At 47.7% G+C, this 287672-nt stretch overlaps 4 protein-coding genes and 1 long non-coding RNA gene across 8 annotated transcripts; 3 read left to right on the top strand and 2 right to left on the bottom strand.

The window, feature by feature from the left end:
* Positions 1-21868: 21868 nt before the first annotated feature.
* DLX3 (distal-less homeobox 3) lies at positions 21869-40461 on the bottom strand. Its single transcript, XM_035136428.2, has 3 exons — positions 39921-40461; positions 36843-37033; positions 21869-25200 (listed from the first exon to the last, which is right to left on the bottom strand). The coding sequence occupies exons 1-3, from the start codon at positions 40249-40251 to the stop codon at positions 24829-24831; spliced, it is 894 nt and encodes a 297-aa protein (XP_034992319.2). The 5' UTR covers positions 40252-40461; the 3' UTR covers positions 21869-24828.
* Positions 40462-104874: 64413 nt separating this feature from the next.
* Positions 104875-196820, top strand: ITGA3 (integrin subunit alpha 3). 2 transcript variants are annotated; one of them, XM_060281422.1, is made up of 26 exons: positions 104875-105498; positions 152491-152618; positions 154887-154969; positions 159326-159575; positions 161256-161345; positions 161999-162206; positions 162294-162487; positions 162882-162970; positions 164217-164350; positions 166492-166578; positions 167705-167772; positions 169119-169255; positions 173392-173538; positions 177002-177099; positions 177286-177451; positions 178258-178326; positions 180247-180326; positions 181575-181652; positions 182755-182857; positions 183915-184097; positions 184746-184862; positions 185403-185516; positions 187532-187630; positions 189840-189965; positions 192656-192817; positions 196682-196820. In XM_060281422.1, the coding sequence occupies exons 1-25, from the start codon at positions 105269-105271 to the stop codon at positions 192764-192766; spliced, it is 3189 nt and encodes a 1062-aa protein (XP_060137405.1). In that variant the 5' UTR covers positions 104875-105268; the 3' UTR covers positions 192767-192817; positions 196682-196820. The 2 variants fall into 2 exon arrangements, with proteins under 2 accessions (XP_060137405.1, XP_060137406.1); XM_060281423.1 differs by lacking the exon at positions 104875-105498 and having other exon boundaries at positions 152507-152611.
* A 20-nt stretch (positions 196821-196840) lies between these two features.
* Positions 196841-201290, top strand: LOC132593029 (uncharacterized). The gene is made up of 2 exons (XR_009558447.1): positions 196841-200213; positions 200349-201290. It is a non-coding gene; the product is annotated as an uncharacterized LOC132593029 (long non-coding RNA).
* A 3602-nt stretch (positions 201291-204892) lies between these two features.
* On the top strand, positions 204893-234541 carry PDK2 (pyruvate dehydrogenase kinase 2). 3 transcript variants are annotated; one of them, XM_035134351.2, is made up of 12 exons: positions 204893-205137; positions 210344-210485; positions 215407-215478; positions 216382-216566; positions 218381-218470; positions 226099-226176; positions 226735-226764; positions 229761-229837; positions 231174-231272; positions 231386-231493; positions 231594-231707; positions 234029-234541. In XM_035134351.2, exons 1-12 carry the CDS (start codon positions 205017-205019, stop codon positions 234167-234169), a joined length of 1257 nt encoding a protein of 418 aa, XP_034990242.1. In that variant the 5' UTR covers positions 204893-205016; the 3' UTR covers positions 234170-234541. The 3 variants fall into 3 exon arrangements, with proteins under 3 accessions (XP_034990242.1, XP_034990243.1, XP_060137404.1); XM_035134352.2 differs by lacking the exon at positions 226735-226764; XM_060281421.1 differs by lacking the exon at positions 231386-231493.
* An 8345-nt stretch (positions 234542-242886) lies between these two features.
* On the bottom strand, positions 242887-271252 carry SAMD14 (sterile alpha motif domain containing 14). Its single transcript, XM_035134350.2, has 9 exons — positions 271207-271252; positions 261294-261451; positions 254685-254994; positions 252412-252499; positions 252169-252243; positions 249544-249703; positions 246926-247054; positions 245773-245928; positions 242887-243113 (listed from the first exon to the last, which is right to left on the bottom strand). The coding sequence occupies exons 1-9, from the start codon at positions 271244-271246 to the stop codon at positions 242955-242957; spliced, it is 1275 nt and encodes a 424-aa protein (XP_034990241.2). The 5' UTR covers positions 271247-271252; the 3' UTR covers positions 242887-242954.
* Between the last annotated feature and the right edge of the window lie 16420 nt (positions 271253-287672).

The raw sequence follows: 287672 nt of genomic DNA, 5'->3' as shown, positions 1-287672 counted from the left end.
AACAGCTTCCTGTCATGGCAGGGCATTGGGGACACCAGTGGGTGGGAGGAGGAACGGCAAAGAAGATTAGGGACCCGACAGGCCCACCTTCGAGTCACTCAACCCCAAGGCTCTGGGGCCTTCTGTTTTGTGTTGGCTTTGAATGATCTGCTTATGCAGCTGATACGATCTGTGTTCTCTGAGCTCTCAAAACATGTGGCGGTTTGTAATTCCTGCGCGACAGGTAGAAAGCTTGCCTTGTACCAAATCAGGCCATTGGTATAGCTAGTTCAGCACTATCTATGCCACGGACGGGGAACCAGATATTTGTTGGAGTATTTGTATGGGGTGTTAGGGGAGGGGAAGTAACTCTGGTGGGGCACACGTCTTGCTCCTTTTGAGGTAGTTGGTCCACCTTTGGTCCGCACCCTGCTCTCAGCTCTCACCTGTGGCTCCTGGAAGCTGCCAGCGTGAAACAATGGCCACATCCTGGGAAATGGCGATGACTGGCCAGCTAAACCAGGTTGAGGGTAGCCAATGGGTTTCAAACCCTCGGTGGGTTAGGGATTTCCCCTGCCATGCAAAGACAGACTTGGGTGGATTGAGCGGAAGAGACTAATAGTGTGCCTAATGGTCAAGAAGGTGGTTTCTGCACGTGCTGTAGAGGCATAGCTGCCAAGTACCCCGTTTTCTCCGGGAAACCCCCGTTTTTACTTACCTTTTACCGGTGGTCCCCCGTATCACTTCGTCTCCCGTTTTTCTCTGTTATTTTCTCCTGCCGGCGGCCTTTTTTCTTTCTTTCTGATTTGCCCTTCTATGGGCACAAAAAATGGCCACCAGCGGCTTCAAAGGTCGCATCTACACATGACCAGAAGTGCGTACACGCGACTTCCGGTGTCGTCGTCGGCCATTTTTTGTGCCCATAGATGGGCGGGGCGACACCAGAAGTTGCATCGACGCACTTCCGGTCATGCGTAGAAGCTACTTTTGAAGCCGGCGGCGGCCATTTTTTGTGCCCATAGAAGGGCAAAGCGACATCGGAAATTACGTCGACGCAACTTCCGGTGTCACATGGCTGCCGGTCCCGGATTCTGCAGTCCGGGACTTGGAAGGTAAGTGTAGAGGAAAGTAAGGGGCAGGTAGGACTCATCCACCTGGGAAGGTAGCCCATCTAGGAGAAGGGGAACTCTGATCCTAAACCAGGCATCCCCAAAGTGCGGCCCTCCAGATGTTTTGGCATACAACTCCCATGATCCCTAGCTAACAGGACCAGTGGTTGGGGAAGATGGGAATTGTAGTCCAAAACATCTGGAGGGCCGAAGTTTGGGGATGCCTGTCCTAAACCTCTGCTGCCTTGCTGAGAGAAGTCACCCACTGTGTTCCATGGCCTAGCAGAGATTTGAACCCTGGTCTCCCAGGTCTGAGTCCAACCTTCGAACCGCTGCTCCACACTCCTGGTCTGCAGCATTAAAAGGCCAGGATAGAGATACCGTCAGGAACGTGGCTCACCTGAGCACAGGGGAAGAGTCAGACTCTGAAATTGAGCCAAGTGAGAGAGAGGCCAACTTTGCAGATGAAAGCTGGCCGGGAAAGGATAGTTCGACCCCCGCTTCCTGAAGTAGACACTGTTAGTTCTCAAGAAGCGGGAGAGTTAGGAGGCAGCCAGAGCGTTGCTAGGCCATCAGCAGATAAACAGAGGACTGAGAATGTGTTGAGTGGAAGTGGGGAGGGGGAAGGCCAGCCTCTCAGTCCCCATTCTTGGAGACTGGATAAGGTCAGAGGGCAACGGAAGGGCAAGACGGGAAGGGCGGGAATTTGGCGTCCTTCCTGCTGTGAAACGGGCAGCGATTCAGACTGACCAATTCCTGTCAATGCAAGCAGGCGAGAAGCTGTGCCAGGCATCCCCAAACTTTGGCCCTCCAGATGTTTTGGACTACAATTCTCATCTTCCCTGACCACTGGTCCTGTTAGCTAGGGATCATGGGAGTTGTAGGCCAAAACATCTGGAGGGCCACAGTTTGAGGGTGCCTGGATGTGCTTTTGTAAATAAACGTAACATAAAACTGCCGGAGAGTCATTAATTCTTTTCGGGGCTTGCATGCCTGCCTGAGATCATTACAGATACAGCATCTGCCTATTGGCCAATGAAGGGCGGGATAGCTGTGTTAGAAAATAAACAAATAAATAAATAAATGCCAAGCAACTACATCAGCCTTCGCCAACCTGGTGCCCTCTAGAGATTGCCAGACTCTGGTGGATGGTGTAGGATGGAATAAAGGGAACAACAACATCTGGTCTACAAGGTGGGGAAGATGGTTCTAGAATTACTTGGCCTTACCTACCTCTGGCCGGGCTGACAATGAGTTGTGTTCTGAAACATCTGGAGGGCACCAGTTTGGCGAAGGCTGAACTAGATGGAGGAAGGCCATTCCGAATTTGTTCAATTGTGTGTTGTTGTTGTTTTTAAAAATGCAAATGAAACAAACGAAAGTGAGAAATGGAGGAAGCGTCTGACAAGGAAGGAGACAGGAATGGGTGGAGGAAAGCAGACGAGCAGGAGGAACACGAGAATCCTGCAAACTGAATCCTGCAAAATATTGGGAGCCGGCCAAGAAATGCAAAGCAGAAAGGCAGGATCATGGTGGGGGGACGACGACTGAAGAGTTAGACGGCCTGCAACCTGTTTTCTGCACACCACAAAAGGTCAGGTGTGAAGTAATGATAATGACATAGCTTCTGAGCATGTGCAGATTCTGTCCTCTCAATTGCTAAAGAAGAAGAAGAAGAAGAAGAAGAAGAAGAAGAAGAAGAAGAAGAAGAAGAAGAAGAAGAAGAAGAAGAAGAAGAAGAAGTTATAAGCCACCACTTCTGCCCCCTCCCAAAAACCCATACAGAGAGATTCTGCTTACTTTTAAACTGGGTGATTGAGCATTCAGTTTGCTTGATGCTGAGTCAAGCAGTTGATCCATTGAGCTCAGTACTGCCTACACTGGCTGGCAGTAGCTCTGCGGGTGCTCCACCTCTGAGCCGCGACCAAAGCCGGCTCAAGACATTTGGCTGCCTGAGGCGAAGGACACGATGGCGCCCTCCCCCAAGTCACATACAAAAGCCAATTGGACGGGTGGTTCAATCTTACTCCAATACTGGCGAAAGTAAGCTCTGTTGAGGACAGCAGGCTAGCCCAGGGGGTACACAGCAGGTACACATGGCACTCACAGCTCTGTGCCCTCCCTGCACCTCCGCCTTGGCTGCTTGAGGCAGCTGCTTCACTTTGCCTCATCGTAGGGCCGGCCCTGGCTGTGGCCCTTCTTCAAAGCATCTTTAGCAACAACCAAAGGTGTGCCGTGTGTGTGTGTGTGTGTGTGTGTGTGTGTGTGTGTGTGTGTGTGCTTTTAAACGAACTCCCACCATGGACTTAAACATGTCAGTCAACTCCCTGATTCTTGTTCTCATTCTCTCTCTCTCTCTCTCATATATTCTTTAGTTGGCAGCCGTGTTGTAGTAAAATATGCTGCTGTCTCCACATTGTCTGCCCACCCGCCGGCACAAGGATCCTGTTTGCACGCAGCCCTGAGAGGAGAAAGCTGCGTGGAACTGTGTGTGTGTGTGTGTGTGTGTGGAGTTACTCCTTGGATTAACTCTTTAGTAGTTCAAGACATTCTATTCCAAAAACTGTACATAAGAAGCATAGGCGGTGGCGGGGCGGTGGCTGGGTGTTCCAGCCCCCACAACATTCTCCATGAAGGGGCAGGGCACCCAAAATTTTTTGCACTGGGGCCACACACACCATGGGGGCGTGATCACCGGACGTCAGCATGCCCAGCGACAGAGGATATGCTCCCACGGCCTGGCCAGAGAGCATAGGATGTGCCAGGAGCCTGTTTCAGGAGAGGGGTGGCAATGCTGCCACGACTACCCTTCTTCTCACCCCTTCCCAGGTGAGACCTGACCCAGGAGCGGAGCTGCGGCTGGGCAGGAGGGAGCTGACTGCTCACTTGAACGGGCAGCCCAAAATGCAGAAGAGAGTAACAAATCATACAGCATCTAGCAAACTGCATTACAATTGCTTGCGGCTGACAGAGGAAGAAATGGCGTGGTTTGCCAAGGCAATTTCAAGTGCATTTTCTGAACACATTTATTTGCATTGCAAAATCCGGAGAGGCGTGGATTTTGAAGGCTGTCTGTCTTTCTGTTTGTGAATGGTTTCTGAAGGTGCAAATTAGGGAGGTTTGCTTTTAAACGTGAACGGAGTTGAATTTCTTCCCATTCCCTAGTAGGCATGCACATCAACCCTGAGCATAACAAGAGCTTGCTGGGCTAAGACAATGGCCCATGTAGTCCGGCACCCCATTCTCACAACATCAACCCAGATGCCTATGGAAAGTCCACAAGCGGGATTCAAACGCAAGAGTTCTCTCTCTTCCGATGGTTTCCAGTAACGGGTATTTGACTGTGGAGGCAGAGCATAGCCCAGGCATCCCCAAACTGCAGCCCTCCAGATGTTTTTTTGGCCAACAACTCCCATGATTCCTAGCTAGTAGGACCAGTGGTCAGGGAAGATGGGAATTGTAGTCCAAAACATCTGGAGGGCCGAAGTTTGGGGATGCCTGGCATAGCATAGCCATTGTGGCTGTTGTTATTTAGTCATTTAGTCGTGTCCGACTCTTCGTGACCCCATGGACCAGAGCACGCCAGGCACTCCTGTCTTCCACTGCTTCCCGCAGTTTGGTCAAACTCATGTTCGTAGCTTCGAGAACACTGTCCAACCATCTCATCCTCTGTCGTCCCCTTCTCCTTGTGCCCTCAATCTTTCCCAACATCAGGGTCTTTTCCAGGGAGTCTTCTCTTCTCATGAGGTGGCCAAAGTATTGGAGCCTCAGCTTCAGGATCTGTTCTTCCAGTGAGCACTCAGGGCTGATTTCCTTCAGAATGGATAGGTTTGATCTTCTTGCAGTCCATGGGACTCTCAAGAGTCTCCTCCAGCACCATAATTCAAAAGCATCAATTCTTCAGCGATCAGCCTTCTTTATGGTCCAGTTACTAGCCATTGTGGCTAGTAACCATTAATAACCCTCTCCTCCATGAATTTGTCTACTCTCTTTTTAGACATAATTCTTTAATTGATTTTCACAGATTTACAGATTTACTTATATTTCAATATGATTTCTCCCCCCCTTAAATGTTGACTTCCCCACCCTCACTTCCATGATGTTTTTATTCCTACTAATGCTTTATATGACATACTTTCACCCAATACAATTATCCTTCATGTCAATTATCATTGTTTTCATTCCGCTGCTCATCATTCAAATCCTGCCTGCGTTTTCATTTTACTATAAGAGCATAGCTGCCAAGTTTTCCCTTTTCTCGCGAGGAAGCCTATTCAGCACGGGTGTCAAACACAAGGCCCGGGGGCCTAATCCGGCCCGCCAGACCTCGTCATGTGGCCCGCGTAGCCGCCGACGACACTAACCGCTGACAGTAGTTCTGGAGCCTGCGATTGGCCGAGGGTCAAAACCGGGGGCGGGGCTGCAGGCGGAGGCCGGGGCACTGGAGCCGCGCTGACGGCCTTGGCCAGGGAATTTCAATTTCGAATGAGGCTGAGGGAGGCGGTGGCACAGCGGCCAGACGGGGAAGTGAGATGCAGGAGGAGGAGAAGGAAGCCCGCCGAAGAGGTAGGAAAGCCCTACAGGCGCCGCCGGCAAAGTTGGTGCCGGGACGGAGCAGCGCTGGATTTTTTTTTGGCGGGCTTTGCTGTTGTCTCCGAGAGCGAGTGAGGCGGCACTGGGGAGCCGCCACCCGCCGCTTCCCTTCCTCTCCTTGGCTGCATCCGGGAGGTGGGGCGAGCGAGCGGGCGAAAGGGACGCGGAGTGAGCCTGAGGGGGAAGTAGGCGAAGCGCAACAGCCGCTCTCTTGATTCCCTCTTCCCCTGTTTTCTCCTCATAGACACTCGGGAGGGTGCCTGGCTTTTGCTCTGCCCCCCACCCCCGAGCCGCCCTTTGGCTTCTCAGTTCCGGCGGAGCTGCTCCCCGGGGGGCAGCCGGGAGGGAGGCGGCGACGACGTCACGGGTTCCTGCTCTTCCCGCTCTGCCGCCGCCTCCTCTCAGCCCCTCGTGATGTAGGGCTCCAGATGGAGTCGCCTCGCGGTTTGAGTAGGTGGGAGGGGAATTTTTTTTGGGGGGGGGGAGGTTTTCAAGCCTTCTCTGCCTGCAGTCCCGGTAGGGAGAGGCGGCGGCGAAGACAACAACAGCGCGGGTGGGGGGAAGAGCAGCTCTGAGGCGAAGATGCACGTCCGCTGGGGCTGCCGCCGCCTTCCTCCTCAGGAAATCCGCTGCCCTCCCTCAGCGCGAGGGGAAAGGACTCTGGCGCTGAGGAGGGAGGATGCAAAAGCAAAGCAGGGAGTTGGCGCTGCACCACATGTTCCTGCCCCTCTCCAAAGCATGGGGTGGGTTGCAGCATGTGGCATCCTGCCTAACGGGGTTTGGGTGTGCACAGGGCGGGAGAGGGAAGCCCTCTTTCCATCTGCAGGTTTTTAATCCCAGCAGTGGCTTTCTCCTTCCTGCTGAAGGTTTAGTTGAGCCCCCCCCCCCGGAAGCCGTCGATCCCCACCTTTTGTTCAAATTTCCCTCGTTTACATCCCCTCCCACACACGCGCCACGATGCAGGAATGTGATCCGTGTGGGAGCGGGAATGAGCTTACGTTATTACAAAAAACAGTAATAATTGAATGCAGTGACAATAATTTATGATAATAAAGAGTGGACACATAGTCCTACAGACACAACCGGCCCTTTGAGGGTGACCAAACTGCTGATGCGGCCCCCGATGAATTTGAGTTTGACACCCCTGCTATTCAGCATAATGGAATATCCCTTAAAAAAAGGGATAACTTGGCAGCTATGTATAAGAGTTCTTCAGGCATGCTGAAAAGGGTCTCCACTCTTCCATGAACTGTTCATCCCTTTTGCCTCTCATTTTTTTGCCGTCAATTTTGCCATTTCTGCATAGTCTATTAACGTTTGAAACCATTCCTCCTTAGCTGGCACTTCTAGGGGAGCGGGTGGCACTGTGGTCTAAACCACCGAGCCTCTTGGGCTTGCTGATCAGAAGGTCGGTGGTTTGAATCCCCGCGATGGGCTGAGCTCCCATTGCTCTGTCCCAGCTCCTGCCAACCTAGCAGTTCGAAAGCACGCCAGTGCAAGTAGATAAATAGGTACCACTGTTGCGGGAAGGTAAACAGCATTTCCATGCACTCTGGTTTCCATCACGGTGCTCTGTTGTGCCAGAAGTGGTTTAGTCATGCTGGCCACATGACCCAGAAAGCTGTCTGTGGACAAACGCTGGCTGCCTCGGCCTGAAAGCGAGATGAGCGCCACATCCCCATAGTCACCTTTGACTGGACTTAACCATCCAGGGGTCCTTTACCTTTTACCTTTTACTTCTCCTTCTTTCCATTTTTGCTCCTACAGGATTCTAGCTGCTGTTACATACCTAAATAGTTTAATCATCGTTTTCAGGACCCCTTCCCTATTATCCCGAAGAGAAAAGCTTCAGGACTTTTGCGAATTACCAATTGGAACATTTCCTTCAATTCATTATGTATACCGTAATTTCCCCAAAGCCTTTAGCTTTTTCACATGTCCACCAAGTAGATATATATATAATATACCGTATATACAGGTGAAACTCGGAAAATTAGAATATCGTTGAAAAGTGCATTTATTTCAGTAACACAATTTAAAAGGTGAAACCAATATATGAGATAGATGCATGACATGCAAAGCAAGATATGTCAAGCCTTTATTTGTTGCAATTGTGATTATTTGTCGTTAGGCAAGTCAATTATAAATGGAATGTAATTAATGAAATGTAATAGTGATGTTTATTTTTGTTTATTTTTGTATTATTGTAACTATTTGTTTTATTACTGTGGAATTTCCAAAAGAAAGCATTTGTAAAAATTAAAAGAAAAATTAAAAAGAATAAGTTGCATTACTGAAATAAATGCACTTTTCAACGATATTCTAATTTTCCGAGTTTCACCCGTATATATAAAAGACCCTTCAGTATGCTTACAATTCCAACATTTACTTGACACATTTTGTCTAATCCTCTTTTAAAGTCATTGAGGTTGGTGGCCATCGCCGTCTCATGTGGCAGGGAGTTCCATAGTTTTAACCATGTGCTGTGCGAAGGGATTTCTTTGATCTGTCCTGAACCTTCCAACTTTCATTCAGCTTCACCCCTAAAAGCATATGCCCTGCAATACCAGGGAGAGGAAAATAGGCGCACTCAGCATGTGTGCACCACTGCATTTTTTTTTTACAATTCAGTACACAGAGCGGGAGAATTGTAACACTGCAACACTGACAGGCAGCATCCTGCCAGCTGGCTTGGTAAAACTGGTAAGTTAGCCAGAGCAGGAGGTGCAACTTTGGGCGACATTAGAAACGCATCTACGCAGGAGGGAGACGAGGGCTATGGTGAAAGCCTTGTGTGGACACTTCCTTCGAGTTAGGGGTGAAAGGGGACCAGTATTATTTTGCAGGAATCAACACTTTTTTCTACATTGCGGGGTTCCATCAATAGTCTTCCTAGCGTGGTCGCTTAAGGCATTGTCCCCAAAGAGAGAACGTGACGCACACACGGGAGCAGCTTTGCGCTGAATGCGCACATCATGCTAATTTTTAAGCGCCGGTGCAGATTTAGAAATTAACCGCTGACATCGAAATGCAGCGCATCTCGGCACAGCGGGGAGGGCAGAGGGGAGGTGACCCGAACACCTGCTCCGACTGCTCTCCTGTTGCAAACTGTGGATAGGCAACTTCAAGGCCTCTGCCCTTCTTTTAACCCAGTGGTTCTCAAAGGGTGTGGCAGGAAAGGATGGCAGGTGGGGCAGGGAAGATACAAGGACAACTGAAGAAACGTGTGAACATTTTAGTGTAGCATATCATGGGAGTCAACTCCTAGGCCCCCCCCAATAAAATATTTGAGCCCCCCCAAGTGATAGTCATTGCCATTACAATTGTGTGTGCACACAATGTGATTGATTATGCAGGGCGGCAGGGGCGGCTCACCCATTGGCCCTAGTGGCGCAGGGCGCCAGGGCACTGGGGCGCCCCAGTAAGTGGGAGAGCTGCGCGGCGGCCTCCCTTTCCCTCCTCCTGGATGCCCGCCAGCCGCGCCGCTCAGGGGAGAGAGGTAAAGGAGCGGAGCAGGGGCACTAGGACCCTGTTCCGCTCTGCAGTGCTGGGGTCATCCCTCACCCCAATGCTGCGTTTCATTGGTAGAGATGACGCCACATGGCAGCAGCTCTACCAATGAAATGCAGCGTAGAGGCGATGGTGGGCCGGTCCCTGGTGTTTTTCTTTTTAAAAAAGAAGGGGGGCGTCCAAGGGATCCCTGCACCAGGGCGCCCAATGAGCTTAAGATGGCCCTGTAGGGCGGGGCTTATCTGGGCCCTCCAATTCAATTTGGCACCCCTGTATACTATAACAACAACAACAACAACAACAACAACAACAATTTATTTATTTCTACCCCCGCCCATCTGGCTGGGTTTTCCCAGCCATTCTGTGTGGCTCCCAACAGAATATTTAGAAGAAGAAGAAGAAGAAGAAGAAGAAGAAGAAGAAGAAGAAGAAGAAGAAGAAGAAGAAGAAGGAGGAGGAGGAGGAGGAGGAGGAGGAGGAGGAGGAGGAGGAGGAGGAGGAGGAGGAAGAAGAAGAAGAAGAAGAAGAAGAAGAAGAAGAAGAAGAAGAAGAAGAAGAAGAAGAAACGATAAAACATCAAACATTAAAAAACCTCCCTATACAGGGCTGCCATCAGGTGTCTTCTAAAAGTCAGATAGTTGTTTATTTCCTTGACATCTGATGGGAGGGCGTTCCACAGGGCGGGCGCCATTGCCGAGAAGGCCTAGTTCAAAATATTTTTATTTATTTATTTGCAGAATATGGATAGATTTCTTTTGAAAATGGCAGCAAGAGCATCAGTTGATACAGGCGACAATCCTGGTTGTGTTTTCCAATGTATTTCTTATCAATTAAAAAATCTGGTGTGTGGCAAGCAATTTTTTTATTCCGAACGTGTGGCCTGGAGGAAAGAAAGCTTGAGAACCACTGCTTTAAGCCAAACTTGACCCAGACAACACTTGAGATAGAGGAAGTCTTCAAACAGAACAGGGCTGTGGGGACCATTTGTCTTCCAATGCTGCTGAACTACAGCTCCCCTCAACCCCACCAAGCATAGCTAATGTCCAGGGATGATGGGAGTTGTAGCTCAGCAACATCTGGAAGGCCAAAAGCCTCCCACACTGAAAAAGAATGATGTGCTCTGAAATGTAGGATATATGATCAAGCTAACTCTTGATAATATTGATTTCATTCATTAAGCAGAGGATAGATGTCCAGGGATGCTATGCCAGCACAGTGGTACCTTGGTTCTCAAACGCCTTGGTACTCAAACAACTTGGAACCCAAACTCTGCAAACCCAGAAGGAAGTGTTCCGGTTTGCGGACTTTTTTCAGAAGCTGAACATGCTCCGTTTTGAGTGTTATGCTTCCGATTTGAGTGCCACCCTTCCAATTTGAGTGTTGCGCTGAGGTCTGTCTGGTTTTGCTATTTATTTTGCGTTTTTTGTTTTTGTGGCTCTTTTTTGTTTTGTTTTTGTGACTGTGTGGAACCCAGTCCAGCTACTGATTGATTGATTGATTGATTGTGTGACTGCAGTACATTGCTTATTGCTTTCATTTTATGGATCAGTGGTCTCCTTAGATAGTAAAATCCATGTTAAATTGCTGTTTTAGGGGGTATTTTTTAAAAGTCTGGAACGGATTAATCCGTTCTGCATTACTTTCTATGGGAAAGCGTGTGCCTTGGTTTTGGAACGCTTTGGTTTTGGAACGGACATCCAGAACAGATTAAGTTTGAGAACCAAGGTACCACTGTAGATTTTCTGCATTGGACAAGAGGATCTTTGAGGTCACTTCCAATTCATTCATTCATTCATTCATTCATTCATTCATTCATCCATCCATCCATCCTTCTGGTGTATCTCTAGGGATCAGAGTGGTCTTCAGCTGTTTTTCTCAAGTTGAATAGTCCTGTTCAGAGGAGGTTTACAGCTGTTCCCAGGGGTGGCACAGCTGGGCACCTGCTGAAGCCCACACCTCTGCAAGGGTGTCCTGCCCAGTCACCACTGTCCTGCCATTCCCCAGTTCATTCCCATTCCCTTGTCCCTGCCCAAGTCAGCTCCAAAGTGCATAAACAACCCTTGGGCTGCAGCAGAGAGCTTTCGTAGCAGGCGGCAGCCGTGCTTCCATGGGGCAAGGACACAGAGTGCCTCTGCAGTGAGTCACAGCCCAAAGGCCTCCCCCGCAGGGGGAGGGTGCAGGAGGACAAACATGAGGCGCTCACCGCCCCCAGATGTTTGGCTCTTTGTTTATGTGGTGTCAGCCTTCCTGATGTCAAAACACCCTTTCTTCTGGCAAGACCTCAAGACCTTTTTTTCCTCCATAGACTCATCGCCTCATCCTGCATTCAGAGCAACTGGGGACAGGATTAGGCTCGGGACTGCAATATTGCCTGGCTAGGGAGAGTTTGGCTTCTTGTTGGTTTGAGCCCCAGAATCTCTTGACTTTTGGCTGGTAGCCATGACAGAAATCTCTCTCTCTCTCTCTCTCTCTCTCTCTCTCTCTCTCTCTCTCTCTCTCTCTCTCTCTCTCTCTCTCTCTCTCTCTCTCTCTCTCTCTCTCTCTGTGTGTGTGTGTGTGTGTGTGTTGCCAATTATTTTTCCAAATTTTAACCCACTTATACAAATTTTTATAAGTTATTTAAGAGGCCGCTGTAAGCAGATGGGAACTTTTGCAGGATTTTGATTTCACTTGTAGTGTAACAATTACAGTGGTACCTCGACTTACGAAAACGATCCGTTCCGCGGCCGTCTTTGTAAGTCGAAGTCTTCAGTTCTTGAAGCGCCCATTCTGCGCATGCAGAAAAGGCACGGCGAAAAGACTTCCGGGGTTGTCGACTTCGGAATTCGAAACCTTCGGAAGTCGAGTCGTTCGGTTGTCGAGGTACCACTGTACCATGGAAAATATGGATTGATATAATAGAGTTTGAAAGAAGATGCAGTTATAAATGTTTAAAATGGGACTCCAAGGAGGGGGCTGGGGGAAGTGCTGAGATTTTGAGGAATCGCTGTACAGTGGAACCTCGGTTTATGAACACCTCGGTTTACGAATTTTCGGTTTATGAACACCGCGGACCCCTCTGGAACGGATTAATTCACTTTCCATTACTTTCAATGGGAAAGTTTGCTTCAGTTTATGAACGCTTCAGTTTATGAACAGACTTCCGGAACCAATTATACCCATGCTTCGGGTTAAGTACGCTTCAGGTTGAGTACTCCGTGGACCCGTCTGGAACGGATTAATCCACTTTCCATTACTTTCAATGGGAAAGTTCGCTTCAGTTTATGAACGCTTCAGTTTATGAACAGACTTCTGGAACCAATTGTGTTCATAAACCGAGGTACCACTGTATATGGATGTGTATTCGAATTTTTATAACCTTGTACAGTGGTACCTCGGGTTACAGATGCTTCAGGTTATGGACTCCGCTAACCCAGAAATAGTACCTCAGGTTAAGAACTTTGCTTCAGGATGAGAACAGAAATTGTGCAGCAGCGGCAGCATGGCAGCAGCGGGAGGCCCCATTAGCTAAAGTGGTACCCCAGGTTAAGAACAGTTTCAGGTTAAGAACGGACCTCCAGAATGAGTTAAGTTCTTAACCCGAGGTATCACTGTATTGTAAAAATCAAATAAAAACGATTTTAAAAAATTTACTGACACTGTGAGGGATTAGAGGATCCAGAGTTTGGTTGAGTGCATTTGATTGGCTGCAGTCTGGCTTGTTTGCATGTGGGATGGGTGGTTTGTTGGGTCAAGTTAGCCATATTGGTTTGCATGCTGTTGGGGAGGGGATATGTTATTGTCTTCTTGTGCTGTGCATATGCACCAGAACCCCTTGTTATTTGTTTCTTTTAATCCCATCCTTTCGTCCAATTGGGGGAAGGGCTTGGGGTTCAAAAAGAAGAAGAAGATTCAGTTCCTGGTGTCTCCCGGAATTTTCCCTGCCTGAATGCCTGTCAATGGTCAATGTCAACAATACTGAGCTAGAGGGACCCAATGACTTGGTAGGAGGCCACTTCCTATACAGTATCTCTGTGTTCTTCCCCTGCTAGTCCTTTTATCCTTACAACAACCTGGAAGGTAGAATGAGAGCAAGTGATTGGCACAAGATGGCCCAGTGAGCTTTGGGGCACTGGTGTAGCATGGGGGTGCGATGGGGGCGGTCTGCCCCCGGGGGCCACCCTGGAGGGGGGTGACACTCGGCGTGCCCCCCCGGCGACTCCCAAGCCGAGCGGTTCCACTCCAGAGCCATGCGAGGATGGTGCCGAGGTCCTGTGGTCGCTGTCCCCTCGGAGGGTCCCGGCGCTGTCCCCGCGCGGCGCTGTCCCAGTTTGCTGGCGCTGCGCAGCGCGCATGTGTGTAGTACGCATGCGTCGTGTGTGGTGATGTCACACATGCGCACTGCATGGCAACGCCCCAGGTGCCGCTCCGGGTGCCAGAGCGGTTTCCTCCGCCCCTGCTTTGGGGAAAGAACGTAGCTCAGTGGTAGAACATTTGCCTTGCATGCAGAAGGTCCCAGGTTCAATCCATGTGATCTCCAGCTCCCATCAGTGCCAGCTCGCATGGCCCAATGATCAGAGGATGGTTGGACAACAACAAAGAGGAGGGCACCAGTCGGGGGAGGCTGACGCAAAGGCACGCCGGCACTGCCAGAAGAAAAGAGTCAGCCAACCTGCTCCACAGGAAGCTTCAAAGGCGAGGAGCAATTGGAAGCAGGGTTTATTACAGCCCAGCCCAGTGCTCTAATCACTGCACCACACTACTGCTCTGCCTGGAGTACTTTTCATAAACAACGCACACATGCACACACACACACACACACACACACACACATACACACACAGTTGTCTGCTTTCCGATCTGGATTTCCAGCTCTTCCTGAGGTGTCAGTTTGGGGTGAATGGCGACGAGTTCCAATTCGGTTCAGGGAGCAAACCATCGCTCTGCTACATTTACCACCCCAAACTAGGATCCAGCAGAGCTTCCCAGCGCTACTTAGCTCAATAAAAAAATAATAATAATATCAGGCCAGGTGCAAGTCTGCAAGGGAAGGCAAATGATGCTGATGGAAAGCATGCAGTGAAATCGGACGACTTTCATTTCAGAGGCTGGAGAGCGGAAGGAAAAGTCTCCAGGTCTGGGGATTCAACTTCCTTTATGGCAGGGATGGGGAACGTCATGCCCAGAGGCTAAATGCGGAAGGATGCCTGGATGGTTCAGTTTCAACCCGCCACAAATGCGCAACTACAGCATCAGTGACGCGTGGCGGAATATACCCACACCAAAACACACACATCCAATGTAGCAGCCAGGCTGTTGACTAGCTCTTGTTGGTGGGGACAGGGGTGTACCTAGGGTTTGGCCCCCGCCAAGAGCCCAGGCCCGGGGGAGTGCAAAAAATGTGACAGAGACCTGGCGATTGCTAAGGGTGCAAAGGATGGGGGGGGAAGGGGACGCTGATACAACTCATTGCCAAGGGAGCCTAAGTACACCTCTGTGTAGGGATTAAATGGTGGGGGGAGAACCCCGTACACCACCTTGAGCTCCTTGGAGAAAAGGTGGGGTGCAAACGCAATAAATAGTATCGGCTTTATATTGCTCTCGTATTGATTTGTGTATTTTAATGGATTGTTTTGTACTGCCCTGGGAACCTTCAGACTGAAGGAGGGACGATGTTGATGAAATTGTATGCTCAATCCTCTGTTTGGTGGGGGGAGGATACCCCCTTAAGTACTTCCTTAGCATGCTGTTAGCTCCCCCTGGTGTCCTATTATCCCAGTTTGGCCCCCGTTTCTGTAGGCACCCACTGCTTGCATTCACCACTGGAAAGGAGTTGACGGACAATAGGCCACTCAGAGTGGACAATATTGAGCTAGAGGAGCTCATGGTAAGGCATATTCCTGTGCTTCTATGACCTCAGCCTCAGGTGGAGATCCTATACTGCTACTGTCCCTCACACCTTATAATTTAATGTGTCCGGGTGGGGATCCACTGAACTCTCTGAGGAAGCAGACTCGGTGCCGGACTCTCATTCTGAGCACCTATCCAGAGCTATCAAGGGGAGGGGAGGGGAGGACCCGAGTTTCCTTCTGCACAAACTTATCGACTGCACACGGGTCTTGTTCTCAGTGGCGCCATTGGGGCCAGACCATAGGGCCCAAGTCTGGGACCTGCCCAGCTGAGGGCCGCTCCTGCAAACAGGGCTGACAGGAGCAAATGGCGATGTGCATGCTAGGAACTGAACCCCTGGATTGGCAGCTAAGGTTCCAACAGCCTCCTCAGCCCCTTCCCCTCTCACCATCCGGGCTCTCTCATTGGCCCTGCAACACCAAAGGTGGCATCTGATTGGCTGAGCTCACCACCACTCTCCACCCTGGGGTTGGAAACAATTTGAATTAAAATGGTGGGCAGCCGGCACACCAGAGGAGTTGGCGGGTGGAGGGTTTTGCTTTGCAGTGTGGAGGTGTGCTTCCAACAAAAGCAACGTCTCTGCCAATTTGGAGCTGTCCGAGGTGCTGGAGAACATGGCAATTCTCTCCGTTGCCCCAAACCTACGACCTGATTATTCAGATACCCTGCTGCCTATCAGCCTGGTACTCAACCCACCTATTTGTATGTCTGGACGCTCCCCGTAAATAAAACCAATACGTACACACAGAAGCAAACCATGCATGTAGATAGGCAGGTCAAGGATCGGCTTATACCATTCCCCTTGACATGGTAGGTCATTTAGCTCTGCAATGTAAAGATCTTCAGAGTGATCTCTCACATCAGCTTCTCATTATTGCAAATCCATCAAGGGTCCTTGAGCGTTAGCGAGGTTTTTCCACTATTTCAACATATATATTTTTTAAAACTCTTGCAAATGTCTCTTATTCTCTCACCAGACTTACCTGTTCTTCTGGATTTACCTGCTGTTGCATCTAGTAGCTGCTGGCGACCACTTTGGCGTCTGCTAAGCTAGCAGTCGAAGAGTCTCTGGAAACTCTTATCTACCTATCCCTTTTTCTAGGGATGGTTCTGGAGACGCCTTCTTTCAGACGCCCGCAGTTCCTTTAAAGCAGCCCTTCAAACTGAAAATCTTAAATTCTTCCCATGGCACATTGCACAAGGAAGCTTCAGGGTTATTAATGGTTATCTCCCTCAGGCCCAGCGCAACAAAGAAACCCCCTCCCCATACAACAATGTGCTGTGCACCTGGGGTTCCTGGGGATCTCTACTAGGTGTACTCCACAGCATCATTCCCTATCCATCCCTGCCCTGGACCTTTGTTAAAACATAACAGAATACCTCTGACCTACTCCCAGTGGCGGCCATTTTTCCTTTGCAACGTCCCACAAGTTGAGCCAACTTCCGGGGCCTTGTGGTGATGGAGAATGTCCATTGCTAAAAGCTGTTTAATCTTTATTTTTGTTTAATGAGGGGCCTAGTCAAAGTGCTGGGACCATGTCAGCTGCCTGAGGATGCCTGGCGGTGATGCTAGGCCTGGCCTCAGATTTGACTAGCCTATGACTAGGGGGTCAAATACTCGGTTTGTGAGCTTCCAAAACAAGTGGCTGGCCTCTGTTGGAGAAATACAGGCAACTCCCCATTGATGCGGAGCAAAAATCGGCCCTAAAAGAGCTTTAAAAGATGGCACAAAAATAGCATCTAGCAATTCCACAAGCCTTTGCGAGTGCGATCCCAGGAGCCCTTGCACCAACCTTTGAGGCCTGTGGAGAGTTGGAGTTTGAGCAAGGAGGTTTGGAGGGAGCTATTGCATAGCTGCCAAGTTATCCCTTTTTTACAGGGATTTTCCCTTATGCTGAATAGGCTTCCTCGCGAGAAAAGGGAAAACTTGGCAGCTATGAGCTATTGTGGTGGAGTTTGATGGATTTTTGGTTTTTTCAAAAAGGGTTTCCAAGGGTTTCAAGAGCTTTAGAGGGTGTTTGCAGGCTTTTTCAGTGGTGTTTTCAATATACAGTTGTACCTTGGTTCTCAAACGCCTTGGTGCTCAAACAACTTGGTACCCAAACACTGCAAACCTGGAAGTAAGTGTTCAGGTTTGCGAACTTTTTTTCGGAAGCTGAACGTGCTCCATTTCGAGTGCTATGCTTCTTATTTGAATGCCACACTTCCATTTTGAGTGTTACGCTTCCGTTTTGAGTGCCACACTTCCGTTTTGAGTGTTATGCTGAGGTCTGTCTGTTTTTGCTACTGGTATCTATTTTGCATTTTTGTTTTTGTGGCTCCCCCCCCCCCATTTTTGTTACTGTGTGGAACCCAGTTCAGCTACGGATTGGTTGATTGTGTGACTGCGGAACATTGTTTATTGCTTTCATTTTATGGATCAATGGTCTCGTTAGATAGTAAAATCCATGTTAAATTGCTGGAACAGATGAATCCATTTTGCATTACTTTCTATGGGAAAGCGAATGCCTTGGTTTTTGGAACACTTTGGTTTTGGAACGGACTTCCGGAACGGATTAAGTAAGCAAACAGTCTGTGAGCACCTAGAAAGAAACTCTGTGATCACTAAAAGTCAGCATGGGTTCCTGAAAAATAAGTCATGTCAGACTAATCTGATCTCATTTTTTGACAGAATTACAAGCCTGGTAGATGAAGGGAACGCTGTGGATGTAGCCTATCTTGATTTCAGCAAGGCCTTTGACAAGGTGCCCCATGATATTCTTGTAAAGAAGCTGGTAAAATGTGGGCTAGACAATGCTACCATTCAGTGGATTTGTAACTGGCTTACTGACCGAACCCAAAGGGTGCTCATCAATGGCTCCTCCTCATCCTGGAGAGTAGTGACTAGTGGGGTGCCACAGGGTTCTGTCTTGGGCCCAGTCTTGTTCAACATCTTTATCAATGACTTGGATGATGGGCTTGAGGGCATCCTGAGCAAGTTTGCAGATGACACCAAATTGGGAGGGGTGGCTAATACCCCAGAGGACAGGATCACGCTGCAAAATGACCTTAACAGATTAGACAACTGGGACAAAGCAAACAAGATGAATTTTAACAGGGAGAAATGTAAAGTACTACACTTGGGCAAAAAAAATGAAAGGCACAAATACAGGATGGGAGACACCTGGCTTGAGAGCAGTACATGTGAAAAGGATCTAGGAGTCTTGGTAGACCACAAACTTGACATGAGTCAGCAGTGTGATGCAGCAGCTAAAAAAGCCAATGCAATTCTGGGCTGCATCAATAGGAGTATAGCATCTAGATCAAGGGAAGTAATAGTACCACTGTATTCTGCTCTGGTCAGACCTCATCTGGAGTACTGTGTCCAGTTCTGGGCACCACAGTTCAAGAAGGATACTGATAAGCTGGAACGTGTCCAGAAGAGGGCAACCAAAATGGTCAAAGGCCTGGAAACGATGCCTTATGAGGAACGGCTTAGGGAGCTGGGTATGTTTAGCCTGGAGAAGAGAAGGTTAAGGGGTGATATGATAACCATGTTCAAATATATAAAAGGATGTCATATAGAGGAGGGAGAAAGGTTGTTTTCTGCTGCTCCAGAGAAGCGGACACGGAGCAACGGATTCAAACTACAAGAAAGAAAATTCCACCTAAACATTAGGAAGAACTTCCTGACAGTAAGAGCTGTTCGACAGTGGAATTTGCTGCCAAGGAGTGTGGTGGAGTCTCCTTCTTTGGAGGTCTTTAAGCGGAGGCTTGACAGCCATCTGTCAGGAATGCTTTGATGGTGTTTCCTGCTTGGCAGGGGGTTGGACTGGATGGCCCTTGTGGTCTCTTCCAACTCTATGATTCTATGATTCTATGATTCTAAGTATGAGAATCAAGGTACCACTGTATGCGATTTCACTTAAACATGCAGTTCCTCGGAATATAACCTCCTGCCTAAATGCAAACTTTCCTGCAGTGAAGGACTACACAAGGGATGGGGAACCTGTAGCCCTCCAGATGTTAGGATTCCCCACTCCCATTGGCCTTGCCAACTGGGGCTGAAGAGAGCTGGAGTCCAGCCACATCTGAAGGTCTATTGGTTTCCCATCCCTGGAACATACTCAACTTTGGTCTGATCCAGCAAGCTTAACTTTCTATCCTCTGATTAGCTTTTTTTTTTTTTAAGGTTAGTACAGTGGTACCTCGATTTACGAACAGCCCTGTTTACAAACTATTCGGTTTATGAATAGGGACACGGGTGGCGCTGTGGGTTAAACCACAGAACCTAGGGCTTGCCAATCAGAAGGTCGGCGGTTCGAATCCCTGCAACGGGGTGAGCTCCCGTTGCTCAGTCCCAGCTCCTGACAACCTAGCAGTTCGAAAGCACGTCAAAGTGCAAGTAGATAAATAGGTACCGCTACAGCGGGAAGGTAAACGGCGTTTCCGTGTGCTGCTCTGGTTCACCAGAAGCGGCTTTGTCATGCTGGCCACATGACCTGGAAGCTGTACGCCGGCTCCCTCGGCCAATAATGCGAGATGAGCACCGCAACCCCAGAGTCGGTCACGACTGGACCTAATGGTCAGGGGTCCCTTTACCTTTACCTTTTACAGTGGTACCTCAATTTACGAACAGCCCTGTTTACAAACTATTTGGTTTATGAACTCCGCAAAACTGGAAGTAGTGTTCTGGTTAGCGAGCTTTACCTCAGTCTACGAACGGAAGCCAAATGGTGGAAGGGCACCGGCGGCAGGAGGCCTCATTAGGGAAAGCGCGCCTCAGTTTAAGAACGGATTTGGTTTAAGAACGGACTTCAGGAACGGATTAAGTACGTAAACTGAGGTACTACTGTATTGCTTTCTTCTGATGCTCACAAAAAGCCCAGTTTCTAAGCTCATTGTCTAGTGTCTGACTCTCTCCTGGTTTGAGGACTCTTAGCTGCTAAGCTGCACAAGGTGAACACAGGCCTCTCCTTGCCCCAAAGTCTCACACACCCATCACATAAACCATCCCTGTTATGGGGTGAGGCTCTTTGCATGCAATACTCCCTCCCACCTTGTTTGTTTGCAAATGGCAGCATTGGCCTTGGCCTGCCAGAGGACGACAACCTTTGGTGCTGTGTCAGAAACCATACCAATTACATTTCTGTGGTATATTTGCCCCTACGGGGGTCAGGGAGGGAAGCCAAATGTGCTTGATAGTTCCTTTTTTTCCTTCTCCAGCTCAGGAAAAATAAAAAACTTAATTCCTTGAAAACAAGGACCAGCTGAAGCTGAGCCACATTTGTGAATGCAGAGACGGGGAATCCTTGGTCCCAACCCTGCCACATTCCTACTCCCATCAGCCCCTCCCCCCAGCCACTGTGGCCAGTGGTTAGGTATGATGGGAGTTGTAGTCTCGCACGATCTGGAGAGCCACATGTTTTCTGTCTCTGCGCAAATGTACAGTACCGGTATGTCACGAGCAAGACTGAGGACCAATATATTTATATATAAGCCCCCTCTTGCAAATGGTAGGCTTCACAAGATGGTCTGAGCTTTGAAATACGAATTAAGTTTTGTGTGTGTGTGTTGGCTGAATTAAACACCTGCATGTGGTATCAGAAATACGGCCCATTCCCTTTCCCTTGTTTCACTGAAGTGTGTGAGTGAGGTATACACAGCGGTGGAGCTTCATGCTCCGCCACCGGGGTGGAGAGCAGGCGCGCTGCCCCCAGGGACGTGGTGCACATTCTGGGGGGCAGGGCGCAGTGTGCGTTTTGGGGGCGGGGCGCGCCGTGCTCAGGGGCGGGATGCGCCGCGCGCAGGGGCAGGGCGTGTGTTTGGGGGCGGGGCGGGCAGCCGCGATGGCGCCCCAGTGATCACGCCGCTCGGGACGGCCCGCCCCCACCACCCCTATCTTCCTATGCCCCTGGGTACAACACACACAGACACACACGGGGGGGGGGTGCTGACATTTCCTGTGATCTCAGAATAGATCATACAAGGCAGGCATCCCCAAACTTCGGCCCTGCAGATGTTTTGGACTACAATTCCCACCATCCCTGACCACTTGTCCCCTTAGCTAGGGATCATGGGAGTTGTAGGCCAAAACATCTGGAGGGCCGCAGTTTGGGGATGCCTGATATAAGGGATCCATATGATTGCAGATATACATATTGCAATGCAACCACATGTTCCATCGCGCATTTGCATCTTATGTGCAGTCAGTTCCTCCTCGCCAAATTTGTCGGTGGCAGGATGGTACAGATGATGACAGTTTACCCCCATGGTAGTTTGCACAGCTGCACGAGGTCCTTTAGGCAAGAATTGCAGGTCTCCTCCCGCAAGGGGTGTCTGCGAAAACTTCTCTCCCCCACATCTTGCTAGGAAGGCAGCCCTAGTCTGCCTTGCTATTTCAGCTCGCTCCAAGAACATGCCCCATTCGGAAGCTGGGTTGAGCTTGGCACAACACACACACACATTTCAACTGGAATATAGACAGGCACAACTGTGGGTGCTGCATTTTAGTCGCTCGTCCACCTCTGCGCATGTCAGACAACCACGACCGGTTGCAGAATTGCCTCCCACGATGACACATATTCCGACTTAGTCAAGGTTTGGAATTCTACCTCGCTCTGAAAGCTGTTATTGCAGCCCGGTTCTTGCAAAGCTCACGCTGCTAGATTTAAGGCATGCTGACAGAATAAGGAACGGGCGATTCTGGGGGAACTGTTGGCATTGCCAAACACCAAGGGCATTTGCATGCAGGCCCAAATTGACAAAACACACACTGCGAGCTGAAAGACAACAAAAGGGCCACTCTGTGAAGTTCAAAATGTTTTATTAACATTCTATGAGAAAGTTTCTGTTCGCTACCGAAGCACAAAGAAGCTTGGGCAAAGTTCTCACCTTGCCCTTTCCCCCCCAAGCCAAGATAAAAAAGAAACTTCTTTTAAAATTTAAAATAAGCTTTATACAAATCAGCCCTATATACATTCCCCCCACCTTTCTCTCCTTATCTATTATACAAGGCGACATAAATAGCAACCTTGACACTGTACAACATTAGAGAATGCTTATTAAAATTGCAGCTGTTTCTTTAAAAAATAACAACTCCCCCCAGCTTTATTATTTTTTAAAAAATCCAAGGTGGATTTGTTTTTTTTCTTCTTTAAAAAATAAGCCTTCCTCTCTGACGATAGCTTAACATGATGCAAGTAGCGCAACACTTAAGACAAATTTTCACTTTCTTTTTCAAAAATAACAATAACTTAAATTATTCCCAAAGTATTTTAAATATCTCCCTAAATTTTTAAAATAAACATTTATCCACCATCCACCCCCTTACAAACCCTAATGTAAAGGTCAAGTGGTATAAATTCCCAAGCCACATATTTTAATTCTTGGGGTAATTCTGAAGCATCTCTAAAAGGGTTGAGATTTCTCTTTCTTTTCTGAACTGGGATTTTGGTTTGTTTCATTTGGCTGAAAGGGAAACAAGAATCTGGTCCCTCGGAACACAATAATAAACGGGTCTACTCAAAAAAACAACAACAGCAACACCTTGTGTTCAATAGAGTTTGACTCCTATGAAAGTGGGCACAGAACTATATGGGTTGCCATATTTCAAGAAATAAAAAGTTTTGGGAAAGTTGAGATTTTGGAGGGATATTGCCCAAAGAAAGTTATCGAGCTTTTTTTTGGGAAAGTTTCAAAAAACCCGGACATTTTTATGACAGCCTAAAAGGAACTTAGAAGCTGTTTTGTACTGAGTTTTATACCATCAATCCATCTGACTCAGTTTTGTCCTTAACAGAGATGGGGAACTCATGGTCCACCAATGTGTTGTTGCCTCCGACTCCCATCGACCCCAGCTAGCACAGACAACATTGAGAGGACCAGTAGTTCCCCATATCCATGAAACAGAGTTTCAGACTGGGGAGATTCCCAGCACTAGCTGGAGGTGCCAGGATCCAACCTTGGGACTTTCCCCATACAAGACATGTGCTCTGTCACCGAGTTATGCAGCCGATCTCCTAACCTGATGTAAACATGGAATAACCCACGATAATTTGGGCCAGGTTCCCTCCCCCCGTGCCTTCCTCTCCCCCCCCCCATGCCACTCCACAACACCGACTGGTGTAAAGCAAGGACCCAAACATTTGTCCTTCCAGTCCCATGTAAGCTGAGTAACTTTAGTTCAAAAAAAGAGCTAGTGCAGATGGGCAGTGTCACAAAGGAGATCAGAATCTTCACGCACACCCCATGGCAAATAGTTCTGTCAAGGGATAGCTCAGTCAGTTAGAGCATGAGACTCTTAATCTCAGGGCCGTGGGTTTGAGTCCCACAATAGGGAAAAGATTCCTGCATTGCAGGGGGTTGGACTAGAAGACTCTTGTGGTCCCTTCCAGATCTACAATTCTATGATTCTATGACCACCCCACTCCAGTTTATGCTGGATATTTTGGTCCCCCAACCAAGACAAATCTTGGTCCATATTAAACCTGGACTAATGTTCCAGAACTTTTCTTCCTGCGTTGGGATTTTTATCCTCAGTTTAATCCCAGTTGAAGAACTGGGTCTAAGCCCACCTGTTTGGCTTTCCTAATCCAGAGGGCTCCTGGAGTAAACCTGAAATAGCCACTACAGTAGTGAGATCAGAATTGGTCCTTTCCATCACAGCTCTCCGAACTTTCCCCCTGTTCTCTTTGACCACAAGCTCTCCAGCACTATATTAACACTGGAGGGGAGCCTTTTGCCTTTCAGATGTTGCTGAACTACACTTCCATTCAGTCCCAGCAAGCATGACCAGTGCCCAGAGATGATGGGAGTTGTAGTTCAGCAACATCTGGAGAGCCAAAGGTTTCCCACACCTGCTATATGCTGCCCAGTTTTGTAAAACAGTCATGCATATTTCTAAGGAATTGGCTTAAATCCTAAATTTATTAAGTGTGTGTGTGTGTATGTGTGTGTGTGTGTTTAAAGCTGTGACAATGTTTACTTGCCCCCACCATCTCTTAAATGTTCCTTAAAATAAATAAATAAAAAATTCTAGCTGGACATTATTTCTGGGAGGTCATGTAGGAATAGAGAGGGGTGGGTTCGTTAGACTGCCTCCATTCCCTAAATGAATGGACGAGGTAACAACAGAAATCCAGCTCCTGCCATAAATGACCCTGATTGGACTTTGAAACCTTGCCAGATCTTTCAGAGCTCTCCGAGGAGATCCCTCTCTGATTCACTTTGCTTGGGAAAGTGAGCAAACAACACCAAATCAACAAAACAAGAAGGAAGGTAAAGAGAACCAGTTGTATGCTTTCTTCTCGGGAACCTGGGGCGGCGCTGTGTGTGACGCTGGGCTTCTCTCCAACCAAGCAGAGAGCCTTCCATGCACATGTCTTCTGACTGAAGCTGGCTGTGATGATGATGATGATGATGCCGGAGAACTGCCTACAGATAAACCACGCAGGAAGTCGAGGAGGTTGGTCGCGTAGGGCGGGTGAAACCAATTTGGCTGAGATACAACATGGACTATGAGCTTTTCTCCCTCCCTCCCTCTCTCCCACCTTTCCCTTTCCCTTATTTTTAGATGGTCTCTCAAAAGTCTTAGCCTTTACTGCAGCTCAGTTGTTCCTGAGATGGGATGGGATGTATACATGTCCTACAAAACACATCAAAGAGTTTTGACTTGTCGCTGTCTCTCTGTTTCTCCCTGTCTCCCTCTCCCTCTCTCCTTCATTCCTTTTTTCCTGCTCCACTGGTTTCATCAAGGAGGCAAAGGAGGTTAATATACCGCTCCAGGATTGGGAGGAGGCCCCGGAGATGGGTGATGCATAGAGCCAGGAGTGGGAGGAGGTCCTTGCTGTGGTAAGTGAGGCCCGCTCAGGTTCTGATGATGGTACCAGGGGCTGTGATCCTCCAGGTAGCTTGGTGGGGAGTTATAGGAGAGCGGCTGCGGGAGCTGGCTTCGACTGGCTGGGTTGTTGTTGTTGCTGCTGCTGTTGTTGTTGTGGGTGTTACTGTCCCAGAGGGTGGGTGATGGCGGAGAATTGCAAGCCATGGAGTCACTGTTATTGGGGCTGTGTTCCAAGGGGACCTCTCCGTTCTTGTACAGCTTCTTGAACTTGGACCTTCGGTTCTGGAACCAGATTTTCACCTGAAAATAAAGAGAGAATGAACCATGAAAAAAGAAAGAAAGGAAAGGTTTCAAAGCTTTTTGGTAGGACTGAGCTTCATCTGTGGCACTCTGGGTTCTGAAATCAGGCCGTGGGGTTGAAATCAAGCTGAAATACCCATGTCTTTCCTCACCAAGGAAGACATCCTTACCATGAATGGAGAGCGTTGTTAACACTCCTTCTTGGTCCATGTGGTGGAGCACACGCTTTGCACGTTCCAGGTTCAATCCCAGGTTTCTCAAGTTTGGGTTGGGAAATACCTTTTCCCGAAACCCTGGAGAGATGCTGCCAATCGGTGTGGGCAATACTGCGGTAGATGGGTCACCAGTGGTTTGCTTTTGTTATAATGCATGTCCCTATGTTGAGTGCTCACTTATCCCAGATCATGTCAACTTTAGAACGCCAAAGAGAAGGTGGATCTCAACCAAGATGATGTGCCAGCATCTAAAATACACATTCAATGGCATGGCCCCAATTTCATGCACAGGAGGCAAGAGGTGGCCTATGCCTCTTATTTCCCCAACTGCAGTTCTAGAGATGATCATGAAAGTTCCCATCAATCGAGGGGAAGTTTTTTGAGTGGTGTGTAGAACAGATGTCAGAGGGAAAAGAAGGACTGGAAAGACCCACTTGGTGTAATTAATATAGAATTTTGGAATTGGGTTGTGGCTCTGCAAACTGCTAATGCTTCAAAGACCTCCACGCTGTACCAGCCACAGAGACCCCCACACCCAGAGACCACTGCTGCCTAGAATTGGGACTTCAGCGTTCTGCAGAGTTGCTACATACATCATAATGAGCCAGGATTTAACCTGAGCCAAAGCTTGCCAGCTTTCAGTCATCACATCTCTTTTCCAGCCTAATCTCCGCCTGGGAAGATGTGGAGAAAAAACATTTTCACCTCTGAACTTGTGTACAGTTCATCCTTTGAGTTACCACAGCAAAACACATCTCTGGAATCGTGATGGGACTTCCAGATCTGAGAATGCACACCTCTCCTTCTGTTTTCAAAGAAATAAATTGTTTCCAAGAGGAAGCCGTCCTCAGGCAGAAGTGCCTGGTTGAGACGAAGGTAGAATGCACAAATTCCACGCATTGTCAAAGAGTTCAGATGAAGCGAGGGGGAAATGCCCCTCTTCAAAGAAGGGGTGGGGGGATCTGTGGCCATCCAGTTGTTGCTGGATTCTCAACTCGGTCCCAGCCAGAATGGTCAATGTTCAAGGACGATGGGAGTTGGCATCTAAAAACATTTTGCAAGGCCACGGGCTCCCCATTCCTGCTTTAACTGTAGTCTAGACTCCTTGGACCAAAGGTAAGAGAAAAATGAAATAATATATTCCCCCGAAGCTTCCCCACCCCCCACGTCACACTCCCTAGAAGAGGCGCCACGTCTATCCGTCTTTTCAAAACAATCGCCCATTTCCCCCCCAAACCGATCTTTCAAAAAGTCTTGGTGACGAGCTCTTTTGGAACGTCTTTTTACAAGTCCTCTTGGGCTGGGAGGACTGAGGTGACGAAACTCAGGGCAGGGCTGGGAGGGTGGCCTAGCTGGCTTGCAGCCTTTCCGATAGCACTCTGAGGGCTGCGGCGATGACGTCAAACTCTCCTCACTTTGGAGAAAGAGCCGAGGAGCAGCGAAAGAAAGTGGGTGGTAGGTGGGGAAGGAAGAGCAAGGGAGGAAAGACTAGAGAGGGAGAGAAACTCCTGGGAGTCAAAACAAGGAAGGAGGAAAGATTTAGGACTCCTTTGTGTGCCTGGTTGGGAAATAGCCATATTTGCGGGCGGGAAGAGGGAGGGAGATTTCTCCCCAATGCAAACCTGGCAACAGGTTCCTATGAGCAAAGTCATCTTCCAGATTGCAGCCTTTGGTATTTGTTGCCTGTCAATTAATTAATTCGTGAACGGATAAGATTGCGAGGTCATGAAGGACTGAACATGTTACCTGAAGTCAGCCAAAGTTCTCACTAGAGTGCGCTTGCATTAGAGGGCAAGGGGAAATTATGTACAGTATTAGAGTCTGTGCAAGCCGGCTGTAATTAAGGAGCACGCACAATGGGGAAAGGCCCTTTCCAAAGGCCAAAGGGCCCCATCCACCAGCACATTCTCCCTGCAAGCTCCACTGAAATGAATGAGAAGCAAGGGCACCACTGCGGATCGTGAACAGTATTCCAAAGTAGGCTGCGGTCCTGTATACAGTGGGAAGTAACTCTGGGACTTCCACCTGACTGCAAATGTCTAGAACTGAACACTTAGTGGTCCAGGACTGACAAGGAAGCAGCAAAGTGAGAAAGTCATGGCTATGCCCTTTCGGAGGAAGGACACAAAAGGAAATGCCAAGGCAGAAGCGGGAAGAAAAGCGCCAGGGCCATGTCCACAACATACACCGTTTCCCCTAAAGGAATCCTGGGAACTGTAGTTTGCCAAGGGTGCTATAGCTCTGTGCGAAGTAAACTACAGTCCCCAGAATTCTTGTGAGGAGGGGGGAGAGCCATATCCTTTATGGCGTGGCTGCGTGACAGATCAGCTTGATTTCCAAATCCAAAGCGGCATTTCCAAAATCCACCAAGATTAAAGAAACAGCTCCCCCTCATGTCCAAAGAAAAATCCATTGTGGCTGGTGTGTGTTTGTGTATGCGTGTGTTAAAAAAATCAAGCCTTTGAAGAGGTCCCACTAAAAACAGTTCGGAACAGTTGCTCCTCGTGTGTGAAAGTTTTTATTTTTGCAGAGCCCACTCAACATCATTAGCATCAAAATGCCAGCCTGTATCCCTCCCTCCCCAATTTGACCAGATTTGCTCTTTGGGGGGGAAATCCATTTAGGTTTGAAGAAGAAGAAGAAGAAGAAGAAGAAGAAGAAGAAGAAGAAGAAGAAGAAGAAGAAGAAGAAGAAGAAGAAGAAGAAGAAGAAGAAGATTGTTGCCAACAACTTGTTATCTCAGTGTCCCATTTGAAAATTAAGCCTCCTGTCTGGAAGCACAGTTAATCTATCGATGGCGGCACCTTCTTCATTTCAGAGCATCTTAGCTCTGAAAAGCTTCCCAAAATGATCAAGCACACCCGTCAGGTCCTATCCCAGCCTCTGCACACCTTTGGACAACAAACACTGTTCAGCCTCGTAAGGAGGTCAGAAACACCCAACCTATAAATCCTAGTGACATCTAGAGCAAAACAAGAAGAATGGATTTATTCATTTTAGGGAAGGGAAAAGCCGGATCCTGGACTTCCAGCTACAGAGCTAATTTGGTGAGATATCTGTTACAGAGTGAAGCTCCAGCGCTCCGGATGCCATTGGACTCCAATTCCCATCCCAGTTGAGATGTGCAAGGTGAACTTTGGAACTCCCTGCCTGTTGACATTAAGCAGGTGCCTGCTAAAGACACTCTTGTTTAGACGTGTCTACCCAGATGCTTAGAAAGTTGGGGTAATTTTAATCTATTTTAGTATTCTAACTTTTGAATGCTTTAAAGTAGGGTTGCATTCCCCCCTCCCTCAATTTTATTGTTTTACCTTTTCGTAAACCACTTTGATGCTTTTTTTCCAGGAAGCAGTGTATAAATTTCATGAAATGAAATAAAGAAACGATAGGAGTTATAGGATTATAGAATCATAGAGTTAGAGGGACCCTGAGGCTCATCTGGTCCAAGGTTTTTGTGCTTTGCAGCTGTGCAATTTGTGCTATTGTACAGCGGTACCTCGGAAGTCGAACGTAATCCGTTCCGGAAGGACGTTTGACACCCACAACGTTCGATTTCTGAGGCGTGGCTTCTGATTGGCTCTTGCAATCGGAAGAGCCAATCGGAAGCCGCTTGTCTGCCGCGTCAGACGTTCGGCTTCCGAAAAACGTAACACTTACTTCTGGGTTTCTGTCGTCCGGGAGCCGAAACGTTTGGCAATGGAGACTATTGAAAACCGAGCTTTGACTGTATTGGCTACAAACAATAAAACTGATTGATTGATCTGGTCCAAACCCTTTGTGGTGCAGGAATACAAAGCTGCCCCATACAGGGATCGAACCTGCAACCTTGGCGTTATCAGCACCATCCTCTAGCCAATTGAGCTAGTCCAACAACAACTGGAGGGCCACAGGTTCCCCTGACCTAGCCTTAGGCTGCACACACACCATATATTTAAAACACATTTCCAACCCCCTAAAGCAGGCATGTCCAAAGTCTGCCTTGGGGACCTTATTTATTGAGGTCAAATCCTTAAAAAAGCTCAACAACTTCAATCCTAAAAAAAAGCTCATCAAATCTGGCCCTCTTTTTTTAAAAGTTTGGGCACCTCTGCCCTAAAGAGTAATGGGAACTTTAGTTTATCAGCCCCCTTAACTACAGTTCCAAGGATTCTTGCAGGGGGGGGGTGCCGATGTGCTTTAAATGTATAGTGCATATGCAGCCTTAGTAATGACGTGGAATATTTTACGATCATGGAATGGCAAGGGACCTTGTACAAGCCTCCAAGCTCACCCCGACCTGGCCACCCAGTGTGCCTCTTGAGCAAACAACAGGTACGCTCTAAGCAAGGAGTTTCAGATGACTCAGGCAAGCGAGCCAAGCCAAGCGCTCTTCTACTGCAGGAGACAAATAAGCACCAGCCTAGGCAACAGGGACCTTGGGGGGAATTCCTGTCTCGATGATCACATGGCCACCAGTGAGCAAAACGGCAAAAAGCTCCAGGCGACTCAGGGGAGTGAGCCAAGTGCTACGTTGCACCAAATTAGGGGGGGGGAAGGGGGTGTCACTAATCAATGTGTGACCCCGGGGAGGAAATTCGTTCCTGACCACCATGAGGCTGTGTCAGTGTCACCCCACCCACAACATGCGCCCCGAGAGCATTATACTGAGGGCAAGGGTGAGCGTTCTCAGGTGGCCATGAGCGTGCTACATCGCCGCATCATTCTTGGCAGTATCAGGCAGCCCAGAGGCACGCCAGCTTGCTGCCTTATTTAGACCGAGGCAATTAAGAAGGCAGACCTTTTAAAAGAGAGGGAGCATCATCAAAGCACTTGGCCAGCCTTGCGTTCCATCTTCGCTTCTTCTCCCTGGCTGACCTGCTTAACAGGGATAGCCTAAGCGAGGAGGAAATAAACATTCAGGCTTCGTGTCCGAAGGTGGGAGGGATGAAGCAGAGGAAAGCAAGATGGCTGGCCAGAGGAGATTTGCAGGAATTTGGCATTGGAGCCTGTGAATTTAAAGACGAAGCTTTTCTTCTTCTTCTTCTTCTTTTTTTAAAAAAAGGTTTTGAAGGAACTAAGACAGGCATCCCCAAACTGCGGCCCTCCAGATGTTTTGGCCTACAACTCCCATGATCCCTAGCTAACAGGACCAGTGGTCAGGGATTATGGGAAATGTAGTCCAAAACATCTGGAGGGCCGAAGTTTGGGGATGCCTGAACTAAGATCTTGAGACTCACAATGTCAGGGCTAGGACGTGGAACAGAAGCTGTAACTGGTGATGCACTCAAGAGTTGGGAGAATATTTTCATTTACTTATTTAAGGCCTTGATATACCGCTTAACCATTAGCAATTCTAAGCAGTGTAGATTAAAATAAATCAGGTCATCTTGTCCAAGCCCCTGCAACACAGGAATCTCCACTAAACATCCATGACAGACGGCCATCCAAACTCTGCTTAAACCATACAGAGAATTTTTAAAATCGCCATAAAGCCAAACACAATTCTGATTTATATAGTGTATATCAATCAAGGGTAGGCAAATTATTACCCTGAAGATGTTGTTGGACTCCAGCACCCATCAGCCCCAGCTGGCCTGACGAGGGCTTTGGCAGGATGTGAGTTGTAGCTCGACAACATCTGGTGAACCACCTCTGGTTTATACTATTCTCACCATTTTATTTTATTTTTAATACCACATTTCTAATTATACATGTTGTTCCAATTACACTTCTTCCTCCTTGAGGAAGTTTATCCTATTGAAGAGGACGAATTAACACTATGTCCCTAATTTTTTCAGTTTCAAGATTTTAGATCTTGTAAAAAAAAAAATCAAATCAAATCAAATCTTCACCTGCTTAAACTCACGGGGAAATTCAATTTCATCTCAGCCAAGCTCATGTCTCCCACAAAGTAAAAGCTTGCTTTCAATCCTAGGGAACCATCTGTATATGTGACTGGGGGTGGGGGGGAGATCCTGCCCACATAAGGTTTTATGCGATGAAGAATCCTTTGAATCTTTGCTTTTGGCTGAGCTATTTTAGCACAGCTCATTGTAAGCATGGGTAAACTGGTTTTGCGGATGCTTTTCAAGGGTAGCTGGATCTTGTCCTTTCCATCACCACCCAGGAAAAACCTTTGAGAAGCAGGTTCTGCTGGGAAGATGAGCTGAACGCAATCTCCAATTGCACTTGAGAGCATTTGTGAGACTCTGAGCAACCACATCTCTTCAACAATCCCCCCCCCCCAAAGAATCCTGGGAACTGCAGTATACCCCTCGCTGAGCTACAATTCTTTGGGGGAAGTTTCAAATGTTTGCTGCAGGTCTTCTGCCAGAGAACTTTTCATAGAGGCTTTTTAGAAGCCATCAGTGGGGATGCTCTAGATCTGAGCAGGCGATATACATCACCAAGCAGGGAGCTGGATCGGATAGGCCATGAAGCTTCTGCACAACTCTATAATGCCATGCCTTTATCTTTTACCAGGCATAGGCAAACTCCGGCCCTCCGGATGTTTTGAGAGTACAATTCCCACCATCCCTGACCACTGGTCCTGTTAGCTAGGGATGATGGGGATTGTAGTTCCAAAACACCTATGCCTGACCTTTACTGTACAAGTTCTAAAACGGAACCCTGGGGTTGGAAAGATTCCGGTTCCGAGCCTTGATTGGCGCGGGAGATGAGGGCGGACTGCTCCAAACCCATCTCTGTGGTTGCACCAGATAAGAGGTCAGCGACTCTTCAAGTCACCCTGCTCCTCCTGCCTAGATAGCCACCGCCTTCCAGCCTGAGCTTGGCATAAACAGCGGAAGTTGCATGACTGCTATTATCTCCTCATGCCTCTGCCTCCCCAAATTGCAGCTGGAGTAATTGGGTCAAACTGCTTCTGGCGTCGGACGTCCTACTACTGGAGAGGGCCTAGCAAAGTTTCCAGGCAGTTTGCTTTAGAATATATATATGAGAGAGAGAGAGAGAGAGAGAGAGAGAGAGAGAGAGAGAGAGAGAGAGAGAGAGAGAGAGAGAGAGAGAGTTGAACAATGATATGAGCCTTCTGTGGGCAGTTCTGCAACTCTGCAATACGTAAAACTTTTATCCCAATGTACTTTAAAGGGCAGGCAACCCGTCCATCTTCTAAACCAGGCATAGGCAACCTTGGCTCTCCAGAAGTTTTGGAATTACAACTCCCACGATCCCTGACCACTGATTTCATCTCCCAAATGTCATGAAGCAGTACTTGCCAATCTTGCTTTATTCAGTATTCCTGCCTCCGCTATAAACTGCATCATTGTATCAGAAGGAACCCAAATGCTGCTTAAGTCTAATCCGATAGTATCCTTACCAGCTCTCCATTCCTGTACCCATCCAAGCTCCTTAAAAGCAACAGTAAAGGCTAAGCAGGGGTGTCAAAAGTCCTTTGGATGGTACAGCCTGGCCTCCTGTCATGCCTAAGAGACAGATGGCCTAACCCCGCTACTTGCCATAGCTGTCTTACAAGCAGATTTATTTTATTGCGGATTCATGCAGATTTGCTTGCGGGGAGGTCAGATGCTGCTGCATCAAAGCAAAGCAAATGTTACCCCACACTTCCTAGCACAATTTCCCATCGCTTATAGCAAAGAGTCCAATCGAGGGATTTGGGGGGGGGGCAGGCTTGTTGTGCAAGACTTCCCAGCCAATTATAATTGTGCAACCTGAACTGGCTGGTACTTGTGATTGAATCCCACCCAAAAATAGCAAGCACCCTGAGACTTTTTGGCCTCCAAACTTCCCATTAGGCGGAGAAGCTTCCGTCGCTTAGGGAACTTGCCAAACTCATCCAGAAGCATCGGAGGACGGGGATAGCCCTCCATGGGCAACTCAGAAATCACTTGGGGAACCAGAAATAGGATTGTCTACATTTAAAAGAAAATCTTTATAGCAGGGGTGGCCAACTCCCAAAAGACTGCGATCTACTCACAGAGTTAAATACTGGCAGTGATCTACCCCCTTTTTGGGGGTTCAGGTCAAAGTTGTTGAGTTTTTTCAGGGAGGAGGTAAAAGGTTGAGCTTTTTTAGGGGAGCCACAGTTGTTCAGCTTCTTTTGAGGGAGCCAATGATCTCCCAGTGATCTACTGCAGACGACCACTGATCTACAGGTAGATCACGATCTACCTGTTGGACATGCCTGCTTTATAGCAAGCAATGAACCTTCGCCAATTAGAACTGAAATTATGGCACAGTGGGAGGTTTACCGGTGAGTCTTTCCAGCGCACTATTTACCTGATCAGAATACTACCCCCGTTCCACTGCCAAAAAGGTATCAAATAAAGTTTCTGTAGACACACACACACACACACTGCTGCTGCTAACACTGCAGGAAATGTGATCTCTGCTTTTGGTCCTCCACAGATGACGATTAGCTGAGATTTCAACTGACAGTACAAATCCTTTTGAAGGAAGTCTCCCTCTGTTCAGTGGGGCTCACAGAGCAACCCTACACAGGTCTTCTAAGAAAGAAGTCCGGGCCGAGTTCAAAAGCCCTTTCCTCCCAGGTAAGCATGTGTAGGATTGAAACCAGTTAGTGTTGGGCTTTTTTTCATCTGGTTTAGATGTTTCAAAAGTCTTTTTTTTTTGTCCTCCCTCCCCCTTGAAAGCTGCAACCACTATTTGCCCAAGGAAACAGATGGTTATCGGCAGTCTAAAAATGACATACAGGCACACACACCTTCCCAGTGCTTTAAACCGTATGAGCAAAAATCCAAGAAAAGGAGAAATATTCACAGCCTGGAATATTGGACAGTGTTCTTGGAGCTACCAGCATGAGTCTGACCAAACTGCGGGAAGCAGTGGAAGACAGGAGTGCCTGGCGTACTCTGGTCCATGGGGTCACGAAGAGTCGGACACGACTAAACGACTAAATAACAACAACATTCACAGCCTTATCCTACTCATGTAAGTTCAGTCCCGCTGGTTACGATGGGGCTGATTCCCAGGTTTAAGCGTGCAATCCTAACTACGTCTACTCAGGAGTAAGCGAGGTGCCTAAGGCTCCAGCTTTGCAGCCTGATCCACAATGCATGTTTTGCTAGAGATCAAGTAATTATGCAGAGGGGCAGTAAAAACAAACAAACAAGCAAACAAACAAACAAACAAACAAACAAAAAACACCCATCGTTCAATGCTGCAGTATAATGTCGCCACCATTTCTCTCTTCCTTCCTTTCTGTTTGTTTTTTTGTTACCCAAGGAGAGTTTGCCTTCAATAAGGTCTGCCCAGCTATTCCCGTGGCCTACTACTAGATAGCTTGGTGGGCTGAGATTCTAGTGGATCCATCCTCGGCTCAGTCACACTTGGAGAAGCTTTGCGGGAGTTGCTCCTTGTTAACTTTAGCTCCCTCCTCCCTCAGTCCTGTAAAATGGGAATAATAACGAGGCACCTTGCGAGTCTGATCAGACCCTCCAAGTGTCCCCATTTTCCAGGCACAGTCCCGGATTTACAAAAGCCGCCTCAGTTTCTGATTTGATCCCAGAATGTTCCGCTTTCCCCTTAGAACGTCCCTATTTCAATTGGAGAAACATCGGACGGTATGGAATAAAGCGTCCCTATTTTCTCTATGTTTAGCCTGGAGAAGAGAAGGTTAAGGGGTGATATGATAGCCATGTTCAAATATATAAAAGGATGTCATATAGAGGAGGGTGAAAGGTTGTTTTCTGCTGCTCCAGAGAAGCGGATATGGCGCAATGGATTCAAATTACAAGAAAGAAGATTCCACCTAAGCATTAGGAAGAAGTTCCTGACAGTAAGAGCTGTTCGACAGTGGAATTTGCTGCCAAGGAGTGTGGTGGAGTCTCCTTCTTTGGAGGTCTTTAAGCAGAGGCTTGACAGCCATATGGCAAGAATGCTTTGATGGTGTTTCCTGCTTGGCAGGGGGTTGGACTGGATGGCCCTTGTGGTCTCTTCCATGATTCATTGGAGAAATGTTGGCGGGTATGGAATAAGATGCCCTATTTTCATCGGAGAAATGTTGGAGGGTATGGAATAAGACGTCCCTATTTTCATCAGAGAAATATTGGAGGGTATGCTGTTTGCGTGGAGGAGCATGAGAGGCAAATATTTTGTGTCTTAAACAACAGTACACAAAAGACACATGCAGGCCATCCTACTTGGGACATGTCATCCCCAGCAACTGTGAACCCGGATATGCAGTTGCTAGCTGGTCCACCAGCTGCTTGTGTTCAGCCAATGTGGGGGACGTGTGGCTTTCCAGATGTTTCGGAACTACAAGCCCCATCATCCCTGCCCATGAGTTGTGCCGGCTAGGGCTGCTGGGAATTGCGAGTCCAGCAACACCCGGAGTGCCACAAGTTCCCCACACCTCCTCCAGAGGCTACCAGGGAGTTGTTTTCCCAACTTGGCCAACTTCCTCCTCGCAGTTACCAATCAGCACCTCTCAGCTGAGCCTCCCTTGGCCTCAGGAGGAAGAAAGGGACTCTGCCAAAACACAGGAGTTGCATCGCCACACCTACATGTTTCCTGCCGCCGCCGCCTCTCAGGGCAGTCAGCATTCCGCTCTGGATCACTGAGCCCCAGCCAGGGACGAATGAGTAGGCCTGCGACAGCAGAGGAGCGATGGAGACTTGACTCCTTCCCTCCCATGCTGCGGCCCACTGCTCCAAATCTGTCAATATCGTCTAAGCCCGACGCCTACACATGGTTCCCATGTTATCAGAGCTACTGCTCTCATCAAAGAGACATCGACATATGTCGCCTTGCGCAGTGGCATAAAAACCCAGAAACCTCTTCTCAACGATCCCCTCCATCCCAAAACTTTTTGCTGCGATGCCACGGAATGCACAAAAACATTCTAACTGCAGAGGTTGAAAAGGCTGATTGTGTGGAATGCTGGCATTCCGCACAGCTGTCAAGAGAGAGAAGTGAAATATTGGCTGTGTGGGTTAAAAACACACACACACACACCCCAAATGGCTAGGAACTGGAGGGGCTGAGGAAAATGAGGTCAAAGCAGCAGATGGGGGAAACCTGCATGCAATACCTAGAGGAGTGGGGAGGGGGATGAAGGAAAATACAGCCAGGGGGGCTGAATTTCACATAAGGATTTGACACGTATCTTCGGATTTTCAGCCGCAGGACTCCACTTTTGTAGTAATGGATTGGGATTCCAACAGCTGGAAGCCTCAAAGTAATTGTGAAATCAAGAAGGAAGCTGGAACATCCAAACACCTGGAACTATTTTTCTCTTACTGTCCTAAGCTCTTTTATTCAAGAGCTGTGAAACTCCTGCTGGGGATCTCCCAACCATCTAGGGCCACTAAATCCAGCAACTTCCTGAGATTTTGCTGGAGTTCCACGCACATGTCCCTCTCACGCTCACGTTTCCCTAAACAGAGTCGGAAAGCTAAACAGACCAGGATGTTCTTTTTTTTTCTTTTTCAAATGTGTGCTTGTTTCTACCTGAGTCTGGGTCAGTCCAAGCTGCGCGGCCAACTCTGCCCTCTCTGGCAGCGCCAGGTACTGCGCCTTTTGGAACCTCCTCTGCAAGGCGGCCAGCTGGTAACTCGAGTAAATCGTGCGCGGCTTTCGGATCTTTTTGGGCTTCCCGTTGACCATCCGCACCTCTGGCTCGGGTTCTTCCTTCACTGAGACTGCAGAAAGGGGCAGAAGGGGGGGCGGGTAAGGCAGAGGAAGAACTACATTAGAGCACAGGAATAAATAAAACCACAGTGACTTGCTGGATCGGAACTGTGAAAGGAGTTGCTTTTCAAACAGTTGGAGCGGCAAGCTGCCTTTCCGCAGAAGGGTCCAAGTTCTCGGTCTCTGCTGGAAAAGAAAATGAATGAAAGTCTGGCTGCAGAGGACAATGCGCATTTCTCTAGGACGGCGAAGATCAGCCCTTTGAGAATGGCGGCTCAACAGAATGGCAGGCTGTGATCTCCTCTGGCGACTATTTTATTTTGCTGGGCTGCTCCCCAAAACTCTTAATTTGCCCCCAAGAACCCGCCCGACTTCTGCGCACCACGAAAGCACCTAACTCCCCTCCAACGGTTCCCAGGGGTGCAGAAAACATCAAAATTATAATGTCAAAGATGTCAAAGATTCATCTCACAAGCCTCTGTGGCCTAAGACATATAATGCCACCATAGGCATGGGATGTCCACCATCCATTCCCCCCAACCCTACCCAGTTCTCAGTCAACAAAGCTTCGTAATCTCCATCTTTTAGGGCTAGATTGGGGGAACAATGTCTGGTTTAATTGAGGGTATCTGGAGCATGCTATGGGAAGCAAAGGTATAGAGTTGCGTCCAAGCTGAGTTTTACTCAAAGTCGACCCATAGGAATCATGCATTCCAATTTCGCCCTGTCAATTCATTTCAATGGGTTTACTCTGAGCAGGTCTGGCATTGGGTACGGCATATTGTACACTTGGGTTGAACCAGTCAATTCGCCTCTCTGGAGTCTGTACCGCAGAGGTTGCTTCGAGCCAACTGTTGCTTTTTTGTCATGAGACAGAATCAACTTTACCCATGAATATTTAAAAAGAGCCTTCTCCTGCCCAGTCTTCTGGGAGTCTGTACCATCCTATTCAGTGGAAGCGGAGGAGATTCCACCGTTAAGATTTCAGAAAATAATCGAACTTCCCGTGGTTTTTATCACTTTTCTTTCTCTTCCCTTGCCCAATATTTTTATCGCTTTCAATTTTTCCTTCGCTCGGCTCGACTCTGGTTATTTGATCACTGCCTGGGTTTCTGTTTCCAGATTTCCCTTTCTCCCTCTGTTCTAGTCTCAGTTTCTTCACTTTTTCACCTGATGTTTTTAGCATTTCCAGGGCTGAACGTGGCTGGACTTTGGCCTAGCCAGCTCTGCTCTGTTTCAAATCTCCTGGCTCACAAACCTGCCTCCTCCTCCTCCTCCTCTATGTCCTTCCTCGTTTGCCTTTCTAAAACTGTCTCCATTTCTCAGTCTCACTGGATTCAGGGATATTTTTTCTCCCTGGCAGGAAGCATTGTCCGGTTACGTGGGGACAGTCGGAACCACACTGCCCCCATGTTCCCTTCCTGAAATATTTGTGGGGAGTGAGGGCGTGAATTAGGCCTCAAACCTGCAAGCATCTCTAGCCTGCTTCACTTAGAAAATCGGCATGCTTAGTTTTGTTGACAGAGAAAGCCTTTTCTCACCTTTACACACCTCCGTCCTAAACCCATGTACTTGGAAGCAAGAACTACTATTTTCCATGGAGCTTTGATTTATTTTTATTTTTTAATAAAGAAGAACCTATTGCCTTCTTGTTGGGATCTTTTGCTTTTTAAACTTTCCACTTTATTTCCTACGTTTTAATCGGTGATACCAAATCAAATGTCTCTCCTCTTCCAATCATAAGTTGCAAAGTATCTCAAATAAAAAGTTTTGGAGAAGAGGGGAGAGAAGCCCAGCAAATTCTGCACACCTGTCCGTACACTCACAGAAAATAAATTTGTATAAACTTGGGAGAGGCGGTCACAGGACAAAAGAGTGGTGTTTATTTTTTAAGTGTGTGTGTTGGGGGGGGTGTTGAATATTCCTTTTGCCCTCGAAAAGTCACAGAATCACCCCGGGGGGGGGGGGGTTGTACAAACTATCAAACCCTAACTTGAACAAAAGAAGCTATTGTGATATTGTTCTAAAAGTCGCTTGTAGTTTACATAAGAACAGACAGCAATCAAAAGTCACGAACCAGTTCATAATAATTTTTTATGTAGACTGTGTTACGGGTTATACTGTTGGGTATTCCTAAACTTCTATATCTTAAGTACGCTGAAGAAATAGATCTAGGAGGGGAAAGTCGCCTTCAGATATTTTTCTCCCCTCTTTCTTCAAATGAGAGAAGATAATCCACCACTGCTCTCAATCCCCTTTTGACCAGGAAAAAAAAGTTGTATAACCCGAAGATCTCCATCACTGGCTTTGCTATTTCATGCCAGAATAAAGCCTCCAATGAATTTTTCATATGACATCTTTTACGGCAGAGCCTGAATGTGGCAAAAAGGGAATAAGGAGGGACAGGGCGCTGTTGTCGCCTCTAACTTGCCAGCGGCCAGGGTTGTGCTTCTGAATGGGATCCCAGAACTGGAGCCCCCATTTCAGTCTTTTAATATTGAAGGATAACTTTATGGACATAGGACAAGCTAACGTGAATGTTTGTGGATTGAGGGCACTGGTTTAGCCTCATCCTAGAAGTTCATGTTTCTGATTCAATGGGGCTGCTGCTGGACCCCCTCCAGAAAGTGTACTTGTTGTCTAGTGTGATAGAGCAAAGGTTCCGTTCCAATTTTCCTGTTCAGTAGTAATACCTTTCTCAGAAGATATTACCTAAGTATATCCTCCCCCTCTTCCATATCTTCCAAGAGAATGGGGGGAAGTGATTCCACTTTCTAGGAAGGTCTTAGCCTCCCTGAACCCTAAAACTCCCCTTTCCCAATAGTGTCACTAACACACACACACACAGCTTCTCATACCCTTGACGTCGCTCGCCGGGAACGGAAATATTCTCCTTACCTGTTTCTTGACTGGGCAATGGCTGATCCCGGAAAGATCCATACGGCCTGTAGGAAGTGCTGTAGGGGTAATCAGATTTGGGGGAGTACGTCCCAGCACCCCCAATCCCATTGAGGTTAAATTGGGGGTGGTACGCATAATGGTTCATCGGCTGGGTGTACGTCTGGGTGGGATAATACTCATGCTGGTTATGTGGGGCGCTGTAGTAACCCAGATCCGTGATGGACGACTCGGGGAGCGTAGGGGAGTCCTTGGTGGCCACATGGCAACTCAGGGAGCTGGAGATGTCCGTCAAAATACTGGTGATCTTCTTATCAAAAGATCCACTCATGGTGGCAAGGTCCACGCCGTCGCAAGGTCCACCAAGTTGAGCAAAAGGAAAACAACCCACCCACCCCCTTTTTAAAAAATAAAAGTGTGCAAGGCTTGCTTGTAGGGTTTGGGGCAGATCTCCTCCTCTTCCTCCTCCTCCTGAGTAGGCTTACTCAGTCATTGCTGCAGTAATAGCTGTTGCTGCTGCTGCTGCTGCTGTTCCAGTCCTCCTCCAGGGAAAATGTGTAAGAAATCCAACCCAGCCAGCTTGCTTAAACCCTTTAATTAGGGAGCAGGGAAGGGTGGATACTGCATTCCGATTGGCTCCAGAAATATTGCCTTGCAGGCAAAACAGACTCTCCCCCCCCCACTCCCTTCTCTCTTTGCCTTTTCTTTCTTTCCATCTCTCCATACTTTTTTTTTTAAAAAAAATAAAAATAAAAATGAAGGGAGCGGAGGAAAAAACTAATGCAACCCCTTCGAAGCACACATGGACACACATATACATGCCGCTTGGGACCACACACACACAAACACACACAACACCTTGGAGAGGAGATGGATGCCCCCCCCAAACCCCAGGGTGGGCTCTCCCTATATCTCCCCTCTTGACTCTGGGAGGGATTAACTGTTTTATAAAGGGGTGCATCCCTTAGGATGGGGAGAGAGGCAGATCTGTTCTGCATTTGACATGTTCTGTTCACCTGTGGAAAAGTGTGTTTGGGTGGTGCTGGCCCTGATTTTTTTTGGGGGGGGGGAGAGTATGCATGTGGCCTGCATCTGCCCCATTCCAGCTGGAATGGCAGAGACGCACTCAAATTCTACGGGTTTTTGTTTAAATGATGTACAGAGCATTCTTTATCTGTTTTTAAAGCACTCCGCAAACCGTTGCCGGCATTATAGTCCCCCTCCCCTCCCCGGTGTTAAATTAAAAGTTTCTACCTGTCCTTCAGAGTCCCCTCTGAATCTGGTCATGGATGCTCTTATAAACACCTGGATACCTTGATGACGAATGTAGCACTTAGTTTACTTGGTTAGAGGATGCTGCTGATAATGCCAAGGTTCGATCCCCATATGGGTGCGTATTCTTGCTTTGCAGGGGGTTGGACTAGATGACCCGTGGTGTCCCTTCCAACTTTATGATTCCACCATTCATTTGCAAATTGCTTTCAGGTCTTCATTACACACACACACACACACACACACACACACACACACACACACACACACACCAGATCCATCGCTTGTTCATTTACAAACTGCTTTGCAAATCTTTATTATTATTATTATTATTTCTTTGCAAATCTTTATTCCACCTCCCATTCCTCCGACACGTGGAGAGTGAATCTCGATTAAATCCAGCTGAAAGGAAAAGGTGGAGTTTAAATAAAGTTGTGACTGATTTCTTTGTTGCCTTTTATTGGAGGGGTAATTGTTGGCTGGACCTGAGCCAATGCACTTTTCATAATAACCACCTTGCGAGGCAGATCCTCTTCTTCCCATTTTATTGATAAGGAAGTGAAGCCGAGAAAGCAACACACCCAGAGACAGGATTTGAACTCCCTTCCAGATCTATTGCACCACATGTAAGCCAAAGTATCAGTGTTCCAATATGTCTTGTTGGGGGGGGGGTCGCGCATAAGCGATGTGTGGGTTCTAAGCGGGGAAGCGTTTGTGCATTTGTACAAGTATATCTGTGTCTGGGAATGTGTGTTTCTAGCTGGGTGGATAAAGGACCTAAATAAATCGCATACACGTTTTTACATTTAGCACAAAGTTTGGGATCTGAGTTTTGGAAATGTTCACATTTGGAAATGTTCACATTTTTTTTTAAAGAAAGTTTTAACCAAGCGTTTTAAGGGTTTAGCACCTCTCTGGCAAAGTCGGGGCTTTTTTTTTTTTTTTTTGCTCTGAAATCCACCCAAGCCAGCTGTTTCCAAAATTAGGCAGACTGAAGAACCCTCGCATGAATGAATTTCTGCAAAGCGTATTCAAGTTAGGGAAAGTTGTGGGAGAATTTCCCACTGGCTGCCATGTTGGTATCCTTCTTCTGACTGTGTAAAGCAGGTGCGGGGAACCTTTGGCCCGCCAGATGTGACTGAACTACAACTCCCAACAGCACCAGGAAGCAAGTACTATAAACATACCCTGTGCTTGTCACAGTGTACTTCTTGGATTTTATGCCTACCTTCCAGTACAGAATCATGTGGGGGACAAGATAGTTCAGTGGCTCAAGGGTATTGGCCCCAACCTGAGTTCAAATCCCAATTTCTCCACAGACTTAACCCTTGGGCAGGCCTTTTGTAGGTAAAGGGACCCCTGACCATTAGGTCCAGTCAGGACCGACTCCGGGGTTGCAGCGCTCATCTCGTGTTATTGGCCGAGGGAGCCGGTGTACAGCTTCCAGGTCATGTGGCCAGCATGACTAAGCTGCTTTATGATGAACCAGAGCAGCGCACGGAAACACGGTTTACCTTACCTTATCTACTTGCACTGCATGCTTTTGAACTGCTAGGTTGGCAGGAGCTGGGACCGAGCAACGGGAGCTCACCCCGTCGCAGGGAATCGAACCGCCAATCTTCTGATCTGCAAGCCCTGGCTCTGTGGTTTAACCCACAGCGCCACCTGTGCCCCTAAAAAAAAACTGAGGTACCTTCCTGCTGGAGAGGTACCTATTTATCTACTTGCACTTTGTAGTGCTTTCGAACTGCTAGGTTGGCAGGAGCTGAGACTGAGCAACGGGAGCTCACCCCGTCGCGGGGATTCAAACTGCTGACCTTCTGATCGGCAAGCCCTAGGCTCTGTGGTTTAACCCACAGCGCCACCCGTGTCCCTTTTATAGAAGGTGATAAATTAAGCTTGTGATAACAACTGGCCCATCACTGCTAATGAACCCAGTGGCTGAAGAGGGATTCCAGCTCAGGTCTCCCAGAAACCTAAGGCCCACCTTGCAGGGTCGCTGGTGCTCGTGGGAGCTTCCATCCCTATGCAAATAGTAGCTTTGGGTGGGCGGACAGATTTTAATTGGGACTATTGCGGGAAGGGGGAAGTTAAACTCACCTTTCCCGTGCTACATGGACCTGATCCGCCATGCCCAAATGCTGCTGTGAAAACAACCGCACAGCTTAAAGTAATGCTGGTCGCATTGGCCGCAAGAGAGGCATGAAATACTTGTCCCTTAAAAAAACCCGGAAATATATACGGACCCAATGCTAGTCCTACTCAGAGGAGACCTGTGGACATTCATGAGGAGACCTGTGGACCAGCAATTGGTACAACCCATTGGCTGTGTGTGTCCCCTTTCTAAAAAAAACAACAACAAATACAGTAAACAATTATTTACTTGTTCATTCCATTATTATTTTGTCTTGCCGCCTGCCTGTCCTCGTGAGCCAAGGGCTCCTCTTTTACGTTGTCCTTTGAACGGACAGCACCGTGTGTGGGAATGCGCCCACAAATGGGATGCCTTTGCGCAACCTCTGCCAATCCTGTGTGTGATTCATTGCTCCCGTCTCCCTGAGCCCACAGACCTGTATTTCCGAGACTCTTGAGATATGCTGTTGTCCCGCTTTGCATATATGCAAAAATGTGGCAACTTGTCATGCGCTTGCTAAAGGACTGAGGTTGAGAGCCGGGGATTGTGGGTGTAGAGATATTTCTGGTGCCGAGCAACAAAGGAAACTGCCTTAGGGCCGAGCCAAACCAATGGTCCATCTGGTTTGAGGCTCTCTGAACTATAGACAGCTACTCTTTTCCAGGGTTTCGGGCATAGGGGCAGTGGCATCCCTGCCTGGAGATCCCATTGGGGATTGAACCCGGGACCATTGCGCTACCACTGAGCCACTGGCGTATGGGTTTGTGTGTTGGCTAAAGGGATAAAGGACAGGTGGAGTTGTGTGATGGCAAAGAATGCTGGAGAACATTTGTGTAGGTGGCAAAGGTTAGGGCGTAGATGGATTTAAATATGCGCGAGGCCACAAGGTTCATCTCTGAGCACATGGCTGAGCAGTAGGGTTTTTTTAATAGATAACTCACCATGAAGTTGTGACAATAAGTGCCACACTTTCTTTCTTTTTAAACTGCGTACCTTTGAGTACCCCCGGGGGAAGCACTGGGTAGGAGACTGAACACATAGGGGAAATATAATCTGTGGGGTGTGTATGTGGGATGGTGAGAACTGGGAAAACAGAAATGTACGGGATGCCCCTTTTGGAGCCAAAAGAGTTTGCAAAAACACCACGCGGAACAGAAGGTACAGCCTTCGAGAACTGGGCATTTCAAAACAATGTTTTCTTCTGTGAAACTGGATACATTTGTGTGTGTTTCCGCCGACACTTTTGCTTCACCGAATGCTAAGCCTTGATGGATCTGAAAGCCACTTGGCCCCAGATTCAGTAACACACGACCCTGTATTTCTGAGGCTGCAATCTTGCTTCTGAGCGGATGTGTCCAGGATGGCACGGCAGAGGTCTGAAGTGAAAAGCAGGATCCACAATGAGGAATCATCAAATCAGAACGAATGTTGAGACTCGATAGACTCCCCTCCGATCTATTCCAACACTTTTCTAAGCATTTTTCTCTGGTTTTTCTCCATGTGCATTCATTATCATTTGTTTGCAAAATAAAATCCTGTTCCGCCAACGTTAAGGGGAGGGGGAAAACACCGTGGTGGTCAACAACAAAAAACTAGCAATTAAAAAAACAAGTACAAAATACATCACAAAGCAGTAGGTCGACTTAATCCATCACCCCTCAAGGACGGATTAAGCTTGGGTGACGAGTTTAATTTTAAGCAGGTGCCTAAATGCGGGTACAGTAGGTGTCTACCTGATGTTAATTGGAAGTGCATTCCAAAGCGGCAGGTGACACCACACTAAAAATCCTGCTCTCGGTGGAATATAAAGCAAACCTCGAGAGCATAGGAGTAGAGGATCCAAGCGGCAGGACAAGGGGATGTAAGGTGAGACACCTTTGCTCACAACAGGGGTCAGGTGTGAAGGGGGTAACCAGAAGTTGCTTGTTTTAGACTAGTGAATCTAAGTGCCTCAGAGCTTGTTCTAGTTCCAGCAAGGATGCTCGCTGTGTGCAGCCATTTGACACCTCCGATATGGGACATGCATGCTTGCAGTGTGTAAAAGATAAACAAACTTTTGTTTCAAAAATTATTAGTGCTGGCTTGCCGTTTGTTCCTGACTTAATTGCCAGCTTCTCTCCACAGAGCAAAACATGGTGCACGGTTCTTCTCCCATCAGTCCTGTGAGGTAGGTTGGTCTGAGAGGTCATGACTGGGCCAAGGTCAACTGTTGGACTTCATGGCTGAGCGGGGATTTGAAACTTTGGTCTCCCGACGCTCTAGCCTGGTGCTCTAACCACTACGCCGCCCTGTCCTTCTACCTTCGCAGCCTTTGAGGCCTTTTACAGCACACTCCCAAACACAAACTATACCACCCCGCTGCTTTTCTCTGGCGCCAAAATGCTGGCGTCTTGTGGAATCGCGGAGCAAAGGAACCAGTGGATCAGAATGACTTTGAATTTAGCCCTTAAGCTTCCTTCCTTGTCCAGGTTGAGATAAACCCCCGAGCTGATGAGATTGTATTGTTGTTGTTTTTCTTGCATGCTTTCTAGAAGAAGAAGACCTCTGCCGGATTAGGCTAATGGTCCTGCTCTCATAGCAGCCAGCAGAACAGCGCACTTTCCTCCTGTGGTTTCCTGGGACTGCTCTTCAGAAATATATACTGCCCCTGACAGCGGAGGCAGAAAATAGCCACCAGGGTTATGAATGACAGTGGGCTCTTCCTTAGTCTCTTGCTTGAATGGCAGCCTGTGGCTTTGAGAGCTAACGCGGCCTAATGGTTAAAGTGCTGGACTTTGAGTGAGGGAACCAGAGTTCAAAACCCCACTTAGCCAGGGAGGTCACTGTGTCCTGTCGTGGTCTCTCTCTTGAGCTCCTTGAGGGGAAAGCAGGCTATACGTGTAACATTGAGGTAAGTAGTATGCTTAATTTAAATCAGGGCTCAGTCCCTAAACATGTTTGGAACACTGAGCCAAACACTGGAGCACATGCAGATTGTCGCATACCCTCCGGCATTTCTCTGATGAAAATAAGAACATCCTATTCAATAATAATAATAATAATAATAATAATAATAATAATAATAATTCTACCCCACCCATCTGACTGGGTTGCCCCAGCCACTCTGGGCAGCTTCCAATACAGAAAAACATAATAAAACGTCAAACTTTTTTTTAATAAAAAAACTTCCCTACATAGTGCTGCTTTCAGATGTCTTCTAAAGGTTGTCTATTTATTTATCTCCTTGGCTCAGGGAGTTGCATAACTCCACACCCTCCAACATTTCTCCGATGAAAATAGGGATGTCCTGAGGAAAAGCGGGACGTTCCGGGATCAAATCAGAAACCGGGACGGCTTCCGTAAATCCGGGACTGTCACTGGAAAACAGGGACACTCGAAGGGTCTGTTATTGTGAGCGTCAAATGGGGACTTTGCTGAGGTCGCTGCCCCGCACTCAATTGCATACTCAATCAGAAGACGGAGAAAACGTGAATGATAGGCAGTAGAAGAAAAAGACAGATCAGTGGTTAAATTATTGGAGGGCATAATAATTTGTTTGATTCTCACGTCATTAGAATAGCCCCTCCCCTAGTCAGAAGATTTAATTTCACCTCTGGCATATTTCTTCTGCATCCGTGCTTTGAATAGACTCCCCAGCGAAACATCTGATGTTCCTGGGGACACTTTGAAGTGGATCTCGTGAGCACATGGGATCATTATGTCACAACTTGTTGCACATCAAACGAGTCATGAACAGGCGCATCCCCAGATTCTTCCTCGGAAGCGGTATGCGGAGAGAATTGTGATCGAATGGGCCCCCCTGTGTGTGGTCGTGGAAGCTGTCCACAAATTGGCCGTGGGGCAAGGGAGAAACACGGGAGGAAATCCTACCACAGAACAGGGGCAGGCAATGGGGTGCGCTTCAAATCTTGTTGGATTCCTGCTCTTGTCAACCGCAGCCAAAGGAAGGCCGAAAAGGCCAGAGGTGATGGATGTTCCAAGCCAGATCCATCAGCCCCTTCACAGAGCGGTGATAATTCTCCTGCATTTCCTTAAGAGAGTCTTAAAGATGGATCTCAAAGACCAACAACGAACTCTAAAATACAAATGGGACGTAGTTCAAAACCATGCTTGAAATTTGGGGGTAGGGGGGCTGAGGTTTTTGTTTCGTTTTTGTTTCGGGTGGGATATCAAGAATGATAGGAGTTACGTCTGGTCACAACATTTCGTTCTTCATCATCAGTGCTGGACTTGAGCGCACAAATGGCGAGGGAAAAAGAAACCCCATCAAATCAAATGTCCCTTTGCGCAGCTTTGACTTTCCCCCCTCCAGTTTCCAGGTCAAAAGAAGAGGCTAACAGACCAAGGTTGCAACCCTTCCACTTCCTAGCATCTTTCTTGTATGAATGAATTACCCTGGAGGATATTCGGTTCCTGCGACATGGACAATTATGCCAGGGAGAATGTGTCCTGTGTGGCACAGATGCCAATTCAATAGCTCTTTAATAGGAATTAATTGCCCAACCATTAGTTTTCTGCTAAATTAGGACATGCCATACATTTTAAACATATCCTCCCCCCCAAAGAAATCCTTGGATCTGCAGTTTACCCCTCACAGAGCTACATTTCCCAGCACCCTTACAAACTACAGTTCCTGGAATTCTTTGTTTTCCTTTGTTTTTCTACATGTGCCATTGAACAGTATGTGGAATGGGAAAATGAAGCACAAACCTTTCTCCCTTCCCTTCTCTTCCCTTTGTTTTCACAAAGTTTGATCTTTAGTACTATTTTCCTCCCTTTAAAACTGGTCAATTTACAAGCTCTTTTTTCATGTGGCAAAGTAAGCCCCATCAATGCAGTGTGTACGGCACTTTTGCAGTGTGCGAAAGAACAAGTCCCTGCCCCAAAGAGCTTACAGTTAAACCCCAACAATAGGGTGTTCAGTGGAATTTTTTTGTTGCAAATTTCCCTTCTTCCACCCCGGATGATAATTAAAAAAAAATTTGGGGTGGGTGGGTGAGAGGGTAGTTATATAACTGGCACCAAAATTCCCAATCCGAAAGAAGTGATCCTTGACACATTGAGTAATCTATTTATTCAGTGCGTCCATGTTTATATTCGGCTCCTAATGTGTTTGTGTGACAAGAAAACTTTCTGAATAAATGTGACACTCATGTGACGTGCCCATTGACTCATATATGATATCCTCCTGTCCTGTTTATATATATTTTTCCAAGCCCATTTAGGGATGTGCAGTGCAACATTGCCATCTACTGGGAGTCATTCTGTACTACCACACTGCCACACAGATCGTCTTCCAAAGCATCTACAGTACTCTATTCCGAACTTAAAAACGGAAAGCGTAATGCTGGTGGTCAACAAAAGAGGTTTAAAGACTGTCTCAAGGCAAATCTTTAAAAATGTAGGATAAACACTGACAACTGGGAGACACTGGCCTGCGAGCGCTCCAGTTGGAGAACAGCCTTGACCAAAGATATCATGGGCTTTGAAGAAACTTGATCTCAGGACGCAAGGGAGAAACATGCTAAGAGGAAAGCACGCTTGGCAAATCCACACCGTGATCAACTCCCGCCTGGAAACCAATGTCCTCACTGTGGAAGGACATGTGGATCCAGAACTAGCCTCCACAGTCACTTACGGACCCATTGTTAAAACCGTGTTTATGGAAGACAATCTTACTCGGCTATGAGTGACCACCAAAGAAGAAGAAGAAGGACCACACTGCCCATATCCTGTAAAGCCGGGAATCTGCAGTCTATCAGATTTTACTTTCTTGTTCTTCAGCTTTCATTTGACGCAGCCAGCATAGCCAATGGTCAGGGTTGCTAGAGGTTGCAGTCTGGCAGCTCTTGGAAGGATGCAATTTAAGGAGAAATGTCATGAAGCAATTCACATCCTTCCTTACATTTCCTGTTCAATGTTTCAGCTTCACCCGCTGCTAAAGACTAGGCTGTGCTGAGGTCCCTTTTCCTCTTCCCTGCTGCGAGTGATTGCTTGATAGCTTTCCCCTGAACCCAGTGTTCTTCTCCAGTCCAATCGCAATGAACTTTTACTCAAGGGGAGGCCCACTGAAACGACTGGATCTACATTTGCAACCTTCTTTCATATGTGGTGGACCTGTAAAAGGGGGAAAGAGTATTGGGAAATAATCCACAATGTATTGAAAAAATGTTTAAAAGCACTCCCCCCCCCCCAAAAAAAACACCAGAGTGACCTTTTTGTTGGGGATAATTCGGATGGAAATCCCCAGGTGTCAAGAAAGGTTATTTATTTATGCCTCTACTGTGGCCTGTGTTTTGTTAGCCCCAAAATGGAAAGCAAACGAGGTCCCAACTCAAGAAGAATGGCGACTTAAGGTGATGGACTATGTGCAGCTTGCGGATTTAACATATAAAATAAGACAGGGGTCAGCAAACTTTTTCAGCAGGGGGCCGGTCCACTGTCCCTCAGACCTTGTGGGGGGCCGGACTATATTTTTTTGGGGGGGAAATATGAACAAATTCCTATGCCCCACAAATAGTCCAGAGATGGATTTTAAATAAAAGGACACATTCTACTGTAAAAACATGGTGATTCCCGGACTGTCCGTGGGCCGGATTTAGAAGGCGATTGGGCCGATCTGGCCCCCGGGCCTTAGTTTGGGGACCCCTGGAATAAGAGAAAAAGAAGAACGTACGTTTAAGGAAGATTGGAAAATGTTTATTGAGTATATGGGGGGAAATTGTGTACACTTGAAAACGTGGGCAGCATTAAGATAATTCCAACAGTGTAAATAATTTTTGATGGATGTAACAATGGAATAGTGAGTGGTTTAGTTTATGTAAAATATGCTATGCAAAAATTTGCTATGCAAAATGAACCGTGGGAAGAGAAGAAGGGAAGCCATTTATATTTTAAGGGTGTTTAGATGAGTATTCTGAATTGTAAAACAGAAAAAATTAATTTTAAAAAATTACACACACACACAGAGTGCTTTTTTCCCCTAAAAAGAAAATGTTTAGGTGTACTCTTCTTCCGTCTGAGACTTAGGAATAATAGTGACAGGAAATGAGGCCGCCATCAGGAGTAGCAAGATTCACAAAAAGTTTAGTACCCCTGCATTCCCCCCAGAAAAAGGGTGTGTGTGTGTGTGTGTGTGTGTGTGTGTGTGTGTGTGTGAGAGAGAGAGAGAGAGAGAGAGAGAGAGAGAGAGAGAGAGATATGACTGGATCTAAGTGTGTCTTGACTGGAAATTTCAGTGGATATACTCTGAGTAAAAGTTTCTTGGATACAACCGCATTGGGAAGAAGATTCACGCATTGCAGGGGATTGGATTGGATTAGATGACCCCCAGGGCACTTTCCAATTCTACAATTCTATAATTCTATGTATAAGAAACAACACCACTGATATGCCACCACCATCATCACGATAATTTTATTATCCATACCCCACCCATCTGACTGGGTTGCCCCAGCCACTCTGGGCAGCTTCCAACATATAAAAGACTATAATAAACCGTTAAACATTTAAAAACTGCCTTCAGATGTCTTCTAAAGGTTGTCTAGTTACTTATCTCCTTGGTCCAGGGGTCGCATAACTCCATACCCTCCAACGTTTCTCAAATGAAAATAAGGGCGTCCTAAGGAAAGGCGGGATATTCCGGGATCAAATCAGAAACCGGGACGGCTTCTGTAAATCCGGGACTCTCCCTGGAAAATAGGGGCATGTGCAGGGACTGACCTTTCACATGAATCTGAACATTACTTGCGATTTTGCTCTGGGTGCCCTTTAATTTAGTTGTGCTTTTCTTCTTAGCTCCCATCACCATCTCCCGGGGGGGTGTTATTAGGGGTGGCCCAGGGACCCCCTGAGCTCCTGGCTCTCTTGCACCCAGGTACCCCTTTGCTTACAGGGCACAGGGAATGCTGCAAAACGAATGCTGGTGAAACCTCAGCCATTTGCTCCCTTAAGATGCCGAGGGCCCAATCCACAAACAGTACAACAGAAGAAAAGTTTGGATTTGATATCCCGCTTTATTACTACCTGAAGGAGTCCCAAAGCGGCTAACATTCTCCTTTCCCTTCCTCACCCACAACAAACACTCTATGAGGTGAGTGGGGCTGAGAGACTTCAAAGAAGTGTGACTAGCCCAAGGCCACTAGCAGCTGCAGGTGGAGGAGCGGAGACGCGAACCCAGTTCCCCAGATTGCGAGTCTACTGCTCTTAACCACTACACCACACTGGCTCTCATTGCTCCTCACCCCTGAGCGCCCACAGATCAGTGCCAGCCCTGACAGCAAGAGCCAACATTTGTTTGCCTGCTTTGCTGCTATGAAAACTGGTCTGTATTCACATGTGCAAATGTCATGCAAACGTGTGCCGGGATCCCGTGCCCTTCAGTTTTACAAATGCTTAAGCCCTCCCAGCCACATTTCTCCCCAGTCCTTTTCTGGTGCTCCCTGCTATGTTATTCCCCCCCCTTGCAAAACATCTGCATTCATCCATTCCCATTTCTCTCCTCCCTCGCGCCCCTCCATCCCTTTTCTTCTGAAACATTAAAAGCTTCCCTAAACAGGGCTGCCTTTAGATATCTTCTAAAAGTCTGGTAGTTGTTTTTCTCTTTGACATCTGATGGGAGGGCGTTCCACAGGGCGGGTGCCACTACCGAGAAGGCCCTTTGCCTGGTTCCCTGTAACTTGGCTTCTGCTGAGGCAGCGACTGCAAATCAGTTGCCCTCCAGATGTTGTCAGACTCCAGCCCCTTCTAGACTGGGCTGTGGTTGTTGTTTTGTGGGTTTGCGTGGGTGAATTACGCAACATAACATTGACGCAACAGTACCACTTTAATGGTGAGTTTATTCTGGGCTGTCCGCATATCAATCTGCTTGATCAGTTGTTTTGCAACACTTCCCCAATGCTATTGGGTTGTCCCCACCTGGAGAGGCTCACCAAAGCAGGACAGTCACCAATAACACCTTAGAATCAAAGACCTATAGCCGCCCTGAAATGTTTGCAGGCACCAACAGTATTCTTTTAAAAAAAACATTGTTTATTGTTGCAACAGTAAACCACAAATAACTTGTCCTGATACAATTACAAGCTTTTGTCATGCTAGGCAATAAAGTTTCATTTGATCACTCTAAAACTAGAGGGAACCCTGCAGAGGGCCTTCTTGGTAGTGGCACCCACCCTTTGGAATGCCCTCCCATCAGAAGTCAAGGTGATGAGTATCTACATAACCTTTAGAAGACCATCAAAGGCAGCCCTCTACCTTTGATCCAGAACACCTTGCGAGTCAAACGTTTTGGCTCCTGAATGCCACAAACCTGGAAGCGAGTGTTCTGGTTTGCGAACATTCTTTGGATCCTGAACGTCCGACACAACTTCCACGGCTTCCGATTGGCTGCAGGAACTTCCTGCAGCCAATCGAAAGCTGCGCTTTGGTTTCCGAACGTTTTGGAAGTCAAACGGACTTCCAGAATGGATTCTGTTTGATTTCCGAGGTAAGGCTGTGTAGGGAAGTCTTTTAATGTGTAATGTTTTGTTGTTTTTACATATGTTGGAAGTTGCCCAGAGTGTCTGGGGCAACCCTATCAGTTGGGTGGATCATCATCATCATAATTATTACACCACATTTTCCTATGAGCGTTGTATGGGATGTGAAACACAAGAGCAGTCAAGTACAACATCCCTAGAGTGGACATAGAAGGGGATGTCTGGACTAGTCAGTCGGAACTTCCTGTTTCTCCTGGGCTGGGTCAGACTTCCTCTGCATGTGACCAGAGGTGGGCATGGCTTCACCTGTGCAGGTAACAAAAGCATAGGACTGGCCGCCATCTCTCTCTCTCTCTCTCTCTCTCTCTCTCTCTCTCTCTCTCTCTCTGACTACATTTGTTGAAGAAGCAACATCTGCTTAGCCAAAGATGCTTCCAGCCAAGAGAAGACAAAGGGGCTACAGTAATAATAATAATAATAATAATAATAATAATAATAATAATAATAATAATTTATTATTTATACCCTGCCCATCTGGCTGTGTTTCCCCAGCCACTCTGGGCGGCTTCCAACAGAAAAATAAAACACAGTAATCTTTTAAACATTAAAAGGCTCCCTGAACAGGGCTGCCTTCAGATGTCTTCTAAAAGTCTGGTAGTTGTTTTCCTCTTTGACATCTGGTGGGAGGGCGTTCCACAGGGCAGGTGCCACCACCGAGAAGGCCCTCTGCCTAGTTCCCTGCAACTTGCCTCCTTATGGGATAGTTTCCAGGTGTGTGTTACTTTTCTAAGCGAAGTCTGCCTTCTGGGATCCTATTGTGAACAGAATGTGAGTGAGTAAACTCTTTTATATATATACTTTTATAGAAGACTGTGTCATGCCTTATATTTTATTATGGAATAAAGGGGAAAATACCAGGACAGTGGTTATAGAGGCTTTAGCGAGCCTGAGCAAACGCATCCGCTGTAAGTTTAAAAGGGGAATGTTACTCTGCTACCGGTAAATTGTGGAACTTGTTAACACAAGTTGGAAAGGCTATAATCAAACAATATACCCTCTTCTGCATCCCTGAACATTCCCACACGTTGGGTGGATCGATGCCACACAGGGCCGTCTCAAGCTGGTCGGGCGCCGTGGCGCGGAGATCGCTCCGGCGCCCCCGCCCTGGTAGGCGGGCACAGCACGCAGCGCCCTCCTGCCAGCCCAGCGCCCTGGCGCCCTGCGCCACCGAGACTACCCCTAGAGCCGGGCCTGATGCCACAGGGGCTGTGATTGCCCTTTGTTGCTTTGACTTGACATGTCAATTTCTCAGCCAATGCAACAACAGTATTAAAAGCAGGGTCACCCCCCCCCCAATATCATCATGAGCGCAGAGCATCATGAACACTCAATGAAAAGGACATCTGGAGGCTCCTTCCAACTCTCATTGGTCTCAGCCAGCTTGGAAAATGGTCAGGAACGATGGAATATGTGTTACAATAATGTCTAGAGAGCCATGGCTCCCCCCCCCCGCCCCCACAGAGCTTATGTTAAGTTGCACACCCCAAATTCTTATTTGCTATTGTCGCCTGAGGTCATCACACCTTCACAATCATTGCGCAAATGCTGCAATTTTAACTGCAGAAGACCGGTGCGGATCTCGAAGCAAACAGTCCCCCGTCATGGAGACTTATGATATAGGGCATTTTGAAGTTTATTTTTGGGTTCAGGGGATTATAAACTTTACTCTTTTTTTCAAACCTTATCTGAACAAGCTGTGCACCATAAATGGAAAGCACATTTATAGCACAGCCCCCTCTCCCCAAATCGTGGGAATTTGAGTTCACCCATCACCACGCTACTATTCCCAACACCCTTAACAAACTATGTTTCCCAGGATACTTGTGTGGGAGGGGTGCTTTAAAAGTATGGTCTCAAGCTTTCAAACTGGGAACTAGTAGCTAGCCAGGGTCATGATCTCTCAGCTTTTTCTCTTGCTTGGTGAAGCAGTGCCATCTGCTGGCTTTAGCAACCCACTACAGAGCATATGAGAGGCATTTGAGCATGGGCTTCACATTCCCAACAAAGTTGATGTGACTTGAAAGCATATGCAGTGCAGTCCTGCACATGTGGACTCAGAGGCCAGTCCTGTTGAGTTCAATCTGGCTTGATCCCTGTAAAGATGTAAAGAGGTAAAGGACCCTTGGACGGTTAAGTCCAATCAAAGGTGACTATGGGGTTGCGGTGCTCATCTCACTTTCAGGCCGAGGGAGCCGGCGTTTGTCCACAGACAGCTTTCCAGCTCATGTGGCCAGCATGACCAAACCACTTCTGTCACAACAGAACACCATGACGTAAACCAGAGCACATGGAAACGCCATTTACCTTCCCGCCGCAGCGGTATCTATTTATCTACTTGCACTGGTGTGCTTTCGAACTGCTAAGTTGGCAAGAGTTGGGACAGAGCAACGGGAGCTCACTCCATCATGGGGATTCGAACGGCCTACCTTCCAACCAACCGGCAAGCCCAAGAGGCTCAGTGGTTTAGACCGCAGCGCCACCCGAGTCTCTTTCCCTCGTGAAGAGCATAGTAGGATTGCAACTCTTCCCAGCGAAGTCAATGGGATTTCAAAGGGCAGGACTCAATCATCTCCTAAAACACCAGGACTCTTTTTGATGTTGTTTTGAGGAGGCGGGGCCAAGGTGTTGCCTTTTTCCTGCAGGGGAAGACAGGGCAATTCCTTTACCTGTTTGGCAGATGTGGCTAACTGGGTGGGTTGCCCTGGGTGTTTTGCAGAAGCAACTTGAACTAGCAAGAGGGCTGGACTGGCTCTGCTGCTGTGTCTGCACTGCGCTGACCAGTGGCATAGCGTCACTTGCCGGCGCCTGGGGCAAGGCACAAAAGGGGAGTCCACAGGAAGCTCAACTTTGTCCACGCGGGTGCTCTGGCAATGCCCTGCCATGCCTGTGGTTGCCTGCTACCTCATGGGGGCCTTGGCTGGGGGCTCTGCAGTGGTCCTGGGGCAGGAGGGAGCTGAGAAGGCTTCCTGGCGCAGCAGTGACCTGGTGCACACAGCGACGGTGCAGCTATGGTCCGTGGAGTGTATGGCGAACCGTTCCGAGGCACCTAATTGTGCGAGCAGCTAGAGGGGGCTCTACCCCAACAGGGGAGGGCCTATCTGGCTGCTTGCTCTCTGCTTACAGTCCACCAGGGTACCTAGGAGATGTGTGCGTTGCATGGGCACCAAATATGGGAGGAACACAGGACCAGGTCTCCCCAAAAATTGAAAATCAGAGGGGGCCCCCAAAGTTATGTGGTGGCTGCACGACAGGTCAGCATGTCCCCAGTGTGCACATGTGGTGTCAGCACGCCACAGAGCATGCTGACGTCATGCGTACGTGCACTGATGTCATGTGCACACGCCGTGGAGCCACTGATGTCATGCGCACACACCCATGTGACAGGCGCACATGGCGTGCTGATGTCATGCAGCCCTGGGCCCCCTCGATCACGGGGGCAAGGCGGCGTGTGTGGCACACTGCATATGCTGAACGTTGCCGCTACCAGAAAAGGGAGCCACCTCCCTCCTGGTTTCATGGAGCATTCAGGACCGCTAGGGCCCAGTCGCACCCTTCAGATTTTGCACCCCAGGCCACGGCCCCTGCTGCCCAGCTCACGCTACGCCTCTGGTCTTCAGCTCCTCCATTGCTTCACCCAGGGCCGGCCCTACGGCCAGGCCGGGTGGCGCAGGGCACCACGGCGCCGGCCCGCCAGGAGGGAGCCGCAAGCTGCGCCCGCCCGCTGGCCCGCCCGCTGGCCCGCCGGTCCGCTGCGCAGCTGCGCCCACAGCAACCGCACTGTGGCAGCCCGCCTGCCCGCCGCACAGCAGCGCCTGTGGCAGCCGCGCTGCGCCCACCCGTCCACCGCGCTGGGAAACGGGGTGGGGCGGGGCGCCAGAGGGATCCGTCGCACCACAGCGCCAGGGGCGCTTAAGACAGCCCTGGTTTCACCCCTCTCCCTTCCGGTCAGCAACAGCGGCCTACCAGCAAGCCACCTGGGTTGTTGTATTTGCAATCCTCCCCAATCCTCCTTTTGCACCCTCCTTGAGTAGTCCTGGCCTGGGTGGGGTGTGTCCTTGACCTCTGACCATGCCTCTTGCTTGGTGGAGATGGTAAAATAAAACTCTCCCATTGAAGCACAGGGGGGTTTAGAGCATGGGTAGGCAAACTAAGGCCCGGGGGCCAGATCTGGCCCAATCACCTTCTCAATCCGGTCCGCGGAAGGTCCAGGAATCAGCATATTTTTACATGAGTAGAATGTGACGTAAAATGCAGCTCTGAGTTATTTGTGGGGCCTGCATGGTGTTTTTACATGAGTAGAATGTGTCCTTTTATTTAAAATGCATCTCTGGGTTATTTGTGGGGCATAGGAATTCGTTCATCCCCCCCCCTTCAAAACCATAGCTGCCAAGTACCCCATTTTCCCCGGGAAACCCCTGTTTTTTTCGTACCGTTTCCCAGCAGTCCCCCGTATCAGTTTGTCTCTCGTTATTCTCCCTTATTCCGGTCCTGCCGGCGGCCATTTTTTCCCCTGCTTTGCCCATCTATGGGCACCGAAAATGGCCGGCGCCGGAAGTCGCGTCTACTCATGTCCGGAAGCGCGTAGACGCAACTTCCGGTGTCGGCGCTGGCCATTTTCGGTGCCCATAGATGGGCAAAGCGACACCGGAAGTTGCGTCTACGCACTTCTGGGCATGTGTAGACGCAACTTCCGTTGCCGGCACCAGCCATTTTTGGTGCCCATAGATGGGCAAAGCGACACCGGAAGTTGCGTCTACGCAGCTTCCAGTGTCACGCGGCTGCTGGTCCCGGATTTTGCAGTCCCGGACTTGGCAGGTATGTTCAAAATATAGTCCGCCCCCCCCCCCAAGGTCTGAGGCACAGTGGACTGGCTCCCTGCTGAAAAAGTTTGCTTGCCCCCGGTCTAGAGTCATTCCATGTGGCAGGGAGTGCCCTTTCTCCTCCTCCTTTTCCTCCGAAAGCTAGATCAGCTTTCCTCTGTGCTGGAGCAGTACAGCGAGAGAGCACGTAGCCCCTACAGCCCTCTGAGTTAAATTAAGTTATAAATAAATCTCCGAATGGGTGCGGCCATGTTGGTGTGTTTGTCAGTGTGGGGCTGTTGTCGCCAGGCACCCAGCCTTAAGGCAGGCAGGTACTTCAAAGGCAGGTGGGTTTCAGGCTGACAAGCCAGGCAGGCAGGAGGCCAGATGTCTGTCGGTGAAGACTGGGGAGCCACTCCCAGGAACGGATTGGAAAGTCAGCAGGAAGGTGAGCTGCTCTGTAGGGAGCCGGCTCGACTGTTAGGGTTTCCGGTGATGCACTGCCCAAAAGAGTGGGTTTTCAACACTGAAAAAGAAAACACACATCTGCATAACCTTTGCATCTGCTCAGCATCATGGATAGGTGCAGATTTAGAAATCAGTATAATTTAACTGGAGTGTAGGGGTTTTTAGGGAAGGAGCAGTCCCTCTGATGGGGGACACGTCATGCTCCTTCTGGGGTACCTTCTGGGGTAGGGGACGCGGGTGGCGTTGTGGTCTAAAGCACTGAGCCTCTTGGGCTTGCTGGTTGGAAGGGTGGCGCTTTGAATCCCCACGACAGAGTGAGCTCCCATTGCTCTGCCCCAGCTCCTGCCAACATAGCAGTTCGAAAGCACACCAGTGCAAGTAGATAAATAGGTACCTCTGCGGTGGGAACGTAAATGGTGTTTCTGTGCACTCTGGTTTCCATCACGGTGTTCCGTTGTGCCAGAAGCGGTTTAGTCCTGCTGGCCACATGAGCTGGAAAGCTGTCTGTGGACAAACGCCGGCTCCCTTGGCCTGAAAGCGAGATGAGCGCCACAACCCCATAGTCTCCTTTAACTGAACTTTACCGTCCAGGGGTCATTGACCTTTCACCTTTCACCTTTTTACCTTGTCTGCCTTTGGTTCCCGCTTTGCACTCTGCTCTCACCTGTGTTATGACTTTGAATGGCTGGCTAAACCAGGTGAGGGTGATCCATGGGTCTCAAACCCTCATGAGTTAGGGATTGCCCCCGCTTGCGAAGACAGGCTCTGGTGGATGCAGTGAGTCAAGAAAGCGGTTTCTGCAACAGCCAAGAAGGTGGGTTCTGCACATGCTGTAGGGCAGGGTTTCCCAAAGTTGTGTCTCCAGGTGTTGTTGGACTACAACTCCCATCATCCCTAGCTAGCAGGACCAATGGTCAGGGATGGTGGCAGTTGTAGTCCAACAACAGCTGGAAACCCACGTTTGGGAAACCCTGCTGTTGTAGAGGGAAGTGAGGGGCAGTTGGGGTTCGCCAATCTGGGAAGGTAGCCCATCGACGTAAGAGAAGAAAAAGTCTGATCAGGAAAATGCAGTAGAAAGGATAGCAGCTACTTGAGGCAGCATCTTCTAACCTCCCTGCGAACAAATCAAAACGAATGCTCAGTCAATAGCCGGCATCCTCTCTCCTGCAAACTTTGGGCAAGCAGATTAGGACGAATGCTGAATAAACTGCGTACACAACCTGAGTAAGTAAATTCAAGCTCAGGCTTTCCTCTTAAATTTTGAGCAGCGCATTCCAGTGGCCACTTGGTGGCAGAAGTAAACCATTTTCTTTTGTTACAGGTAGGTAGCCGTGTTGGTCTGGATCGAAGTAAAATAAGACAGAAAAACCAGTAGGAGAACACTTCAATCTCCCAGGACATTCTATACAAGACCTCAAAGTAGCTGTCTTACTACAAAAGAATTTCAGAAATAGACTGGAAAGAGAAGTTGCTGAATTGCAACTTATCACCAAGCTCAAAACAATGGAGGGACCTGGTTTGAACAGAGATATCGGATTTTTATCTCATTATACATGATAAGCGATCTTCAGCCATCTCAACCCTTGCTTTTTCATGCAAATCCATTTGCAGTCGTTTCTGGTCATCAACAGCTATCAGTCAGTCAATCACCCATTTCCACCACCCTTCTGAGTGATTCCCCCCTCCCCATCCCCACCCCTCCCCACCCCTTCTCTACATAAGTGCCTGGAAACTTCCATTTCACTGTATCTGAAGAAGTGTGCATGCACACGAAAGCTCATACCAAAATAAAAACTTAGTTGGTCTTTAAGGTGCTACTGAAGGAAATTTTTTTATTTCATTTTCTTTTGTGACGCAGCAGTGGTTTTTCGACTTTCAAGGAACCGCTTCCATATACAGTGGTACCTCTACTTACAAATAACTCTACTTACGAATTTTTCTACTTACGAATGGAGCTCCGTCTGCCATCTTGGATGCGGTTTAGATAGGATTTTTTCTACTTATGAATTTTTAGATAGGGTTGCTTCGACTTACAATTTTTTTCTCCCAATGCATTCCTATGGGATTCGACTTACAATTTTTTTCGACTTACAAATGTGTGTTCGGAACGCATTAAATTCGTAAGTAGAGGTACCACTGTACATTTGCCTGCCCAAAGGTCACCTTCATTAGTTGCTGGTGGGTTGTGTTCTTTTTTTTTTGCCATATCATTTTTATTAATTTTGCAACAATGCTTTCCATTACAATCCATCACAATATAAATTTTGGCTTTTTAGGGCCATGACTTCCTTCAAACCTTCCATATGATTTTCTATCTATCAAATTTCTGCATTTTCATTACTTAACCATTGCTTTCAGATCAGAAACATCAAAACATCATTTTTTAAATTCTTTTCTGCAGTGATTTTTATACCTTCCCTTACAAAGGTTCTTGCAATCCTACCAATGTGTTTGATTGACCACAATTGTCTTTCAAATAATTTACAAATTTAGTCCAGTCCTTGATGAACTTCTGGTCCCGCTGTTCTCAGATTCCTCCCATCGTTTTGGCCAGTTCCACATACTCCATTAACTTCAATTGCCATTCTTCCTTTGTCGGCAATTCCTCTCGTTTCCACTTCTCTGCTAATAAAATTCTTGCTGCGGTTGTTGCGTATAGGAAAAGCTTGGTATCTTGTCTGTTAATGTTTGTACCTACAATTCCCAGTAGAAAAGCTTCCGGTTTTTTAATATATGTATATTTCAACATTTTCTTAATTTCATTATATATCATATCCCAGAAGCATTTCACTTTCTTACATTCCCACCACATATGATGAAAGGTACCTTCTTTGTCCTTACATTTCCAGTGCTGATGGGTGGTGTTCTAAGCCATACCTCTTTGCTCTCCTATGAACATGACCAACACAGCAGAATCTGCAGAATCTCAGAAGGTGGTGAGCTCTCCTTCACTTCAGGTTCTGTATCGAAGTGCTCTTGTGGCCCACTCAATATGAAAAGTTGAGCTGCCTAGAACACACTTTGCAAACCACAGCTTTAAAGGCTTCCCCATCCCAACTTTACTTCTCTCAACTTCCCCTTCCACCCAGAAAAGATTTTGGATGTGTTGGATTCATGGGCAAACCAGAGGGGATTATGAAGTTTCAGGCTACCAGACTACCTGGTCAGAGTTATCTCCCCGACTGGCGAAAGCTTAATTTGGAAGGAACACTGCATTATTATTTTGAGAGAGAGAGAGAGAGAGAAACAAAAAACAGATAGCCCTTCTGTTCTGTGTTGACTGCTCAATAACTGTTCTATTCTAAACAGTAGCGGCTGGAGACATTGGTCTACCCCAGGGAATCTTATCTAACTCCAGAATGACTCTGGATGCTATAAAAGACTACAATCCCTGTCCGGAGAGCTGCCTGCACTTCGGGCAGTGAGAATTGCAATTGGGGAGCATTTTTCATTGTTGAAAATACTTTTTGCATGCTGAGAGCTCATGTCTTAGCTAAGAAGGGTCTGGAGAGGCCCGACCCTCCATTCACCCTTGCTCCTGACTTTGGAGAACTCAGATTTCTAAAGCTTATTGTCCTGTCCCAGAGTAGGAAGTGAAACTGATCAGAGATGGCAATGAGATGGATGGGTTGCCACCCGAAGGCCAGGACGCCACAGTGTCTTCTCGAAGATATTTGTAGCTCGCCTGCCACACCCACCCACGCCACCTACAAGGAGACAATCTGCCCAAAAAGGAGAAAGGGGGGAGACATGCAAGGGGTGGTCCACCCCAGGTGTCCCCACTGAGGGAGGGGGTGACAAAATGCTGGGTGGCACTCACTGTGGGGCCTGCAGCGTGCCCGAGCCACGCATCTCTCCTGAGAGTGATGCGGTGGCTTGTGCGCCCGCAGGCTCCACACTGCCCTAAATGGTCCGTCCACTGCCTCCCCCTCAGCTGTAGGGCGGTTGAGTGGGAGGAGGCAGGCAGACTCCTTGGAGGCCCCATGGATTATCCTGCCCCTGTGGGCATCTGGCCCCACCCCATGGCGCAGGGCACGCAAGCCGCCCCAGGAACCTGATCGGCTTGCTCCTCTGCTGGAAACGTAAGCAAAGTGTTTGGGACAAACCCAAAGTAGATCAAAAGTTTTCCAAAGTGCTCTTCTCTGTGATACAAACCATCATTTGAGCCTTCGGCCTTTCAAAGCTGGACTACCACACTGCACACATCATGGGCTGCCCTTGGAGACAGTTACCAGCGTTTCGGCTGGTTCGAAATATGGGGTAGGTTGCAGAGAGCACATGAGGGGTGGGCTCCCCATTGACTTCCAGTTGGCTGGCTCCATGAAACTGACTGGCAGGAGATTCAGAACAGACAAACAGTGGTACCTTGGATCTCAAATGCCTTGGTACTCAAACAACTTGGAACCCAAACACTGCAAAGCCGGAAGTAAGTGTTCCGGTTTGTAAACTTTTTTGGAAGCCAAATATGTCCCGTTTGGAGGGCCATGCTTCTGTTTTGAGTGTTATGCTGAGGTCTGTCTGTTTTTGCTATTTATTTTGTGTTTTTTGCGGCTCTTTTTGTGTTTTGTTTTTGTGACTGCGTGGAACCCAGTTCGGCTACTGATTGATTGATTGTGCGACTGCAGTACACTGTTTATTGCTTTCATTCTATGGATCAATGGTCTCCTTAGATAGTAAAAATTCCATGTTAACTAGCTGTTTTAGGAGTTGTTTTTAAAAGTCTGGAATGGATTAATCCGTTTTGCATTACTTTCTATGGGAAAGCGCGCCTTTGTTTTGGAACGCTTTGGTTTTGGAACGGACTTCCGGAAGGGATTAAGTTTGAGAACCAAGGTACCACTGTACAGCACATATAGAATAGAAATCAGTGTGTGTATAGAATTGTAGAGTTGGAAAGGAGCCTGAGGGTCATCTAGTCCAACCCCTTACACGGCAGTCACCCATCCAACTTGAAACCATCCCAGACCCTGCTTAGCTTTGCAAATGCGCTAGCAGTTTTACTAGGAGGGGACATACATAGGATCATAGAATCGTTGAATTGTAGAGTACGAAGGGACCACGAGGATCATCTTGTTCAGACCCCTACAATACACTCTGAGAAAGGCACCTCCAGAGAAAGGCACTCAGTACATGCTGAGAGAATATCCCTCCTTTGCATGATCCCAGGTGGACAGCTAGCATTGAAAACAGGCCCTGCGGGAAACAAGCAGATGCCTTTAGCGCTTCGAACCAAAAGGCACGACCCCACCATCTTTTTCCAAACAGTGCTACATTTTTGGAGGGGGGGGGATTAATTTCCTCCCCCATCAGCCCCATTCCTGCACCAGGTGGTATCATGTAGGAGGGATGGCTCCTGGTACCAGGTGTAATGGGGAGTCCTAGCTTTTCCTCCTAGTTGTCACATTCCTGGAATTCCAGCTGCCCTGCGGAGGAAGTATGAGCAATGTTAGCTTTGCAAACAAAGTCTGCTTTTCTCAAGTCATGCCTTCTGATAGCCAGTGTTCACACATAATGTTTAACTAGAGGTGAAGTGAAGCAGGCTCATGGGGCAATGGGTCTCTCTCTCTCTCTCTCTCTCTCTCTCTCTCTCTCTCTCTCTCTCTCTCTCTCTCTCACACACACACACACACACACACACACACACACACGTGCACCCCCCCGAATCTCTCCAGACTGTTGTGGTTATTTTGTGGACGCATCCCACAACACACCACTGATACAATAACAGTGCATTATTTCAGTGAGAGATTTTACTTTCTTGGGTTCCATGATCACTGCAGATGGTGACAGCAGTGACGAAATTAAAAGACTCCTGCTTCTTGGGAGAAAAGCAATGACAAACCTAGACAGCATCTTAAAAAGCAGAGACATCACCTTGCCGACAAAGGTCCGTATTTAAAGCTATGGTTTTCCCAGTAGTGGTGTATGGAAGCGAGAGCTGGACCATAAAGAAGGCTGATCGCCGAAGAATTGATGCTTTTGAATTATGGTGCTGGAGGAGACTCTTGAGAGTCCCATGGACTGCAAGAAGATCAAACCTATCCATTCTTAAGGAAATCAGCCCTGAGTGCTCACTGGAAGGACAGGTTGTGAAGCCGAGGCTCCAATACTTTGGCCACCTCATGAGAAGAGAAGACTCCCTGGAAAAGACCCTGATGTTGGAAAAGATTGAGGGCACTAGGAGAAGGGGACGACAGAGGACGAGATGGTTGGACAGTGTTCTCGAAGCTACGAACATGAGTCTGACCAAACTGCGGGAGGCAGTGGAAGACAGGAGTGCCTGGCGTGCTCTGGTCCATGGGGTCACAAAGAGTCGGACACGACTAAACAACAACAACCCAAACACTATTCCACTTTCTTGGCTGTCCTGCGATGTTACCCCAATATTACTGTGCAGCTGATGCTATCTAGAGGGGCACCATAGACAAAATTAATATACAAACAAACCAGAACATATTTTCTTTAAAAAAAATACAGCATACAAAACATTTGCAGGTGCAAATGGAATGCGGGATTGCGTGTAACCTCCCCGATGTCGTCCCAAGTGCGAATCATCGTGTATGTGCAAGGAAAAGGAAACCTATAGGGGGAGCCTCTTCAATTCTAAACCTGCTTCCCAATCTACCTGGAAAAAGCAGCATGATTATTTCCTCCCGACCAAGCAACTGAGTCCAGATGGAGCCTCTCCTAGGACTGAATCATTTTTCTAAGCCAGGAAACAGCAGCAGCAGGAGGGCACTTCAGCTAAACCCTGTGATGGCCTGGCAGGCCTTATTCCGTATCCCCGATGGGTTGGTGCTGGTTATTCAGTGGGAGAAGGAAGACGTTCATGGTTGGAGGCATTCTTAAATACGATGCTGGTGGTGATCTTATAATTATGGTCTGGAATTGTACTATTCTTACAAGAGTCTAGCTCTGCAGAGAATGTCTGTATGTGGCAGCACCACCACCCCACCACCGCCATGATTGGCATCTTGCTTCACATACCCTCCCACACTTCACAGAAGAAAAGAGCGATGTGGTGTTTATTTATAGTGCTCACGTGTACAGTAGGGATCATTGTTCTGTCTCTCTCCAAATAGGGATTTAATTCTCTGGAAGCATGATTGGTGGAAGTAAATAATAATAATAATAATAATAATAATAATAATAATAATAATAATAATATACAGATGAGGCATAGTTCCTTAGTTAGCCAAAATGGCACCGCCCGGGAACAAAAGGAAGGTACAAATGTACCTTGGTTGCCAAATGGAATCCGTTCTGGAAGTCCGTTCGACTTCCGAAAAACGTTCAACAACCCAGGCGCAGCTTCCGACTGGCTGCAGGAGCTTCCTGCATTCAATCAGAAGCCGCGGAAGCCGCGTCAGATGTTCGGCTTCCAAAGAATGTTCACAAACCGGAACAACTCACTTCCGGGTTTGCGGCGTTCGGAAGCCAAAACGGACGAGTATCCAAGGCGTTTGACAACTAAGGTTTGACTATTGACAGTCTTAGGGAGGAAGAACCCAAAATTTGTAGAAGTACAAAAAAGGAAGGAAGGAAGGAAGGAAGGAAGGAAGGAAGGAAGGAAGGAAGGAAGGAAGGAAGGGAAAGTAAAGTAAAGTAAAGGGTGGGTTGGAGATGAATAAAATCTCAAAAAGAGCCCATTGAGGGCTGAACATGCTCAGAATGTTGACTCATTCTTGGGTTTGGAACTGGAAACCAGGGTTAGATGGAAATGGAATAGAGTCTTCTGTGAAAGGGCATGGCTGGCCACCTACAACCCTAAAGGGGAGCACTCTGCAGGTTCCAGGGGTTGCTGCAGAAGACAAAGGCTTCATCTATTCTCAGTAGTTGCGCTCGCCTTGTGGAATGCCCTCCCATCAGAAGTCAAGGAAATAAACAACTACTTGACTTTTAGAAGACATCTGAAGGCAGCCCTGTTTAGGGAAGTTTTTGATCTGTGATGTCTTACTGTGTTTTAATTTGTTGGTAGGGTTGCCAGACTCAATAGTGGACAGGACTTCTGTGCCTTTAATTGCCCTGCTCTCTTTTGAGTCCGGAAACCTTAAAGAGAAACCAGCAGACCCTTTGTTTAATTTCCAAGCAAAGGGTCTGCTGGTTTCTCTTTAAGGTTTCCAGACTCAAAAGAGAGCAGGGCAATTAAAGGCACAGAAGTCCCGTCCACTATTGAGTCTGGCAACCCTATTTGTTGGGAGCTGCTCTGAGTGACTGGGGCAACACAGTCAAATGGGCCGCATATTATTAACAACAACAACAACAACAATTATTTTTATTTTTATTAGAGGCTATTCTCTCTGGATTGTGTACTTGCTGCAGTGGCTTCCAGACTGGGCTGTGTAGTGTTAATAAGCCTGTTGTAATATTTCCCTAAGAATGCTAAATGGAATGTTTAATCTCGCAGTGGATCGGGGTTGTGTTTAGAGAATACTTGCAAGACAAAAATTGCATTCTCAGGCATTTATTATCAGTGCAGGGCAGCGGTAGCAGAGGAGGGAGAGGACAGAGCAGACTGGTGTTTTGAGTCCGTGTCTGTATATATTCACTTGCTCGTGTATTGGATACACACACTGTCCCAAACTCCCCACTTAGATCCTGAACTCCAGCAGATGTGGGCAAACCTGAAGTGCTCTGGCCTAGGGTCAAGGTGGTGTAGTGGTTAGAGCACAGGACTAGGGACCAGGAAGACCCAGGTTCAAATCCTCAGTCTATATACACGTTGCTGGCTTAAATGCAACTGGGTCGTTCTTTTTCTCAATACGGATTGAGCTGGTTTGGTGGAAAGTGCATCGAAACGCAATACTTAAAAAAAAAAAAAAAGGTCGGCCTGGGTGGGCGGAATCAATCTGGAACATTCTTCACTAAGAAGGCTGCTGCTTGTAGTTCAGTTGTTCACCACACGAGGCAGCCATGCACAGATTCCAGGAGCTTCTGGCACACCGTGCTCTCAAAATTGGAATAGGTACAAGAGATGGGGCAAAATTATTCGAATCAAGAAGTACCGGGAAAGCTCTCAGCTTCCCCTAGCTTAGGAACAGGGCCGTCTTTACCCGGGGGTGCGAGAGGTGCAGGGCACCTGAGTGCCAATTTTTTTGGGGGGGTGTGTGTGTGCCAAATGTATACCTACTGTATACTGGTCCCTCTCGATCGGTGGCAGTGAAAAGCAATGGAGCAAAAGTCCCCGCTCTGTTACTCCGTAGCGTCAAAAATTCCAGACGATTCACGAATTTTTCCGGTTTGTTGTTGTTACAGGTGAGCGATTTCCCCCCCTCCAAGAAAAAATTTAACAACTTTGAGTCCCCCCCCCAAAAAAGGTCAACAACTTTGGCCCCCCCCTCCCTAAAAAGCTCAATAAAAGTTAATTTGGGGGCAGCTAAACTAAATTTTGGGGTGCTGGGCAGATTTTTGCACCCCGGCAGCACATAAAGATGGCCCTGCTCAGGAATGGTTGTTAAAATGTCTAGGGCTATGTGTACACATTGCCATTTCATCTGGGTCCAGTGCAGCCCCACCACTGACTTTTGAATCCATGCACATGTAACGTTACCCCTGATGCAGAGCTATCCTGCAGGTTATTGAGAAACGCTGCTGTCTCTGATACATTCCCTTCAGAACAGCTTCCGCCCGAAAGGAAAGCGTAAGCCACATTCACTTTGCAGGGAAACTGAGGTGTGTACGATTGAGACGGGCATTGCACATGCTCAGATGATAGTTTAATGAATAAGTGTTCAGGAGGGTTGCAGGGACAGAGGAGGCGAATGAGTATTGCACGCAAGGTGAAGATATCCCCATCCCCTCACCTTGAATGCACCTTGAAGCACAGCGCGGGAAAAATGACCTCGCTGCGTTTCAAGCCACTAATAGCCTAGATTTGGCAGAAATGGACCAATTAGCAGAAACAATTCACGAAGAGATGCTTGCAACAGTCAATTAATGTAGCAGATAAATGGATAAACTTTATATTTTACTGGAATACGTGTAGTGGTCGTATTACGTTGGACAGAAGCCTGGCTTTATTTGTTTTCTTTGTAATCGGCGCTGTTATCCCCCATTTCTTTCTTGTGCATTATTTCCAGGGCCGGCCCTACGGCCAGGCTGGGTGGCGCAGGGCACCACGGCGCCAGCCCACCAGGAGGGCGCCGCGAGCTGCGCCCGCCCGCTGGCCAGCCGGTCCGCCGTGCCTGTGGCAGCCGCGCTGCACCCACCCGCCGGGTAACGGGACAGGAGGGCGCCGGAGAGATCGCGCTGTGCCTGCCCGCCCGCCCGCCACGCAGCAGCGTCTGTGGCAGCCGCACTACGCGCTGTATGCTGCGCCCACCCGCCCACCACGCAGGGAAATGGGCGGGAGGGCGCCGGAGAGATCCGGCGCACCACGGTGGCAGGGGCGCTTAAGACGGCCCTGATTATTTCTCTCTCAGGGAAGTTTAGCTGCTGCCTTCTTTATACACCTTTAGCTGTTCCTCCTTAACCAGGCCCTGGGCTGATTGACATGTGATCAGTGGCGAAGCTACCTGCTCTGGCACCGGGAGCGGCATACATCTGGGGGCGTGGCTGGCGTGCGTCCCAGGGGCCGTGGCATGTTGCCCGCGGGGGGCATGACACGCATTCAAGGGGGTGCGCAGCAAGTGGCACGCATCCCTGAGCGTGCGTGGCAAGCGCTGAGCACCCCAGGGGGCTGGGGCAACCACGATATCACCCCCTGGATGGCACCCAGGGCGGACCAACCCCCGCCCCCCACCTTCATCCACCAGTGCATCCGATGCCCTTTTAAACTGTTGGGGAGTGGGGATTATTGGGGTTTCCTTGGTTTATTATTATTATTATCACATAGCCTGTGTTTTTATATTGTGATTAACTACCCTGAGACCTGCGGGTATAGGACAGTATACAAGTTTAATAAATAAAAATAAGGAAATAAACTATGTATTGTGCAACAGTTTTTAAAATACATATACAGCCGTACCTTAGAAGTCGAATGGAATCCATTCCGGAAGTCCGATCGACTTCCAAAACGTTCGAAAACCAAAGCACAGCTTCTGATTGGGTGCAGGAAGCTCCTGCAGCCAATCAGGAGCCACAGAGGCACCGTCGGATGTCTGGCTTCCAAAAATGGTTCGCGAACCAGAACACTCACTTGCGGGTTCGCAACGTCCGGGGGCCAAAACATTCGGGAAAGAAGCTGTTTGACTTCCAAGGTACGACTGTATATTTAAAGCAACTCTTTACATCCGGGCCGTGTGAAATAAAGACTATTCCTGAGAATTAGAGACAAAGGAGCCTAAAGGAAGAAAGGATGAAGAGAGACAGATCAGGGCTTCTCTCTTTGTCCCCAAGCGGACTTCCAGCAAGTCGTCTTGGAGCAGCTATCACTCCCTTCGCACACCTTTTCTGTATCTGGGTTGACAAACAGCTGCCGGTATTCCTTACGGAGTGGGAATAGGCCCTTGGACACTACTTCCTAATCCTGTACCAGCTTGATCTCTGCCCTCATCTCTTCCCAGTGAGCCAGTGTGGTGTAATGGTTCAGAGTGGTAGACTCGTAATCTGGGGAACCGGGTTCGCGTCTCCCCTCCTCCACATGCAGCTGCTGGGTGGCCTTGGGCTAGTCACACTTCTCCGAAGTCTCTCAGCCCCACTCACCTCACAGAGTGTTTGTTGTGGGGGAGGAAGGGAAAGGAGAATGTTAGCCGCTTTGAGACTCCTTCGGGTAGTGATAAAGCGGGATATCAAATCCAAACTCTCCTCCCCCTCCTCCCCCTCCTCCTCCTCCTCCTCCTCCTTCCCCCACTCCTGCAGCACCGCCATCCCCAAACCAATAAAAGTATCAGGAAAAAGCAATCCAGACCTTTTCAGCATGAATTTGTGCCCTGGACTGCCTGGTTCTTCCTGCAAGGAAAGCACCAGCAGGGGTGTGGATGCTTTTTGGGGGGTGCCAAGTGCATCCTGGCAGCCTAACTCATCATGCATCATTGCTTCTCATCATTTCTCTTGCTGGCTCCTGCCTCAAGGTGCTTGCTGCCTCAGGTGATAAAAGGGCAACGATCCATGAATACTTCACTGTGGGATGACTCAGGAGGAGTGATCCCAAGGCTGGATATGGTTGCATGGCACCCCCAATCTCTGAGGGTGTGAGATTCCGGGGTGTGTGTGTGTGTGTGTTCCTGGAGCTGTTTCCTTTTGGAAAAATGAGGCAAAGTGCAGATTGTGGTGTCTTTGTGGTTTATGGTTTATTTAATAATAATAATAATAATAATAATAATAATAATAATAATAATAATTTATTATTTATCCCCACCCATCTGGCTGGGTTTCCCAAGCCACTCTGGTTGGCTCCCAACAGAATATTAAAAACATCAAACATTAAAAACTATACAGGGCTGCCTTCAGATGTCTTCTAAAAGTCAGATAGTTGTTTATTTCCTTGACATCTGATGGCAGGGTGTTCCACAGTCCAAATATTCCTGTAATAAGTCCAAAAGAATAGCTCTTTACGTGTATACTTGTTGCTGCTGCAATTCTGACAGAACTCCGGCAACAAGATAACTGGATTTCAGTTTCTGTTTTGTGACTCTTCTTCTGGTTGGACCGAAAAGGAACTATGCAATGGCAGTTCAATAAGGGCTGCCATACGTCCAGAATTTCCCAGACATAGCCGGGATCAATCCGTTGAAAATGGCATCTGGGTGGGATTTTCTAAAAGTGGTTTAAATATTTGGGGAGACCCAGGCGTATGGTTGCCCATATCGGAAGTTTTTGGGTGAATATCTGGAAAAACGGCTTTAAAACATCTTTTTTCTTTTGGAGAAAGTTCAACAACTTTGGCGAAAAGTCTGGATTTTCAATTCAATGCTCAAGCAAATAGGTCAGCTCCGACTTTAGAATGGCACCTTGCTCTTTGAATATTTGTACGTTACTGTTAATGAATTTTTGTAAACCACAAACAGAGATGTTTAGTTTGGGACCGAGGAGCCGTGCACGCACACAACCCACAACAATCCTGTTGTTTCTCGTCAAATGCTGGATTTTGTTGTGTTTTTCACCCAAGAAGCTTCGGTCCTTTTTATGAAGTGGAATGATCTAGCTGCGTTTTAAACAGCTAATGTGCACACAGCCTTATTGTTTGTAGCTGAAACGTGGGTGGGTGCAATCACACGCATTTTTTTGGGGGGGGGAGCTTACAAAATCCCCAGCCTTACTTGTAGAAGTTCCGACTTGCCCGTTCCTCCCCCCCCCATCTCCACACACGAGCTAGAATTCTCCGAATTTTATTGCATTCCTTTCTTCCTCCTTCCCAATAACAGCTCTCCCCTCTGGGCATGCAGGATTCAGGATGAGGCTTGTCCATCTACCTCCCATGCCCTAGTTATGTCTATGGAGGGAGGAGAAGGGATGGGACTGCTTTCTTAGGGTGGGGGCTCAGCAGGGATGAGATGACTCCGCATGCCTTATGCAGGGAGCTGTGTGCTGTTTTGTGGTGTGGCGATGGGCGGGGGGAGACTTTATCACTGCTGACAAACATGGCTTGCTCAGGTTCCTTTGGCCTTAATCAAGGTGTGCGGAAGACTTTCTTCTCGCAAAAGCAGATAAATCTCCGGATGTCTCACGCACTAGAACCGAGCCCCAGAACCTGTTGAGTCAAGGATCTGGAATGTGTCAAGCTGAGGGATGAAATGGCTTTTCTCAGAATGTGCAAAGTGCCTTTCTTTACCGCTGCTCAACCATGGACAGCTTGTATATATATCTGGGACTCTGTGTGGGCTCTTCCAGAATGTCTTGAGCTGTGCTGGATTTATGTATAAGCTAAACAAGCTATAGCAGGCATCCCCAAACTGCGGCCCTCCAGATGTTTTGGCCTACAACTCCCATGATCCCTAGCTAACAGGACCAGTGGTCAGGGATGATGGAAATTGTAGTCCAAAACATCTGGGGGGCCGAAGTTTGGGATGTCTGAGCTATAGCTTAGGGCCCCACTCTCTTGCCCCCCCCCAAAAAAAAAAGATTAAAGGGGTGGGGGAAACCTGGATGTACGTTTCCAAAATATAAGATAAAAACAAATAAAATAAAACCTACACACAGCAACAGTGTTTTGTGTTGTGTAAGTTCCTATGACGTAAGTAATGGACCCTGCCTGCTAGCCTGCTCCCTAAAATATCACTTGTTTGCTCATTTCTATATATAGGGTGCCTACATTCTGCATGCGCAAATGGTTTTAGATACCTATAAGGTCCATAAATTACCATTAAGCATATATTCAACACAAAAAACAGCGACAATTTGTTGTTGGCAAAAGACAGCTGGACATATAAAGGGCCCCATTACCTTCAGTAGCTTAGGGCCTCATCAAACCTCAATCTGGCCCTGGTCGTGAGCTCTGATGGCTTTTCGTTGTAGAAATTAACCCCTACTTTTACATTCAGCGCAATGGGTGCCCGTCTCTTGGCTATAAAACAAGGGATGTGCATTTCTGAATCACACAGAGCTCTTCACAGCTGTGACTTACAGTGGTGCCTCGCTTAACGAATGCCCTGCTTAACGAAATTTCCGCTTAACGAAAGGATTTTTCGACTGGAGGTTGCCTCGCTAGACAAATTCGTTTTGCGAAAAATTCGTCTAGCGAATCGCGGTTTCCCATAGGAATGCATTGAAATTCAATTAATGCGTTCCTGTGGGCAAAAAAATTTCCAAAAAAATTCAATGCATTCCTATGGGATTCGCTAGACAAATTTTCCGTTATAAGAAAAGACCCGTGGAACAAATTAAATTCATCTAGCGAGGCACCACTGTACCTCCAAACATCTCAGAAATGACATGAGAAATGCCTGCTGGATCAGGCCAATGGCCCATTTAGTCCAGCATCCTGTTCTCACATCCTATGCTTGCACATCTGCTACATTATCAATCTGTACCTTCAGCAGGTTAAACTATGCCTTGTGGCCATTTGCGGCTTATTTGGGTTCTCTAGATGGACATATTTGCATTTGCTTTGTTGCGGCTGGAATTTCTTCCCCTTAACATGTAGGCATTTCAAAACATCGGTAGGCCTTTTCCCCATCACCCGTTTGTCCCATGCTTTCCTTTCATCTGGGGAAGCTTCATAAACAAAACCCAGATATACGAGGAACCATAAATATCCTGTAAATATACAGATGGAGGGGAAGATAAGAAACAGTCGCTGGAGCTGCTATGTTTCTACAGCAAAGGGATAACGGGGCGGAAGGGTGGGGGGTTTCTCCACCCCACCCTAAAGACAATTGATGAATGTCAGGCAGACGGCAGCCGCTTATGGGATCCTGAGACCCGGGGGCTGGATTCACACAGACGAGCCAGCAGAGGCAAAAGCTGAACTCCACATGGCTTGGTCAGCTCTCTTTCAAAGAAGGTAGTTTGCAATGGGCGAAACCAGCCCTTGAAAGTCTTGCAGGGAAAAGATCATATGATCCCAGAAGGGACCCAAAGAATCATCTCGTCCAACCCCAGGGGTAGGCAACCACAAGCGGCCCATGGGGGTCGTTTAACCGGCCCATGAGCTGCCCCCGAACTGAGCTGCCTGCTTGGCGAGTCCCTGTGCGCTGCACTAAACTGGCACGGCGCAGCACGGGGACTCGCTTCCGCAGTGCCGGAAATTGCATCTGCACAGACGCCGAAAATCACAGGCGCGCATACGATCTGGCCAACAGAGGGATCTCCACTGGAGTGAACCGGCCCAGGCGAGGTAATCCTTGCCGACCCCTGTCCAACCCCCTACAATGCAGGAATCACAGAGAAAGGCTGTTTAATAACTGAATAATGTGTGTAAGCTCTTCTTCGCAGCCTAGGCGCGGTTTTCCCTCTGATGTAACTACATCCCCTACTAAATAGGCAACATTGGAGAAAACACTGAGTACGTTCTATCATAAAGGTAAAGGTAAAGGGACCCCTGACCATTAGGTCCAGTCGTGACCAACTCTGGGGTTGCGGCGCTCATCTCGCTCTATTGGCCGAGGGAGCCGGCATATAGCTTCCAAGTCATGTGGCCAGCATGACAAAGCCACTTCTGGAGAACCAGAGCAGCACACGGAAACGCCTTTTACCTTCCCGCTGTAGCGGTCCCTATTTATCTACTTGCACTTTGACGTGCTTTCAAACTGCTAGGTTGGCAACCCGAGGTACCACTGTACATAAATGGCTAATTTGACGAGTAGACTAAGAAACCAGGGTGAAATAACTTTTAAGGAAGATTGGGAAAGTTTTGTAGAACATTTGTGTGGGGGGAAATCATTGTAAACGTATTAAAATGTAAACAGGATTGGAATAAATTCAGCGGTATGAAGTAGATTGAAATAAAACTGAAAATGAGAAAATATTGGGGGGGGGAATAGAATATGCAACAGTAAAGGCTTAATAAAATGAACCAAGGATGGAAGGGAAGGGAAGTCGACATGGGCGTACCCAGGATCAAAACTAGGGGGGGCAAGGGGAGGGGCCAAGGCACGGAAGGGGAGGGGCCACAAAGTGGGCGGGAACGGCGAACTCGCGCTCCGCCGGGCTGTGCCCCTCCCTAGAAGCAGGGCTGGTGGGCGGAGGCGGAGCCCAGCCCAGCAGAGCGCGGGTTCAGCATGCCCGCCCGCCGCGCCGCGCTCTCTAGTTCCCAGCCGCGCTTGGCCTTGCCAGAGGGCGCGACGGGGAGCTGGAGGGAGGGCGCAGCGCGGCAGGCGGGAACGGCGAACTCGCGCTCCGCCGGGCTGTGCTCCGCCTCTGCCCACCAGCCCTGCTTCTAGAGTAGGGCAGCTGCCCTAACTTGCCCCGTGGTGGGTACGCCCTTGGAAGTCGATGATATAGTTTGTTTTCGGTTAAATATTATTGTGTAAACTTGAAAATGATTTTTTAAAAAATTAAAGACAGTCATTCAAATGGTGTGCGTGTGATGTGTCTTGTGATCGATTGTGCGCTTGGAGCTTATCTGAGCCCCACCCCACCCCACCCCACCCCGCAGTATTTTAATCAAGCTGGCACCTCTGGCTGGAAGATGTGTCAGGAGAGGAAACGGTTAAGTCGTCCTTCCTACTCACCTTTCCCCCTCTCAGACATAGCCTGCCCCCAGGCTGCTTTTGAGTTAAAGCAAAAGAACAGGACAAAACCACAGAAGAGTGAGTCACCAAACTTTTAAGGCGTAGCTTGAGCTTAACAACTTATGTAGTTCTGACCCTGATGATGAAGAACAAGGAGCCACAATTGTTTCATGCAAAATGGCCCCGGAGGGCAGTCTTAAGATGCAACTATTCTGTGGCGCAGTTAGGTATTTTTTTTAGGCTGCAGACGTATTGCCGCTTACTCCTCTGGTGTTTGAAGCCGAGTACACCTGATGTTATCTGCACTGCATAGGTATCCTGTAGCTCCTTGGGGAATCCTTCTGTTTGATGTTCCCTCCCTCGCACTCACTTCCATGCCATTTGAAAATGTGAAAAGGTGTGTACACTTCAGGTGGCTGTTGCACATGCCCAGATGATAGCTACGGGGAATTGGGAGTGCACAGCAATGTAAGGATGTGTCTGGAAAAGCTTCTAATGTGTACATAGCCTTAGACTCATAGAATCGTAGAGTTGGAAGGGGACCCCAAGGGTCATCCAGTCCAACCCCCTGCAATGCAGGAATCTCAGCTAAAGCATCCACAACAGATGGCCACCCAACCTCTGCTTATAAACCCCCAAGGAAAGAGAGTCCACAACAGTTCCACTGTCAAATAGCTCTTACTGCCAGAAAGTTCTTCCTGATGTTTTGTTGGAATCTCCTTTCTTGTAACTTGAATCCGTTGGTTCGAGTCCCACCCTCTAGAGCAGGAGAAAACAAGCTTGCTCCATCTTCCATGTGACAGCCCGTGAGATATTTGAAAATGGCTATCATATCTTCTTTCAGGTGGAATCTACAAACATATTAAAAAGCGCTGCGCAAATGCTTTTTAAAAAACATTTTGAAATATACATTGAATTTTGCATAGCTCGCTGTTGCCATCTACTGTCACATTTGTATATTGCACATTGCAACACATTTATTTATTTTTTGCAACACATTTATGTTTTATTTGCAGCTGTGTAGCTGGGTCCCCAGTCTCCTCTTTTCCAGATTCCTTTCCTTAGAATCTGGATTTAAAGAAGGCATGGAAGACCCCTCTTTATGTGGTAACGGGCCTTATTCTTTTGTGCACCCTGATGTTCTGCCCTGATCTAGTTAAAAAGGTGAGTTCTGCTAATGCTCCAGTTTCCCTTACAATATGATTTCTTTTTCATTCTAAAGTAGGTCTCTTTGCGGGGATGGTGGCGGAGGTTCAGAGAAGATTCAGGTTCACGGGGGGGGGGGAGAGACTTAGTGGCCCACTTTGCTCCTTCTGCTTCTGGCTCCAATCCATCCCCACAGCCCATCCCCAAGGCAAAGGTAGATTTGAACCTAGCAACTATCAATTTCTACCCTGCTCTTCTTTGCAAAGAAGCCCAGGGCTTGTTCCTGTTAAGGAGGGCGCCGTCAGCGAGGTAAAGGCACAAGCTACAGTGGTACCTCGCAAGACAATTGCCCTCCAAGACGAATTTTTCGCAAGACGAATGCGTCTTGCGATCTGATGGTGACTCGCAAGACGAATTTGTTTTGCCAAAAATTTGTCTTGCGAATCGCGGTTTCCCATAGGAATGCATTGAGATTTAATTAATGCGTTCCTATGGGCAAAAAAAAGAACATTCAATGCCTTCCTATGGGAAACCGCGATTCGCAAGATGGATTTTTCACAAAACGAATTGACTCGCGGAACGAAATAAATTCATCTTGCGAGGCACCACTGTAGTTGCTTCTTATTCAGGGCCAGCCCTGCCATTAAGCAGAGTGAGGCGGATGCCTCATTCAGCTGATTTTGAGTGTAATGAAAGGGCAACAAACGACTACTTATTTAATATATTATGAATGAATTTTCACTGCCAGAGAAAAGGAGAGGCACTTGTGGGATTTTCTCAGGTGCCAGGATGTTTTGACAAGCCTTGGCTAATGTATACCTTGACTGGGCATCATTTAGTGCTCTGCCTCAGGCGGAAAAATGACTTGGCTCAGGTCTGCTCTTTACTTTTTGTTTGCTAACCTTGCCTACTTTCACTCCCCCCCCCCCACATTTTCCTTCCTCTTCTCCTTTCCCCCATTCCTTCTTTCTCCCAGGACCTTAAACAGGGGTAGCCAACACAGTATCCCCTCCAGAGATTTGCTGAACTACAACTCCCATCATCCCTGACCTTTGCCTATGCTGGCTGTGGCCGATGGGAGTTTGTTGTTGTTGTTGTTTAGTCGTTTAGTCGTGTCCGACTCTTCGTGACCCCATGGACCATAGCACGCCAGGCACTCCTGTCTTCCACTGCCTCCCGCAGTTTGGTCAAACTCCTGTTCGTAGCTTCGAGAATACTGTCCAACCATCTCGTCCTCTGTCATCCCCTTCTCCTAGTGCCCCCAATCTTTCCCAACATCAGGGTCTTTTCCAGGGAGTCTTCTCTTCTCATGAGGTAGCCAAAGTATTGGAGCCTCAGCTTCACGATCTGTCCTTCCAGGGAGCACTCAGGGCTGATTTCCTTCAGAATGGATAGGTTTGATCTTCTAGCAGTCTGTGGGACTCTCAAGAGTCTCCTCCAGCACCATAATTCAAAAGCATCAATTGTTCGGCGATTAGCCTTCTTTATGGTCCTTCTTGATGGGAGTTAGAGTCCGACAAACATCCGGAAGGCAACCTCTGTTCGTTGGTCGAAAGAAAACCAAAGTGGGAAGGAAATAATAGGCCATAAGGCTACAACAGGCGACAATTTCATTTCCCATTGAGCAGCCATTGGAAGGTTCTAAGCACGGCCGGATTTAGATGAAGAGAGGCCCTGGGCTACTCCACTTGTGAGGCCCATCCCCATCCCCCACCCTCATAACTAGAAGAAAATGGAAGAGTGTTTTAAAAAAAACTTGAGGGAAGCGAAGGATGATGACAGGTATTTAAAATTCTACAATTCTACCATTCACAATTTCTCCTCTAAAGGACATAAGATATTATTGTTAAATACCATGGTGATTTTTTAAAAATGCATAAAATTGAGGCTCCAATACTTTGGCCACCTCATGAGAAGAGAAGACTCGCTGGAAAAGACCGTGATGTTGGGAAAGATTGGGAGCACTAGGAGAAGGGGACGACAGAGGACAAGATGGCTGGACAGTGTTCTCAAAGCTACAAACATGAGTTTGACCAAACTGCGGGAGGCAGTGCAAGACAGGAGTGCCTGGCGTGCTATGGTCCATGGGGTCACGAAGAGTCGGACACGACTAAACGACTAAACAACAACAACAAACTTTGGCAATAACTGAACTTTGTAAACCATTTTTGGCCTGGGCAGGCCTGGAACTAATTCCCATGTCTTGTTCCTCTCTAAGGAATCAAGTTCAGTCTTCATGGCATTCAACCATGGCTCGGCATCCTCTGAGGTTAAACTTTGGACCTCCTGGAAGCTTGAAGGTTCCCAAACCTTCTCTGAGTTACTCACAACAGCTGTATCTGCTATGACTGTTTTAGCAAACTCTTCAGCGTACCTTTTGGGTGGTTTACCCTTTGTGGCCCTTTCAGACCTGCGTACTATACACAAGTTTCCACACTAGGCTTGTCCACTTTAGGAGAATCCAGCAGGTCTGGGCAGCCCGTGTCGTCCTCTTGTACACCTGCTGGGATTGACATGACGCCTGACCCTCACCTGAAACGAATGTATGCAACTAATGTACGCATTCTTGCAAGTGTTTTTTTCCTAAAGTAATGCATGTTTGCCCATTGTTTCCACCAAAATATTAATACACACTTCCCCAATATGTGTACATTTTTGTAAACATTTGTGGGTCAATGAGCTATATACAGTGGTACCTCGGTTTATGAACACAATTGGTTCCAGAAGTCTGTTCATAAACTGAAGCGTTCATAAACTGAAGCGAACTTTCCCATTGAAAGTAATGGAAAGTGGATTAATCTGTTCCAAACGGTCCGCGGAGTACTTAAACTGAAGCGTACTTAACCCAAAGCATGGGTGTAATTGGTTCCGGAAGTCTGTTCATAAACTGAAGCGTTCATAAACTGAAGCAAACTTTCCCATTGAAAGTAATGGAAAGTGGATCAATCTGTTCCAGACGGTCCGTGGAGTACTTAAACTGAAGCGTTCATAAACTGAAGCAAACTTTCCCATTGACAGTCATGGAAAGTGAATTAATCCGTTCCAGATGGGTCCGCGGCATTTGTAAACCGAAAATTCGTAAGCGGAGGTGTTCGTAAACCGAGGTTGCACTGTATCAGAAAAAATCAAATAAGTGCAAATCTTGAAGGATATCTGTGCTTTTGTTTTCTATTGTTTCAGAAAGAGTGAATTTGATAGGCTTGGCTCCCAATGACACCTGAATTGAATTTTTCCCCCATGCCCAGTCCCTGCTTTGAATCTTACTCAATGGTTTTGACAAGCTACCACCACTCATCTTCAGTTTCCCCACTGCAGGATGGAATAAATAATGCTTCACCTACCTGACAGGGTTGTTGTAAAGATTGATATAAAATAATGCATGTGAATACTTCAATATTTTAATGCATGGTGGAAATGCCAAGTCTTACTACTACTCCGGGTCATCCCCCCAGGATGATGATGATTAATACCCCACCCACCTGGCTGGGTTTCCCCAGCCACTCTGGGGGGCTTCCAACAGATTAAAAACTTCCCTAAACAGGGCTGCCTTCAGATGTCTTCTACAAGTCAGATAGTTGTTTATTTCCTCGACATCTGGTGGGAAGGCGTTCCACAGGGCGGGCGCCACTACCGAGAAGACCCTCTGCCTGGTTCCCTGTAACCTCACTTCTCGCAGGGAGGGAACCACCAGAAGGCCCTCGGAGCTGGACCTTAGTGTCCCAGCTGAACGATGGGGGTGGAGACGCTCCTTCAGGTATACTGGGCCGAGGCTGTTTAGGTCAGCACCAACACTTGAATGGTTGTTTTGCACTGGAAAAGGCTAATCTAGTTGGCTGGCAAAGGAGCATAGTAGCTGAGCAGCTTGCAAAATCTCAGTTCTGCACGGTTTAGCAACCCAGGTTTAGAAAACTGATACAGTACTTGGAAAAGCTGATACTCTTGCAAGGCAGCCGGGTCTGTAATCAGCTCAATTCATTTTAATCTGGGATACATTAGAACTGGCGAGCTCCTATTCAAAATAAGAGAGTTGATCTCTTTGTGCAAAGGTGGGAGCAGGCTAGGCTGGGTGCAATGGTAACTGGACAGATATTTCAGGATATTAAAGAGTCAGATTTGGTTGTTTCCTGGACCTTCATTTAAGAGCCTAATATTTATTTAAAAAGGCACTCATTTATTTATTTTTAATTTTATTTAGCATGTTCCATTCAGTAAACACAACCAAAAAGAATAATAAAGTCACCCTGCTGAGAAATGGGGGAAGGAAATGCATAAAGCAGAGGAATCTACAGAGGAAAGAGGGGAGGTTTTTTTTTTTTTAAATAAACTTTATTGAAATTCAAATCAAAGCACACAAATCATACAAATCATATATATCATGTATCCAAACCTACAAATAAAAATATAAATAAAGCCTAATACGGAAATCCACTAAACTTATCTTTATATTCCCTTTACTCAATGATTCAAACAATAAACAAACAAAACAAACAAATTTATCCTCTCCAACCATTAAACTTCCACTTGTCGTCCTCTCGGTTTAAACAGCCATTTTAATTAATTACTGCTTCCTTTACCACCTTATACTTTAATTCAGGGGCGTAGCGAGGTGCCGCGACACCCGGGGCGGCAAATTGTCATGCACCCGGGGTGTGGGGGGCGCGACGTCGCTACGTAATGATGCATGTGTCGTTACGTGGCGGGGTATCACCGCCCCCGCACCTCCAAAGCTGTGCGCCTCCAACTACAAACTCCAGGTAGTTTGTAGTTTGTAGCTGGAGGTGCGGCTTTGGAGGCGCGGGGGGGCAGCGATACCCCGCCATGTAATGACGCATGCACAGCATCCCACTGCGCATGCGTGTTACGTAGCGGGGCATCGCCCCCCCCCAGTGACTCCAATCCGCACAGAGCCTCCAGCCTCCCGGTAAAAAGTCCGCTTTTACCGGGAGGCTGGAGGCTCGGCTTGGGAGTCGCGGGGGTGGGGTGGGGGCGCCAAGTGGCACCCCCCCCCAGAATGGAACCCGGGGCATACCGCTCCCATCGCCCCCCCATTGCGACGCCTCTGCTTTAATTCCATACTACCTTTCAAATATATTCATATATATATGTGTGTGTACTTCCGCGCATTCATTTATATTTCCATATACCCATATCCATACATATATACCTACATTTTTATATTTATAAACAATACGGAACTCTAAAAATAGATCCAGGATTTTAATGTGGGGCACTGTTTCTTCATATAGTCCCCAAATTTTCCCCCAGCTTTGGTAAAATTTCTGATTACTGCAACCTCTGATTGAGTTTGTTAATTTCGCTAGATCTAAATAGCTAAATAATTTCTCCTGCCACTCACTGATTTTTGGTATTTCTTGCTTTTTCCAATATGTGGCGATTAATATTCTTGCAGGGAGTTTTTAAGCATCATGTAGCACAGGTGTTGGCAAGGCTTACCTTGCCTGGGCCGGTTCACTGCCGTGGGGCCCCTCCATGGGCTGGATCACGGGCAAGCGTGAGCATGCATGCCCGTAATTTCCTGCGTCTGCGCAGGCGCAATTTCCAGAGCCGCGAAAGCAAGTCCCCGTGTCGTGCTGCACCGGTTTAGTGCAGCATGCAGGGACTCGCCAAGCAGGCAGCTCAGTTCGGGGACAGCTTGTGGGCCAGTAAAACGACCCCCATGGGCCGCTTGTGGCCCATGGGCCTTAGGTTGCCGACCCCTGATGTTGCACAAAAAGTACCACAGCATAGATTGAAACGACTGCTCTCACAGTCATTCTCAGAGAGAGTCCTTTAAGAGAATCTGACAAGTCTCTTTGCAGGGAGGGAGGCAGGCTTTTGTGACTGGATAAGACTGGCTGGGCAGGGGAGGGGTGCACTCTGCACATGCTCAGAGGAACTCTTGCCTGGTGTTCTGAAACCAGCCCAATGAAGCCGTTTGCTCCTTACTGACTCCAAAGACAAATGCCAATCCCAGATCTATAGGATTAGCACTCTCTGCAGGGTGGTTTGGGGAGTGGAAAGGAAGGTGACGAGCCCCGGCTGATGATAAGCCCAGGCACGTCCTGTCCTGGGCAAGGTCCGGGCCACATTCAGCTAGAGAAGGGAAGTGACTCACGCCGGTTCCAGGGCTGTGCGTTCTGGACACAGCGTCAACTTTCCTTTTCAGGAGGAAATTTATTCATCGCCCGACATGAAAAGCAAGCCAGGGCGGGGCACTGCCGTCCAAGTTGCCGTGGGCAGAGGGGGTTCAGGGTGGATCAGAACGGATATTGAAAAGAGGCTGTTTGCATTGGCTCATCTTTGCCTGCCTGCCTGCTGGAACAAGTGCACTGTGCTTTGTGGGGCTGCTCAAGCCTTGGCGAGAGTCCAAGGGCTGGAAGGTTCAGCTCTTCGACGTTTCTTCTGCCGCTCAGGTGCGGTTGCAACCCATCCCCGCCTCCCCAGGCCATTGACTTTTGAAGCGAGAGAGGGAGGGAGGGAGGGAGGGTGCGACCCACCTGTGATTATGGCCAGGACACAGCGAGCCAAAGTGCAGCAATATAATTAGACACCTGCATTGTCTGCACTGCAAACCGGAGGCCTAGCCTTTTCGCAAGCAGCCAGACTGGGCCATTTTCAGGCTGCAGAGCAAGGCTTATGGAAACTTGTTGCTCAGCAGTACCGGAATACACAAACATAAAACCCCGCGCTAATTAAATTAGCATGTCAGTGGGGCGGCCAGGCTACTGCTCTTCGGCCCGTAATGCAGTTTTATATGTAAGAGGGATTAAAAATAATAATAATGGTATGGACTAGAGGGCACCTCTGCACCATAAGTTTAAAACACTGTGTCATGGCCATAGTGATTTAACCATCAGTCCCTCTTCCGGGGGAATTTTGTGAGGGGTTGCCTGCTAACATCTCTCAGCACCCTTAATAAATGACAACTCCCAGTATTATTCAGGGAGAGTGTGGGCTATAATTTGTTGTTGTTTAGTCGTTTAGTCGTGTCCGACTCTTCGTGACCCCATGGACCATAGCATGCCAGGCACTCCTGTCTTGCACTGCCTCCCGCAGTTTGGTCAAACTCATGTTGGTGGCTTCAAGAACACTGTCCAACCATCTCGTCCTCTGTCGTCCCCTTCTCCTAGTGCCCTCAATCTTTCCCAACATCAGGGTCTTTTCCAAGGATTCTTCTCTTCTCATGAGGTGGCCAAAGTATTGGAGCCTCAGCTTCACGATCTGTCCTTCCAGTGAGCACTCAGGGCTGATTTCCTTCAGAATGGATAGGTTTGATCTTCTTGCAGTCCATGGGACTCTCAAGAGTCTCCTCCAGCACCATAATTCAAAAGCATCAATTCTTCGGCGATCAGCCTTCTTTATGGTCCAGCTCTCACTTCCATACATCACTACTGGGAAAACCATAGCTTTAACTATACAGACCTTTGTAGGGAGTGAATTTTGCAACAACAACAAAGTTCTCCAGTAGAGAATTTTCAATGACTGACTGCAAGATGCAGTTCCTAGGGGTCTTTGGATGAAGCCATGATATATTAAACTGGTACAGTGGTACAGTTTCGAACGAATCCATTCTGGAAGACTGACTTCCGAAATGTTCGAAAACCGAGGCGAAAAGGCAGCCTGCAATTTAATGGGGAAAATTGAAAAATAAACTCAGCGGAAATGCATTTGAAAACCAAAGCAATTGCTTCCGGGTTTTCGGGGTCCGGAAACCGAAACGTTCGGCTTCTGAGATGCTTAAAAAAACGAGGTAAAGGTAAAGGGACCCCTCACCATTAGGTTCAGTCGTGACCGACTCTGGGGTTGCGGCGCTCATCTCACGTTATTAGCCGAGGGACCCGACGTACAGCTTCCAGGTCATGTGGCCAGCATGACAAAGCCGCTTCTGGCGAACCAGAGCAGCGCATGGAAACACTGTTTACCTTACCTTATCTACTTGCACTGCAGGAGCTGGGACCGAGCAACGGTTGGCAGGAGCTGGGACCGAGCAACGGGAGCTCACCCTGTCGCGGGGATTCGAACCGCCAACCTTCTGATCTGCAAGCCCTAGGCTCTGTGGTTTAACCCACAGCTCCACCTGCACCCCTAAAAAAGCACCACTGTATAAATAATGTTAGATGTTCCACAACTTATGTCAGTTTGTAATACAGTGGTAACCTTGGTTTTCAAACGCCTTGGTACTCAAACAATTTGAAACCCAAACTCTGCAAACCCGGAAGTGTTCCAGTTTGCAAACTTTTTTCAGGAGCCGAATATGCTCCATTTTGGCTGTTATGCTTCTGATTTGAGTGCCACACTTCCGTTTTGAGTGTTACGCTGAGGTCTGTCTGTTTTTGCTATTTATTTTGCTTTTTTTTTTTGCTTTTGCGGCTCTTTTTTTTCTGACTGTGTGGAACCCACTTCATCTACGGATTGATTGATTGATTGTGTGACTGCAGAACATTGTTGCTTTCATTTTATGGATCAATGGTCTCCTTAGATAGTAAAATTCATGTTAAATTGCTGTTTTAGGGGTTGTTTTTTAAAGCCTGGAACAGATTGATCCGTTTTGCATTACTTTCTATGGGAACATGCGCACCTTGGTTTTGGAACGCTTTGGTTTTTGGAATGGATTAAGTTTGAGAACCAAGGTACCGCTGTATTTGTGTCTATTTCCAAATTTATAGGTTGAGCGCAGGTGGGAGAACAGCATGCGGCACCCCAAATCCACTATTAGATCTTCACAAAGAACACGCCCCGAAGTTGTTTCAGAGTCCTTACATCCCAGCTCTTTCTTCCTTCAGTCTATCTTGGTTAGGGTAACCCACAGAGAAACACTCGCAGTCATGGTATTGAAATAAGCAAAAATCTGCCCTTATGGGGTTCTCCATCGGTCAGAGAATATAACAGAGGCCAACCAGAGAATTTTGAGAAGCAAAGCCTTTATTTTTTGCTGTTGCAACAGGGTCCTTCCCCTCACACAAGAGATCAAGGAAGGAACCCTGAACAAAAGAGACCCTCCACTTTTATCAGCTTTCCCATCACCAAGAAACACCCCCCAAATACATCATTCCTACATCACAGCTACGTAATCAATACCTCACAAAAAGGGAGGGTTCAAGGTAGAAATCTGAGCACCTTTGACACCTCTCTTAGTCCTCCTCTCACCCCTCCCAGGTGTGAATTCCTAAACACAAAGAAAAATTAACAGTTTCCTAAAAGTTGATCACTATCTTTTGTTCGGAGGAGTCTTCCATTGTGAATGAGATGGCTAGTAGTCTGGCACCATTTATGGGGAAATGTCCAGTTGGCAGAGCCTCCGGCTTACAGGATTATGGCTCCCCAGTTGATAGTCATGTGGAAATGTGTGTGTGATTCTGGTCAGAGAGAGTCAAAATGGTGTCAGTCAGGCCTGTCTTCCTGTGCTGCTTCAGACATGTGCCTGTACATTCATGTGCATCTTTATGAACAATTATAATATATATATATATATATCCTTAAAATTTACAACAGTATATATATATTGAGGACTCACCTTAAATTTTGTGATCTGTAGGCCCCTCACTTGTGATGACGCTTCTTGCTCATTTGGATGGAAGATGGAGAGACATGTGAGGTTGTGTGCACAGATATGAATGAAAAGTTAACATTCATTGCTCACCGTGCTTTGATTTCTGGCCCTGCCAACTTCTAGCATGTGGCCCCTGGGAGGTTGCTGAGAAAGGAATGCGGCCCTCAGGCTCCCCACCCCTGTTCTATGCAGAAGACACGTGCTTTGCGGTGGGCTCTTCACTGCCATGCCAGCCCCCTCCGCCGCCCCTACAAGTGCTCTGAAGGGTGGCCATCCTACTCCCAGATAATAATAATAATAATAATAATAATAATAATAATAATAATAATAATAAATTATTTGTACCCCAGTCTCGCCAGCCACTCTGGGCAGCTCCCCATCGAGTATTAAAACAATACAGCATTAAATAAATAAATAAAAAGATGAAGGGATTTCTTAATTTGATTTTTCTTTTTCTTTTTAGCCCATTTGTTTCCTCTCTTCTTACCTTCCGATTCCTTTTGAATGCTTGCGGGAAAGCCCGCGAAGGTCTGGCCCAGCCGTTTTTTACCCTTAACACACCCATGAGCCAGGCAAATATTTAGAGAGCTAATCGGAGATAAGGGAGCTCCTGGCAGCCTTCAAGGGCCTTCAAGGCAGTATTAGGGCCTCCTCCAGTTTGGGCTGGGCTGTATTTGCACCTACGGAATTCCGAAGATGCCGTCCCTTTGCTTCTCGTCCCCTCCAGCAACTGGGGGGGAGGGGGGAGCTCAAGGCAGACTTTTCTGGGCTCTGGGCTCTGGGCTCCGTTTCTGGGGGTCTGAGACAGCGCTGCTCAGGGCAACCTCAGGGCAACCTCAGGGTTGCCAAATTTTAAAAAAGCAAAAACCTGGACACCCCCCAAATTGTGATTTTTCGAGTGGCAAAGCACTGCCTTTCAGGAACACCCCAACCCCAACCCCAACCCCCAATGGATGTCAATTCTGCTTTTGAAATGTCTGTGGAAATCTAGATGAATGGCAGCTCTACTGGACAGTGTTTGTTGTTGTTTTATTTTTCGTTTTCATTGGGGGGCAATTGCATAATTGTTGCACGTTACATGTTTTAATAAAAGAAAAATATAAAGCACTTGGCATTTCAGAAATTCATAAGCAGCATACAGTAGGAACATAAGAAATTGCCTTATAGTGAATGAGATCCCTGCATTGCAGGGGGTTGGACTATATGACCGCTGAGGTCCCTTCCAACTCTACAATTCTATGATTCTATGAATCAGACCCATTGCTCCGTTTTGATCAGTCTTGTCTATACTGACTGGCAGCCAGGGCCGGATTGAGGTTTGATGAGGCCCTAAGCTACTGAAGGTACTGGGGCCCTTTATATGTCCAGCTGTCCTTTGTCAACAACAAATTGTCGCTGTTTTTTCGTGTTGAATATATGCTATATGGTAATTTATGGGCCCAATAGGTATCCAAAGCCATTTGCACATAACAAAATATTTATTTTTATCAAAGTAATTGTTGAACTGAAATACAATTAAGAAGAAGTATATTAATAGTGAAATGCAATTAAGAAGAAGTATATTAATACAGTGGTACCTCGACTTACGAACGACTTGACAACCGAATTTTTCGACTTATGAATGGGGGTAATGGATGTCTCGACATCCAAAGAAAAAAAACCACGGCGGTTTTTGATAGCGATTTTTCGACTTACGAATTTTTAGATGGGGTTGCTTCGACTTACGAATTTTTCCGTTTTCAATGCATTCCTATGGGAAATCGTGTTTCCAATGGCGTTTTTCGACTTACGGATTTTTCGACTTACGAAGGTGCCTTTGGAATGGATTAAATTCGTAAGTCGAGGCACCACTGTATTAAGCCCTAACTGTATGTAGGTTTTATTTTATTTGTTTTTTATCTTATATTTTGGAAATGTACATCCAGGGGTTTTTTTTCCTTTAAATTTTTTGGGGGGCCCCCAAGAGATGTTTTGGATTACAATTCCCATCATCCCTGACCACTGGTCCTGTTAGCTAGGGATCATGGGAGTTATAGGCCAAAACACCTGGAGGGCCGCAGGTTGGGGATGCCTGCTATAGTTTGTTTAGCTCAGGGGTGTCAAACTCAAATTCATCGGGGGCCGCATCAGCAGTTTGGTCACCCTCAAAGGGCCGGTTGTATCTGTAGGACTATGTGTCCACTCTTTATTATCATAAATTATTGTCACTGCATTCAATTATTACTGTTTTTTGTAAAAATGTAAGTAATAACTAACATAGTCAGAATAATGGCAAGTAGATATTCAAATGTACAATTATTGTACAATTTATTGAAAAATGATTTTTGGTAACTGCACTGGGTGGTGGAGGCTCGCTAGGGTTTCATGCAGGAGCTTTGCAGAGCTACTGGTACCTGGAGATGCTGGGGTCCTTCTGCATGCAGGACAGATGTTCTGCCAGTGAGCCACCACCCTTCAACAAAGGGACTGGCTGAGGTTGACTCACTGGAGCTGTTCTCCTGGTTCCAGGGTTTAAGGGCCAGAAGTATAAAGCAGCATCCTATGTTTCTGAGGAGAGGGAGAGGGAGGGGAGGGAGGGAGGGAGGAAGAAAAGAGGGAGTGGGAGGGAGAGAGGAAGGAAGGAAAGAGGGGAGAGAAAGAAGAGTAGGAAATAAGGAAGGGAATAAAGAAGGAAAGAAAAAGAAAGAGGGAGAGAAGACAGAGATAAAGAAGGAAGGAAGGAGAGGGAAAGAAAGAATAAGAATGAGGGAGAGGAAGAAAGATGGGAAGGAAGGAAGGAAGGAAGAAAAGAGGGAGCAGGAGGGAGAGAGGAAGGAAAGAGGGGAGAGAAAGAAGAGTAGGAAAGAAGGAAGGGAATAAAGAAGGAAAGTAAAGAAAGAGGGAGAGAAGACAGAGATGAAGGAAGGAAGGAGAGGGAAAGAAAGAATAAGAACGAGAGAGAGGAAGAAAGAAAGGGAAGGGGGGGGTCGTCGCCTTGATTCAGCGCCAGAAAAGAGTGTGAAGGGACCCAGGGGCAAAAAGCATTTCCCGTGCAGCGTGAGGCAGCAGGTGTCCGTTTTAGGAGATGTGTGTAAAGCCTCAGAGTTGCACGTTCATGAGGCTGAGCCGCTGCTGAGCTCACGTTCATGAGGCTGAGCCGCGGCAGGAGAAGAAGGAGGTGAGGCAAGAGGAGGAGAAGGCGGCGGCTTGCCGGGTCGGTGCCCGGCAGCGCCGTACGGAGAGTCCCGAGCCTCTGGGACGCAGCAGTGCTCTGTAGCACTTTGAATCCTCCTCCTCCACGCGGCGCTGCTGGGTGCTTTGTCTGTGCTTCAGCAGCAGCAGCAGCAGCCGTTTCCAGGCGCCGAGCCGTGGCAGGAGGAGGAGGATTCAAAGTGCTACAGAGCACTGCTGCGTCGCAGAGGCTCGGGACTCTCTGTGCGGCGCTGCTGGGCGCTGACCTGGCAAGCTGCCTCCTCCTTCTCCTGCTGTGGCTCGGGGTGCTCCATGCAGCGCTGCTCCAGCCGCCTTTCTACCCCCCCAGGCCCCAGCTGTTTGTCGGCGCTTTGTCGGCGCGGCGCTTCAGCAGCAAGGTCCCGCTGCTGGGTCCCGCTGGCTGGGGCGCTCGGCGGGCCACATGACGAGGTCTGGCGGGCCGGATTTGGCCCCCGGGCCTTGTGTTTGACACCCGTGGTTTAGCTTATACGTAAATCTGGCACCGTTGGCAGCAGCACTGTTCAGACAGGAATTCTCTCCCAGCCCTGCCTGGAGATGTTGGGGATTGAACCCTCCACACTGGAGTCCTCCCCTCCACCCGAAATAATTAAAACAAAGATGCAAACATTAAACAATGAAGCATCTGTATAAAAATACTTTAAAGCAAGTAAAGCAGAAAGCTGTGCATTCAATGCCCTCCCAGCACTGGTGTCACTGCAGCGTACCTGGGCAGGTAGGACAGTTAAGGTTCAGCAGGTGCATTGAGAGGGATGCTGGGCTGGCCCTGCCAGGGTGCCCATGCAGTCCCAACTTGCCACCGATACCTTGCCCCACCTCACTCCACCCTAGTCCAGGTGAGCTGATGGTTCATCCCTCAAAGTTTCTTGCAGGAGTGGATGAAATAAAATAAAATAAGATATCTTTATTGTCATTGTCCCCTTGCGGGAACAACGGAATTACTCGGTTGCTACATCCACTCAGATAAAGCATTTCGCATAATCCAAAATTACTACAAAACCTAATTAAAAGCAGCCGTAAGACAAGATATACCAAAGACGAAGATATACCAAAAAGACAAGATATACCAAAAATTGATGAGTGGCAGGAAAAATTATTTGGATATGTAGATTTAGCAAAATTAACCAATTTGATTAGAGGCGGCAGGAAACAAAATTTTGAACAAAATTGGGGGAAATTCAGAAATTATATGAAGCAACAATGTCCCACATTAAAATCCTGGATTCATTTCTAGAGACCAGTACTGTAGGTAAAGATTATAAAACAAAAGGAAACACAGGCGAAACATTGGGTGAGGGAAGCAGTAATTTATCAAAAGCTTAAAGAGACCAAGATCAAAGCAAGAGGAAGTACATGGAAAAAGAGGAAAAATTATCTGTTACATATGTTTAAGAGAAATAATAAGTGTATGTTTTTAATTTGGATGTTATAGTAACAGTAAATATGATACAAAATAACAAGTAAAATAAGATGACTTCAAAGTCCAGACTTTCCATTTAAGGCCAAAATCGCTCTAGAGAAGAAACTGTTCTTGCGACGGCTCGTTTTTGCCTACATTGTTCTATATCTCCACCCCGATGGCAGGAGCTCAAAGAAATGGTGACCAGGGTGCGTTGGATCTCTTGGTATGTCTAGTGCTTTTCTATGGCACCTGGTGGTGTAGATTTGTTCTAAGGTGGAGAGTGAGCAGCCAATACTGTAATGCTCTCTGCTGTTTTAATAATTCTGCACAGCCCTGCTCTATCCTGAGAAGTACAGCTTCCGTACCACACACATAAACCGTACGTGAGCACGCTCTGTATGGCACAGTGATAGAAGGCAAGCAGCAGCTTTTGTGGAAGATGGTTTTTCCTTAAAATTCTCAAAAAATACAGTCTCTGCTGCGCCTTCTTCACAAGCCCCCTTGTATTAACACTCCAGGACAGATCCTCCTGTAACTCAGTGCCTAGAAATCTAAACGTTGTTACCCGCTCCACACAGATTCTGTCAGCAAAATGATGCGTCAGCAAAAAACAGAGGACAGAAGAGGCAGATTCTGCACAAAATCGCCACATGCTAATTTATTACTTAGAGGTGCACATTTGAAAACCGCTACTATAATTTAAACAGAAATGCAATCCTACTGTAACCCTAATAGGAATGTGATCTATCTCATTCTCATCACGTATGGTGGGGATGTGGGAAAATAAAAAAAATCTGGAGTAGTGTTCATGAGGAACTGAAAAAGATGTTTAAAACATCATTTGAGGGGGGAAACAGAAACATTCCTGTTAGGCATTGTATGAACAGATATCCCCAACAACAAGGGGGGGGGAAGTGTTTTTATATGCTACAGCTGCTGGCAGAATACTAATAGCCAAAATTTGGAAAGGCAACATTGTCCCATCAATAATGGATTGGCAAAATAAATTATTTGAGAATTTGTAGAATTGGCTAGAATGACAGCAGCTATCAGCTACCAATCAAATCAGAAACTAAGGAAAGAATGGGAATGCGTGGAAGAATATATGACAAAACATCGCTCTAAAACAAATTTATTGATATGCATTGACTAAATTTTGTAAAGCTAAGATGTCGACAGACGTTTTATGGGGCAAATACAAACAATATAAACAACACAATACAATAAGAAATAAAAACGAAAGAAGCTGTAAAGTGGTAGAGGGCAGTCACAGGCATAGGGATAAGGGAAATATATAAACATAGAGATTTATACACATAGTATTGGAAACATTAATAGTTTGGAATGTATTGGTAAGAATATTAAAATGTGTAATTGAAAGTAATGCAATTTTTATATAAAAAAAACACACCAAAAAAGAGAGAAAGAAATCCATTACTATAATTTAAACCGAAATGCAATCCTATTCTAACTCATTCTAATGGGGGGAAAACTGTGATCAGCTGACCTATATCTGCTCCGCTGGTACGTTGTGGGCAACTGGGAATTTCAAGACCCTTGCAAACTAGACTTAAAGCCAGGCATGAACTGAACAACGCTTCAAGTAGATGCCTGTCTTTCTTGGGCAAAGTAGGATTCATGGACACCCTAGTGGGGAATGAGGAGTAACGGGTTAAGGCAAAGGGATGCTATAAGCTTTTTCATGTGGGATGAGTTTTTCCGAAGCACTCCTTTTTTTTTAAAGCCGTTCTCTCTAAAGAAATCACTTAACAGATATTTTAACCCCCTCTCTCTTCACAATGGGCATTGCTATTCAGGTGAAAGGGAAAGCTCACAAGAGGCCGTGTACAAGGATGGAAGGGAAGAATTGTACAAGGTTTAGGGCTGTAACCAACCAAGTCCTCTTTGGAGTGGACTCACAGAAATTAGTACGTAATCCTAACTTACTCAGGCCCATCAATCTCAGTGGGTCTGCCCCTTGAGTAAGATGAGCATTGAATACAGTCCTTTGTTGCTGCTGTTTTAATTGACAGAGGATAGAAATGATGGACCCAACCATATGCACCATATATTTATCCATACACACTCTAAAAGCAATCCGTTTGTATGTTGCAAGAGTTGTATTTTCTATCTGCTGTGTTAGCTTTCCAAAGAATCAATAAACAAACTGGGAACACAGCTGTCCTACAATGTTTGTGCATCCTTTCAAGTTTTGCGAAGCCACAGTCCGACCCCAAAATGTGTACAAAAAAAAGTGTACGTGGAGGAGAAATGTCCTCAAAAATCCATATATTGGTGGGAGAAATGTACAAAGGTAATCGCCGTAGGGAGAATTGCTTGCAAAAGCATCTGTATTTGGCAAAACGCTGTGCAAAACTGCACACGTCGGGAGAGACACATGCGAATTTTCACGCAAGCTTCTCCTTTTTTAAAAGGAAAATTGCAAACTAATGCAGAGATGAGATAAAAACTGAAACACTGGGAAAATGAGAATCCAAAATGGGCAGATTTGCTCATTTTCCATAAAGGAACGAGCTGGAGTTTGAGAATAACATGTGTGGATCATTTTCAAATATTGGGCAAGGGGGGCTTATATTTGCTCTGATGCTCGTAAAGCCTTTCAGCAGCTCTGGGGGAAGAAGCAAACAGCTGCAAGACTTGCTCCAGGAAGGGGATCTTGCAATGGGGATGGGGGAGTAGGGAGGAAATGTGGCTTTCTGTTGGTGTTTGGAAGGAGGCACACTTATCGTAGGGATTATAAAAGCTGCTGAGGTTGCCCTAATGCAAACAAGATCTGCACTGCAGAGCCCCGCCGAGGAAGGGGAGGCGGACGTGAAGCATCACAGAAATGACACGGGCTGTTATTGCACCTGCCCGATGCCGTAAGAATTCGACGGCTCGTCCTTCTCGCTCGGGCTGCCAGCCTCAGAGAACAGCTCCAACCTCTTGGACCTCAGACTGCGGCTTGGCAAGGGGTGAGTCTGCAAAGAGAGAGGCGGCAAGGCTGCAGCCATGCCCCAAATTTAGCTGGGTGCACCCAGGCCGCTCAGAGTGGGCGAGGGCGAGGCCTTCTGTGTACACAGAGCCAGGAGGAAGAGAAGCAGTTGTGTCTCAGCGGTAGTCCCAAACAGGGTATGTTTTGGACTACAACTCCCATAGCCCTAGTCAAAAGGTAGAGGATGATGGGAGTTGTAGTTCAATATTGGAGGGCACCATATTGGCTCTGCACAATAGATAGGGTGCCCAAGTGTCCTCCTTTATAGTCCTCTGTTTGAAGGGCTCTCAAAGAGCAGTCCTCTTTTATTTTATTTTATTTTTTTAAGGACTGCCAGTAACTCAGTGGTAGAGCATCTGCCTTGCATACAGGTCCTATAGACCCTCCAAGTGTCCCTGTTCTCCAGGGCGGTCCTGGATTTACAGAAACCATCCTGGTTTCTGATTTCATCCCAGAATGTTCCACTTTTCCGTAGGATGCCCCTGTTTTCATCAGAGAAATGCAGGATGGGGGGACATCTCTATTTCCATCAGAGAAATGTTGGCAGGTATGGAATAGGATGTCCCTATTTTCACCAGAGAAATGTTAGAGGGTATGTATTCAGTCCCCAGCATCTCCAGGTAGGGCCAAACCGAGCAGGTTTACACTGCTTGCTGTTTTTGGAAGCCCCTAAATCAGGCGTCAGCAACGTGTGGCCCACGGAGGCAGTTTAACCGGCCCACAAGCCGCACCAGAACCGAGCCACCCGCTCGGCGAGTCTCGGCACGCTTCGCTAAACCGGTGTAGCACGGCGCGGGGACTCGCTTTCGCGGCGCCGGAAATCGCGTCTGCGCTGACGGCGAAAATTGCAGGCGCATGCATGATCCAATGCAATCTGGCCCACAGAGGGTTCTCTGTGGGACTGATCCGGCCCAGGCAAGGTAAACCTTGGCGGCCCCTGCTCTAAATCCTGCAGCAGCAGCAGCAGCAACAACCCGAACAGGAAACTCAATGACATGATGAACATGCCATGCATCTTATTTGAACTCTGCGAGAAGTCATGGCTGAGTGGTAGAGCACAGGCCCTGAATGCAGAAAGTCCCGGGTTCAAATCCTAGCATGCTCAGTTTTTGAAAGTATCCGATAGCAGGTGATTGTAGGTGGGGGTTGTGCTTCAGACCTTGGAGAGCAGCTGACATGCCCATTATCTAAGTACTGTACTATAATAATAAATAATAATAATACACTTTTATTTATACCCCGCCCTCCCCAGTCAAAACCGGGCTCAGGGCGGCTAACACTAATAAAGTTACAATAAAACATAAAAAGCAATTAATTAAAATACAGATTAAAATACAATATTAAAATTTATAATGCAGCCTCATTTTAAGTAGTCCATAAATCCAAACCATGAGGGAGGAAAAACACAGGGGTCAGACTCATCGCTGCCAAGTTATCCCTTTTTTAAAGGGATTTTCCCTTATGCTGAATAGGCTTCCTCGCGAGAAAAGGAAAAACTTGGCAGCTATGGTCAGACTAAGTCCAGCCCAAAGGCCAGGCAGAACAGCTCTCTTGCAGGCCCTGCGGAAAGATGACAAATCCCGCAGGGCCCTGGTCTCCTGTGAATGAGTGTTCCACCAAGTTGGGGCCAATACTGAAAAGGCCCTGGCCCTAGTAGAGGCCAATCTAGCCACCTTATGGCTCGGGATCTCCAGAATATTGTTGTTATGCTAGAATATTGTTGTCTATGCTAGATCAGGGGTAGGGGAGGAGCCTTAGAGAGCAGTGGGAAGGCAGGGGCCCTCAGTCCTTGCAACACCCACATTGGGGCAAGACCTACTGGGAAGAGTGACCACCAGGCTTGCACCGTTTTGGTTTCCTTGAATAAAGAGTTAACTTCACTGGCACCGCTGTTTTTTTTTATTGCTGCCCTACACCTGACTAAAGGCGCCCTTCAAAAGTGATGCTTGGTGCATGCAATTTGTCCTTGGGGATTATATCCAAGTGCAAAATAAATAAAATAACAACTGGTTCAAAATAGTTCAAAGAGAGGTGTGGTCCAAAGTATCTGCTTTCTGATGCCGGGAAGATCCACGGGAATCCATTTCCAGTTACCTGGCGGAGCCAGGGTCTTCCTTGACACTAAAAGCAATTAATGCTTTGGCCTTAATGTTATCTTGATGTAGCTTTCGCTGCACAACAGCGCTCGCTTGCCTTTATTTTATTATTCATGAGGAAACGTTTACGAGGGTGTTAGAAGTGCTAAACGTTGCAAACGTTTTGATGCCCGAGGCAGGAATTCATAATGTTTCCCTTGAATAGCACACAAACCCACAACCAGGGCGTGTCAGGAGGTGTCAAGTCCACAGTAAGCCTTGAACCTGAAGCAATACAGTGGTTCCTCGGTTTATAGACGCAATTGGTTCCGGAAGTCTGTTCATAAACTGAAGCATTCATAAACTGAAGTGAACTTTCCCATTGAAAGTAACGGAAAGTGGATTAATCTGTTCCAGACGGTCCGCGGAGTACTTAAACTGAAGTGTTCATAAACTGATGCGAACTTTCCCATTGAAAGTAATGGAAAGTGGATTAATCTGTTCCAGACGGTCCACGGAGTACTCAACCTGAAGCGTACTTAACCCGAAGCATGGGTGTAATTGTTTCTGGAAGTCTGTTCATAAACTGAAGCGTTCATAAACTGAAGCGAACGTTCCCATTGTAAGTAATGGAAAGTGAATTAATCCGTTCCAGATGGGTCCGCGGCGTTCGTAAACCGAAAATTCGTAAACCGAGGTGTTCACAAACCAAGGTTCCACTGTATTGGAGAAGCCGCCGAGCTTCAGCAAGCTCTGGAAGGAGCTACCAAGACTTGGAGGAGAGGCTTTCGATGGCCACTAGCCATGAGGGCTGTGCTCTGTCGCCGCAGTCGGAAGCAGCAATGCTTCTGAACACCAGTTGCTTGAAACCCTGGGAGGGGAGCATAGCTGCCAAGTACCCCATATTCCCCGGGAAACCCCCATATTTTCTTACCATTTCCCGCAGGTGTCCCGAATGGCAGAACACCCCGTATTCCCCCGGATTACGGAGCTCCTGCCGGCAGCCATGTTCTTCTGGTGCCGCGCTGGCAGCAGAAGTCACTTCTACACACTTCCGGACATGCGTAGAAGCGACTTCTGATGCTGCTGTGCCATTTTCCAAAATGTCCACAGCGCCAGAAGTCGCTTCTACACATGTCCGGAAGTGTGTAGAAGCGACTTCTGGTGCTGCAGCACTGCTGATCCTGGATTTTTCAATCCAGAACTTGGCACCTATGGAAGGGAGAGGGGTCTTGTGTTCAAATCCTGATTGTGGCTTCTTTTGTATAATTACAACCATCCAGGAAAAGCTGGAGTTTTCAGCAGAAAACGGTCTTCTGAACTATATACCTAATATATACCTTATATAAGGTAAAGGTCAAGGACCCCTGGACAGTTAAGTCCAGCCAAAGGCAACTATGGGGTTGTGGCGCTCATCTCGCTTTCAGGCCGAAGGAGCCGGCGTTTTTCCACAGACAGCTTTCCGGCTCATGTGGCCCCCATGAATAAACCGCTTCTGGAGCAACAGGACACCATAATGGAAACCAGAGCACACGGAAACACTGTTTACCTTCCCGCCGAGCGGTACCTATTTACTGGCATGCTTTTGAACTGCTAGGTTGGCAGGAGCTGGGACAGAGCAATGGGAGCTCACCCTGGCATGGGGATTCAAACTGCTGACCTTCTGATTGGCAAGACCAAGAGGCTCAGTGGTTTAGACCACAGCGCCACCCATGTCCCTACCTATTATATGAAAGCTAACAATGGGACAAAGAAAATGGATTCTATGACAAAGAAAATGGATTTGACGTGCTACCACCAAGAGACTGATATTGATGAACTGGAAGAATGAAGATATGATCCCCTTTAATAAATGCACTGACAATAGGATAACACTTGCAAGTTATGAACGGACTACTTATAGAAATAGACTTTGTTTGGTTAAATATGACAATATTTGGAATGAGTTTATACAAAATGTAGTAGGCTATTAATATTTACACATCAATATTATTAATAGTATTTACATATGTATTAATGAGAGCAGGTGGTGCTGTGGTCTAAAACACTGAGCCTCTAGGGCTTGCTGATCAGAAGGTTGGCGGTTCGAATCCCCGCAACTTAGTGAGCTCCCGCTGCTCTGTCCCAGCTCCTGCCAAACTAGCAGTTTGAAAGCACACCAGTGCAAGTAGATAAATAGGTACCACTGCGACGGGAAGGTAAATGGCATTTCCGTGTGCTCTGGTTTCCATCACGGTGTCCCGTTGCGCCAGAAGCTGTTTAGTCACGCTGGCCACATGACCCAGAAAGCTGTCTGTGGACAAACGCTGGCTCCCTTGGCCTGAAAGCGAGATGAGCGCTGCACTCCATAGCCAAGTTTGACTGGACTTAACTGTCCAGGGGGCCTTTTACTTTACATAAGTATTAGGATAATAATATCAAATGTATATAAGTATCTATGGCTTAGCCTTAGGGTGTTTTTAGCATATTGGGTATATGCACATATTGTTTCCTTCTTCACATTTTTGTGTCTTCTTTCCTTTTTGTCTTTTTCTTTGCATCACTTTATTTCTTTAAAGCGGAAACCTTTTCAAAAAATTTATTACACCCAAAAAAAAAAGTTTAAAACGGGCATCCGGTCAGCCACTGTGAGATCAGGGGTGCTGGATTAGATGGCCCACGAGCCTGATCCAGCAACGACTCTCTGCTGCTTCATTTCCCATGACAAGCCAGCTCAGTGTTAGATGAGCTAAGCATTGCAAAATGATGCTTTCTTTCCATTGAAAGGTTGTATACACTGTAACAGATTTATGGGCAGGCAAATCCCCCCCAGGGCATTTAGGCATGTGGGGTGCACCTGTCACGAACTAATCCACCCAACGATCTTCTCAACAGCTGAAATGAGTTGCACGTACATTTTATACGGCATGAATCAATATAGAGTTACAGATCATAGCGTGACAGGGGTTGATCGTGCGTGCAGACCGCACATCAAAGTCACGCAACGGGTTACCCCAAGGTATTGGGGAAAATATATATTTAAAAAGCTGAACAAACGGAATGGGCAGTAGACCCTCCTCACCTGGAGGGTGTCATGAACTGGTTGGATGCAGAGGAATGGCGGAAGGTTCCATCTGGGGAAACAGCCACCAAGGAAAGATGGCTCAGAGCCCGGGGAGAGGTGGTAGGATGAGGAAGAGTGGACCGAAGGAGAAAATTGGGAAGAGGAGGAGTTGGAAGCTGAGGAGGTAACAGGGTCTAGTGAGCAGGGGGAGTCTGTGGCACAGAGAAGTCCATAATCGGAGGCAGAAGCTTATATTGTGGCAATGATAGCCATCCCCTCCCCATATTCTTTAATAACACCAACAATTGGGAAACACTGGCCTGCGAGCGCTCCAGTTGGAGAACAGCCTTTACCAAAGGTGTCATGGGTTTTGAAGACGCTCGAACTCAGGACGAAAGGGAGAAACATGCTGAGAGGAAGGCACTCTTGGCAAATCCTCACTGTGATCGACTCCCACCCGGAAACCTATGTCCCCACTGTGGAAAGACGTGTGGATCCAGAATTGGCCTCCACAGTCACTTACGGACTCATTTTTAAAACCGTGTTTATGGAAGACAATCTTACTCGGCTACAAGTGATCGCCGAAGAATAGTGCATGTCTTTTACATGTGGTTCTGGTGGGTAGATCTTGGCATTCTAATAAAACCCAAGGTGGTTTGTGAGAGCCTGAAAACGGGTGGCCAGGGCGGAGCCTTCCAGATGTTGGGCACTACAACTCCCACTAGCCCTAGGCTGCATCAATAGGAGTATAGCATCTAGATCAAGGGAAGTAATAGTACCACTGTATTCTGCTCTGGTCAGACCTCACCTGGAGTACTGTGTCCAGTTCTGGGCACCACAGTTCAAGAAGGATACTGACAAGCTGGAACGTGTCCAGAAGAGGGCAACCAAAATGGTCAAAGGCCTGGAAACGATGCCTTATGAGGAATGGCTTAGGGAGCTGGGTATGTTTAGCCTGGAGAAGAGAAGGTTAAGGGGTGATATGATAGCCATGTTCAAATATATAAAAGGATGTCATATAGAGGAGGGAGAAAGGTTGTTTTCTGCTGCTCCAGAGAAGCTGACACGGAGCAATGGATTCAAGCTACAAGAAAGAAGATTCCACCTAAACATTAGGAAGAACTTCCTGACAGTAAGAGCTGTTCGGCAGTGGAATTGGCTACCAAGGAGTGTGGTGGAGTCTCCTCCTTTGGAGGTCTTTAAGCGGAGGCTTGACAGCCATATGTCAAGAATGCTTTGATGGTGTTTCCTGCTCGGCAGGGGGTTGGACTGGATGGCCCTTGTGGTCTCTTCCAACTCTACGATTCTATGATTCTAGGCAGAACAGTCAATGGGCAAGGATAATGGGAGTTGTGGTCCAACCAAAACATCTGGAAGTCACTATGGGAATGTTAGGGATGTGGATTAGGATATATTATTAGATAGATCCTATCCAAGCTTGTGTTAGCAAGCTTCCAATATTAGCAGAGTGACATTCCCCTTTTGTGCGCAGCAAAGCATGTGCGTTAGATTCGCTAGAATCTCTATAACAATATTACACTTTATAGTTCAATATTACACTTCCTGGCAAAGGTCCCCTTTGTCCCTCTTAAAAGAAATACACAACACAGTGTTTATAAAATAAGATAGAGTTTACTTACAGTTTCATCCTGAGTTACAGCATAATCTCAGAAAGGCAGGCTTGCTTAGAAAAGTTACAAGTATATATACATCTAGAGACTACTTAGTAAAGTAAGACTCCATTTGGTCTCACTCTTGGCTGCAGGCCTAGAGTGAGAACCATGCTAACTAGAGATTCTCTGGAGATGTGTCCTCATCGAGGGAGGAAGTAGCTAAGAGAGAGAGAGTGATTGCAGGCTAGGGCTTTTGTCTAATCCAACTCATTTGCATGTCTGAGGGAACAGGAACTGACCTGTAGTCAGGTGTCCCTCCAGGTGAGTTCCTGTTAGTGGACACTCTAGGAACTGTTGTGACTTGTCTGCCCCAGTGTTCCATCCCACAGTCACGATGTTGGCTACCCCTGAGAAAGGCCTTTGGTAGGATCCAGCACGGCTCTTCTTAGGACTTAGAACAGGGGTCAGCAACCTAAGGCCCATGGGATGGAAGCAACCCCTGGAGGTCCTTTGACCAGCCCACGACTCACCCCCGAACTGAGCTGCCCGCTCGCGCGCTGCACTAAACCAGCACAGTGCGGGGACTCGCTTCTGTGGTGCTGGAAATTGCGTCTGCGCTTGTGCAGATGCCGAAAATCACAGGCGCACATGCTCATGCGTGCACACCATCCGGCCCACAGAGGGATCTCCGCGGGACCAATCCGGCCCAGGCAAGATAAACCTCGCTGACCCCCGACTTAGAACGTGAAGACCGCCTTTCTTGAGGTATGTTCCCATACATGGTGATGAAGGCACAGGGTTTCATTTCCCATGACCCCTGGCCAATGGCCATGATGCCTGGGGCTGAGGGGAGCTGGGAGTCTAAAAATACCTGAATGGGCACAAGTTAGCCACCCCTGTTTTGAAGGGAGGACTTCTCCTTTTAGGGAGCAAGAAGGGAGAGGGTACCTGCGAAAAGGCTATGCATCAGGAGGGGAGTAGGAGGCGATCTGAAACCTCTGAACTCACCAGGAGGGGAGAGAAACACTGCCTGGTTGAATCTGAGAATGGTGAGAAATCAAGCTCGTCTTGATTGATGCCCTGTTCACGATTCCTCCACTGCTAATGGGGAAAATCGAGGATTCTGCACCGAACCTCTGGAAGACTCCACATTTCCTCCTGCCTCCATTTCCTCTTTTCTCTTGGAATCCCAAGATTATCAGGCCGAAAACATCCAACAGCAATTAATGCATTCCATTCCTCAAACAGAAGAGCTTGCAATGATACGCAAGCAAATTTCCTGGGAACAACTTGTGGTTAAGAGCTGAAAGTCCATTTTTTTGGCCACCCAGAAAAAGTGTGGCCTGGCACACAAGGCACAACCGGAAGCTGAAGCAAATTCTCTCCCCACCCCCAAAGTTCTCTGGTGTGAATTTCGAAGTTGATTGTTCTCCAGATATTCCCCGGTTGCTCAAATATTTGCTGTCTGTATTTGCCAATGTGTGGACATGTGATACGTGTCGCTGACTGCCTTGCTCCTATCGGCATCAACGCTGACCACAGTTCGAAACACAGAGAGCGCTACAGTAGTCCCTTCCGAATGTAACTAGTTGATGGGTCACCAGAGCTTAGAGGGAAAGCACATGCACCTATTTATTTAACATATCTCTGTCTCGCTTTTCAGCGCAAGCCCTTACAAGGCTGCTTACAGTGGAATGTTAAAACCCAAACAGCTAAGTGTTGGTAATGTAAAGAAGTAGAAAGTACATTTTACCATATGTGGTGGACGTGAAAGGAGCTAGGGACTTTTGGGAGACTATTTACAATGAGTTGAAAAAGATATTTAAGGCAACTATCCCCCCAAAACTAGAAGCTTCTTCGTTTTACTAGAGATAACTGGAGCCAAACCCAGATAAATCTATTTGTGTGGCAATGTCCCTCCCTCCCCATAAATAATGCACAAGACACAGAGAAGTAAGTTTTAAGTGGGTGAAAAGGCCACAACTTTATTGGTTAAGGATGTTGAGCGGTATTGGCTTAGGCATTGGACCCATCCGATCGCTTGCGGTGCCAGGAGAAGAGAGGCAGCGTTCCCGCCTCCGGCCGGATTTAAACGCGGGGAAGGCCCCGCCTCCCGGCCGGCCCAATTGGACGGCCGGGGTGTGACGGAGGCGGGAACACCCCTCTCGCGAGAGGGCTGAGCTACAGCCCCCTCGCGAGGGTGGAGTCGGGCCACGCCCACAACACCACCTCCGTAAATGCGGAAGTGGTTTTCTTTACACAACCATGGCAGCACAAATATTATACGCACAAAAATGGCATAATGAGGTGCTCCCTAACGAAGAAGAATGGCAGTTGAAATTGATAGAATATGTAGAACAGACAAGTTTGACGTGTAAAATTAGAGATCAGAAAGAGACTGCTCTTAAAGAAGATTGGAAAATGTTTGCAGAATGCTTAAAAGCTCAGTGTAAAAAATGTTAGACTGCAAATAGGATTTGAGTAAGAACAGCAGTGTGGGGGGGGGTGAACTTTTTGTTTTTTATGTGAGGTAAGGCGAAGGTATAGAGGAATGATAATATGCAGCATAAATTGAAATTTTGAGGGAAACATGGAGGGATGGAGGGGAAGTCATAGGGGGAATGATTGATTGCTAAATTTGAAATTAAGTTTGTTGAATTGTTTATTTGTTGAAAATTTATAAAATCATAAAAAACAAAACAATTGAATGAACATACAATAAAAGCAGCAGGTTATAAACGTAACTTCACAAATCAGAATGAAAGCTCAATAAGAAAACTACAGCCAATGTTGTCTAACCTTCCCACAAACTTGGTGCAAACAAACCAGTATGAATGCTTAGTAAACATACAACATCTTTGAACCTACCTGCAGATTTTGTGCAAATAAACCAGAACAAATGCTCAATTAGAAGGTCACCTGGAAGTAACTTATATGTCATGATGATAAATCAGCTACGGGGTGTGGTTTTGAAACTATGAAATCTATGAATTCGGAAGAATACCTGTGCGCACACAGAGAGCACTTTGAAATACAAACATCCGAAGTGGAAAGCCATCCCAGGGAGGACCAAACAGCATAGCTAGATTTTGATATAAATACACGCACACACACATTTTAAAATCCACAGGTTAGAACCACAGATTTGTAGAGCTGGAAGGCACCCTGAGAACCATCTTTTCTAGTCCAACCCCCTGCAATGCAGGAATATGCAGCTGTCCCCTACAGGGATTGAACCTACAACCTTGGAATTATCAGCACCATGCTCTAACCCAGTGGTTCCCAACAGGTGGTCCGGGGACCCCCAGGGGTCCGCGAGCTATGCCAGAGGGGTCCGCAAGATGCTATTAGAATAAAAAATATATTAAATATATTTCGTATGATAACAGATTTTTTGTTTTGGCCGCTTCCTGCATGAGCAGAGTCTAGTGCAAAACTAGAATTAGATGAGGCAGTAGTTCTGCTGTATGCCGTTAGGTGGCGCTTTACAAACACTACTGTTTTGCAAAGAGGCAGCGCGCGCATTCTACTAATGCTCAACTCCCCAAGATGCTTTGCGCATGTCGGCTTCATTTGTGCGCTACTGTGCAGGTATCCTGTCTTCTCCATTCCCCTCCCTCCTCCCTGGACTCTTATAAAAAGACTCTTAATTTGGCTCTCACTTTTTAATTTTAGGATTAGGAATTAATGGGGGTCCTTGTCACAATAGCGGCTTGATGAGGGGTCCTCGAGAAAATTTTGTTGGGAACCCCTGCTCTAACCAACTGAGCTTTTCTGAGATGTGGATGTCTGCTTGCCAGTTGCCACATTTGAAAGCTGTCTGTAATTTCAGTGCAGTTTACTTGACTCGGGGAGGGCTTGCACAGCAGGGATCAGTCCCAGAACCTCAACAGTAGAGAGCAAGTGAGGTGGAGTGGCTAGGATGTTGAACTTAGACCAGGGAGAGACAGCTACCAAGCTCTGTTTTGCAACAACGCTCACTGGGTGATTTTGGACCACTTTATTGCCTCCTACCCTATAGGGTTGTTGTGACAGTGGACTTGGGACAGGCAGAGAGTGAGGTGGGCATCTTGGCCGAGGAACAGGATAGCAATGCAATAACGAAACAGACAAACCTCACAGCACCAAATGTAGGTCTTTCCCAGGGCGGACTGAAGGAAATGCAAGGGGCATCTGTTAAAATATTTTGATCCAGTGATGGTTCTGAGTCAGGCAAACTTCTGCTTCCTGAAGATAAGCCCAGCGGTTTACCCAGGAAAGCCGGCAAGTGCGCCAGAACCGGCTCTTGTTATTTCTCGCGCGGCGTCATAATAAACACAAGGGTCCCCTGAGCACGTGCAGAGTGCATCCCCTTGCCCGCTGAGTAAACGCAGCGCCCCCCCTCAACACACCTGTGATCACGGAGAGATGCGCTTCGAAGGGAAAGCGTGCGCCTGGAGCTTCCAGGCAAATCTGGGTCTTTGTACCTTTAAGGTTTCTTTTTTTAATAAAAAGAAAAAGAAAATACTAGCAAGAATGAAATCAGTCCCCCGGCCTTTTATCTGCCCTCGTCTTTGTTTGCGCGCTGGGCAGGTGTCCAACCTGTCCGGGGCCCCTTTAAGAACCAAGTGCTTGTCACTCCTGCTCGCTCCGACTGTTTCTTTTTCCCCCGGAAGAAAAGTGTAGCCAGAGCGGCTGCTCAGACTCTGTGCAAGGTGGGGAGGGAGGTAACCAAGCAAGCACACGCGCGCCTCGCTTGCGCGATACCAGGCACAGAACCGGCTCCATCCGAGCCTTTTTGCGCGTAGGGAAGAACCGGGTGGAGAGGAAGGAATTCCCGATCGCTAAGCAGGGAGCCTGCTGCTACAATCTGCAACATTCACAAAGGAGGTTGGAGAGGGGAGGAGGAGGGCAAAACTCCAGGAACTGAAAGCAACAACAACAGCAGCAAGCCGGGTTCCAACCCTACCCCCCCCCCAGCAAAACGAGCAAGCCACCCGCAAACTCCTTTGCAGAAGGGCGCAGCAGACTCCTGGGAAGCAAAAAGAAGAAGAAAGAAATTGGCGAAACACGACATGGGCGCTAGCCAGTTCCACCTTTGCAGACCCGCAGGACGCAAGAGCCAGCTTGGGAGGCAGAAAGCGCTCCTGCTGGGATGCGCCCTGTGGATTTCCCTCTGCGCCCCGAGATGCGCGGCTTTCAACCTGGACACGAAATTTTTGGTCCTCAAGAAAGGCAAGACCCCGGACAGCTACTTCGGACTCTCCGTGGCTCTGCACCATCAAATGGACCGGCAACGATACCTGTAAGTGAAAAAGCTTTGGGACGGGGAGTGTGCAGTGTTTGGTATTGTGAGAGGCGCCCTTTTCTCTGGAGCCCACCCCCCCTCTCTTTCTGAACTTGAGGTTCAGACTGGAGGCATAAAATCTGCTGCAGTAGTTAAGAGGGTAGCAGGCATTCGAATCACACAGAACTGTCCTGCAAGCAGGGATCTGAGATGTAGAGAGCTGTCCGATATTTAAGCTGACATCCCTTTTTGTTCACAGCTCTGCCCCCTCTCAGGAAGTCCCCTCTGAACTCTGCGAGACTTACTTTTGAGTAGACCTGTCTAGGGTGTTATACTGAGAGGCACACTCTTTTCTTTCTGCCCATTTTTGCCTAGAACAACAAGTTGGCAAAGCCCCCAGTTCTTCGCTCATTCCCCCTCCCTGTCACCAACGAAGTTTGGCAGTTCCCCAATCTGCTTTTAATTAAATGTCATATTCTTGGTTCCTTCTCTTGGGGATGGAGATCTAGCATATTTTTGTGGTCTCTGGCTAGCAAAAGGGACTCTTATAATAAGTGTCTGTGAACTAATGGAGAAGTTATTTGCATTCCCCCTGCCCGCCTCAAAGCGTGCTGCAATTCACATCTGTTTGTGCCATTCAGCTTGTCAGCTTTTTGGATTTAGCTGGAATTCATCTGTTCCTGAACTTGATGCCTGTTTGCGTGTGTTTGAGAGCAATTTATGCCCTATTGTGTTGGGATTGTACCACATGTGGCCTGGTGCGTCCAACATCAATTGGCCCTTTGCTTCCGAAGCAAGATCTTGATTGAAACCAGGGAAGCGGCTGCAAATGTGATGGTTAATGCTGTTTGCTGACAGAAAATATATTCAGGGTCACTGAATATTGGTGGCCACCAGTAACACAAGACTGGTGGTTGCCAGCTGTGGCTGCCCATGAAGCCCGAAGGGTTTCTTCCACACAAATTAGGCTTGTAAGAAGCATTCCATTGTAGCCAGTGTCACGGGTTGCAGAGTGCTTGGTTGTAGTTTGCAGATATGTCCACAGACCCAGAAAGATGGCAACTCCTGCATTCGAAGGTAAATTCAAGGCTGCCCAGCAGCACATTGCAACCTAATCAGAAACTAACTGCAGGGTTAGAAACCGAGATATATGAGCTAGGCTCCAAATAGGTTCTTAAACCAAGATTACAGTGGCCAGAACAGAATGTCTAGTTTGGGGGTAACACGGCTCTAAAGTCTTATTTTTTTCAAATGATGGACAGCTGACTGTGATGGCTTCTCAGTTAAACATCTGGCTGGTTCAGATGAGCCCTTTGAGCTAGGTTAAGAGCTCTGAGAACTTAGGGGAGAAAAGTCACATGATCCAGGGACAGTTCACACGTATACCTGTTCCAAACTCTTTTTCTTAAGGATGGCTGCTGCTGCGCAGGCTGCGCAGAAAAAAAGCATTTTGGTTCCAAAAATTCATTCTGATTGTGCAGATAATATATAACTGATAGAATTCTACAGGATGGGGGGGGGGCATGAGTGTGTGAAAACAGCTCAGATTCAATGATCCCCAGGCATGGTGGGGATGATATTTTATGTGAATCGCCCTGAGACCTTTGGGTATAGGGCGGTATATAGAAATTAAATAAATAAATGATAAAAAATGTCAGGTGCCATCCTGGCACCCAGGCATCTTCGCTTGGTCGCAATTGGTCAAAAGCCAGGTGCAAAATGCGCCTGGCGCCTCGGTAATTTCGAACACCGACAGCACGTTGAGATACCTTACTGGGGAATAGTGCAACTTTACTGCAACATACCCCTGAGCAGAATAAAAAGGGCAAATCAGAGCTTTAAAAGGAACCCCTGACCGTTAGGTCCAGTCGTGGATGACTCTGGGGTTGTGGCGCTCATCTCACTTTACTGGCCGAGGGAGCCAGCGTACAGCTTCTGGGTCATGTGGCCAGCATGACTAAACCGCTTCTGGTGAACCAGAGCAGCACATGGAAACGCCATTTACCTTCCCGCCGGAGTGGTACCTATTTATCTACTTACCCTTTCGAACGGCTTGGTTGGCAAGAGCTGGGACCGTGGCGGGAATTCGAACCGCCGACCTTCTGATCGGCAAGCCCTAGGCTCTGTGGTTTAGACCACAGTGCCACTTAGGGACACATCCTTACTGTCCCAAACCTGCTTAATTCAGAGCAGTGCAGTTTTGTGTAGGATATGCACATGAAGGCGAGGCTCCCTTAGCACTCACTGTGTGGTTCCTTGGATGAGGCTTAATTCTTATGCCAGTGGCAGCAGATAACAGGTGCCAACCAAGAAATGCAACATGCAGCCACTCTGTTGGTTCCCGAGAAGCCTTTCGAAACCTTACCCAGCTAGGATTCAGCACTAAATATTTAGTATGTATGTCACACACCCACCCCTTTTTTTAATGGCATCAAATGGTTGCTGGAATGCTTTTATTTCATCTTAGAAATTTATATCCCACTCAGTATTTAAGTAAAAAAAAACACCCCAAAACTTATATTATTATATATTTTATGCTATTATTTCCATTTATATGCCTTTTTTCCCTACGTAAATGTGCACCAATGCAAGAGTACCTCTGCTCAGAGAACTGCCCTGGTTGCCCATTTTCAATTGGACCTAGTTAAAGGTGTTACAACAACAACAACAACAACAACAACAACAATACCTATATTTATACGGTTACCTACTGAGAAGATTCATTTAAACAGCAGCTGTATTAGCAACCCCTCCTTATAATAATTACTAATCATTTATTATCTATACCCCACCCATCTGGCTAGGTTTCCCCAGCCACTCTGGGCGGCTCCCAACAGAATATTAAAAACACGATAAAACATCAAACATTAAACTTCCCTAAACAGGGCTGCCTTCAGATGTCTTCTAAAAGTCAGAGAGTTGTTTATTTCCTTGACATCTGATGGGAGGGCGTTCCACAGGGCGGGCGCCACTACCAAGAAGGTCCTCTGCTTGGTTCCCTGCCACCTCACTTCTCGCAGGGAGGGAACTGCCAGAAGGCCCTCGGAGCTGGACCTCAGTGTCCGGGCTGAACGATGGGGCTGGAGACGCTCCTTAAAGCCCTTAACAGCTTGGGACCAGTTTACTTGTGAGATCGCTTTACCCCATATAGGCCCATACAACCGCTTCAGTCTGCAGAACTGGCAGTGTTACAGGTACCACATAATACTAATTCTGAACTTCTTGTTGTTGGCACCCATCTAGAATCATAGAATCATAGCATCATAGAGTTGAAAGAGACCACAAGGGCCATCCAGTCCAATCCCCTGCCAGTAGCAGTCCTGTTCTCTCCCACACCAACCCAACATGCTTGGCCAAGGCACCATCAACCTTGAGGCACAGATCACAACATAGATCTTTCTCCTTTTAGAATCATAGAATCATAGAGTTGGAAGAGACCACAAGGGCCATCCAGTCCAACCCCCTGCCAAGCAGGAAACACCATCAGAGCATTGCTGACAGATGGCTGTCAAGCCTCTGCTTAAAGACCTCCAAAGAAGGAGACTCCACCACACTCCTTGGCAGCAAATTCCACTGCTGAACAGCTCTTACTGTCAGGAAGTTCTTCCTAATGTTTAGGTGGAATCTTCTTTCTTGTAGCTTGAATCCATTGCTCCGCGTCCGCTGCCCTGGAGCAGCAGAAAACAACCTCCCTCCCTCCTCTATATGACATCCTTTAATATATTTGAACATGGCTATCATATCACCCCTTGACCTTCCTCTTCTCCAGGCTAAACATACCCAGCTCCCTAAGCCGATCCTCATAAGGCATCGTTTCCAGGCCTTTGACCATTTTGGTTAAAGGCCTGGATGGTCAAAGGCCTGGGAATGATGCCTTATTTATTTATTTATTTATTTATTTATTTATCTAAATAAATCCATATTTTCGTGTGGCACCACTTACACATTGGAACTCCCTGCCTCATGACATCAGCCAGCCACCTTCGCTGCTCTTTCAGCACCTGCTTAAAATGTGTGTGTTTTTCTAGGCAAGCCTACCCAGACAGGCAGACATCATCATTGAAACACCTCAGTCAATACCAGCTGGTGAAAATGTATGTGTTCCGCCAGGAATCTGGTGGCATTGTTGACGGGGGACACTTCTATGGCAAGATCTGTTGAGATGGGCAGTTTAGGATGCATAGATGGTCTCTGGCTCTGCTGGTGTTAAGTGCCTGTCCTGGCCTGGCTTAGCCAAAGATACACCAGGATAACTTAATAATAATAATGTTATTATTTATACCCCACCCGTCTGGCTGAGCCGAGGCCAGCGCAAGGCCAGACCAAAATGGACATTCTGGGGGTGTGGTTTGGGCAGCACCGGGGTGGGGGTGGGGAGACCCTTAGGCCGAATCCTAAGCTTGTTCTGCTCATTCATATGATTGGCAGCCCTGCATAAAACACTATTTTAAAGGCAGGTTTCCCCTCTGCCAGGCTTAGGCAGAGCAGCTGCCGCGGTTCCACAACTGAATGGGGTTCGGCTCTGCTGTACCTTTAGGGCAGTTTAACTTACAGTGGCTTGTTTTACGCCAAGCTTCTTGTGTGCATAGGATTGCTTCCTATGTCTGGGCCACACTTCTCAATGTGAAGCATTGTGGAGAGACACCTGAAATGGGTAGTTATAAATAATAATAATAATAATAATAATAATAATAATAATAATAATAATAATAATAATACAGTGGTATCTCGCAAGACGAAATTAATTCGTTCCGCGAGTCGTAGAGAAAATTTCATCTTGCGAAGCGCGGTTTACCATTTACCCGGTTTACCCGGTCTACCCATTTAATTAATGCGTTCCTATTCGTCTTGCGAAGCGCGGCCAAAGGAAACTTCGACTTGCGAGACGCCTCGCGCAACGCAAAACGCTTTCGTCTTGCGAGTTTTCAGTTGCACGAGGCATTCGTCTTGCGGGGTACCACTGTAACAACAACAACAACATTTATTTATTTATTTATTTATTTACCGCTCGTAGTTACACAAAACTCTTAAGCGGTTTATAACACAGGTTAAAACAGGCATCCCCAAACTGCGGCCCTCCAGATGTTTTGGACTACAATTCCCATCTTCCCCGACCACTGGTCCTGTTAGCTAGGGATCATGGGAGTTGTAGGCCAAAACATCTGGAGGGCCGCAGTTTGGGGATGCCTGGGTTAAAACATCTTAAGTGAACAGCAAACAGCAAAACGAAAAGGAGAGGATTTCTACCTTCAGTGAAACATAACTCAATAGAGCACCCTCGTCGGTATCAAAAAATAAACATTGCCACATAAAAACCCAGCTGCAAAAAAACACACAAGGAAAATCCATTGTAAAAGGACTAGATCCAAGCACCCTCTAAAGATCAGGCAGCAAAATAATTAGAAACGGAAATGAGCTAAAAAGTATAAATTTCACTTTTTTAAATTAACCCCCCCCCACACACACACCCTGATTCGCAGTGAAGCAAAAGAAAACCGACTCATTCTTCCCTACCACCATACATCAATCCATCATCCCATTAAAATCACGAAGAAAACTTAAAAACTTAAGAGTCATTTTAAAAAAATGGGCAAGAGAGATATCAGCCTAGCGGGTGAAAAGCAGGCTGCCATGGAATAATGCAAGGAGGATAGCTCAGTTGGTTAGAGCGTGGTGCCATTAAGGCCAAGGTTGCAGGTTCGATCCCCGTAAGGAACAGCTGCCTATTCCTGCATTGCAGGGGGCTAGACTAAATGACCCTCAGGGTCCCAACTCTATGATTAGGGTTCCAACTCTATGATTCTATATGAAGGGGGATGTGCTGGATTTCCAACAGCCATCCCCTTGGGGCATGTGAACTGGAGGCTCTTGGCTTGCGTTCTCTCCTCCTTTTTTGCACGTGGCACACACTGGCCTGCTTGATCCCTTTGAGTGTGTTCTTCGAAGCACATGCCTAGTCTTGCAGATGCTTCCCTGTGGTTTGTGGCTCCTCCTTCACTCCCGCTGCCTGTCTGCCATGCAGAGAGAGTCATCTGGGTGGGACGCAGGTACCTAGTGCGTTGGTAGTTTAGGGCTGTTTGAGGAGCAGCCGTTTTAAGGTTCTGATCCTATGTTTACTTGCTGGGAGGGAGGGCAGGGGATGGAGGATGGAGGAGGAATTTGATTCACTACACCTTTAAAGCCAGATCTAGCAGATCCACGGTTTCTGAAACAACACGAGAACCGGAACGCAGCTCATCTTTGAAACGTGCTTTTGTCTGAATTTTGTGGTGCAGTTTTCCAGCCAAACGTTTACTAAAACGCATATGATAGTGTCGGCATTAGAATGAGGATATTAGATACGGCAACACATTCTATTCAGGAAAAATTGCTTCCGGAAATGCGTACATCAGTCTAAACTGCGTTTCTTCCTTAGCAGAATTCTGCACTAAAACGCTAAGGACTTTCCCCCCTCAATGGAAAAGTTCTCCGCAAATATGCGGAGAACCCGAAATGAAGATTTGAAAAATGAGAAACTGAGGGAACTGAAATGGATAGATCCTTCCAGCTCTACCTGGGAGTAAGGCTTGTTAAACTCAATGGGACTTACTTCTGAGTAGTGGCTTCTTCTTGAAACAGTGCTGAACTGGACGGACCAGTGATCTAAAGCAGTTTTCTATGCCCTTACGATATGAAACACTGCACAGTAAAGTATTGTATTAATTCTCTACGTGGCTGGCAAACCTACTGAGGCTGGCATCGAAAAATCTGAATTTTTCCTCCAGTCTTCCTAAGTAGTCTGTCTCTCTGGCTTTTGTTACCTGTCATCCACATATTGTGTGTGCATGTGTGTGTGTAAATACACTTACAAAGCACTGAGAAGAATTCCAGCCATGTGCAAAAGGTTAAATGGAAAGGTATTGCCCTAATGTGCAAAGTACCTATGCAAATGTGGTGGAGGAAAGCAAAATCAATGGAAATTCTTCCTCCACAGAAGTCTATTTTCATATGCATCAATTATGCTTTTGTAATTGTCTCGGCCAGAGAGCTTCATGGCTCAGAAAGATTCGGATCTGAGGCTTTGCAGTCCTTAACTGATCCGCTTGCTGTCTGGCTTGCTGCTTCCAAATCATTCCTGGAAAACCCCAAGCGGTTGTAGTTCCAGGAGCCCTTGAGCACAGGCTCCCTCCCTCTCCCCATAGCCTGACTCCCTTTCCTTCTAACTCTGGGTGCAGACCTCACTGTCTTCAAGAGGGGAGAAGCAGGCAAATAAGCAACAATTGCTCCTAATTGCTCACTTACCGTATTGGCCCAAATATAATCCGCATCCGCAAATAAGCCACACCTTTAAAATTCAATGGGGGAGGGAGAAAAGGACAATACCCAAATATAAGCCTCTCCCTTAAAATTGGGTTACAGGCTGAAAATCGCTGCGGTTGGTAGAATTTTAACTCGGATCCAATTTAAGCCTTTGATCTTCCAAGCCTGCGAAAGTTACCGTACAATCTCTGAAATGGCAAATCGCTATTCAGTTGGCTCCAATTCCGCAGGCACTCACACCCGTAAATGGCAAGTGAAGAGTCTCAAGCTCGCAAAATCGACAATAAAACATTTACCGTTTGTCTGTTTCAGCAGCAATATCGTAAAAAGGCCAATTTTTGTAAGGTCGCGAATTTAAGCCGCACTTTAACTTTTCACGGTTGAAATTTGGAAAAGAAGGGAGGCTTATATTCAAGCCAATACGGTAACTTCATGAAAGTTCAGCAGCAGTTTAGTGGACATTTCTCCTAACTGACATGCAATTGTGTGCAATTTTGCCTAAGACAAGCATTTCTGCAAGGCAATTTCCCCGAAAGTGATGCTTTTTTTTTTGCATGTCCTCGTCACTAGTATACACAGCTAGGGTTGCCATATGTCCTCTTTTTCCAGGACACGTCCTCCTTTTCATGGGCAGAGTTATCATAGCGATCCATAGTTAAAAGTTGACGTTGGCCCAGGTGTCCTCTGTTTTGCTCTTCAAAATATGGCAACCCTATTTTCCTGCACACTTCCCCACGGCAAACGCATCTCCGTACTTATTAGTTTGCTGGAAAACTATGTTGCAAAATGCGGAGAAGTGTGGATTTTGAAAGACGGTTGTGTTTCAGGAATGTAATGTTTCAGGAAGAGCGAATTGTGTAGCTTTGCCTTTAAAGGTGGCCCAAATTGGATTGCAATTGCTCCCTACTCCCTAGTGGAACAACCTTGAGTCTTTTCTGATTTTTATTTGACATTCCCTCCCCCCCCCCCCCCGCCAATTTGAATGTTTTGATTCAGAGCAATGGCCCCAAAGTATCTCTTAGGGGGTACTCTTCATCCAGACCCGACTGTGAATTGTTCATTTACAAACAGAGGCCTATCCTAGGCCAGGCTCATCCTTGAGGGTCAAGGTGTGAGGTTCCCATGGACCTGTTAACATTCTTGTAGTTCTTTTGTTGGATTGGATAAATTCTACGGGTGCTTTACAAAAGACCTTTTCAAACCACCGGATTTTTCCTCTTGATTAACTAACTCTCTCTCTTAGCTCAGGCCTCCGTTCCCATGGAGACGTGTATTATGTTGTTTAAGAGGCAGGGTTTTTTTCCACACACACCCCCTCCTTACTTAGCCTTGGTATAAATCACGGCTACTTGCACTAATTCTAAATGTACTGATCTTCTAGATTGCGTTTCAGCCGGAGATCTGTTTGTGTTCTTCTGCTCTTACTGGGGCTGCGAAAGGATGGATGAATCTGTCCGTTTCATTTTTCCAATCTTAAATTCAGCTCTCCACATTTGCACATAGGTTGGTGGTTTTTTATTTGCGAAAGGATTTCTCTTCATAGGCACATTCTTGCAGGCAATTTTGCCTGAAAGAAACCTTTCGGGAAAGAGATTCCCCTTACTAGAATGCATGAAAATGTATTTTATTTTCACTATTATATGCACTTATAGTACTAATGTATGCCCTTTGCCAGGGCCGGCCCACACATGAGGTAACATGAAGCAACTGCCTCAGGCGGCAGGATCCACAGGAGCAGCAGATCCCAATGTAGATCTTTATTCCACCCCCTCCCCCATTCCTGATGTAGATCTTCACTCACCCCTTCTTCCCTGGCAGGGAGTGGAGACGCCATTTTGTGGTTTACCTCAGGTGCCAAAATGCCTTGGGCTAGCCCTGCCCTTTATGCTAGCATAGCTACCGGTAGTTCCAGGACCCACTTCTAACCTGAACATACATTTGGGGACCTATTTCTTAACCTTTTTAACCACATATTTGCATAGTGGTAGCGCTCCTGTTGTGACCCACCATGGATCAGGCCGCAATCCTGTAGTAACTTGGAGACCAGCGCGCTAGTAAGTGCATTTGTGTGCATTTTCTTTGGCTGGAGAATTCAAAATTCAGAGAAGCCATTTCAGAAAATGGCTGCGTTTTGGTTTTCATATTGTTTCAGAAAGTGAAAATTAGGCAAGCTCGTTTTTAAAGGCAATCTAAATCTCTGCCATGTTTGGTGGGGAGTCCTGTTCCTCTGCCTGTAATAGTGGTCTTCCAGGCAAGCATTTAATAAAGCTTTTCCTGATTATTTTATAATTAGTAGTACAGTGGTACCTTGGTTTACAAACACAATTGGTTCCGGAAGTCTGTACTTAACCTGAAGCGTACTTAACCTGAAGTGAACTTTCCCATTGAAAGTAATGGAAAGTTGATTAATCCGTTCCAGACGGTCCACGGCGTACTCAACCTGAAGCGTACTTAAACTGAAGCGAACTCTCCCATTGAAAGTAATGGAAAGTGGATTAATCCGTTCCAGACAGGTCCACGGAGTACTCAACCTGAAGCGTACTTAACCCGAAGTATGAGTGTAATTGGTTCTGGAAGTCCGTACTTAACCTGAAGCGTACTTAACCTGAAGCGAACTTTCCCATTGAAAGTAATGGAAAGTGGATTAATCCATTCCAGACAGGTCCGTGGAGTACTTAAACTGAAAATACTCAAACCGAAGTGTACTTAAACCATGGGCGTAGGCAGGGGGGCAGGAGGGGGCAATTGCCCCCACTAGAAGCAGGGCCGCTGGCCAGCCTGCCCCGCTGCCCGCCCGGTGCCGTCTCCCTTCTCCCTGGCTGGCTGTGGGGCGGGTGGAGGGAAAGCCCCAGAGCCGCACAAAGTGTTTGGCTGGCTTTCCCTCCGCCCGCCCCACAGCCAGCAAGGGAGAAGGGAGACGTCCCTTCTAGCCGGCTGGCTGTGGGGCGGGCGGAGGGAAAGCCAGGCAACCGCTTTTCGTGGCTCTGGGGCTTTCCCTCCACCTGCCCCGGCGATTGCATCTGATGGAAGGGCTTTCCATGGGGCGAGAAGGCCCTCTGCCTGGTTCACCGTAACCTAACTTCTTGCAGGGAGGGAACTGCCAGAAGGTCCTCGGCGCTGGACCTTGGTGTCTGGGCTGAACGATGGGCTGAACGATGGGGGTGGAGACGTTCCTTCAGGTATACTGGGCCGAGGCCGTTTAAGGCTTTAGAGGTCAGCATCAACGCTTTGAATTGTGCTCGGAAACGTACTGGGAGGGGGAAGTGATGAAGAAAGCCTGCACCAATTTCTGTGCATCGGGTGTTAAAAAGATCTGAAAAAGAAAGAAAAATTGGCAACCCTGTTTATTAGACATCTGGCATTTAGTGGTGGGGGGGGGGTTGCATTTCCTCAACGTACTTATTCTGAATCAGTTTGGTAGCAGTTTAATTGTGCAAAGTGCTCCAGGGCCATAATTTCTTTCGGCCTTGCTAAGCGACTCTGTTTTCCAATTTTCCGTGGGAAGCGGCCTTATATCAAGCCAGACCGTTAGTCAGCCCAACTCAAGATTGCCTGCTGCCCTCTCCAGGTTTCCAGACAGGGTTCCCAACTCCACCCTGGAGACTGAATCTGGGACCTTCTGCGTTCAAAGCAGCGGCGTGCGGTGAAATTTTTCGTAGGGGAACAGTTTGGGCCAGAAGGGCAGCTTGCGAGGGTGATTGGGGGGGGGGGAGGTTGACATTGTGTGTTTGGTGTCTCGATGTCCTGACATCAGAAGCGTGAGCATCATACCTTCCTCCCAATAATAATAATAATAATACTGTAATTTATTATTTATACCCCGCCCATCTGGGTGGGTTTCCCCAGCCACTCTGGGCGACTCCCAACAGAATATTAAAAACACGATAAAACATCAAACATTAAAAACTTCCCTAAACAGGGCAGCCTTCAGATGTCTTTTAAAAGTCAGGTAGTTCTTTATTTCATTGACATCTAAGGGGAGGGCATTCCACAGGGCGGGCGCCAGTACCGAGAAGGCCCTCTGCTTGGTTCCCTGTCACCTCACATCTTGCAGTGAGGGAACCGCCAGAAGGCCCTTGGAGCTGGACCTCTGTGTCCGGACTAAATGATGGAGGTGGAGCTGCTCCTTCAGATATACTGGGCCGAGGCCATTTAGGACTCCCTAAGCTGGGCAAAAGCTTCCTGGGCTTTGGGAAGGGGACACCCGGGCTCTGACAGGATGCTGGAGCCCCCTGCCTCCTTCCCAAAGCCAGGCGGGCAGTGGGAAGGTGGTGGGAGGGCTCATGGACCCATGGGGGCATCGTGCCCCCCTCCCTAAGATGGACAGAAGCTTTTCAGGCTTTGGGAATATGGTGCCAGGGGAACATTTAGGGAGCTATCGTAGTCCCCCTAGTCCACTGTCCGCACACCACTGGTTCAAAGGCATGTGTTCTACTACAGTGGCACCTCGGTTTATGGACACAATTGGTTCCGGAAGTCTGTTCATAAACTGAAGCGATCATAAACTGAAGCGAACTTTCGCATTGAAAGTAATGGAAAGTGAATTAATCCGTTCCAGACGGTCCGCGGAGTACTTAAACTGAAGCGAACATTCCCATTGAAAGTAATGGAAAGTGGATTAATCCGTTCCAGACGGGTCCACGGAGTACTCAACCTGAAGCGTACTTAACCCAAAGCATGGGTGTAATTGGTTCCGGAAGTCTGTTCATAAACTGAAGCGTTCATAAACTGAAGCAAACTTTCCCATTGAAAGTAATGGAAAGTGAATTAATCCATTCCAGATGGGTCCGCAGCGTTCGTAAACCGAAAATTCATAAACCGAGGTGTTCATAAACCGAAGTTCCACTGTACTGATCTGTGAACTTTCTCGAAAGGGATGGAGCAGTGCGGCTGGACATTCACTCAAAATACGTGGATTGTTATTGAATCTATTGCTGCTGCTGTTTAGTTCCAGGATTAAGCCACGACATAGGCAATGAGGAGCTTGCAGCCTTCCAGATTTTGCTGGCTAAGCATTGGCCATGTCGGGAGCATCCAGAGAGCCTTGGGTTCCCCGTCCCCGGTTCAGAACACACAAAATCCTAACGGCGCTTCTGAGCATACGCAAAGCGCCTTTCCGAGGCCGTTGAAGCAAGCGCATCTGGAATGAGCAGCGAAGCCTTCCAAGGCACATGGCAAGACTTCTACGGAGCTGTGAACTCCGGATACCTCTCAGAGGCGAGTTTTGCAATAGGCCTCGTTTGCTCACGCTGCGGTACCTACTTTTTAAAAAAACAAACATATTACGGTAACACCACCAGGGCAAAAACAGTGGGAGAGCGGGGAGGGGGGGGGAAATGAGAGGGGAGCCAGACCTATTGGCTTTCGCATTTCTAAGACAGCTGGAGGGTCTCCCTCGCTCTCCTACCCGTTTGACAAGGAAGTCTTGTGCCCTGGAGAGGATTTCTGACGGCAGCAGCTGCACGGCTCAGAAAACGTCTGTGGAGACATTCCAAAGATTCATTTGCAAAGCTCTTGATGAAGTTGAGGACTTCTCTGTCGAAGGCAATGGACAATTCTGTCCCCCCCTCCCTCATTTTTCCTCCAAGAACTGCAGACCCTCACCCCCACCCCGCAGCCTTTAGGTGAAAAGGGGGGGGAAGGCAGCTGTGCACTGTGGAACATGTGTCTGCATGTGCAAACACTGTGAAAAAGTTTGGGGATTTGATCTGCAGGTGGTGTTTTAGGAAAGGGGCAGCCCCAGAGTTTAATTTCAGCCAAAGCTCACCCCGTTTTGAATGCACAGGGTTTTTGCTTTCTCCTAAAAAATACACAGCAAAGGGGCTTAGAACCCTAGAATCATAGACTTGTAGAGTTGGAAGGGACCCTGAGGGTCATCTAGTCCAACCCCCCCCAGTGGCACCTCTAAAGGCTGACACATTTATTGGAATCTATCCTTTCCTAAAGGACTAGCGACAAGGGATATTTGATGGACTTAACCTATAGCTAAGGATAGGAGGAGAAATGTGATTCCATTCCCATTTAATAGGATCATAGAATCGTAAAATTGTAGAGTTGGAAGAGACCCCATCTAATCCAAACTTAGCCCATTCACGCTTCCCAAAACTATGCTCAAAATGAAACACATAGCCGTCCTTGTGAATTTTGCAATTCTTGTGAATTTTGTAATGCCCTCCTCTAGCCAAAAGCATCATGAGTGTATAAGTTAGTGGAATGTGTGCCTCTAAATGAATGTAACTAGTGAAATAACACACAAGAACTCATTTAGTTAGGGGAAATTGCTTTGCAAAAAAGAAGTTCATATCAAGAGCAATTCACTGACGAATTTTGATGAGGACTTTACAAAACAAAACAGAATATCAAACAGGTGTGGAGATGTGCAGAACTGAATGTAAGACTGGAGAAACGGAGAGGAAGGGAAGCGGACATTTCTGCCCTTCCCTACTGAGCATGCTCTGCCAACCAGGTGATTGCTGGGAGATCAAGTTCCTTCTGGGTGTTCTTAAAGGACTCTCCCCACCCTTTGAGAAATGTAAAGTCCAAAGGGCAAGTAGGTTTGTTTGGAGAGTGTTGCTATGTATCTGTCCTTTGCTCCCCCCCGCCCCCTGCCCGCTCCACAAATAATGCCTTTTCACCTTTGAGAAAGGGGCAAGGATGCTTTCTAAAGGCAGATCTTCCCTAAAGCCAGGGCCGGCGCACCCATGAGGCAAAGTGAGGCAAGCGCCTCAGGTGGCAGGATCCGCAGGGGTAGCAGATTTGACCTTCAAATAATGCATCGCCGGCTGCTGTCGCTGCCGTGGCAGTGGCAATGTCTGCAGTGCACTCCTTAGAGCAGGGGTCCCCAGACTACAGCCCCCGGGCCGGATGCGGCCCAATTAGCCTCCCAATCCGGCCCGCGACGACCCCCGCCGCCCGCTGCCGCCGCCCGCTCTTATGGCGCGCGGCGCGGCGGCAATCTTCAAAATCGGCAAAAAATCGCCGAAAATCCTTTGTGCGCATGCGTATGGGCCTCTCCCGACCCAGAAGAGGTCATTTCCGATGCACTTCCGGGTCGGGGGAGGCCCATACGCATGCGCACAAGCGATTTTCGGCGATTTTTTCCGACCGTGTGCGTGTGCGCATGCGCACGGGCGCGCACTCCCCCGCCCTCCGGCCCGCTGCGCGCGCACTCCCCTACTCTCCGGCCCGCCGCGCGGCCGGCGCGGCGGGCACCAGCCCGAAGCCCGGTAAGTCTGGGGACCCCTGCCTTAGAGGACAGATCTACTGTCTCTTGGGCAGCCCCCCCCAGTGGCATAGCATGGGCTGCCAGCACCCGGGGCCACACAGAGAGGGTGGGAGGGAAGTGGATGGAGTACCCATGGACATTCAGCTGCCTAATGGCACCTGCAGCACCCAGGAGATCGCAGCCACAGGAATAAGAAAAGAAGAGTCGTTCCGTTGTCTGGAGAGGTCACTTCCTGGTCCACATGGAGAAGCTGTTTTCAGTGGAGCTCAGCGACAGAAGCATGCAGCTATATTGAGGCAGCACTGGGTGTTGAAATTTTGTGCCCCCTAACAATTTTGTGCATGGGGCAACTGTCCCTGTGCCCCCCGTGATATGCCACCTCCCCAGTTTTGCATCTACAAAGGCCTCTTGCTGAACAGAAGGTGCTGCTGGTCTCTTCCCACTCCAAGGGAGAAAAAGTTGGGGTCTTCCCTTGGGGGTCTCCTGGGATCTGCAGCCACCTGGCGTGATTTAGAGCACTACCGCCCTCCCAGTCATAGCTGCCAAGTACCCCGTTTTCCTTGGGAAACCCCCGTTTTTTCGTACCGTTTCCTGGTGGTCCCCCGTATCAGTTTGTCTCCCGCTTTTCTCCCTTATTCCGCTCCTGCCAGCAGCAATTCCCCCCCCCTGCTTTGCCCATCTATGGGCACCGAAAATGGCCAGCGCCGGCACCGGAAGTCGCATCTACGCATGTCCGGAAGTGCGTAGACACAACTTCCAGTGTCGGCGGCGGCCATTTTCGGTGCCCATAGGTGAGCAAAGCGACACCGGAAGTTGCGTCTACGCACTTCTGGACATGCGTAGACACGACTTCCGGCACCGGCCATTTTCAGTGCCCATCTACGCAACTTCCGGTGTCACACGGCTGCTGGTCCTGGATTCTGCAGTCCAGGGCTTGGCAGGTATGCTCCCAGTGATAGCCTTTGATTCCCTCTTCAGCCACTTGGTAAGGATAATCTGACTCCCACTCCATTGTTCCCGATGTTGATATTTATTTCCCCTTGTTCCTGATGTAGATCTTCCCTCACCCCCTTTTCCCCTGGTGGGTGGGGTTCACCTTAGGTGCCGAAATGTCTTGAGCCGGCCCTGCCTACACCTGTGTGCCCAGGTGCATGACTGACGCAAGTGTCTTCCAACTGGACAAAGTGAATGGAAATCCATTGTGTGCATTTTTAAAGATAGCTGTCCTGAATTCTGAACCTCGAAGCGGAATAGGGCTGTGTGACATATCAATATATCGTCCAAAACCGGCTTGAAGTCCGTATCGTGATATTGGTTTCATAATTTTTGACCTGAAAATATATCACAAATCATGATGTGTGTGTGTGTGTGTGTTCGCGCGCATGTGCTTTGCAAAAATCACAATGTGGGAAAAACCGTGAAGCCAGCCAATGCCTCTACATAGCTCCATCCTTATTACAGACATCATGATATATCAGTATATCCCAATATTCAGCTGGTGATATATCGTGATGTTGAAAACCAAATATCGCCCAGCCCCTAAATCAGAACTTGAAATCCTCCACGGCAGCTAGACTAGTGACTGGGAGCGGCCGCCAAGAGCATATAACACCGGTCTTGAAAGATCTAAATTGGCTCCCAGTACGTTTCCAAGCACAATTCAAAGTGTTCTTGCTGACCTTTAAAGCCCTTAATGGCCTCGGTCCAGTATACCTGAAGGAGCGTCTCCACCTCCGTCATTCTGCCCGGACACTGAGGTCCAGCACCGAGGGCCTTCTGGCGGGTTCCCTCATTGCGAGAAGCCAAGTTGCAGGGAACTAGGCAGAGGGCCTTCTCGGTGGTGGCGCCTGCCCTGTGGAACGCCCTCCCAACAGATGTCAAAGAGGAAAACAACTACCAGACTTTTAGAAGACATCTGAAGGCAGCCCTGTTCAGGGAGGCTTTTAATGTTTAATAGATTACTGTGTTTTATTTTTCTGTTGGAAGCCGCCCAGAGTGGCTGGGGAGACCCAGCCAGATGGGTGGGGTATAAATAATAAATTGTTGTTGTTGTTGTTGTTGTTGTTGTTGTTGTTGTTGCACAGATTCCTGAAAATTTCAGCTTTTGCATACAGCAGGTCGGGAGCAACACCCACAACATCTCTAGCACTATATAAGGCAGGGATTCAAAAATCTATGGTGCTTCAGATGTTGCTGGACAATGATGAATGGAGTTCTAATGCAGAAACATCTGAAGGACAACTGGTTCTTCTCTTCTGGTACGACGAGTGTCTTGATTTCCTGTTCTACACAGCACTGAGCTCCTTGGAGCTGCTGATTAAACAAGGGGGTACAGTTTGAAAACGGGGGGGGGGCAGCACAGATTTGCAGGGGCTGTGGCTTTTGCAGCATGTCTATGCAAAACCACACCAGCTTCAAAGTCTAGACATCGTTGCAAAGTGAAGCTTTTGTGAGCAAGGATGGGACCGCATGGCGGCCTTCATGATTGCAGAGCTTTTCTTTCCCTTCCAAAAACATTTATAGATCTTGTAGCAGCAGCAATTGTTGGATAACTTTAGGAAGCACCTCTTGGGCTCCTTTGAGAAGATGTTTGCACTGACCTCTGCAAAATTGACAGAAACTTTCTGCTGATTTTTTTTAAAAAAAGTTGCATCCTTCCTTGTTACGTTTCTTGGAAGGGGTCCCAGGTCAGAGAACAAAACAAAGGGAACAGGTGCTTTGGGGGCGGGGGAGGCTTCTGCAATGCAGCTTTGGATTAATGATAAAAGCCAATAAATGGGTGACTTTTTAAAGTTGCTGTGATTCCTGGAAAGAGAGCTTTAAAGAGAGACTCCCTCGCTCCAAATCACCAGCGCAACGCTTTCCTCCTTAAGAAGGAGACTAGATTAGGGTTTTAGGATGACAGGGGAGGGGGAGAGAATCCTTGATCAAAGTTCAGATGTGCTGGCTAAAATTTCGAAATCCAAGTGGATTAGCTGGACTTCAAGGCTTTCCCCAGGTTGGAATATCTGAATCTAAGGATGGCTATTCATTTCACTTTGGGACTTAAAAAAAAAAACAACCTCATAATTCCGTTCTGTTTCTGCAATAATCTGTGATTTATTTCTTTTGTTTAAAAACCCTCTTCCAATGCATATTCAAATGCTTGTTTTGCTGCATTTGAGCCATCAACACCTGAGCAACATTCACAGAGGTGTGAAATCAGATGAGAGCGCTAGGTTTTCCAGTCATGCATTAGTCAGTGACATGCAGATCAGTGTGTGTGTGTGTGTGTGTGTGTGTGTGTGTGTAGGAATTTGCAAATATCAACTTTCTTAATCCTCCCAACTGTAACATCTACCCTGTACATCTCCTTGCCTATTTCTCATGACTATGAATCACTGCATCCCTTCTTGTTCTTTTAAATATTATTTTTATTATTTTTTTAACAACAAGAACAACAAATGTCACAATTCCAAAATAGGAGCTGTAAAACACGCAAATTGGAATGTTCATAATAGTAGGATACACAATACTGTAACCAATTTGGTGTTCAGCCAATATAATATAAGGTAAAGGTAAATGTAAAGGGACCCCTGACCATTAGGTCCAGTCGTGTCCGACTCTGGGGTTGCGGTGCTCATCTCGCTCTATAGGCTGAGGGAGCTGGCGTTTGTCTGCAGACAGCTTCCGGGTCATGTGGCCAGCATGACAAAGCTGCTTCTGGCGAACCAGAGCAGCGCACGGAAACGCCGTTTACCTTCCCGCCGGAGCAGTCCCTATTTATCTACTTGCACTTTGATGTGCTTTCGAACTGCTAGGTGGGCAGGAGCTGGGACCGAGCAACGGGAGCTCACCCCGTTGCGGGGATTCGAACCGCCGACCTTCTGATCAGCAAGCCCTAGACTGTGTGCATTAACCCACAGCGCCACCTGGGTCCGTATAATATACACAATAATAAAAAGAATGCACCCAAGTACTCAAACTACCGTACAAATAATATGTGCTAAATCACTGACATAGTACATACATTTAGTGCATAGTGCTAAACATAGTACACAGCCCTCACCAGTCTGGAGGCAAAGGCTGCCATAGTATCTCTCCCCTCCATTATTACCCAAGACCCCCCCCCCACCAGCCTGCATATGGCTCAGTTTCTTGACTGCTCAGTTGGGCCACTCTTTCATGTCAATTTCACATCCGTGCTGCGGCAAAACAGACAACACATCTGTCTGTTTGAATGTGCCATTGACCTTGCCGTAAATCCCGCTGCCTTCTTTTGACGCAGAATATTAGATTTAGGTTTGTTCCATTTGTAGCTTCGAATATGAGCCAGGACTTCAGTATTCCTTTTGCAAAAAGCACCTGGTGTGTCTTAATTAAGCGGAGGGGAGCTTTGGCCAACTTCAGCAGCTGAGCCCTGCCAGAGCTCACCTTGGCTGGGCTCAAGAGCCCCGTACTGTTGTGCTTTTGCACTTTTGTACCTTTGCTTATCTTAATTTATTTACGGCGCAATCTAGCCAAGGTGAAGAGCTCTTCTTCCCCCAAATGTCAAGGAGAGATTTAAACCTTCACGTTAAGAGGATTAAAAAATGCTTATCTTTGGACAGTTCACGCGCTTGCAGAGCAGCTCTTACAAAACATACCAAGTCAGTTTGTCAGCTGGATCTACCATTTTCTGCACATGTACACGGGCAAATGACTTGGAGTGCTCCAATATCTTCTTTCGGAGTGACAGCAACAACTTATTTATTTATTTATACCCCGCCCATCTGGCTGGGTTTCCCCAGCCACTCTGGGCGGCTCCCAACAGAATATTAAAAACACGATAAAACATCAAACATTAAAAACTTCCCTAAATAGGGTTGCCTTCAGATGTCTTCTGAAAGTCAGATAGTTATTTATTTCCTTGACATCTGATGGGAGGGTGTTCCACAGGGTGGGCGCCACTACTGAGAAGGCCCCCTGCCTGGTTTCCTGTAGCCTCACTTCTCACACTGATGGAACCGCCAGAAGGCCCTTGGAGCTGGAAATCAGTGTCTGGGCTGAACGATGGGGGTGGAGACGCTCCTTCAGGTATACTGGGCCAAGGCGGTTTGGGACTTTAAAGGTCAGCACCAACACTTTGAATTGTGCTCGGAAACGTACTGAGAGCCAATGTAGGTCTTTCAGGACCGGTGTTATATGGCCTCAGCAGCCACTCCCAGTCACCAGTCAAGCTGCTGCGTTATGTTTTCCTTGAGGTATGTAGCAGAAGTTGCACACCGTTTTCTTGAAACTGAAGCAGCCCTTCTGCTTTCAATGTTCCTAAATGCATAGCTTTGGAGCATACAGAAACACTCCTCCTTGGCGTTCTCCTCACACACTTTCTCCAGAGTGACCCCAGGAGCCAATCCTCGGTGGCTGACTCTCTTTTCACCCTGACGAGCTCTAATCAGCACAAACGGCAAGAAGGCTTATTCTCAGTGGCAAAAAGGATCCCCTTCTATGCTCATTGGGCGGCACTTAGATGCTGGAGACAGTGGCATATTGGCACTTGTCGGTGCCCAGAGCAGGCAGGTACCCCCCAGACAAGGGGTGCCAGCCCAACCCTCGCTGCTGATTCCACTGGAGCACCCCCACCACCACAGCAAAGTGGGGTAGCGCTTGGCCACATCCTTGCCTGTGCAGGGGGAGCTCAGCGGACAGAGAAGAGCACTGGGCCGGGACATGCTGGTGGTGCCTGGTTCACGACCCCTCAAAAAAGGTGCACTGTGGGCCATCCCCCCCCCTGACACACACACATGCACACACACAAACACACACCAATGCTATGCCCCCTGGCTAGAGACTAGGGCCCTGCTGGAGAAATAGTACAGTGGAACCTCAGTTTATGCCTACCTCCATTTATGAATGCCTCCATTTACGAACGCCGCGGACCCGGAAGTGTTTACATCCCAGTTCCGTGGTGCTCGGATGTGCAAAAGCGATCTGCGCAGCTCGCACATGCGCAGAAGCGCTCTATCTGCACTTCGCGTGTGCACAGAAGCGTGCCTTCAGCGAGCGAACGCCTCCACAGAACGGATTGCGTTCACAAACCTAGGTACCACTGTAATGGGTATTGACCCCATGCAACCCCAAACTGCTACACCAACCAACTGCTATGGAACCAACCCTAATGGAACCAACCCTAAAGCTGACACTGCCCACAATCCAAATGTGTGTGGGATTCTAAGAACGTAGACACAATAATAACTTTTCTTAACGTCCCTCCAAAATCTGTTTGACCCACTCCCTTTCCCCAACAAATCTTCACATCCCCAAATCCTCGCTCATCTTTCTTCGTAAATATACATATATTCGACCTGCTGCTGTTTAGTTTACTTGAGTTTATTTATATGTCAGTTTTCTCCTTTGGAATGTGCTCAAAGGCGTTCGCCGTCGACCTCAAATAAACATCCACCCAACATTTGGAAAACAATTCAATTAACAATTCATAATAGCATGTCAAACAAATGGAAATGAAGTCATCAATTCAATAAACATACCATAAATGTAATATTTACAAGGATGACATACAGTCCACTGCCTTTATTTATTTTTAGTTCATGTTTACTTCGCTTTCCCTCCATGGGGTTCAAAGAGACGTATGTGCCCCTTCATTTTATTCTCACAACAACCCTGCGAGTAGAATTGACTGAGAGATAATGAGTGGCACAAGCTCACCCCTGTAGGCTTTGAAGCTCTAATTTGCACTTCATTAATATTTAGCAATCAGATACAAAGCTAAGATCCAAATTAGCATGAATAAAATAAAATAAAATAACAAATCCAGCCCTTACTGCTGTTGTTGGTTTTGGGATCCTTCAGCAGCCTGGATTTAAATACAAATTGGGATCTTGCAAGGTCACACTAGGCTAAATCAGGCTTCTCCAATCCTGGTGCCCCTCCAAACGTTTTGGACCACAACTCCCACCAGTCAGCTAGATGGTTCTCAGCTGGCTCCCTCAACACTCTTCCAAGGAGGCATTTCATCAGATCCTGTTGGTGTTCCAGCCCAGTGCAGGTGGTCTGCCAATGATCCTGGTAGCATTCCCATTAATCCGCCGTGATCCAACTGCAGGACTCAATGGCCAGCTGGCATGTTGTCAGGTGGTGTCAAGCAGACACCCTGATTGTTGTGGGAGTTCATGCAGGGACACAACAATTCAACCAGTGATGAGGAATCTTCCCGTCTCTTTTGGAAAATCCTTGGTTCTCCCAAGCATCTGGATGTGGCCCTTGGTGACGGGGCTAAGACAACTGCAGGTCAGCAGGACAGCATGGATCTTGGGTAGAAATAGGAAGTGGCCTTGCAACAAGCAGATAACTGGTCCATCTAGCGCAGTGTTGTCTGCAACCGGGGTGAGGATCCTGTGGCCCTCAGGTTTTGTTGGACTGCAACTCTCATCATCCCTAGCTAGCAGGACCAGTGGTCAGAGATGATGGGAGTTGTAGTCCAAAAACATCTGGAGGCCCAAGTTTGAGAAACACTGTTCTCCATCTCTGGTCTGCATAAGGCTATGGCTAGTGGTATCATCCCAACGTTTCAGTCAGGGACCTTTCCAAGCCGTACCTGGAGATGCCAGGGATCAAATTTCTGCAAAGCATCAAAGTGCATGCCCTACTACTCAACTATGACCCAACCTGGTTGTTTTAAGTCACAAAGTTTATTGGGCTTGGAGCGCCAGTGGCAGCTGGTGCCCACTGGGACTGGTGGGATGGGAAGCACGGATCCCAACAGCAGGTGAAGAAGAAGAAGAAGAAGAAGAAGAAGAAGAAGAAGAAGAAGAAGAAGAAGAAGAAGAAGAGGAGGAGGAGGAGGAGGAGGAGGAGGAGGAGGAGGAGGAGGAGGAGGAGGAGGAGGAGGAGGAGGAGTAGTTTGGATTTGATATCCCGCTTTATCACTACCCGAAGGAGTCTCAAAGCGGCTAACATTCTCCTTTCCCTTCCCCCCCCCCCCCCACAACAAACACTCTGTGAGGTGAGTGGAGCTGAGAGACTTTAGAGAAGTGTGACTAGCCCAAGGTCACCCAGCAAGCTGCATGTGGAGGCGCGGAGACGCGAACCCGGCTCCCCAGATTACGAGTCTACGGCTCTTAACCACTACACCACACTGGCACTAGAGGCAATGGTGGGTGGAACCAACTAATTATACTTTTGCACTGAGGCTGACTGTGAGGAAGCAGACAGCCGCAGCCACTCTCTGAACCTGTTGTAAGTAAGAAAACAGGTGGCCTTAGAGGAATCAAGATGGAAGTTGGTGGGGCAGCACCCCATTTGCCCTAATGGACTGGCCTCCACTGCCTTGCAGGTCTTTAGCCGGCTGTCAGTCTTCTGGGGAATCGGCTGCCTCCCATGGAGCAGCCCAGAATCAGGGAAACAGTCAAAGTTCTTACCAAGCAATTTATTCAATAATTCACAGAGAACGATGAAGGAAAGCAGCCTTCCTAAAAACGGTGTTGCTCCAACTGAGCTCCTTCCCCCTCCCTTCCTTCCTAGCAACAACACTTCCCATGACAGTGGTTGCCAGGGGCCAATTGTCTCTGAGTCCTTCGCTCTTCCACTTTCAACGCATGCCAGGTTCTGGGAGAAGGGGGGTCAGAAATGCTCTCCAGTGATAATGTGTCAGCTGGCAGCTCTGTCTCTGTTTCCCCCTTCTCTTCTCCCAACACCTCCCAACTCTTCTGTTCACCTGTCTCTGAGCTATGACCTTCCTCAAACCACTGCTGTAATTCAATACTGCCTTCCTCTTCTCTGGAAGGTTCAGGAGCGGGGGGGGGGCGGTCTCCACCATTCCTCCTCAGTCTCACCTCCCTCAGCCCAGTCCCTGACATCGGCTTTCTGGGAATCTGTCTTCTTCCATTTATGTCTCTTTACTGTGCTTCAACGGGACGCGGGTGGCGCTGTGGGTTAAACCACAGAGCTTAGGGCTTGCTGATCAGAAGGTCGGCGGTTCGAATCCCTGTGATGGGGTGAGCTCCCGTTGCTTGGTCCCAGCTCCTGCCAACCTAGCAGTTCAAAAGCACGTCAAAGTGCAAGTAGATAAATAGGTACCGCTCCGGCGGGAAGGTAAACAGCATTTCCGTGCGCTGCTCTGGTTTCGCCAGAGGCGGCTTAGTCATGACCCGGAAGCTGTACGCCAGCTCCCTTTGCCAATAAAGCGAGATGAGCGCTGCAACCCCAGAGTCGTCCGCAACTGGACCTAATGGACAGGGGTCCCTTTACCCTTTACCTTACTGTGCTTCATGTTTCTACCCTGCTTGGAAGTTCTAGGTAACGGAATGGTTTCTTTCTGACCTGTGAGCTCACCTGCTTGCACATGCCTGAGGAAACAGGTATCATTCCACTTCATTGCTCTTAGCTCCTTATTCATCATCATGACACACAGCACAGCGCAGGCGCCAGGCAAGAACGCTTCCGGCCTCATGTTCCTTGGCAACCGCCGTGAGGCTCTTGGCTCAGAACTGCAGCGTCAGCTGCTAACTATCATTGCAGGGTAGCAACGCGAGCCGCTGGCACAGGTACCTGTTGAACTGGCCAGAGATTACCTATTTTACGTCACAACCCAAAGCCAGGCTTTGCTGAGCGGCAGGGCCACATCCACAGGACACACCGGCTGGGTGTCAAAGGTGGCAGGGGGCCCGGCAAATTGCTGTTCCTGCCTGGAGCCTGTTCGGGGGTTTTCTGCAGGCTGCCCCCAGTGGGAATCCCACCTGTGCTACTTCCACCTGCCTGCATTTGTTGGGGGTGGGCAGAGCAGCCCAACACAAAGACGCTCCAATTTAAACCCTGGAGACAAATTCCCACTCGACAACACTTGCAATAAGTCTTCCCCCTTTATGTATTAGCACAAAGGACACTGGGGTCCAGCTCCAGGGCCTTCTGGCAGTTCCCTCACTGCGAGAAGTGAGGTGACAGGGAACCAGGCCTTCTCGGTAGTGGCGCCCGCCCTGTGGAACGCCTTCCCACCAGATGTCAAGGAAATAAACAACTACCTGACTTTTAGAAGACATCTGAAGGCAGCCCTGTTTAGGGAAGTTTTTAATGTTTGATGTTCTAATATTTTCTTGGGAGATGGACCAGTTGATGTTTTAATATTTTCTTGGGAAAACCCAGCCAGATGGGCTGGGTATAAATTATAAATTATAATTAATTATTATAAAGGGGTGTGTGTGCTGATATGGCGTCCTGAGTGAGGACAACATTTGGCACTCCCACCCACAACCACACTAAATATTTCTTATTTTCACAAAAATTGGTACAGTTGCTGTTTAAATGAATCTTCTCAGTAGGTAACCGTATAAATATAGGTATTATTATTATTATTATTATTATTATTATTATTATTATTATTATTATATTTTGTGCCCCCTCGACTCAGCACCCTGCCCGCCCTTCCCTAACTACAGTGCTATAATGACTTTGTGAGGGACTCCCTCATAAAGGGACTGTGTATTAATTCATTCTCTTCAAAATGTGGGGAGCCAGTCCTGTTGAAATTTGAAAGGGCTTTTCTGCTCATTCTGCTGAGTGGGAGCTCCCCCAATGTCCTGGCCTACCTGCGTCCCAAATATGGTTTTGGGTTATTTTAGTGATTTTGGGTGCTCTTAGCCATCTTTCGGCTTCCACTTCATTTGCGTCCGGTCATGGGAAGATTACTTTATCTACCTATCATCTAGCAATCTATCTATCTCTGCATCCGTCTATCTCAAGTTTCACATAGCATGGCCTTTGCTTCCTGAGGAAGCCACAGCCAAACCTGCCGCAAATTTAAAGCTCTCCAGAGTGCCTAAGCATTAGCATCATAGAATCGTAGAGTTGGAAGGGACACCCATGGGTCATCTAGTCCAGCCCCCTGCAATGCAGGAATCTCAACTAAAGCATCCATGGCAGATGGCCCTTCAACCTCAGCTTAAAAACCTCCAAGGAAGGAGAGTCCACCGCCTCCAAAAGGAGACCGTTCCATTGTGGAACAGCTCTTACTGTCAGAAAGTTCTTCCTGGTGTTTAGTCGAAATCTCCTTTCTTGTCACTTGAAGCCATTGGTTCGAGTCCTACTCTCCAGAGCAAGAGAAAACAAGCATGCTCCCTCTTCCACATGACAGCCCTTAAGATATTTGAAGATAACTATATTATTATTATTATTATTATTATTATTATTATTATTATTATTACCCCACCCATCTGGCTGTGTTTCCCCAGCCACTCTGGGCAGCTTCCAACAGAACATTAAAATACAGTACAGTGGAACCTCGGTTTATGAACACCTCGGTTTACGAATTTTCGGTTTACGAACGCCACGGACCCATCTGGAACGGATGAATTCACTTTCCATTACTTTCAATGGGAAAGTTCGCTTCAGTTTATGAACGCTTCAATTTAAGTACTCCGCGGACCGTCTGGAACAGATTAATCCACTTTCCATTACTTTCAATGGGAAAGTTCGCTTCAGTTTATGAACGCTTCAGTTTATGAACAGACTTCCGGAACCAATTGTGTTCATAAACCGAGGTACCACTTTAATCTATTAAACATTAAAAGCTTCCCTAAACAGGGCTGCCTTCAGATGTCTCCTAAAAGTCTGGTAGTTGTTTTTCTCTTTGACATCTGGTGAGAGGGCGTTCCACAGGGCGGGTGCCACTACCGAGAAGGCCCTCTGCCTGGTTCCCTGTAACTTGACTTCTTGCAGCGAGGGAACCACCAGAAGGCCTTCAGAGCTGGACCTCAGTGTCTGGGCAGAACAATGGGGGTGGAGACGCTCCTTCAGGTATACAGTACTGGACCGAGGCCGTTTAGGGCTTTAAAGGTCAGCACCAACACTTTGAATTGTGCTCGGAAATGTCCTGGGAGTATTAGAGTAGGACCACCACCTGTGTCGGGCATATGACCAGTCTAAAGGTGTATGCAGCAGTACATAATTTCGGCATTGAGCCTTGTGCTTGTTGTGATTTGGCCAGACACATGCATGTGGGTTAGAGAGAGATGCACAAACCTTTCGCTTGCATCCTCTGTTCTCTCACCGCTCCTTCCCGCTTCCTTTCTTGATGTGCTGCAGCAAGCCACAAAACTCTACAGTTGAGTGTAGTTTCTCATTATGAGCAGATTGGGGGGGGGGCATGCTGTGGTTGCCGTGTCAGAGCACAGCATCTTAAACCACTGTCTAAAAACCTTTTTAAAGGATCTGGCTCATTCTAAGGCTAATAATACAGTCGTACCTTGGATCCCGGACGCCTTGCGAGTCGAACATTTTTGCTCCTGAATGCTGCAAACCCAGAAGGGAGCGTTCCGGTTTGCGAACGTTCTTTGGAACCTGAACGTCCAAAATGGCCTCCGCAATTTCTGATTGGCTGCAGGAGCTTCTTGCAGCCAATTGGAAGCCACGCCTTGGTTTCCAAAGGTTTTGGAAGTCGAATGGACTTCTGGAATGGATTCCGTTTGACTTCCAAGGTACCGCTGTAATAACAACAACAACAACAACAACAATTTTATTACAGGTGAAACTCGGAAAATTAGAATATCGTCAAAAAGTGCATTTATTTCAGTAATGCAACTTCTTCTTTTTAATTTTTCTTTTAATTTTTACAGATGCTTTCTTTTGGAAATTCCACAGTAATAAAACAAATAGTTACAATAATACAAAAATAAACAAACTAAACATCGCTATTACATTTCATTAATTACATTCCATTTATAATTGACCCGCCTAATGACAAATAATTACAATTACAACAAATAAAGGCTTGACATATCTTGCTTTGCATGTCATGCATCTAACTCATATATTGGTTTCACCTTTTAAATTGTGTTACTGAAATAAATGCACTTTTTGACGATATTCTAATTTTCCGAGTTTCACCTGTATTTATACCCCCGTTCATCTGGCTGGGTTTCCCCAGCCACTCTGGGAGGCTTACAACATATCTAAAAACATAATAAAAACATCAGTCCTTAAAAACTTCCCTAAACAGGTCTGCCTTCAGATTAGCAATAATAATTTATATCAAGGGCAGGCTCCAGAAGGTGGACATTTGCCCAGGTCCTAAGACCATTAGAAACTCAATTGTCCTAACAGTCCTTTTCAAATTGCATGGGGGATACAGGAAGATCAGATGAAGTCTCAGAGGTTTCTCAGTTTGCCTGTCCCACCGTTTCCAGATTTTGGGGGGCACTGAGGACCCCCCAAAATCTTGGAGCCAGGACTTCCAGTAACCATTATTTTCCAGCCTGGATGGTACCAGAGGCACTGCTAGTAGTTAAAAATATTTAAAATACCTAGTTATTTAAAAGATTAGGGTTATAGGCCTATAGACAGAAATTTACATCTATTCGTATAAATTAGCATATGCATAGCTTATGTAAATTTAAAAGAGTAGAATTTAAACTTTGCAGAAGCCCACAAAATTCCCATTCAAGTCACCCCAGAGAAAGTCTTCCTTTAATTTTTCATGACATCCTAGATCAATTCCTTTTCAATTAATTATCTCCTAATTAATTTATTAATAGGTCCTGCTTCAGATCAGTTCCCCTTCAGCTACCTGCTGTCACCACCACCAAATCATCTCCATTTATTTTCCTCCAAATTAATATCCCACCAGCAACCCAGATCTCTCTCCCTCTCTTTCATATACACCTCATTCAATTTTCCCCAAATGCATTAACCCAGAACAACTTGATAAGCTTCAAAAAATATTTGTGCATTTTTCCCACCCCGGCAACAGCCCTGTAAACCATGGTCAATTGAAGGCTTTTGTGGTTAACTATAGTGCACTGACAAAGGAGGAAGGGGTTGGTGTGCCGAAGCAAAAGGCTCGTTCATATTTTGATATACAGTGGTACCTCGGTTTATGAACACAATTGGTTCCGGAAGTCTGTTCATGAACTGAAGCGTTCATAAACTGAAGCGAACTTTCCCATTGAAAGTAATGGAAAGTGAATTAATCCGTTCCAGATGGCTCCGTGGTGTTCGTAAACCGAAAATTCGTAAACTGAGGTGTTCATAAACCGAGGTTCCACTGTACTGCATTTTAATGTTCTGTTGGAAGCTGCCCAGAGTGGCTGGGAAAACACGAACTTTCCCATTGAACTTTCCCATTGAAAGTAACGGAAAGTGGATTAATCTGTTCCAGACGGTCCGCAGAGTACTCAACCTGAAGTGTACTTAACCCGAAGCATGGGTGTAATTGGTTCTGGAAGTCTGTTCATAAACTGAAGCGTTCATAAACTGAAGTGAACTTTCCCATTGAAAGTAATGGAAAGTGAATTAATCCGTTCCAGATGGGTGTTCGTAAACCGAAAATTCATAAAACGAGGTGTTCATAAACCGAGGTTCCACTGTATTAAGACATTTTTCTGAATGCATCAATATATTCTTCTCTGGATCAATCATGCAGAAAATCTTGAAGCTTCCATGTACAGCAGAGAGTGGCCAAGAAAGGAGATATAATTAATCTACCCCCCCCCCTTCTTTACTAAAGCAGTTTTCTCAATGCTTAAAATTGATTCTACTTCTTAATATTGCTAAGGAAAAAGATGAGGGTGAGGTAAGTTGCTTGACTTCTGACCTCCTGGGTGGCCCATACAAAGCAAGTAACAGCATTCACAGATGAGCAAAGACTTTGGTGGTTGGTTGTGAGAGTTCATGTGTGTGTTAGGGAGGGAGAGAACTGTCAATTTCTATTTCTTTCCATTTCTCATTTTTCCCCAATCTTAAATTCAGTTCTCCACACTCCAGTAGCAATTCACAATTTAAAAAAACAACAACAAATCAACAAATCGTCCTGAAAATTCACCAGCATTTTAGGGTGAATTTCTACTAGAATTCAAAATTGGAACTGGAGACATCAAAGAAGTGTTTCAGGAAAACACATTGTAAACTTTACATGAGAAATCGCGTTGGCAAAAGCGGAACTCCACAGCGCCACCTGTTATTACTGTGCTATAATGCATAGACATGTACAACACATATAGAACACTTTTTCTTTACCAATCTAGCTGAGTCCCAGGTTTCTATGCAATTCTGCCTAATATGCACTCTCTCCTTTTTTGCAGAGCCATTTCCCCTAAAATAATACATTTTTGTATGCTATTTTCATAAACATATGCATGTTAATGCACATTTTGCAACAATATATATATATATGCATTTTTGCACATGTAGTCCGACGGGAGAACTGCATTGCAAAATTCAGAGGAGCATGAATTTGAGAGTTGATGTACCGTGTTTCCCCCTTTTTAAGACACCGTCTTATTCTTTTTTTTACTCAAAAAAACCCACAGTGTCTTATTTTCAGGGGATGTCTTGTACCTTAAGGCCTCCTCGGAGGGGCCAGGCAGCTGGCTCGGGGTGCTGCTGGGCGCTCTGTGCGGTGCTGCTGCAGCAGCCGGTTCCAAGCACCAAGGCAGCAGGCTGCTGGCTCAGTGCTCCGCCTGGTGCTGCTGGGCGCTCCGCTCTGCAGCTGCCGGTTCCGGTGGCAAGGTGGCAGGCAAAAAAAAGGAAGAAGAAGAGGCCAGGCCGCTCCGCTCCCTCCAGCGCTGCAGGGTGCTCCGAGCGATCGCCGCTGCGGAGCGCTCTGCTGTGCAGCTGCCGTTTCCGGTGGCGGGGCGGCAGGCAAAAAAGGAAAAAAAAGAGGCCAGACCGCTGCGCTCCGCCCGGCGCTGCAGGGCGTTTCGAGCGCTCGGCGCTGCGGAGCGCTTCGCTGTGCAGCCGCCGGTTCCGGTGGCGGGGCGGCCAGCAAAAAAAAAAAAATTAAAGAGGCCAAGCCGCTGCACTCCGCCTGGCACTGCAGGGCGTTCTGAGCGCTCGGCGCTGCTGAGCGCTCCGCTCTGCAGCTGCCGGTTTCGGTGGCGGAGCGGCAGGCAAAAGAGAAAAAAAAAGAGGCCAAGCCGCTGCGCTCTGCCCGGCACTGCGGAGCGCTCTGCTCTGCAGCCGCCGGTTCCGGTGGCGGGGCGGCAGGCTGCCTCAGGCAGGCAAAAAAAAAAGAGAGGCCAGGCTGCTGGCGCGGGCGCTCCAGGCGTTCGCTGCTGCAGCAGCAGCCGGTTCCAGGCCCCTCTGGCTGGCTGGGTCCCGCTGGCTGGCTGGGGCGCTCGACGGTCTCGTTCTACACGGCATGGAGGTATGCCTTATTTTCGGGGGGTGTCTTATGTTTCACTAATGCTAAAAAATGCTGCCATGGCTTACTTTCTGACTACGTATTAAAAAAGGGGAAACACGGTATTGTTTCAGAAAGTGTGGATCTGACAGATTCACCTTTCAATAGGTACTGGATTGGATTTCTCCCCCCATCCCATGTGCCTGCCGGACACACAGCGGAAGGTCATTCCCATTTTGACCGATGAAAAACCGAGGCTGCAAAGAAGCAGTTTGCCCAAGGCCACCTTACAAGTCCTTGACAGAGATGCCATTTGAAAACAGGTCCTTCCCGTACTACCAGACATCGTGTGCACTCATGGGTGCCTTTTCCTAGCAATAGATTTTGCAGATTGAGGATGGGGAAAACATGGATCTTCTTGCCATCGTGGTGGGGACATTTGGACCCCCTCTCTCAACCCACAAACGAATAGGGGCAGGGACTGTGATTCAGAAAGGCTGCTGGGTAGACCAAGTACCTGTATAGCTTAAGATCTCCCTTACATGATATTCCCTTTGTTCTTCGGTCTTGCCCCTTCGGTCTGAACCGTGGGTGGTCCAGCTGGACAAGGAGTGCAAAGCCATAAAGGCACAGAGTTCTCTGGGAAGGAACTAACAGTGGAATGAAGCCAGCTTGCTGGTGCCAGCAGCCCAGAGCTGTTAATCTGGGGAAAGATTTTCCCTGCTTTAGACCTTCGCAAGCAAGAGGAGCCTCCGTTCTCTCTTCTGTGTAACTGGTTGAGCATTGCCTCCCTCACCGTGAAGGTTCACTTCCTTTTCTTTCTTTCTTTTCAAAAAAGGAATTTTTATTTGATTCTACAAATATAGAATTATAACAATCCAAACTACATATCCATATTTAGAGATCCCTGCAAATCTCTGGACTTCCCACATTCCCCTCCAAGGGTCCTATTGTGGCACCTTCTCAGCTGCATATTATTTAATAATTCATATTTTATATCTATCCATATTGTCCATAATATTTGCTACATTGCAAGTGTTATTAGAATCCTGCTCATGTTTTCATCTGCTTTCAGTGGTCTCCTAGATAAAGTATAATCCCCCCATTCTTTATTGAAGTTTTTATCTTCTTAGTTCCTGAGCTTTCCGGTCAGTTTTGCCATTTCGGCCAACAGCTTGGTTTGCCATTCCTCTCTGGTTGGGACGTTGTCTCCTTTCCATCTCTGGGCTAGTAGCGTCCGTGCGGCTGTCGTCGCATACATAAAATTTCACTTCCAAGCAGTTCGCCACCTAGCAGCTGAGCTTTAGCAAAGTACATATGAGCTGAAAACAGCCTTGCAAAAGTGCTTTGTTTTGATTCGGCATGTTTGAAAGTTACTGAAGCTGCTGATGGGAGGTGACTCCAATCAGCTTTCTAGCCTTTGCGAGCAGCTTCCCCATAGGGAACTCAGCCCCACAGCCAGATCTCTACCTGCCATTCTCCTGACATCCTGGGCATCGTTTGGGGAATGTGGCCTTGTGGACCACATTGGGCCATGTGCCTGGTCAAATTTCTTTTAAAAAAAAAATCATTTATTGCCTTTTTATCTCACCTGTTCTTCTAAGGAGTTCAAGGCGGTGTGCACAGTTCTCCTCCTCCCCATTTCCTCGTCACAACCACCTTGTGAGGTAGGTTAGGCCAAGAGACAGTGACTGGCCCAAGGTCATCCACAGGGCCGTCTCTAGGCCCGAGCCAGGTAGCACAAGGCGAGGTAACAAAGCGCGGTGACAAGTATAGGTGGCAGCGGAATATCCATTCTTGGACAATCCATTCTGTGGAATAATCGCTAACTGACATCGTCAGACACTTACGAATAACTCTACTTACGAATGTTTCTACTTACGAATGGAGCTCCGTCCGCCATCTTGGATGCAGTTTACGAATTTTTAGATAGGGTTGCTTCGACTTACGAATTTTTTCTCCCAATGCATTCCTATGGGATTCGACTTACACATTTTTTCGACTTATGAATGTGCGTTTGGAACGCATTAAATTCGTAAGTAGAGGTACCACTGTATATTCCTGGTAGCGGTGAACAAAAACTCTCAAGTATTACGCATCCATTTGGAAGTACATTTGAACCAATTTATATGTCATATGGATACCCAATATGAACTACAGCATATTACTGAATACATTGAACTGATGTTGGATTGAATCACGAGTGATATGACGTTTATAGTTGTGTTATTTAAGTTATTCTGCGTTATATGTTTATAAATTAGTGGTTGAAGTTATTCTGCGTTATATATTTATAAATTAGTGATTGATTATAGCAGCCGGTTACGCTTGTTGTATAATTGATACTCTAGCCATTACAGGCTGCAGACTGGAGGTTCCCCACCTCTGCCCTAAACAGAGCTAGGCAAGAGACCTTGTAGAGGTGCCTGGCTTGATAAGCCTCTTCCCATCTCCCTCAGAGCATCTGGGATTGGGGTCCAGGCAGAAGCTGCTGCTTTCAGGAGAGCCTGAAGACTCCTCTCTGCCCACAAGCTGAGCACTGTTTTAACTGGACTGCCCAGCCTCAAAGGGGGTTATCCTAGGGAGGCTGTTGGGTATCATTCAACAGAGGTGTGAAGGTTCAAATAGCCGATGGACACAGCTGGTGCCCCACGAAATCTAGCAGGGCTCCTGTTTTTCAACCTCCCTACCCTCATTCATGCCATGCCCACGTCCTAGGGCAGGACTCTGTGTATGGATCAATGAGAGTCTAGAGTGCAAGAAGGACTCTGCTAGGACTTGGGCACCAGCTTCTCCTCTGTCCAGCCTGTCCTGTCCTGAAAAGCGGGTGCGGGGGAAAGTTGAGAGGAAGAGCTACCCTAAGAGTTCTTCCTTCCACCTCCAAGTCCTGGAAGGGGGGCTGAGCTCTCATCCTTCTGGACTGCTGGCAAAGAAGGGGCTTTTCCTTCTGCTGTGGGTGGACTAAGGAAGGTTCTCTTCGCGGCTTTCTATCTGATTAAAGTAGCAGCGTTGAGAGAGGGGCACACCTGCCCTGCTTTCCTTTTCCAGTCTCCTGCCTGTAATCTCCGTTTCTATCTTTCCTCCGTTCCTTCTTAGCCAGCCAGAGCCAAGCTGGCTCTTTAAGCAGATGGGTTAATGGGAAATGACATTTGCCCAGAGTTTGGCTCTCTGAATGCCCGCCACCTCTCTCTCTCTCTCTCTCTCTCTCTCTCTCTCTCTCTCTCTCTCTCTCTCTCTTTCTCTCTCTCTCTCTCTCTCTCTCTCTCTCTCTCTTGACGCAACTCCCTGGCTGTGTTTACACTTGGCTTTTCTGGCACCAGTGCGGATCCGTTTTGGACTAGCTTTACAATTTCTGCCACTGCTGGCGCCAGGGGAAGAGGTGCCCGGGGGGGCACAGATGACACCCCCCTCTTTGTCTGTGTTCCTGGTGCATTTTTGTGAGTACTGAGCAAAACTTTGCCTGAAGTCAGGAGAGTAGAAATATATATCTATATATATATAGAAATGTAAAATGTCCATGTGTGTGTGTCTCCACTTTTCACCAAAACCGCTTGACCGATAGCGTTGAAATTAGGACACAACGTCACATGCGAATATGCGAGTAACTGTTTGCATAGACAGATGTCACACCTATGCCAGGTAAAAACCCCAAAACCCTGTGTTCCAGACATCACCACTCAGCCAAACGTTCATGCTGGGAGCACAGGAGAGATTGCAAATCAGCGCCCTCTAGCGACGGTTACACTGGTACTGCAGCTAGAAAAACTTCCCTCTCCACAGCAGCTCGGCTCGGGTTTATAGACTGGGCCGAGTGGAGGTGGGGGCTCGCCTGGGTGAGGGTGGGGCGAGGATGGGGTGGAATAGGTCATGGGTTGGGACAGGGTGGGGGGAGTCACAGGGATGGGCCACAGCAACGCGTGGCCGGGTACAGCTAGTGCTGTGTATATTTGAAGGTGATGGTGGTGGAAATGGGAGCCTGTAAGTAACCACACCTTGAAGGTAATGCAAAATCGCACCCTTGTTCAAAAAAGGACAAGCAGAGAGAAGTGAATTTTGGAAGAGTAGGACATCTCTGTCCCCAGCCCTGCAGACCACAGTGCATCTGAGAGGCTGCAGGGAGGCTGGAGGGTAAATGCAACTGCCTTGTGCACCTTCACAACTCTCCATCACTTCCACAGCTTCTGGCTTATATCATTGCATCCACTTATAGCTTTCCTTTCATGTGTGTGTGTGGGGGGGCGCTCTCTCCACGGGGCAGTGCATTCAAAGAAAAGGAAGAAAGCTCAGGCATTCTGCAAGATTATGATCTTGTGTGCTGGATTTTAAATTCCATGGCATCAGAGTCAGTGCAATGGGACCTAAAGGCCATCTCAGTCCACTCCGTGTTATGAAGCTGGATTACACACACACACACCCCATATGCACTGTACTTTTAAAGCACTATGAGGCCACTTCATACAGTTGTGGCTCCCCGAAAGAGTTCTGGGAACTGCAGTTTGTTAAGGGTGCTGAGAGTTGTCTAAACCACAGAACCTACGGCTAGCCGATCAGAAGGTCGGCGGTTCGAATCCCTGTGATGGGGTGAGCTCCCGTTGATTGGTCCCAGCTCCTGCCAACCTAGCAGTTTGAAAGCATGTCAAAGTGCAAGTAGATAAATAGGTACTGCTGTGGTGGGAAGGTAAACGACGTTTTTGTGCGCTGCTCTGGTTTTGCCAGAAGCGGCTTAGTCATGCTGGCCACATGACCTGGAAGCTGTCTGTGGACAAACGTCAGCTCCCTCGGCCTATAGAGCGAGATGAGTGCTGCAACCCCAGTCATCCATGACTGGACCGGATGGTCAGGGGTCCCTTTACCTTTACCTTTATCCCCACTCCTGGAGCTACAGTTTCCAGAATGGTTTAACAACTAATCCTCTCTTCCCAGGGAACCATAGTTCTGAGGGGGCATCAGGCTGCCTCGGTGGGACAAATGGGGAGCAGAGCTCTACAGCAACAACCCAGCCCCACCAGCCCCCCCCTCTGTAGCCATTCCACCAGGCTGCCTCAGTGGGAAGCAGGTCTCTTTCCATCAGCTTTGCCGAAAGCTGTGTCAGGCACCTCCACCCCTGAACTGAGCCATTTGGTCAGTAGAAGAACAACTGTTCAGGAATTGGTGCCTGAGTTTGAGGTTTTCCTCCTCCCTCCGTGTCCCTTTCCCCTTGTGTGTCTTTTTGTTTGTTTGTCTTAAGCCTGTGGGCAGGGACTGTCTTCTTCGCATTGTAAGCCACTCTACGTATAAGAGCCTTTTTGGCTGACTGGCGGGTTACAAATGCTCTAAGTATCTAAATAAGTTGGGATGCAGATTGAGAAATTCTAAATGTGGCGCTAGCCGCATGGACCCTGGGGGCTATTTTCTGACAGTGCTGCAAGCAAGCGGCACTGTGTCTGTTCTGAATTAGCCACCCCTGAAGCCTGTCTCCTGATTTAGCACCAGGGAATTTTATTGATGGGAAATCCATTTTATCCAGTTCTTTGCCTTTTAGCTGTAGCAACCCTCAATAGTGAAAGTGGAAGGAGAGAGGATCGGTTTAGCTGGCTGCTGGCAAATTTCCAGACACTAAGGACTTTGTTAGGAGGTATCCCAGGGGCCTGCAACTTAGAAGAGGGCTTGTCGTTGTCTTTTGCACTGGGCCTAGATTCCCCTGCTCCTTTCAACCCTTTTTCAAATGTACAAACTTTAAAAAGAAAAATGGCTCACAGCTGGTCTTGATGCAAACCACAGTACCCTAATGTGCAAAGCAGAAACTAGGGTTGGTGGGAGTCATATAGTACGGTGGTTTTAAGGTTGAACTTGGACCTGAGTGGCCCGGGTTCAAATCCCTGACTTGGCCATGAAGCTCACTGGGTGAGTGTGGGCCAGTCGCCACCTCTCAGCCCAACCTACCTCACAAGGTTGTTGTGGGGATTAAAGGAGGAGGAGAATCATGCACGCACACCCTTGACCTCCTTGGAGAAGAGGACAAGATATGAATGCAACAAAAAGCCCCCAAATCTGGAGGGCACCAGGTTGGTGAAGGCAGCTCTGGAGAATGCCGCGGGGCTTCCCTGTTTCAGGCCTGGAAGCTTGGGGCTCCGTTCTGGGTTAAGCTGACATTTGAGGCCTCCATTGCACTTCCTCAGCCCCCTCCTTCCTTTGCGAGTCTCTCTGCGACGCACAAAAAGCCACATTTTTGACCCTGCAGCCACAGAAGTCCGAGGGCTGCTGATATATAAACGGAGGCAGGAGGAGGAGGAGGAGGAGGAGAAAAAGTCCCACTCCCTAATTCTGGCCTTGGGATTTTCATCTCCCTCCCCCTTCTTCCTCTTCCTTAACAGGGTGGGTTGGTACTATTGCTGGCACTTGCTCAAAGCCATTGTGTTTTGTCCCAATGACTTCCTTGTCATGCCAGTTCGGCTTCCCGGAGCTGCCAGATTGATTGAGAGCAGAAAGCTGGGCTTGCCGAGAGACCGAAGTCAGCTGCAGGATCTATCCCCTGCAAGTGAGCACCAGCCCTGGCCATACTGCCCTGCTTGGGGGGGGGGGTGTCTTCCTCTCCCAGTAGACATTGGCGAGGTTATCCGGCACTGCAGAGCAACAGGGTTTTAAGGAATCCGGGGGTGAAAGGAGAGGGCCTATGGCATTTTAAATTCCCCACAGCACCTTGGGGAGGTGGCGGCCAGGTGACGGGAGCGAGCAGCGGTGAATCTCTTTAAGCAATAAATCGTAACAAATGACAATCTATGGAAATCCAGTACGTTTCCAACCACAATTCAAAAAGTGTTGGTGCTGACCTTTAAAGCCCTAAATGGCCTCGGTCCAGTATACCTGAAGGAGCGTCTCCACCTCCATCATTCTGCCCGGACACTGAGGTCCAGCACCGAGGGCCTTCTGGCGGTTCCCTCGTTGCAAGAAGCCAAGTTGCAGGGAGCTAGGCAGAGGGCCTTCTCCGTGGTGGCGCCTACCCTGTGGAACGCCCTCCCAACAGATGTCAAAAAGGAAAACAACTACCAGACTTTTGGAAGACACCTGAAGGCAGCCCTGTTCAGGGAGGCTTTTAATGTTTAATAGATTATTGTGTTTTATTCTTCTGTTGGAAGCCGCCCAGAGTGGCTGGGGAGACCCGGCCAGATGGGCGGGGTATAAATAATAAATTATTATTATTATTATATTATTATTATTATTAAAGCCCTCTTGTTGTTCCAATTAAGCACTAAACCACAGTTGCACTAAACCAAAGTTGCGCTGCAACTTTATGTTGCAGGTTCCATTTGCCCGTTCAATGTGTTCCCTTTGCAGCAGTTGTCCTGCATTGCTTTCAATACTGAGATTCCATCAAGGTGTCTGTTTTCTTGGCTAAAGGTGTGCTTGGGGTGGGGGGTGGGGAGTCCATATGCTCCCAGCAGTTCCCAGTGAAATGGCACATGGTGTTGGGCTGGGCGATATGTCGTCCAAAACTGGTTTGAAGTCAATATCGTCAGATCGGTTTCACAATTTTTGACCTAGCAATATATTGCGATTCCTGATGTGCGTATATGTGTGTGTGCTATGCAAAAATCACGACGTGGGGAAAAACCGTGAAGCCAGACGAGGCCTCTGCAATAGCTCCATCCTTACTAGAGATATTGCGATATATCAGCGTGTGAGGGACAGAAGCTATAGACAGCCCCCTCCCATCTTAAACACGAGTTCTTCGCCCAGCGCAAGGGGGAGCGGGGAGGGGGATGTTTCTAGTGGGGAATCAGGAAGTAGGAGCCAGGGCTCGGGCAAGGTAGCCGAGCCAAGGCGCCGCTTGGGAAAGGAAGGGGGAAGCAGGGAAACCGCGGGCAGAAGACCGATCCCAGCGACCCCGGAATTGCGCAGGAAGCGACGTGGGCGGAGATTTAGTATCCCCAGGCTACTTTGCTGGAGGAAAACGCGGGAATCTCCATTCGGAGGTTCTGCACCCGACTGACAACATGTACATAGCACTGTTTCAGCACTGTAAATAGACTGCACTAAATAAAAGGATAAAAATGCAGAGCTGTGAGGAGACGTTACTCTAGAGTAGCCACCAGCGCCACTGTGACAAAGCACATCACGATGTTTAGCTGGTGGTGTTGAAAACCAGGTACCGCCCGGTCATAACTGTGTGTCCCTTTAATGTTCCTGCATGAGCTGAAAATGAAAAGAAAACGAGTGGGGAGATTTAACTGCTAGAGACCTGGGATGAGAGGGATACACCCGGAAAAACAGCAAATGAAGAAACTCGTGCTAACAACTGTTAATTAGCTATCTTCCAAGGCAAAACTGATTTAGCAGGGAGCAGGAAGGAGAGGCAATGGGGCTGTCTGCGGGAGGCCACACACTTCAGCGGAATGCAAAGGAAGCCAGCATAGTGCAATTTAATGGGCAGATGGGCCTCTTGGTGATGCTGGACTCCAAATCCCATCATTCTACAACTAATCCATAATAGGGCAGCTAGACTGGTGACTGGGAGTGACCTCTGAGACCATATAACACACGTCCTGAAAGACCTACATTGACTCCCAGTACGTTTCCGAGCACAATTCAAAGTGTTGACGCTGACCTTTCAAGCCCTAAACGGCCTCAGCTCCGTATACCTGATGGAGCGTCTCCACCCCTGTCGTTCAGCCCAGACACTGAGGTCCAGCACCGAGGGCCTTCTGGCAGTTCCCTCACTGCGAGAAGTGAGGTCACAGGGAACCAGGTAGAGGGCCTTCTCGGCAGTGGTGCCCGCCCTGTGGAATGCCCTCCCATCAAATGTCAAAGAAATAAACAACTATCTATCTAACTTTTAGAAGACATCTGAAGGCAGCCCTGTTTAGGGAAGTTTTTAATGTTTGATGTTTTATTGTGTTTCTAATATTGTGTTTGCAGCTGCCCAGAGTGGCTGGGGAAACCCAGCCAGATGGGCAAGGTATAAATAAATTATCATCATCATCATCACCACCACCACCACCCATGTTTCCACTTGTCCTGCTGCTTTTTCCCTGGGGGAGAACCACTCTTTAGTGCCTTGACCCCCGCGATTGAGGGGGCCGACGCCACATGAAGTGCACTTACGACAGCATCACATCGCATGGTGTGTTCACGTACCTCGCATGTGACGCACAATGTGTGGACATGCATGCCGCATGGCTTGTGGGCATGTGGGCTTGTGGGCTGCGCGGCACGTACGAGTAACATGCTTGCATCATGCGTGCATGTCTCTGCAGAACATTGAACATTGAGGGGGGCCTGGTTCCCTCCTTGAAATTTTTTTTTTTTGGGGGGGGGTCCCTGGGCAAGCAGACAACCAGCAAAAATATGGACAAGCCCTTAGCGGGGCGGCAGGGGAAGGAGACTGGTTCAAGTGCCCACCTGGCTCACCTTGGGGACGTTGCATTTTTTCAACCTAACTCAAATCTCTCTGCCTAAACCACGGGCCCGCTTTGAGCTTGAAAGGAGTGACACCGCCACCGCCACACAGGCACACACACACAACCTTCTTGGAGGAAGGGCGTGACAAAAATGTGAATGGGTGCGAAAGAAGTGTGACAAAGGGCGCTTCCTGTCTGTCACGTCCCAGAACTCGACAGCAGAACAATTTGTCTTAATAAAACAGTTTGTCTTGGCACTGGGTCCATTTTGACATCAAAGGATCCCAGTCTGGTGACGGCGTCTTCGAGGGAGGAGCCCATAGCTTGGTGGCAGCAGAGCACATGCTCTGCACTGCAGAACGTCCTGGGTTTGAATTTTGGCGTCTTCGGACAGGGCTGAGAATTATCCCAGCCTAAGAGAGTCAGTGGCAGACCTAGTTGGGAAATGGGTCTGATTTGGTATGAGACCAAATGCTGCTGCTGGTGGTGCATCACACTGTTGACTCGTGTTCAGATTCTGGTTAACTAAGACCCCAGGATCCTTTCCACATGTACTACAGTCGTACCTCGGAAGTCGAACGAAATGCGTTCCGGATGTCCGTTCAACTTCCAAAACATTCGGAAAACAAGGCGCAGCTTCTGATTGGCTGCAGGAAGCTCCTGCAGCCAATTGGAAGCCACGGAAGCTGTGTCGGACATTCGGGTTCCAAAGAACGTTCGCAAACCAGAAGACTCACTTCTGGGTTTGCAGCGTTTGGGAGCCAAAAAGTTCAACTCACAAGGCATTCAGGATCCAAGGTACAACCCCCCCCCCCAAAAAAAAACACCCAAATGCACTTCAGAAGGCTGTACCTATGCTCCCCTCCCAGCTGTAGAAAGCAGCAGTTTTAGTACTAAGAGATATCACTGGGCAGATGTGTGATAAAATTGTCCCCTACAGGCACTCTCTCTTACACACACACAGTCAGGATATAAGAGAGCAGATTACTAAGCGCTGGCAGGAGTGAAGTTGCCGCTTGCAAATGATTCACGGATTGAGTCAGGACAGGTGAGAGATGCCTACTACTCAGCTTCCTTTTCTTACCCGTTCATTGTTGGGGGGCTAGGCTGGCTAGATGTGGAGTCCTTCCAGGAAGCTGAAAAGCATGCTTCATCTGATGACTCATGTACCTTCTATCTGGGAGGCAAAATATTTCCCGCACATATCACATCTCTCGCGCACAAAGGGCACGATGATTCACAGAGGCAGCATCCTTATGTCAAGAGGTCTCTTGGCAAAGCTCACCAGAGCCATGCCAGCCGGGATCTGGATTAATCCAAGGGCATGGACTCGGTGGCTTCCCTGCCCTTCTTATGGTTTGTCCTCTCTTTTACACGACCCTGTTTTTATATGTGCAGCTCGAGTGCATATCATGATCTCGGTTTCATGATTATGACCTGGCGATATATCGTGCATCGTGATAACTGGTTTAGCTGGTGATGTACAGTATCATGAGAAGAGAAGACTCCCTGGAAAGGACCCTGATGTTGGGAAAGATGGAGGGCAGAAGGAGAAGGGGACGACAGAGGATGAGATGGTTGGACAGTGTTCTCGAAGCCACCAACATGAGTTTGACCAAACTGCGGGAGGCAGTGGAAGACAGGAGTGCCTGGCGTGCTCTGGTCCATGGGGTCACAAAGAGTCGGACACGACTAAACAACAACAACAACAATGTTGAAAACCAGATATCGTTCAGCCCTGTTGGACACCGAACAGGTTCCTTTCCCATCGCAGTGAGAGCATCACCCCTCTGTCTTTGCTCCAGCTCCCCAATATTCTCTGCCTCCACTTTCTAGCCTATCCCTTCAGTTCTAACCTCTCACATGTGAGGACTAGCACAAAACACTCTTTCAATCTGCAGAGGCGACCATTTGTACAAACATCTCCGCCCATCTTCTGCCCCATCAGCTCCACACGACCTTAGGGGCAAGTCCACAAATTACTAATTTCTAAGGAAAGGCTGGTTCGTATCCCAAATAAGGGGATGTTCCCTAAACTGAAAACAGTGGTGATGGTATTTTCCGGGTTCTTGAGGTGGTGACATCAGAAATACCTATTTGGCAACTTTTCTACACTGCCCGTCAGGTATAGCTCAGTCGGTAGAGCAAAAGACTCTTGATCTCAGGGTTGTGGGTTCAAGCCCCACGTTGAGCAAAAGATTCCTGCATTGCAGGGGGTTGGACTAGATGACCCTGGTGGTCCCTTCCAACTCTATGATTCTATGAATGCCTATTTTCTCCTTGTAGGTGCAGGTTGGCAGTAGGTACTGAAGCTGTACCTAAGAATGGAGCATCCAGTTGTACCTACAGGTGAAACTTGGAAAATTAGAATATCGTCGAAAAGTGCATTTATTTCAGTAATGCAGCTTAAAAGGTGGAACCAATATATGAGATAAATACATGACATGCAAAGCAAGATATGTCAAGCCTTTATTTGTTGTAATTGTAATTATTTGTCGTTAGGCGGGTCAATTACAAATGGAATGTAATTAATGAAATGTAATAGCGATGTTTATTTTTGTATTATTGTAACTATTTGTTTTATTACTGTGGAATTTCCAAAAGAAAGCATCTGTAAAAATTAAAAGAAAAATAAAAAATAATAAGTTGCATTACTGAAATAAATGCACTTTTCGAATATATTCTAATTTTCCGAGTTTCACCTGTATTTAGCTGGCAATACATTTTGCTCAGTTTGGCATGCAAACCAGGCCATTGAGCTCCACAGTTAAACGATGCCCTGGGAGAATAAATACTTCTTGCTTATATATTGTTGCTGTCCCCAAGTAGTGATACATTCCGGAGATCTGGGAATTTGTTCCCTGTGGATAAGCAAGCACTGGAGAATTAAGAGGCCGTTGCAATGTTGCCTGACATATACAAGAATAGCCAACGTGGAGGCATAAGGCAATTTTGGGACCCCATAGCCGATCCCCACAGAGCAGGGAGCCCAAATTTGGCATCTCCCACCTCTCGCCTTCTGATGTTCATGATTGCTGCAGTGTCTCCTGCTTGGCACCCAGTGTGGGCAGCTTGGCTGCACTCCATTAAATCTCCCTCTGCAGGGAGCCCCAACCATTTGGGGCCCATTTGTAAATGTGAAATGAGGCATGCAGCTGGCAGGGAAGGGGTAGAAAACCGATTCATTCCAGTTTGCCCTTTGAGAAACAATACAAGAATGAAAATTCAGGTTGTCCTCCAAAATGTGCACTTCCCCAAATTTTGCGCTTCTCCAACCGAGTGTGTACACAATTGCATATACTAGGGTGAAAGTTGTATTGACGTACGTGTTAGTGGAAACAGCAGGCAAAGATCCATTGTATGAAGGACAGTTGCTTTGCAGAAATGGGTCCATCAGGAGAAACCTGCACTAGAAAAATGCTAGTGAATTTTCACGAGGACTTAAAAAACAAATTGCAAACTCATTAAGAAATGTGGAAGACTGAACTTAAGGTTGAGAAAATGAGAAAATGAGGGGAACCAGAACCCCAGTGGCTGGCCATGAAGTGGGTGCAATGGGAGTTTGGTAAGGACTAGTAACTTGCTCAAGAAACAGTAGAGTGCAGGGCCGGCCCTATGGCCAGGCTGGGTGGCGCAGGGCCGCCAGGGCAGCGCCGCGCAGCTGTGCCCGCCCGCCGCGCTGGGAAATGGGGCCGGGGGCGCCGGAGGGATCAGTCACACCACGGCGCCAGGGCGCCAGATATACTTAAGACGGCCCTGGTAGAGTGGAACCTCGGTTTTCGAACGTAATCCGTTCCAGAAGACCGTTCGAGTTTTGAAATGTTCAAAAACCGAGGTGCAAATCTACTAGGGGGAAAAAATGAGAAAAATACAGTGATACCTCAGCGGAAGCCGTTCGACTTCCGAGGCATGTTCAAAAATGGAAGCATTTACTTCTGGGTTTTCAGTGTTTAAAAACTGAAATGTTTGTCAACAGAGACATTTGAAAACCGAGGTACCACTGTACAAGGCAGAGCCCCAAATACCAGCACATATTTTTGGCCCATACGTAGCACACTAAAATGCTGATTCTACATCCAAACTGTCTTTTACCTGTGCGCCCTCATGCACCAGTTCATACCCTCTCAAGTTCATGCACATACATTCCATTAATCCATGGCTTTTGTGCTTAATGTTTCCCTCCCACCCACCCTGCTGCCTGCCACTGTGAAATGTTCCCTTGGTGCTTTTTGCTGTTGTTGCTGCTGCTTTCTTTCCCCTGTCTAGCGCGAGAAGCGCCTTGCCCACAACATTGAAAAAATACAGCTGTGTTTTTAGAGTGCGGTGGAACGCATATCCCAGCTGCCTCTGTGCCAGGATAGAAGTCATATTTTGCTGGAATGGAAGAACCTCTCCTCACAGAGGACTAGCTACTTCGACAGGCTAGCTGATGCCGCTGTAGTTTCATGTCTATATGAGTTAAAAGATTGGGGTGGGATGAAAAAGATCCTTAAGTATACTTTCCCCAAAAAACCAGAGGCATTTTTATTAGGAATTATTGGACAAGAGATTGCAAAGGAGGACCATATAATATTTTTGTATGCGACAACTGCGCCTAAGACTTTATTAGCCCAAAAATGGAAAACTCAGGATTTACCGACGATTGAAGAGTGGCAGACAAAAATGATAGACTATGCGGAACTAGTGAGACTGACTAGCAGGATCCGGAACCAGGGGGAAAAAGACTGGAGTAAATTTGTGGACTATATGGAAAAGAACTGTAGAAGTTTAAAGACACTTGCAGGACTGAAATAAATCCTATGAATTGATTTTAAATGGATGGAATAAAGGAACTGCGAGATAAGAGCTGAATAGAAAACCAAATGAGGGGAGGGAGGGAAGTCAAGCTCGGCAGAGCAATGAGAAGGAGAAGTTTGAGAAGAATTGTTAAAAAGATAGCTGTGTGTGTTATTTGTTTTTGAATGTTTGTTTGTTTTGTTTATTGTTTTAAATGTGTTTACTTGGAAAATTCAATAACATGCTTTTTATATATATATAAAAAGATTGGGGTGGGCAACCTCCGTCCCATGGGCCAAATACAGCCCTCCAAGACGTCTCCCTCTGGCACCTCAGGACTCTCCCCAACAGCCTCCCCTCAGTTACTTCTATTTCCATTCCTGCTTCTCACCGTCCGTGAATGTTTTTTGCCTGACTGGGAATGTGGGTTGCTTTTAGAGCTGATGTGTTTTTCATTTTGCATTAAGGGTTAATTTTTTTTACTTCCGTTACGAACCACCTGGAGCTTTACCAAAGATCAGGAGGGATTAAAATGTTCTTTTTAAAAACAAATGCAGGGAGGAAAGAAGGGGCAGGCAAAGCGCGCTGCTCCAAAAGGAGGCAGTTTGGAGGTCAAGTTGCCGGTGTGAAGTGGTATTTAATTTCCAAAGTAAGAGGTGCTGAGTTTCAACTTGCTCGGAAGTTCCGCTTTCTGAGCCGGGTGCACTTTCCTGGAAACACCAGTCATGGATCAGCAATGAGGGAAAGGCACCCTGCACGTGCCCAAAAGCACTTTCGTCTCTCTCACAAAACGTGAATTGAGGTCAAATAAACCTAGCATTAAAGAAAACACACCAAGAGTTTGTTGGGATAAGTAGTTGCCCAAACTAAGCCCCGGTGACCAGGTGTCTGGAGAAGCTATTTTATGACTCTCCCTAGTTTGGCCACAGCGCTCTGGAAAAAGGCAAACTTCTGCATCATGGACTGCCTTTCCTTGCAGGTTTTTTAAAGCAGAGGCTGAACGGCCATGCAACAGGGATGCTTTAGCTGCAATCCCTGTGTTGCAGGGGGTTGGACTAGTTGACCCACAAAGGTCGGCGGTTCGAATCCCCGCAACGGAGTGAGCTCCCGTTGCTCTGTCCCAGCTCCTGCCAACCTAGCAGTTCAAAAGCACGCCAGTGCAAGTAGATAAATAGACACCGCTGCGGCAGGAAGGTAAACGGCGTGTGATCTGGTTTCCGTCACGGTGTCCCATTGCACCAGAAGCGGTTTAGTCATGCTGGCCACATGACCCGGAAAGCTGTCTGTGGAGAAACAGGCTCCCTCGGCCTGAAAGCAAGATGAGCACTGCAACCTGTCCAGGGGTCCTTGACCTTAACTTTACCCTTCCAACTCTACAATTCTGTGAAAGCCACTTCCACATCTCTCGGAGGTGGTGTTGTGGGCGTGGCCTGAGCGAACTCCCGCGATGGGGGCTGAGCGCTCAGCCCCCTCGCGAGAAGGGAGTTTCCTCTCTTTTAAACGAGCCAGAGGCGGGAACTCGGTGTTTCTCGTCTCGGCTCTCAGCCCCCTTTTGGATCACCCACCCACCCGCCCTTTAGGCTAGGCAGGCTAGGCCGACGCTGCTATGGACTTCAGTTGGTTGCCTCGGTTGGCCGGGGGGGCTGGTAGGTCTTTTTCCACTTGGGCTAGCCAAACTGGTTTTTTCACCTACCTCATAGCAATTCGTCACAACTTGGTTTGGCGGTTAGGCATTGGAAATTTGCATAAAAGAAGAAGGGGGCAGATTACGTCATCGTCTGCCCAGAAATTGGAGATTTAATCCCGTTAAAGAGGTTCCGGGGGCGGTAGCTTTGTCCTGAGCCCGCGGAGGTCAGGGCCTTATGGCACCCCCCAATGGTGGCCACAGGAGGTGTCTCAGTAGATGTACATCATTGGGCTCCTTTCTGGTGCTTAATTTCTCCCAGACTGTAACACACGGGTTACAGTCGGATATAGCCGGTTAGGTTCCAATGCCTAAGCCAATACCGCTCAACATCCGTAACCAATAAAGTTGTGGCCTTTTCGCCCACTTAAATTCATTTCACTGTGTCTTGTGTCTTATTTCCTGGGGAGCGAGGGACATCGCCACACAAGTATTTTCCCCCGTGAAAAGCATACCATCTCTTCCAAATTACATTGCAGACGTGGTTTCTCATTGTGAGGAAGTGCTCCCCTTCCACCGCCTCTCATTCAACATTGTTCTTATTTCTTCTCCCTCTCTTCAGGCTGCTTGCTGGAGCTCCTCGAGACGCGGCTACAGGGATGGAGAACGCCACGCGAATGGGCGCCATGTATGCTTGCCCTCTGACAGCGGCCACTGATGACTGTGAGAGGGTGGACATCAAGGTGAAAAGTACGTGGGCATGTGCAAAGGAGGGCCCCCGCTAGGGCGGGTCGCAAAGTTTCACGAAGGGCGGAGAGGCTGGGCTAGAGATCTGTTAGATTGCAGAGTGAGATGTTTCAGCACAAACCCTTCTGTCTATAATTGTGGAGTGCCTTCATTAGGAGAAGGACCGACCCAATTGTTGCAGAACTGTGGCAAGCTTTTGATTCTCCATCAGTTTTTTTTTTTAAAAAAAAGAGGACAGAGAAAGTACAGAAATTAGACTGGATGTTGTAGCCATGAGATCAGCTTGTAGACTCGGTTCGAAGATGGACGTTACAAACTGGATATATATACAGTGGTACCTCGCAAGACGAATGCCCCGCAAGACGAATTTTTCGCAAGGCGGATGCATCTTGCGATCTGATGGTGACTCGCAAGACGAATTCGTTTTGCGAAAAATTCATTTTTCGAATCGCGGTTTCCCATAGGAATGCATTGAAATTTAATTGATGCGTTCCAATGGGCAAAAACAGAAATTTCAATGCATTCCTATGGGAAACCGCGATTCGCAAAATGAATTTTTCGCAAAACGAATTGACTCGCGGAACGAATTAAATTTGTCTTGCGAGGCACCACTGTATCCCTCTCAGGTGCTCTGCAGCATGAGTGGGGAACTGCTTCTGGCTGGTGTAGTAGGCAAAAGGGTAAATCGAAGCCAATTTGTATCGTATTAGATAGTGTTTGGAGGGATGCAACTCTCAAAATGTAAAGTGCAGGACAGGCTTTTCTCTGTGGCAGCCCCCCAACGGGGGGGGGGCTCTCTCCTTGCAGAGGTGCACCTGACATCATCATTATCCACCTTTTATCGCTTTGCCCTGGCCTTTGACAGCTGAAAACTATTTTTTGGTGAAATAATTTTCTTTTGTGGAAATGGTTAATTAATGTATTATTGTTGTTTTTTGTATTTACAGCTGTTTTTATTTGGTTTTAAATTGCATTAATAGTGGCATTGTAACCTATACTGGGATTTTAGGGTGAAATACGAGTAATAAATCTGATAAAATGAAGAAGATGATGGAGATATTTTTCAGCTGCAGTCTTTTTCTTTTCTTACACAAAATAGCCCCAAATGCTTTAGCCTTTCCACATATGGAAGGCTTCTGTTCCCCATTTATAGCAAGCATCTCAGGTACCTCACAGGGAAGTTGTGGGGGTAAATGGAAAGCAAACAGCAGAACATATTATTATTATTATTATTATTATTATTATTATTATTATTACAAATGAAGCAATAAACAGCAAGCCCTGATTATTCCTCTGTTGAAACAAAATAAAAATAAAATTCCTTCAGTAGCACCTTAAAGACCAACTAAGTTTTTATTTTGGTATGAGCTTTCGTGTGCATGCACACTTCTTCAGATACCTGGTAAACCTGTTGATGACTGTTAACGACTGTTAATGACTGCAATTTGTCTTGCGGGGGGGGGGGAGAATCCTATGTCTTTGTTCATTCCATAAGAATCCTATGTCTTTGTTCATTCCAGGTGGCTCCATGGTTTTAAGCTTGCTAATGAAGTGTGCATGCACACGAAAGCTCATACCAAAATAAAAACTTAGTTGGTCTTTAAGGTGCTACTGAAGGAATTTTTTTATTTTGTTTCGACTCAGACCAACACGGCTACCTACCTGTAACTATTCCTCTGTTGGTTCCTGTTGGGTTTTCGAATGAAACTTGCTTGAAGTTGCTTATCAATTATCAGGATTTTGCTCTGCAGCACCTTCAGCTTTGATTACTGGTTTCAAACAAGATCCATTCTTATGTGATTTTTATCTTCCTTCCTTCCTTCTCTCCTCTTATATACTGCTTATATTCCAGAACAACTTCCAAGGGGTTTATAACTATTAAATTAATCCATAATTAAACTATACAATAGTATCTGTCTTTCTGCAGCTATGAAAACTGCATCGTTGTGTGTGTTTGTGTGTGTGTGTAGCCTAGGTCTAAATAACTTGTAGCCCTTCAGGTGTTGAACCACAGTTTCCATGTTGGCTAGGGAGGTTGGAATCCCTGCATCACCTGGGTGGCCACAGATTCCCCACCTGTGCCTTAAAGGACCAGGCAACAATCCTTTGCACATTTATGGGGGAGGAAGTTCTATTCCACTCAACGGGACTTACTTCTGAGTAGGCATGCATAGGGTTGCATGGCAGGGGTGTTTGGAACATGGTGGGAAGGTGGATCATGTCCTAACAGCATTTCTCCCTCTTCCTTTTGCCCCTCTGTTCTCCCCGCAGGCGACCCCCAGAATAATATTGTTGAAGACATGTGGTTGGGGGTGACGATAGCAAGCCAGAGAGCGTCTTCTGGGAGAGTGATGGTGAGTAGTTTGTATTTATGGGGCATGGAGCATTTCCATGGCAGGGATGGGGAACCCGGTGCTGCCTGGATGTTGTTGATCTTCTTCTTCTTCTTCTTCTTCTTCTTCTTCTTCTTCTTCTTCTTCTTCTTCTTCTTCTTCTTCTTCTTCTTCTTCTTCTTCTTCTTCTTCTATCACTCATAGCCAAGTAAGATTGTCTTCCATAAACACAGTTTTAACAGTGAGTCTGTAAGTGACTGTGGAGGCCAATTCTGGATCCACACGTCCTTCCACAGTGGGGACATAAGTTTCTGGGCGGGAGTTGATCATGGTGAGGGCTTGCCAAGCGTGCCTTCCTCTTACAACATTTCTCCCTTTTGTCCTGAGTTTGAGCATCTTCAAAACCCATGAGACCTTTGGTAAAGGCTGTTCTCTAACTGGAGCGCTTGCAGGCCAGTGTTTCTCAGTTGTTGGTGTTTATACTACGTTTTTTAAAGTTTGCCTTGAGACGGTCTTTAAACCTCTTTTGTTGACCACCAGCATTACACTTTCCGTTTTTAAGTTCGGCATAGAGTAGTTGCTTTGGAAGACGATAACCAGGCATTCGCATAACATGACCAATCCAACGAAGTTGGTGTTGAAGAACCATTGCTTTGACACTGGTGACCTTTGCTTCTTCCAGTACACTGGTATTAGTTTGCCTGTCTTCCTAGGTGATGTGCAAAATGCCATTCATCTGTTAAAATACTGTTAGGGTGGCATGCCCAGTCCAAGGTGGGTCAGAAGCTTATGGCAAAACTGCATGTTACACTTGGCCTGAGGCTGTCACCCAAAAATGCCCCGCCAAATCCAGTTCCTTTTCTCTCCCCTGTTAAAATGAAGAATGACCCCTACTGGCATTCATTTTTCGCCCATATTTGCTCCATTGCATTGGTTGTCATGGGCATTATAGCTCTAAGGGTGGATTCAACACTGTTTTCAGAGTTGGCTCCTATGATAGAATCATAGGCTAAAGCATCCATGACAGAGGGCCATGACATGTCTGCACATGTGGTTGTGGTTGAGGACAGGAGATGGCACATCTACTGCATGGAATATTCTTCATATTGATTTTAAATTGCATTAAAAAATATTGCATTGTATTTCATTGTATTGCGGTATACAACATACAGTGGTACCTCGGTTTATGAACACAATTGGTTCCAGAAGTCTGTTCATAAACTGAAGCGAACTTTCCCGTTGAAAGTAATGGAAAGTGGATTAATCTGTTCCAGACGGTCCGAGGAGTACTTAAACTGAAGCGTTCATAAACTGAAGCGAACTTTCCCATTGAAAGTAATGGAAAGTGGATTAATCCGTTCCAGACGGGTCTGCGGAGTACTCAACCTGAAGCGTACTTAACCCGAAGCATGGGTGTAATTGGTTCCGGAAGTCTGTTCATAAACTGAAGCGTTCATAAACTGAAGCGAACTTTCCCTATGGAAAGTGAATTAATCCGTTCCAGATGGATCCGCTGCGTTCGTAAACCGAAAATTCGTAAACCGAGGTGTTCATAAACCGAGGTTCCACTGTATATACAATGCTGCACAGTATACATGAAATAAAAGATGCAACTATAACGCAACTAAAAATAATACAGCAACTCAAATTCCACAAGAGGTGGGGAAATCAATAAGTGGTCCACCAAGACCCTCTGTAATTTTCAAGTGGTCTGAGTGGGGGAGTTTGGGAACCAGTGGGTTGGACCTACTAAGAATCCCACTTTTCTTTCCTGCTCCTTCCCAAATATTGCAAGCAGGAAAAAGCTGCCGCTATGCACGTCCATAAGACCTTCAAAAACCTGCTACAAACTGGCCCTCGGTTTCCTGGTACATCTTAGATAACATCCTCCCGACTTCTACCCCAAAGCCCTTCGCATCCTTGAATCTCTCCCGGTAGCTATTTTGATCCTCTGCCACATCAGCACCTTTAAATGGTTTAAAAACAAACATAAAACCCCCACCAGTCTCCACTGGCATTTGCTGAAATTCAAGAAATAGCTTTGGGCAGTGGCAGCCAGACGGCCAGGCACCTTGGAGATCAGAATGCAGATGCCAGTTCATTTTTGCTTTATAAGAAAATGCCAGTGGTGATTCCTTTTCAGGTGGGTTTAAGTTTCTTGAGAAGCTTGCTGCTTCTGTTCCATTCCCTTCCCTGGCTTATTGGATACGTTACTAGTTTTGTCATCCACTGTCTCCATTGCAGCTAATTTTATCCTGGGTTAGGCCAGGAATTTGTTTTCCTTGCCAATCACAAGTCCAGAGTACTCAATGCAAGGAAGTTTGAAAGTTTCTCTGAGCATGTACAGAGCGCTCTTGACAGCATCATGGAATTAGAAAGTATCTAGCTAAGAGCTTAATTTGAGCACAGGGTTCAGTCAGAATTAGCCTGTTTGTAATACCAGTGGTCAGCCTGGTAACGTACAATGAGAGAAGAGAGAACCTGTAAGCATGCGCAGAGTGCGTATCCCTCGCTACTGAATAATCACAGCCAGCTCAGGATGGGAGTTGGAAGTGCTGGCCAGAGCCATTCGATGGTCGGACTCCCTTGGAAGGTAGTAGGCTCTGGAGCTGCGAATTACTATCAGGCTTTGAAAAGCTGGTATCACTGAATCAAGTTCATTCATTTGTTGAATTAATTAAACTAATGCCAAGGCTTCAGGAAATCCTATCCCTTCCCACGGCGGGATGCCAAGAAGCAACAACAACTACTACAACAAGAGGAGTTCTTACCAAGTGGTTTATTCAGTATTCACAGAGAGAGATGAAGGAATGCAGTCTCTCTTAGATAATGCTGTTGCTCCAAGTAAAGTCCCACCCCCTCCATCTCAGCTAATCTGTGTCACCCTTGCGTTGGTTGATCTGTGTTTTCTGCCTCTGAGCTTTCTCTTCTAATGCCCTCAATGCCCTGCTGGTCCTGGGAGAAGTGGGGTCAGGAATACTCTCCAAGGACATTGAGTCTGTCAGCTGTCTCTCCCCTGGTGCCTTTTCTTCTTCCTGCTGTTCCTCTTCCAATTTTTCCAAGCTCCTCCTCTCTGCAGCCTCTGAACTATGCCCTTCTGCAAACCACTGCTCTAAATCTATACTGTCCTCCTCTTCTCAGGAAGGTGCAGGAAGGGGGGAGGGCAGTTCCCACCATTCCTCCTCAGCCCAGCCCCTGACAACTAAATAGTTTTAATTGAATTCTGAATAAATGTGCAATTGCCATATTTTTCCGTGTACAATACTAGTTTTACCCCCTTAAAAAAATTGTCAAAATTTAGGGGGCGTCTTATACACGGATAATCTCTCCTGCCCATTTTCTTAAATCTGAGTCCCCCAAAATAGGGGGTATCTTATAGATGAAAAAATACAGTAATCGCTCGTGCTTTGAATTTTGTTGTGTCGTTATCTTCTTTAGTGAGTCGTGTAAACCGCTGTTCTGAATGATGCTCTTTATAGGGTAGGGGCCACTGGGAATTAATTTAGGGAACTAAGGGGACGCTGAGCCGAAAATGTTTGGGAACCTTAGGGAACCTTAGGCTACGGAAAGGCTTTCAGTGCTAAAGCTGAGTATGTACGGACCGCGCATACATATCCCCAAAGTACCTGGAATCATGGGTATGGCATACCCTGGGACATTTCCGGAATTACAGAAGCCATCTGGGCTTCTGATTTGATCCCAGAATGTCCTGGGGATGAGCTAGAGCTTGCAGCAGTGCTGTGATCTTGCGTGAGCCAGCTGATTCGCACGGCACCCACACAAACACGTCCCAATTGTCATCAGGAGAATGTTGAAGGCTATTGTAAGGGGGAGGGCTTATGGGGAACAGCCCCCCCCTCATCAGGAGCAGCCCATCTCCCAGCAGTAATGAAAGCGAAGGGTCGGAAGGGGAAGGTCAGGAGACGGAGAGGGAGTGCCAGAGCTCTGGCAACATCCAAGAGCCACTGCTCCTCATGCAGGAAGAGAGGGAGGAGGAAAGAGAGGATGGGACTCAGACGGGACGCAGACCTTTCCCCCCCGACGCCGGAATTAAGGAGGAGGAGAAAGGGGAGGAGGTTCGCAGTCCCGCGACTCTTATGTTGGTCCAGATCACGAAAGGGGGCAGTGCCGGATTCTGATTCGGACTGATGAGACATGAAACCAGCAGCTCACTTCACTGTAAATAATGTGCAGTAATAAAAACTTCTGAAAGACAAGCATGTGGAGGGCCGTTACTCAAGAGTAGGCGCAACAACCCTGACAGCTATGTTATGGACTTAGAAAGGCAGAAAGTGTGCCTTCAAGGAAAGGGCAGAGCCTCACCCCCCCACCCCCGTTTCGGCGCAGACTAAAGTCTTGTCTGCTTGGCTTTGCTAGGCTTGTGCCCACCGGTACACCCGAGTCTTGTGGGCTGGCAACGAAGACCAGAGGCGCATGGTTGGGAAATGCTACGTCCACGGAAACAACTTGCAGCTTCAGGAGCAAGACGAGTGGCAGCATTTCCACAATGAGATGTGCAACACCCACAGCGACTCAGACATGACGGGCATGTGCCAGATGGGCATCAGCGGCGGCTTCACCGCCAACAGCATTTATTTCGGAGCCCCCGGTGCTTTCAACTGGCAAGGTTTGTGACACTTCCTAAGCCTCTCCTTCCTGTGTCGCCATGCAAATGTGTGGCTTATTGGGTTAATTCAGCCAGAGATGAAACCAAGCGGGTGGGAAATTGCCAAAAGCACATTAATTCACAGGCCGTATGCAGCCGTACCTCGGAAGCCGAAACAGAATTCATTCCGGGAGCCCGTTCGACTTCCGAAATTTTCGACTTCCAAAGCGTGGCTTCCGATTGGCTGCCGGAAGCCCCTGCAGCCAATCGGAAGCCCCGTCAGACGTTCAGCTTCCGTTCGAAAACCGGAACACTCACTTCCGGGTTTCGATCGTTTGGGAGCTGGAACGTCTGACTCCCAAGGCGTTTGGGAGCCGAGGCACGGTTATATAAAGATATAAACTTCCTCTCTGTCTTAATTTGATTATTTTTCGAGGAGAAAACATCCAGTGAAGATAATATATTAGGGGAAAATGCTTTGCGAGAACGTCTGTATTAGGTAAGATTGCATAAGAAAATGTGTACCTATAAAGAGAAAATTTTCATAATGACTTTTTAAAATATATAAATTCTAATCTGATGCAGAACATTTTTCTGACTGTGGTCCCCTTCCGACCTTGTTTTCTTCCTGTAGCCCCCCCCCATGGGCATGGCCAAGGGGGGCAGCTGCCCCCCAAATAAGTAAAAATCAATACAAACAATACCAATCTGAGGTTCTGCCCCCCCCAACAAAATCTGAGGTTCTGCCCCCCCCCAACAAAAGCCTGCCCTCCCAACAAGAATCCTTGTACCGGTAGAATGGTAGCCATTTAAATGGTTTGTTCGTAAATAGAACATGTTTTATTTATAATTTTTTATAATTTATACAAAATACAATTGCATAACATAATGATAGGAACATAACGAAATATTGTTGAAGCAGAAAAAAGATAGAATCATGGAGCTGGAAGGGACTCAAAGGGTATCTAGCGCAACCCCCTGTAACATAGAAAACTCAGCTAAAGCACCCATGACAGATGGCCATCCAACCTCTGCTTAGAAACCTCCAAGGAATATACTGGGGGGGGGGCTGGGGGCCATTTTGACCCCAGTTGGCGAACACTGAACTAGACTGTTTTTTGAACTACAGTTCCCATCATCCCTGACCACTGGTCCTGCTAGCTAGGGGCGATGGGAGTTGTAGTCCAAAAAATAAAATAAAAATGGCTGGAGACCCAGGTTTGGGAAACTCTGAACTAGAGATTTTTAAAAAGAGAGAGAGAAGCAGACAAACTGAAACAGACAGAATCGCCCATCCCTAAATAAGCCCCGTCCAATCGCATCTCTTCCTTGCGGTCAATGACCGGTGTTAAATAAGCCCCATTAAATTCAGTGGGATTTACTTGTGGGTGGACGCGGTCAGGAGTGCAGCCTTACCTGGTAAAATAAATGATGAAATAAAAGCGGCCGCGCAGAGCCCGGTTGGGGGGAAGGACATGTGCTTTCCTTTTCTCCTGTGCTTAGAGGCCCTGAACCTCCGCACACACGTCTGGGTTCTGAAGCACAGGGAATAGCTTCCAGGCAGGCTTCAAACCCAGAATCTCTCTCTCTCTGGAAAAGCAAGTGGCGCGATAGATGGGCAAGACACCGGACAGAAGGGAGCGGTAGGTCTCTTTGTCTGCATTGAGTTAAAATGTCGTAACTTTCCTCTTTCTGGCATAGGAACCGATTACATGATCCGTCGAGAGGACCGGGACTGGGACCAGCAAGATTACTCGTATCCAGATCAGAAATACAGCTACAGCTATTTGGGTAACCGCAACCGATATGGTTTTTCCACTGCCCTTTTTGCCTGCCTACATCTCCTTTCTTTCCTCACTCGCATACAAACATGGGGATAGGATCACACACGCCCCAACCTAGCTAAGATTTCTTAACGCAGGGCCTAATTTGAACCGGTGCTCTCAGCACTAGTCTCGAATAACTCAATGACTAAATAAAAATATTAACAAAATATCGACATTTTATTGAAAGAGTTTCAACTACAGTGGTACCTTGGGTTACAAACACCTTGGGTTACAAACACTTCGGGTTACAGACTCCGCTAACCCGGAAGTAGTACCTCGGGTTAAGAACTTTACCTCAGGATGAGAACAGAAATTGCGCGGCGGCGGCAGCGGGAGGCCCCATTAGCTAAAGTGGTACCTCAGGTTAAGAACGGTTTCAGGTTAAGAACAGACCTCTGGAACAAATTAAGTTTGTAACTAGAGGTACCACAGCTTCCTGCAGCCAATCAGAAGCCGTACTTTGGTTTCTGAACGTTTTGGAAGTCAAACGGACTTCCGGAACGGATTCCGTTCAACTTCCAAGGTACAGGACTAGAAGACAGTGAGTGAGAATTTTGCTTTTGGGAAGGGGGTGGTCAGGATAAGAAGGAACTCATGCACTTCCCCTCGTATCTATAGGCTACACGGTCGAAGCAAGTACTGATGTTCTGCGCAAACACGAGACCACCTTAGTCAGTGGGGCCCCTCGGTTTAACCACACGGGAGCCGTCTTCCTGATGGCAGAGGACAGCGGCACGACCCTTCAGGGGAAACTGATTATCTTCGGGGAGCAAGTGGGCTCCTATTTTGGCAGTTCCATTGCTCTGGCTGACCTCAACAATGATGGGTGAGTCTAGTAGCCGGCGAAAAGCAATGTCTCGTTTGCCCAGCAGAGGGGCTGCGATCACACCTCTCTCTCTCTTCCTGTCGCTAGGTGGCAGGACTTGATTGTCGGAGCACCCTACTACTTCGACCGGAAAGAGGAGAAGGGTGGGGCCGTCTACGTGTACATGAACCTGGGGGGGACGTTCCACAGCAGCCCCAACATCACCCTGACGGGACCCAGCAGCTCTGCGTTTGGCCTGGCCGTGGCCAACATTGGAGACGTCGATAAGGATTCTTTCCAAGGTGGGGAGGCTTCCTGCTCCTACTGTTGCCCTCGTGCATACATTACTGGAAATGCATTCTGTTAGGGAAAGTTGCTTTGCAAAAATGTGTATTTGGGGGGGGGGAGTGCATATGAAATGTATTTATAATTAGGAGAGAATCGTGGACAACTGTAATCAAGGAGAAAAGGTTTAGCTTAGCCCTCTCTCTGGCCGTTCTCATTTTCTACATCCAGAAAGAGTTCATGAAGTTGGTTTTTTTGTTCAAGGAGAATAAAGTTCTGGAGTTTGGAGGCGGTGGGAGAGTTTAGCGAGATTTGTTTTGAAGAGCGACTGTAGGTTTCTTTTAGATGCCTCCTTTGGAAAGCCAGCAAACGAGTCCACCTGACCCTTATCCTCCCTCCTTTCCCCCATAGATATCGCAGTTGGAGCTCCTTTTGAAGGTTCGGGGAAGGTCTACATTTACCACAGTGGTGCAGGAGGGCTTATTGATAAGCCCCAGCAGGTAAGCTCACCTTGCTGGTTCCTCTTCATTATTCTTCCCCTCCATGCTTGGCGAGGAAACTGCCTGTGATCTCATGCAATGCCTTCCTCATGTTTCAGCAGGGACTGGGTTTCAGCAGAGCTTGGCCCCACATCGTGGATCTGCTGGGGTGGGGTGGGGTGGGGTTCCGCACTTCTAGGCTATGTGCCCATTATGGATCTGCACCATCCCCAGCTACAGAAGGGTCATAGCTCAGGGGTCGAGGTCATGTTTTACATGCAGAAGGCTGTGAGTTCAATTCCCGACATCTCCAGATAGGCCTGGAAAATAACAACAATATGTTTTTTGTACCCCACACGTCTGACTGCCCCAACCACTCTGAATGGCTTCCAACAGAATATACAAAGACACAACCTGTCTTTAAAAAAAACACAACCCTGTCCAAAATTCTGGAGAGCTGTTGGTGTGGACCACTGTCGTTCAATCTTGGGTCCCCAGAATCTGTTGGGCTACAACTCCCATCATTCTTGACTAAGCTGGCTGGGGTTGTTGGGAGTTGTAGTCCAACAGGGTGTGGATGAAGAATACCGGTTGCAGGCAATCTCTGTTCGAAAGCAAGGAATACCTGGTGACATCAGTAGCGGTCCTGTTCTCTCCCACACCAACCAAGGCCAAGGCACCATCAACCTTGAGGCACAGATCACAACATAGATCTTTCTCCTTTTAGAATCATAGAGTTGGAAGAGACCACAAGGGCCATCCAGTCCAACCCCCTGCCGAGCAGGAAACACCATCAAAGCATTCTTGACATATGGCTGTCAAGCCTCTGCTTAAAGACCTCCAAAGAAGGAGACTCCACCACACTTCTTGGCAGCAAACTCCACTGCCGAACAGCTCTTACTGTCAGAAAGTTCTTCCTAATGTTTAGGTGGAATCTTCTTTCTTGTAGTTTGAATCCATTGCTCCGTGTCCGCTTCTCTGGAGCAGCAGAAAACAACAATTCACCCTCTTCTATATGACATCCTTTTATATATTTCAACATGGCTATCATATCACCCCTTAACCTTCTCTTCTCCAGGCTAAACATACCCAGCTCCCTAAGCCGTTTCTCATAAGGCATTGTTTCCAGGCCTTTGACCATTTTAGTTGCCCTCCTCTGGAAACGTTCCAGCTTGTCAGTATCCTTCTTGAACTGTGATGCCCAGAACTGGACACAGTTTTTTTTATGGCTGCCCTTCCTCCTCCCTCATTTCCTCCTCCTCTGCAGGTTATCAGCGGCGAAGACATCGGACCCGGACTCAAGACCTTTGGCTACTCCTTCAGTGGCGGAATGGATGTGGATGGGAACTCCTACCCCGATCTCTTGGTGGGCACACTCTCAGAAAATATCCTGCTGCTCAGGTGAGAGGAGACTTAAAGAGGGACAGGAAATGTACCCCCAAGGGTTTGCAGAATTCTTTCCCCTCACGGCTCACTTGTCCAAAGCCACTGCTGATGTTTGGGATTATTTGGGTTTTTATTATTATTGTGCATTAATATCCACCTTCCTTCTGTGAGGAAGTCAGAATGGCATGCATATTGCTCCTTGATCTCAATAAGGCAAGCTTCTTTTTTTCCTATGTCCACTAAAACAGTTGTTGCATTTTATATGCATTATTGCACACACGATTGAACATACTATAGGGATATGTGGTCTAAACCACTGAGCCTCTTGGGCTTGCTGATTGAAAAGTCAGCAGTTCGAATCCCCGTGACGGGGTGAGCTCCCATTGCTCTCTCCCGTCACGGGGATTCGAACTGCCGACCTTTCGATCCCAGCTCCTGCCAACCTAGGAGTTCGAAAGCACGCCAGCGCAAGTAGATAAATGGGTACCACTATGGCGGGAAGATAAAAGGCATTTCCATGCACCAGAAGCGGTTTCGTCATGCTGGCCACATGACCCGGAAAGCTTTCTGCAGACAAATGCCGGCTCCCTCGGCCTAAAAGCGAGATGAGCGCCACAACCCCATAGTCACCTTTGACGGGACTTAACTGTCCAGGGGTCCTTTACCTTTACCTTTTTACCTTACCTACGATATTTTACATGGATCCTAAAGTAACCAGCATATAAACAGATATGTACTATGACCACTTAGAAACCAAACAAGAAATTTGATAAAATAACTGTATTAAAAAATACTCATGTTTTGCAACTTTTTGCCAAAAGTATATAGTACTGCATGGGACTTGATCTTTGTTATATATACTATATATGTTTATAATTTTTGAATATATTTTAATCAGGCTGTTTTTAACAACACTTGCCGATGTGCAAACTTCAAGTTACAAGAAAGGAGATTCTGACGAAACATCAAGAAAAACTTTCTGACAGTAGGAGCTGTTTGACTGTGGAATGCAGACTCTCCTTTCTTGGAAGTTGTTCAGCAGAGGTTGGATGGCCTTCTGTCATGGATGCGTTAGCTGAGATTCCTGAATTGCAGGGGGTTGGACTAGATGACCCTCGGGGTCCCTTCCAACGCTACAGTCCTACGATTCCGTAAGCAGGTGCTTGATGCAAATGGCAGTCCAGTGCAACCAAAGCTCCATTAGTTCAGAACCACCAAAATTCCATGTATAAATCCATGTAAAGTGGACTCCGACTCTATCCATATGAACCTACCTGGACCCTGATATCATCTTCTTCGTGTGCCTCCCTCTTGAGAGATCTGGAGGGTGACAACATGAGAACAGGGCCTTCTCTGCAGTGGCTCCCCTCTCTGGAATGCTCTCCCCAGGGAAGTTCGCCTGGCGCCTTCATTGTACACCTTTAGGCTGACACACACACACACACACACACACACACACACACACACACACACACACAAGTCCCATGGCGATCAGCAAATGGTAACGGAGCCAGGATCGTGAAATCTGGAAGCCCCTAGTCATGAACCGGCACATGGGCGATGGATACAGATTCAGTCGTTCTGACTCAAGGAACAAGGCAGTCGAGCAGCTCAGCAGCTGTATCCTTGAATGATCAGCCCTTTTTAGGATCCACTCTGCTGACCCCATAAAGGCGGAGGGGCTAGAAAAGGTGCCCTACAAATGTCCCCTCTGTGGAAGGACGTGTGGATCCAGAATTGGCCTCCACAGTCACTTACGGACCCATTGTTAAAACCGTGCTTATGGAAGACAATCTTACTCCGATACGAGTGATAAGAAGAAGAAGAAGAAGAAGAAGAAGAAGAAGAAGAAGAAGAAGAAGAAGAAGAAGAAGAAGAAGAAGACACCTTAGGCGCCAGGCAAAATCATTGCTTTTTAACCAGGCCTTTGCTTGATCTGATTTATATCCTATGCCCTTTTAAGATGTGTTTTGTTGGGGGGGGGGAATATTGGGTTGTTGTTTTTATTTTTATTATGTATTTTGTGGTTTCATATCTTGATTTTATTCTGTGAAGCACCGAGTATAGGGCGGTATATAAATTCAACAACAACAACAACAACAACATCCTTAAACAGTACCCCGCTCATTTCCCTTTTGTCTCATATCTCTCTGCAGAGCCCGTCCGGTGATCAACATCTTAGACAAGTCGTTCACAGTTACCCCGACCACCTTGGACCCAAACAGCTGTAGCGAAGACTCTTGGTAACAGCTTCCTTCTATGTTCTCTTCTCACAGTTCTCTCTCCTCACCCGCCTCCCTGGGTGCCAGGGCTTTTTGGAAGGCGGAGTGGCGGCAGAAATGCGATGGAACTGGTTATATTTAGCCTAAGGAAAGGAAGATGAAAGGGGAGCACGTAGCCAATTTTCAGCTTGTTTAAGGGGATGTCGGAAAAAATCGGGGAAACAATTGTTTGCCCTCCCCGCCGAGTGCAGGACAAGAAGTAGGAGTGTTTACACAAGAAAGGGAGGGATTCAGATTAAATGTGAATGAAGAAAACATCTGTCGCTAAGAGCAGTATAGTGCACTGGAGCAAGCTCTATAGCAGGCATCCCCAAACTGTGGCCCTCCAGATGTTTTGGCCTACAACTCCCATGATCCCTAGCTAACAGGACAAGTGGTTGGGAAAGATTGGAATTGTAGTTCAAAACATCTGGAGGGCCGAAGTTTGGGGATGTCTGCTCTATAGAGATGTGGCAGAGTTGCCTCCTTTGAATGATTTCTATTATTATTATTATTATTATTATTATTATTATTATTATTAATTTGTATACCACCCTTCATCTGATGATCACAGTCGACAACATAAAAATACAAAATGAACACACAAAACGCAGTGGAACCTCGGTTTACGAACACCTCGGTTTACGAATTTTCGGTTTACGAACGCCGCGGACCCATCTGGAACGGATTAATTCACTTTCCATTACTTTCAATGGGAAAGTTCGCTTCAGTTTATGAACGCTTCAGTTTAAGTACTCCGCGGACCGTCTGGAACAGATTAATCCACTTTCCATTACTTTCAATGGGAAAGTTCGCTTCGGTTTATGAACGCTTCAGTTTATGAACAGACTTCCGGAACCAATTGTGTTCATAAACCGAGGTACCACTGTACGTAATAAAGCAAAAACAAACCAATAACACCCTCATCAGGGAACCTGCGGCAGAAATACAATAGTCGCAGGTCTTTGACCCTCCACAAACCCAGACCACAACATCCCTGCCTGGAGGAATCTGTGTTTACTCCCATCTGATCCTGTTCCAAGACTTCCAGGTCAATCACATTTCTCTCTTTCTCTCTCCTTTCTCTCCCCACCTCCTCGTCTAACAGCATCAAGGTGCAGCTCTGCTTCTCCTATTCCCAAAGTGCGGGAAACCCGGCATACAAGGAAACCATAAGTGAGTAGAAGTTCCATTGGAGAGGGATTTTATTTTTCAGGAGAGAAGCTCGGGGGCTCATCCTCTGGAAGCCGCACAAGCCCTGAGCTTGATCTGTCCATTCCGGATATGCCCAGAGGCACCTTCCTCTTTCAGTCTTGCCTTTTCCCGGGTTCAGGTTAAACTGTTAACCAGCACTGCTTTGCAAGGAAGAGCAGGATAGAAATCGAATGGATTGATAAATATATAAATCACACGCAGAACTCATTTTCCATTCTGGAGGTTTCTCAGAACTTCAACTTGAACCCAGCCCTTACCAGGCCCAGAATACAACAGCTGAGCTGAGGTGGAGGCAGGGCCGCCCCACCCAGGAGGCAGAGTGAAGCAGATGCCTCGGGCGGCAGAATCCCATAGGGCATCGACCCCGCTGGCACACAGCCCGCCCCTGCTGCCACTGGGGTCACATGACTGTGGCTTCTGGCAAGATCTCGTGAGAGTTCTGCGAGATCTCACGAGATCTTGCCAGAAGCTGCCAAGTTGATGGACAAAACAATAATTTCATAAGTTGTATCGTTTTGATTATTACGTTTTCTTTTCTACGGCTCAAACTGAAAAGGCCTATGCCTGCCTACTTTTTACAGTACAGAACTAGTTGTTTTCAGGTACTGTATGTAGCAAATGTCCCTTCCAGAACACGGGAAAAGCATAAACTGTTAGAATCTATGGCAGCCGTAGTGTGCAAGAGAAGGCAATCGTCTAGGCATGGCCGTTGTGATTAATCTTGAATTGCTGACATAAGAGGATAGAGGGAGACATTTCATGAACAGGAAAATGAGCCAAAGTCTTATTAAAGAAAGACATTGAAAAATGATTTTAATCACAGGATGTTACGACGAGGACTGATCCTGCAGACTAAAATGATTTTGATTGGTTCAGGGTGGTAAAATTTGGTGGCAATGGAATGAAATCACCAAGGGCGTAAGAAACATTGCTTTGGATGCGATTCTTCATCGCCACCTCCTTATTTTCAAGGCTGTCCCTCTGCCTGTTTGTATTTCAATAAAGGCTTCTATTTACACTCGGAGCCTGCATCCTTTTTGTTTGGGTTTCTTGGAGGGATACCTCCAATCGAGGAACCCCTTTTTTTAATTTATCCAACACACGCCCCCCTGGTAAGCGAGGATTCGGCAGGATGGGGGGGGGTGGAGATGACGGGAGCAGCACTTTCCTGTTTTGCCTCAGGCGGCAAAATGGGACAGGCTGCCTCTGGGTGGAGGGAGTGGGGTGCACATGTGCCTGCTGAGTCTTGACAGTGCCTCCGGCCTGTTTTCCCCACCCTATCACTTCCCCTCCCCATCTCATTTCAGAGTTGAACTACCTGGTGGAAGCCGACCGGGACCGCCGCCCACCCCGGGTATATTTTGCCGGGACGCAGTCCGCCGTCTACAAGGGACAGTTTTCCATGCCAAGGGAGAAGTGTCAGACCCTGGAAGTCCTCTTGCGGGTGAGGCGAGGGCAGTGGGCAGTTTAAGCGATGCACTCAGGTGGCTGGGAGCGAGCCAAACATCACCTTGTCCAGGGGTGGGCAGACTTTAGATCTATAGAACCCCGAGATCTACCACCCACAGCCAGCTACAAAAGGCATGCAGCCCGCATCCACGCCACACACTTAAAAGTGCATGCCATGCGCATTTAAAGAACATGACTTCTCCCAAAGAATCCTGGTGTTACAAGGAAAAAACAGATCCTTTTCCCTTATGGGGTATCCAAGAGCCTGTATAGAGTCCTTAAGTAGGTCCCCTGTCAGAAGGAGAAAATAACAGAGGCCAACCAGAGGATATTGAGAAGCAAGGCAGCTAGTAAGCCTGATCTTTATTCAAGGAACTCTTGCAACAGGGTGCTCACTCACCACACGCAGGAGGCAGGAGGGAACCCAAACAATGGTGTGCAAGCCCTTATATAGACTTTTGAAATTGCCCACCCTGTAGCTCAAGACCACCCCCTAAAACATCGTACATACATCACAGAAGGAGGAGGTCTACCGCAGAAATCCTGTTTGTCAGGATACCTGACAATGGTCAGTGCTGAGATGCTAAATACGTACTTAGTTCCTGAATCCAGGTCACAGGCTCACCCTCTTCATGCACAAATACGCCCTTAAGACAGGATTTGTGAGCAAAGAGACAATGGGGAGCCTTTCCCATTTCCTTCCTCACTGCAGAGGAATATTTGAGGTCACTGGGGAAGTCAAAATGGCTTCAGGATTGCTCTCCTGTACTACTTCACACATGTGGTTTATATACTTTTTTGCCTTGTACATTTATGAACATACTAGTGGAATTCAGCCCGTTTAAAAACAGGCGCTAGAGCGCGTGTCTCGGCAGAAGCCGGGGCCGCGGCGCCACCTCCTCGGCCAGGACACCATGGGCGCCGCTAGGAAAAGGAGAGGTGTCGGGGCTCAGGCAGCCAAGGGGCGGAAAGGAGGCGGCGGTGGGTGGATCTCAGGGCCAGCGAGCCTACTCCTCCTCTTCCAGCAGCCAGCCAGAGGCTATGGCGACGCCCGTGAGGAGCTGCGAGGGGCGGCCGGAGCTGCCGGGAGATGGGAGGAGGGGGTCCCACCATTGTCGCACTCCTGCTGCTGCTGCTGCTGGAGGAGGAGGAGGAGGAGGAGGAGGAGGAGGAGGAGGAGGAAGGAAGGAGCCCGGAGCTCGAGGCGGCTTCCCCGGCGGCCCCCTCGGCTCGACGCCCGCCGCCTCGGCCCGGGCCGCCCTCCTCAGCCCGCCGCCTCCTCAGCTGCACATGGCAGCGGTGACTCTGCCGCTTCCCCGGTGTCTCTGCCGCTTCCCCGTTGTCTCCAGCCCGAGTCCTGGCGCCGCTGCCTGGCCCGAAGGAGCCTCCGCCGGGGCAAAGGCCAGCGAGGCGCTGAGTTGCGGCTCTCTTTCCCCGGCGCCGCTTCCTGCCTTTGCCCCCGGCCCGAGAGGCGGCAGTTCCTGGCGGCTGCTTGCCGTCATGTCCCACCAGACCGGCATCCAAGGTACTGAGCCCCTTGGTCTGCTGGTGGTAGGGGGGGAAGGGGGCTAAAGCAGCCTCCTCCTCCTCCTCGCTCTTTAGCGCAAGCACACTGAGGCGCTTGTCCGGCCGGGAGCGGCAGTTGGCAGGGGGAGGGAGAGCGTGTGCGCGTGTGTGTACGTCGTCTCTGCTGTCCAATCCCTGTGTCCCTGGGGCCCATGCGCAGTACCCCAGGGACACACGGGACAACTGGACGCAGGGACAACTTGGACATTATTATATAGGATGATTTATATATATGAGACCTTAGAATTCCTATAACACTGGGGTCTGCAGTTTTGCTCTTCAGGGAAATACAATTCCTGGCACCAGTAACAAACTCCAGTTCCCAGGGTTCTTTGAGAGAAGTCATGCTCTTTAAATGTATGTTGACTGTGCCTTAAATGTTTGGTGTGGCCGCAGTTACAATAAGAGAACAAACAAATCCCGATCCTGCTGATTTATTTCCAATATCGGAACTGCATTGAACTCAGGGTCCTATAAGTCCTAGTTAGCTTTTAGCAGTCTAAATGGTTGCTTTGTTTGTTAATATGGCTGCAAAATTGGGTGTTGGAAACCTTTGTTGATCTACTGCAAATCAGCCGTAGATCTACCAGGGGATCTCAATCTATCTTCTCCCCGCCCTGATCTTTTTCACCTTATTGTGCAGCTGCCTCCATTCAAATCTCCTGTTGCCCCAAGGCAATATTCTCCCAATTTTATCATGGGCACTTATGATGTTAGTGTATTTTATTCCTTCTTCCAAAGAGCTCAGAGTGGAATACATTATATTCATTCATATTTAAGGTGCACCCCCCCCCCGCCCACCACCATTTCAAACATATTCCCAGCATAGGTTTCAGAATATAATTCATAATTATATAGTCACAACCTAAATACAGTTCAGAACAGTCTATTTCATCTGTACAACAGCCCTGCTTAATTGGTTAGCCCGCGGGAGAGTGATTGATGCTTTGCAGCTGAGCAGAGATTTGAACCCGAGTCTCTTTCGCCTTAAATCTCAATCCAGATTATTTTTCCTATGTTCTCCCACTTCATTTTTCTGCCAGAATTTAACAGCCTGTGATGCAAGCACACCACATTTTGGGGATCTAAGTCTCCGACAGGGCAGCAAGGGAGTAATGTGTTTGCTGCTAGAATAATCTGCAATGTACGCTGATAACTTGATTATTTTGCACAAACGCGATTGTGGGTTGCAAGAAGGGAGATGACCAGAGCCGTCTTTCCCATAAGGCTTAGTGGTGCGTTGTGCCAGGGTGCCGGGCTCTCAGGGGTGCCCCAGTGACCTCCCCTTTCCCTGCACGCCCACCAGCTGCGCCCCGCCAACCATAAGGCTGGCAAGCGTGCAGCTTCCCTCCCAAGCCTCCTCGGGAGGAGAGCAATCCCTGCAGAGGCTTAGGATGGAAGCTGCGCCCCACCAACCATATAGCTGGTGGGCGCGCAGCTTCCCTCCCAGGATCGCTCTCCTGAGGAGGCTTGGGAGGGAAGCTGCGCTCTCCTCCCGCAGAGGCTTGGGAGGGGTGCAACTTCACTACCAAGCCTCTGCAGGGATCGCTCTTCTGCAGCGGCATGGGGGAGAGTTGTGCCCCCCCCCATGGCTGGCAGTGCCCAGCTACAGCCACCCCAACACTAGCTGTGGTAGTTTGGGGGCTCTGGGCAGATATTTGCACCCCAGCACTGCATCTGCTGAAGACGGCCTTGGAGATGACCCTCTGAGATTTCGAATTCCTCGACAGAGTACAACCAAGATGTTGGTCCCTTACCTCTCTCGCCCTGATCTGGCCACAGTGATCCATGCAACGGTCACCTCCAGGCTTGATTATTGTAACTCTCTCTACATGGGGCTGCCCTTGAAGCTGACCCAGAAACTCCAGCGGGTGCAGAATGCCGCGACGAGGCTCCTTACGGGGTCCCGGCCGCGGGATCACATTCATCCAGTGCTTTACCAGCTGCACTGGCTTCCGGTGGAGTACAGGATCAGGTTTAAGGTGCTGGTTTTGACCTTTAAAGCCCTATGCGGCTTGGGACCCTCGTACCTACGGGACCGCCTCTCCTGGTATGCCCTGCGGAGGACCTTAAGGTCCACAAACAACAATATTCTGGAGATCCCAAGCCATAAGGTGGCTAGATTGGCCTCTACTAGGGCCTTTTCAGTATTGGCCCCAACTTGGTGGAACGCTCTTTCCCAGGAGACCAGGGCCCTGCGGGATTTGTCATCTTTCCGCAGGGCCTGCAAGACAGAGCTGTTCCGCCTGGCCTTTGGGTTGGACTTAGTCTGACCCCTGTGTTTTTCTCCCTCATGGCTTGGATTTATGGACTACTTAAAATGAGGCTGCATTTTAAATTTTAATATTGTATTTTAATCTGTATTTTAATTAATTCCTTTTTATTTTTCATTGTAATTTTATTGGTGTTAGTCGCCCTGACCTGAGCCCGGTTTTGACTGGGGAGGGCGGGGTATAAATATATTATTATTATTATTATTATTATTATTATTATTATTATTATTATTATTATCACTCAGAACTAAGTGGAGGGCTTTCTGCAACAAACTCTTCCCTTCCCCTGCAGGCTGATATGCGGGACAAGCTGCACCCCATTGCGTTCTCCATGAACTATTCTCTTGCCGAGAAGCCCATGCGGTTCCAGTTAGGCCTGCGCTCTCTTGATGCATTTCCTGTCTTGAACGAGGATCAATCCCGTGAGAATCAGATTGAGGTGAGTGCCATGCAGTAATCCAAAGCATTTCGCCTCCCCAAAACCGCCCAGCTTTGCACAAGCTCATTCGCTGTTGAATTTCTTTGTCTCCTTCCCCCCACCTTTTGCCTTCTGTTGGGTTGCTCAATGTGGCAGGACAACTCGGTTTTCCCATACTGCTCTTCTTTCTGCCCCTAGGATCGCCCCACTTTCTGCTAATTGCACCGACCTTTTCAGTTATTCTACAGATGCCACTCTATTTGCCAACATTCTCTCTCTCTCTCTACATATATATGTATAATTTTTATTTATTTAAATAATACAGCAAAACCAGAACATAAACCGGGGGGGGGGGAGAGAAATTTGCAAAGGAAAAAAAACAGTTCAAAAACATTGAAAACAAATATACTAAATGGCCTTGGTCCAGTATACCTGAAGGAGCGTCTCCACCTCCATAGTTTTGCTCGGACACTGAGGTCCAGCACCGAGGGCCTTCTGGCGGTTCCCTCGTTGCGAGAAGCCAAGTTGCAGGGAACTAGGCAGAGGGCCTTCTCGGTGGTGGCGCCCGCCCTGTGGAACGCCCTCCCACCAGATGTCAAAGAGAAAAACAACTACCAGACTTTTAGAAGACATCTGAAGGCAGCCCTGTTCAGGGAGGCTTTTAATGTTAAATAGATTGCTGTGTTTTATTTTTCTTTTGGAAGCCGCCCAGAGTGGCTGGGGAAACCCAGCCAGATGGGCGGGGTATAAATAATAAATTATTATTATTAGTAGTAGTACAGTACTCCCCCACCCCCAGCTTCCCTCCGCCACAATTCGACTTCTTTAAATCTCTATCTCCACATTTATCCTTGCAGTCTCCAAATATATCGTTATTTGTACTTCTTTTATGTCCTTTCTTTTCCAATTCACACATGTTGTTGTTGTGTTGTTTAGTCGTTTAGTCGTGTCCGACTCTTCGTGACCCCATGGACCATAGCACGCCAGGCACTCCTGTCTTCCACTGCCTCCCGCAGTTTGGTCAAACTCATTTTCATAGCTCCGAGAACACTGTCCAACCATCTCGTCCTCTGTCGTCCCCTTCTCCTAGTGCCCTCAATCTTTCCCAACATCAGGGTCTTTTCCAAGGATTCTTCTCTTCTCATGAGGTGGCCAAAGTATTGGAGCCTCAGCTTCACGATCTGTCCTTCCAGGGAGCACTCAGGGCTGATTTCCTTAAGAATGGATAGGTTTGATCTTCTAGCAGTCCATGGGACTCTCAAGAGTATCCTCCAGCGCCATAATTCAAAAGCATCAATTCTACGATCTGTCCTTCCAGGGAGCACTCAGGGCTGATTTCCTTAAGAATGGATAGGTTTGATCTTCTAGCAGTCCATGGGACTCTCAAGAGTCTCCTCCAGCACCATAATTCAAAAGCATCAATTCTACCAATTCACACATACACTTTACATTTTTATTCTAAGCATATTAGCACATCTTTCTTAGAACAATACTTTAACATATAATCTTTGAAACATTTCCATTCCTTTTTTAATTTTTGGTTTCACTGATATCTTGTAATTGACGTTAGCTTTGCCAGTTCTATTGGCCAACATTCGTTTTGCTGGCTCATTTTCCCTCATTGACATGAGTCAACAGTGTGATGCAGCAGCTAAAAAAGCCAATGCAATTCTGGGCTGCATCAATAGGAGTATATCATCTAGATCAAGGGAAGTAATAGTACCCCTGTATTCCGCTCTGCTCAGACCTCACCTGGAATACTGTGTCCAGTTCTGGGCACCACAGTTCAAGAAGGATACAGACAAGCTGGAACGTGTCCAGAGGAGGGCAACCAAAATGGTCAAAGGCCTGGAAACGATGCCTTATGAGGAACGGCTTAGGGAGCTGGGTATGTTTAGCCTGGAGAAGAGAAGGTTAAGGGGTGATATGATAGCCATGTTCAAATATATAAAAGGATGTCATATAGAGGAGGGAGAAAGGTTGTTTTCTGCTGCTCCAGAGAAGCGGACACGGAGCAATGGATTCAAACTACAAGAAAGAAGATTCCACCTAAACATTAGGAAGAACTTCCTGACAGTAAGAGCTGTTCGGCAGTGGGATTTGCTGCCAAGGAGTGTGGTGGAGTCTCCTTCTTTGGAGGTCTTTAAGCAGAGGCTTGACAGCCATCTGTCAGGAATGCTTTGATGGTGTTTCCTGCTTGGCAGGGGGTTGGACTGGATGGCCCTTGTGGTCTCTTCCAACTCTATGATTCTATAGAATGTCTGTGCATATTGCTAAATTTGGTCCAGCAGCTTAAGCTTAAACCGACTGCGGGGCAGGATCTCTTGCAAACGATTAACACATGCACGCCAAGGTGAGCTATGTGCATGCGCACACATACATACATACAAAGGCAGACAAATATCTGTGAGAAATTGACTCTGGTTTCCCATCATCAGCCTTTGTAGATCCAGCATCCAATTTGTCCTCTGGCACCATCTGGTGGGGAAGCCTGTTCCCCATCATTTTAAAGACAAAGCAAAATAACATCCTGAAAAATAAGTTGCGTGGGCTCGTGCACGTGGACCAGTGTGCTGCAGTGCTCTATTGGTGGCATTTGTGCCATCGTTGGGTGATGGCTTTGACTTGTTTCGCATCAAATATTTCAAGTGGGCCAGCCAAAATTTGGGAGACCCTTCACGGCGCAATATTTATTTTGTTTGGATGGTTGATATCCCTGCCTACTAGCCTGCTCCCTAAAATATCACTAGTTTACTCATTTCTATATATAGGGTGCCTACATTCTGCATGTGCAAATGGCTAGAGATACCTATTAGGTCCATAAATTACCAGATAGCATATATTCAACACAAAAAGCAGTGACAATTTGTTGTTGACCATGGACAGCTGGACATATAAAGGCCCCCATTACCTTCAGTAGCTTAGGGCCTCATCAAACCTCAATCCAGCCCTGCGTGCAACATATTGCCATTTAAAGGTTAAAGGACCCCTGTCCTTCCAGTGAGCACTCAGGGCTGATTTCCTTAGGAATGGATAAGTTTGATCTTCTTGCAGTCCATGGGACTCTCAAGAGTCTCCTCCAGCACCATAATTCAAAAGCATCAATTCTTCGGCGATCAGCCTTCTTTATGGTCCAGCTCTCACTTCCATACATCACTACTGGGAAAACCATAGCTTTAACTATACGGACCTTTGTCGGCAAGGTGATGTCTCTGCTTTTTAAAATGCTGCCTAGGTTTGTCATTGTTTTTCTCCCAAGAAGCAGGCTTCTTTTAATTTCGTGACTGCTGTCACCATCTGCAGTGATCAAGGAGCCCAAGAAAGTAAAATCTCTCGCTGCCTCCATTTCTTCCCCTTCTATTTGCCAGGAGGTGATTCTGTAATATACTGGTATATAATTGTTGATACAGAAATAACACACACACACCCGGCCGCCCCCACTGCGAATAGATTGTAACAATAGCAATAACTCTTCCGCTTTCAGATTCAGTTCAAGAAGCAATGTGGAACAGACAACAAATGCAACAGCAACCTGAAGATTAAGGCTGTCTTTTTAAATGACCAGAACCAGAAGTTGCCCAGGTGAGAAATGCGTTCCCTTTGCACCCTCACTGGCTCACCACTAGGGGCAGCAGCAGCATGCAGACTTTGCACGTCTGACATTCTTTCCGTGGGACCTCCAGAGAGTTAACTAGGAGGTGGGTGGATGGACAGCCCTTCTCTGCCTTTAGCCCACCCCCCACACCTGTGCCATCTCCCCCGATGCAGGCGGAATGGGATGCAAGTGTTGCAGTACAGCCGGGATGTCAAGAAGCTGAACCTGGGCGTCAGCGTCACAAATATACCGTCGTCACCCACGAATGGAGAAGATGCGCACGAGGCTTTCCTCAACATCACGTTCCCACCCTCTCTGCTGCCTTCCTCTGTTCGGCCGGTGAGTGACTCCCCCCCCCTTTTAAATAAAAATAAGGAGAATATATATATATCTATATATATCAATTATAAAGCAATAACATGATTTGAAAAAAAGAGTACACAAAACTGTGTAAAGAGGAAGATATATATATGAATATACAGTGGAACCTCGGTTTATGAACACCTCGGTTTACGAATTTTCGGTTTACGAATTTTCGGTTCACGAACGCCGCGGACCCATCTGGAACGGATTAATTCACTTTCCATTACTTTCAATGGGAAAGTTCGCTTCAGTTTATGAACGCTTCAGTTTATGAACAGACTTCCGGAACCAATTGTGTTCATAAACCGAGGTACCACTGTATACACAGATGCCCTAATCCAGGCACAGCCAAACTGCGGCCCTCCAGATGTTTTGGGACTACAACTCCCATCATCCCTAGCTAACGGGACCAAGTGGTCAGGGATGATGGTAGGGCCGCAAGATAGGAAGCAAAACAAAAGCCGTATGAAGGGAAAGTTCAGTTGCTTCTGGTCGCGCCAGAAGCAGTCTTCGGAAGGGTCATCTTGATTGATGATGGTGGAGGCTGTTTTAAAGCCATTTGGAGCTATCTGTTTGTTTTGACAATGAAACATCCTTTTAAATGAACTACGCTCACTGTGTTATCAAGCCGGGAACTGGACTCCTGACAGTGGGGCTGGTGGAAGTTGCCCCTGTCGGAGCGCAACATTTGCTGCACCCCATCGAGTCTGCTTTTGCGCAGAAGCGTCGAAATGCCGACGAAATAAGGCAATATTCAGCAAGGTGGCCTTTTCTTTCTTCAGAGCGGCGCCTGCAGGTTCGAGGAGACAGTGATATGTGAGCTCGGCAACCCTTTCAAAATGGAGCAGCGGGTGAGTTGTTTTGGGTCCCGGTACTCCAGAAAGGGGAGGGTTCCAAGGTGGGAGACCCAAACTATGACATCTCATCCAGCACAAAAGATCATAGCTGCCAAGTCTCCCGTTTTCCCCGGGAAACCCTCGTTTTTACTTACCTTTTCCCGGTGGTCCCCCGTATCACTTCGTCTCCCGTTTTTCTCCGTTATTTTCTCCTGCCGGCGGCCTTTTTTTTCTGATTTGCCCTTCTATGGGCACAAAAAATGGCCGCCGCCGGCTTCAAAAGTCGCATCTACGCATGACCGGAAGTGTGTAGATACGACTTCTGGTGTCGGCGGCGGCCAATTTGGTGCCCATAGATGGGCGGGGTGACACCGGAAGTTGCGTTGATGCACTTCCGGTCATGCGTAGAAGCTACTTTTGAAGCTGGCGGTGGCCATTTTTGGTGCCCAAAGAAGGGCAAAGCGACACCGGAAGTTACATCAACGCAACTTCCGGTGTCACACGGCTGCCGGTCCCGGATTCTGCAGTCCGGGACTTGGAAGGTAAGCAAAAGATGTGTTCAGGCCTTGGCCCCCTTAGTGACCCTTGGGACTTAGAAATAACAAAACACTGGAACCTTTTACCTGCTCCCAGCCTGCATTTACATTTAAAGTGCTCTCTCACACACAGAGAGAATCCCAGGAACTGTGGTTTGCTATCGGGGCTGGGGAATCGTAGTTCCGTGAGGGGTAAACTACATTTCTTAGAATCCTTTGAGTGGGAAGCCACGTGCTCTAAATGGGGGTTCAATGTTTTCTCAATGTTCAGTATGGTGTGGGTGTTCATATTTTTGGGGGGTAAACTACAATTTCTAGGATGCTTGGCGGGAGGGGGGGTGTCTTTTAAATGTATCGTGTGTACGCAACCCCAGTGTGCCATTGAGGGAGGACAGACATACATTGCCAGAGTCAGATCACATGTAATTATTCCTCGGGAATGATCTTTGTAGGCGGGGAATACACAGAAGAAACCATTTTGAGGAGATACGGAAGGGGTTTGTATTGTACTGTTAAAAAGGAAAGGGCTCAAACCATCGCAAGAGGTATGGAAATTTTGGGAAGGTGGATACTGACACATTGGAATGGTCTCAGTGGTGGGGTGCACATTTTTATTCTTATTTATTTATGTTTGGGGTTTTTTTTAAAAAAGGAATGGTTTTCATTTTTTCATGCAATGTTTTTGCACCTTACCCATCTGATAAAAAAAGCAAGTCAAATATCCATAGTTAAAAACCATCCTATCAAATCCCATCAAAGTATCACCCATCAGTGGTAACAGAGTACTATACCACACAGTGGGTAAAATAAAAACATTTCCCTTTTATAATTTAAAGAGTGTTGCTGAGGGCCGGGGGGGGGGGGAATAAATGAACATCTACTAAGAGGGAGTTCCATATGTAGCGTGTTGTTGCTGCAGTGTTAGATTTATATCCATACCTGCCAAGTCTCCCGCTGAAAAATGCAACTTCCGGGGCCGCTCTGACCACGTGTGTGCACCGGAAATAGGGCAGAGGGGCACCGGAAGTCGCTTCTACGCATGCCCGGCAGCCATCTTGCCCACCACCAAGATGGCCGCCGGGCATGCGTAGAAGCAACTTCGGGTGCCGCTCTGCCCTATTTACGGTGCCCACACATGGTCAGAGCAAGCAGCACCCAAAATGGAGGCTCCGTGGCAGGTAGGAAATCCGGGGGATTTCTGGGATTTTTCTCCATTCGGGAGAACAGCGGGAAATGGATTAAAATCCGGGGGTTTCCCGTGAAAAACGGGATACTTGGCAGCTAAGTTTATAACCCGTTATTTGACCAGTAGTTGAAATGCTGGTTCTTCTGATTTGCTTCTGCAACTGCAGCAAAGCATGCTGGGTAACCAGCTTGTGCACTCTTGCCTCCTTTCCAGGCAGAACTGACTATCACGTTTGAAGTTACTGGAGTTTCGCTAAATACCCAAGATGTCACCGTGCAGGTGGAGCCTTCCACGTGAGTCTTCTCCCCAGGGCTAAATAGTTGTGGTTGGAAATGGGAATGCGCATCAGGAAGCCCAGTCAGTACTAGTGTACTTGGCTACAGCAGTTCGAAAGCACACCAGTGCAATTAGATAAATAGGGACCACTGCGGCAGGAAGGTAAACGGCATTTCCATGCTCTTTAGTTTCTGTCACAGTGTCTCGTTGGGCCAGAAGCAGTTTCGTCATGCTGGCCACATGACCCAGAAAGCTGACAAACGCCAGCTCCCTTGGCCTGAAAACGAGATGAATGCCACAACCTCATAGTCGCCTTTGACTGGATTTAACCGTCCGGGGTCACATTTACCTTTTACTTGGGTATTGACTGAAGGGCTGCATGGCTGGTTCACCCACCTTGGGCGGCAAAATCCACATGGGCCGCACAAGGAACGCATTGCCCACTGCTGCTGCCATTGCCGTGGTGGCAGCGACGGCTTTGGTGCACTCCTTGGAGGCTGGATCTGTCCCCTCCTTGGCAACCCCCACAATACAGCAGATTCTTGGAGAATAGGAATCATAGAATCATAGGAGTTGGAAGAGACCACAAGGGCCATCCAGTCCAACCCCCTGCCAAGCAGGAAACACCATCAAAGCTGTCAAGCCTCTGCTTAAAGACCTCCAAAGAAGGAGACTCCACCACACTCCTTGGCAGCAAATTCCACTGTGGAACAGCTCTTACTGTCAGGAAGTTCTTCCTAATGTTTAGGTGGAATCTTCTTTCTTGTAGTTTGAATCCATTGCTCCGTGTCCGCTTCTCTGGAGCAGCAGAAAACAACCTTTCTCCCTCCTCCATATGACATCCTTTTATATAGGAGGCGCTGCCGGTCTTCTCCCAAATGGCAGGGGGTGTCCTCTGGGGTCTGCACCCACCCGGCATGATTCAGGGTGCGTCCCTTTCCCTGCAACAACCTTTGAGTCCCACTCCAAACATCTGGCAAGGTTGAGTTGATTCCCCAACTTGTTCCCAATGTAGCTCTTCACTCACTCCTTCTTCCCTGGTGGGTAGGACGCCATTTTGTGGTTTGCCTCAGGTGCCACAATGTCTTGGGCCAACCCTAGAATGATTGGTGTGGGGAGGGGCCTCTGTGTGGACTCATCCCACATGGCCTTGGGCTTCTTGCGTGACTCCGCTGTTGAGAGAAGGGGCACTGTTTGGGTTGACTTAAGCATCCCTTCTGAGAAGCCCCAACTGACCCCTCTGAACGATGTCCTGTCTCTCATAGGATCAGCTATCAAGAAGATCTCGCACCCGTGTCGGCAGTCCTGTTGGTAGACTACACCATTGATGCTTCCCTGAGCATGTGCGTAACCACCGCGATGTTTGACGTGGGTTTAAAAAAGAAGTGATACAGTCAACCTTTGGTTGTGGAATGTAATCCGTTCTGGAAGACCATTAGACTTCCAAACTGTTCGACAACCGAAAACTGAAAGTGGAAACCTCAATACAACAGGGAAACTCAAAACAGAAGCCACGTCCGACATTGGGCTTCCGAAAATCGTTTGAAAACCGGAGCAGTTACTTCCGGGTTTTCGGCGTTCAGGAGCCAAAACGTACAATAATGGAGGCATTTTGGAACAAAGGTTTGACTGTATACAAATGCCTCTCAAGATGAGGTTGTAAAACAGGATGTGTGTTATGTTGAGACCTCCAGACTGCCGCAATTACCCATGCCATCAAACTCACTTCGGATACACACACATGCATATATAAGTTGTGTAGTTCTCCATCTCGCTTGACATCTGATGGGAGGGTGTTCCACAGGGAGGATGCCACTACCAACAAGGGCCTCTGCCACTCTGGGCGGCTCCCAACAGAATATTAAAAACACGATAAAACATCAAACATTAAAAACTTCCCTAAACAGGGCTGCCTTCAGATGTCTTCTAAAAGTCAGGTAGTTGTTTATTTCCCTGACATCTGATGGGAGGGTGTTCCACAAGGCGGGTGCCACTACCGAGAAGGCCTTCTGCCTGGTTCCCTGCAGTGAGGGAACCGCCAGAAGGCCCTCGGTGCTGGACCTCAGTGTCCGGGCTGAACGATGGGGGTGGAGACGCTCCTTCAGGTATACTGGGCCAAGGCTGTTTAGGGCTTTAAAGGTCAGCACCGACACCTTGAATTGTGCTCGGTAACGTACTGGGAGTCTACTCTTGACTCTCATGGTTCCCCATATTGTTTTATGAAGTTGCTTGAGTTCCCAGGATTCCACGATTAGCAGATTTGGTAGTCGAGTAGGCCTGACAGCAGTATAAATCTTCATTACAGACATTTCCTAAATGTAATTCTAGTAGGTTACACTTCCCATTGACTGAATTGGGAAAGTGTGACCCGCTCATCCAAAGTTCCTCACTTTGTAAACTTTTTCATCCTTCTCACCTCTCAATGTGTTCCTCTCTCCGTGGCAGAGTCAACCGTTGGCTCCAGACGCATTTCAGTGGGACAGTCATGGGCGAGTCAGCCATGAAGCATGAGGAAGACGTAGGCAGTCCCATCGAATTTGACTTCCAGGTAAGGATCTTCCTTGAGGGGTGTGGCTAATACTCTCAAAAACTGAAGCGTAGGATCATAAAGTTGGAAGGGACCACAAGGGTCATCTAGTCCTGGAATCTCATGTTCTACCAACTGATGTATCCCAGAATTGCTTCTGATTAAAAACCCACATGAGCTTGTTTACTTGAGCAGGATTCCATACGGGGCCATTGATCCCTTGTCTTGAAAGCAACTAAGACACAATCTAGGATTGAATCCATCCCAATGTGATTTGTTAATTTGTAGAGTTGAGAGTACAAGCACAAGACAGAGGGTCGCTGAAGGGCATGTGTGTCGGCTTATTTCTCCCAGTGCAAAATGTTAAGCCAAATATTTGAAAAGATCTCTTTCCCTTCCTATTTGTGCCTGAAACAGAAGAATAAACTGCTTGGTTGAAATGGATTCTTGACATTCCCCCCACTCCCAAATCTGGTTCTTTCAAGATACTTTGAGGAAGGGCAATAGCTCAGTGGTTGTAGATCAGTCCTACATGCAGGTTCTGGGAACCGCCCTGCGACCTATATAGGGTGGTATATAAATTTAATGAATAGTAATAAAATAATAATAATCCTTGACATCTCCAGGTAGGGGTAGGATAGACCTCAGTCTGAAAACCTGTAAAATGGGTGCCAGTCAGCCTCGACTGAGCTACCGGTAGATCCACCAGCTCAGTATAAGGCAGATTCCTATGTGCTCTTATACCTTGACCTTGTTTTTTGAAACTGGCGTATTGGCACTGATTTATTACACCTTGTCTTCCCAAATATGTTTGTCTCTTTTATCTCTTATTTTGGCTGTCAATTTTGCCATTTCTGGATAGTCCATTCACTTTTGAAGCTATTCCTCCTTGGTTAGTACTCCTCCTTTCAATTTCTGTGAGTACAGGATTCTGGCTGCTGTTGCCACACACACACACACACACACACACACACACACACACACACACACTATCTTTTCCACCAAAATAGAATAATCTTGACACCGAGTTTGTTTTATAAAAGGGGCTTCAGCTTGTCACCTGACCTTTGTCTTTCAGGTGACCACGAAAGGCGAGTCTTTAGGATCCTCTGGAACAATCACGCTGGGCTTCGAATGGCCTTACGAGGCCAGCAACGGGAAATGGCTGCTGTACCCAACTCAGATCCTTGTGAAAAGGAGTGGGAACGAGAGTCGGCTCTGTGTACCCCCCGGGGAAGTCATCAACAACCGCAACCTCACAGTGAGTCTGATCTCCAGTGCGAGCCCTTTCTCCCTTTTGCATTTTCTCTCTCTCCATTGACTCCTTTTTCTTTGCACCCTTTTCAGTGGGCTACACCTTCTACCTTGCCCTGCCACCATGTACTGTATGTAGCTATTTCTACTAGCTATACCTGGGATGCAGGTGGCGCTGTGGTCTAAACCGCTGAGCCTCTTGGGCTTGCTGATTGGAAGGTGGGCGGTTCGAATCCCCATGATGGGGTGAGCGCCCATTGCTCTGTACCAGCTCCTGCCAACCTAGCAGTTAGAAAGCACACCAGCGCAAGTAGATAAATAGGGACCACTGCAGTAGGAAGGTAAATGGTGTTTCTGTGTGCTCTGGTTTCCGTCACAGTGTCCCGTTGTGCCAGAAGCGGTTTCATCATGCTGGCCACATGACTCAGAAAGCTGACAAACGCCAGCTCCCTTGGCCTGAAAGTGAGATGAGCGCAGCAACCCCATAGTCACCTTTGACTGGACTTAATCGTCCAGGGATCCTTTGCCTTTACTAGCTATACCAGTGGTTCTCAAGTTGTGTTGTGTGTTGCACGGGTGCGACAGGAGAGGATAGTCTTCTTGAGCACATGCTTTTCCAGGAAGAGAAAGCTGACCAGTTCTTTTGCTTTCCCAGCTACACGATTGGAGCAGGACCTCAGCACGGAGGAAGCGCGATCTGCAAGCATCTCCGAAGCATGAGCTTCCCGTCACCTTGCCAGCTTCCAAGAAAGCCAAGTCAGAAACATTACTGGTGAGCATTTTGGCCATCCTGTGTCATTTCCACTTCTGCTCAGGAGGGCTTTTCAGGAGCAGGTATGTCCCAACCAAGAAACGGCTAGTTAAATGGTTAAACAGCTTCAGAAACAAGCCTTTGTATCCCAGTTTGTTCTGAAGTCATTAACCATCGTTTCCTCACTTGGGCGGTACAAGAAACCATGGTTAGCTGAAGACTTCCTGGCTTGTTTGCCAGCTTATTAAATGAAGTTATGTTCATCCAACCCTAGCCAATGAGTGGTTGGATGGAGTGGTACATTTTCTCAGGCAGGAAATAGCATAGTAGTTCTAGGAATCTGGGCACCCTTTTCACCGTTGGACTATTTCCAAATATAATCTTCAATTGGACTATATCCCCATGTACAAAAGTGTCCTTGGTGGTGTGGAGAGACTTGTAGTTTTCCTGGACTGTAGCTCAGTGAATGTTCCCATTCCCAATCCCCGCTGTCATCTCCTGGTAGGGCTGGGATTGTCACCTGTCTGAAATATCCATTCCCCTCTCTTCCTTTGTTTCCAGAGCTGTTCCAAAGGAACATGTCGCTGTGTCTGGTTCGAGTGCCCCTTGTGGGATGCAGCAGATGTGACAAATGTGATGGTTCGTGCCCGGGTCTGGAACAGCACATTCATCGAGGTAGATGCTCATTCTGTCCCCTTGCAAGAATTTTCTCTGGTTAATGAGAGAGGGAGTGTTCTTGTCAGGCTTTGGGGAATTGGCTTCCTCCCCCCACCGTGTGGCAGTTGATAAGAGATCAAATAAAAGGAACGTCTTACCAGTTAGAATCTTTAATAATCACAGCGAGAGAACAAAGAACACAACCCCTAGAAATGGCAGGGCTCCCAATTAAGGATTACACACACCCCATCCCTATTAATGTACGTCACTTCTATGTCTTGTAATCTGAGTTAGTAGCCTCTGCGCTTTCTGTTTTGACACTTTCTGAGCTCTCCGGGAGTTTGGGGGCGGCGTATGGACTGTGAATATGTTAACTATCTCTCTCCTAGTGTTTCTTCTCCTAGCTGTTCCCCATCCGGTATTTCCCAGCTTCTGCCTTCTGAACTATGCCCCTCTGCAAACCACTGTTCCTAATCTAGACTGTCCTCCTGCTCCTGGGAAGATGCAGGAGCATGATCAGGGGAGGGGGAGACTCCCACCATTCTTCTTCAGTGCAACCCTCCTCAGCACGGTCCCTGACAGTTCTGGAACATTCCAGAATGTCCCCTTTTTGCAATTTAAAGTGGCTGAAAAGACTCCCTTCTCCCTAGTACAACAAACCCACTATGAAATAACACACAAACTGAGACTTGTTGTGGCCTGGAAAGTGACTGGGAAACGTATGGGATGAACGAATTATGGGATGGGAAGATTCATAAAAGCAAATTGGGTTGAATGCAGGACAGACGCTGGTCGCCCTGTAAACAAACCGGAACAATTTTCTCTCTCTCTCTCTCTCTCTCTTTTTTAAAAAAATAACCTTTATTGAATTTAAAATAAATATAAAACAAAACATTCAACTAAAATACCAACAAAAAATACACAACAAAAGAAATACACGAATAAAAAATCCAAAACATTGAAATAAAACTTACCCTATCTTCTACCATATTTATCAATCTAACTTCTACGTCTTCATTTCAATATCAATATTCACAACTTCTTATCCAGATCAACTTCCCCTTCTCTTCCTCCCTGGCTTCAAAGTTTTTAACTTTCCTACTGCATCCATTTACTTTCCTCTTGGGAATTCTACAAGATATTCATTTTAAACACAAGTTCTTTCAAATATATTCCAATTTTTTCCCAATTATTATTAAACTTTTTACTTGAACCACCCCTTATCGAATTTGTCAATTTGGCCAGATCAATATAGCTAATTAATTTCTCTTGCCAATCTCTAATAGTAGGGACTTCCTGGGTTTTCCATAATTTAGTGATCAAAATTCTTGCTGCCGCCACTGAGTACAGAAATATCTTTTCATCCTTTTTTCCCACTTCCTCTTCAACCATTCCTAATATGAAAGATTCTGGAGTTTTCCTAATATTATATTTGAATATTTTCTTTAATTCTTCCAATAAAGGTAAAGGTAAAGGGACCCCTGACCATTAGGTCCAGTCGTGACAGACTCTGGGGTTGCGCGCTCATCTCGCATTATTGGCCGAGGGAGCCGGCGTATAGCTTCCAGGTCATGTGGCCAGCATGACAAAGCCACTTCTGGCAAACCAGAGCAGCACATGGAAACGCCGTTTACCTTCCCGCTGTAGCGGTTCCTATTTATCTACTTGCATTTTGACATGCTTTCGAACTGCTAGGTTGGTATTCTTCCAATACCCCGCTCCAAAAAGGCTTTATCTTAGCACAATACCACCATACATGTAGGAATGTACCTGTTTCCTTCTGACATCTCCAGCATTGATTATCTTTGACTTTATACATTTTATGATTTTTTTCTGCCTTCTCAATGAAGGCAGAATGTAATCTAACCTCCAAGTCAGCTGTTTATCACCAAATCAGGATGTTCAGTGAAAGGGTCTCTCATTCTAAGGCATCTTCCTGTGTTCAGTGGGTGGGAGTACATTGGGAAATGAGTTTATGTTGCTGCTTTTTTGATATGCTCGCTCTTTCCTATCCACCCCCCATGGAAATGTAGGACTACAACAACTTTGACCGCGTGAAGGTGGATGGGAAAGCCACGCTGTTTCTCAGGACAAACTCCTCCACCATCAACATGAAAAACGACACTGTGTGGGTGAGTGAGACTGGATTTGTTGGGTGAGGCAACTTCAGAAAGTCCAGCGGTCCAACTATCAATTCCAATGGAAGGCCTCCCAGTCTCCATTCCTCTCTCCCTCCCATAATTAGCAAACTCCATCAGTTCTTCTTGAGCAGCAGCTTTCATAATAATAATAATAATAATAATAATAATAATAATAATAATAATATTTATACCCCGCCCATCTGGCCGGGTCCCCCAGCCACTCTGGGCGGCTTCCAACAAAATATTAAAATATACAGAAATCCACCAAACATTAAAAGCTTCCCTAAACAGGGCTGCCTTGAGATGCCTTCTAAAGGTCTGGTAATTGTTGTTCTCTTTGACCTCTGGTGGGAGGGCATTCCACAGCGTGGGTGCCACTACCGAGAAGGCCCTCTGCCTGGTTCCCTGTAACTTAGCTTCTCGTAGCGAGGGAACTGCCAGAAGGCCCTCGGCGCTGGACCTCAGTGTCCGGGTAGAACGATGGGGGAGGAGATGCTCCTTCAGGTATACTGGACCGAGGCCGTTTAGGGCTTTAAAGGTCAGCACCAACACTTTGAAATGTGCTCGGAAACGTACTGGGAGCCAATGTAGGTCTTTCAGGACGTGTATTATGTGGTCTCGGTGGCCGCTCCCAGTCACCAGTCTAGCTGCCGCATTCTGGGTTAGTTGTAGTTTCTGGGTCACCTTCAAAGGTAGCCCCACGTAGAGCGCATTGCAGTAGTCCAAGCAAGAAATAACTAGAGCATGAACCACTCTGGCAAGACAGTCTGCAGGCAGGTAGGGACTCAGCCTGCATACCAGATGGAGCTGATAAACAGCTGCCCTGGACACAGAATTGACCTGCGCCTCCATGGACAGCTGTGAGTCCAAAATGACTCCCAGGCTGCGCACCTGGTCCTTCAGGGGCACAGTTACCCCATTCAGGACCAGGGAATCCTCAACACCTGCCCGCCTCCTGTCCCCCACAAACAGTAGTTCTGTCTTGTCGGGATTCAATCTCAATCTGTTAGCCGCCATCCATCCACCAACCGCCTCCAGGCACTCACATAGGACCTTCATCGCCTTCACTGGTTCTGATTTGAAAGAGAGGTAGAGCTGGGTATCATCCGCATACTGATGAACACCCAGCCCAAACCCCCTGATGATCTCTCCCAGCGGCTGCATGTAGATGTTAAAAGCATAGGGGAGAGGACAGAACCCTGAGGCACCCCACAAGCGAGAGCCCAGGGGTCTGAACACTCACCCCCCCCCACCACTTTCTGAACACGGCTCGGGAGGAAGGAGCGGAACCACTGTATGACAGTGCCCCTAGCTCCCAAGCCCTCTAGACGGTCCAGAAAGATGTTATGGTCGATGGTGTCAAAAGCCACTGAGAGATCCAGCAGGACTAGGAAACAGCTCTCACCTTTGTCCCTAGCCCACTGGAGATCATTGACCAGTGCGACCAAGGCAGTTTCAGTCCCATGATGAGGCCTGAATCCCGACTGGAAGGGATTCAAATGAAATCGATTTATTTTCAAAGCAAAGCTGCCCTCAAATCCCCATCTGTAAACTCAGGCCTAGGCATGGGATGTTTTGCCCAATGTTGATGAATTAATCAACCCAGATGAGAATACGAGGTCTGAGCTGGGAGCATTTGACCCCCCCCCTTTCTCCGTCAGGTGTGGCCATGCTGATCTTCACACACCAGGTCGATGACGTTTTAGGGGGTGAAACTTAATTTTTGCACATTTCTTCAGTGGGGAGGCGACCTAAAATTATATTTTGGGGGGGCATGAAGAATTCAAATCTGCCATTGTTTTTATGATTGGGCAACAATCAGCTTGGTAAATCTACATTTGACAAAGAAGCACGTGAACTGCTCTCAGGAAAACCAAAGAATTTCCCCTTCTGACAATTCAGGTAATGCGAAACAATAGTAATAGTAATAAATAATAATATCAGTACATCATATAACTGCACGTACTTGGCAATCCTTTTTAATGATTTCTGTGCAACTTGACACACATTTTACTTACCAAGCAAAAGTAAATTATACTCATTTAAACCAAAATACCTTTCGAATTCCCAAGTCACGTTACACCCCCTCGTTTTGGGAAGTTGAAAGTTGAAAAATTCAGCACTGAGTCGGTGTCCCCTCCCTTCTGCCCTTCCTCCCTTGAGGCAAACCCAGCTCTCCCCTTTTTGCCCCTTCCTTCAGTTCTCGGTGACCATCGACTCTGAGCTGAGCGAGGAGCAACCGACCGAGATTGAGCTCTGGCTGGTGCTGGTCGCCGTAGCAGCCGGACTTCTGCTTTTGGGCGTCATCGTTTTACTGCTGTGGAAGGTGAGAAGAGGAGATTTTTTTTAAAATTGGGGAGCAAGGGGTGACAGGCTAGAAACAGAAGCACCTTCCTTTCCTCTCTCTTGGCGCCCGTATTTGTAGAGGGACACTCTCAAAACTGCTTCTGCACAGCCAACCCGCAGAGAGAAGAAAACAATCAACAACCCACACAATTTTCTGTGGCAAGCTCAAATGCCTTAGCAGTATTTCCGGGGCTGATATAAATATGCTATAGGCGGGCTGGCCTCGCTAGAGAACAAAATGTTCAGGCATTCAGACGTCACAAAAAAACAAACAAACACCAAACAAACTAGCCAAGCCAGTTTGAAATGGGCCAGGCAGAAGTTAACTGCCTCCCGCCCCAGCTTTATCCAGCAGTGATGTAATCTGTTTACAGGTAGGTAGCCGTGTTGGTCTGAAGAAGTGTGCATGCACACGAAAGCTCATACCAATGACAAACTTAGTTGGTCTCTAAGGTGCTACTGGAAGGAATTTTTTATTTATATTTTTCGATGTAATCTGCTCTGACTTGGGTGTTTGCATTTAGCTTGTGCAGCTAATATTGGAGAAGAGCCAAACAGCTCAGTGTATCTGTGGGATGCTTGCTATACCCGTTTTTGTCACCATAGAGAAAGCGGTTGGAATGGGAGGAAACTATATTTAGAACCTGATTAACCAAGGCATCAGCTGAATATCTAGGGTCCTTTGGTCCATACCTCAGGATAAGATGATAACAATAGTCATCTGTATTATGGTCGGTCCTTCACCAACTCATTGATAGATAGATAGATAGATAGATAGATAGATAGATAGATAGATAGATAGATAGATAGATGATAGATAGATAGATGATAGATAGATAGATAGATAGATAGATAGATAGATAGATAGATAGATAGATAGATAGATACTGTAGATAGATAGATAGATGATAGATAGATACGGTAGGTAGATAGATATGATTTTTAAAAATATAAACCTACAACAAAAAACAATTCAAGATCCAAATATCAAGATTGCTCTGAATATCTTGACTTCCCCCCATCCCTTCCATGGGTCCTAGTGGTAATATTTACAACTGCATATCAATACTACCCAAGTTTTATCCTTCCAAATTATCCATACTTTCCGTTAATTTACGTGTGGTTAAAATCCTGCTAATGTTTTAACCTGCTTACTACAATGGTCTTGTAAATAGATGGTAAACTTTTCCCATTCTTTTTTTTTTTAAGTTCTTGTCCTCTTGATTTCTGAGCTTCCCAGTTAGTTTTGCCATTTCAGCATAGTCCATCAACTTGGTTTGCCATTCTTCTCTGGTCAGGGTAGTTTCTTCCTTCCATCTCTGGGCTAATAGCATCCGTGCGGCTGTTGTCGTGTTCATAAACAGTCATTTTTTGTCCTTTGGTGTCTTGGTACCTGTAATTCCTAATAATATGGCTTCTGGTTTTTTAGCAAAAGTTATTTTAAACTTTTTTTTTCATTTCATTATATATCATCTCCCAGAAATTTTTAATTAGTTTACACGCCCACCACATATGATAAAAGGCACCTTCTTTTTCTTTACATTTCCAGCAGGTATTTGAATTTGTTCTTAAGCAGTTTACTTCGCTGGTGCTTGGAGAATGCTGCATAGAGCCTGTGTGCCTGACCCTTTTCAGAAATCCCTTAGTTGTTGGCATCCATCTGTCTCAAGAGACAATGGAGTGCACCTCCAGGGGTGAAGTCAAGCTGCTGTGTTAGCAGCGCCAAAGTGACCTTCCTGGGGCGCAAGCCTTTTCCCAGAGCAACTCCAACCATTACCTTGTCATTGAGGGAATGTGTGTTTTCAAGCCTCCCTCCGCTTGTATTGGTTCCCAGAAAGAAAAGGATTCACACCTCCTGTTCCTAGAGTACCAAAAGCAGATTAAAAATGTGAAGGCAGTCATGGGCTTGCAGAGCACTTCCAAAGCTAAGTCTCCACTAGTGCTGTGTTGCATTCCAACTCTGCATTGCATCTCCCAGGAATAACAGGCCATATTCAAGTGGGGAGTTTCACCAGGACAGCTAAAGTGGCAACGAGTATCTCACTTACTCTAGTGACAACTAAACACAGGAAAACAACCGCTTGCCCGAGAGGATGTTTTCCTGCCCCTCCCTATGGCTTAGTATCTTTGTGTGCTGCAAATTCAGCATCCAAGATGATCAAAATATAGAAAGGGAATCCTGGAAGTGCTCTCCAACTGTGGTTGCCTGTAGTGGCTGCTGGGGAAAGCTCTCCTCCGGAAGATCACTACAGGCAAGATGGGTCGTGAATATACCTGCACCTTTCTTAAGAGGGTGGCATGGGTCTTTAGTTCTGTGCAGGTGAATTCAAGGGCATGCTTGACGTTTTGACCATCGCGTGTGGCATCCTTTGTGGCACCAGATTTGCCATTTTCTCATCAATTCTTATCAATTCTGCTTGATATTTCTTTCGCCTTGGAATTGTAGCTTTGCGGAGGAGCCCACAGCAGCCCCAGATTGTGTGGATTTGGCAACCCCCAAAACTATCACTCCTGGTGCTTGGCAATAAAATGAGACCAATCCCGTCTGCATGTTGAAAGTTATATCCTTTGCAACAAAGGGGCTGGAACGCTTGAGCTGGTTGTCTCCACCAACCCATTGCACATTGTTTCCTTGTTGTGCTTGACATTTGACCCCCTGCTTCCTCATAGTGCGGCTTCTTCCGGCGGGCAAGCACACGAGCCATGTACGAGGCCAAGGGCCAGAAAGCCATGATGAAGATCCAGCCATCTGAAACTAAGCGGCTGACCGACAGCTACTAGCTCCTGTCTCAGGGGGAGGGGAAACTGCCCACCCCTTTGCCCTGTCTCTTGGTAAATCAAGCTCTTGCAGCAGGTCTACTCCTCTTGTTCACTGTCTCTGTCAACTGCTCCACTTCTTAATCCTTCCCATAAGACCCTGGCGTTGAGAGCTGTGTCCCAGTGCTGGTTCAGGGAAATTGGACTTTGGACTGGTCACACGGGCACCTTATACTGCTTGAGTTACAGTCAAACCTCGGTTCTCGAACGGCACCGTTTTCGAACGTTTCGGCTCCCGGACGGCAAAACCCCGGAAGTAAATGCTCCGGTTTTCAAACGCTTTTCGGAACCCGAACGTCCGACGCAGCTTCCGCTTGAGTGCAGGAAGCTCTTGCAACCAATCGGAAGCCGCGCCTCGGTTGTTGAACGTTTCAGAAGTCGAAAGGGCATTCTGAACGGATAACGTTCTACAACCGAAGTTTGACTGTATATGGGACTAAGCGCTGACCCATTTGAACGAACAGACAGGACCAACTTACGTCTGCTCCAATCACAGAGCACAACTAAGAATCACAATAATCAGTATTCTTAGCCACTCCCCACCTGGGGGCAAGCAGGGCTGTGCTTCACCACCTGCCCACCTGCACAGGGGGGGAGCCCAGTTGGCCAAAGTGGCCCTTGGCAGGTGAATCCGCAGAGAGGAGCGCCAGGCTGTGCTGTGCTGGGGTTGCCCCTTGCCCATCTCCCTCCATCCACTCTCGCTCACAGTCTGGGGAGTGCACCGAGCAAGCAAGCACTGGCCAGGGGTGCAGCAGCCAGGCCAAGCTGGGGCCCAGAGACCGCCAGCAGTTGGCAGGGAAGAATGGGGAGCTGGGAACAGCAACCCCCCCCAGATGTGTCTGGGCAGCATAGCTGCCAAGTTTTCCCTTTTCTCGCGAGGAAGCCTATTCAGCATAAGGGAAAATCCCTTAAAAAACGGGATAACTTGGCAGCTATGCTTGGCAGGATGGGTGTGGGGGTGCCTGGTTCGTGCCCCTTCAAAATTGTGTGCCTGGGGCTTGGCCACCCACTACACTATGCCCCTGTATAGGGAGGAATGGTTAAGCATCCCCCCATCTCTGCTGCTTTGATCAAATTCAGAGGTGCCCCTGCCTCTTTTTAAAGCTTTTTTTTAAAAAAAGGAAATCTGCTTATGACTCTCCTGTGTGACTGGGCCCTAAGCCCTGGCTCTACTCTAATGAGCTACTATGGGTGCTTCTGCTTCAGAGTCCTCTTTAGGCGCAGGAGGAAATGCGGTTGTGCAACATGGAGCCTTGCGATTGGGAGGTAGTACAAAGCCCCTGGATTGGCTGTGCCCAATATGAAAACCAAGAGCCTACCCTTGTTGTCTATGGGGCAGAGAATTCTGCCTGTTCCTGCCCTGCCTCCTTAGCTGCCAAGTATCCCGTTTTTCGCGGGAAACCCCCGGATTTTAATCCGTTTCCTGCTGTTCTCCCGAATGGAGAAAAATCCCGGAAATCCCCCGGATTTCCTACCTGCCAGGGAGCCTCCATTTTGGATGCTGCACTTCCCATGTGTGGGCACCGGAAATCGGGCAGAGCGGCACCGAAAGTCGCTTCTACGCATGCCCAGCGGCCATCTTGGTGGTGGCCGCATGGCAGCGGCCGTCACCAAGATGGCCGCCGCCATGTGGCCGCAACCAAGATGGCCGCTGGGTATGCGTAGAAGCGACTTCCGGTGCCGCTCTGCCCGATTTCTGGTGCCCGAACATGGGGAGAGCGGCCTCGGAAGTTACTTCTACGCAACTTCCGGTGCTGCGCCGCTGCTGATCCCGCATTTTTCAGCGGGAGACTTGGCAGGTATGCCCGCCTCCCAACTCAGATTATTGAAGTCAAGGACCCTGAAATGAGAGTCTGGATTTGCAGGTGGCAGAGAAGCACATCTGGCCTCAGCCATTCTCTGGACATTTCTCCCAGCATCCAACATCTTGGGTGCCCAGATTTCCCAAACCAGCCCTCTCAACACCAGGCATTGCAGCCTCTCCCTCTCTTAGTTTTCTTCAAGGCATGTTCCTCACACATTGCACTTAATGCTCTCCCCTCAGGTTCCAGGTGTCATGTCTGTTGGCCTCTTTGTTTTATCTGTCTGTCTCACTAACCCAAATGTGTTTCTTTTCCTAGGCTTTAAGAACCACCTTCGTTTCAGGTGGCTTCTGACCTGGCACCTCCTACTCTGACAATGGACTTTCCTCTTTCTCTCTCTTTACTCTCAATCTTCCTTCCGTTCACTGGGCCATTCATTCCAAGTTCTGAGGTGGTGCTGAGTTGGCGACACTGTCGGGGGTTGACTTTGATACAGGAGTCAGTCTAGAAAACGCTCTAATACAGGGTTTCCCCAAGCTTGGGTCTCTAGCTGTTTCTGGACTACAACTCTCATCACCCCTAGCTAGCAGGACCAGTGGTCATGGAGGATGGGAATTGTAGTCCAGAAGCAGCTAGAGACCCAGGTTTGGGAAACCGTGCTCTAATATATACCCAGATTGGCAGCTCACCCTCACATATTTTGAGTTGCTACACACACACACACACACACACACACGCACGCACACACACACACACACACACACACTTGTGCTACAAAATCATGGCAGGTGTCAAAGATCAGTGGCCAATCCCAGTGTTAAACGGTTTAATCCATTGTGCCTTCGCCACACCACCCCTGAGGGACAACATAAAAAAGAATTAGCAAAACTTTGAACCAAGTTTCGAACCAACCTCTTGGTTGCCAGTTGCCATTTTGTTGGCTCTCACCCAGAAAACAACATGGCGGGCCACGTCACTGCCCCCTTTTCCTCCCCAAGCTGCAAAAATAGTCTTACCTTAGGGCCGTCTATGCAGACAACTACTCCCAACATGAGAGGGGATAATGAGATCATTCTTTTTCTCAATTTCGATTGAAGCTGGTTTAAAGGTAAAAAAGGGGTAAAGGACCCATGGACAGTTAAGTCCAGTCAACGGCGACTATTGGGTTGCGGTGCTCATCTCACTTTCAGGCCAAGGGAGCCAGCGTTTGTCCACAGACAGCTTTCCGAGTCATGCGGCCAGCATGACTAAACCGCTTCTGGCGCAACTAGGGTTGCCAGACTCAATAGAGAACAGGACTTCTGTGCCTTTAATTGCCCTGCTCTCTTTTGAGTCTGGAAACCTTAAAGAGAAACCAGCAGACCCTTTGCTTGGAAATTAAACAAAGGGTCTGCTGGTTTCTCTTTAAGGTTTCCAGACTCAAGAGAGCAGGGCAAAGAAGTCCTGTCCTCTACTGAGTCTGGCAACCCTAGGCACAACGGGACACTGTGACAAAAACCAGAGTGCACGGAAATGCCATTTACCTTCCCGCCGCAGCGGTACCTATTTATCTACTTGCACTGGCGTGCTTTCAAACTGCTAGGTTGGCAGAAGCTGGAACCGAGTAACGGGAGCTCACCCCATCGCAGGGATTCGAAGCGCCGACCTTCTGATCGGCAAGCCCAAGAGGCTCAGTGGTTTAGACCACAGCGCCACCCACGTTTGGGGCAGAAGTTTGGTTTGGGGTGGAGGGACACATCAAAATGCAACCTTTCATAAGAACCGACAAAATAGATAAATGTTGTGGTGAATACCGTGTGCACACCATTTCCCAAAACCCTGGAGGCAGAGTAGAGTGTGTACATGACCCTAGTTTCTCCATTTTGGAACTGATGTTGAGCCTTTTCAGCCTTTCAGCCACCACAGGAACCTGGTCCAATGAACCGGCCTTCTCCGTTATCTCCCCGCTTCCTCTCTCACCTCCTCTTTCACCCTGCCTCTATTCTCCGTAGTGTCCCTTTGCTCAAATTCCCAACTTCGGTCAATGTGTCCTCTCACTGATGCGTCTCTCTCTCCCCCCCCTTCTCTTCCCACGCAGTGCAACTTTTTCAAACGGACCCGCTACTACCGAATCATGCCCAAGTACCACGCCATCCGGATCCGGCAGGAGGAGCGCTACCAGCCGGCCGGCGGCTTCCTGGCACCGAGGCACAAGAAGCAGTGGGTCACAAGCTGGCAGGAGACGGGGAGTTACTACTGATGCTTGCCTCCCTCTCCCCCACCTTCCACCACCACCACCCCACCCTCGCCAGCTGCTTTGCTCTCTTCTGGACTTCGCATTGGACCAACTACAAAACTGCTATTGAAAGTCTAAGTTACGTGACTCAGGTCGGTGACCACGACCCAAGAGCTTTCTCCGGACGCAGCAATCTTCGGGAGGGGATGTTCCCTGCTAGGTGCTGCTGCTGGGATGAAGGGTGGAGAAGCTTTTTCAGTCTTTGTGAGGCAGCCTGGTGGGGCCCGAGGCAAAAAATGGACGGTTCTCACCTTTGTACAACAGGCTGCATTCCAGTCACGCAAAAGCTGGAGGCTTGTGTGCCCATGAGCCCTCCTAACTTTCCATCCCAGTTCAAGGACATCTGCCAGCCAGGAAGGGGGCTGAGCAGAGCTGGGGGAGGCTGTGTCCCGGTGAAAGTATTGAGGGTCTGCATTTGACCCCCTTGGCTTGAATCCCTTTACCCTGACCCCCTGAAATACAAAGCTCAAAGGGGCAGCTTTTTCACTTACACCAGTTATTTATTTTCCCCACCCACAACAACAACAACCACCACTACCACCAGGGTCCTGGAGACTGCATTTCTGTGAGGTATGGCAATCATCTTAGCTTCATTCTGGACAGATCTACCCAAGTCGGCTGTGTTGAAGTTGTTGTGGCTTCTCAGATGCCATTGTTGTTTCACCCAAGGGTGGCTGCTTCTTGCATTTATACTCCAGAAGGCACAGAGCAATTTCCGAATGGCTCTTAGGCAGTCTCCCATCAGAGGTGTACCTAGGGGCTGGTGAAAGCAGCCCCCGCCAGGAATGTAGGCCCAGGGTCCCCCCGCAAAAACCACCTACGAGACTAGACGCGTGTGTGACGCACTGCCACTGTTGCGGTGAGATCGGACGCAGGAGAAAATCCCCATGCTTCTTGCACTGTAGAACAAAGGCTTACGGTTATTATTATTTTTGCCCTTCCTCCTCGCCTTGCCCTCACTCCAGACGCTTTTGAGTACTTGGGTTGTGTAGTAATTTCTAATGTGGCAATTGCTTTAAAGTGATTTCCTTTTTTCTCGCGGGGCGAGCGGATACGCCTACACAGCTCCTTGTCGAGGGCGGAAGGGGTCCCAGGTACGCTTCTGCCTCCCGTCCCGGCAGCTTACAGAGTCATGCCAGTTTAGTGGTGAGACTGTCTCATAGAATCGTAGAATTGGAAGGGACCCTGGGGGTCATCTAGTCCAACCCCCTCCAGTGCAGGAATCTTTTGCCCAGTGTGGGGCCTTGAGATTGAGAGTCCCGTGCTCTACCAACTGTTCTCTGGGCAGCCAGAAGGTTCCTCTCATGCAAACTTTGGGAACATAGGAAGCTGCCTTGTATTGAGTCAGATCCTCAGTCTATCTAGGTCTGCATTGTCTACACTGACTGGCAGCAGCTGTCTTTCTCAGCTGCACTTGGAGGTGAGGGTTGAACCAGGCACCTTCTGCAGACACTTGTGCAAAACCTCTTGTGCATGGACAACTGCATGTGCCATGGTGTGAGTTAGCTTGGCTATTGCAGATGCGTACAAGCAAGCTTTCATGTACTTTTCGCCGGTAGCATTATCTTTGATGTTTACACTTTCTTTCCCCCCCTTTGGTTCTTTTTTTTTTTAATCGCTGAGAAACCAGGGATTCCGACATCCTTCCTTTGAGGCCTTGCTACAGATGACACCCATCTATCTTAATTCTCTTCCCTCCGACACCCCCCCCCCCAGGGCCTTGTTATAGACATTACACTGAACACAAGCCATCTCGGCACATGTACAAGTGTTTGTGTGAAAGACCGGACACAACTTGTTGATTTGTACAGCTCAGCTGTTGCACGCATAAACTGCAGGGGGGTGCCAACTTGAATACAATATTGTGGGCACCCAGGTAAACCCCGCCCTGCATAATTGATCATATGATGCAGTGCGCACACCTCATTTGAATGGGGATGCCAATCAACTTGGCGGGGGCCAGAACCCCTCAAACATTTTATTGTGGGGACCGAAGCCCCTAGGAGTTGGCTCCAATGATAGACTTACACTTACTGAATGTGAGTAACTACAAACGTACAAATCAGCTACTTATGTACACAGATTGTACACTTGTTGGATGTAATGTGGGAACGACCCTAGACTAAGCATAATTTGGAGAGAAGCTTGAACGGCCTTCAGTCACCGTGCTATGGCTTCAGCCGTCTCCTTCCCCAACCCCATATTGCTATACCGTAAAAACACTGGATGTATTGTCACTGGAGCTCTGACTATGCCAAAAACTACTGATCCTTTTTTAGCCACTGTGTCGTTTCTTGTATCTCCTCCACGATTCTTCAGAGAGAGAGAGAAAGCGGTTTTTACTACTCACTGTGGTCCAGCTTCTTAAGGAGCGCAAAGGAGACTTCTGAGCTTGAAATGCGGGGAGCGGGCAGAAATATTATAACGATTCCTTTCAAAACCCCTTTCTGCTCATTCTGTCGGAAAAGATGTGAAAGCCACTTTCTGCACTTTGGGGAATGCCAGGGAATGCCCGGGCTCTATGCAGGGCCGGCTTGGTGTCTGAGGAGGCCCTGGGCAATGTAGTCTGTGGTGGGTTCTCTCCGCGATCTGCGAGCCCCAGTTGGCTTACCTCTGGAGCAGGGATTATTCTCAAGCCAGCAGACCAGATCCTGGGTTCCCCCACTCCCGCCAGCCCACTCAGACAGGTGGGCGAGGCCGCTTGCCTGCCACTCACCTGATATCACCATGGCATCGGGGGACCTGCTTTTCCTTCGTAGCATGGCTTGCGTTCGAGCCGCACTGCCGAGGAAAACCCAAACAGGGCTTGACATCACAGCTGATCAGCTGGTTTCAAGCCATGCTTCCCGCAGGGATCTGCTGTGTTGTGGAGTCGCACCTAGCTTGGTCAGTCGCACCTAGCAAGCCTTGCAGCAAAGCTGTTCCCAGTGCATTTTAACTCAGCACCTGTCAGCTGATCGGTGCCGGCAGCAACCACCCCTTACCAAGGAGCAACTGGGAGCACACTTCAATGCACCTCTGTTACAACCTCAGGGGTGCGGCTGGTGGGCATGTTTTGGAGGCCAAATTGGGACCCGTGCTGGACCTAGTTAGGCCCAGGAAGTTGCCCACCCCTGGTTTACTTCCGGGCGACTGCGCTACAAGTAATATGGGGAGCTGGGTCTACCCACCAACTGAATTCCTCACAGTGCCTCATAGGAACACAATGCCATGAATATTATGGGAAGTGTAAATGGAAACTAGACCTGCTTTGAACACCTGGGCGGGTTTTCTTTTTCTTTAATGAAGAGTTCCAGAGGAAATGTCATTAATGGGCCCTTCTGAGGCACTAGCTGTCCCAGGATGCTGATTGTCTTGGCTAGGCATAGGCAAACCTTGGCTCTCCGGATGTTTTGGAACTCCCATGATCCCTAGCTAACAGGGCCAGTGGTCAGGGATCATGGGAGTTGTAGTTCCAAAACATCTGGAGAGCCAAGGTTGCCTATGCCTGGTCTTGGCCAAAACAATTGGCCCTGGAAGGTGTGTTAGTGTAATAATGATGTCTCTCTCTCTCAAAACTGACCAGCTGCAGCCAGTTCATGGGGATGGGGCGTTTGTGAGTGCCAAGAGTGGGCAGGCTTAAAGCTCCTGTTTCAGACATTATTCAGCGCTTAGGGGAGGGGGAGGATGGGATGGTAGGGACAAGTCTGCATTTCAGTGGAATACAGCAAGGCAGAACGAGACTTGCTCCCCGCTTCTCCCCCATTGCCCAGCCGCCATTTTGAATCTTGAGGAAAAGTTGGCCTCGTGTGTTCCACGTTCCACATAAGAAAGGGGTGGGGTTTGAGGGCAACTGCTTATGCGATTGGCCAGCACAGCCGCCCGTCTTCCCAAGAAGTAGGTGCTCGTGGCAGTTCAGTCTGCGATGGTTTCATTTCAAAACATCCCTTACCCATGTCTGACTCAGAGAACTTACTGTAGCTGGATTTGGGGTTCTTTATAAAAGCATGTTTCGCTTTTCAGGTTTCATATCTAAATATCCAGTGTGTTGACCTGTTCGTAAGACACAGTTCCTTACTGTTTTACAAGTGTGGTTGGCGCCAATGGACACTACTGATCTGGGCTGCAAAAAAAGGAGGGAGAAAATCTGAAATATTCCCTTCCACACATCACAGTTCAGGAAACTACGGTTGTGTTGAATATCAGAGAATGAGCACACCCCCTCTGCCCTCCCTCCTCATCTCCCAGCTGTATATTAAATTATTAAAAATGTACTTAACTATAGCTATGTGTATATAAATATATATATATATATTTGTTGCTCACTGGAATTTACCACTGTTTATGGTACTGGAGGTCTGGAATCATTGTGCCTTGGTTGTAAATAAGCTTGAGTGGCTATTTTATTTTATGAATAAAAAAATGACTCTGATTTGTAACTTGCGGCTTCAGGTTTTTGTTTTAATGAATGAGAATCCCCAAGCTCACTTCAGCAGCCTCTGATTTATGTTTGCGCATTCAAAGGAGGGCAGAGTCTGCTGAAAAAGTGTGGCTTTGCTGGCGATGGCTTGAGGTATTCCATGAACGCAGGATAACACCCCAGACCTGAGTTGGTCGCCTCTAAACAGGGGCTCCCAGTGAGAAAACAATTTGGACAAAGGGCTTAGCCAACCCATATAGCCCAGCCATCACACCCAGTTCGAATAGAATCATAGAGTTGGAAGAGACCACAAGGGCCATCCAGTCCAACCCCCTGCCAAGCAGGAAACACCATCAAAGCATTCTTGACATATGCCTGTCAAGCCTCTGCTTAAAGACCTCCAAAGAAGGAGACTCCACCACACTTCTTGGCAGCAAATTCCACTGTCGAACAGCTCTTACTGTCAGGAAGTTCTTCCTAATGTTTAGGTGGAATCTTTTTTCTTGTAGTTTGAATCCATTGCTCCGTGTCCGCTTCTCTGGAGCAGCAGAAAACAACCTTTCTCCCTCCTCTATATGACATCCTTTTATATATTTGAACATGGCTATCATATCACCCCTTAACCTTCTCTTCTCCAGGCTAAACATACCCAGCTCCCTAAGCCGTTCCTCATAAGGCATTGTTTCCAGGCCTTTGACCATTTTGGTTGCCCTCAGGGTAACCAATAGAACCAGGGTAAACAATCCTGACTCTCCCTGTACATCTGGGAAATGTAGCATGTAGGTTAAAAAAGGTAAAGGACCCCTGGAAGGTTAAGTCCAGTCAAAGGCGACTATAGGGTTGCGGCGCTCATCTCGCTTTCAGGCTGAGGGAGCCGGCATTTGTCCACAGACAGCTTTATGGGTCATGTGGCCAGCATGACTAAACCACTTCTGGCGCAATGGGACACTGACAGAAAACAGAATGCATGGAAACGCCGTTTACCTCCCGCCGGAGTACCACTGGCGTACTTTCAAACTGCTAGGTTGGCAGGAGCTGGGACAGAGCAACAGGAGCTCATCCTATCGTGAGGATTCGAACCACCAACCTTCCGATTGGCAAGCCCAAGAGGCTCAGTGGTTTAGACCACAGCGTCACCCACGTCCCTTTAGCACTTAAGCCTGCTTGTCTCTCACTTTAGATATCGGTGCGTAGTTTCTAAAAAGTCTGGTCAAGGGTCAAGAGTTCGATTCCTAAGAAGAGGATTATTCCACATTACAGTGGTACATCTACTTATGAATTTAATGCGATCCGAACCCACATTCGTAAGTCGAAAAAAATTGTAAGTCGAATCCCATAGGAATGCATTGGGAGAAAAAAATCGTAAGTCGAAGCAACCCTATCTAAAAATTCATAAGTAGAAAAAATCCTATCTAAACTGTATCCAAGATGGTGGACGGAGCTCCGTTCGTAAGTAGAAACATTTGTAAGTAGAGTTATTCGTAAGTAGAGGTACCACTGTATACAAAGGAGAGAAGTCCCCTGTTTTTGATGTTACATTAGGTTTTATATGTAATGGCCCAGCTATATGTGATTAAAGAATGCCAGAGACAGCCGTAAGCCAAAGGGTGTTGAAGTAATGTGGACTTATTGCACGAACAGAAGTTAGCACAATTTTTCTCATTCATTGTAGTCTTCCCATACACGCCGGGTTTCACAAATAGAATCGTAGAATCTTAGAGTTGGAAGGGTCCATGAGGATCATCTAGTCTAGGGGTCTCCAAACTAAGGCCCAGGGGCCGGATGTGGCCCAATTGCTTTCTAAATCCAGCCGGTGGAGGGTCCGGGAATCAGCATGTTTTTACATGAGTAGAATGTGTCCTTTTATTTAAAATGCATCTCTGGGTTATTTGTGGGGCATAGGAATTCGTTCATATTTTTCTTCAAAATATAGTCCGGGCCCCCCACAAGGTCTGAGGGACAGTGGACCGGCCCCCGGCTGAAAAAGTTTGCTGACCCCTGATCTAGTCCAGCCCCCTCCAGGAGACAGCTTGCAACACAGCAAGCCACCAGCCTCATGAGCAGAAATAAAGGGGACACTACTCAAATAGCAAAGGAGTTGGAACATGTGAGCTCTGACCAAAGGGAAGTGTAATTAATGAAAAATCACTTGACATCAGTGAATGGATAGTCTTGTGAGCCACAAAGCGCCATGGATTTATCAGAGGTGGGAAGAGGAAGAGCAGGAGAAAGTTTGGTAAACTAAGAGGAAAGAAGGAGCTCACACTCAGCCCAATCAGGTCTGTGTTTTTCTCAGAAGTAACTCTCGCTAAACCTTAACGATTAATCATTTATTTATTAATTATCAGTTTGTACGTAATATAGTATTCTATTCTGGAAGCTGCTTTTTGCTTTGGAGAAGCAGAACAGAAAAGCTACGAATGCACCCAGTCTTCCTAGTTTCTAGCTCACTTGGTTAGAGTATGGTGCTGATAACGCCAAGGTTGCAGGTTCAATCCCTGTATGGGGCAACAGCTGCATATTCCTGCATTGCAGTGGGTTGGATGAGACGGTCCTCAGGGTTCCTTCCAACTCTTCTATGATTCTATTATGGCAGCCTTCGCAAGTGCACTTACAAAGCTTTCGCTTATCAATAGCAAAGCTGGTATTTCTCTTGGGCAGGCGATCTGTGACCGAGACGGAGCTCTTGCCCGGCCTTAGCAAATAAGCTTTCAAAAATTACCAGTCTGCAAAATTATCTCGCCCAGGTGGGTTCCCAAACCGCGGTCCACAGCCCAGCAATGTTCCTCAAGTTACATTCAAGTGGTCCATAGAGTGTTGGCCAAGAACACTTACAATCTGAGTTCTTTGGAATTCAATTTGTAATTCCATAAAATGCAAACAATATAATCAGTGCTGGATTTACATACACTATAAGCTAAACAAGGTGCTATAGTTCAGGGCCCCACTCTCTTGCCCCCCCCCCAAAAAAAATTTAAAGGAAGAAAAACCTGGATGTACATTTCCAAAATATAAGATAAAAAGCAAGTACTGTAAAATAAAACCTACATACAGCAACAGTGTTTTGTGTTGTGTAGGCTCCTAAATCATGGGCCCTGCCTACTAGCTTGCTCCCTAAAATATCACTGGTTTGCTCATTTCTATATATAGGGTGCCTACATTCTCTGCATGTGCAAATGGCTTGAGATACCTATGAGGTCCATAAATTACCATATAGCATATATTCAACACACAAAAAACAGCGACAATTTGTTGTTGACCATGAACAGCTGGACATATAAAGGGCCCCATTACCTTAGGGCCTCATCAAAGCCCAATCCAGCCCTGAATATAATAAATGTAAGAAGCGATGAAAATGCAATTACAAATCCGACGATTTCTAGAATCGTATATTACGACGACGGCAACAATAACAGACAGAGAAAGGAAGGGTTAAATGGGCGTGTCCCCCTTGCTTTTCCACGTGGTGCCGAGCACCTTCCCATTGGCCGGCCACGTCTTGTTTTTTTACGCCGCGGCCGCCCGTCGGAGTAGGTGGGCGGGCCCCCGCCTCGGATTGGCCGGGAGCGGGAGAGGGCGGGGCTGTGCCTTTCCGGGGTTGGCGGCTCCTCCAGCGCTGTTGCCAGTCGCTCGCCGAGCCGCCTGAGGGTACGGTGGTGGGTCGGATCTTGCAGGCGGAGGGCCGCTGAGTTGGCCTGCCGGGGCCTGGCTGGTGCCAGTGCAGCCGCCGCCGCCGCGATGCGCCTCCTTCGGTGTCTGCTGAAGGGCCATTCGTCGCTGGCCGGGGCGCCCAAGTACATCGAGCACTTCAGCAAGTTCTCGCCGTCGCCGCTTTCCATGAAGCAGTTCCTGGACTTCGGTGCGTGGACGGGCAGAGGGAGGCAGGCAGGCGGGGGAAAGAGGCGCATTGCCGGGCTTCTCGCAAGGCTGCTCTCCCGACAAGGCAGGCCACCAGCGGGGTCTCCCTGCTATCTCCAAAAAGTAACAAGTCAATCCGCTTTAAATCTATTTGCATCTGCTCTGTTGCTATTTAAACAACAGCGACAAACAAGAAGTTTTTTTTAATGGTAAACAAAACGGGTGGGAAGCTTTGGTTGCGTTCCTGCTTTGCTTCTGCTCCCTAGGTTTCTGTTTTTATTAATGGTGAATTAAAAGAGAGGGGGAGTTTTGGAGCACATTCCTGTTTTGCGAGTGCACTCAGAAGCAAGACCTGATTTGAGCGGGGTGGGGACTTGCGCGTAGAGTTGTAGCCACTGGTTGCTGCGTTGTTTTTCTTAGCTGCCTTGGGTGTTTTGTAGGGAGGGGAGTGGGATAATATGCATGACCTAGGGCAGTGTTTCCCAACCTTTTGCCTCCAGATGTTTTGGGACTACAACTCCCATCATCCCTAGCTAGCAAGACCAGTGGTCAGGAATGATGGGAATTGTAGTCCGAAAACAGCTGGAGGCACAAGGTTGGGAAACACTGATCTAGGGGAGCGAGAACCGGCTGCCCCCCCACCCTCCTGCGCCCAGCTAAACTGGATTAAAGACCCGCTTCTTTTGCCTCCCTAACCTTGTTAAGTCCATCCCCTGCGCTTGGGACTTCATCAAAGTTGAGTTATTCTGTTTCAGTTATTTTAAGTCCCTGGTACCTTAACAGGTTTGACAGGGTGGTGGTCTTGTGCATGTGTGCGTAGAAGCAAGTCCTGTGGAGTTGAGTGGAATTGGCTGCCAGGTCAGTTTGCTTACAGAATTGCGACCTGGTAGATCAGTTGTGGATCAGGCACACCCACCCACCCAACCAAACAGTTCAGTGTAACCAGGTGAATCATGAGATGACCTCTGCGTAAATATACCGTGACACTTTAATCTGGCTCTCGGAACAGCATTTCCTATTTATCTGTGGAGGAATGTCCCACAGCCTGAACAGGTGATCTTTCCTTTTGTTTGTTTGCGCATGTGTGTGTGAGAGAGAAGAGTGGGGGCATAGCTCACTTTGTGTGCAGAAGGTCTCGGGTTCAATGACATCTCCAGTAAAAAGATTATTTAAGTAGCTAAACATTCCTATGCACATGCAACTCCCCACCGCCACCCAATTTTCCTCAATTTTAGCCTGTTCTTTGCCTCCCATGCAGTCCAGTAAATCTCTTCCTCCACACCCATTTCCACAACTAGATACTTCAGGCTGATCTCTGTGCTTCCACAAGTCACAGAGTGCAGTTCCATAAGTAAATATGTCCTGTGTATCTCAGATAAATGTGGGAACCCCTAAAAGGGGTCTGCATCGTTCCAGTTTCTGCCCATAAACATTCTGTTTGGTATAGAATTCTTGTGCCTTTTCTTACTAATCCATTGCCATGGTTCTGAGAGATCAGGGATGTGCAGAAGGCTCTGCTTAAATGCGGGACCAGTTTTTCCTGGGAGCTAAATATGTATATATTTGAGCTAGGGAATTGTTGCATTAAGCCCCTTACTCAAAACAAACTGACATTTGGTTGAGCAGTTTTACCTGCAGGGGGCTAGCCTCTTTGCCATATATTTCCAATGCTGGTAAATGACCCAAATCTGAATGGTGACAGCGTCACCGTGTCCCTCTATCTACAAGGTTGCAAGCCAAACACCTGGACTAAATCTGGGCAGGTACAACTTTTAAAGTTATGTTCCCCACAGTGCCCCTTTTGCCAGGATTTGCTCGCTTGTCCACCTGGATTAACATCTCCCCAGACACACTGCTTTTTTGAAAGGACACCAGAGATGAATGGGAGGGAGGGGGCAGGATGGACAATATTTCAAAGTTCCCTGATGGCAGAAGTGATTCTTGTGAATTGCAAGGACCTTGCCTCATCGTTCTGGGTTTTATGCTGCTGAGTTGGGGGGGGGGGAGTTTTGTGTGATGCCCTCTGAAGGATATGAAGGACAAGCGGTGCTGATTGGGGGATCCTCGGCGTCAAGACCTCCCCTAGCCCCACTTGCCGATTTTTCTCGCCGATTCCACCCCTCCCTCCGTTTTCCCTGCAGTGCTTCATTCCAAGCCTGCGAGGATGGTGTCTGACGCTCTTTTCAAAACAGTGGGGCTAAATAAAGAACTCTGCACTCTTTTCTCGGGCAGCAAAAAGAAACATGCACAATGGATTCCTTGTCTCCCTTTCCAGCAGTTGCTTGCACAGCTCAGCTTGCAGCTTAGTGCTTTGACCTGTGTGTAGGTTTCCTTCGGTGGAGAGTTTGGATGGAAGGGGTGGGGGGTGAAACCTCAAAGCAGCTTTGGATGTACGTGGCCCAGCTTGCCTTCTCCTACATCCTCTGCTGGCTTTTCTGTCTCCTCTGTTTGCTGAACAGCTCCCTGTTTCCCTGTCCTTGCCCAACGCTCTCACCTTGGGTTCTTTCCTCCTCTTTTTGACAGCATAAATTGCTTCCACACATCTGCTTCAGTAATAAACACATCATGTCTCTGCTGTCCGCAGACCTTCCTCCTGTTAGTAGAGGTACTGCCCTGTTTCCATACGGTTTGATTTATAGAATTCAGAGGTGGCAGGGCTTGGAAATAACACCAACCGACCCTGTATTTGTTTTAGGAAAGCTGGTTCCCCCCCCCTTGTGCTTCTAACGAATGCATTATAGTGGTTTCTGGTTGCTGTTTTTAAGCGCTCAGGAATTTTGTAAAATAAGCAGGGTTTTTTTTTTTTTAAAAAAAAACCACCTTGGATTTCAAGGTTAAGCTGTGCACCGAAAACAAATTCCAGCAGTAGCATGTGAGGGATTAAGGCCTGCTATGCTAATTCATTTGCCTGGGAGTAAGATCCTTTGAAAGGGACGCGGGTGGCACTGTGGTCTAAAAACCACTGAGCTTCTTGGGCTTGCCAATTGGAAGGTTGGCGGTTCGAATCCCCGCGACGGGGTGAGCTCCTGTTGCTCAGTCCCAGCTCCTGCCAACCTAGCAGTTTGAAAGCATACCAACACTAGATAAATAGGTACTGCTCCGGCGGGAAGGTAAACGGCGTTTCTGTGCGCTGCTCTGCTTTTGGTGTTCTGTTGTGGAAGCGTCTTAGTCATGCTAGCCACATGACCTGCAAAAACTGTCTGCGGACAAACGCTGGCTCCCTCGGCCAGTAAAGCAAGATGAGTGCTGCAACCCCAGAGTCGTCCGCGACTGGACTTAACTATCAAGGGTCCTTTACCTTTTAAGATCCTTTGAACTGAAGACTTACTTCTGAGTAGATGTGGTTAGGATTGTGCTGTTTTTCCTCCGTTCCTGCGCTTTCATCCACCCCAGGAAGTGGTTTTCTTGCCCATTGAGTAAGGGAACACAGAAAGCGTTGAAATCCAAGGTAATTCATAGCAGATGTTGAAAATGCACCCCAGGAATGGAGCAGTAGCAGCTGGGTGAATGGATTTGTCGGCAGCTGTGATGGCAAAGTATGTGGCTATACAAACTTTGGTGCCTGACTGCTTGAATCTACCATTTGGTTTCTAAATCTTGACCAGAAACTTGCCCCCCTTTTCTTTGCAGTTAGCTCTCTACAATCATGAGGTCTAGTAACTTTCTCTCAAGGAGCAGAACCCGATACTATTTCCGCAGCTAGCTTATTCCGTGTTCGCTATCTTACTCTAACATAGCAAAAGCAACAGAGAGCCCTTAAGACACCTTAAATACTAAGAGGGTAACCTGAGCTTTCCCTGATGAGAACCTTTGTCATCATAAGCATGGAGGGGACAGTGAAGGAAGATACAGTACATAATTTGTGTGTGCGCATGCATGCATGTTGCACTTGTAACACTGTAGGTACTTGGTAACATAGTTAATTGCAGGATCTGGATCAGGCATAGGCAAACTCGGCCCTCCAGATGTTTTGGGACTACAACTCCCATCATCCCTGACCACTGATCCTGTTAGCTAGGTATGATGGGAGTTGTAGTCCCAAAACATCTGTAGGGTCCGAGTTTGCTTATGCCTGATCTGGATCTTACAAGGCTAGAATTTTATAGATTACTAGCTGGCCCAGCCAGGCGTTGCTGTAACTCATCCCTGTGATTCCCCCCACCCTGTCCCCATCCATGACATACACCGCCCCCTCCTCCCCCCCCAACCCCCACCCAGGCGAGTCCCCACTTCCACTCGGCCTAGCCTGTAAAGGCGAGCTGAGGTACAGTGGTGCCCCGCTTAACGAATGCCCTGCTTAACGAAATTTCTGCTTAACGAAAGGATTTTTCGAGCGGAGGTTGCCTCGCTAGACGAATTCGTTTTATGAAAAATTCATCTAGCAAATCGCGGTTTCCCATAGGAATGCATTGAAATTCAATTAATGCGTTCCTATGGGCAAAAAAAAAAAAATCAAATTTTTTTTATGCATTCCTATGGGATTCGCTAGACGAATTTTTCGTTATAAGAAAAGACCCGTGGAACGAATTAAATTTGTCTAGCGAGGCACCACTGTAATGTGGAGAGGGAAGGTTTTTCTATCTGCAGTACCAGTGTAGCCACCGCTAGAGGGCGAAGGTTTTGTAGCTGCAATACCAGTGTAGCCGCCGATAGAGGGCGATGTTTTGTAACCTGGTTCTTTTCCCAGCATGCTCGACAGGGTCCTCTGGCTGACTTTTTAGGTCCTAAAAATGGGGTTTTAGCTTGCGCAGGTGTGACATTTGTATACCCCATGTAACTAGGAACACTTGCATAGTGGCATGTGATGTTGCTCAAGCGGTTTCGGTGAAATGTGGAAACCAACAGACATGGCCAGTTTACATTTTTATATATATATAGATCCTCCGATTAGGGGGCCTCCGTTGGGGATCGCAGGCTGGCTTGCAATAACTTGCCAGAGTGTCACCTGGGATCCTGACCAGGGTTCAAATCCCCACTCAGCATAAAGCCTTGGGCTGCCTCTCAGACTAACCTACCTCACAGGGTTGTTGTGGGGGGGCTATTTGAGGAGGGATAGAACCCATACATAACACTTTGAGCTCCTGGAAGGGGGGGGGGGAAGGGATAGAAATGCAGCAGTCAAATAAATAAATGTTGGCTGGTGTAACCTTTTCCTTGGGGCGTGTGCCAGAACAGCTGATAGCAGGGCATGTTTTTTTTCTTTGCAGGATCCAGCAATGCCTGCGAGAAGACCTCATTCACTTTCCTGCGCCAAGAACTCCCTGTCCGGCTGGCCAACATCATGAAGGAAATCAACCTTCTCCCAGACCGGGTGCTGAGCACCCCTTCCGTTCAGCTGGTGCAGAGCTGGTGAGTCCCTTCTGTTTGTTTAGATGTTTATGGGCAGATAAAATCACAATATACACACACATACATATAAAACATACACAATAAAAGCAAGAATGAAAACAAACCAATAATACCGTGTTTCCCCCTTTTTAAGACACCGTCTTATTACTTTTTTTTCTCAAAAAACCACAGGGTGGCTTATTTTTGGTGGGATGTCTTACTGGTACCGGTATTTTTATTACGAGTCTGAGGGAAGGGAGGTGTGTGCGTCCCTGGTGCAGCCCTCTCTCCCCGGCCCTGGGATGTTCGCGAAGGGCTGCTCTCTCTCTCCTCCAAGGTGGGGACTCACTTAATAGCAATCTGCTACACTGGAGCTTCTTAAATCTAAACCAGTATAATGGAATCTATCTGTGTGATACAGTCCTAGCAGTAGCCTATACCTAAAGCAAGTAAGGATCTCTACCAGCCAGCTGCCCAAGACTGCAAGACTGTCTGAAGTTCCAACAACATAGCACTTTGCAGTGCTATCACTGATAGCAAAGAAGCTACCTGCTGAGCACAAAGAAGCCAGCTAAGCAGCAATTAAGATTGCTGACTTGGTTAATGGTAGCAATTGAGAAGCAATTGAGCCAGCGAGGTGAGGAAGCACGTGTTGTTAGGACCGGCAGTTTAACTTTTGTGTAAAGCAGCGTTTAGCAGCTCCTTTTAGCAGCTCGCAAACAGCGAAGGAAAAAGTCCTTAATAAATAAATAAAAGTCCCCAAGGCAAGGACTGCGATCCAGACTACTTACAAATCCTTAAAGGGGCAGCTCCACAGACAACCAAGCAGCATAAGGTAGAAAGAAAACTGCAGCAGGATTTTTAAAAGGCTGCTTTATGCCCGGTAAAAGCAATGAGACAACAATCAGACACGGGAGATTCCCGTTAAGAGGAAATCAACGTGCATTGAATGGAAGGGAATTTAGGGAAAGGTGGGGGGAAGCGAGAGGTGGGCTGTGTGTGTGTGTGTGTGTGTGTGTGTGAGAGAGAGAGAGAGAGAGAGAGAGAGAGAGAGAGAGAGAGAGAGAGACACGCAGGGGGGGGGAGAGAGACAGACGCGCGCACGGAGGTCTCTCCCTAAAAGGGAAAACAGCCTTTGCATTCTTCAATCGCCCCTCTTTTCTTCCTCGTGCCTTCATCTCCTCCCCACCCCACTTTTCTCCCCTTCACCAAGTAGAGCTTACACAGCTTGGCTAAAAAAATTATTTTTGGATCTTTTTATTTAAAAAAATGCTCTCAGAAACGGGGAAGGGAAATCACAAGGCTTCGGCAGCCAGCAGCTACGGCTGTTCGGTGCATTTTTACAAGCTTTTAAAGGAAATACGTGTCTGTGGAGCGACAGCAAAATGGGGAGAGATTTTTAAGGGGGGAGTTGGCTGGCAGGAGGGGGGTTATTGCTAGTGGGTGAAGGGTCTATCAGTATGTCTTATTTTCGGGGTATGGCTTGTATCGCGCAATTGCTTAGAAATCCTGCTATGGCTTATATAATGACTACGTCTTAAAAAAGGGGAAACACGGTACGCCCCCTCCCACAGCACATTTAAAAGTGCATCGGATGTCAAGTCACCCTGCTTGAAGAGGAACAATTGCTGCCTGGCGCCTAAAGGTGTATAATGAAGGTGCCAGCCAAAACTCCCTGGGAAGAGCATTCCATAGACGGGGAGCCACTGCAGAGAAGGCCCTGTTCTTGTGTTGCCACCCTCCAGTCCTCTCATGGAGGAGACACACGAAGAAGGGCCTCGGAGGATGATCAGCGGTTCCTTTATGATCCAGCCTGCCAAACCAAAGTGACTTTCCAGCCCTGGAGCGGATGTTCCTCAGCTGGATGGGTAGATCTTCTGGCTCGTTGTAAGGCAGTTTCACAGTGCCCGGCACCCTTCAGCAGTAGCCTGGGAGCTTCTCATTCACAGGGCTTTTTTACAGAGCCATTCTGCACAAGTCTAGTCAGAAATATAAACTGTCCCAAACTCCGTGTTCATCCTCTGAGGCCCTTCTTCGTGTGCCTCCTCTGCATAAGGTCTGGATCTGGCAACATGAGAAGGGCCTTCTCTGTGGTGGCTCCTCGTTTGTGGAATGCTCTCCCCAGGGAGGTTTGCCTGGCGCCTTCATTATATAGTTTTAACCTCCAGGCAAAAACGTTCCTCTTCAACCAGGCCTTTGGCTGATTAATACTCTACAGCCTTTTAAATATGTCTGGGCAAACTGAGGTTTTCTTGTTGTTGTTGTTTTGGTTTAATTATAATTTTCTTGTGTTTTGTCTTGTATTTTATTCTGTCAACCGCACTGAGATCTTTTGATGAAGGGCACCATATAAATTCAATCAATCAATCAACAAGTCCTGTTCAGTTCAAAGGGGTTTACTCTTTAAACAATTTATTTAACTAAAACAAGAACATTATAGCATATGTATCCATGTTTGTTAACTGATGTGGTTAAATGGTTTAAAAACAACAACAACCTCACACACCTTAGATTGAGTTTTAGCACACATGAAAAACTTAAAACAAATCATTATTTCCTGATGAATAGCCTTTGGACTATAATTTAACTTAAATAGAAAACTATCTTTAGAAAGATTTTTCCTCCAAAAGAATTTTATTTTAAAAAAATCCAATTTAATTTTTTTAAAATTCCGATTTATTTTAAAAAAATCAATTGATTTTTATCCACCCTGGTTCTAAGGCATCGAGGAGGGATTTGGCATGTACCAACGGGGCTGGAGAGGGATTGGCATGTGGTTTCAAACGCTCGGATTGTGCTCTAAAACACTTTCAGCAGCTCTGAGCCTTTGGGTGGGTGAACCTGGCGGCTGACTCTTAAGAAATAAACATACAAGGGAACAGGTGAGGTCTGTGCTTGGAACCTGATGCCGCAGTAAATGTGTTGGCCTTTAAAGCACCCATCGCCAGCCCGGTACCCTCCACATGCAACTGCCCCCAGCCTCAGACAGCAGAACGGATGGGCATTTCAGTCCAGGTACATCGGGAGGGCGCCAGGTTGGCAAAGGAGGCTTCATGGTGTCACGACACTCCTGTGTTTTGTTTTCTTGCTGCGGCACACTCACCTGGCTCCCTGCGTGGGCTCAGAAAAGTGTAGCACAGGCACCCCCAAACTTCGGCCCTCCAGATGTTTTGGGACTACAATTCCCATCATCCCTGACCACTGGTCCTGCTAGCTAGGGATCATGGGAGTTGTAGTCCCAAAACATCTGGAGGGCCGCAGTTTGGGGGTGCCTGGTGTAGCATCTTGTCAGATTTGCCTGGGTCTTTAATTTCTGTTTCCCTCATTCCCCTTTTCTTCCTCTCCCCCCCTTTTTTTTAGGAAAGGGTTTTTGTTTTGTTTTCACTTCCTCTGAAGGTGCCGCTGCTTTTAAGCGGCTTGCACGAACTTTGTCCTACTTTGAGGGAAGCACGTGATGAGGGCCTGTTTGTTTGCTTCGCGTCACCCTGTTCTCACATCCCTTCACAGTTGCCGGATTAACGCGGCGTAGGAAAACCGTGATTCCTCCACAGCAGAGCAAAGCGCCAAGTTGATTGCTGCAGGGCCTCTCTCCCTCCCTCCCTGCACCCACCCAGTGCCCATGCTGGCGTTGAAACCTGCCTCTTGCCTTATCAGCGCCTCCCTGCTACACTTTATTATTAAAAAATAATAATGCAGCCATCTCTCCCCCCCCCACCTTTTGTTTGAAAAGTTCAATTTGATTTTGCACAGATCAAAAGCCAAAGGGGAGATACAAGTGGAATATAGGTGATGAGGTTGTACATGTACATGCACACAAACACAAATATGTATTTATACATATGTACATAGAATCAAAGAATCTTAGAATTGTAGCATTGGAAAGAACCATGAGGGTCAGGTAAGTCCAACTCCCTTGCAAGGCAGGAATCTTTTGCCGAGTGTGGGGCTCAAATCCACAGCCCTGAGTGTTGCTCAGTCAGTAGAGCATGAGACTCTTGATCTCAGGGTTGTGGGTTCGAGCCCCACGTGGGGCAAAAGATTCCTGCATTGCATGGGGTTGGACTTGATGACCCACACAGTCTTTTCCAACTTTTTGATTCTTTGATTCTGTGGTCTAAAGGTATGTGTCTCTCCTGTTGCCTTAACAACAACAACAATTAATAATAATTTTTTATTATTATTAGGAGCGTCTACACCCCCCATTGTTCTGCCCGGACACTGAGGTCCAGTGCTGAGGGCCTTCTGGTGGTTCCCTCATTGCAAGAAGCTAAGTTACAGGGAACCAGGCAGAGGGCCTTCTCGGTAGTGGCACCCGCCCTGTGGAACGCCCTCCCACCAGATGTCAAAGAGAAAAACAACTACCAGACTTTTAGAAGACAACTGAAGGCAGCCCTGTTTAGGGAAGCTTTTAATATTTAATAGATTATTTTAATATTCTGTTGGAAGCCGCCCAGAGTGGCTGGGGAAACCCAGCCAGATGGGCGGGGTACAAATAACAAGTTGTTGTTGTTGTTGTTATTATTATTACCCAGCCCATTTGTCTGGTAGTTGTTTATTTCCTTGACATCTGATGGGAGGGCATCCTACAGGGGAGGTGCCACTACTGAGAAGGCCCTCTGCCTGGTTCCCTGCAACCTCACTTCTCGCAGGGAGGGAACCACCAGAAGGCCCTGGGAGCTGGACCTCAGTGTCCTGGCAGAACGATGGGGGGTGGAGACGCTCCTTCAGGTATACTGGGCCGAGGCCGTTTAGGGCTTTAAAGGTCAGCACCAACACTTTGAATTGTGCTCCGAAACGTACTGGGAGCCAATGCAGGTCTTTCAGGACCGGTGTTATATGGTCTCGGTCTTCACATACGCAGTCCATGAAGGCTGCAGGCAACTCTTCACAAACTTCTCCATCCCAGTAGTCCCTACTCTTCTTTCTCTCTTCCTCCTACCAGGTACGTGCAGAGCTTGCTGGACATCATGGTGTTCCTGGACAAAGACCCTGAGGACCAAGGGACGTTGGGACAGTGAGTTTGGGTTTTGGGGAGGAGGGAGGAGGCGGTTGAACACAGCGCATACAAGAACCCCACCTCACAGCATCATTGTAAAGCCACTTTTTACGTGACATCTTTCCTGTATGGAGAATGTCAACAATCTTGTTTGGAGTTGCTGCAGTACTTGGCTTTGGTTTGCTCCCACTGGAACGTGACTTGGGAAGTCAGAATAATATTTTGGTTAAATCAATATAATTTAGCTTTGCTTGGGAAGCAAAAGGTTTGTAAAATTGCATGGGAATCATTCAAAATGATTGACAAGGACTTTCAGTTATGTATCAATATTTATTATTATTATTTAGCATTACCTGACCTTTTCGGAAAGTAAAATTAAAATCCGAAAGCATTTTCATCAGACATAGACCTACCACAAAAAGAAGTCCGTTCTTAAACCGAAACCGTTCTTAAACTGAGGCGCGCTTTCGCCTCCTGCCACTGGTGCCCTTCCACTGTTCGGATTCCATTATTAGACCGAGGTAAAGTTTGCAAACTGGGACACTACTTCCGGTTTTGCGGAATTCGTAAACCGAATCATTCGTAAACAGGACTGTTCTTAAACCGAGGTACCACTGTAGCAGATTGTAATTCCTCATCCCCCCTCCCCAAAAAACCATATTTTAAAGACCCTTCATGGAAGGAATCTGCAGAAATTATGTTTAACAACCCCCCCCCAAAAAAAATAATAATAATGAGATGCCCTAATGGGGTGGGGTGTGTGATTTTCCTCCAGCACACAGTGAAGAGCAGGAGACCTGGACCTTTGTCTTGTCAGGAAAATTTGAAGGGAATTGCTCTGCTCTTAGACAGAAGACCTACCTCCCGTTTTTGAGATCTCCTCTTCTTCTCCCTCCCCCTTTGTGGCCTGTCTCCTCCCAGATTCACAAACGCCCTGGTCACGATCCGTAACCGCCACAACGACGTGGTCCCCACCATGGCGCAGGGTGTGATCGAGTACAAAGAAGCTTATGGGGATGACCCCGTCACCAACCAAAACATCCAGTACTTCCTGGACCGCTTCTACCTGAGCCGCATTTCCATCCGCATGTTGATTAACCAGCACAGTGAGTTCAGTGGCAGCCATCTTGGATTCCTGCCCAACCCTCACCCTCCTTGTTCCTGGTCTGTAACTTCTGCAATTCCTTTTTCTTTTATTTTTGCGAATTATTTTGTTATTAGTTTTCCAAAAATTTGACACATTTACATCCAATTAATACAAATGCAATACAAATCTAAAGTTGTCTTCCCACCCTATTTTTCGTGGCAGTTCCCTTCTCTCCCCTTCTTGCTCCCCTTCAGTGGTGCTGTGGTGTAAACCACTGAGCCTCTTGGGCTTGCCGATCAGAAGGTCGGCGGTTCGAATCCCTGTGGCGGAGTGAGCTCCCATTGCTCTGTCCCAACTGCTGTCAACCTAGCAGTTTGAAAGCACACCAGCGCAAGTAGATGAATAGGTACCTCTGTGGCAGGAAGGTAAACGGCGTTTCCGTGCCCTCTGGCTTCCATCACGGTGTCCCGTTGCGCCAGAAGCAGTTTAGTCCTGCTGGCCACACGGCCCGGAAAGCTGTCTGTGGACAAACTCCGGCTCCCTCGGCCTGAAAGCGAGATGAGCGCTGCAACCCCATAGTCGCCTTTGACTGGACTTAACCAGCCAGGGGTCCTTTAACTTTTTTTTTTGCAATAATTTTCATTAGTTTTCCTTATCCGATATCCAAATTCATTACTCGTACACAACATTTATCTTAACTTTGTATATACAGTGGTGCCTCGCTTAACGAATGCCCTGCTTAACGAAATGATTTTTCGAGCGGAGGTTGCCTCGCTATACGAATTCGTTTTATGAAAAATTCGACTAGTGAATCGCGGTTTCCCATAGGAATGCATTGAAATTCAATTAATGCGTTCCTATGGGCAAAAAAAAATCAAAAAACATTCAATGCATTCCTATGGGATTCGCTAGACGAATTTTTTGTTATAAGAAAAGACCCGTGGAACGAATTAAATTTGTCTAGCGAGGCACCACTGTACATAAATTTCCTTCAAAGAACAAGAATGAGAAAAGTACAAAAAAAGAATACCAAAAGGTGAAAAACAAACAAAACAAAACAAAAACATAAACAAGCTGAAAACGAAAAAGAAGAAACATTTCCGTAAAGCTAACATTAAAATACAAATGCAAAAAAGTGACTTCCACACTACCTTCATCTGCCAATTAGGGTCATACTTTAACTTGTGCATTTTATCATTCTTTCAATTTGTATAGTATTATTTTATGCACGGTGGCTGGCCGTCTGTTTTATTGATTGTAGCTTAGAAATAATTTATTGTAATTATTATGAGTGGAATTCTGTTTAATTTTTATATGCTGATTTATTATTCTATACTATTCTAACGATTGTTGAATGTTACTTTATTTGATGTAGGTTGTTTATTTTAAAGCTATGTTTTATTAACACATTTTTGTATTGCATGAGGGTGTTGTAAGGTGTACCTTCTTTGTTTCTTCAGCTTGTAAACCGCCTTGAGTATTTTAAGATAGAAAGGCGGTATACAAATTAAAAGTGATGATGATGATTTATATATTAAATCATGGGTCCACTTTGATCCAGGGTGGGTGGTCCTTTACCTTTACCTTTTACCTACATACTTTACTTCCCAATCCTTTACTTAAAAGAGTTTAAAAATTTATCTTCCCCCCCCCCTCCTCCTGCATTTCCTGGGGCCTCTCACCGCCTCAAAGTGAAGTCCCCCATGCGTGGGGCAGCCCGACCCCCGTTCCTTCTGATGGCCCACCACGGTCCTCTCATGCCTGTCCTGCCATGCTTACCACATGCCATATGGTCTCTGCCTTTGTTTACTTCACCCTTTCCCCCCCTCACAGCCTTGATTTTTGACGGCAGCACCAACCCGGCCCACCCCAAGCACATTGGAAGCATTGATCCCAACTGCAACGTCTCGGACGTGGTCAGAGGTTGGTGGGCTTTTACGTTCTGTGTCTCCCCCCCCCTCCTTCCTGCTCCGTCCTGAAAATGAATGAACTGAAGCTAAAATGCAGCAGAACCTTGGCTTTCGAACGTCTCCGTTGACAAACATTTTGGTTTTCAAACGCTGTAAACCACCCAGAAGTAAGTAAATGCTTCGGTTTTTGAACACGCCTCAGAAGTCGAAAATGCCACGCAGCTTCTGTATTGTGTTTTCCACATGGAGGCTTCTGTATTGAGTTTTCAAACATTCCCAAACTCAAACGGTCTTCCGGAACGGATTACGTCCAGAAGCCGAGGTACCACTGTACTATGTTCATTTTTCACATGGTATGCTTCTTCCCCTGCTCACCCCCCTAATATTCTTAAGAGGGTCTCTTCTCTTCAGAGAGTAGCTGGAAGTAGGGGAGGAAATGGAAATGGAATTTGCTGCCAAGGAATGTGGTGGAGTCTCCTTCTTTGGAGGTCTTTAAGCAGAGGCTTGACAGCCACCCGTCAGGAATGCTTTGGTGGTGTTTCCTGCTTGGCAGGGGGTTGGACTGGATGGCCCTTGTGGTCTCTTCCAACTCTATGATTCTATGAAATGGTCCTTGTTTCCTTTCACTCCACAGTTTTCATCTGAAATCTTTGGCGCAGTACTGCACCCAGAGCTCGGAAACTGCCCTTGCTAATGAAATTCCCTGTGGCAAAATGCGCCTAGAACAATGGGAGTTTCGAACACGGCCCTCACTTGAGGGCAGTGAGGAGGATTGCCACATGAGAACAGGCCTTTTCAGGAGTCTGTGGAATTCTCTCCACATGCCTGGTGCCGTCCTTGTCGACATTTCCACACCAAGCTAAGACTTTTCCAGTTTACCCAAGGCCTTGGGTCAATTAATGTTGCCTCATTCGCAACTGTCTTCAAAGGCAGCCCCACATGCAATGCTTGGTGGTAGTCTAACCTTCAGGTTACCAGGGGCACAGACAACCGAAACCAGGCAGTTCTTTCATAGCCGAGTTTGAGCAATTCAAAGGGAAATGCCAAGAAGCAGAAGCGATACAACTCACGCTGTCTCCTATTTCTCTTTTTATTACTTGGCGAATGGTGATTTTACTACTTGGGGGGGGGGGGCAGCTGGGTCTTTAAGGGGAAGACCAGGGGAAAATTCATACCAGCCTGCAGCAAAACCATCATGTTAAAAGAGTTCCAAAAGCAGAATGGGCTAATTAGATCTAAAAACTTGTTAAAACAAGATTTAGAGTCACAGACTGACAGATTGATAAAATGAAGATGGACAATCAGAATTATGAAATTGGAACCAACAAGCAAGAAAGCAGAATATAAATAAAAGACATGACCTCTAGAAACCAGGATATGGGGAGTCCCTGGAAATTATTTAATTTGGAATTTATAATTGGTGATAATGTATATGATTTGATATTTATAATTATTATTATTATTATTATTATGACTTGTTTATACCCCGCCTGTGAGGGACAAGGGATACAGGGAAGTCCCTCCCATCTTAAGTTCCAGCCCATCCCCAAGCGCTGGAGAGAGTAGGGAGAGCTCTGCCTCTAGCGAAGAGTCAGGAAGTGGGGTCCGAGGCTCAGGCAAGGTTGCGGAGCCCATGCACCAGGTGGGACAGGAAGTGGGGGGCCCGGGGGGAAGGCCAATCCCCCCAACTCCCGAATTGCGACGCAAACGTAGGGGGAAGAGGTTGGGTCTCCCAAAGCTTCTGTGCTGGAAGAAAACGCGCCAATCGCCATTCGGAGGTTCTGACACCTCACCTTAAGGATGCATATTTACCGCTCTGAACACTGTAAATAATCAGCACTTAATAAAAGCCTAAAAAGACCATGCTGGAGTCGTTACTCTAGAGTAGCCATATCAGGCCCCCTGACAGCAACCTCCGAATCTTTTTTTGGCTACTTTGGAGTGCCGCGATGAGCGCGCAAGAGGCTGAGCATTGGAGGCTGGAGGCTGAAGCAGCGAAGCAGGAGCTACGGAACCTTACAGCGCAGGCACAGCAGCAATTGCATGCCGCTCAGGAGGAAGCGCGCGGGGCGCAGGAGGAGCTGAACAAGCTGGTGGACCAGGTGAGGACAAAAGAGGAGACTGAGAAACAGCTAAGGGTGATGGTATTAGACCTGCAGAAGAAGTTGGAAGAGGAAAAAGCCGCTAGAGGTGGGGGGGCGCCCCAGCCGCAGCTAGTCCAAGTGAGAAGGGGACAGAGCCTAGTCACCAAGTTTAGCGGCGACCCTAGGGAGTACCTAGGATTTGAGACAGAAATAAATTATGCGCTGGAATTGCATGCAGCAGAATTCCCAGATGACGCGCACAGAGTCTCCTTTATCATAGAGCATTTGACGGGGGCCGCCCGAGAATGGGTAAGACCGCTCATCGCGCAAAAAAATCCTTGCATGAAGAACGCAAAACTATTTCTAGAAGCTTTAAAAATAATGTACGCTAGTGACAGTGAAATGGAGGCCACTAAAGAGGAGCTTCATAACTTAACACAAGGAAAATCGACAGTTAGGGACTACTGGGCGAGATTCACCATGCTGGTGCACAAACTGGGGTGGGATCTGCAAAGTGAGCCAGTGAAATCAGCCTTCTACCTGGGTTTGCACGCAGACGTTAAGGATGAGCTGGCGAGAGGTCCTAAACCGCGAACTATGGATGAGTTAAGCAAAGCGGCGCTAGCGAGACAGGAATCCAGATGGAATGACAAACAAGCGACGCGCGCAGCAAAGCCTTGGTTCCCACGCTCCCAGGACAGACCACATCACCAAACCCCACCCCAGGGCCCGCCCCCAGACCAAGCCCAGAGCCGGAACCGATGGAGATCGGTGGAGCGCGCGCGCGCGCGGGGGCTTTTCAAACCCCGGCGGCGCCAAGACGCAAGGAGGGAAGAGGCGGGAATTGCTTTCTCTGCAACTCCCCCCGGCATCGCGTCAGAGACTGCCCTCATCGCAGGGAGTGGCAAGGAAAGGCGGGAACGGTTGTACCTTCCCCCACTGAAGCAGCACCACAGCAGGGAAACGAGACAGCCTGGCTGCAGGAGACAAGGGGCAGCAGCCAGGCACAGTTAGCACAAACCGGCCCCAACCCACCCACCCGCACAGCGAGGAGCAGCGACAGCCCACCCCCCCAGAGCAGGGGTGGTTCTAGAAGTGACGCTAACGCTCCCAAATGGCTATCCCCTGACGGTACTCGCGTTAATTGACAGTGGTGCATCAGCCAACTTCTTCTCGAGAAACTTTGCAGAAGAGCACCAGATCCAACTTCTGCAGCTGGATTTCCCCCTGCACGTCTCCACCATTGACGGCAGGGAGTTGCTGGGGGGGGCCATCACCCACCAGACCCCCCCCCATGAGAATGACGGTGGGACGACACTCAGAGACACTGGCATTCAACGTCACCACCATCTCCGACCCCCCCCCCATCGTCTTAGGCATGAGCTGGCTGGCGTGCCATGACCCCTCCATCAGTTGGCACCAGAGATGCATCACGTTTGGATCGGACTTTTGTCTGGAGCATTGCATGCAACGCCAACCTGGGGAGGGGCCTCCCATCGCCACAGTGGCCACCATGCACGTCAAGGGGGGTGAGGCAATACCCAAACCGTACTGGGACCTACAGGAGGTCTTCAGCGAAGCGGAGTCCGACCACCTACCCCCACACAGGTCCTTTGACTGTCAAATCAACCTGGTGCCAGGGGCCACGCTACCTCCAGCCAAGCTGTACTCCATGTCAGATCAGGAACTGGAGGATCTGAGGGAGTTCATCGACAAGAACCTCAAGCGGGGGTTCATCAGAGAAAGCAAGGCAGCAGGGGGCAGCCCGGTCTTCTGGGTGGACAAGAAGGACACGCAACAGCGCCGTCTGGTGGTGGATTTTAGACGGCTCAATTCCATGACGGAACCGGTGGCTTTCCCAATGCCCAGAGTGGATGATCTGCTGACAGCGGCACGCAGGGGCAAGATTTTCACCAAGCTAGACCTGAGGGGGGTGTACAACTTGATCAGGATCCGGGAAGGCGATGAGTGGAAAACCACGATGTTCACGCCACTGGGCTCTTTTGAATATCTGGTCATGCCCTTCGGTTTGCAAGGGGGCTCAGCATGCTTCCAGGCCTTCATGCACCACGTCCTGGGGTCCCTCCTCTTCAAGAAATGCCTGGTCTTCCTGGATGACATCCTTATTTACTCCAATGACCCAGAGCAGCATGTGCAGGATGTCAGGGAGGTGTTGCAGCGCCTGAAAGAGAACCACCTGTATGTGAAGCTGGAGAAATGCAAGTTTCACACCAGGGAGGTGGACTTCCTAGGTTACAAGCTGTCAGACGAGGGGCTAGCAATGGATAAGGACAAGGTGCAGGCCATCCTGGACTGGCACAGCCCCAGGACGCGCAAAGATGCCCAACGCCTACTAGGCTTCGCCAACTTTTACAGGAAGTTCATCAAGAACTTCTCTCGCGTTACGGCTCCCATCACGGACTGCCTAAGAGGCAAGCAGAAGTTCAGGTGGACTCCAGAGGCGCAAGCAGCGTTCGAAAGCCTCAAGAGGGTGTTCGCGTCCGACCAGAACCTGTTCCACGTGGTGCAGGATGCGCCCCTACGCGTGGAAACCGACGCTTCAGACAGGGCTTTGGGAGCGATCCTGTTGCAACTGGATGCCAACAGAGAGTGGAGACCCTGTGCCTTCTTCTCCAGAAAGCTGACCCAGCCAGAACGCAATTACACGGTGTTTGATAAGGAGCTTCTCGCGATCCACGCTGCGTTCCAGCATTGGAGACACTTCCTTGTGGGCGCCAAGCATCCCATTCAGGTGTGCACGGACCACAAGAACCTGGAGTTCTGGAGAACGGCCAGGGTGCTCAACCAGCGGCAGATACGATGGGCAGAGTTCTTCTCGCACTTCAACTTCTCCATCCACTACATACCAGGGGAGCAGAACGTCAGGGCGGATGCCCTCTCCCGCAAGCCGGAATACATGGAGGAGGAGTTGCCACCAGCACCACGGCACATTTTCCCCCAGTCCGCATGGGCCTGCGGAGCAGCAGTGGTAAGCGAGGCAGAGCTCACAGCACTGACGGCAGCAGATGAGTTCGCCACCCGCATCTTCAGAGAGCTGCGAGGGGGGAGGGAGCGGGCAAAAGACTTTGAGGAAAGGAGGGGGTTGGTTTTTTACAGGGGAGCCCTGTACCTGCCCACCAAACAGCTAAGAGGTAAGGTCCTCAAGCAGATGCACGACAACCCGACGGCGGGTCATTTCGGAAGGGACAAAACCACTCACCTAGTCATGAGACACTTCTGGTGGCCAGGAGTGCGGGAGGATGTTCGGGATTATGTAAGGGGCTGTGACACCTGCCAGCGAGCAAAGGTGGTCAGAGCGCCACCAGCAGGTTTGCTGGAGCCATTAGCCACACCGCACAGGCCGTGGGAAGTAGTGTCCATGGACTTCATCACAGACCTGCCGTCGTCCAGGGGCAAGACCGCAGTGTTGGTGGTGGTGGACCTCATGTCCAAAATGTGCCATTTTATACCGTGTGCCAGGGCGGTCTCGGCAGAAGAGACGGCCAAACTGTTTGTTGACCACGTATTCAGACTGCATGGATTGCCTTTAAGAGTTATTTCGGATCGTGGCCGCCAATTTGTTTCCAGGTTCTGGCGGCGGCTAATGAACCTCCTGCAGGTGGAGGTCAGCTTGTCTACGGCTCGGCACCCGCAGACCAATGGACAGGCGGAGCGAGTCAACGCCATTCTGCAGCAGTACCTGAGATGTTACGTCAGCCAGAGGCAAACGGACTGGGTGGATCGCCTGCCACTGGCAGAGTTTGCCTACAACAATGCGGTGCACGTCTCCACAGGGGTGTCACCCTTTAAGGCCAACTACGGGCGCGACCTCAGATCTTTCCCGGAGAGGGAGGGGGAGGAGGAGGAAGAGGGCCCACAGGCAGAGGATTGGGCAGAGGACCTGGAGACGGTGCACCAGCAGCTCAGAGAACACTTGGAGAGGGCCAAGGAAGCGTACAAGAAGGGGGCAGATTGCCACAGGCGACCGGGGGAGGTCATCAGGGTGGGGGACAAGGTTTGGTTGTCCTCGGAAGGTCTTCCCACCAGGGGGCGATGCAAGAAGTTAGCACCCAGGAGGCTGGGCCCCTTCACGGTCACGCAACAGGTCAACCCGGTAGCCTTCAGGCTAGCACTGCCTGAGGACATGAGAGTGCACACAGTGTTTCATAGATCCCTGCTGTCGCCGTACAGAGAAAGCACCAGGTTGCGGGACAGTGATCAGCCTCCAGAGGGAGGGGGGGAGACGGGAGACGCCCGACGACTCAATGAGGCAACAGAGATTTTAGACTCACGGAGAGGGGTGAGAGGGCTGGAGTATCTTATGGCATGGGAGGATACTCCGCCGTCCCACAATGAGTGGATACCGGCCACGGAAGTACCTGAGGAATTTTTAGTGGAAGAGTTCCACGCCCTTTTCCCCCACAGACCCAAGCCCTGGCACATGGAAAGGGAGGAGGAGGGGGAGGGGCGGGAGGAAGGGAGAACAGGCAGCAGCTCTCCATGGAGATGGGAAGCGGAATTTGAGGATACGGAAGAAGAGGGGTGGGTTTCACCAAGGTCGACTACGTCAGAGGCAGGAGAAGACTGGCAGAACATTTTTAATCCCACCAGCTCTGACGCCACAGACTTTTTGGGATTCCAGTCTTCTCAGGGGGAGAGGGAAAGATCGCCAGATTGGGGGAAAATTTTCACACCCACAGGCTCTGACACCACGGACTTCTTGGGGTTTCACTCGTCCCCAGCAAGCGGAGAGCCCTTAGGGAGGGGGGTGGATGTGAGGGACAAGGGATACAGGGAAGTCCCTCCCATCTTAAGTTCCAGCCCATCCCCAAGCGCTGGAGAGAGTAGGGAGAGCTCTGCCTCTAGCGGAGAGTCAGGAAGTGGGGTCCGAGGCTCAGGCAAGGTTGCGGAGCCCATGCACCAGGTGGGACAGGAAGTGGGGGGCCCGGGGGGAAGGCCAATCCCCCCAACTCCCGAATTGCGACGCAAACGTAGGGGGAAGAGGTTGGGTCTCCCAAAGCTTCTGTGCTGGAAGAAAACGCGCCAATCGCCATTCGGAGGTTCTGACACCTCACCTTAAGGATGCATATTTACCGCTCTGAACACTGTAAATAATCAGCACTTAATAAAAGCCTAAAAAGACCATGCTGGAGTCGTTACTCTAGAGTAGCCATATCAGGCCCCCTGACACCGCCCATCTGGCCGGGTTCCCCCAGCCACTCTGGGCGGCTTCCAACAAAATATTAAAATACAGAAATCCATCAAACATTAAAAGCTTCCCTAAACAGGGCTGCCTTGAGATGCCTTCTAAAGGTCTGGTAATTGTTGTTCTCTTTGACCTCTGTTGGGAGGGCATTCCACAAGGTGGGTGCCACTACCGAGAAGGCCCTCTGCCTGGTTCCCTGTAACTTTGATCTGATTTGATATTTGATCTGATTTGTTAAGAATTAGAAGATTTTTGCTGGAAAATGAATTGTTGTTGCTGCTGCTGCTGCTGCTGTTAGCAGACTGTGCTCCTGCAGCAACCTAAAATGTTGGGTCTTTCTTCCTGCCACAGATGCTTATGACATGTCCAAGCTCTTGTGTGACAAATACTACATGGCGTCTCCTGACCTCGAGATCCAGGAAGTGAACGGTGAGTCCTGCAGGGGGCAGAGCCAGAAGGCAGGTGGCAAGATTGAAAAGAGGGTTCATTTAAACTCGGGGTGATAAAGGAAAGATGGGTGCTCCGGGGGTGCATAGGCCAAGAGCTGGTGGGGATCAACCAAGGCCGTTGTCCTAACTCTGCTTCACCTGGGACCAAGCCCATTGTACTCAGCAGGGCTTACTTCTGAGTAGACGTACTGTGCTTGCAGGCCAGCTATGGCAGGTCTTCTCAACTGCAGACAGGTTTCACAAGGCTTCCTGATATACAGAGGTGCTGCTCACTCCTCCACCTGAATATGAGGCTCATAATCTGAAATTTTCCAGAGATGGGACCTTAATTTACACTGGAGTGTAATTTTGGGGGAACGGGCTTCGTAATAACATTTCGGCGGGTTGGAAAATGCCCCAGGTGTAGTCTGTTTTTGTTTTGGACTGCGTAACGTTCTCTCCAGGCTTCCGTTTTTAAATGAAATAAAAGAGGAAGTCCATCCTTTCGGCTCGTAGAGCAACTCTTGGCCTCATTCATTTCCTCCCCCTTTTAATTCAGCCTCTGGAACAGGACCTCACCCATGGCTTAGTAAGTAGATCATTCAGTTACCAGGCTGTCCTGAAGGTTAGCATTGTGGCTCAGTGGCTAAAGCTTTGCTAGAATCCCAGCTTCCTTTCTTGTGGCTTTTTTATTATTATTATTTGCCTCCTAAACCAAACGATAGCAGCTCCCATCCCTTTACTCCGCGGCATGGCATGGAGAATTCAAGAGGTGCAGCTCTTTGCAACGTGGAAGTCACAGTAACTAGGAGATCCTAGTTGTGTGGCAATGTCCCTCCCTCCCCGTGAAATAAGACACAAGACACAAAGAATTGATTTTAAGTGGGTGAAAAGGCCACAACTTTATTGGTTTCGGATGTTGAGCGGTATTGGCTTAGGCATTGGAACCTAACTGGCTACATCCGACTGTAACCCGTGTGTTACAGTCTGGGAGAAATTAACCACCAGAAAGGAGCTCAGTGATGTACATCTACTGGGACACCTCCTGTGGCCACCGTTGGGGGGTGCCATAAGGCCCTGACCGTTCTGGCTGGGAGCAAGGGGGCAAAGAGGCTTAGTTCCCGCCTCTGGCTTGTTTAAAAGAAGTGAAGCCCCGCCTCCCGGCTGACCCTATTGGTCGGCCCGGGTCTGATGGAGGCAGGAACTCCCACCTTGCGAGGGGGCTGAGCTCTCAGCCCCCATCGCGAGAGTTCGGTCGGGGCAAGCCCACAACACCACCTCCGTGGGATCCGGAAGTGGTTTTAACGGACAACTTAGAGTAGATGCTTAACTTACCTCTTTCGTCAAGACTTGGGGGCATCTTTGCATTTTTATTTTTTTGCATTCAGGACTGAATCGGTTTAATAAGGATATTGGTTTTGGAGTTTTCCAGTATCACAAACCCTGCATTTTCTAATAAATACAGAGCAGCCTTTTGACAGAACGCAAATACTGATCTTGAAATAATAAAAGACAGAAAAACACAAACTCTCGACTGGTATTTTTCAGCGGTCATTTGCAGTCAAACAATCTCTCCCTCACAATCATGTTCATTCTGGAAGAGACCTACAATTTATTAACAATAGGTCTCTTTTTTCCTGGGTCTGCAGTGGGAGATCAGCAAGATAAACTAGACAGGGGCAGATAGAGGTTCTGCTTCTCGGGTATCACCGATGGGTGAACAAACCACTTTCATCACCCATGTATTAAAGCATCCAAGTTCTACTAACAGCAGACAACCCTGATTCACGTAGAAGTCTGTCAAAAACTATGAAGCTACGATGCCTAAATGGAGTGAGCATCCATGTTCAGGAGCAGTATACCCCGGATTTCAGTTCAAATGGGAGGGCTGTTGCAGTCATGCTTGGCTTGTGGGCTTTACAGAGGCATCTGTTTGGGCCACGATGTTGGACTGGAGGGATCCTTGCTCTGTTTCAGCGGGACTCTGCTCAGGGTGGTAAAAGCCTTTAGCCCACAAGTGGACCCTCCCAGGCATCCAATAGTATTTGGGGGGGGGGGAGGGAGAGTCCAGCTCATGAAAGGGGAACACATATCAGCACACATTTGATATCAGACAGCCAAACGGTTGCATTCTGCCATTGAGTAAATGCACATCACCTCCAACGCTGCTTTATACTAGCTTGCAAGACCTGATGGTTCTGCAGCAACTAGAATTACGTACAGCCGTACCTTGGTTTTCAAACAGCTTAGTTCTCAAGCGTTTTGGCTCCCGAACGCCGCAAACCTGGAAGTGAGTGTTCAAGTTTGCAGAGTATTTTGGGAAGCCGAACGTACGACGGGGCTTCCGATCGTCTGCAGGAGCTTCCTGCAGCCAGTCAGAAGCAGTGTTTTGGTTTCCAAACGTTTTGTAAGCCGAACGGACTTCCAGAACGGATTCCGTTCGACTTCCGAGCAGGGCCGGATTTCGGTTTGATGAGGCTCTAAGCTACTGAAGGTAACGGGGCCCTTTATATGTCCAGCTGTCCTTTGTCAACAACAAATTGTCAGTGTTTTCTGTGTTGAATATATGCCATATGGTAATTTATGGACCTAATAGGCCCATACACAACACAAAACACTGCTGCTGTATGTAGGTTTTATTTGATTTGTTTTTTATCGTATATTTTGGAAAATTTACATCCAGTTATTTAGATTTTGGGGGGGGGGCCAAGGGAGTAGGGCCCTAAGCTATAGCTTGTTTAGCTTATACAGTGGTGCCTCGCTTAACGAATGCCCTGCTTAACGAAATTTTCGCTTAACGAAAGGTTTTTTCTAGCGGAGGTTGCCTCGCTAGACGAATTCGTTTTCGTCTAGCGAATCGCGGTTTCCCATAGGAATGCATTGAAATTCAATTAATGCGTTCCTATGGGCAAAAAAAAAAATTCAAAAAAAATTGAATGCATTCCTATGGGATTCGCTAGACGAATTTTTTCGTTATAAGAAAAGACCCGTGGAACGAATTAAATTCGTCTAGCGAGGCACCACTACGTAAATCCGGCACTGCTTCCGAGGTATGACTGTAGAGGCATTTGGGGATTGTGCTTGTGGGAAATGGGAGCAATTTTATGCGTGCAGAGAGAGAGAGAGAGAGAGAGAGAGAGAGAGAGAGAGAGAGAGTCAGAGACTTGGGAAGAGCAACAAACTGTGCATGCTGGGGGGGGGGAACGGACGGACTTGCAAAGAGCAATAGAAACGCTGGCACGTCAGCCTGAAGGGGAGCTAAAAGAAGGAAGTCTTGGAGGGCTGCGAGCCAGCCAGGGAGGCAAGCAAGGAGCCAGGGGAAAGGCCTCGGGGAGCAGGGAAATGGCTGAGTGGCTGAGGCATCCTGTATAGTGGCATGGCGGCATTGGGAGTGTGGTGTCTTGGGGGGAGCCCGAACATCTAAGCTTGAACATGGAATCTGTGTGGATAAAGCAGCATTTCTGAAAACTGGCAGGTAAATGCAGCAGGAAGCATGGGCGACTTGCACGTGGCGGGTTGGTGGAAGGGAAGGTAGAGAACAGCAGCTGTGCTTTCAATGACCTCCTCTCCTCTCCTGCTTCCTAGCTAACCACCCCGACCAGTCCATCCACATGGTCTATGTCCCATCTCACCTGTACCACATGCTCTTCGAGCTGTTCAAGGTAACTCTTCCCTGTGGTTTTGATAATAATGATACCTGAAGGATTGTCTCCACCCCCATCGTTCAGCCAAAACACTGAAATCCAGCTCTGAGGGCCTTCTGGCGGTTACAGGGAACCAGGCAGAGGGCCTTCTCGGTAGTGGCGCCCGCCCTGTGGAACGGCCTCCTATCAGATGTCAAGGAAATAAACTACTCTCTGACTTTTAGAAGACATCTGAAGGCAGCCCTGTTTAGGGAAGTTTTTAATGATAGGTGTTTTATCGCTTTTAAAATTATTATTAGTATTGTGTTGGGAGCCGCCCAGAGTGGCTGGGAAAACGCAGCCAGATGGGTGGGACATAAATAATAATTATTATTTATCTATTTATTACAGTCCAATAATAGCCTCGTTGTAGCAATGCCAAATTATAATACAGTTACTAATACCAATCATTGGAAGTCTCTCTTTTTGTTGTGTATTCTGGCATGGGAAGCGGAATCCTAATCCCTTCGTGGATCCATAGCGAGCTGTTGGAACGGGCCTGCTTGCATTGCCTTGATGACAGTCGGCCATTTTTCCCCCAGCATGCATTTCCTTGTCATCCTTAATGGCCGACTGCTGCAGTACATTCTAACTGCAGGAAGCAAACCTATGGCAGTTGGGTGTGCCCTTTTAGGGGCGTGAAGCTTAATTCTTCCAAATTTATTCAGCGAAGGGTCTTAAAAATATGCTTTGGGGTGTGAGGAATTCCAGTCTTCTGTTACTTTTGTGGTTGGACAGCATTTAGCTTGGTAAGTCTAGGTTTGATGAAGAATCACCTCAGCTGCTTTTAGAAAACCAAGTAATTTTGATTTTACCTTCTGAAAATGTCAGTTAATGCTAACTAATAATAATGACATATAACTGCAAGGACTTGGGGATCATTTTTAATGATTTCTATGCAATTTTACCTGCAGTTTACTTACCGAGCAATGCTAAATTATATTAATTCAACCAAAGTGTCTTTTGAATGCCCAAATCTTGTTTAGGGTTGCCAGACTCAACACAGGACAGGACTTCTGTGCCTTTAATTGCCCTGCTCTCTTTTGAGTCTGGAAACCTGAAAGAGAAACCAGCAGACCCTTTGTTTAATTTCCAAGCAAAGGGTCTGCTGGTTTCTCTTTAAGGTTTCCAGACTCAAAAGAGAGCAGGGCAATTAAAGGCACAGAAGTCCTGTCCTCTATTGAGTCTGGCAACCCTAGTCTTGTTGCAACTTTTTTTGGAATTTGAAAGCTGAAATATTCAACCCAGTGGGGCAGGGAGGTCTGGTTTAGAAAAGTCTGGCTAGGTGAGACGTGGTTTGTCCGTTGTCTTCCAGAATGCCATGAGAGCCACCGTAGAAAGCCACGAGTCCAGCCTCACGTTACCGCCCATCAAGGTGATGGTGTCGCTGGGCCAAGAAGACCTCTCCATCAGGGTAAGCGGGGAGGCTGGGAAGGGAGGAGTTTCAGAAGGAAATTGTCTAGCGGCAGTAACTGCCCCCCTACCCCATCACAATTGATGCTATTTCCCCTCCCTGTCTTGGAGCAGATGAGCGACCGCGGAGGTGGGGTCCCTCTGCGCAAGATAGAGCGGCTCTTCAGCTATATGTATTCCACAGCACCCAAGCCAGAGCTGGGGACTGGAGGGACGCCCCTGGTATGTGCTCTTAACTGGGCTCAGAGTGGTGTGTGGGAGAGAGAGAGAGAGGAGACCCGTTTCTAACCACATTCCTGTCCTTCCCTCCTGCTAAAACCAGGCTGGCTTTGGGTATGGCTTGCCAATTTCCAGACTCTACGCTAAGTATTTCCAAGGTGACCTTCAGCTCTTCTCCATGGAGGGGTTTGGGACTGATGCTGTCATCTATTTGAAGGTGAGTTGGGTCTCGTCCTTGTCTTCCTTCTCCTACCCGCAAATGTGACTTCCTTCTCTTGAGTGCCGATCTGGTTTCTTAATTGACCCATTGAGGATCCATTCCTTTCCTGCTTCTCGGGAGAGATGAATGTTCTTTTTAACTGCTTTGTCTTTTTGTGGATCTCTCCGACATGGGCTGTAGTACCGGTAGCTGTTATTATCACTTTGGGTTCTTTACCCCACTGTTCATCCTAAGGTCCCAGGGCGCAGGTTGCCGCAATTTAAAATCCAGTGGTACCTCTACTTACACATTTAATGCGTTCCGAACGCACATTCATAAGTCGAAAAAAATGTAAGTCGAATCCCATAGGAATGCATTGGGAGAAAAAATCCGTAAGTCGAAGCAACCCTGTCTAAAAATTCGTAAGTAGAAAAAATCCTACCTAAACCGCATCCAAGATGGCGGACGGAGCTCCGTTCGTAAGTAGAAACATTCGTAAGTACAGTTATTCGCAAGTAGAGGTACCACTGTATTAAAAGCATATTGAAACAATATTTCTCAGGTAAAAATTTTAAACCACAAAGATGCAGTGGCGTGGTAAACGCGGCCAGGTAATGAAAATCGTAACACACGTTCGAAACGAAAGCTTAGGGATGTTTGCTCTGCAGGCCATCCACTTTGGAGTAGCTCAGCTGAGCCCAAGGACTTTTGCACTTCATGCTCTTGAGGTCATTTGCCTTGGAACAAAATCAGGGGCAAAGAGTCCACGAGTGACATCCGTTGGGTCATTGCCTCGTAGTAGCTACGAAAGTGGGCGTGGTAGGGAAACTCGCCTCCTGTTGGCTGTGAGCCCCTGACTCCGCTGCTTGGTGGAATCCTCTTCCAACTTCCTGGGTTGCCCGGCCAGCAGCAGATCTTTGAATGTAACATTTCTGGTCAGGTGGACGGGCGTTAGCTTTGCCACATGTGTTTCTTTTCCTGTCGGCGGCTTCTTCTGAAAGCCCTGAAGGGTCACTGTGAATTCCAAAAGAAGCCCGGGCTAAGAGGACCTTTGTTTCGGATGCATGTTTGGGTTAGGAAGAACCTCTACGGGAGTTTTTGTGACCATCCTTCGGCCGTTGACCCTGCACAAGAACTCCATATGAGCCTCCTGTTGCTATTAAAATAGGAACTGTGGGAAGGCTGTTGCTTTTTCTGTCTCTCCCTCCCCACACATACCTTTTAAAACACACACACACACACACACACACACACACACACCCCAAAGATACAACCTGGCATTGGAAAAAATCTATACTGCTACTATGGCCATCTCCCTGAGCCAGTTTCGCCAGTGGTTGTGTAGCCTTATCAGCCACTAAGGGTCCTTTAAGTTGCCCCAGGCAGGACAAAGATAGTCAAAACGACACCGGGGTTGAGTTCCAGAGAAAGAATTTAATTTCTTATTAATAAGAGACTCAAGGTGGTTAGTTCCACGACAAGAGTAAAGAAACACAAATTGCAAAGCTCCCTTATACCCTTCTTTTGGGCTCTTTCCCCCTCCCTGTAAATGTGCGCACGCAAGGGGGTCACGCACGCAAGGGGGTCACTAGTACACGTCCTGTGCGTAAACACATGCTGGCTTAGGCAGGGGTAACTTAAACAGGGCTATAGGGGACAATGGTGATTTACGCATCTTCCCCCCTCCTTCACATCGTCTATGCATAGCGTCAATTACTTATCTCTGGCTGGCTCCTGTGCCCTTGGGTGTGTTCCCTGTCTCCGGCAGCTAGGCATCATACCCTTTTGATAAGAGAATCCTTTTGTCAGGAATGTTTTCCTTTTGCAAGGCTGTTCTGTCTTCCTGCAGCGTCTCCTCCTCAAGGTTCTTACATCATTGGGGCCTCTGGCATAACGCAGAGTGTAAGGGTAAGAGTGTATAGACTATGAGCCAGGCCCTGCTTTGGGATTCAAAAGTCAACTTTTTTACTTGGTTCCCCTCTGAGCTTTGTACAGGCATAATACAGGGATACATTCATTATGCAGCAATAATAAGCTGCGTCCAATTCACATGGCCATCATCACCCTTTCCAGTTGAGGATCCTGGGAGTTGTAGTCCAGCATCTGCAGCATACCACGTTGGCTCTCCCTTTTAGAGTGAGCTCCCCAACTTGCAGGGCCCACAGGGATCACCTGGTGGTCCCTGTGGGCACTGCCAGGTACAGGGGGTTGAAGCCACGGTGCGCTAAGGCTGGATCGGGCACTTACAGACCTGGAGCCTGCCATTAGGAGGCGCGTTGGCCGTGCACCTGGCCCTTCCAGGAGCCCCTTGTCCCACGCTGCTTTTGTCCCTTTCCCAGGCCTTGTCAACAGACTCTGTGGAGCGGCTTCCCGTCTACAACAAATCGGCTTGGCGCCACTACCAGACCATCCAGGAAGCCGACGACTGGTGCGTGCCCAGTACGGAGCCCAAGAACACCTCCACGTACAGGGTGACCTAGGACCGAGACTTTTGCTTGCTCGAGGGAACAGTGTCTTGACGCCCGGCCTCAGTGGAGGCACCAAAACTTTGGGGCGGGAAAGAGAAAGACGAGATGATCATCACCAGCACAAAACCACCTCATTCCGCAAGAGCTCGTGGCTGGCCTGGCCTGCAACCCTGGAGCCTGGCAGCTTCTCAGATTTGATTTTTGGAAGTGCATAGCCTAGATCTCCTTCACAAATATTGCCACAGCCCCGCATGGAACTTATTCTCCTTCTCCCTGCCCCACCCCCAGAATTGCCCTCTAGCCTAGCCAATTGGAGTTTGCCTTCCACGAGTGGTTTGGATCATAAGTGTTTTGCACACCATATTATTATTATTATTATTATTATTATTATTATTATTATTATTATTATTATTATTATACCGTAAAATGGAAGAGCTTAAAGGACTGGGCACAAGATTGAGAGAAGAGTCAAAGGGGGGGGAGTCTACAAGAAGAAAAGGATGGCAGAGCAGCTGGCTCATGTGGGCTGTGTTCATTTCCCGACATGGCGGACAGAGGGGAAGTGGCACCTATAGGCAGATAAGCCTATTGAAATGAGCAGGCAAGTTTGAGAAAATTCAAGGCCACCTGGGTTGCTTCTCAACGCAAGCAGAAGAGGGAGGGGGAATGGTACACAGAAACCCTGGTGTTACATTCTGTACTTTCCCCAGTGTGTATGACTCCCCAGCTAGGGAGGCCTGACATGAAAAAGAGGCCATTTTAACTGCGGGTTGGGTAGGTGGGCGATGGGTACCCAGATTAGGGGCAGGCAGACCATGGGTGTGCAGTGGGACCTCTGCCAGCATTTGAAGGAGGTCTCAGAATTTCACTGGTGGCTCCCCGCTCAAACGGCTTGTCCACCCACCATTGGCTGAAAGGGTTGGCTCATGTTGGTGTGCTTCCCTTCACGGTGTGTGTGGGGGAACCCTGCACACCCCATTCTCTGCGAGCTAAAGCGTTGCCCCCGAACGGGGTGGGCAGTTTGGGCGAGCCTTGCAATGGCAGAATTCCCACGTGATGCTTGCAGGGGCCACACAGAGCTGTTAGGTCGCTTGAGGTGCTGTAACAAAGCCTTGTGGGGAAAACATGGTGGCATAAGCAACTGGGCCTAGTTCAATGGGTTGTGGTGGGTGAAGGAGAGGCTGGGGTGGGGAGTGTTGAGGGCCTCCCCCTTCAACTCCAGTGGAGCAAGTGGGAGTCTCTGCCCAGAGAAGAAAGAGATTGTCTCCTCGACCAGCTGCATACGGTGCGTAGAAGGGATGGGCGGGAGTCACTTGTTTGCAGTATCGGTGCCCAGTTTGTGAGGTATAAAGACCGCATGACTTCCCTCTGCCATTCCTCCTCCCTTCTCCTGCCGGGGTCCCTCATTTCTGGTCCTCGTTCGAAGCAAATGGTGATGGGTTTGTGGGCAAAGTGTCCCCATCTGACTCCTGCCATTGCTTTCCGTCCCAGTCGCTTCCCCAATTCATCCAAGCAGGAATCGCCTGCGCCCCTCCCCCAAATTCTCCTGATCTCACCTTTTGGGCTCCCCAAGCAATTGCCAGCCACCCTTTGCTTGGAGCCTCCTGCATGGCATGCTCTCGAATTGTCTGGAAGTTTCCATGTGCATATATATATATATATATATAGAGAGAGAGAGAGAGAGAGAGAGAGAGAGAGAGAGAGAGAGAGAGAGAGAGAGAGATCTATTTTATTCTTTGGGTGGAACCACGGACACACAAAAATGCCACAGTATTCTTTGCTCGCTGATGAACTATCGGGGGAAAGAACCATTAAATTTTAAACCCTACTTCCCTGCTTGTGTGACCCGTTGCTTCATTGCGGACTGACTTTTTGGTGTTGGGTTTTCGTTGCCCCACATTTACTGACTTTTCGAGGAATTGTGGAACAGAAGAATGCTCCGTTAGAGGCTTGGTTCGCCCCCTTGTGCTTCTGAAGCTCAGATTTTGAGTCTGTCCCTGAAATGCGCTTAGCTAGCAAGATGCAGGTCATCGGACAGATTCTTGGTCACTGGTTCCTGTAATGGCGCTTTCCCCTCCTCTTTGGTTTTTGGAAGAAGCAGCCGCTAGGGTTGTCGTGTGAGAAACACAACATCATACCTCAAGCTGCCTGTTCTCATCTCTTTCCTCTGTGCTTCGTGGCTCGAGGAGCTACAGAGTGAGGGGCTCCATTAGATGTGGCAGAAAGTAGCAGAAATCCTGACTCATCATTAGGACGTGACTGTAAAGCTTGCAAAAATGACACCACCTATTCACCAGATGTGCGCGCACGATGAATGTTTTCAGCATTGGCTCAAACCATGGTTATGTTTGAGTAATCAGAATCATCTCTCCGAAAGTCTTCCCATGTGGTAGAGCATCGTGAAGGCTTTTGGAGAAATGGTGTTGACTGAACTCCGAAAACCTGGAAGTAAATGCTCCAGTTTTAGAACATCAAGCCGCACCTCGGTTGTCGAACGGTTCGGAAGCTGAATGGGCTTCCGGAATGGATTATGTTCAACAACCAAGGTTTGGCTGTGTACAGTGGTACCTCGGGTAAAAACGCTTTGGGTTACAAACGCTTCAGGTTACAGACTCCGCTAACCTGGAAGTAGTACCTCGGGTTAAGAACTTTACCTCAGGATGAGGACAGAAATCACGCGGTGGCGGCAGCGGGAGGCCCCATTAGCTAAAGTGGTACCTCAGGTTAAGAACAGTTTCTGGTTAAGAATGGACCTCTGGAACGAATTAAGTTCTTAACCAGAGGTACCACTGTATATTGATCCAAGCAGGCATTGGGAACACACACACAGACACATACACCGCCAGTGGGCAATGCTGGTGAACAAAAGGCCTGTCCAGTAACACACGAGAGCCGCTGGGGCTTGCTGGCTTCTCAGGAGACCTGTGATTGTTCCGTTGGCAAGAAACACAAAAATACATGCAAGTGTAAATAACCACCCCTATTATCTCAGAGACGGAGATCAGGTGGCCTTCGGGCTCCTTTGGCTCTGGTTGGCATTAGCAACGGCCAGGAATGATTGGCGTTGGAAGCCCAGGACCATCTTGAAGGACACACTTTCCCCCATCCTGCTTAAAAACCGAGACTGTTTGATGATGCAACATTAGGGCATGTAGAAAGATCCATGCCATTGATATCCCATATAGTTTCGCTCCTTCGATGGGGATCGAGTAACGGATTTGTGCTTTGCTTTTGTCATCCTGCGGAGAAGAAAAGAAAAACTCCCCATGGGAAAGGGGCTCTTGGCTTGTTCCTTCCAGGGACGTCTATTCCATCCACCGTCTCTTTTCAGGCCTCTCTGACCCAAGGGGCAGCACTTTGGTCCAGTATACCTGAAGGAGCGTCTCCACCCCCATCATTCTGCCCGGACACTGAGGTCCAGCGCCAAGGGCATTCTGGCGGTTCCCTTGCTACAAGAAGCCAAGTTACAGGGAACCAGGCAGAGGGCCTTCTCGGTAGTGGCACCCACCCTGTGGAATGCCCTCCCACCAGAGGTCAAAGAGAACAACAATTACCAGACCTTTAGGAGGCATCTCAAGGCAGCCCTGTTTAGGGAAGCTTTTAATGTTTGATGGATTTCTGTATTTTAATATTTTGTTGGAAGCCGCCCAGAGTGGCTGGGGGAACCTGGCCAGATGGGCGGGGTATAAATAATAAATTATTTTATTATTATACCCTTCAGTCATCGGGGCACTCTCAGGAATACATGTCCTATCAGCAAGCTGCCAGGTATGGCTTCCCTTGCTTGATTTTTTTTTTTATTCTGGAGCAAAGCCGCTGAAGAGCACCCAGTCCTGGCACGTTCTTCCTGCCGGCGTGGGCAAGCTGAAGCAGCAGTTCAGGGAGTGTCCTTGAAGAGGGACTCCTCCTTTCCTGTCCTTTCTTTGGACGCCAAAGGATGCTCTGCAAGGGCAGGTTTCTGAGACGCAATGTACCCGGTGCAAAGGCATTGTGTCTCCGCCCACGGCCGCTGGTCCCAAGGTGTGTCTTGAGTTGGTGCTTTGCGTCCCTTTGATGGTTGGAGCTCTTTGTGTGGCAATGTCCCTCCTTCCCACGTAATCAAGACTCGTGACACAGTGATTGAGATTTAATTGGGTGGTTAAGGCCACAACTTTATTAATTAAGCATGTTGAGCGGAATTGGCTTAGGCGTTGGAACCTAACGGACTATATCCGACTCCAACCCGTGTGTTGGAGTCCTTGAGAAGTTAACCACCAGAAAGGAGCCCCGCGATGTAGATCTACTAGAGCTCCTCCTGTGGCCACCGAAGGGGCGTGCCCTACGGCCCAGGCAACTCCAGGCTCAGGACCAAGCAACGCCCCCGGAATCCTTTAACGGAATTACTTCTCCAATTTAGGGCAGCTGGTGACGCAATCAGCCCCTCCTCCACCTAATGTTATGCAAATTTCCAACGCCTAACCGCCTAGCCTAAGTTGTGACGACATGCTACGAGGTAGGCGAAAAACCCATCATGGCTAGCCCAGTATGGGAAAAATCCTACCCGGCCCGCTGACTAACCAGGCAACCGACTCACGTCCATAGCAGCGTCCCCTTACCTCTTTTTAAGGGGTGGGCGGGTGGGTGAACCGTTCGCTCGGCGAACAAGGAAGTAAAGAGGGCTGCTTCCCGCCTGCGGGGAGCTTTAAACTTGGCGGCTCCGCCCCGACCGCTCTCATTGGCCGGTCGGGGGTGACGCAGGCGGGAAGCTACCATCGCGTAGGGGCTGAACTCGCAGCCCCTACGCGGTGGTGCAGTCGGTCGGCCCACAACCCCACTTCCGTCGCAGGCGCGGAAGTGGCTTTCCTGTTCCCTGCAGCTTTGGCTTCTGTTCTCTACAGACACCAAACTCCCAGTGTCCTATGCATGGAATTTTTATTTTTTAAAAATGAGTCCTCTTATTCAGCCAGCAAAGCTCATGTGTTTGTGATCCTTTATTGCATAAGAATCAATAACCGTGGAACATGTGCTCAGCATGTGTGGATATCCTTCTGTGGACTATTGTGCCTTGAGCTTTGAAGAAATAATAGATCCAAATTACCATATTTTTCCGCCGATAAGACGCCCCCATGTATAAGACGCCCCCTATTTTGGAGGACTCGGTTTTAAGAAAATGGGGGGGGAGATGGCCCATGTATAAGACACCCCCTAATTTTTGACATAATTTTTAGGGGGGGGGAGACCTAGTCTTATACACGTAAAAATATGGTATCTTCCCAGATACCGCAAGTTCAAGGTGTGACAGTCTGTGTGGGTAGGATCCTAGAAGCTAAGAGGCACACACTTATCCGTTGTAGAATCATGGTTCAGTCCAACCCGTTGCAATGCAGGAATCTTGGCTAAAGCGTCCATGACAGATGGCCATCCAACTTAAGCCATCAACTTATTTAGACTTTTCAGAACTTGCAAGTAGTGAGATCACTGAGTGACATCACAGCAGCCCATGCAGTGACAACTTGTGCCTATCACATGACTTTGAAAATACATGAAATTTTTCGTATATAAATCACACCGCAGCCTGACATTTCCCAGCTCTAAAAATAAAGCAGGCTGGAATTCACACTGTGATGTGGCTATAGGAGCCTGTGTCCTTGCTATGAGTCCACAGAGAAACACAAGACCTAAGCTAATAACAACAACAACAACAATAACCTATCTGGCTGGGTTGCTAAAACAAAGACTTTGCTAAATCTCTTAGTGGGTGTGATCTGCAGAGTCTTGAAGAGATGAGATTTAACTGTTACAGAAAGGGCATGGTTTGCAACACTTAAAATCTAAGTTTCTCTCCCTCATTGTGGCCAGGAGAATTCTTTTTTGATAGGAGTAGGAGCAGAGCAGGGAGGCCTAGACGTTCTCCAACGAAATCCTAAAATTAAAACTTGGCACATCAATGTTTACAGCACTTTAAGAGGCAGAACCTCCCCACCAACTGGATATGGGGTGAGAAACCACCTGGCAACTGGCTGGTTGTTGAGTACTTGCAAAGCGTTGCGTAAGGGACTTTGGCAGGTGTCGGATAACTGACAAGTGGGCTGTCCCAGCCACCTGCTGGAGTTGATAGACTGAGGTGAGAGGAGATAAGGATCCAGCCCATCAGGATAAAAACAACCCCCCATCCATGATCTAGATAAGGTAAGGTAATGGTAAAAATGCTTACAAGAAAACATAGCTGGAGTTATGAGGTCCTGAAGACAACTGCAGCCATTTGAAACACTGAGGTGGTGAGAGAAAGGCCAGAGAGGGTGGGTGGATATTTGGAATTGGAATGAATTTTTTAAAAAAGTGTCCCTCCCGTTTCTCTTCAACGCTCCTGAAAAGAAGTCGAGCTTTGCTCTTCTGCTTTGAAAAGGCTCTTTGCTACATTTGCATGTACCTGTGTAATGGGCTCCACGTGGGGCTACCTTTGAAGGTGACCCAGAAACTACAACTAAAACAGAATGTGGCAGCTAGACTGGTGACTGGGAGTGGCCACCAAGACCATATAACACCCGTCCTGAAAGACCACATTGGCTCCCAGTGCGTCTCCGAGCACAGTTCAAAGTGTTGGTGCTGATCTTTCAAGCCCTAAACAACCTCGGGTCAGGATACCTGAAGGAGCGTCTCCACCCCCATCGTTCAGCCCAGACACTGAGGTCCAGCTCCGAGGGCCTTCTGGCGGTTCCCTCATTGTGACAAGCAAAGATACAGGGAACCAGGCAGAGGGCCTTCTCGGTAGTGGCACACGCCCTGTGGAATGCCCTCCCACCAGTTGTCAAGGAAATCAACAACTATCTGACTTTTACAAGACATTTGAAAGCAGCCTTTTTTAATGTCTGATTTTTTTACCATGTTTTTACTGTTCGGTTGGGAGCCGCCCCGAGTGGCTGGGGAAAACCAGCCAGATGGGTGGGGTATAAATAATAAACAACTTATTTAATTATTGTTAAAAAGGTACACCAGAGATTGTATTTTTTGCAACAAGTAAGGAAATTTAATCTGCCCCAAGAATCGCTGATCCAATTTTATAGAGGTACTATTGAAACTATTCTCTTTAATTCCATTACTGTCTGATATGGTACAGCCTCTAAGCTGGATAAGAAGAGGCTCCAACGAGCAGTAAGAACTGCAGAGAGGGTAATTGGTGTTAGTTTGCCTCCAATAGAGACACTGTATGCCGCTCAAATCAGGAAGAGAGCAGTGAGAATTGCTGTAGACCCTTCGCATCCTGGTCATCACTTGTTCGATTTACTCCCATCTGGACGTCGGTACAGGACTCTGTATACAAAAACGTCTAGGCACAGGAATAGCTTTTTCCCTTGTGCCATCAAATTGTTGAATCTGTAGTTGTGGTAGGAAGGGAGGCCAGTTGGTGGTATGGGGTCTTTTCACTGTGCTGTTGTATTTTGAGGGGAATAGTGTTTGTATGAGGTACTTTTTTTCTTGACATTGCAATGTAGTCGAAGCAAAATTCCAAGTATGGTTGATACTTGGCCAATAAATCTATTCTATTCTATTCTATTCTATTCTATTCTATTCTATTCTATTCTATTCTATTCTATTCTTCTATTCTATTCTTTATTTCTTTGTTTGGCTTCTATGCCTGACTAATCTGTGCCGACTTTCCCATTGCAAACCTTTTAAAATTGGGGTAGCCAACCCTGAGCGATTTTTATTGCCACCCCCTGCCCCCCACACTAAAGAACTCGGCAGTTTTGATGACGAGAAAGGAAAGCAGTAAAATAAAACTGGAGACGATACTTTCTGTTTTGCAGCCCCTACCCCGCAACTTTCCCTTCCATGCAAATAAAAAATAGGGGCACATCCTGGGAACAATTTAAAACTTTCTTTTATTCCTTGTGGTTCCTCGTTGTGTATTCACCAGACACCTGTGGCTCTCTCACGCACAGTTCTCCCTCTCAGCTGAGCCTGTCCCTGCCTCCCCCTGCCCCCTTTCTCCGCAATGCAGGTCGCCAGGTAGGTGCAGTGGGAGTGTGGTGGGGGAGAAGTCAGTGAGTAGACCGGATGTAGAACCTGTTCAGGAGGGAGGATGCAGGGGTAGGGAGTGGGGAGAGACAGACAAGGGAGTGGTGCTGTGCATTCATCTCGTCCTTTTCCATTTGGGGAGATTGTGTACGTGTGTGTGTGTGTGTATGTGTGTGTGTACGCACGTGCACACATGTGTACCTGTGGCTTGTGTCTCTTGAGGCAGCGGTGGCCTGCCTCGTAGGAACGAGGCAGTGTGAGGGGACACCCAAATGGCACCGATCGGCAGCGGACACATCTAGGCCTCTGGGGGGAACAGAATGGAGTCGACGGGAGGTGTTATCGGAAGGTGTTCGAAGGCCGGGGCTTCGCTTCGCATCTGCGCCACCGCCCTTCCTGCATCACAGCAGGCAGGAGGGCTCGTGGGCCCGCCGAACATGCAGTTGGACCATCCAGGTGATGAAAGGGGGTTGGGGACGCCACTGGGCAGAGGTCTCGCCTTCTCCTCCGTGGCCCAACTCTGCCATCGGCGGTGGTGTCCAGCTGCCACCGCCATCTCCGTCATGCCCGGTTCCACAGCAGGTTCAGCCTCGCCGCCTGCCCCCACCCAAACCCGTAACCTTCGCCGGCAGGGCGCCACCTGCTTCTGGTCCCTCCCTCGTCCTTTTCCTAGTTTGCAGATGATCCATCCATCCCTCCCACCCACCCCCTAGAAATGCTCCATGGGTGAAGAGGGTGTGAGCCCCGTGTGCCTGGAAGCGGTCACCCCCGTATTTCCCACCCCCACACTCCATTTATCTTAGCTCTTCTTCTGTTCCAGTTCCCGTTCTTTCTTCTTCAGTTTCTTCTGCTTCTCTACTTTCTCCTGGGCTTTCCTTTCCTTCTCGACGGCCACGTTCAGCTCCTTCAGCTTCCTCTTCAGGAGGGAACGGTCGTGAGAGTTGCTGACGCCGAGAGCCTACAAGGACCATGGCAGGAGAATTTGGTACATGCAAAGTTCAGAAATTTGTTTCTACAGCGCGCGCGCACACACACACACACACAAATATCCACATAGGTGTCAACTCCCTGGGCCCCTGAATGCCTGAGCACCCACAAAATTCCCCATGAAGGGCTGGGCACCCACAAATTTCAGTGCACACTACGTGGCACTCATGGCCCCGGGCACCCACAGCCATGGGGCCGAGCTAGCACTCCTGAATGCCAGCAATAGCATCACTTTCTGTATTGGAGGCCTCCTCCTCTGTTCTTCCTGCAGTGGAGGCTGGGCTCAGGCACCACCTTCACAGAAGAGGTTCTTAACTAGGCAGTAAACTGTGGTCAGACACTCAGTGTTTTCAAGGGCACTTTGCAGCCAAAAGAATGAACATGGCAGATAGTTAAGTCTCTATTGTTTAAGATAACACTGCCGCTCTGGATACCTACGCATAACAATCTAGCATCTAGACAGCTATTCCTGGGTCCACGCTCTATGGAGCAGTTGCAGCAACATGGGACCACTCTCCCTCCACCAGTTTAAGTAAATCCCCTGACGGGCTGAGACTAGGCCTGAGTGGAAACTTCCTCTGCTCCTCCCTCTTCAGTCCCCTCCTGGTTCTGGGAGAATGGTGCAGGAGAGGGTGGGGAAGTACCTGGTCTTTCCTTCACCTGACCTGCCTCTTCTTCCCCTTCTTCTGACCTTTCCTGTGCTCAACCCTCCAGCTCTGAAACTTCGCCTGCCTCCGATTTCCCCTCAAATCAATGACCCCCTCCCAAATCAGACTCCAGCCCTCCTTCCCAGTGGCCTGCCAGTCTCTGACATTATGATACATCTGCTCTTCTTTCTCCTCCTAGAATGCCATCTTGTCGAAAGAAGAGTCCGGCATGCAGCAGGTCCTAGACTCAACCCCTGGCTTTACTGGTTTAAAATCAGATGGCAGGTGTTGGAAAAGCTAAGACCCTGTGACAGTCCCTGCCGGGTACAGCAGACCAAGGATAGTCACAGTGATACCCACCCCGATTTTTTGAACAATGACTCTGATAACCCCGAGCCAGCCTTTCCAGCAGGGATGACGGCACCATCCTGGCTACAGCTGGAGTAGACAGCTCAGTGGGTTACATGGACAAATATTCCAGACAAAACAGCTTCATGTACTCCTAGGATTCCTCGCCCGTTGAAAGTTCCTGAGTTCATTTTAATTCTAAAGGTGCCATCCTAGTTAACTTTTGCCACCTTTTTCGCAGTGTCTGCAAAAGTTAATTAGGTGCTCGCTAGTAAACGCTAAAAAAAATAGGTTCTGTGTATCTGTATTGAACCTTATCCGCAAGGTGGATGATATTATTATTATTATTATTATTATTATTATTATTATTATTATTATTATCATTATTATATTTTATTTGTCCGGTATACCTGAAGGAGCGTCTCCACCCCCATCGTTCTGCCCGGACACTGAGGTCCAGCTCCGAGGGCCTTCTGGCAGTTCCCTCATTACGAGAAGCCAAGTTACAGGGAACCAGGCAGAGGGCCTTCTCGGTAGTGGCACCCGCCCTGTGGAATGCCCTCCCACTAGAGGTCAAAGAGAACAATTACCAGACCTTTAGAAGGCATCTCAAGGCAGCCCTGTTTAGGGAAGCTTTTAATGTTTGATGGATTTCTGTATTTTAGAATTTCTGTTTTTTTGGAAGCCGCCCAGAGTGGCTGGGGGAACCCAGCCAGATGGGCGGGGTATAAATAATAAATTATTATTATTATTATTATTATTATTGTTGTTGTTGTTGTTGTTGTTGTTGTTGAATTTATATACTGCCCTATACCTGGAGGTCTCAGGGCAGTTCACTTAAAAGGGTCACAGTATATAAAATAAAAGCAATAACCCAATAATACACCCCCCCCCCAAGAACCACGTTTTAAAAAGCCATAGGATGTAAGTTGGATCAACCAAAGGCCTGGTTAAAAAGGAACTTTTTTTTGCCTGTGCCTAAATGAAGGTGCCAGGCAAACTTCCCTGGGGAGAGCATTCCACAGATGGGGAGCTACTACAGAGAAGGCCTGTTCTCGTGTTGCCACCCTCCGGACCTCTTGAGGAGGGGGGCACATGAAGAAGGGCCTCAGAAGATGATCTCAGGGTCCAGGTAGGTCCATATGGAAAGAGGTGGTCCTTGAGCCATTGTTGCCCTGAGCTGTTTAAGGCTTTATAGGTCAAAAGCAGCACTTTGAATTGGGCCCGGAAACTAATTAGTAAGCCAGTGCAGTCGGACCAGGATCGGTGCAATATGCTCAAACCGTCTTGCTCCGGTGAGCAACCTGGCCGCTGAGTTCTGCAGCAGCTGAAGTTTCCGAACCGTCTTCAAAGGAAGCCCTACGTATAACGCATTGCAGTAATCTAACCTTGAGGTTACCAGAACATAGGGCAACAGTAGTTAGGCTACTACTAGCGTAGCCTAGCGAATACGTCAGAGCCAAACCCACCTTAGTGGTATAAACAAGCGGCTCTCCACCCAGCCACTGCTCAAATAAAGAACCCCAAAGCTCTCTGCAGTCCAATAAGCAGAAAAGCATTGCCATCCCGCCAGCAGCGATTGCAAAGCAGGAGTGTGAACGGGATGGGAACCCCCTCACCCCTCTTCTCCATCACCTTCAGCTTGGTTCCATCGAGGAGGAGGAGCTGCTGGCCGTCCACTTCCTGGGCGGCAAATTCTGCCATGTATTGCTCCAGGTTCAAGCTCTCCAACCACTGCCCCACTTTCTGACTGCTCCACGTCGAAGCTGCACTCAGAGGCTCATCCAGGAACTGCAGAGAGGATTATGAGAATACGCAATGAGTGATGATGATAACCAGTGTTGTGTTTTTTTCTGGGGGTACTCAAAGGTACATGGTACCGGTACCTTTTTTTTCTAGAAGAAAAGCACTAATAATAATAATGCATATTGATGTTTTTGTTTTTACTTATTCATTAAATTCAGGACTCCCACACACACACCCCAGTTCTGGCACCTCTCAGGTGGACACCATTGACATTCAAAGAGAATGAGTTCATGATGAGTTCTGGCACTATTTTTCTAGAAAAACAGCACTGATTAAATTTATCCATCTGAGGATCGCAGGGCGGTTTACAGTATAAAAAGAGAGACCATCATCCAGCTTGGGCTGTCGTTGGTAGTGAGTGGTGCATTCTGCCCATGCTCAGAGGCCCTGATTATTTTATTAGTTGTTCAGACGGTTCGGTGCTGGTGAGCCTTTGCTCAAGATATCGGCTCTCAGAACAGCAGATGGAGCCAAAGGCAGGTGCATTCAGGATCCAAGAGGGGGGAAAGGTTACTAGTCCTCATTAAAGGGCAGATCGTGGGGAGGTAAAAAGGTAAAGGATCCCTGGACGATTACGTCCAGTCAAAGGTGACTATGGGGTTGCAGCGCTCGTCTCGCTTTCAGGCCGAGAGAGCCGGCGTTTGTCCACAGACAGCTTTCTGGGTCATGTGGCCAGCAGGACTAAACAGCTTCTGGTGCATCGGAACACCGTGACGGAAATGCCGTTTACCTTCCCGCCGGAGCGGTACCTATTTATCTACTTGCACTGGCGTGCTTTCGAACTGCTAGGTTGGCAGGACCTGGGACAGAGCTCACCCTGTCGTAGGGATTCGAACCGCCGACCTTCTGATTGGCAAGTCCAAGAGTCTCAGTGGCTTAGACCACAGTGCCACCCACATCCCTGGGGGAGATATTGGTGGGAATGCGCAGATGGTTCTAAAGACCCGGGTGCACCCAGGGCATCGCTTGCCAGGGGACTTACCTCATCAGACGACTGGGACAGGGTGTGGTAGGGGTAGGAGCACTTTGTCGTCTCAGGATGAGCTCCACTCAGGATCTTGGGGCTGCTGCTACTGCTGGGAGGGGTGGAGTCATCACTCAGGGTAGATTCCTGTTGGCAGGACAGAGAAGGGTTAAGGGAAAGTCCTGCAAGGCGACTCTCGGCCTGGTCCATTATTGATTAGGGGTTCCTGCTGGAGTCAAGATTCAGTTTGGGATATGTGTTCTAGTTTGCTACTTAAGGTAAAGGTAAAGGGACCCCTGACCATTAGGTCCAGTTGTGGCTGACTCTGGGGTTGCGCGCTCATCTCGCATTATTGGCCGAGGGAGCCGGCCTACAGCTTCCAGGTCATGTGGCCAGCATGACAGAGCCACTTCTGGCAAACCAGAGCAGCACATGGAAACGCGGTTCCTATTTATTTACTTGCATTTTGACATGCTTTCGAACTGCTAGGTTGGCAGGAGCTGGGACCGAGCAACCGGAGCTCACCCCGTCACAGGGATTCGAACCGCTGACCTTCTGATCAGCAAGGCCTAGGCTCAGTGGTTTAACCCACAGCGCCACCTGGGTCCCTAGTTTGCTACTTATCCGCACCTTATTCTTTATCGTTAGCTCTTGCTAGCGGCGAGTGTTTTACTGAACATTTATTCATAGGAGCCTATTGTTTATATTTGTGTTACTGTTTAGAAATGTTGTGGTAGATTGCAATTCTTACAGAATTAGCTGGTCGCTTTGATGGCATGCGGTACATCGAGCATGGTCGACTGCAGAAAAGTGGCACGTGGGCAAACAATTATTATACCAGAGGGAAGGGGGGAGGGGACAGACACCAGTCTTATGCAGGAGTAACACCACTCATGCAGCGGTTATATTCTGGAGCCCTGCACCGCATATGCAAAAATGCAAGAGGCTAAAAGGCCTCTAAATGCCTGTTCCTTTCTGCTCTGGCTCCTGCTCTCTCTCTACACACACAACTCCCTCCTCAACTAAAGCTGCTGCACTACCCCGTAAGTCAGCTGCTAGGCGGGGAGGCTGAGCAGCCTAAAAAAAAAAAAAGCCCCATGGGGCACCTCTGGTCTCTTTGGGCTTCTTCTGCTTTCATTGACATCCTCTCTGGGCTCTGGGGAGGATGTCTTCTCCAGCACAAGGACTCTCCAGCTCTCCCCCACCATTTCCTGGTTTGAACCTATTTATTTATTTCCCGGTGCCATGCATATACATGGTTGTACATGAGTTGATCACGTGTAACGGGGGGTGGGGGGTGGCAATGCCTGCATACACAAACTGTATGCAAAACGAGTCTCCTCATTTGGCGAGGCATATCCTCTTTCCCGATCACCCAGCTCCCGCTCCCTAGGAAAAGCTGCTCTTTCTCAACCTCACCAAAACAGCACAAGCTGTCATTGGCGTAGCGTGGGTTGTCAGTGCCCGGGGAGGTGCGGAGGGGAATGGACACATGCACATTCAACGGCCTAATGGCGCCAGTGTCACCCAGGAGAGTGCAGAGGTAAGAAAAGAAGAGTTGTTCCATTGTCTGGAAAGGTCCCTTCCTGGTTTGCACGGAGATGCCATTTTCAACGGAGCCCAGAGACTGCATTGAGGCAGCACGAGGTGTTGACATTTTGTGCCCCCTAACAATCTTGCACCTGGGGCAACCGCTCCTGTGGGCCGCCCCCCCAATACATACTGAGTGCCTGGAGGTGGTTAGAGGATTGAGGTTGAATCCTGACAAGACAAAAGTACTGTTTGTGGGGGACAGGAGGCGGCTGGTGTGGAGGACTCCCTGGTCCTGAATGGGGTAACTATGCCCCTGAAGGACCAGGTGCACAGCCTGGGGATCATTTTGGACCCGCAGCTGTCCATGGAGACACAGGTCAGTTCGGTGTCCAGGGCAGCTGTCTGCCAGCTCCATATGGTATGCAGGCTGAGACCCTACCTGCCCGTGGACTGTCTCGCCAGAGTGGTGCATGCTCTGGTCATCTCCTGCTTGGACTACCTTTGAAGGTGACTTGGAAACTACAACTAATTCACAATGTGGCAGCTAGACTGGTGACTGGGAGTGGCCGCCGAGACCACATAACATCGTTCTTCAAAGACCTACATTGGCTCCCAGTATGTTTCCGAGCACAATTCAAAGTGTTGGTGCTGACCTTTAAAGCCCTAAACGGCCTCAGCCCAGTATATCTGAAGGAGCGTCTCCACCCCCATCGTTCAGCCCAGTGACTGAGGTCCAGCTCCGAGGGCCTTCTGGCGGTTCCCTCACTGTGACAAGCGAAGTTACAGGGAACCAGGCAGAGGGCCTTCTCGGTAGTGGCACCTGCCCTGTGGAATGCCCTCCCTTTCAGATGTCAAGGAAATAAACAACTACCTGACTTTTAGAAGACATATGAAGGCAGTCCTGTGTAGGGAAGTTTTTAATGACTGCTGTTGCAATGCATTTTAAATCTTTTGTTGGAAGCCGCCCAGAGTGGCTGGGGAAACCCAGCCAGATGGTCGGGGTATAAATAATACATTCTTATTATTGTATTACCGCACTGCAAGCCATGCCCTAGTATGGGGCTTGGGGTACCAACCCATTACCCATCAGACGGACTCATAACCTGTGAGGCAGACTTCTTGCGGCTGAAGGCCTCGTTCTTGGGGGAGGAGGTGGGGGAGGCGGTGCTTCCTGAGGAGGCGGAGCCTTTGCCGCTGTCCGTGAACCAGGAGAAAGGCATGAAGGTCGAGGCAGAGGCGCGGCTGGGGCCCTCCATCAGCTCCCTGCAGGAAAGGGGGACAAGTATTAACAACAAGGAAAAGGGGTTGCAAAGCAGTATGGGTGACTTTATGCAGAAACTGAAAGAAGGAGACCATATAAGTGGGATATAACTTGCATTTCAAGATACCACTCATTCTTAAAAGGGGGAAAAACTACTGGGAATCTGGCATATACTGTAGAATATTCATTGTTTACATGAGCACATCAGAGTCATAAGGACCGTGGTGCGGAAGATCTAAGTTAAAAAGTGACGAAGGATCTGCTTTCTTCATAATAGTAAAAAGTCATCATCTAACAATGATCTTTTATGGGTAGATCTAAACACGGGGGGGACGACGCTATAAATAAGTCAGAAATTAAATCATAACAAAAGAAAAAAAACGCTATGTAAAAATTGGATAGAATTTCTTTCTTCTTCTTTTTTCTTTTCTTCTTCATTTTTTATATTTTTTTTAAAAAAGCGAAGCGTATTGCTTTGTTATTGTTTAGACTGAACAATAACAAAGCAATACACTTCACACACAAGATTGCTTTTTTCATTGACTTCTGAAATGCTTATTGAATGCTTTTGCTTTTTTTAAAAAAAGTTATGTTAGCTTGAAGTTGCCCATCCTTCTGTGGCTTGTACTTGCTTCTAGAAAGAGCCATTGTGTTTGCCTTTCCCTGATGTCTTTATCTGCTGCCTTTTGGATACAACAAAAGCCTTCGTTCGAAAGCATCGCAGACAGGAAAGAAGAGGCCGCTAGCAAGTCGGCTTATGAAGCCATGGCCTCCTCATTCTCCATCTCCCCCATTAACCAGCTGACACACACAGAATGTGCAACTAACACTTTGATTCATTAACCCATTGATTAAAGTTTGCCAAGCTGCAGTGGGGGTGGGCGGGGGGTAATAGGGAAATTTGGGGGTGAATGGGATGATTTGCAGTACTTACTGGACAAGCACATTTGATTACAACATTTGTGCTCAAAAGCAGCGTGCAGCTCATAAATAGCCTGCAACGTGCGAGAAAGAAGTGATTCCCGGCACTTTCATTGTGCCAGTACAATTGAGAAATCAAGGTTGTGTTGATTTAAATGGCTAACACTTCTAACAGGGTCTTGCTTTAAAATCAAACCTGAAATATTTAACCACTGCCTAAGGTGGCCACCTGCCACTCTGTTTAAGCAGGCATCCCCAAACTGCGGCCCTCCAGATGTTTTGGCCTACAACTCCCATGATCCCTAGCTAACAGGAGCAGTGGTCGGGGAAGATGGGAATTGTAGTCCAAAACATCTGGAGGGCCGATGTTTGGGGGTGCCTAGTTTAAAGGGCTGTCAGATGACAGCCCTCTGCTTGATGAAGTCTTTTATTTGATCCCGGAATGTCTTGCTGTTCCTTAGAACGTCCCTGTTTTCATCAGAGAAATGTTGGAAGGTATGGAGTTATCCGACCACAGAGCCAAGGAGATATGTAACTATGCAACTTTTAGAAGACATGTGAAGGCAGCCCAGTATAGGGAAGTTTTTTTAAAAAAATGTTTCATGTTTTGTTATGTTTTTATAAATCTTGTGTGTGTATATGTTGTGTAGGCTCCTGTGATGTAAGTAATGGGCCCCGCCTCCTAGCCTGCTCCTTAAAATATCACTGGGTTGCTCATTTCTATTTAATTACTTTGATAAAATTTTGTTATGTGCAAATGGCTTTAGATACCTATTAGGTCCACAAATTACCATATAGCATATATTCAATACAAAAAAAACAGCGACAATTTGTTGTTGACAAAGGACAGCGGGACATAAAAAGGGACCCATTACCTTCAGTAGCTTAGGGCCTCATCAAACCTAACTTGCACTGGCGTGCTTTCGAACTGCTAGGTTGGCAGGACCTTGGACAGAGCAACGGGAGCTCACCCCGTTGCGGGGATTCGAACCACCAACCTTCCAATCTGGGTAAGGAAGGTGCTCAAATGGGCCAGCTATCCTACCCAAAGCTAGTTCCTTCCTGATCTTATGCCTTGCAACATCAAGCATCTCTCTTACTCTCCACTGGACCAGCTAGCTAAGGATAAGGGGAGCTGTAGTCCAAAAAACAGCTGGAGACCCAAATTTGGGACACCTTGTAAAATCTATCGCTAGGGGCATCTTAAGTAAAGGTAAAGGTAAAGGGACCCCTGACCATTAGGTCCAGTCGTGACCGACTCTGGGGTTGCGCGCTCATCTCGCATTATTGGCCGAGGGAGCCGGCGTATAGCTTCCAGGTCATGTGGCCAGCATGACAAAGCCGCTTCTGGCAAACCAGAGCAGCACATCTTATTCAGACACAATTGCATGACACTTTTTGGGGTGGATGTTTCTGACGCCCCTGTGTGTGTGTGTCTGTGTGTGTGTGTGTGTGTGTCTGTGTATCATCCCACCTTCCACATAATTTACAGGGTTCTACGAGAAATCAATTTGAGAGGAGCCTCAGGAAATTGCCAATTGCTTACCTGTTGCCCATGGAAAGTCGATTGCCCCCTTTTTCTTTCCTGCTCTTCCCAGAAGATGCCCTTCTGAGGGTGACCCTGTGCATCAGGAAGGGGAGAATTAGGCACATGTGGAAGAACCAGGTGCAGTTCTGAGATATGTAGAAAGCACACAAGCAGAGGGGGCTGTGAAAGAGATCCCAAAGATACAGAATGAATCAGTGTGGTCCACTCCTTGTCTTTGAATAGCCAGCTTTCAAGACTTACCCTAAATCCAGAAACTTCCGCCGGGTTTTCTTGTCGAGACCAATAGTTGGGCTTGCAGGATCTGGTGGGCTCGTGTCCCGGCTGTCATCTGGAAGCGGAAACGGGGAGGTGAAAGGGAACAGTGTTTAATTTCTGAAATGAGAAGTGCTTAGGCCAAAGCCTGATACACAAATAATGTCGGGATTTTAAACACTTTTGAATTACAGTGGTACCTCAGTTTGCGACCACAATTGGTTCTGGGGAGCAGGTCGCTCCCCAAATTTGTTGCTCCCCGAGGCACGCTTCTGCGCATCTGAGCGCTGCGGAACCCGGGTGTAAACACTTCCGGCTCTGCAGTGGTTGGAAACCAAAGCGGTTGCTCCCCGAGGCGGTCGCAAACCAAGGTTTGACTGTAACCTGTTTTGTTGCCTGTTTTTCTGACTGCTGTATGGAAAAGCACATGAACCTGACATTTGAAGTGTTTGTAAGTAAACATTTTTAGCTTTCCAAATGTGTGGTCTTTTTCTGTGCTAGGGAAAATGGAAGACTTTGGAAGGACCTTAGAAGAGCATATTTTAAAGGCACAGTAGCCTATTCAGTGGTACCTCGCAAGACAAATGCCCTGCAAGACAAATTTTTCGCAAGACGAATGCGTCTTGCAATTCTATGGGTGACTCGCAAGACGAATTCATTTTGCGAAAAATTCGTCTTGCGAATCACGGTTTCCCATAGGGATGCATTGAAATTTAATTAATGCGTTCCTATGGGCAAAAAAAGAAATTTCAATGCATTCCTATGGGAAACCGCGATTCGCAAGACGATTTTTTTGCAAAACGAATTGACTCGCGGAACGAATTAAATTCATCTTGCGAGGCACCACTGTATTTACATGCTTTGCTTTGTTGCATATTTTGTGATTTTAAATCTCTGCTGGGGGGTTTTCACCAAAGATTTCTTGCACCCAAACCTGGATCTCAGCATCTGGGGAATTCTCCTTTTTATACTCCCTCCTTGCCAACCAACTTTCTGCACATGCTCAAGAGCTCTGTTGCTTTTACTAATGTTTCCCATGTTCTGCGCATATGGCCTGGGGTTGGGAAACTAAGCTCTGAAATGAAGCCCTGGCTGAAATGAAGCCTTGGAAAGATGTGCAAGGAATATTATTCAAGAGCAAATTAATTTAAGAGCAAAAACGTTCTGCTTATGCTATGCCGAATTAGTCGGTCGCCTCGGTTGGCCGTGGGGCCGGGTAGGATTTTTTCCACTTGGATTAGCCAATCTGGTTTTTTCGCCTACCTCATAGCATTTCGTCACAACTTGGTTTGGTGGTTAGGCATTGGAAATTTTCATAGATAAAGAATGGGGGGGGCAGATTACGTCATCCTGTGCCCGAAATTGGAGATTTAATCCCGTTAAAGGGGTTCCGGGGCAGTAGCTTTGTCCTGGGCCTACGGAGGTCAGGGCCTTAGAGCACCCCCCAACGGTGGCCACAGGAGGTGTCTCGGTAGATATATATCACCGGGCTCCTTTCTGGTGGTTAATTTCTCCCGGACTGTAACACACGGGTTACAGTCGGATATAGTCGGTTAGGGTCCAATGCCTAAGCCAATACCGCTCCACATCCTTAACCAATAAAGTTGTGGCCTTTTCACCCACTTAAACTTATTTCACTGTGTCTTGTGCCTTATTTCTGGGAAGGGAGGGACATTGCCACACAATAACCTTTTTTGAGGTTATTGTGTGTTTATTTTCTTTAAGAACTTACAGGATATTTCTGGGAGGATGGAGGTATAACCTTTTCGGCATCAAGTCAATATAGGGAGAGCAAGGCCCGGGGGCTGGATGCGGCCCAATCGCCTTCTAAATCCAGCCTGCGGACGGTCTGGGAATCAGCATGTTTTTACATGAGTAGAATGTGTCCTTTTATTTAAAATGCACCTCTGGGTTATTTGTGGGGCATAGGAATTCATTCATATATTTTTTCAAAATATAGTTCGGCCCCCACAAGGTCTGAGGGACAGTGGACCGGCCCCCTGCTGAAAAAGTTTGCTGACCCCTGCTTTAGGCTCTTCTTTCTTCAAGGATGCCATGTGTTGTGGCAAGATCTATGGCAGGCACCCCCAAACTCGGCCCTCCAGATGTTTTGGGACTACAACTCCCATCACCCCTAGCTAACAGGACCAGTGGTCAGGGATGATGGGGATTGTAGTCCCAAAACATCTGGAGGGCTGAGTTTGGAGATGCCTGATCTATGGTTTCCCCCCAGCCCCAAGCTGCCCAGAGCCCATGCTTACCTTCACTGTGCCTCTCCCTGCGTGCATAGATGGGTGAGCTGTCTGAACTGTGGCAGGACTTGGGTGAGGAGCTGGTGGGGGTCCCCCCTAAGGCCTCCTGGGAGGGGGTGTTGGTCAGAGGCCGGTAACGGATGAGAGGCGACGACGGCTGCTCTTCCTGCTCCACCGACCTCCGGACTGTCGGGGCATCAAAGGAGAACTCGCCAGCACGAGTGAAGGGTGAGGAACCGGAGAGAGGAGATGAGGCCTGGAGGGAACCGCGGAGAGGAGACCTCAGGCGGTGGAGAGGGCTTCCAGAGCTATCACCTGCCTGCAATGAGAAGTAGACAGAAAAGGCTCCAGCTGCCCGGGTGTTGTGACTGCAGATGGACTTGAATGCCCAGTGGACCAGGAGTGAGGCCTCAGAGGACAATAACTGGCCACCTGGCCATCCATGGTAATGATAGTAATAATAATAATATTCATTCATTCATTAATACCCCGCCCATCTGGTTGGATTTCTCCAGTCACTCTGGACGGCTCCCAATAGAATATTAAAAACACGATAAAACATGAAACATTAAAAACTTGCCTAAACAGGGCTGCCTTCAGATGTTTTCTAGAAGTAGTTATTTATCTCCTTGACATCTGATCGGAGGGCATTCCACAGGGCGGGTGCCACTACCGAGAAAGCCCTCTGCCTGGTTCCCTATAACCTCACTTCTCACAGTGAGGGAACCGCCAGAAGGCCCTTGGAGCTGGACCTCAGTGTCTGGGCTGAACGATGGGGATGGAGATGCTCCTTCAGGTATACTGGACCAAGGCCGTTTAGGGCTTTAAAGGTCAGCACCAACACTTTGAATTGAGCTTGAAACTTACTGGGAGCCAATCTAGGTCTCCCAGGACCAGTGTTATGTGGTCTCGGCAGCCACTCCCAGTCACCAGCCTGGCTGCCACATTCTGAATTAGTTGCAGTTTCCAGGTCACCTTCAAAGGTAGCCCCACGTAGAGCGCATTGCAGTAGTCCAAGCAGGAGATAACCAGAGCATGCACCACTCCGGCGAGACAGTCCACGGGAAGGTAGGGTCTCAGCCTGCTTACCAGATGGAGCTGATAGACGGCTGCCATGGACACAGAATTGACCTGCGCCTCCATGGACAGCTGTGAGTCCAAAATGACTCCCAAGATAGCGTCTTGAAAATGCCCAATAGTCTGGAAAAGTAGATGCCGTTTGCAATCTTCGTTGGAGAGAGGCCAACACAGCACCCAGTAAACCAGGTGAGAACAGGATGCTGTCCTGATCCTCCATTGTCCTGATCCGCAGGCTCCTTTTATGTTCTTAGTCTTTTTGGCAGGGAACACGATAGTTTATATTTCCTCCTTTTATGGAGCGTATTTAATTGCTCAATTAATCTGGGGAGTGCTCATATAGATACTGCAAGAAATGTACAGATCAGTGGAAACAGACACAGTGACATTTAAGCTTTTTCTCCTACCCAAGCAGTGGTGAAAAAAGCTTGTGAAACTATCTATCTATCTATCATCTATCTAATCTGTAATATCTGATGATGTTCCAAAATAACCTGAATTTGAAATGTTTCTCCTTAGGCTAGGGTTGCCATATTTCAAAAGTCCAGACACAACGTTATTGAGCTTTTCTTTTTGGCCAAAATTGTTGACTTGTTTGTTTTTTGTTTGTTTTTTGCTGAATCTATAAAATAAAATAAAATAAATTGAGGGATTAGCGATTTCTGCCCGGACACTGCTTCCGACTGCAGTATTCCAGCTATGTCCAGGAAATTCGCTACTTTAGGCCAGCTTTTCCCCAAGATGGTGCCCATCAAATGTTTTGGACTACAGCTCCCATCAGCTCTAGCCAGCGTATCCAATGATCAGGGATGATGGGAGTTGTAGCCCAACAAACCTGCAGAGGGCACCATGTTGGAGAAGGCTGCTGTAGGCTGTTTCCTGACTGTTTTGGCCACCAAATTTCACATGGTGTTTCCTGATCAGTTAAATGGGTGAAAACTTTCAAGCCACTTACAGTTTGGGAAATAAATGCAGACTCAAAACAGCTAGGCAGGGCACAGCTTCACAGCCCACAACCTGTTTTGTTAAAAAAGTTCTAGTGAAACTACTGAAAATGTGAAATTGTGCCGGATGATGCTTTTACCTTGATACGACCCAACACATGGAGGGGAGTGAGCATGCACACTAATGCCACCTGCAAATACAAGCTAGCATCACTTGATTCATTTTCTAATGGCATCTGGATCCACATATCTTTTGCCTGTGCATGCTTAACTGTGCACAGGCAGGTGACTTTTGGACATTCTGTCTCTCTTTGTACAGGTGGGGCTTGCAAACTGGATGCTTAGCAAGGAGGAGATGGACACACTTCCTCCCCGCTATGCGTTGGAATTGTAGTAATTCTCCAATCGGCACCTTCAGATCTTTCCTGAGAGGTGGAGTTCAGAGAGTACAATTATGGGGGAAGAAGGCAGCTACTAGCATTCAGTAGGATTCAGATATACACTAGTGTCGTCCAGAATTGCTACAGACTCATTGCGAGGATGTGGGCAAGGCATTATCTCCCAGCCTCAGTTAGACCACAGCGCCACCCACTTCCCGCCACCCGAAATGACATTAAAATACTGTTAATTAAAACATACACTGAAACAAACCACTAAAAAGCACAAACATTAAAGCAGTGAAACAAAGAGAGTTACACTATAGAATCATAGAGCTGGGAGGGACCACAAGGGTTGTCCAGTCAAAACACCCCTGCAATGAAGGAATCATTTGCCCAACGTCGGGTTCAAACCCATGACCTTAAGATTAAGGGTCTCATGCTGTTCCAGCAGAGTTATTCAGACTCATTACGAGGTTGTGGGCAAGGCATTATCTCTCAGCCTCAGTTACTTGGTCTAGAAAATGGGAATACTGTGGCCTATCTCACTGGACTAGGATGAGGAAAGACCTAAGACCCCCAGCGAGATCATCCCATTAAATCCAGCATCCTAGTTCTCACAGTGACCAACCACATGCCGGTGGGAAGCCCACAACAAGGACAAGAGGACAATGAAGTTCTCCTTCTGTTAGGCCACAGAAATGGGGATCCCATGGCATATGGCCTCTGAATCTAGGAGGTGCCTATAGCCATCGTGACCAGTAGTCATTGATGGACTCATCCTCCAGGAATTGGCCCAATCTCCTTTTAAAAAGCCATCTAAACAAGTGGCCATCAAGCAATTTGCAAAATGGAGATGAAAATGCTAATGGGCCATAATTGTAGTGATCCTCTAAACAGCACCTCCAGATCTTTCATGAGAGATTTCATCCGGGGGGCGGAGTGGAGTGAGTACAATTATGGGGACAGAAGGCGGCTACTAGCAGGATTAAACACATTCACTGCCTGGGTGTAAATAACAGGATAAACACAATCTATGAGCACCTTCCCTACATAATGTGTACATAATGTGGAAATTAGGGAGGCTTAGGGACCCAGGTGGCGCTGTGGTTAAACCACTGAGCCTAGGGCTTGCTGATCAGAAGGTCGGCGGTTCGAATCCCTGTGACGGGGTGAGCTCCCGTTGCTCGGTCCCAGCTCCTGCCAACCTAGCAGTTCGAAAGCACGTCAAAATGCAAGTAGATAAATAGGAACCGCTACAGCGGGAAGGTAAACGGCGTTTCCATGTGCTGCTCTGGTTCGCCAGAAGTGGCTTTGTCATGCTGGCCACATGACCTGGAAGCTATACGCCGGCTCCCTCGGCCAATAATGCGAGATGAGCGCGCAACCCCAGAGTCGGTCACAACTTGACCTAATGGTCTGGGGTCCCTTTACATTTACGTAGGGTTGGTCCACCCACAATGTATCTCTATACAACTGTTATAAATTAAAAACCGTCATCTGAATGGGTGAACTGGCCCCACTGGGGATTCTGTTATTGGGGTGGTTAATGGTCTATCTGTGATATTATACGTAGGAATAAAAGAAAAGTCGGACCAATGGCTTATCCAGTTTAGAACCTTGTTTAACAATGGCAAACTGGATGAAAGTTACTTATTTTCCTTTTGTTTAAAAGCATTTATATACAGTCATACCTGGGGTTGTGTTAGCTTTGGGTTGCGTATTTTCATGTTAAGTACTCATGTTAAGTGTTTACTTCTGGGTTCCGCCGCTTGTGTGCGTGCAGAAGCGCTCTATCAGCGCTTTGCGCATGAGCACTATCGCCGCTCTGGTTACGTACTTTTTGGGGTGTGAATGGCACCCCGGAACGGAGCAGGTACGTATCCAGAGGTACCAGTGTACTTCTTAATGTTTAAAACTAAGCGATGCACAACATAGAAGCAAAACAATGCCGTGGAAGCAAAAACACACCATGAAACTAGTAAAATGGTTGTGTCGAGACATAGAAAACAAGAACTTGGGTACTTAATGAACGCTCAAACTTTCACCTGGGCAAAAAGGTATATTTTCACGAGTGATCTGAAACAACTGGTGGCAGCTGCTTCGCATAGCAGTGAAAAGGGAATCCCATAATCCAAGGGAAATAGTGTGAAATGCCAACTTTTGGGTCACTGCCCTATGATATTCTGTAAGGTGCAGTATCATGAGTGCATTTTGCCCAGATGATTGTCAACCTGTTCAGACCCAGAACCCACTTGTAACCCAAACATGCCTCAGGGGACCCCCTTTTTCTTAACCTCAGTGTGCCAACCTGAATAAAAAATAAAATAAAATAAAATAGGGGAGGCAGCTAAGCTTTGCCTTACATCAGGCATCCCCAAACTGCGGCCCTCCAGATGTTTTGGCCTACAACTCCCATGATCCCTAGCTAACAGGACCAATGGTCGGGGAAGATGGGAATTGTAGTCCAAAACATCTGGAGGGCCAAAGTTTGGGGATGCCTGCCTTACATAGTCAATCACAAGAGGCAGCACACATGCACCATTTGAATGGCAATGTCCATCAACTTTGCCACCCCCCCTCAAATATTATATGGGGGGAGGAGCAAAGGGACCTCAGCCCCTAAGAGTTGTCTCCTATGCTTTCACCCTAGATTTGCATGCTGGCAATGTTCCTGCTGCGCCCCACCTTAGACCTGGCCGCAACCCCCCAGTGGGCCTTTAAGTGACCTTCCAGATCCACCCAGGGGTGGGCAGACTTCTAGGCAACATGATTTGATCCCTTGATGTTTCAGCCACCAGGAGATGAACAGACATCTATGAAAGCCCAAACCAAGATGATGATGATCCAGGGGGTGGTGGGTTTACCTGCAAGCACAAGGCAGACCCTCCAAAGTGTCCCTATTTTCAAGGGACAGTCACCGATTTACAGACACCGTCCTGGTTTCTGATTTGATTCCGGAATGTCCCACTTAGGAAGTCCCTATTTTCGTCAGAGAAATGTTGGAGGGTATGGCGGAGACCAGTGCCGGATTTACATATAAGCTAAACAAGCTATAGCTTAGGGCCCCACTCTCTTGGGGGACCCCAAAAAATTTAAAGGGAAAAAAGTGGATGCACATTTCCAAAATATAAGATAAAAAAATAAAACCTGCACACAGCAACAGATTCCTATTAGTTCCATAAATTACCATATAGCATATGTGTATTCAACACAAAAAAACAGCGACAATTTGTTGTTGACAAAGGACAGCTGGACATAAACGACCCCATTACCTTCAGTAGGTTGAGGCCTCATCAAACCTAAATCCGGCCCCGGGAGAGACTGCCGCCATTGAGGCCCAGCCCCGTGGGGGGGGGGGGGTAGAGGAGGGTCCATTGCAGTGTGGATTTGGTTTAAATCAAATCCATTTAAATCATGGTTTAAATCACGAGTCAGTAAGACTTGATTTAAATCACATATATTTTTACAGAAATACTCATTCTTGCTGGTATAATCTTAATATTAATATTTACAACCAGACAAAGGTTTCATTTTTGGAATGATTTTCAGAGTCGTTTTTAGTGTTATATCAAAAATTACTGATTTGGTTATACATAGGCAAATAAATATGAAATTATTGTGAGGTTTAATAAGTTAACTGTTTATATTTGGACAACTTTATTGGAAGGAGAAAAACAATCATTTCCTTAAAAACAATTTAAACAATTTATTTTACTGAAACAATAACATTATAGCATATGTATCCATTTTTGTTAACTGTTTCTTAACTGATGTGGTTAAACAAATTTATTTTTATTTTTTTTAAAAAAAAAGCTTTGAGTTTTAGCACACATGGAAAAACTTAAAACAAATCCTTATTCCCTGATGAAGAGCCTTTGGACTATAGGGTAACTGAAATAGAAAACTATCTTTAGAAAGATTTTTTCCTGCAAAAGCATTTTTTTAAAAAAAAAACTGATTTAAAATTTAAAAATCCTATTTTAAAAATATCCGATTTAAAATTTTAAAATCCGATTTAAATAAAAAAATCCAATTTTAATTTAAAAACCCGGTTTATTTATTTATTTTTAAAATAATAATAATTGATTTTTATCCACCTTGGTCCGTTGTTGGAGTGAGTGAGAAATAGCCCTGTTTTCATCCGTGGGATGTTGGAGGGTCTGAAAGCGAGAGTAATGCATAGGAAGATATTGGTCGGTCATCGGCCAGACACTGACCTTTTTCTCCAAGATATCATCCCCTTCTGTGGAGCTGACGCTGTCTCTCAACCGGGACCTGGAGGGGCGCTGCCGCCTGCCCTTGGCGGAGAGCTGGGCTCTGGCCTTCTGCAAGCTGCTGTCCAGCCTCTTGGTCTCTGGAATCACATCATTAAAATCTGGGGGTGAAAGAGAGAAACGGGAAGGGGGGCAGAGCGGTGGCAGGCGAGGAAAAGCGAGTGTGAGAGGAAGAGGTCGACGTAGAAGCGGCCGGGGAGGGGCGGCCGCAGGAGGAAGGATGGGGTGTGGAGAGGGCAAGATGCAACGTAAAGGCAGGAAGGACGGAAGAGAGGAGGGCAAACGAGAGAAATTCAAGCCCCACCGAGCGGGGGACGGGACGGGACATAGAAAGGGGGTGGTGGAATGGAGGGCAAGAAGGGAAGGAGACACACAGAGAGAGCATTCAGAGAAGAGAAAAGCACAGTCGTCATTCAGAAGTATCCTTTCAAAGACATGACCAGAGACTGGCTTTGACCTCCCAGAACAGAATAGGCTACCTATAGGGCGGGCATCCTATTACTGTACACCTATTTGCCTGGGAGACCTTCCAAAGGGCAGTCCTGGATTTACAGAAGCCGTCCCAGTTTCTGATTTGATCCTGGAATGTCCCGCTTTTCCTTAGGTCCGGACGTCCCTATGTTCAGCGGAGAAATGTCGGAGGGTATGGAGTTATGCGACCCCCGGGCCAAGGAGATGAGTAACTAGACAACCTTTAGAAGACACCTGAAGGCAGCCCTGTATAGGGAAGTTTTTTTAAATGTTAATGTTTTGTTGTTTTTATATATGTTTGAAGCCGCCCAGAGTGGATGGGGCAAGCCAGTCAGATGGGCAGGGTATTATTATTATTATTATTAATAAATTTTTATTTATACCCCGCCCTCCCCAGTCAAAAACCGGGCTCAGGGTGGCTGACACCAACAGAATTACAATAAAACATAAAAACAATTAATTAAAATACAGATTAAAATACAGTATTAAGATTTAAAATGCAGCCTCATTTCAAGTAGGCCATAAATCCAAGCCATGAGGGAGGAAAACACAGGGGTCAGGCTGAGTCTAACCCAAAGGCCAGGCGGAACAGCTCTGTCTTGCAGGCCCTGCGGAAAGATGACAAATCCCGCAGGGCCCTGGTCTCCTGGGAAAGAGCGTTCCACCAGGTTGGGGCCAGTACTGAAAAGGCCCTGGCTCTAGTAGATGCCAATCTAGCCATCTTATGACTTGGGATCTCCAGAATATTATTATTTGTGGACCTTAAGGTCCTCCGTGGGGCATACCAGGAGAGACGGTCCCGTAGGTACGAGGGTCCCAAGTCGCATAGGGCTTTAAAGGTCAAAACCAGCACCTTAAACCTGATCCTGTACTCCACCGGGAGCCAGTGCAGCTGGTAAAGCACTGGATGAATGTGATCCTGCAGCCGGGACCCTGTAAGGAGCCTCGCCGCGGCATTCTGCACCCGCTGGAGTTTCTGGGTCAGCTTTAAGGGCAACCCTGCGCAGAGCGAGTTACAATAGTCAAGCCTGGAGGTGACCGTCGCATGGATCACTGTGGCCAGATCGGGGCGAGAGAGGTAAGGGACCAACTGCTTGATGCGGCGGAGATGGAAAAATGCCACCTTTGCTGTGGATGCAACCTGCGCCTCCATGGAAAGGGAGGCATCAAAGGTTACACCCAAACTCTTGACAGAAGGCGCTGGTACCAATTGAGCCCCTGCAAAAGATGGGAGTTGGCCCCCCAACCCCATGTCGCCCCGACCTAGCCAGAGGACCTCTGTCTTCGAAGGATTTAGCTTCAGTCGGCTCCCACAAAGCCATCCAGCCACAGCTTCCAAGCACCTGGTGAGTGTGTCCGGGGCCGAGGCAGGGCAGCCGTCCATCAACAGATAGATCTGGGTGTCATCAGCATATTGATGACAACCCAGCCCAAATCTCCGGACAATCTGGGCAAGGGGGCGCATAAAGATATTAAAAAGCATTGGGGAAAGGATTGCGCCTTGCGGGACTCCACACACCAAGGGGTGCCGCGGCGACAACTCCCTCCCTAGCGCCACCCTCTGTCCCCGACCTGAGATGAAGGAACGCAGCCATTGTTGGACTGTGCCCTGAATCCCCACGTCGGCATTATTATTATTATTATTATTATTATTATTATTATTATTATTATTATTATTGAATACAATGTCCCTATTTTTATCGGAGAATTGTTGGAGGGTATATATGTGGAGACTTGTTTAACTTGCCCCTACTGCAGGGCTGGGGGACCCTGTTGAAGTGAGGAAGCCTCAGCTCTTCCCATTTTGATTTTAAAACTATGCTCCATCCACCCCTCACTTTCATACCTGCCAAGTTGCTGTCAGAGAAATAAGGGACCGGGCCGGAAATTGTAGACCGGAAGTAGCGCTGCCGCCATTTTGGAACTGGGCGGAGCATGCTCAGAAGTGACTTTTGATGCTGCTTTGCCCAGTTCCAAAATGGCTGCTGCACCAGAAGTTGCACTGCTGCCATTTTGGAACTGGGCAGAGCAGCATCAAAAGTCGCTTCTGAGCATGCTCCGCCCAGTTCTAAAATGGCCGCCACGCCAGTATAAACCAGGAAAAAACAAAAAATCTGTTTTTTTCAGCTAGGAACAGCTGGAAAAACGGGGATTTCCTGGGGAAAACAGGAGACTTGGCAGCTATGCCTCACTTTACACAAGGACGAGGAAGGCAGTGTGAACAAGAAACACGGCTGAAGCAACGTAGTTTGGTTGTCAGGACCCCTTTTCAAAATGGAGGCCTGCGTGTGTTTTAGAAACTGCAGCTACTACTAAATGGAAAGGGCAGCAAGTTGCTGCTGTTATTGTCGGTACGCCTCTTCCTATAGAATTTTTCCGCCTCAGATGGCAAAAGAACTAGGCCGTCCTTAGGTACCTTGGTGGTTTTAAGGGCACCATTTCTGTTCTGTCTCAAGCAGCAAAATGTCTTGGGTCTGAAGCACTGTGCTCACAGAATGTGTTGTGGGTTTTTGTTTTTATTTTGAAAAAAAATTCTTATCATTTTTTTTGCAGTCTGTGTTTTAGACTCCACGGCTTCTGATTTATTTTTGATTGCAAGCCTCCCCAAACGTGCAGGGGATTGCAAATGTCCCAACCAAGTAATAAAATAAAAGGTTTTCAGAGTGGTATAGAGAGAGCTGTGGAAAATCGTCTGTGAGGTATCGACCGCCCCGCTCCCCATTGTGCAATATCTGGCATTTCTCACTTTGAAATTCTGTTGCAGATGTTCACCGGAAGTTTATTGCTGTAGGTGTGATCTTGTTTAATGTTGGCATTCACACAGTGTGGCCATGTGTCTTCTTTTACCGGGCAAACTTCTGGTTGAAAGGTTGTCTCGAGATGAACCTCTGTTTGAAGAACCGCTTGGGCCAAGCCAGTTGAAAGACAATGGACTCTTAAGGAGGTGGGCCTTAAAGTTGACCATCAACAGTTTTGATGCCTTGCTGGGTTTTCCTTTGTTGGAAGACACCCAGAGTGGCTAAGTTAACCCTGTCAGGTAGGTGGCATATAAATAGTATATTATTCTTATTCTTATTCTTATTCTTATTCTTATTCTTATTCTTATTCTTATTCTTATTCTTATTATTGCCACAGCTGGACAGCAGACTGAGCAGCTTTTCCTGCCTTAGTGAAATGCACTGCATTTCTATTTAAATGATAATAACTCTTTCTAAATTTTCTTCTATTCTTACAAATCAGCATATGCAATTTTTATGCAAATCTATGCCACCTATCATCCTAATTTATGTGAAAGGTAGTGGTGGAGGAAACTACAACTAATCCAGAATGCGGCAGCTAGACTGGTTATTGGGAGCGGCCGATGAGACCTGATATTATTACACTGGTCCTGAAAGACCTACATTGGCTCCCAGTACGTTTCCGAGCACAATTCAAAGTGTTGGTGCTGACCTTTAAAGCCCTAAGCGGCCTCGGCCCAGAATACCTGAAGGAGCGTCTCCACCCCCATCGTTCTGCTTGGACACCGAGCCAGTGTGGTGTAGTGGTTAAGAGTGGTAGACTTGCAATCTGGGGAACTGGGTTCCCGTCTCCGCTCCTCCACATGCAGCTGTTCGGTGACCTTGGGCTAGTCACACTTCTCTGAAGTCTCTCAGCCCCACCCACCTCACAGAATGTTTGTTGTGGGAGAGGAAGGGAAAGGAGAATGTTAGCCGCTGTGAGACTCCTTCGGGTAGTGATAAAGCGGGAATCGGGATATCAAATCCAAACTTCTTCTCTTCTTCTTCTTCTTCTTCTTCTTCTTCTTCTTCTTCTTCTTCTTCTTCTTCTTCTTCTTCTTCTTCTTCTTCTTCTTCTTCTTCTTCTTCTTCTTCTTCTTCTTCTTCCAGCTCCGAGGGCCTTCTGCCGGTTCCCTTCCTGCAAGAAGTGGGGTTATAGGGAACCAGGCAGAGGGTCTTCTCAGTAGTGGTGCCCGCTTTGTGGAACGCCCTCCCATCAGATGTCAAGGAAATAAACAACTACCTGACTTTCAGAAGACACCTGAAGGCAGCCCTGTTTAAGGAAGCTTTTACTATCTGATGTTTTATTGCTTTATTATTATTATTATTATTATTATTATTATTATTATTATTTCTGTTGGGAGCTGCCCAGAGTGGCTGGGGAAACCCAGCCAGAAGGGTGGGGTATAAATAATATATTATTATTATTATTATTATTATTATTATTATTATTATTATTATTATTCCCTCTTTTTCTGGTGTTGCGTATGTGGTCACCCTGAATCGGGTGCAAATCGACTGTCAAATATGAGTCTCATGCAGTCAAATACCAGATGTGACATAAACACACTCTAAAGACCAACTAAGTTTTTATTTTGGTATGAGCTTTCGTGTGCATGCACACTTCTTCAGATACAGTGAAATGGAAGTTTCCAGGCACTTATGTAGAGAAGGGGTGGGGAGGGGTGGGGATGGGGAGGGGGGATCACTCAGAAGGGTGGTGGAAATGGGTGATTGACTGACTGATAGCTGTTGATGACCGCAAACGACTGCAAATGGTTTTGCATGAAAAAGCAAGGGTTGAGATGGCTGAAGATCGCTTATCATGTATAATGAGATAAGAACCCGATATCTCTGTTCAAACCAGGTCCCTCCATGGTTTTGAGCTTGGTGATAAGTTGCAATTCAGCAACTTCTCTTTCCAGTCTATTTCTGAAATTCTTTTGTAGTAAGACAGCTACTTTGAGATCTTGTATAGAATGTCCTGGGAGATTGAAGTGTTCTCCTACTGGTTTTTCTGTCTTCTGGTTCCTGATGTCAGATTTATGTCCATTTATCCTTTGGCGTAGGGTTTGGCCTGTTTGTCCAATATAGAGAGCTGAAGGGCACTGTTGGCATTTGATGGCATACACAATGTTAGAGGATGAGCAATTAAATAGTCCTGAGATGGTATGTTGGATGTTGTTGGGGCCAGTAATGGTGATGTCTGGGTGTATGTGGCAGCAAAGTTGGCATCTGGGTTTATTGCAGGCTCTGGTACCAGTGTCCATGTTAAGTCTGGTGGTTGTATTATTGTGGGTGAGGAGTTGTTTAAGATTGGGTGGCTGTCTGTAGGCAATGAAAGGTCTTCCTCCCAGAGCTTGAGAAAGGGAGCGGTCATTGTCCAGGAGAGGCTGTAGATCTCTGATGATGCGTTGTACTGTTTTAGCTTGGGAGCTGTATGTGATGACTAGTGGTGTTCTGTTATTTTCTTTTTGGGGTCTGTCTTGCAGCAGGTTCTCTCTAGGTATCTGTCTGGCTCTGTTGATCTGTTGTTTAACTTCATCAGGTGGATATTTTAGTTCTAAAAAGGTTTGCTGTAGATCTCTTAGGTGAGATTCTCTGTCTGTAGAGTTGGAACAGATGCGGTTGTAACGTAAGGCCTGGCTGTATACGATGGATTGTTTGGTATGTTTGGGATGGTAGCTAGAAGCATGTAGATATGTTTGTCGGTCAGTTGGTTTTCTGTATAAGGTGGTGTCTATACGTCCATCCTGTATTTTTATAGTAGTGTCCAAAAAATGTATTTCTTGCATAGATTGGTTCATTGTTAGGTTGATGGTGGGGTGAAAGTCATTGAATGTCTGGTGGAAGGTTTCCAGGGTCTGTTGTCCATGTGTCCAGATAATAAAAATATCGTCAATGTATCGCAGGTACAGGAGAGGTTTGAGTGGGTAGGAGTTAAGGAAACGTTGTTCTAAATCTGCCATGGCAGATTTAGAACAACGTTTCCTTAACTCCTACCCACTCAAACCTCTCCTGTACCTGCGATACATTGACGATATTTTTATTATCTGGACACATGGACAACAGACCCTGGAAACCTTCCACCAGACATTCAATGACTTTCACCCCACCATCAACCTAACAATGAACCAATCTATGCAAGAAATACATTTTTTGGACACTACTATAAAAATACAGGATGGACGTATAGACACCACCTTATACAGAAAACCAACTGACCGACAAACATATCTACATGCTTCTAGCTACCATCCCAAACATACCAAACAATCCATCGTATACAGCCAGGCCTTACGTTACAACCGCATCTGTTCCAACTCTACAGACAGAGAATCTCACCTAAGAGATCTACAGCAAACCTTTTTAGAACTAAAATATCCACCTGATGAAGTTAAACAACAGATCAACAGAGCCAGACAGATACCTAGAGAGAACCTGCTGCAAGACAGACCCCAAAAAGAAAATAACAGAACACCACTAGTCATCACATACAGCTCCCAAGCTAAAACAGTACAACGCATCATCAGAGATCTACAGCCTCTCCTGGACAATGACCGCTCCCTTTCTCAAGCTCTGGGAGGAAGACCTTTCATTGCCTACAGACAGCCACCCAATCTTAAACAACTCCTCACCCACAATAATACAACCACCAGACTTAACATGGACACTGGTACCAGAGCCTGCAATAAACCCAGATGCCAACTTTGCTGCCACATACACCCAGACATCACCATTACTGGCCCCAACAACATCCAACATACCATCTCAGGACTATTTAATTGCTCATCCTCTAACATTGTGTATGCCATCAAATGCCAACAGTGCCCTTCAGCTCTCTATATTGGACAAACAGGCCAAACCCTACGCCAAAGGATAAATGGACATAAATCTGACATCAGGAACCAGAAGACAGAAAAACCAGTAGGAGAACACTTCAATCTCCCAGGACATTCTATACAAGATCTCAAAGTAGCTGTCTTACTACAAAAGAATTTCAGAAATAGACTGGAAAGAGAAGTTGCTGAATTGCAACTTATCACCAAGCTCAAAACCATGGAGGGACCTGGTTTGAACAGAGATATCGGGTTCTTATCTCATTATACATGATAAGCGATCTTCAGCCATCTCAACCCTTGCTTTTTCATGCAAAACCATTTGCAGTCGTTTGCGGTCATCAACAGCTATCAGTCAGTCAATCACCCATTTCCACCACCCTTCTGAGTGATCCCCCCTCCCCATCCCCACCCCTCCCCACCCCTTCTCTACATAAGTGCCTGGAAACTTCCATTTCACTGTATCTGAAGAAGTGTGCATGCACACGAAAGCTCATACCAAAATAAAAACTTAGTTGGTCTTTAAGGTGCTACTGAAGGAATTTTTTTTATTTTACTTCGATCCAGACCAACACGGCTACCTACCTGTAACCATAAACACACTCTGTTCTTAAAGAAGCATTTAGCCACTCTTAATACAGACATCTTATGTGTACTCAGAAGTAAGTTCTGTCGAGTTCAATGGGGCAAATTCCCAGCTCAGGGTGCCCCACACAGAGAGACATACTGTATTTCTTTTTCATTCATTTTTTTCTTCTTCTGACACAGAGGTACATGAGAGCTGTACATGACACCTATGCACACCTCTGTATTTCTCACACATTTTTTTTTTACTTTTGTTGCTGTTGTACACAAGACTTTTTTACTCTCTTTCTTCCAGGGAGGAAAGCTACTTGTGTGTGTGTGTGATTTAGTAGGGGGGAAATGGCGGCTGAAGAAAGGTTAAGGACCTTCCCTGTGTGCCACTTTTGCAACCATGTCCTTCTGAAGTGGCTTTTAAAGCAAACAAACGTGGCTGTCAGATTATAGTTCCCCATGTTTGCAGTCAGTTTGACCACAGACTTCGACCCCGTCGTGCACAGATTTCCGTTCTGAGACTAAACCATTTATCTGTACATACCTCTCTCTTTCACACACACAAACAGACACCCACACATGCTTGCCTGATCCCTCAAATGCTCCAATTATGCCCCACACCCCACACCAACGGTACAGTAGTCCTATCTCCCTTGCCGTTTGCAATGCATGTTTGCGCCATCTCCCAACAGCACCTTCCCCGCATACAGAACAGCCTCATGAATTAATCAGATCCGCTAGGCATCTCGAGGCAGGAAGCGCGAGGGGCTCGCTTGTTTGTGTGAGTGTGTGTGTCGCTGTGCGTGTAGCCATGTGTGAGGCAAGGTGTCTCCCGGGAGCAAAAAGTCAGCCACCGCTTAATTGACTGCACAGAGATGCCAGGAGTGGGAAACGAGGAACAACGGTATCAAGAGGAATGAAATATCAGCTGGCAAAGTTGGAGAGGTGGCAGAGGACATGTGCTCGCACATACAAGACAAAACACAACACTGCTTAGTTTTAGAAAGGGCTCAGGTTGCTCTCTGCCATAGGGCACCTGCTCCCCATATCTCAGGTGCATCAAGGCACGGTGCAGGTAGCACTGTGGTCTAAACCACTGAGCCTCTTGGGCTTGCCAAATGGAAGGTCAGCGGTCCGAATCCACACAATGGGGTGAGCACCTGTTGCTCTGTCCCAGCTCCTCCCAACCTAGCAGTTCGAAAGCACGCCAGTGCAAGTAGATAAATAGGTACCGCTGTGGCGGGAAAGTAAACGGCATTTCCATGTGCTCTGGTTTCTGTCACCGTGTTCCATTGCGCCAGAAGCGGTTTAGTCATGCTGGCCACATGACCCGAAAAGCTGTCTGTGGAGAAACGCCGGCTCCTTCACCTTGAAGTGAGATGAGCGCCGCAACTCCATAGTCGCAACTTAACCGTCCAGGAGTCCTTTACCTTTTTTTTTTTACCTATTGGTTACTCTACAAAGAGAGTTTTCTGCACATGCTCAGAGATCCTCTCGTAATGCAGACCCTTATATGAAATATACATGAGTGCATATGCAGAAATCTAATTTGGGGGTAGACTTGAAAAAGCTGGAGAAAATCTGACTCTGGGTGAATAATAGGATGAGGAACAGAAGAATGTGGAGCAGATGTAGCTTTTTGCACTGCCTGGATTCAGCCTGCCCTCATTGCAACCAGATATTCTGAATTGTTTACCATGAGCATTGCCACGATTGTTCTGGCAGGAAGAAAAGCATCACTAGATTTAAAATCTAGTTCCCTGGATGAATGTTGTGCTCTCTGTGTTTGCTTGGGAAACTGCCTCAGTCCCTGCGCAAGGAGCCACTGCACACAGGCTTTTGAACCACAGCGTCATAGAATACGTGCCGCCAATGCGAGAACAATTACGAGAATCGTGTGTCTCCAATTTGCCATCTCTATGGGGGCCTTATGAATGTGAGAGTGTCTCTGAGCACATGCAGAATGTTTCCCTTGCCACATTATTTTTGTTGCTAAACGTCTATCCCGCCCTTCATCCGAAGGTCACAGGGCAGTTTACAATATAAAAAGACACCCCCCCAAAAAAACCCCACCCTCCCGCCAACATGCCACCTGCGATGAGGGTCCTAGGAGGTTTACAAATGCTTCTTTTTAGGCGCAGCCCCTGGGTGGCGCAGGGATCGGGTGAGGCCGGGGAGGAATAAGGAGCTTACCGAAAACCTCATCCGCATCTTGGAGTTTGGAGGAAGACATAGTGAAGTAAATCTGCGGAGGAAGAGAGAGAGAGATGGAGGGAGGGAGAGAGAAGGAGAGAAAGAGAAATAGTAGTCTTTACAACTAGCATGAGGAATTTCCAGACCTCCCTGTCTGGCACATGGGAGTCCCTGTAAGACACACCTCCTCCTCAACCCTTTTCCATGCCCTTCCCAACTGGAATGTCTTCTTGAATTGCGATAGCGCCTTGTGAGACAGCCTTGCCTTATGTTTTAGCAGTTACGCAGCCGCGGGATGGTTTTTTCACTTTGTTCTCTGGCTCGAGGTATCACAGAACCCTGCAACTGCAGAGTTGGAAGGGATCCCCGATGGTCATCTAGTCCAATCCCCTACAATGAAAGGATCTCAACACACCCGTCACCCATCCAATTTGAAAGCTGACCAGGCCCTGCTTAGCTTTGCAAACGTGCTTGCAGTTTATTGCTGCACTGCACGTCCAAAAAAAAACCCAACCAAGCATATACATTCCCTTCTGCCCCTGCATGCTGCTGCTTTTCAGCTGCTGGGGCGGGACAGGAAGGAAGGAAGGAAGGGAAGCAGGGATTCACACTTATTGGCCAAGTGGATCTGAATAAGCCATCTGAATGGATTTGATTGCTTTTGCAATCAAGTACATACTGGAGTACATACTCTGTGTGTTCAATTCTTGCATCACAACACCCCATCACTCAACAGGGCCTGCCCAGTATCGTACAGACGGCAGCCTGCCTAGTCAACATCTCCGGTATCCACCAGCCTTGGGCTGGAGCGGGGGAGAGAATAATTCAAACCTCCTCATCTAATCCCACCCTCTGCCTTGACGCAAAAGTTGCATACATTTCAGGAAAAAGCCAGGGACTAAAGAGATGGTGAAAATACAATTCTATGTCCAGGGCAGCTGCCTACCAGCTCTATCTGGTATGCAGGCTGAGACCCTACCGGCCTGCGGACTGTCTTGGCAGAGTGGTGCATGCTCTGGTTATCTCCCGCTTGGACTACTGCAATGCGCTCTACGTGGGGCTACCTTTGAAGGTGACCCGGAAACTACAACTAATCCAGAATGTGGCAGCTAGACTGGTGACAGGGAGTGGCTGCCGAGTCCATATAACACCAGTCCTGAAAGACCTACATTGGCTCCCAGTACATTTCTGAGCACAGTTCAAAGTGTTGGTGCTGACCTTTAAAGCCCTAAATGGCCTCGGCCCAGTATACCTGAAGGAGCGTTTCCACCCCCATCATTCAGCCCAGGCACTGAAGTCCAGCTCCGAGGGCCTTCTGGCAGTTCCCTCCCTGTGAGAAGTGAGGTTACAGAGAACCAGGCAGAGGGCCTTCTTGGTAGTTGTGCCCGCCCTGTGGAATGCCCTCCCATCAGATGTCAGGGAAATAAACAACTATCTGACTTTTAGAAAACACCCGAAGACAGCCCTATTTAGGGAAGTTCTGAATGTTTGATGTTTTATTGTGTTTTTAATATTTTGTTGGGAGTTGCCTAGAGTGGTTGGGGAAACCCAGCCAGATGGGTGGGGTATAAATAAATTATTATTATTATTATTATTATTATTATTATTATTATTATTATTACTATACCTAAACTCACAGTGAACTATTGCTTAGGCCTGTCTACCAGCAACTTTGACCTACCAGTAACTTTGGGTGGGGTAGGAGAAAAGATTTGTTTAACTAAACAGGAAGCTGCTTTATACTGAGTCACAACATTGATACATAGAACCATAGAACTTAGCTCAGTAGGTTCTTGTGTTGTCTATCCTAGGTTTCGGGCAGAACACACCCTCAGCCCTATGTGGAGAAGCTGGGGATCAAACCTGGGACCTTCTGCATGCAAACCAAAATGCTCTACCATGGCCTACAACCACAGAGCAATATATCATTGCCTGTTTTCTGATGGCCTGGATAGGAAAAAGTTGTAGCTTGCACAACACCTCCCATGTCCCAAGCTGCATTTTTGTTCTCATCCGTCATGTCCCAGCTACACTTTTGCAAACAGGGGTGTGTTTTAGCTCTGCCTGACATTATAAAGGCCAAGATAGCTTATCTGACAAGTTCTTTCTAAGCCATGAAGGATAGGTAAAGGTAAAGGGACCCCTGACCATTAGGTCCAGTCGTGACCGACTCTGGGGTTGCGCACTCATCTCGCATTATTGGCCGAGGGAGCTGGCATATAGCTTCCAGGTCATGTGGCCAGCATGACAAAGCCGCTTCTGGCGAACCAGAGCAGCACACGGAAACGCTGTTTACCTTCCCGCTGTAGCGGTTCCTATTTATCTACTTGGATTTTTGACGTGCTTTTGAACTGCTAGGTTGGCAGGAGCTGGAACCGAGCAACGGGAGCTCACCCCGTCACAGGGATTCGAACCGCTGACCTTCTGATCAGCAAGCCCTAGGCTCTGTGGTTTAACCCACAGCAACAAGTAAATAACCACTGCTGGTTTTTATCTAAATGCCCATTCTTTGGGGGCATATGAACTTCATACCCGTCCCAGTCCAGAAAACAAATGAAGCAGCCTTTTGTTTCCAAAGAGAAATGTTGCTAAAATTGCATGTAGTTGGAACATGTGGAGGGAGACCTTTTATGGGGAATATGCGAAGAGCTGCACATACATTATAGTATCCCCCAGAAATTGCCTTTTGTTTTGTGCCCCCAGAGGCATCTTGTACAGGCCACAGCTGGTTCCAGATGTGCTCACAAATGCTCATGTTAGCACATTTGCAGGATCAGTTTTTCCTTTTAGAGGCGCAGAGCTCCTGACTATTATTCTTTTCCTTCCCAGGTGCCTGACAGAGAGAAATTCAGGAGGGGGAAATGGGGAGGAAAAAGCAGAGAGGGGTGGAAGAGCTTGTGGGAACGCGGAGGGTGTGTGTGTGTGCATGAAAACAAAGAGGAGGGGAAGAAGGGATTCAGAAAAGAGCAGGTCTGCAGAGATGCAGAATGGAGGATGGGAAGCAGGAATGGGAAATGGATGTATAGGCCGAAGGTCCTTGATTCATGCAATAGCACTCAAGACACGTGAAAGACGGTAACTGGGCTAGGATCACACCCAAGGCCTAGATCTGAGCTGGCAGCCCTCCTCACCTCAGCAGCATTAAACTGCCCGGCCCTTTTCTTGCAAAAAAAAGCAAAAGCAATGTGCTATCCAAAAGTAAGAGCCTCATTTATGTGTTGCATTTCTCTGTTCCACCCTTCCGCTTAGCTCACAGCAACAGTTCACTCTCACAACAACCCTGGATGGTAGATTAAGCTAAGAGAGGGAAAGAGGGAGATATTGAAAAGGCCACCCAGTGAACTCCATGGCTGAACGGGGACCCAAGCCATACATTGTAGCCAATGCACCATGTCTTCCTAACCCTCCGAATTCACAGTGACATGCAGAGAGCGGGGTGGGTGGGGAAAAAAGACCGATTAGCTGCTCAGAATCTCTTCCAGGGTTGGAGAAAGGCAACAGAACGAAGGAGGGGGGGAGAGAGAGGAAATCCACCCACAAATTGGATTTTAAAAACACAGTGTGGAATGGCTAGTGTCGAAGGCCAGGAAAGGGGCTTGAATAAACGGCAGTGCAACTCTCAGCACACTTACTAGGGAGTAAACGGAACAAGGCTTATTTTTTGAGCGAACATGCTTAGAATTGCATTGTAAATAATAATAATAAATCACACACACACCGTGACACACAAGCATGTCAGCAGCCCAAGGCCCGCTTATAGACTAGCGTAAAGAATAACAGGAAAGGGAAATAAAGGAAAGGGGGGGGGACACACGAAGGTAAAGTAGGAAGGTAATTCAAAATACTGTTCACATCTCAGGTATGGGCATAGTTTTAGGATTACTGTATACTAAAGAGGTCGATGAAAGGAGAATTTCCAAATATTCTCTATACAGCAAAAAATATGGTAAAATACTGGTTTGAATGTCCAAACCTGCAGAGCCATGCATGGGGACGCCCAAATATGCAAATAATAATAATAATAATAATAATAATAATAATAATAATAATAATAATAATAATAATAATGCCACTGTCCCTGGGCTCTGCTACACCACAATACTGTAATTAGAGGCTGGGAGCAAACGTTTCTTTTATCTCCCACTAGGCAAATTTCATTCATGTTTCCCGTTCTGATCCGACGTGCGGGAAATCCTGCAGCCAGCCTTTCCCAGCGAGAGCAGAAAAGAAGAAAGAAGGGGGAGATATACTTTGCAGGGCCAAAAGGGCAAGTGAGATAAGAATGGTGATGTTGATGGTCGTGGGAAATCTCCAGCGAGCCACAATGCAGCAGCAGCAGTAGCAGTAGCCCAAATCCAAGGCAAGAAAAAAGCAGGAAGGAGGAACGATGGAAAGATGGAAAGATGAGCGTCAAGAGAAAGTGCCGCCGCTGAATGCAAGGGCCTACATTACCACTCATTCGTGTTTGGTGGTTTTTTTTTGTAAACAGCACTGCTTCCAATTCTTAGCCCCCCGCCCCCCTCCACTTTCGCTCTTAAGGACTCTCTCAAAGTCCGGGTGGGGCGAGGGGAAAGTGAAATGGATAAACCCCACCAAGGAAGAGCAAGCGTAGCTTACCTGGCGCGCGGAGGCATCCTCAACAAACGCCTAAAGGTCTCCTACAAATCCCACGCCCGGCTGCCAGGGCCATTCTCCTTTCCCTGCCATTCCCTTCTTCTCTGTTAGTCTCCCGCCGGTTGTTCTCCCGATGCTTTATCTTCTGGCCCTTGCGATGTTTGCCTCCAAAAATCAAAGCATCATCGGGAGGCAAAGCCGGAGAAGAGAAGGAGGGGGGAAACACAGGCAGGATCCGAGGCTGCCGCTGTCCAGTGCTGAAGGTTGCAACTACTTTGCGGTGCTGTATTCCCCACCCCCGGGTCTGGGAGGCACCTCTGTTTTTGTTTTTTCCCCCCCAAAGGAACCTGTGAAATCGCCAAACTGGGATTGGGATGGTCCCAGGGAGATGCTGGGAGGGGGAGGAGGCGGGGAGTAACTGGAACCCGGAAGCAGCAGCTTGGCTGGAAGTCATCCGGAGGAAGGCGCGCTCACTGCGCTGCTTTTCCTGAAATCCCCGCCCAGATGCTCTCGCTTGGCTCGGCTCCTGTGATTTCCCAGGAGCCCGGGATGCGATTTGACGACGCGAGGCTCGCCTGCCCTCCTGAGGGCAGGGCAGGGGAAGCAATAAAGGGGCGGGATGGAGGGGAAGAGATGGAAAGGGGGTGATGGTGCAAGGAGAGGAAAGCGCAGGAGCCTTCACGCTGACATACCCTCCAACATTTCTCAGATGAAAATAGGAGCGTCCTGTTCCACCACCCTCATAATTTTACTGTCTATAGCCCCACCCATCTGACTGGCTTGCCCCAGCCATTTTGGACGCCTTTCAACATATATAAAAACATAATGAAACAATAAACTCCCCCCCCCAACTTCCCTGTACAGGGCTGCCTTCAGATGTCTTGGCTCGGGGGTCACATAACCCCATAAGCTCCAACATTTCTCTGACGAAAATAGGGACTTCCTAAGTGGGACATTCCGGAATCAAATCAGAAACTGGGACGGCGTCTGTAAATCGGTGACTGTCCCTTGAAAATAGGGACACTTGGAGGGTCTGCCTTGCGCTTGCAGGTAAACCCACCACCCCCTGGATCATCATCTCCTTGGTTTGGGCTTCCAGAGATGCCTGTTCATCTCCTGGTGGCTGAAACATCAAGGGATCAAATCATGTTGCCTAGAAGTCTGCCCACACCTGGGCGGACCTGAAGGTCACTTAAAGGCCCACTGGGGGGTTGCGGCCAGGTCTAAGGTGGGGCGCAGCAGGAACATTGCCAGCATGCAAATCTAGGGTGAAAGCATAGGAGACAACTCTTAGGGGCTGATGTCCCTTTCCTTCCCCCCCCCATAAAATATTGGGGGGGGAGCAAAGTTGATGGGCATTGATTATGCAGGGCAAGGCTTAGCTGCCTCCCCTATTTTATTTTATTCAGGTTGGCACACCGGGGTTAAGAAAAGGGGTCCCCAGAGGCATGTTTGGATTAAAAGTGGGTTCTGGGTCTGAACAGGTTGACAATCATCTGGGCAAAAGGCACTCGTGGTACCAGACCTAACAGAATATCCTAGGGCAGTGAGCCAAAGGTTGGTATTTCACACTATTTCCCTTGGATTATGGGATGCCCTTTTCACTGCCATGTGAAGCAGCCGCCAACAATTTTTTGGCCAGGGGAAATGTTGAGCCTTCGTTAATGTGTTTGAAGTACCCAGGTTCATGTTTTATATGCCTTGACACTACCATTTTACAAGTTTTATGTTGTATTTTTGTTTCCGCGACATTGTTTTGCTTCTGTGTTGTACACCGCTTAGTTTTAAACGTTAAGCAGTATATAAATGCTTTTAAATACAGTAAATGAAAAATAAGTAACTTTCATCCAGGCTGCCTTAGTTAAACAAGGTTCTAAACTGGATAAGCCATTGGTCCAACTTTTCTTCAATATAACTATTCTTACATATAATATCACAGATATTAACCACCCCAATAACAGAATCCCCAGTGGGGCCAGTTCACCCATTCAGATGCTGGTTTTTAAGTTATAACCGTTGTATAGAGATACATTGTGGGTGGACCAGCCCTAAGCCTCCCTAATTTCCACATTAGTGTTGCTGCTCTACACATTATGTAGGGAAGGTGCTCATAGATTGTGTTTATCCTGTTATTTACACCCAGGCAGTGGATGTGTTTAATCCTGCTAGTAGCCACCTTCTGTCCCCATAATTGTTCTCACTCCACTCTGCCCCCCGGATGAAATCTCTCATGAAAGATCTGGAGGTGCTGTTTAGAGGATCACTACAATTATGGCCCATTAGCATTTTCATCTCCATTTTGCAAATTGCTTGATGGTCACTTGTTTAGATGGCTTTTTAAAAGGAGATTGGGCCAATTCCTGGAGGATGAGTCCATCAATGACTACTAGTCACGATGGCTATAGGCACCTCCTCAGATTCAGAGGCCATATGCCATGGGATCGCCTATTCTGTGGCCTAACAGAAGGGGAACTTCATTGTCCTCTTGTCCTTGTTGTGGGCTTCCCACCGGCATGTGGTTGGTCACTGTGAGAACTAGGATGCTGGATTTAATGGGATGATCTCACTGGGGGTCTTAGGTCTTTCCTCATCCTAGTCCAGTGAGATAGGCCACAGTATTCCCATTTTCTAGACTGAGTAACTGAGGCTGAGAGATAATGCCTTGCCCACAACCTCACAATGAGTCTGAATAACTCTGCTGGAACAGCATGAGACCCTTAATCTTAAGGTCATGGGTTTGAACCCGACGTTGAGCAAACGATTCCTGTATTGCAGGGGTGTTTGGACTGGACAACCCTTGTGGTCCCTCCCAGCTCTATGATTCTATAGTGTAACTCTCTTTGTTTCACTGCTTTAATGTTTGTGCTTTTTAATGGTTTGTTTCAGTGTATGTTTTAATTAACAGTATTTTAATGTCATTGCGGGTGGCGGGAAGTGGGTGGCGCTGTGGTCTAAACCACAGAGCCTAGCGCTTGCTGATCAGAACAAGTGTAGTGTAGAAGGTCAGTGGTTCAAATCTCCGCAATGGGGTGAGCTCCTGTTGCTCAGTCCCTGCTCCTGCCAACCTAGCAGTTTGAAACCACGTCAAAGTGCAAGTAGATAAATAGATACCACTCCAGCAGGAAGGTAAACGGCATTTCCGTGCACTGCTCTGGTTCACCAGAAGTGGCTTAGTCATGCTGGCCTCGGAAGCTGTCTGCGGACAAACGCCGGCTCCCTCGGCCTATAGAGCGAGATGAGTGCCACAACCCCAGAGTCGTCTGCGACTGGACCTAACAGTCAGGGGTACCTTTACCTTTACCTTTAATGTCATTGCATATTTTAATTTTGGAGACATGATTTTGTTGCTTTGGAGTCTTTCTCCCCCTCTTCCCTCTTCAGCTTTCCCCATGCTTTCTGTAACATCCAGCTTGATGTTTTGGCAAACCCAAATGCTTTCTCACAAGAGTTTTGGAATTCATCTTGACAAGACACAGGAGTTATTCAAACACCCCAATTCTCTTTTGTATTTTAACCCACTTCTCTCTCTATTGTGCCTTGTGAATATAAGGTAAACAATTCAGAGGTCGAAAATAACTTATCTCAAGAGGACAACCTCTCCTTAGCACAGTGTTTCTCAACCTTTTTTGGGCCACGGCACACTTGTTCCGTGAAAAAAATCACGAGGCACACCACCATTAAAAAGTTTAAAAAATTAACTCTGTGCTGCTCTATATTATAATTATGACTGTAAGAAACACTTGCCAAATATTGCTTTCCGGCGGGTCAGCGCTGCCGAGTTCTTAAAAGATCCGGGTTTCTGATCCACCCCACCCGACCCCGCCGTCCCGTATCTTACCCTGTGCGTGTTCTCGGACTTGTGAGAGGACGATTTGGTCTTCATGCCTCCATGAATTAGCAACAAACTACCTTTTGAATGATGGAGATTGAATATTTTAAAAGTAGCTACTTGAAGTCCGCTCGATTTTCCAAAAAAGAGACACACGTGCGGCACTATTAGCTGCTGGGGGCTGCCATCTTGGCTAAAGGATTCTGGGATGATCCTGTCATGTGAGGCATGGGGAAAATGGAAATAATGAAAGCTGATTGGTCTGTGGAAACTAGAAGGGGCAAAGAAATAGGACGCCCAGGGAGGTGGAGTTTGCAGCTGCAAAATCACCCTTCTCGTCGCCGCACGTCGTGGCACACCAGCCAGCGTCTCGCGGCACACTAGTGTGCCGCGGAACAGCGGTTGAGAAACACTGCCTTAGCAGATCAATTATTTGGCTTATTAATGCCTCACTCTGATCATGCAGAGATTATCCCCAATAATTATTCTTGCTTCCCTAAGATGAAGGAACCGAGATACCCACCTCCTCCACACTGAGACTTGAACTCAAGTTCTTCCAGCACCTTCCTGGAGCAGCCGGCTCTTGGGAATGAAAAACTGGGTATGGGAATTAAGGTATGAATTTGCTTGTGATGGGGAGAATAGTTGGTGCTGAATGGACAGCTCCAAGAAAACCACTCTACCAACTTGCAGACGAAGAAAAAAGGGAACCCGTCTTGCGGGCTGACGTTGTTGATTTACATTTAAGTATTTTGTTACATGCAGTGAAATATTCTAAGCAAAAAAAGGCAAAATCTCAGATGGAGAGGGAAGATACAATCTGATTCCCACAATGTCCAGCCAATCTGAGGGGTTCATTGTTTCACTTTGAGACATGTTTCAGTTTCTGACCAATCAGGTATAGATCTTTTTTTTAATTTTAATTAGTTTTTAATTAAAATGCAAAGGTGGATAAATTACAAAAAAACACCTTTTCTTTTAAAATGTGGACTCTCCAGGATATCCAAATAGGTGAGACCTCTGGCCAATCTAATCAGCCATTATCCGCTAGAGAGTTGCTTGCCTGGGCATTTAGAAAAACACCGCTAGATCAAAGAAATATTTTTAAAGAATATGTGTGAAACCAGGGTCATCTCTGCTGGCTACAACTAATTGAAATGGGATTTAAAAGTCCTGATGTAGCAGATATTAAAATATAACACACTCAATTGGCTCTGCTTTATTAGTCCTTAAGGTGCTGCCATGCTCTTGTTTTGTTTTATTATAATTTTTTGCTGCAACAGAGGAGCTGATATGAATATAAGACAATTCCCATATGCAGATGACACAACTTTGATGGCAGAAAGTGAGGAGGAATTAAAGAACCTCTTAATGAGGGTGAAAGAGGAGAGCGCAAAATATGGTCTGAAGCTCAACATAAAAAAAACTAAGATCATGGCCCCTGGTCCCATCACCTCCTGGCAAATAGAAGGGGAAGAAATGGAGGCAGTGAGAGATTTTACTTTCTTGGGTTCCATGATCATTGCAGATGGTGACAGCAGTCATGAAATTAAAAGACGCCTGCTTCTTGGGAGAAAACGATGACAAACCTAGACAGCATCTTAAAAAGCAGAGACATCACCTTGCTGACAAAGCTCTGTATAGTTAAAGCTATGGTTTTCCCAGTAGTGATGTATGGAAGTGAGAGCTGGACCATCAAGAAGGCTGATCGCCGAAGAATTGATGCTTTTTATTTATGGTGCTGGAGGACACTCTTGAGAGTCCCATGGCCTGCTAGAAGATCAAACCTATCCATTCTGAAGGAAATCAGCCCTGAGTGCTCACTGGAAGGACAGATCGTGAAGCTGAGGCTCCAATACTTTGGCCACCTCATGAGAAGAGAAGACTCCCTGGAAAAGACCCTGATGTTGGGAAAGATGGAGGGCACAAGGAGAAGGGGACGACAGAGGACGAGATGGTTGGACAGTGTTCTCGAAGCTACAAACATGAGTTTGACCAAACTGCGGGAGGCAGTGCAAGACAGGAGTGCCTGGCGTGCTATGGTCCATGGGGTCACGAAGAGTCGGACACGACTAAACGACTAAACAACAACAACACTGTATAACCCACCTACACCTCTCCACAATTTAACCCTCCCTATGCTACTCGTCTCATCCTCGCAGGGCAGTTTGGAATGGATGCTGTTGTTTGTTCTGTGATCTTCGCCTATATCCATCCCTTTATTTATGATGACTTTTCTTCTGCGGCCTCAGCATGCCCAGTTCCTCCAGCCTTTACCTGCTATTGTTAGGAATGGTCTCCTCAAACCTTTTTATCAGCCTCACAGGTCTGCTCTGAGCCCTTGCCAAGGTCACTTCCAGAAGCGAGATGCTTCTTCCTCATCTCTGAGGGGTTGCAAGGGGGATGAGCCCATCAGATTTCAGATCCTGCCCCCCTCTCTGTGCACAAGTAGGATGCTAAGAGGAGGTGGAGAGGAATCTGCCTCCTTAAGTTTGACCTACATAAGACCTGCATTGTTTATTATGTGTCAAATGATTATGGTTCTAGGGAGACCTGCCATCTGTTTCACATTCGGACCTGGGTAAACAGTTCTATTAATAGGATTGCTGTTGCGATTAGAGGTAAATTAGGAAGATGTTGATTTAGGCCAGCATGGTCTGCTCTGACAGCAGCTTTCCAGGGTTTTGCTGGCAGCAAAAGTCCTTTCCTATTACCACTCAATCATTTCTGAAGAGGGGGTGCCACAGGGACTGGGGAGCCATGCAGAGTGGCTGGAGAAACCCAGCCAGATGGGTGGGGTATTATTATTATTATTAAACATGGAACTTTGTTCATGCAAACTGCTTACAAAACCACTGCATCTATCTTATACAACACATGATTCGCATGTAGAGGTTCCAGGTTCAAATCTCCAAAATCTCATGAATGAGAAAGGCTTTAGGAGACCCCCTGCCATTCAGTCTCTTCTTCTTCAGCGAACACTCATAGCTGAGTAAGATTGTTTTCCATGAACACATTCTTAACAGTGAGTCCGTAAGTGACTGTGGAGGCCAGTTTTGGATCCGCACGTCCTTCCACAGTAGGGACATTGGATTCTAGGCAGGAGTTGATTAAGGTGAGGGTTTCCCAAACATGCCTTCCTCTTAGCACGTATCTCCCTTTCGTCCTGAGTTCGAGCGTCTTCAGAGTCCATGGCACCTTTGGTAAAGGCTGTTCTCCAATTGGAGCGCTCGCAGGCCAGTGTCTCCCAGTTGTCGGTGTTTTTCATTTGGTTAATATCTGTACACAACTCTCCCCGATTTGATGATACTGCAAGCTCCTCTCTAATGTATTTTTGCGGAATTTGTGAGAGGACGTCAGCAGCTAAGGGGGAGTTGCAGTTAAGGAGTTGCTGGTAATGTTCTTTCCAGCACAACACAAAGCTTCTTTATCTTTTAGAAGTGTAATTTGTTTTCCTTTAATGTCTTCATCAGCACCCAGTGTTGGTGCATAAGAGCTTAAAATAGTAGCCTGCTGGTTCAAAGAGTTGAAAGTCGCTCATTAATGCCCGTAGGGACTTCTGACAAGAGCTTCACAATATCATTTTTGATAGCGAAGCCTACTCCATGTATTCGACGTTCTTGTTCAGGTAGACCTTTCCAGAAGAATGTGTAGCCTCCTTTTTCTTCCTTCAGTTGTCCCTTTCCTACTCTCCCAGTTTCTTGAAGCGCTGCAATATCGATGTTAAAACGTCACAACTCTCTTACAATGATGGCACCCGGAATGCTCATTATCTGTGTTTATCTAACAAAGCATAATAAAGTATATTCCATGTTCCAAAGTTCAATTATCTTTTACGACAATTACGCTGGTGGTGACCCCACTGGGTGTGATAATCCAGCCCGGGAAGCAGGGAGGCAAACAACTTTTCTAGTCCCTCCCCCTATGGGGGTCAGCAGAGTGGATCCTAAATAGGACTGCTCAGTCATGGATACAGCTGCCGAGCTACTCAACTGCCTCATTCCTTGAGTCTAAGTAACTGAATCTGTATCCACTGCCCATGTGCCGGTTCATGACTAGGGGCTTCCAGATTTCCACGGTCCTGCCCCCTTTACCATTTGCTGATTGCTATGGGACTTGTTTGGGTTTGGGATGGGTCTTCGGAAGACGCATGTACAGTGGTACCTCGGTTTATGAACACAATTGGTTCCGGAAGTCTGTTCATAAACTGAAGCGTTCATAAACTGAAGTGAACTTTCCCATTGAAAGTAATGGAAAGTGGATTAATCTGTTCCAGGCAGTCCGCGGAGTACTTAAACTGAAGCGTTCATGAGCAGATGAATATATATATTCAAATATATAAAAGGGTGTCATATAGAGGAGGGAGAAAGGTTGTTTTCTGCTGCTCCAGAGAAGCGGACACGGAGCAATGGATTCAAACTACAAGAAAGAAGATTCCACCTGAACATTAGGAAGAACTTCCTCACAGTAAGAGCTGTTCGGCAGTGGAATTTGCTGCCAAGGAGTGTGGTGGAGTCTCCTTCTTTGGAGGTCTTTAAGCAGAGGCTTGACAGGCATATGTCAAGAATGCTTTGATGGTGTTTCCTGCTTGGCAGGGGGTTGGACTGCATGGCCCTTGTGGTCTCTTCCAACTCTATGATTCTATGATACCAAGAGTGGATCCAACGGTCAAGCTAGGCTAGTGACTAGGAGTGGCTGCCAGGACCACATGACACCAGTCCTGAAAGACCTTGGCTCCCAGTACGTTTCCAAGCACAATTCAAAGTGTTGGTGCTGACCTTTAAAGCCCTAAATAGCCGTGACCCAGTATACCTGAAGGAGCGTCTCCACCCCCATCATTCAGCCCAAACTCTGAGGGCCAACTACAGGGGCCCTGTAGTTCCCTCCCTGCGAGAAGCGAAGTTACAGGGAACCAGGCAGAGGGCCTTCTTGGTGGTGGCACCTGCCCTCTGGAATGCCCTCCCACCAAATGTCAAGGAAATAAACAACTAGCTGACTTTTAGAAGTCATCTGAAGGCAACTCTGTTTAGGGAAGTTTTTAATGTTTGATGTTTTATTGTGTTTTTAATATTCTGTTGGAAGCTGCCCTGAGTGGCTGGGGAAGCCAGGCCAGATGGGCGGAGTATAAGTAAGAAATCATCATCATCATCATCAAATTGGTGGGGCAACAAATGCCAATTTCACCTTTGTGCAGTAGGCTAGTTTCTGCACACACTCGCATGCTGCTCTTTAAACTCCGAACAGATCAGCAAAAGTCACAATCGGAACTCAGGACACATCCCAGCCAGGCAAAAACGCTTGCACTATGAAGCAGGACCAGCGAGGAGGGGTGTGGCCTAGAGAGAGATTTGAGAGTCAGACAAAGATTGGAGGGGTGCCTTTGGCCCTTGGGGCTGAGGTTCCCTACGCCTGTCTTAGTGGATGAAGAGATTTGGCTACTGGTGAATCCTACCTTGAAACGAAATGCAGCTGGTTCCAGCCTCTATGGTGGTGAGAAACCTGTTCCTGTCTTCTTCTATTCAAGCTGGTCTGCTAGTTCTGCAGACGAAGTGTAGTCTGTAGGAATGGCAGCTCATCCTATTTCTGCTCCGGTCTGTGCCCTCCCAACAGCTGACTGTATATTGGCTTGGAGAGCTTCATTGCCATGGTTTAATCAGGCATCCCCAAACTTCGGCCCTCCAGATGTTTTGGACTACAATTCCCACCATCCCTGACCACTGGTCCTGCTAGCTAGGGATCATGGGAGTTGTAGGCCAAAACATCTGGAGGGCCACAGTTTGGGGGTGCCTGGTCAAGAAGGTGGTTTCTGCACGTGTTGTAGAGAGAAGTGAGGGGCAGATTGGGACTCATCAACCTGGGAAGGTAGCCCATCTGGGAGAAGGGAAACTCTGATCCTAAACCTCTGCTTCCTTGCAGTATATCTTTGGGAGAAGAAAAGGCTAAGGAGTAAACCCTACACAAATCTCGAGTGCGGTCCCTAAGACGCTTGGATGGCATCTTGTACACCTCCTTTTGGCAACCTCTGCAGCCAAGCTGGTGCCAAAGGTATTGCTCTGCTTTTCTTTGGACCACATTAGTGAGGACAAGAAGGGGATCTTGACATCTGGGCACCCCATGCACATTGCAGAGGCTTGCACCCCATGCAGATCACTTCAGTACTGCTAATGTAGTGGTTTGACGTCACCCCCAGAGGAGCAATCCATTGTCTCTCTCAAGACAGACAGATGCCAGCAACGTGGGACCATATCTTGTCAAAATGGTTGTGCTTACCTGGACCTCTAACAACCCTTTTGTGCTGCATCAGAACCAGAACCCAAACTTTCCCTTGCCATCCCATCAAATATGGACCTTTGGGGTCTTTCCAATGGGAGGCCACCTCTCTAAGTGGGCAGTGGTGAACATCATTACAGTTAGCTCCTTATGTATAAGGGGAGGGTCTAGTCACAGAAGGCCCAGGACAGTGTTTGGGTTAAATGGTTGACACATATGACCAGAAACAACATCAGGAACCCAGTAATCTTGACATACTTCCACCTTGAGGGTTCTTCTCATGTTAAAGGTAAAGGTAAAGGGACCCCTGACCATTAGGTCCAGTCGTGACCGACTCTGGGGATGCGCGCTCATCTCGCATTATTGGCCGAGGGAGCCGGCGTATAGCTTCCAGGTCATGTGGCCAGCATGACAAAGCCGCTTTCTGGCAAACCAGAGCAGCACATGGAAACGCCATTTACCTTCCCGCTGTAGTGGTTCCTATTTATCTACTTGCATTTTTGACGTGCTTTTGAACTGCTAGGTTGGCAGGAGCTGGGACCGAGCAACGGGAGCTCACCCCATCACAGGGATTTGAACCGCCGACCTTCTGATCAGCAAGCCCTAGGCTCAGTGGTTTAACCACAGCGCCACCTGGGTCCCTTCTTCTCATGTTACAGCCCTGCTAATGTTGGAATGAAGCCACAGAGGTGATGTGAGGGAGCTTGACCGGAGTCCAGTACCAGAGAAAACTACCCTCAGCACTGCCTCCTGGACTATGGCCGAAATGATCTTCATAGGGGGATTTGTCCCTATTTTAGACCAAGCATTTTGGTCTGTTGTTATGCCTAGGTTGTACTCCTATGCCTGGCTCGATCTATTTGCATTTCCCATCCTACAGTCAACCAGCAATTTATAAATAAAAGAATAACTCTTCAATTATGAAGCAGATCGAATCAAATGATGTTCAAAAGCCGCCGTGCAGCGCAGACTAGTCCCTTCCCTGCGTAAGCTTTTCAGGAATGTCGTAATCTGTAGCAGCTGAAACCAGGAAAAACTGGGGCTTGTCACATAAGGCATTGGCTTGATGGGTCTCCCTCTATCCATAAAGTTTCTGATTCTGGATAACCCTTCTGTATAACACCCCACCCTCTCTCTTTTCTTAAAAGCAACCAGTTTAACACGGTTCTGCTGAAAGTGGGTTTTGGTTATGGGGAAATAATGGTTAGCTGTGCCATGCCCTGTATTTCGAGAACATTCCCTTCTGTAGCCAATGATGTAATGTGTTATACTAGAAGACATTTCTCGAGATCAACAGCCATCTGTGCAGCAGGAGCTCTCCGCGATGGTTTGGTTGCACTTATTCCTAAAGAAATTGGACGTACCTGGTGCATTGGCTAGGAGATCTATCGCTATATCGCCCCAAACTGGTTTGAAGTCCGTATCGTAATATTGGTTTCATAATTTCCGACCTGGCAATATATTGTGAATCATGATGTGTGTGTCTGTGTGCTATGCAAAAAAAACACAATGTGGGCGGAAACCGTGAAGCCAGCCAATGGGGCCTCCTTATTTCAGGCATCATGATATATCAGTGTATCGCAATGTTTAGCTGGTGATATATCACAATGTTGGAAACCAGATATTGTCCAGCCCTACACACACACACACACACACACGCACACACACGGGCTGCCTTGAAGATCTCTAGAAATGCCAACAGCGGATACCCATAGCTCTGCCCCCCCCCAGAGAACATAGTGGCATTTGAAAA

This window comes from Zootoca vivipara, chromosome 13, assembly GCF_963506605.1.
Source record: "Zootoca vivipara chromosome 13, rZooViv1.1, whole genome shotgun sequence".
Taxonomy (NCBI): Eukaryota; Metazoa; Chordata; class Lepidosauria; order Squamata; family Lacertidae; genus Zootoca; species Zootoca vivipara.
The sequence above is the reverse complement of the archived record's forward strand: the minus strand, read 5'-3'. Positions and strand labels throughout refer to the sequence as shown.

Coding starts and splice junctions, on each gene's coding strand:
- DLX3 (XM_035136428.2), bottom strand. CDS start 40,251: ATGAGTGGATCTTTTGATAAGAAGATCACCAGTATTTTGACGGACATC. Junction 37,034..39,920: donor ATTGCCCAGTCAAGAAACAG/GTAAGGAGAATA, acceptor CCCTTTCTGCAG/TCTCAGTGAAGGAAGAACCC. Junction 25,201..36,842: donor TTGGACTGACCCAGACTCAG/GTAGAAACAAGC, acceptor CTTTATTTTCAG/GTGAAAATCTGGTTCCAGAA.
- ITGA3 (XM_060281422.1), top strand. CDS start 105,269: ATGGGCGCTAGCCAGTTCCACCTTTGCAGACCCGCAGGACGCAAGAGC. Junction 162,971..164,216: donor TTATTGATAAGCCCCAGCAG/GTAAGCTCACCT, acceptor CCTCCTCTGCAG/GTTATCAGCGGCGAAGACAT. Junction 177,452..178,257: donor TGCCTTCCTCTGTTCGGCCG/GTGAGTGACTCC, acceptor TTCTTTCTTCAG/AGCGGCGCCTGCAGGTTCGA.
- PDK2 (XM_035134351.2), top strand. CDS start 205,017: ATGCGCCTCCTTCGGTGTCTGCTGAAGGGCCATTCGTCGCTGGCCGGG. Junction 215,479..216,381: donor GACCAAGGGACGTTGGGACA/GTGAGTTTGGGT, acceptor GTCTCCTCCCAG/ATTCACAAACGCCCTGGTCA. Junction 216,567..218,380: donor CATGTTGATTAACCAGCACA/GTGAGTTCAGTG, acceptor CCCCCCTCACAG/CCTTGATTTTTGACGGCAGC.
- SAMD14 (XM_035134350.2), bottom strand. CDS start 271,246: ATGTCTTCCTCCAAACTCCAAGATGCGGATGAGGTTTTCG. Junction 247,055..249,543: donor GCAAGAAGTCTGCCTCACAG/GTTATGAGTCCG, acceptor TCCTGCCAACAG/GAATCTACCCTGAGTGATGA. Junction 243,114..245,772: donor TCGATGGAACCAAGCTGAAG/GTGATGGAGAAG, acceptor TGGTCCTTGTAG/GCTCTCGGCGTCAGCAACTC.